The sequence below is a fragment of the Spermophilus citellus genome, assembly GCF_964194105.1.
Source record: "Spermophilus citellus genome assembly, chromosome: 14".
NCBI classification, from domain to species: domain Eukaryota; kingdom Metazoa; phylum Chordata; class Mammalia; order Rodentia; family Sciuridae; genus Spermophilus; species Spermophilus citellus.
The window spans coordinates 89456067-89743474 of record NC_138194.1 but is presented as its reverse complement, the minus strand read 5'-3'; the positions used below and the strand labels follow the sequence as shown (position 1 = coordinate 89743474).

Genomic DNA, 287408 nt, shown 5'->3' with positions numbered 1-287408 from the left:
ATGTAAATGTATTTACATTCCCTACAGCTGGACAGTGTCTTCTAACCCAAAGCTTATTTCCTGTAAAGTTCTGAGTATCTCGTGTAGTTGATGGATTACTATACCCAAAGTGAAAAACAGAGTGATCCTTCAGGTAGGCTTTCATGCCATCTTAAAGTTGAAAAATCATTAAGTCAACATCATAAACTGGGGACCATCTGTGCTGAATTCCCAGGAGAACGAGGTGAGCTGGGCTCTGGCTGAAATCCCGGAGGTGCCTAGTGTCCTTCCTCCTTCCCCATCTTCCCCATCTTCCACTTCCTTATTCATCTCTCCCGAGAGCAATTTCCTAATGAATCGCCTGGGCTCAGGGTCAACTTCTGGGAAAAAATGAGCCTAAGACATTTCTTTTTACTCACATGACCCCAAGGGAAATGTGCTCACCAAGATGTGCTCACCCAGGTGGTCTGGACCACACAGCCAAACCAGGAAGACAAGGCATGTCAGGGGCACCAATAAGACCTCACGGCTTTGAAACATCTCCGCATTTTTCAAGTCCTACTTTGGAGGGCCAGGGCTGGAGGAGGGACTTGCACCAGATCCAAAAGGGCCATCAGAGGATCCAGAGTCAAACTGAAGAACCTAATTATTTGGAGTTCAGTCTAAACTCATGTCACAGGAAGCAAACCAGCTTTGGTTCAGGGGGCTGAAGCATAAAGGGTGGGAGCCCTGGACACCCCCAGATCTGAACCCACACTGAGGAGAATGGCTAGCACAGAGCAGGCCCGAAGCCCCGTGTGCTAACTCCAAGGTCAATGCTCCTTCTTGCAGGCCCATCCCCTGCTGCAAGGTACAGCCTTGTGTTGCTGATGCTCTTTTGCCTGATTTCCCCTATTAAGTGAAATCCAAGAGTCTTCAAGATCAGAGACAGGGAGGCCCCTAGAGTGCCTGGCCCAGGCTCTCAAAACACAAGTTTGGGTAGCTGGATGACAGACCGAGCAATGCTTTTCCTGCCTCCAGGTTTCTGTAGAGCAGATCACAGGGCCACTGTTCACACATCCTGCCAAGCAGAAAGGCTGCGCCAGAGGGGCACTGTGGACGGATATGCCTAATTCTTTGTGGAAGTCCTGGGCTGGGGTGATCTCTCTTGCAAAGAATCTGCAACCTTCTCTCCCTAAACAGATCCACAGGGTCCCCTGGGAGTCCTGGACATAAAATTGCAGCTCAGGATCTAAACTGCCTGGAGGCAAAAGAGATGGACATTTTTCCTCCCACTCAACGCAATGCGAGGTGTGTGTGACTGTTTTAAAGAGCTCAGTTGGTCGGATGAGCACTTCTGCAGGCGGAATGACACCACAAGGAGCCATGGGGGAAAAAAAAAAAAACTGAAGGCTTTGGGTTCTTTACAAGAGCTGCATCGTGGGCTGAGGCTAGGCTGCTTGTAGCTGTTTGGCTGCAGGTTCCTAAACACACGCCTGTGTCCGCCTCACCCTTAATCCCCACCCTGCCCCAAACACACATAAGAATTGCTGATGGGAAGGAAGATACAAACAGATGAGAAGTGCTGCCCAACAGTCCATCTTCTGTAGGACAATAAGAGCAGCGTGGCTTTGTGTTTAAAACACTGGTTTGGGAGTGAGACACATGGCTTTGAATCCAGACTCTGCTTGTACAAAAGTAGGCGAGACCCTCGGCAAACTACCCATGTGGCAATGGAGATGTGAGAGTGAGAGATTGCACATGGGTGTGCTCGGCACAGGATCCACACTAGACAGGTAAGTGAATGAACAAACAGAAAGATGCTCATGTCTAGGCACAGTGGCGCACATCCATCATCCCAGAGGCTCAGGAGGCTGAGGCAGGAGGATCGCGAGTTCAAAGCCAGCCTCAGTAACAGAGAGGTGCTAAACATCTCAAGTGATACCCTGTCTCTAAATAAAATACAAAATAGGGCTGGGGATGTGGCTCAGGAATCAAATGCCCTTAAGTTCAATCCCCATACCCACCCAAAAAAGAAAGATGCTCATGCTTTTGAACCTGACCGTTGATTCAGTAAGCACAGGCAGGACAGGCCTGCACATCACAGAATGTCCAGGTTCGACAAATGGTGGGCAGCTGACTCCCGTTGTCCTGCCCAGCGGGGACAGGAGAGTGCTGTTTGCTGTCCAAGCCATTTTTTCTCTACATGTGTTGTGTGGTTAAGAAGGAAGTGGCCCTGATGTGTAATCCCACCATGACAAATAATGACACACGGGGAAATTTGCTTCCTGTGTCCGTGTTAAGCCAACTCGTGGAAACACCAGCTCTCTCAAGCCTGAAAACCCCATCAGCTTGCGTCAGAGCCAGCTGCCATGTCAGGAAAGCCATCGGGTGGCTGGATTGTTGGGGAACCTAGAAGAGCAGAGGCTTGTGCCTTGGGATTCGGGGTGGGGACAACTCAGGATTTGACCCAGAAAGCCAACAAGAGCATCTAAATAAGACCATCCCAAAGAGTGAGTGCCAAATGGTTCAATAATCTCATGTGCAAGAGGGATTCGATCAGCTTTTGAGGAACTCTGCTGAAGTGGACAGTTGGCAAGGCTTACCAACCAAAAAAATTTTGATCTTTCTTTTAGAGCCTGCTGGGCACAGTCACTGAGCTGGTCGCTAGGCAAACAGGACCTAAGGGTACTCAATCCCAAGAGTCCTTGGGCACACATGTTGCTATCCCCAGTTTTCCAATGAGGCAACAGGAACTCTGAGGAGCTAGGTCACATGCTCACGACAGGAAGTGGAGGTGACACTGGAGCTCGGGTATGACTCTGGCTGGGGCTTTGCCAGAGGAAGCAGGATTTATTCATCATATAAAGATGTTTCCTTTCAACAAACCATGCGGTGAGTTACATCTACTCTGATGGGGCACATTTTCCCCCTTTTTAAAATTTATACCATAGATGAATGTGCATAACTAGAGCTTTGGCTGCACCTTTTTATGATTATTATAATTTATTTCATACATGACAATAGTGGAATGCATTACATTCATAATTATCCATTCATGGTGGCTGCACCATTTCTGAAGGAAAGAATTCTAGCAATGGAGAAGACAGGGCATGAGGACTCTTCGACACCAGAAGGGTGTAGGTAGCAGAAATGGGAAGATGACCACCCTTGATCCTTCTCGTAACAGTTACTCATGTCCTTGTCCAGATTAACACTCTGCAGTGGCTCCTGTCTTCCCCAGGTTCTGCACGATGTGACCTTTACTTACCTCCCTATATTTTTCTAGAGCCCTTTGACCACGTGGGCCGCCTCTGATTCTACTTCAGAGACTTTGTATTTAGCTCCCTCTGTGTTTTCTTTCTTCCAAACACCCTCCCAGATACACTCATACTGATCCTCAGATCTGAGATCTCAATGCATTTCCTCAGAGACGCCTTTGCTGACCCCCTGGTCCAGGCTGAACTCTCCGTGTATGGGAGAGCTCATACACCCCAGAGCGGGCTGTAGGAACACACTAGGCATTTCAATGGGAGGGAGTTTAACACAGGGGCTTGATTATACAGTTCCTGTCATATTGAGCAAAAAGAGACAACGAGGTAACTCAGGGACCATAGTAACTAGTTCAGTGATAGAGTAACCAAACCCAGGATTAGGAAACACAGGAAAGAAGGGAAGCTTCCAGAACCTAGGAGTTTAGGTTACTGCTGGCTTATCTGAAGAGGCCAGGTAGGGCTAGTGCTGGGGACTGCAGCCATCTGCTGCTCCTGGGAACGGGTCATGGTGGAGCTGGTGCTCAGTCATCGGAGAAGGGGGCACCACCCAGCTGTGGTGACGTTGGCAAGAACAAGAGGAAACAGGAAGTGAGCTCCTCCTTCTGCCCGCTGGTCTCCTCCTAGTGTCCCCTGAGTTGAACTTAACAAAAAGACAGTTAGCAAGGGCACCTACAGGAGGAATTTGCAGAGTCCCAGCCCCAGCATCAGAAAGCAGGGTAAAGAAGGGCAGAGGTGGAGTTCAGAGACCTACTGGAAACTTCCAGTTACCCTTCCAGTTCACACTTTCATATCCATGATACATAGTATTAATCACAATTGGATTTTTATGATAGTTACGTATTTGTCTTCTCTAACTAGACTCTAAGCTCACTGAGGGAAAAGTCATGCTGACTGGCTCCCTGCACCCCAAACACTTCTGGAACATGGGAAGCACTCAATAATTGTGGACAGAAATGAAGGGTATCCAAGGTCAGGCTTTGGAGAAGTAGAACCTAATAGGATTCTTGTACAAGGGATTTATTGAGGAAGAACTTTTGGAAGGAGGGGAGAGAGAAAAGCAGAACCCACAAGGGAGGCAGTAAGGACAGAGGTGGTGTCAGTCAGAGACTGGCCTCAGCCTGGGCCAGGGCCCTGGAGTGTGGACACTGCCCAGGAGGTAGCTCCTTGGGGCCTCTCTGTCAGCCATAGTCTGCAATGGAGACCCTTCCAGGTTGCAGGGCTGGAGAGTCGGCTCCTGAATCTGAGGGAAATTTGCCAGAGAAGGGGGCAGCTGTCAGCTGAGCAGGCAACCGCCACTCACAGCACGGGGCAGGGGGGGTGCCTACCTGCCAAGGGGCCAGGGTGGGCACTGACAGTACCCAGCACAGGTGATGGGCACACTGTGTGGGAGCCGCAGCAGAGACCTCCAAGTCTCTCGCGTTGGAGAGTCTGTGATCTTAGGATTCTAGGAATCCAGTCCAAGGAGAGATTTCTTTCATCTTCTGGGGATTTTTATCAGACACGACAGAAGCTGAAACGCTAATTGTCCGCAACTCTGGGCAGCCTGGGCCTTGGCGTCCCTTCTCAAGCCTGAAGCGCCTGCCGGCATGGCCCCAACCCCCAGGGGCCCCCAAACAGCAGATTCCACCGCCAGGCTCTCTCTTCTCTGGAAGAGAGACTGCCCCTCGCTCCTTCCCTGCCTGTCCCGCAGGTGCCTGCTCAGTGGGGGCCTGGCAGCCTCCACCAAAGAATGTCACTCTGGCCTGAGGCCCGGCCTCAGACAAAAGCCCTTTTGGAGCTAAGCCTGCATCTCTGACTGACAGGACCCTGCCGCCTCCCCCGCAGCCAACCAGGGAGGGCAGCTAAATCCATCCCCTGGCACTGAGGGCTTCCACAGAGCAAGGCCCCTCCTTACCGCGCAGCAAAACCACTCTGAGTCCTTGCTCACTGTCCTTGGCTCCCAGACAAATAGCTGACCGTCCTCACACTGCAGAGAAAAGGAAGATGAGACACCCTTGCCCCAGACCAGGGCAGGGACAGGGAGGCCCGCGGATGCCCACAGATGCTCCTGTGCGCAGGGGGCTGGGAGGAGCCAGCCCATGGCTAGAACAAAGGACAAAGCTCTGGCCCCCAACGCATCGTCACACCCAACCCTGCCTCCAGTCGGGGCTTGGAGTCAGCCTGGCTCTGCCGTTGAGTAGAGTGCACCCCTAAGCAGGCCATTCTCTGAATCTTGGTTTTCATCACTTTTAGCTGAGGAGAGTAGAACCTTGTAATTGCCTGTTTTGATGATTAACAGGGATGGTTAGGAAGTCCTACCACTTTCTCAGCAAACCAGCCTTCTAATGCCACCCATCGTATGCCTCAAGTTCATCTGTAAGTTTCGGGTTTTAATGGACTTGGTAAACCCCTTCACTTTGTAGCCCCCCTATTAATAAAATTCTTCCTGCTAGAACTTCCCAGGTGGTATATAAAGACCTCTTTTGAGAAGGTTGATCCCCAAACCAGCCTCTCGGGTGAACATGGCCTTGTCGTTTGAGATGCCAACAAAGACTGCAGCTCTTTGTTCGGCGTCTTTTGGCTGACTTTCAGTTCATGAGGAAGTGTCTGTATTGAAGCCAATTTGAATTGATTTTGCAAGTGAAATTTCAGGGGACAATGTGCCAGGTGTCTCAGAGAGCTGGAGACTGGTGGCTTCTCTGTCATCTGCTCACAAGGGCTCTAACTCATGTTTGTATGGTGAGCCACTGATTCTCACATTGGGTATTTAATTTCCTCTTCACAATAACACTGTGAGGTTGAAATTGTTCTCTCCACTTTGCAATTTTCCTGTTTAAAAGATAAGAGACAATGAAAGCTTAAGTGGTGTCCCCCAAGGCTATGTATGCAGCACCTGCTGGTCTGTCAGAGGATTTCATTTAAGAAGCATTATTTTAACAATTTAGTGAGCATCTATTATGTACCAGGCATGCTGTACCAAGCACTAAGGATTCAAATGCGAATGAGGGGGAGCAGCAGCGTGGTTGCTGGGGAGGCTGGTGTGGGTGTCACAGGTGATGTGCTGTATGACATATCACCTCCCAGAGCTCACAGCTACTTCCTTGCTCCAGGTCTGTCTTCAAAACACTCTCAACAGGCTTCCATTCCCCCAGGCATCCTTCCCATGCCTCCCCAGCTCCCCCAAATCACACCATCCTTACCAATGTTCCACCAGCCTCAGGCTGCCAGATCCAAGGGTCAATTCTTCATCCTCATTGAACTCCAATTCTCAAGAGCAATCGTCAAGGCTTGGTTACTCGCCTCCTCCACTGTCTTCTTGGGTTTTCATAACATCCGACGCCCTGAGTTCTTCCTTCACAGAGGGCCAACTTCTTCCTCAGTCACCTTTGCTGGGACTCGGCTTTTGTTTTGATCCGTTTGTGAATGCCGGAGAGCCCTGGGTCCAGGCTGGGGCTCCTTCTATTGTCCTGACACACACTCTGCCTGGCATCTCTTCAGCCCATGGCCACGGATGCTCTCGGGATGCTGAGAACCAACTCACTTCGAGGTGCTCATCTTGGAACCAGTCCCTCCCCTGAGCACAGACATCCCCTGCATCCATGGAGCCTGCTCATGTCCCCACCAGGGCTCCCAACAGTCATCTTCAAGTTCATCAAAGCCATTTTAAGCATACTTAAAATTCTCATGTTCTCCCCGGGCTGCTCCGGAGTTGGCCCCCATCTCAGTTAGCGGCACCCAGTGACTGAGTTCATAAAAGCCCTCCTCATGGAGCACAGCACACCCCGCAGCACGCCCCGATCGCCGTCTCCAGTCCCTGTTGGGATCCACTCAGTCGTGCCATCTCCACCACTTCACCCTGGCTTTTTCCTCTCTGACACTCGTGAAATGGCTCCCGCTCAGGCCTCGATTCTTACCCCTCGTGCCTCCTGGAGCAGCCAGCGGGATATTTTTAAAGATTAGATAATATCATCCCTCTGTTTAAAAGCTGCCACTGGCTTTCTGTTGCTTTCACAGTGAAACGCAGACTCCTTAGCAAAACCTACTAAGGGGACTTTCAGGATCCCACTCACCTTTCCCTCTCTGACCTTGGATGTCCAACACTCATCCTGGCTCCCTCACCACCCTCCAGTCAAGCTGCCCCAGGCTCTTTGCACTGGCTCCTCTCTTGGCTTGTAGAAAATTATTACTAGCAGCACTGTGTGCAGTAGCGAAAAACAGCACCGAGGTGTCGCCCAAATCATCACCAGCAGTAAAGTTGTAAAATAGTCATGAAGTAATCTCTACAGCAACCAGAATTAAACAAACTGTGGTTACGTCGGACATGGAGGAAACTCACAAATATGATGTGGAGTAAAAGAAACCAATCACAAAAAGGTAGTCTTGGCATTTTTCTGAATGCTCAAAAGTAGACACACCACGCTGTGGTGTTAGGTCAGGATCAAGGAAGGGAAACAGGGAGACCTCTCCAGGACAGCTCATGTTCTGTGATTGGGCAGGTGCTGCCGTGTGGCTGTGGATTCTATGACGGTTCCCGGAGCTGAACGCTTGCAATTTTTGCATTTCCCCATGTTGTGTTATACTTCAACAAGAAGTGTTAAGATATTTATGATTATATCATCAGGGAAATTCCCAAGTATGGATTTTCTTTATTAAAGAAAAGAAAAATATTACTGTTGTGAGTTTAATATTCAAAAACAGAGTTGAAGTCCTAACCCTCCATACCTGTAAATATATGACCATATTTGGAAATATGATCTTTGCAGATGTAACCAAGTTTTAAAAGGCCATACTGGATTAGGGGAGGCCCCAATGACTGGACTTGGATGAGAAGGAGAGGCCTGAAGACACTGGCTCACAGGGAGGAAGCCCCATGATGCAGAGCTGAGAGGTGGAATGGTGTACCTGGGCCAAGGGTGCCAAGGAGGCTGGGGATTGCCCACAGCCACCAGGAGCTGGGAGAAAGGCATGGAGGGTTCTCCTCGCACCCCTGGAGGAACTAACCTGCGACTCTCTCATTTCCGACTTCTGGCCTCCTGAACTACAAGACAATACATTTTTGTCTTAAGCCACCCCATCCGTGTTCCTCTGTATGGCAGCCCTAGGAACCAAATTCCAAGAAGAATTGCTTTCCAGTTCCCATTCAGCCTCCCGGTGAAGGCAGACAGTAGTCCCAAGGGCGGGTTCCAATTTAATGGTTTCCGTGATGTTTTCAGCCTGGCCTGGGTCATCTCATCTCCCTGACTGCCCACTGCGCATGACTCAACATTCCAGCTCCCCCAAACAGAGAAGTCATGAACAGGACCTGGACGCAGAGGGACAGAAGAGTAAAAGAGAGAAGGAGGGGAAGGTGGACAGAGGTAAAAACAGCACAATTTTCAGATGTCACCTGTTCCCATTCCCCTCCACTATTCATGTTTTTCAAGGATATTACTACCTTTTTTTTTAATTGGACCCATTCTTATTACATAAATAACTTAGGTTTACTTATAAAAATTAGAAAACACAAGAAAGCAAATATTTTTTAAAAAACCAATTTCACACCAATACAACCACCATTTGCATTTGGTTGTATTGTCTGCCAGACAATTTTCTTTAAATGAATATGTGTTAGTCAGATTTTTGTTGCTGTGACAACATAGAAAAACAACTTGAAAGAGGAATGATTGGTTTTGGCTCATGGTTTCAGAGGTTTCACAGCACGGTCATTGTTCCTGCCTCTGTGGTGAGACGGAAGGACATCATGGTGGAAGGGTGTGGTGCAACAAGTGCTCACCTCAGAGCAGCTGGGGAGCAAAGAGAGAATGCCTAGGGATAGGAGATAGCCTCCAAGGCCATGTCCCCAAAGGTCCACTCCCTTCAACTAGGACCTTCCTACTATAGTTCCCACCACCTTGGAATTCATCAACGGATTACTTCATGGATAAGATCAGAGCCCTCACGATCCATCACTTCTCAAAAACCCATCTCTGAACACTGCCGGGCTGGGACCAAGCCTTCAACACATGAGCCTTTGGAGGACATCCCGGATCTAAACTATAACAATATATATATTTCTTTGTCACAAGAAAAAATATTGTCCTTTCCTAATTGCCTATGTCTTCTCCTCTTCCTTGACGAACACAGATTTTAAAAACACCCCTGAGACCCTCTCCACGCCCCCCTCCCCACATTTCTGCTTGTTCTTCATGAAACAGTCCCCACCTGGCCCCTCCCTGTGCCCAGCCCATTCTTTCACCCAAGGAGTGAATCCTCTCTGCAGCTCCACAGGCCGAAGGGAGGACCAGATCCCAACATGAAGAGTACAGGGGAAGGGGTGCTTTGTTCCTTTGGTGTGGTGACTGCTTTGTCGGCAAATATCAGATTTGCTATCTCTTTTTGGCTTCCGGTGCCAAGAGTCAAGTTAATCACACCCTCCACCCAAGATGTGCTTATCCTTGACGTTAGTGCAAATAACTTATTTTAGGATGTTCCTTTAAACTTCCAGTCCCCTCTCCCCTTTTGCTCCCCCTATTCACACCCACCCTGATGGGCTTCCCTTGGCTTCTCTAGACCACTCTCCGTTTCTCAGTCCAGTCCTGGGTCTCTGGGGGCTCATTTGCAGGGTATATGTCAATGGGCTGGCTGACCCTCTGCCTCCTGATTAGGTTTGGCTGGTGTGGTACCCTCAGGAAATCCAGAGGTGGCGGGAGAGGGAGGTCAGGATGTCTATCCCCGTACTCCCTCACCACCAGGGAGTAAGTCCTTTGAAGGACAGGAGACGAGACATCTCCACAGCCTTCGCAGGAAGACCTTCTCAGGTGGATCTCTCAACCTGGTTGGCCCCTCCCGGTGGAGGGTCCATGACTGTCCCTAGCTCTGGGGCATCTTGCCATCCCTGGGTGCTTTTCCTACTCCTGCCCTACTTTTGTAAGTAGTCTTTTTATTAAGGTGCTAATTACATACACTGTGTATGGTCGCCTCTTCCTGTCTGGACAGGACAGACACAGATGATATGTATGTGTCTTTGTAATATTTGGAAAGTTCTTTTGTGCATATGAATGTGTGCAATGCATGTCCTTAGAGGACAGAACATTACTATCCTCCAGATTTCACTCTATTTTTTATTTAATTCCTGGAGTGAAGCATCTACAGGCTGCACCACTGTGTACTTGGGGTGGTCACCGCCAACCGCAGCCACCACTCTCACCACAACCCCCTTCCCCAGCCCTAGTGAGGAGCTGCTTCCAACTTTCTGCTATCACACACGTCGTCGCAGTAAATCAGAATTTTTATGGACTTTTTAACCCAGAGTTTTTACATTCTTTTCTAGGTCTCAGTTCAGAGTTGACGCCAAGCACAGTAATTTCATGAACAAACTGTGTCACATACTCAGACCTCAAGTCTGTGTTCCTCAACTAAACAAAGTGACCTTAAATTCATAAGGTGCTTTTAAAATGTTTCCCCTGGACTTCCTATGACAACCACAGATTGGGTAATAAAACAAATGACAAGCGTCACATGGCTGTCATCTATCGAGCTCTGCATTTGTGCTGAGCTCTCTTTCTCTCAGGTCCCATATGAGCCTTAGCACATTCAATTGTATATGGAGCCAGCTTGGAACAGTTTGCAGGAGCTGATTATTAAATTTTCAAAAATTTTGCAAGCTAGTTAGTACACACTGCAGTTGTTTAAAATTATATTATGTAAACTCACAATTACACAAGTTACATAAAACACAAACATAATAAAAGCCCATCGGTTCCTTACTAGCCTTAAACATTATCCAGGCTCAGGTAGTTTCTGCTGTATCTGTGCAGTGGAATTACTAGCTAATGCCACTCGTCTCTCTCCAAGCCCTCGTTCAATGACATTTCATTGGTACCTTGAAATCAGCCACAGTGGGAGTGCTTGTACCATGGAAATCAGCAAATAGCACAGATCTGAGCCTCTGTTCCCAAAGCTGATTGTTACTGAGTACTTAATCCTCACAACAGCCCTAGGAGACGGGTCCTCTTCCATTTTTCAGATGAAGAAGTGAGGTTCCAGGAGATAAATACTATCCCAAATCTCAGAGTTAGTCAAGAGTGCAGCTAGAATCCACCAACTCCCCAGATGACACAGGCCATGCTACGGCTATGGTTTGAATGTGATTTGTGTCCACCAAGGGTTGGTGGGGTTCATTGCTTATTCCTCAGGGTGGTGCTGATGGGAGGTGGAGTCCCATGGGCAGTTCTTAGGTCACTGGGGATGAGAGGCAATTCTCATGAGACCCCTTTGGTAGCTGTCATGTCACCCCTTTCATAGTTCTCAGGAAAGGATTATAAAAGGAAGAAGCCAGGTATTGTCCATGTTTTTTTCTCTCTTCTTTGGTTCATGATGTGACCACTTGCTCCTTCACCAGTTCCCATCATGATATGTTGCCATTCAATATCCTCACCAGAGGCCAAACCCATGGACTACCTGAACTTGGGCTTCAAACTTTTAAAATGGTAAGCTAAGTAAACCTTTTCTCTTTATAAAATGGATTTCCTTGAGTATTCCCCTATAGTGATGAAAAGCTGACTGATACACTCACCTGAAGGACATTATAGAACAACTGGGGCACATTGTAACCAAATGGTCAGGATTTGTTGTTTGGCACCCTTGTGTAGACAAGGAAACTAGGCACAGAGTGATTAAAATTATTTATCCAAGGGGCTGGGGTTGTAGCTCAGTGGTAGAGCACCCTGGGTTCAAGCCTCAGCACCACATAAAAGTAAATTTAAAAAATTATCTGTCCAAGATGATGTAGTTAATAAGGAGTAAAAAGTGGGTTCAAGCCAAGACTTCTGGCCGTAGAGCCCACCCACTTACCCACCATCTTCAGATCCTCTTAGGAACTGGAACCAGAAACGGGCAGGACCAAGGCAGCCACCGGCCCAGTGTGAGTCTTCCTCCCCACCTCTCCCTCTCTCTTACTCCATGATGTCTTAGTTGTCTTCCCCCCACGTTTGTTGTGTCTCCCCCTCTGCCTAGTGTGTCCATTTCCACCTCCCAGGGCCCAAGTTTGCATGTCCTCAGTGTAAGAACCACCCAGGGTGGAATGACTGTGTTCCAGAAAATCCAAGCTTCCCGAAGGCAGGGTCTGACAGGAACAGCCTGGGTTACACAGCTGTCCTTGGTTCAGTCGGCCAGGGCAGAAGGGGTCCTGGACAGGCACCCAGTCCCTGGAGAAGGGGGAAAAGCTGGGAGGGGTGTAGACTGGAGACCCTGAGTGCACCCACTGTCAGGCACCTGGGCAGCAGGACGGGGATGCTCATCCAGGCAAGCAGAACAACAGTGAAAATGTCCATCACTCTGTTTCTAGAATGTGCATAAACACTGAGCCATGTAGCAGAATAACCCTGTGAAGTGCTTGCTGTCAATCTTATCACCCTTGCTTACATGATCCTTGTACATAACCCATCACATTCTCCCATGGGCTTCAAATCATCTCTACCTAGATGGCTGACTCCTACTATGAAATCAATGCTATGCGAATAATTACTATGCAGTATTATTAGGGGAAAATTACATGAAAAAAACTCAATAAAGATACCCCACTTTTTTGCACTTTTAATCCATAATTAGTTGAATCTGAGCATGCAGAAGCCATGGACATGGAGGGCCGGCTGCAGTTGTTTAGGGGCATGGTCATGGCTAGGAGTCCAGCCCAGGCGGCCCATCTCCAGTGCAGGCTCTATGGTCTACCCTGCACTCTGCCTGAGCCTAACTGCTCAGATGGGCCAGGCCTGCTGCTGAGCTGTTGCAAAGACCAAATTAAGTAATGCCTTGGAGAGCTTTATAAACTCCATTAAAAAAATGAACATTTCTCCTCTGTTCCCATATCGTTCTTTATACTGCAATCAAGGCAGTGGCTCAACACAAGAGCAGATGAGGGATGCCTTCCGGGTCAGGCTGCCCACCCCCACCTCTTCTCCCACATTCCACCACCAGGAGAGTCACCTGTGGCCTCGAGCCACGTCTGCAGGAGGACCCAGTAAACCCTAAACATGCAACTTGGAAGAGCAATACGCTTTTATTAGGCCGACAGTCGTGGCTCATTTTCTCCATTGAGGGCTTTGAGGGGGTGGGAAAGAGGGTGGGTAAATCTCACATCCTGGATTAAGGACAGGAGGGGAGGCAGGATTCCATGCTAGGAGGCAGTGAGGACTGTAGTAAGCTTTGACTCTAGTAAGAAGCTTTGACTGAGCTGCCCTGGAGCAGAAGTGGCACCTGGTGTCACCTGTGCCTGTTCACGAATCTGAGCCACCAGAATCACAGTGTGCTGGAAGGAGCTCCCCACTGTACAGATGAGGAAACTGAGGCCCAGCCCTGCCCAGGGCCAGGCTGCTTCAGCCTCTTTTCTGGATCACAGTTTACCACTGTGGGCCCTTCAATAATCCTTGAAGGGTCAGGCTGCTCACCCCCAGCTCTTCTTCCACATTCTGGTGACTTCCAGGAAAATCACCCGTATTCTTCCAGGAAGATTTCCCCTTCCTGAGACGGGCAGCAGAGAGTCACCACCAGAGACTCAGGGATGTGGGAAAGGTCCCAGGAAAAGAGAGGCACAGAGGATCCTCAGTCGGGTGTCCCTGAGCACCTTGGCTTCCATCGCTTTTCTTCTTGGGTTGGAAGCTTTGACTGTAGTAAGAACCTTAGCTCCTCCCGGTCAGCACTCCTTGTATTCCATGCTGCCTGCACCGAGAGCTGTGAGCCTGAAAGGTCTCTCAGGTAAGTCTTTTGGGTGCCACTGAGGAGGTTTTTCATTTATCCACTGCCCAACTCTTCTACATCCCCCACCATCTCTCTTCCAAACCTGGGCCCTTCCTCTCACCCAAGGAAAACTACAGTGAGAGCCGCCTTACGTGGAGTCTCAGCTCATGTCTGTCACTGGATACTTCCTTGTGACATCCTCAGCAGAAGGTGGTGTGATCTCCATACAGAGGTAAAGAACTGGAGGCTCAGGCCACCCCGCAGCAGCTCACCACTTAGGAGACCCAAGGTCAAGTGCACGTCTGTCTTCCTCCAATTTTCACACCATCTCAAATCTCCACTACTCCTATCTGGTGGACTTTCCCTCTTATTTTCAAAAGAAAATTGAGGCCTCCAGGTGGAAGCTGTCCCCACTTCTTGCTGCCCACCTCTAAAAGCACCTATATCCACATGCATTGTTACTTGCTGCCTTTCCTTCTCAGTTCCTCACTGAGCTCAGCCTGTCCACATCTAGAGGGTAGGGGCCCAGAGGATACCGATTTCCAGATGAGAAACAGACCTGGAGACATCACAAAATAAGTGGCAGAACTAGACTCAAATCCAGAGCCTGGGGCCTTAACCACTGCACCAGGCAGCTATGGATAAGAGAGTGAGTTATCCTTGACTCCCAAGGCTTTTAGTCCGGAGATTTTCAAGGTGTGGTTTCCAGACTACTAGCAGCTGTGCCTGGGAACTTGTGAGAAATGCAAACTGTCAGCTCTGGGTGGGGCCCAGCCATGGGCTTTAACAAGCCCTGCAGGTGATTCAGGTGCAGGCAGAAGTCTGAGAATCTCTGCCCTAGTCCAGGGCACAGTTTTATAAATAACACTTCCTGGGAACACAGCCTGCCTGTTTGTTTAGGTATTGTCTACAGCTGCAACACCAGAGTTGAGTGGGTGACACAGAGACACTTGGGTACACAAAACCAAAGTGCTTACTGTTTGGCCATTTAAAGCACAGGGTTGAGGCCCTGACCCAGACTCTCACCGAATCCTTCAGATTTTGTCTTCTTAGTCACCTCCAATCTGGATCTCTCTCCATGCTCCTGTTGCCCTTGTTCTGGCCTTCACCCCTTCTCTAGCTCAGACTAGTGGGAGAGACTTCTCCTAAGTGGCTGCCCCCCCCCATCCATCCCCACACAGCTGCAGGAATGCAAATGTGACTGTGTCTTCCTTTGCCTTCAAAACCAAACCCGAGCATTTTTGGCAATACATAGTGAATTCTCCATGACTCGGTGCTTATCTCCCGATCATGTTCAACCACAGGATGGGATCCTAATTGGAATAAGTTATATTTCATGTATGTATAATATGTCAAAATACACTCCAGTGTCATGTATAACTAAAAAGAACAAATTAAAAAAATGCCCTCTGACTCTTCTCACCCTCTCACGTGGCAAACTGCTCATCCTGCAAGACTCGGTCCAGCTGTCAACCAAGGAGCCTTCTCCAAACTCCCCACCTTCCTCCTGCCGTCAATTACTGCACCCATCCTATCTGGCTTGGCCTCTCCAGCATCCAGGACAGGCCCTGGCACATAGATCTCAGTAACAGTTCATTTAACTGATCAGAGACAATCTACTGGTCCCTCTCTTACCTTGCGATCACCTTAGCTCCCCAACCTGTTCAACTCTCAAGTGTAGCAGATGGTGTTCATGTTGCCACATCCTGTTCAGGACAAGAGTCCTGTTTACGTACATCGCATCCTCCATAGCAAGTGGCACAGTGCCTGGTAACTAGTAGGTACCCAACAAGTATTACTAAAGGATAGAGGAATAATTTCTCTCTCTCAAAATCATATATATATTTTCTTTTCAGGTGAGTTTTATTTTTAATCAATGTTTCTTTTGATTAAAATTACAACACACACATAAAAATTTTACTTTCAAAATCACTGAAAATTCTTAAGAAGAAGGTAAAAATCACTTAGAATTCCTCAACCCATGTAAATGTTGCAATGGATTTCCTCCCTGTGATTTATTATGCTCAAGATCTCAGGGATGGAAAGGGGTGGTGCTGGGTGAATACGTGTATGTGTGTATGTGTGTGTGTATGTGTGTGTGTGTGTTTAAATCCCACTGTTCCTCAGTTCTCCTTTTGGCTAATTGATCATAGGATGACTGCTTTAGGTGGCTCTCACTTTTTAAACCTTGATTTCTGAAAATACACATTGCTATCACCTTCATTCACATGTTCACATTAATAGGGAAAGCAAGCAAAGAGCCTCCTACGTGCATCAGAGATCTTGCCTTTAAGAACAAAGAACTGAAAACGTACTGTAAGAAGCTTCCAGTGAGGTGGAATGTCCAGTGTGTTTGCTTCTTGGCAGTTCACTTTTCTGAGGCAGGGTTGAAGGAAGTGTCCCAGCTCAGGTCAGCTTGCTGGGAAAAGCCCTGGGGAGCAGGTGGGAAGGAACCTGAGCCCTGGTACAGATCGTGGCAAGGGAGTCACCCAAGAGAGGACAAAGGAGGAGCAGAATTGGCACTAGAAGCACAAGAAGGTTGGCTTTGGTGCAAATTAATGGCTCCTATGTCGATGTTAAGCATGCTGAGATTAGTGCAGGTTTCTAAATGATACTATCTTCATGTATTCTCCACCCAGTTCTGAACCATTTAAAATAAGAGAGGAGTGTGGCTGTGGAGATCAAAATGACAGAGCCATCTTAGAGGGCCCAGCCTAGGCTCATGGCAACATTGGACTTCTTCTTCCTGCTGACCAGAATCAGCTGACTTGACACCCCTTCCTCGACAGTGGTGGCCTCCAGAGGAAGTGAGCCTCCCCAGAAAAATTTAACAGCCAAGTGGAATGTGTGCTGGTGTCAGCAGCTGGGCCCAAAGGAAAAGTAAGTACTTCCAAATCTGCCAACCAGGTCATTCACTCCTCCTCCCCAGGAAAGCCTGAGCACAGGACCAGAAAGAAGCCAGGAGTGTTACATGCATTGATGTCCCTTTGGGTGGAAACAAAGCCAGAGCAAACAGAGGTTCCATATGAGAGGCATTAGGAGTTCCAAGTATTTCATCTCTAATTCTGAACAAACCTGCAAGAGGATATTAGCATCTTCATTTTTAAGATGAGGAAATTGAGAGGAGTAAAATAAGAGCACAATGACATACCACTGGCAAGTGATGGGACAAGGATTGGGATGCAGATTTTGCTCCTTCTACTGTGGTCGCCGGCCTTCTCCTGGCCTTTATGAGCCATTCAATGCTGAGCTGCGCTTCTGCTAGCTGAGAAGCCCTGCTAGCAACGCATGCAATGGGTTCAGGGTGTAAGGGCCATGAGCATAGTAAAAAAAAAAAAAAATTGCATAAAAAAATTAAAAACTTGGGCTGGGGTTGTAGCTGAACGGTAGAGCGCTCGTCTAGTACAAGTAAGGCACTGGGTTTGATCCTCAGCACCACATAAAAATAAAATACAGGTATTGTGTTCACCTACAACTAAAAAATATATATATTTAAAAAAAACTCACTTAAAGGAATAAGGAACAGACCACTTTGTTTGGAATGATCAAGCAGGTAGAAGATTCAATATAAGTTGGGCTTTGAAGGAAAAAGAGGATTCCAGTGAACAGTTTGCTTCTTGTTTCTGATTATTTTTATGTTAGTTCATAAAAATCAGCCCAAATTCTCATAATTTCTAGGTAGTGGTTTAAGTTTGGGTTCTACCATCAATGATCTGGGGCAGGTTTCTTGCCCTTCCTGAGAGTTCAAGTCCTCCTTTGTGCAAAGTGATTGTGGTAAAGACTAAATTAGATGAAAGTGCTGGGTCCATGCTCTTTGCTTTGGAGCAATTTTTCATTGCTGCTTTCAGAAACCCTGTCACCAGTTCACTTCTGGAGGCTCCCCTGACTTCAATGCCACCTGCCATTGATACTGACAGCCACTGGATGACATTCTTGGCCTTTGCTCAAATTCTTATCTCCAGTCCCCGCACAAACATCCTCCCCTCACAGGAGCAGAAACAAGATGTTCTGATCCGACTCTTCCCTGGATACCTGCTGTTCTGCACAATGAAGCACCTTTCTGTTTGGGAAATGAGAGCTGGTGACTGTGGATCCAGGTCTCTGGAAGGGGAGAGTCCTCCAGCCATTTGTTACTTAATTAATCCTTTCAACAGCCCTTAAAATAACTGGTGCTTAGAGAAGTTGGTTCACTGGTCCAAGCTTTTTTTCCAGAAGATAATTGGTGAAGGTGAGATGGGACCCTAGTACCCAAGCTTCTGCTGGTACCCAAGCCTCTTATCAGGGTACTACTTCTCCTGCATCTCCGTCCTGTTGAGTGGCTTTGGCTGGGACACTTCCCCTCTGTGGGCCTCACTGGTCACATTTGTGAAATGGAGGCAGAGGACAGGTGACATGCTTACTAAGATCCATCCCTATTAGAACCCTTTCCATGAGATTAGGAGCAACACCAAATGGCAATCCGTCCTGCTAGGGCAGCATTTTACAGTTCATAGAGCCCGTACTCATCCTTCTCGTTAAGCAGATTACCCTGGAAACAAGATATGCCCAAATGGCCAGACCACGCCCCTGATTCACTGTTCCAGGAAAATCTGTGCTGCCTCACCCTGAGGTCCCAGGAGGCACTGCCTGTTCAACGCAGGCTGCCTTCTCAGACCTGGCAGGGGTCCCATGTAGGATGATCAGAACATAAAGCCACGTCCTGGTACAATCTGGGCAATGCGGGACCAGGGACTGGACAGTATAGGCCTCAAGGAACACCTAGGCAGAGTCGCTGTGAACACTTCTGGAACCCAGACTTGCCCAGCCTGTGGGCTGCCGGAAGAGACCTGTCATCCATCACTTCTGGTAGTCCATTGTCGCATTCACTCACTCATTCATTCATTCAACACACATATAAAGGACACATCCATGATGAGACATTGTGCTAGGCACTTAGGATAAAAGATGGTGTCTCCTTCTCCTAAGGGAGGGGGTGGAGAACCAAGTACACAAGCAGATTAACCCAACCAGTACAACATTTCTTAGCCGTGGGACCCCACAACACTGCATACCCTCTCTGAGCTTCCATTTCCCCATCAGCCAAACAGGGTTAATAATATTGCATTCTTTGCTTCATCCTCCAGAGCTTCCCCCCACCCTTTGGGTTACTTCCCATTTCCCAAACACATCATTTAAGGTCCCATTCTTTCACCTTACTATTCCTTCTTCCTTTCCTGAGAGCATTTATTTTTCCCCCTTTGTCTCCAATCACATCAATTCTCATCTTCTGATCTTTGCCAAATGCAATGGGGAAATGGTCTCTTCTTGATGGTTCTAATTCATGGTTCTGATCCTTAGAGAAGGGCTGTCCCTTCCCCATGTCTCCAAAATACCCCACAACCCAGCACCAAGGCTAGTCTCAGCACATACTAGAGGAGGAATAACTATTTGCTGAATGAATAAATCCCACAAGATTAAGTTAGCACTATCTGACTTCCCAGGCAGAACAATTATTGGTCTCCTCCATTAAGTTGCAAACTCCTCCTGTGCAGACCCTGGCTGAGAGAGAACGTTAGTGTTTACTAAACAGTAGCAAAAGTGAAAAACAAGTTGGTCAAGGAAGGGATTACTATCTTTGTTTTAGGAATGACTCAGGTTCTGAAAAATCCTAAAGGACTCGGTGAATCATTCTGGAAGGTGAGCAACAGGCCCAATTACAGGGGTCCCAGGGCAGCCTCACTTCCTGCCTTGATTCTGAGCTGTCAGACCAGTGCTCTCCTAAGGTAGTTTTTAAAAAGAACTTATTTCACAAATTCTAAATGTACATGTTTAACATCCCAGAACTTGGGATGCATTTTTCTTTGTTTAATGGTACGTAAAATAGTGATAATGTGTCTTACGACCAATGCGTCATAAGATTTTATCAAATACATTATTAGTTGTAATTAGAAAAAGAAAAATACAAGTAGTCAAGTTCACCCTCACTAGTTATCACAGCAATAAAAATCAGAGCTATAAAGGAGAGACCCTTTCCCCCTACTGCATTTAGCAAAAATCAGAAGAGGAAAAAATTATGTGGTTGGAGGGAAAGGGAAGGATTCTCTCCTATAGAATCAGTGAAACGATGCATTGGTATAAACTTTTGGCTGGCTGTGGTGGCACATGTTTATAATCCCAGCACCTCAGGATGCTGAGGCAGGAGGATGGCGAGTTCAAAGCCAGCTTCAGCAAATTAGTGAGGCCCTAAGCAACTCAGGGAGACCCTGTCTTGTAAAATAAAATATAAAAAAGGACTGGGATGTGTCCCAGTGGTTAAGGTCCCTGGGTTCAATCCTAGGTACAAAAAAACAGAAGTTGTACTCCATGTAAGTATGATATGTCAAAATACATTCTACCGCCAGGTGTAATTAAGAAGAACAAATAAATAAATAAATAAACTTTTGGGGGAAGGAATTTGAAATTTTTTTGACACATGAAAAATGCTTGCCCCTTAACCCAGGCACTCCATTTCTAAGAGTTTATCCTAGGATGAATTCGTGTTTGCACTCTGATTTATCTACAAGCATATTCTAAAAAGCCTTGTTAATAGTAAGAAAAACTGGGAGCAATGTACTTTTGGCAGCTGAGATTGAATAAAGGTAATTGGATGAAGTTAAATAATATAAAATAATGAAAAATACTGTTAATAATTACAATCAGTTCTAAATCATATGTATTTAATGTGCATGTACAGAAAAAAACAATTTGTGATACTTGGCTTTACTAACAAAACTTAGATTTATTCCGATTCCACTTTTATTTGAAAAATTATTCCAGATTGATAACCACCCTGGTAACTGGAAGGATGACCTGGGCTTAATAAAATTGCAGGTGTTTCATTTTTACAGCTAAGTCTTAATAACTTTTAAAAATTGTAAGTCCATTGTTGTTTTTTAATTTGTTTATCTTTGGGGAGTCCTGGGGATTGAACCCAGGGGCACTCTCCCACGGAGTGGTATTTTGAGACAGCGTCTCACCAAGTTGCCAAGGTGGGCCTTCAACTGGTAATCTTTCTGCCTTGTCTCCCTGGGATCACAGCATGCCCCACCACACCCACTCTGTGCTTCTTTAAATGTATTATTTTAAAACAATTTCAAACTTACAGAAATGCTTTAAGAGTGGTAAAAACAACTCTGTATACCCATCACCCAGAATTGCCAATTTTTGACCCAGGGCCTCCTCTCTATTATTTCTGTCATGCACATGCATTCTGGCTTCCCTCTTTATCTATAATTGTGCTTGCAGAATTATTTTTTATGAAACATTTGAGAGTAAGCATGCCCTTTTACCATTTAATATCTCAGTATGCATTTCTTAAGAAAGAAGATATTCTCTTACTTAACAATAGAACCATCAGCAAATTCCAGAAATACACTATTGATACAATATTTTTATGTGAGCTACAGTCCATATTCCAACTGAATCGATTGCCCCAAAGTACATAGCATAGCAAGTGTGTTTGTTTGTTTGTTTGTTTGTTTTGTTTGCAATACTGGGGATGGAATCAGGGGCCTCACCCATGCTATGTAAGAGCTCTACCACTGAACTACGCCCCCTAACTATTTTTTTCTACTTAATCTGAAGCAGCACATCAGCCTTTCTTTGACTCTCATGGACCAAGGGGTTGTCCTCCATATAATTCAGATGGTCTGATGCTTTCTCATAATTTGGCTCCATTTATGCATTTCTGGCTGGAGCATCCTATGTAATGTTGTGTCTTTCTCAAGGTATCATGTCTAGGGACACATGATGTCTGTTTGTCCCTCAGTAGTATTACTAGTGCCATTCAACTTGTATCACTTAGTCATCATTTGTGCCTTCTCCACAGTGTGGTTTCTATCTCTCCTTCTCAGATCATTCATATGAAGACACTTGGAGACTGGAAATTTCCTATTTCTTATCAGATTTCTTCCCCACCTATTGAGGATTCAATGCTAAATCTTGCTTGAATCAATTTTTACTACATAGTTGCAGAATGGTGATTTTTAAAAATGTAATCCTTCCTTCTATGCTTCTTAATCATAAGAAAGAGCTTCACATTTATTTATTATCAAAAGTTATTTTATGCAAGGGGTTAAGATTCATCACTGTCCATTTTTATCTTGTTGCTCAGAATTTATCCTAGGTCTAGCCAGTTTGCCCAGCGGGGGCTGTTCACACATGCTTCTTTTCTGTGCCTTTTTGACATGCTCCATAATCTTTTTGTTTGTTTGCCTGCTTAGCCCTTCTTGTCTTCCTTTTGGCACAGCTTAGACGTTCCAGACTTCTCTCAGCCTCTCTATACTGTAACCTTGGAATCAGCCATTTCTCCATGGAGACTGGTGGCTTGTAGTGGATATTGGCATTTAGAAACCAAGATCTGGCTGCATAGAGATGTTTCATTTTCTTCTTTTCAGTTGTTTGTATCTTCTACTTTTTAAAAACGAATGAAGCACATATGCCTTTATAATAAGAAAAGGTTGAAGTCATTTTTCACATTGTTCTTTAAAGGGAAGAAAAACAAACAAAACAGAGTGGGCCCTGGGAGCCAAAATTCCTGAGACCCATGAGAAAAAATTTCCTCTGCAGACTTTTCAAATGCCAGAGGAAGTAGTTCCAAAACAGAGATGGGCCCCAGGAAGTCCTGGCAGGGAGCTGTCCTTCATCCTTAGAGGGCAGGAAGGTATACATGGAGTTCTTTTGCTGGATAGATCTGCAGAACTGGCCTGGAGACCCAGCGTGGCATCCCCATGGTGATGGAACAAGACCCCCACAGAGAGACTGTTCACCCAAACCTATTGCCCACACAAGATGGTGCCATGTGCCCCAACCCCCAACTCTCTATTGACACTAGGCGGGCAGGCTGGCACATCTGCCTCCAGCCCCGGGCATATTCATCCATGCCTGCCCCGGGACCCAGAGTGGATTGGAAGAAGGTAGGACGTGTGGCTAGGGGCTGTGAATGCTCATGCCTGTTTAACTATTCTAATTAAGTTTTGATATGCTGCCCACATGACCAACCCCTGACTTTTCACAAGAGCAACTGGCTGGGACTGTCCCAAATAGCTCTGTTTGACTAGCAGTCACCCCTTGACGTGAGGCCTTTCTGAGGTCCTGAGTAACCACTTAACCATGGACTGGTCCTGGTTGGATTTCTAGAAGAATTTAGGTCAGGGGCACAGCTATGGCAGCTCCTGAGAACAGCCATCCCTAGGAGGAGTAGGGGCAGGGAGGGGTGGCCATTCCCTTGCACCCCTTTCTTGTTCCCTCCAGAAGTGGCATGAATATTGCCCCCCTCGTTTTGTTCTTGTATAAAACTGCACACTCTTTCACGCCAAGGCCCTCATCTCCCCACGAGAACGCCCCCTGCAGGCCGGCCCCCTGACCTCCACCCCCAGGGATTCTCCGTCTGGGTTTCTTACAACGCTGGTCTCATCGCTGGGTCACCAAATGTCACCGCTCCTCTCTGTGAGCTAGGAGGCCAGAGGCTGTGGCGGTTCATTCTTGTGTCTTGGTGCCAACCACAGCGTCTTCCAGTAGAATTCAGTATGAACTGGAAGGAAAGAAGGAAGCAGGGCGGGAGGGAAGGAGAGGAGCTGCGGTGGGGAAGGCCAAGCAGAGGGGTGTGGGCTACAGCGGTGTTCCCCAAACTGAGCTTCAGGGCTGGCCCCATGCAAACTACCCTCCCGGCCGGCTGCCTGCCCCAGGACTCACACCCCTGCTGCATGTGCTGTGCAGGACTCAACACCCTCTGAGGGCCCTTCACCTATGCACCTGCTGACTTTTGTCTCCCAACCTTGCCCTGCCTTCAGGGGCTCCCTGTAGCACTCCTGCGCCCTCAGCTATTTGCTGAGGGATGAGAGTGGGGCATGGACGGACTCCGGCTCCTTTGAAGGCCTACATTCTGCCCTCAGTGCCTTGGTTTGGTACCTTTTTTTTTTAATATTTATCTTTTAGTTGTAGTTGGACATAATTCCTTTATTTTATTTATTTATTTTTATGTGGTGCTGAGGATCGAACCCAGGTCCTTGCATGAGGTTAGCAAGTGCTTTACCGCTGAGCCCCAGCCCTGGTTTTGTTCTTTTTATAACAGGCATGTTCAATTTAAGATGCACACCCCCCCCCCAAGCCTCTTGGGGAAGGTAACAACCTACAGAATGTTCTCTCTTTTCTCCCAGCTTCTTTGTTACTTCCTGTTTTTTATCTGATGTGCATTCATTGAGTGCCTACTAGGAGCTGCACACTGTACTAAACAGTAGAAGTACAAGCACATGGGATTCCTAGGGATGAATATCAGGAAGAAGGTGAGGGGTGGGTGGGTGCAGGGGCGTGTGGATCCTCCTAGCACATCCTGTCCACCTCCACCTGGCACCAGGCAACTGTGCTTATGGAACGACTTTGGAGCCTGGTTAAATGACAAGCACCATACAGTACATGCAGTAGCATTAAGTGTGATGATTGTACCTCAGAATGTTCTATTTGGTATGAAAGAACATGGTTATTTGAAATTACTGTGACAAAGATGCTAAAGCTATTCTGGCTAAGAGGTGACAATTTTCTGTCACTGCCTATGACATACATAAAGGGAGGTGGCAGGAGGGTCCCTCGTCTTCTTGAGAATGAGATGGAATGTACTTTTCTGGAAGTGGAGGGAAGAGGAAGCCTGGTATTCCCCAGGTAAAGGACATTCTGATCCATTCTACATATTCTCATAACTTTATTTTGATTATAAAATTAATATGTACTCAATCTGTGGATAAAACCAGAAAAACATAAATAGGAAAAGGACAGTCTTTTTATTTTTTCTCTTTCCACTTTTTTTGGGTGCATTTTAGTTTTACACAATGGTGGAATTTGTTGTTATATATTCCTACATGCACACAATATAGCAATATAATTTGGCCAATATCATTCCCCGCTCCTTCCCCACCTCTCATCCTGGGTCCCTTTCCTCTACTGAGCTCCCTTTAGTTTCATGAGGACCATCCCCACCACACACACACACACACACACACACACAAAACTTTGTTTTCTTTTTTCCTCTCTAGATTCCACATATGTCAGAAAACACATGGCCCTCACCTTCTGAGTCTGGCTTATTGTGCTTAACATAATTGTCTCTAATTCTATCCATTTTCTTTATGGTCGAATAAAACTCCATTGTGTTTTAAGCCACACTTCCTTTTTAAAATTAATTATTTTATTTATTTTAATTAGGTATATATCACAGCAGAATGCATTTTGATTCATTGTGTACAATTGCAGCACAACTTTTCATTTCTCTGGCTGTACACAATGTAGCATCACACCATATGTGCAGTCATACATGTACCTAGGGTAATGATGTCCATCTCATTCCACCATCTTTCCTGCCCCCATGTCCCCTCCCCTCCTTTGCCCAATCAAAGTTTCTCCATTTTCCCCATGTTTCTCCCAATCATGGATCAGCACCCACTTATTACAGAGAACATTTGGCCTTTGGTTTTTGGATTTGGCTTACTTTACTTAGCATGATATTCTCCAACTCCATCCATTTACCTACAAGTGCCTAATTTTATTCTATTTTAATGCTGAGTAATATTCCATTGTGTATATATACCACAGTTTCTTTATCCATTCATCTATTGAAGGGCATCTAGGTTGATTCCACAGTTTAGCTATTGTGAATTGAGCTGCTATAAATACAGATGTGGCTGTATTACTATAGTATGCTGATTTTGAGTTCTTTGGGTATAGACCAAGGAGTTGGATAGCTGGGTCAAAGGGTGGTTCCATTTCAAGTTTTCTAAGAAATCTCCATACTGCCTTCCAGATTGGCTGCACCAATTTGCAGTCCCACCAGCAATGTATGAGTGTGCCTTTTCCCCCACATCCTCGCCAACATTTATTGTTGCTTGAATTCTTGATAATTGCCATTCTGACTGGTATGAGATGAAATCTTAGAGTAGTTTTGATTTGTATTTCTCTGATTACTGAAGATGTAACACAAGGCCCTGGGTTTAATCCCTAGCACTGCCAAAAAAAAAAAAAAAAGAGCAAGAAATACCACACTTTCTTTATCTATTCACCCATTGATGAACACCTAGGCTGGTTCCCTAGTTTGTGAATTGTGCTGTTATCAATATGGGTATGCATTTATCACTAGAGTATGATGATTTAAATTCTTTAAATAAAAAGGAGTGGTATAGCTGAGTTATATGGTGGTTCCATGCCTAGTCTTTTGAGGAACCTCCATATTTATTTCCATAGTGGTTGTACTAATTTATACTCCCACCAGTAGTGTAATAGTGTTCATTTTTCTCCACATCCTCACCAGCATTTATTATTGCTTATATTCTTTTTTTTTCACAGAATACTTTTATTTTATTTACTTGTATGTGGTGCCTCACAGGTGCTGGGCGAGCGTTCTGCCACCAAGCTGCAGCCCCAGCCCCTGTTGTGTGTATCCTTGATGACTGCCACTCTGATTGGTGTGAGGTGAAATCTCAGCACAGTTTTGATTTGCGTTTCTTTAATTACTAATGATGTCGAACATTTTTTTTTCATATATTTGTTGGGCATTTATATTTCTTCTTTTAGGACGTGTCTGTTTAATTCATTAAATGCATTAAGTGTCATTAAATTTATTCATTAATTTAATTCATTGCCCATTTATTAATTGGGTTATTTATTTTGGGGGTGTAAAGTTTTTGAGTTCTTTCTATATTCTGCATACTAATCCTGTCAGAAGAGTAGCTGGCAAAAATTTTCTCCATTCTGTGTGTTCTCTCTTCATATTCCGTTTTGCTGTGCAGAAGATTTATAATTTGAAGCTATCCCATTTATTAACTCTTGGCATAAAGACATTCTCTTTAAATCTCTCCCCAAAGCATACATCTATAAAGTAGTAGACTACTAACACCTTTGAGGTATTCTTAGTCTCACTTCTAAGCAAGAGCTTACTGTGCACATTTGAGAACATCTTACTGTGCACATTTGAGAACATGCTGCCCATACAATACCTTCTCTTGCTTTTCTCACTTGGTTTGCCACAAATATTTTCCCACATAATTAAAAAATGCATCATAAGTGAGGAATTCAAGTTGCAGAAAAATACATATAGTCTGGTACAAAGGGAAAGAAAAAACACACGCAACCCAAATAATATGTATTTTCTATGCCTATGTGGAATGTTAACTCTGTGAACTACAAGCCCAACATAGTAGGATATCTCTGCAAAGGTGAAGATGGAGAATGAGGCTGATGCAGAAAAGCAACAAAAATATTAGCTTTGCCTGTGATGCCCAGAGGTTCAAGTTTTCAAGTGTTGTGTATATATATAAGTGAATTTGCTTTTAAGGTTAAAACTTTATTAAGTCATAATTACACTGCTTAATGTTAGACAAAATGACTGAATCTTATTTTATTTTATTTAAGATTGGACATCACAATTTTTTTCAAAATTTTAACTATTCTACATAATTTCTATTTATTGGATACAAATCTCAGTCTTAAGTCATTTCCTCTGAGTTCATTCCTGCGAGTGTCTGAGTCACCACGTCTCCATAAGCGCCAAGTGCTATCAATTTTTAAAATTATTACTAATTTGGTACTGACTCATTTAATTTTAATTAGTACTTCTCCATTGCTAGTAGAGCTAAAATTTTTTGAAATATATTCATTAGCCATTTTCGCTGAGGAGGGACTTTTCCTCATAAACTTTAAGGGAAGAAACTCTTACAGGAGGGGAGTACCGGGAATTCAGATTGAGCAGAACTTTTCTTTTTTTTTTTTTAATCCTTGAAACTTTCTTCCTTTCATTGCATAGGAGAAAGAGAAGCAAAGAAAAGGCAGTTTGGGGACCAGACAGCAGGAGTGACATCAGCCATGAGTCAGCTTGAAGCTCCTGAAGAGTAGCCCTGGTCACATTGTTGCTGACCTGCCCACATCTTCAGTGTCTCCCCACACCTGACGACAGAAAGTCCTCCTCCGTGGAAACCAACCTTCTCAGGCGTGTTTCCCTCGCCTCTCGCACACACCCCATCCCCCGTTCGCCAGGTTCGTGGCCATCCTTCAGCTGCACACAGCCTGACCTCTTCTTTCCTTTGCTCACACTGTAATTCCCTCCCCTGCGATGCCCTCTCCACTGTCCCAACACCAACCTTTCCTTCTTCCAATGAAGAAAGTGTCACTGCAATCAGGCTTTTGCTCATCCCTAAGATTCAAGTGATCTTTTAAAAATTCTTTTAAATGACTATTTGTTCTCGAGGCAAGCATTAAAGGCCAAGATTTAAGCCCAGGATTGTTAGTCTGCTGGTTAATTTCAAGTTTTATCTTGGTTGGACCAAGGGATATGCAGATGGCTAACACAATTTCTTGATATTCTGGGAGAGTGTTCCTGGAAGAGGTCAGAATTCAAAGGATTCACCTTCAACAAAGTGGGTGGGCATCATCCTTTCTGTTGAGGGCCTAACTAGAGCAAAAGGATGGAGGAAGGGCAATTTTTTTTTTCTTGCTTGAAATGGGTCATCCATTTTGTCTTGTCGTCCGACATTAGTGCTCCTCTTTCTCTGGCCCTTGGACTCAGACGAGAACTTATGCTATTGACTCTCCTGCTTCTCACCTTTAGGCTTGGACCAGAACTATACTCCCAACTTTTGTATCTTTAGCTTGAAGATGGCAGACCATGAAGCTTCTCAGACTCCATAACCATGTGATGGATCCCTCATAATAAATCTCTATCTAGCCTATTGATGTCTCCGGAGAACCCTAATATAGTTAGTTCTTGCACTTCCTATGAATAAAATGCCATTCCTTTATTATTATTAAGGAAACTGAACCAATGATTCATCTCCCTAAAAATCAGAAAATGAGACCACATCAATAAAATAAACACATTTCCTGACACACAGTAGAAAGTCAATAACTTTTAGTCTCTATTTCAGTTTATTTTGTCTTGCATTAGAGTGATATGTGTAATGTTTATACCATTTCTAGAATAAAAAGTCCTGACAGGAAAGACCCCAGTTCCTTCACATTTAAGTGTCTTCTACACTACAGCATCTATCACAATAAATATTTGACGTCTGTGTTGAATTGGATAAAGTTAAGGCAAATCACTGAGAATTTACTTTTGACTAATTTCTATAATAAGCTAACAGAGGGCAAAGAGAAATGTCTGAATGTGAACATGAGTTCCAAGTCTGGATTTTTTTATTCTCTGGTTGTGAGACTCTGGGAAAGCCATTTACTACATGTAAAGGCCTTAGTTCCTGTGCCTTTGAAGGGAGCTATTAAAAGAACTTAGCCCACAGAGTTCCTGGGGAAGAGTAAATGAGATCATACATACAGTGGACAGCACCAGACATACAGTAAGCCCCCAAGCAAAACCAGTTATTTCTACAAAAGAAGGCAAAGATGAAATATTGTGGAAATTAATGTTATTGAGGAAAGACTAAAATAGGCAACTCGCTAATTCACATTTTTAAAGGTTCATAATAATGTTCTTTTATGATAGCATTTGTTTAAATTTTGATTGTTTAATGTTTTTTAAAACAAATATTTTTATTAAAAAGGAGTAAAATGTTTCATTCAGTAGGAACGTCTGAGAGTGTCATAATGCCATCGTCTTATTTTTCCAGGAAATCTGTACCTTGCAATCAGGATGGCAAGACCACAACACAATTCCACAACACAATGACATGGTTGCCATTCATTTATGGAGTATCTAGTAGGTGCCAGGCACTTCACAAAGCATATTTCAAGTACCAAGTACATTCCTGGTGGTCTAGTGGTTAAAATTTGGTACTTTCAAAGTACAAGGACAATATAAAACTTTCTAAGCTATTTCTTTTTGTGCTAAAACTGCAAAACCAGGGAAATGGATGAGAATTGGCACATAACACAAGTCCTTTTATAAGTCCAGTGGTAGGAAACACAAAGCATTCGCTTCTGTCAGTTTCTGTATTTTTCATGTGCACTTTAAAAAGATAGTCTGGGTAGAAATATTCAAAAAGTTGTTAGAGAAATATGGAGCAATATTTTTACTTCATCAACCCCTTATTGTCTAGCAGAAAGTGGAGCGTGGTATAAATGAGGTCACAAGACAGTTGGGTTTTGATGATCCTGGACTCAGGAAATCAGTGGCCGGTAGAGAAGTCCTGCAGCATTGATCTTGACATGCCCACAACTTGGACTGCAAGCCAAGACTGAGTAAGCAGTGCGGGGAGCAGGAGGCTACCATGAATTTGTGCCTCAGTCTCTCTTTCAACTGGGCCTCCTGGCCTCAACCATTGGTTCTGAGAAAAGAAGGTTCTGGATTTACTTAATCATTGCATAACATCCTGTTTTGAGCTGTTGGGCCTAAACATGTCCACATCCAGATTCTGCTGATCATCTCTGGTAGGGTGGCCCAGGGCAATGAACTCTTGGGACAGACTGAGCTAGGCAGCAAGTCTCAACCAGGCTGTGTCCTCTCCTCATCCTGTCTGAATGGTGACTGTGCATCCCTCATCAGCCTGAGGGCTTTCCCACTCACTCACAGCCCAGCCCTCACTCTGATTCACCCTGGTCGCCCAGTGGGGAGACAGGAATCTCTCTGCTGCAGCTGAGGGGGCAGGGAATGCTCTGACTGAAGGGTCTTCATGACCAGTAGCCTTTTTCCTTTTGTCTTCTTTAAAAACCTTATTCTTTTTGGCAAAACATATGCTTATTATAAAGCAAAATACAAACATTAAAAAATTATGTCACTGTCAGTTCTACCACACAGAAGTGATAACCTTGACATTTTGGTTTACATTCCCTCTGGGGAACACACACACACACACACACACACACACACACACACTCACACATACAAAATAGTGTGTTATGAACACAAAAAGTCAGGAAAGAGAAATGGCGTTCAAGTACTCCAGGGCCCTTATATTTTCTGGGAAGTGGTAAAAGTGTTCTATATGAAAGTACACTTTATATTAAGAGTACTAAATCAAGGAGGCACATTTAAATCTTCAGGGTAAATACTAAGAGAATGGTAGAAGCACGTGCTAACTACATACATTACCAGAAGACACTGCAGAATGAACAAAAACATGTAGTTTCTAGAAAGGATATAACACTCAGAAGGAAACAGTACAGTTTTTCATATTGTTATAACTTTTTGCCTGAAGGCAAGTCTTATAACAGGCAGCTGAATCTCTAATAGAAAACCTGCATTGTTAATGACTTAATTAATCAGAGACTAGAATTCAGAATAAGTATAGCTGACGTAAAGTGAGGATACCAAATAGCTCGGCTAAGACTAAAAGAAATTTGAGCTTCTGCCAACCACCTGGAAGATAGAATCTGCAGTTCAAGTTCAGCCAAGTTAATAGCTTTCTTTAAAATATTATAAGAGTCTAGAGCTTCTATAACATATCATTCAAATGTCCCATGTACTGACCTAAATTAATTTATATACAAAGCAACAAAAAATTTTACTCTATATAAAATTTGTTCAAGGAGAAAAGCTAATAAATAGAAATAGGTCATGTATTGGAGTTTGCAGGCAAGGATTTTTAAAAATATTTTTTAGTTGCACATGGACATAATATCTTTATTTTGTTTTATTTATTTTTAATGTGGTGCTGAGGATTTAACCCAGTGCCTCACATGTGTGAGGCATGCGCTCTGCTACTGAGCCACAACCCCAGCCCAGCAGGCAAGGATTTTAAGGAAATTATTAAAACTATGTTTGAGTGCATAAAGGAAATAACTTGTAATGAATGAAAAGACAGGAAATTTCAGAAGAGAACTAAAATAGCAGCAGCAACAACAAAAAGACCAAAGTAGAAATTCTATAACTGATATAAATATTTAAAATTCAAAACTCTGGGCTTAACAGAAGAATGCAAGTGACAGAGAAAGACAGACTTGAAGATAGATGAACAAGGCTATCCAACCTGAAGCAAAAAGAAAAGATGGAGAAAAAACAAATTGAACAAAGTCTTCAGAGACCTGTGGGAAAATAGCAGTCTAATATGTGTGTGTAACTGAAGTCCCTAAGGAAGAGGAAGTGGGACAGAAAAAAATACTTGAACAAACAATAGCCAGATACTCTCCAATTCATTGGAAGACATAAATTTACAGATTCAAGAACCTCAGGAAATAACATTGAAGAAGACTGCAGATAGGGAAGTCACAGTCAAACTGCTGAAAATCAAAAACACATAGAAAACTCTTGAAAGCAGCCAGAGAAAACTGATAATGGAGCGACACAACTTTAAGGGTTCCTAACTTCTTACTAGAAATGATAGAGCACAGAAGACCTTGGAGGTGCTAAAAGAAAAGAAGAACTGTCAACTCAGAAGTGTCATATCCAGTGGAAACGCCACTTAAGACAACTAAGTGAAGCTGCAGCCAGCAGACCCCATTATGAAAATAAATGAATAGTAGAGGAAGTTATTCAAGTCTAAAGGAAATTATGCAAAGTAGACACACCTTTAGGAAGGAAAAGATAGCATCATAAATTATAAATTTATGGGTAAATATGAATGATTTTTGTCTTCATTTCTTTAAAATACATATGCCTGTTGAAAAAGGAATCATAGCATTTTTGCTTAGGCCTAGAACAGTCAATGCAATACCTATGATGACCATAGCACAGAGAATACCACGGGTGGGAGGGGCCCACACAGGTACGAAGTTCTTACACCTGACACGAGAGGGTACGACGTTGACTTTAAGCACAGGGGGAAATGTTAAGGATGTGCATTCTAAACCCTGAGAGCAGCCACTAAAAACCAAGAGAAGTATAGCTAAAAAGCCAGTCTATTAGTTAAAATGGAGTATCAGAAACTATTCAATTAAACCAACTAGGACAAGGGTGAACCAAAAGGGTTGAAAATCAGTCCTGGTCATAAAATAATCTTTTTAATGTATAGACCATATATAAAGACCGTATATAAGTAAATGTACAGTATATTTACAGTATTTCAACTTCTGGGAGATTTGATTGGGGGAAAATGTCTTAATAGTTCATAAGGAGGGTGATAATGAGAAAAAAGGAGGGAGTGGAGAAATTTTGAATTAAGCTAAAAGAAAGCAGGAAGGCAGAGTATAGAAACAAACAAAAGATAAGCAGAAGGAAAACTGAAAATAAGTCATACATTGCTTAAGGGAGATACGTACTGAGAAATGTGTGGTTAAGATAGAAATTTCTGAGAAATGTGTCATTAGGCCACCCCATCACTCTTGGAACCTCAGAGCATATTTACACAGATTATCACAGCTACGACAGCCCCCAGGCCACATGATCTTATGGGATCAACGTCCATTGTTGATCCACCATCCTTAGGTGGTGCGTGACTGTGTTACAATAGTGGGCCTAACTCCACACCTATTGATAATTACACGAAGGATTAATGGACTAAACAATATGCTAAAATACGAAGAGGACAGAGTTGGAGCTTTGAAGTCAGTCAGGCTCGTAGTTGGACCCAGCTTAATCAGGTACATTTCCTCAAATGTAGTAGATATTTGAGATATTACTAGGATTCAATGATATTATGTGTGAAATATGCTTAGTATAGTACCTGGTGTCAAGATATATATATATTTAATATGTATCAATCCCTCCCTTATAATCTAATCTAATAGAGGAGATAGTGGGCAACTTCTCCAGTGCTTAACCAGCATGAGAAAGCTGTGTTCATCTAAAATGGGTTGACACAGCCAAATATAAAATGTCACTTATTTTAACAAAAAAGTTCTATCGGAACATGACCACATGCACTCGTTTATGGATTATGCATCTTATGACTGTAGAGGCTGGTCCTTAGAGCCTAGAATAGTCAGCATCTGGCCCTTTATAGAAAAAGCTTGCCTGCCTGGTGCAGTGTAATCCCAGCCTCTCAAGAGGCTGAGGCAGAAGGATCACCTGTTCAAAGCCAGCCTCAGCAACTCATCGAGGCCCTAAGCAACTTAATGAGACCCTGTTTCAAAACAAAATATTAAAAGGCCTGGGGCTATGGCTCAGTGGTTAAATCACCCTGGATTCACTCTCCCCCCACTCCCCCCCCAAAAAAAATTGCTTGTCTGTCTCTGATCTAGGACATGACTATGGACTATGGCATCTTACCTTCCTTCCTAGTTTTCATTTTTGAGATCTCTTACACCAACTTTTGCTATTAATACTTATAATTCCATTTATTTAGTATTAGATAGATCAACTTATAACAAAAAGATACTGGGGATTATTTAGATATTTGTCTGATGAAATTTCCAATCTACTCTTGGTATATATTCAATATCCTGTGCAAGGCCTCTGCCTTTCTTTATAGGTTTTTATTGTAATATCTCTAAAAAAAAATCACACTAGAAGAACTGTCTAGGGGTCACTAAAATCCACCATCTCACTCCGTTGTTAAAAATCACAATCACTTTTATGTGTATTAGCTTTAGAACTCACACACACATGTTTGTCTTTGTTATTCCCATTTTGCAAATGAGAAAACTGAGTGGAAGAGGTTTGGCGCCTGCCAGTTATGGGCAGGGGGAGAGTGCACTGACCATCACACCACTTATTCAGCCCTTCCACCCTATCTCACTTCCTGTGAATTCCCGACTGTCTGTGGTTTATGGGAGCAGAATCCAGATCTGTGCCCAGTTTTGAGACAGTCCGAACTCTGACTTCAATAAGTAAACAAAGTGGGTGGAAGCTCTTGGGTATAAAGGCCCCAGAGCATCTTAAAGGAGCAATTGAGGCCTTTAGTTAAGTAATTAAAACTATTAGCTCTGGCTTGCATGCTGTAAAAATTTACAGAAGCATCGAGCATGCAATGCAAACCTATTAAGTTAGCACAATAAGCAACGCTTGAACAAACCTCCCTTGTCCAGAGAAAGTCCCCTGTGTGATGCTAGCACTCAGCAAACTCAGCCAAGAACTCCGCAGACTCCCAAGCGTCAAGCTCTGGGCTAATTCTGGGCTAACTCGGGTGTGGGGAGTAGAGGGCCATAGCTGAACTGTGATGCCAACCTGAGTCTAAGGCAGTCTAGCAGGAACACACACACACACACACACACACACACACACACACACACACACACACATACACCTGAGAGAAAACAGGAGGAAATTTGTAAGGTACATCTGTCTGGAAGTTCAAACTCTTTCATTCTGGCTTGGGTAAGACTCAAAAAGAACTCCCCAAAGAAATGAAATTTGAGCCCAGAACTTTGTGCTGCCCACTTGTCCGTGGAGGTGTGCTCTCTGGCCTTCCCCACCCACTGGGGGGCCCAGGAGGTGAGTTGCATCAGTGGGCTCTGGTCCACATCCTGTGAAGGGTGGTTCTGGATCAGAGGCAGCTCCAGCAGGAAAGGGGAGGATGAGAGAGAGCTGGGCTTTCATCCCCTACTATGAGCCCTGGGTTGGCAGCGTCTGGTTTCCTCTTTGGAGGGACACAGTTCCTCCCAGATGGCTGCTTCTTTGCAGTTAGAGAAAGTGCTCCTTGCCCTGACCCCCTGGACCTAAGTAGGGGAGCAGCTCCCTGCTCTTGCCAGTCCCAGGTCACCCAGCTTCCCTTGGCTTCCTTAACCTGCCCCTGTATTTCCAAGGTTCCTTTATTAAACTCACCTTCATCACCCCTTAGAGCATGCCCTCAGCCTCCTGCTGGGGTCCTAGGAGATATCCCTGAACAAATCTTAATAGTTGTGTAATGTTCTGCTAAAGAATATGGACTTTGGAGGCAAACAAACTACATTTGAATCCCAGTTTCCCTACCCAGAGAGCCCTGCAGGAGCTCAAGGTACTTCCTCAATCTCTTTGAGCCACAGTGTCCACACGTATATACTGCGGACAGGAATGCCTGCTGTGCACATGTCAGGGAGATTCGATGAGCTAATACTAAGCACTCAGTAGCAGCAGCTCTTACTACTGTTGTGACTGCTGGATGGGGAGCAGGGACAAGTTAAGCTGCAAACACAGGAGGTACCAAAATGCAGAGAGCCCTGGAGCCTCTGCTGGTGAGGACCAGACCGTCCTGAAGAAAAGCCTCCCAGAGACACAAGAGGATGACCCCAAACCTCTTTCTGCCAGGAGCTGCAGGGAGACCTACGCAGGTAGCAGCTACGAGCACCTGGTTTTAACTGGTCTCCTGTCTTCTGCTTGTTTTTCTCTCTGGCCATTAAATCTGGCTTTATTCCAACTCATACAACTATTTATTTGTTCATCACATTCCCTTTTCCAGCGTCCATTCACTCTTTGATTTGCCCTTCCAATCGTCCATGTACTGATCCATTCATTCATTCCCTGATCGGCTCACTAACCGACTCTAGGACTCGTCCATCCTTCACTTACGCACCCTTCCTCCACCACACAGCACTCAGAGAGTGCCATATACCAGGCTGTGTGTACAGGGGTGACGTCGCTCACGCATGCACAGCTGAATGGACGGCACCGTAAAGATGTGCAGGGCTCTGCCAAGATGGGCACAAACAACCCAGCCAGAGGGAGCAGCACTTGAAAATGTGTGACTGTGAAAAGGTGGCCGGGCCCGCACAGGGGCAGGAAGTTCTCAGTGGCTGGATCCTGGACTCTGTGGGGACCAGGAGGATGAGGGAAGAGGATAGGAGACCAGCTGAGGCTTGACTTGCTCCGCAGGCACCAGGCTGTCCATGGTGCTTCATTGGTGCAGTGGCATATTCAAGGTTTTTAGGAAGACAACTCTGCCCAGAAGGAAGGACTAAGGCCAGGAGAGCAGAGAGCCGCTGAGGCTGAGCCACAGCGATGGAGCAGAGGGTAATTGAGGAATGTCTCTGAGGAAGGTTTGAGAAGCCATGTCTCCAAATTCCATCTACATAAAACCAAATTTGGGGGTGGGGGTAGAACCTTTCCTTGTGCACTTCTTTCTCAGAGTGCGAGAAAGCCATTATCCAACCTGGAACATTCACTCCTGCATGTTCCCTTCAACAGCAGAGGCCGGGATGACTCTGTGGGCAAGAGTCCGGCCTTATCTGCAGCCCTCCAAGGAACGAAGCTTCAGACTTAGGGAGATCTTTCTCTGCTCATTCCTGATAGAATCTTCAAGATGCTCTCATTTTGCAAATGGGAAATACTAAGTGAGGCCCACAAGGTTAAACAACTTCTCAAGGTCACACAGCTTGAAAGTGACAGAGCTGAAACCCAAACCTCTAGATGACAGACCCCAGCCTTTCTACAGAATTGCTAAATGCAGATCCACACAGTGAGGAAAGGGCTGAGGCAAAATGTAGAGTACACGAAAGAAAATAATTACTGTGTAAGAGCAGTTACATTGCTTTAAAACAATTTATATTATATTGCTTTACAGCTTACTTAATGGTTATAAACTTGAATATATATATATACTTGATACAATATATATATATATATATATACACACACACACACACTGTGAGTACATATAAACTTGAATATGCAAATATATATAGTTACAGGAATAAAAAGGGAGATCTGAAAATCCTCCCTGGTGTGATCTCCTCCTACTTCTGGGTCTTCTGAGAATTTGGAATGTCATTCAGAGTAACTGAAAAATTCTGTGTAAAAGTTCCATGTTAAGTCACAGATCCTGGAAACTCCCTCTTTCCCACTGACTTGGTGTCCTCTAGAATTGCACCCCTCAGTTTCTGTCACTGTATCAAATTCCTGAAGTGATCCGCTTATACAGAGAAGTTCTAGTGGCTCGCAGTTCTGGAGGCCCCGGGGCACGGTTGGGTGGCCGTTGCTTTGGGGCCTGTGGCCAGGCCGTGCACCAGGGCAGGGAGTGCGTGGAAGGCAAAACCGAGCTCCTCATGGCCAGAAAGTGAGAGAGGAAGGGGAAAGGGGCCGGGGCCCACCCAAAGCCCAGTGTTTGGCCTACATTGTATTTTTAAATTTTTTGAATTGATTCTCAACATTTAAAAATTGGAAAACAGGCCGATCTGGCCCAGTGAGGTCTGCATCCCACATGGTTCACCAAGTGCTCTCCCTGCCTGCTCCACTGGCCCTGAGGCATCTGGGTTCGTTGTCCCTGGGTCTTCTTGACCTGAAGCACCTGTAGCACCTGTAGCCTGCAGCATTTCTGAGGGACCAGTCCACTCACAACGTGTCTTTTTTTGTGATTCAACTGACCCACAAAGGCATTTGACTCCGATATGGACATATGACTCAAAGAATATGAGAACTTCCAAACAGTACATTTTTCTGCCTCACTGAGGCATAACTGACCCCTAAACATTGTCTGTATTCAGGGGCACAAACCTGATGTTTCAAAATATATTTGTATTTTAAAATGATTTTCACTGTCAGGTGAATGAACACACAGCATCACCTCACAGTTACCTTTGCTGTTTCATAATGAGGATACTAAGGATCTCCTCTTCTAGAAATTTCAGGTATTAACTATCGTCACCAACTGTACATTTAATCTCTGAAACTGTTCATCTTCTCCCTGCAAGTTTATGCCCTTTGACCAAAGGTCCCCTCTGACTGTTCAGGTAGTATCATTATTTTTAAACTATATTTTCATTTCAATTTTGGGCTGATTATCCTGTGAGATGTCAAGTCTCTGTTTCTTCTTTACTTTTAAAAATAACCTGCTATAAAAATAATGTTTATGATAGGAACGTAATATCTGAAAATATAGGTAGGACAAAAATAATCTGTTATCACTTTTGTTTATATCCTTCCTGTGCTCATTCTGTGCATTTAGATACATAAAAAGTGGGGTTGGTTTACCCCCAGGTGTTTTAAAATCTTGTTTGAAACTAGGCAATAGAATATCAATGGTTTCTCCTATTATGAATTATTCTTGCGTAGTATGTTTAATAACCACATGTTGCCAGGCACAGTGGCACATGCCTGTAATCCCAGCAGCTTAGGAAGCTGAGGCAAGAGGATCGAAAGTTCAAAGCCAGCCTCAGCAACTTAGGGGGGCTCTAAGCAACTTAGAAAGACCCTATTTCAAATTAAAAAAAAAAATTTAAAAAGGGCTGGAGATGTGACTCCGTGGTTAAGTACCCCTGAGTTCAATCCCTGGTAATAAAAAAAAAAAAAAAACCATGTTATTGTATCATATGTCTGTACTTCAACTTACTTACCCAAGTCCCGACTTAGGGTATTTAACTCCTTGCCATTTGAGTTACATTGAATTAGGTTTCAAAGGGCATCCTAGAAACAGAACTGATGGGCTTCAGAATGTGCAAAACCAAGGCTGCTGGTTCCGGTGGTGGTGGCGGCGGTGCTGTATCTCGGTGAGCAGAGGTCCGCTTTACACCAGGTGAGCCTGCCTTCTCAGGAGACGCTCTGGGGCCAGGAGGCTCATGGGTAATTCTTAATTGAGTGCAAGCCTAAAACATTGCCATGCGTCCACACATAAGAGAATTTAATTATGTCTGTGTTCTGACTCAAAAAACAAATTGTAGAAACTGAGAGTCAAGGAATGTGATTTAGGTAGAGCCTGGCCATGTGCATATTAGTAGCAGGAAGGTCCGTGGTGTCACTGGGCAGCAGACAAGTCACTCAGAGAAGCTCAGTCTGTGTTGAGCAGGAATGCAAGGAGGTGCCCTGCTCCTCTGGGCCAGATCAGCATAGAGTGCTATTCTCCATTCTCGGGGCCCCAGTCTTGACAGAGGCAGCTAACTGGAGTGCTTTCAGAGGGCAGGGCAGGTGAGAGCCTCCTGAGCATGCTCCTGCCGCAGCTGGGAGTGTCTAGGCCTAGGAGAGGAGACTGGGGTCAAGTGGTGACCACCGTCAGCTCTGGGAAAGGCTGCCAGAGACGTCTGGACGGCGACTCCCCAAACCCAGAACTTGTACCATGAATGGAAACCACAGGCTGACAGACTTCAGCCAAGGTGAGGGAGAAATGCCTACCAGCAGAGCTGTTCATAGATGAAACAGAAAGTTCTGTGGGAACAACTGACAGTCGGTCACCAGGGAGTGGAGTCAGGGAGATGTACCATGTGACATGCCCTGGTGCATCATTTGAAGATGTTTCTAAGCCACATGTGTGAAGTTCCATCTATGATGGAGAAACACAAGGTATTTGGTGGCAGCTCTGGCAAATGAGCAGACCAAATGCAAAGGGATCAAATACAAGGACGTAGTTGCTCACAGAACTGAAGGTCAGCCAAGCAGGGACAGGGTCCCAGGCCCGCCTGGGGTCCTCGAGAGCAGACTCTTTGCTGAGACTTGGCTTACTCAGTTTTCATCTGCCTCTGGGTTTTTGTGCCCATGAGAGACAGGCTAACAGGCCTAACCCCAGGTCGTACGCCCACTCCCTCTCTACCACCCCTAGAATCCCCTGAATTGGGGGCAAGTCGTGCTCCAAAAAAAACGTGTAGTACCGTTGTCACGAGAGGGAGGAAGGGACACTGGGCAGCAAAACCCAGCTGTGTCTATTGCATAGTTCATAATAAGCCCAAGGAGCCAGCTCACAGGAGTGAGGTTCCCCTCCCTGCAGGATGCCAGATGGACTAGCTGAGCTCTTGGCAATAGATTACAGAGATTTGCCCTCTAATGGAATTTGGATTATACTTCGTCGAGATTTTTCGGGACTCAGAGCTTACGTTTCCATGAACATGGGCAAATGCTGAGTGGCAGACGAGGCAGCTCCAGGACAGCTGGGGCCACACTCTCTAGCCAGTGTGATTTCGGATTCCCTATGGCCAGGACCAACTAGAGTCAACTCGTGTTCTCCCCAGGCCCCTGTCTCTCCTCTTTCTTCTCTCTCGAAGACTCTTTCCATGTACTTCCCACCTTCTCCTTAGATGGTTTTGAGAACTCGAGGAGAATAGAGTAAACAAAGAGCCCTGTCTCTGCGGTCAGACTTCAGATCGGCACCAAGATTCAGCCCGCATGAGCTGGATGATCCTAAGAAAATGACTCAACTTCTCTGGGCCTGGATTCCCTCATTTATAAAATGGAGATAATGGGACTACGTACCTCATGTGGATGTCTAGGGAATGACGTAATAAATCTAAGGTGATCCTTAGAAGGACTGCAATGGAGACAGGGATCCAGAAAAAAAGGCACCTCCACCTCCTTCTCTCAGCATCTATGACAGCAATTAATACAGGTGGCTTCAGAAGTGTCTGTCAAAAGTGACCTGGAAATACGCTTTGTGATCCACAAGAGACGGGACCACATTCCTAGTCGCTTTCTAATTCCGGTCCTTAGCAGAATTCCCGGTTCCCGTGGTGCTTCCTAAATGTCCGTAAGCAAGCGATCGAGGGAAAGAATCAGTGATGGGTGAACGGAGGCAGATGAGGAAGGGAGGCTCCAGAACAGCAAGGCAGAGGGGAGAGGAAGTGTCCTCAAGGAGCGCGGTGGGGAGGCCAGTGACATTCAGTCAGAGGTGACTCACAGGAGGAAGGTGCCCAGCAGGAGCAGCCGGGACCACCTTGCCCCTTGGTGCTCGAAACCTGGTGATAGGCCAGGAGGGTCCCCAGGGACGGCTTCGTACTGATCTGGGTTTTGGGGTTGAAAGAACAGGATGGAAGTTTTCAGAGTGAGGCACTTGGTTCATCTATTTTTAAGGAATTATCTGGAGAAAAGAAAATGAGAACTGCTGGTAACCTTTGCAGGATCGCGTTATTCCGGAAAGAGGTGACTTGGGGACATACATCCTCATGGCCTCATTCTTCAGGCCCAGGGCACTGTGGGGTCCGTGCAAAGTAATGTCAGAAATTGAGCAGCCTGCGTCACGTGAGAGAGTCCAGCAAGGGGCAAAGTGCTCGTGGGCAGAGACCATGCCCCGCACGGGAGGGGACTAAGTCAACTTTTTAAATATAGGACATAGATAAAATGATGAGTTTCTAATTCTGCTTTGCATTCCTCAAGTATTAGCTGGTATTCTTGTGTAAAAGATCCCCTGCCCGCTTTCCAGATTATTGCTACAGAGTCGCGCGAGACACTCGTGTTTTAAAAACAATGCAATTAAGTTGACCTTGCCTCTGGGTGAAAGGTGTAACTCACAGATATATGAACACATTTGTAAAATGCATCCACATATATGAAACAGCAGATGTGCAACATAGACCCACAGCACACATTTCTGTAAGCACAGAATATATCGAGAAGGATACACAAAAAACTTAATAGGGGTTGTCTCAAGGGAGGAAGACATTTCTCATTTTTTTGTCATTCTTAACTACTATATCATTAAATGACTTAATATCTGTACACTATCTAGTAATTGATAAATATAAAAAAAAATTGTTGCCAGCTAGGTGTGGTGGCACACGCCTGTAATCCTAGCAGCTTTGGAGGCTGACGCAGGAAGACGGCAAGTTCCAAGCCAGCCTCAGCAACTCAGTAAGGCCCTAAGCAACTAAGCAAGACCCTGTCTGTAAATAAAATATAAAAACTGGTTGGGGATATGGAGGTGGGTTTTAAGCACCCCTGTGTTCAATCCCTGGCATAAAAAAAAATGATCTCAGCAAATATTTGTGTAATGGAAACAGATTTCAAAACTCCAATGATGGCACAACTATTCCAATAAAACTCAGATTCAACTACAAAAAGATATAACAGGCAGAGAAAAGGAAATAAATGAGAAACACAACTCCCTTGAATTTTTAGAAGGTGAACATGCCCACCTTTCAGTACCTAGATGCGGATGAGAGTTTTAAAGGCAAGTGTGCTTAAGTACCCCTGGGGTACCTGGCAGAAAAGCAGATTTCCTGGTCCCATGGGCAGAGCTTCTGGGCCATTGGGGCTGGAACGTGGCCCAGGAATCCACATTTCCACCCGCACTGCCCGATTCCCACCAGGGTGGTCCTTGAACCAGTCTCTGGGAAATATTGGCCTTTGGGCTGAGAACAAGTCCTGGATACCTGGGCTTAGAATCCCATCTTGTGTGAGGGACTGGCTCTCTCAGCAGGACAGCCGGGCCATGGTTTGGCTTCCCCACAGGTTAGCTTTGAGGGTTAAATATGAAAATGGATGCAAATCCAGGGAAGCTGCTCAGCAAGGTGCTGGGCACAGAGTACACACTCAATAAAAGTAGCAAAGCAAACCTGCCCAGGAGTAAAGACAGGGCTCTGGCCCCAGCGTTGGGGCCCAGGGCTGTGTCCTGGGCTGTGTCCAAGAGGTGACGGGGAGAGGCCAGGAGAGTGAGCTCAGGTCAGAGACGCTGGTGTGAGATTGAGTCCCGGCCTTGTTGGACGGGTAACCTTGAGCAGGCTACTTTACAACTCTGTCGCTTCCTCGTCTGTGAATGGGCACAGCGCCTGCTTCCCAGAGCAGCTGTGGGAGGAGACGAGCAAGGGAAGCCCTGAGCTCTTGGCCCGGCCTGGGAAAGGGCTCCATGCAGCTTGTGAGGGCTGATTTGGAGCTGAGGCTGAGGAAGTTCCACCCCTGGGCATGGGAAGCTTCTCCCCAGAGCCATCCTGGGGACACAGGCCCATCTATGGTGATTCTAGCTGAGTGCTTCTTTATCACCATCTACACAGGCGGAGATGAAGGAGGTAAAAAAGACTGAGGACGGCCCAGGACCTCTCCTTGCCTGCTTAGACCTTCCAAGGGGGTGGAGGCGAGACGGCCTTACGCAGATTTCACGCTACACCTGAAAACTCACCTAACTCCTGCCGCCAGCCTGGACTTCAACATGGGTTTTCAGGATTTGCCCCCAAGTGATCTATTTCTGGAGGTGACAGTGGCCAGATCCATAGGAGTCCAGCACTGCCCGCATTTCAGATCAGCATACACCATCTCCTGCATGAGGTAGCCTGGGGCCATGCCTAAAATCAAAAGTTCCAGTCCTATAACCCATAAATCAGGCAGCCTTGAGCAATTCATTTCAACTACATTTCTCGAACCCTTGCAAACCCAGCTGTAGACTGGGCTCTAAGGAATACAAACCAAAGTACAAGTCCCTCATCTTTGAGAGCAGGGCTGTCATGTACATTTGTGCAGGCTGTAAACTGTCCACCATTTCACCATGAGTAGGGGTTGCACACTGGTCACATAGGACTGGATCCCAAGCCCCAGAAGAGAGAGTGCCTTCTACTAAGTTGCACAAAGATGCTTTATAGGCTAGTAGTAACTTTTTTGAGGAGGCCATGTCTGATGGCTGACACAGAAATGTAAATAAAAACAGCATTTACTCATAACACAGAATCAAAGAATTCTATTTCCTTGTGTAGAGACTGAGAAAATCAAATGGGAACGTAAAGAGGGAAACGCTTAGTGATGGTGTTATAACATAGGATGCAGCTCTAAAGGCACCGCGATGTAATCGCACATTGTAAACCAGTATTGTGGACTTTGAAGGTCACTCTGCTTCTCTGGGCTTCCTTTGGGTACAAAAAGAGTGAGATGGACAGGAGCAGAGGATCCAATTTTAAGCTTTTTAACAATCACTTGGGGCTGGGGTATAGCTCACTGGCAGAGTGAAGTCTCCAGTAATGGGGGGAAAAATCACTCACAGATGGCTTTGGCCTTGCTGCAGACAGCCTAACAGAGCGCAGGTCAAGGTGGGGTTCAGGAATCTGTATTTTTGATCCAACATCCCAGATACTCCTGATGCCCATGGTCAGTGACCCAGTGGGTAGACCTGGCCCTTTCCAAATCCAACCTTCCCTGTTCTCCTTGCTAGAGCCGACGGAGTCTGAGACAACAGAAAAATCAGAGAACAACCTCACGACCCCTGACCTGAATGCAGCGACCTTACAGAGGGGCTGGCAGTCACACTTTGTGCTCCTGTCCCCAGATGGGCTTGGCTGGCTCTGGACACTTACCAAATACTCGAGGTCCTGGGATGGTCACTCTGTTTGGGCTGACCCCACCCATTCTCCCACCCCCCAGAGGCCCACCAATGCCCAAACCACCGTCTATGGACCAAGGGGTTTCTCAGGCTAGGAAGCCTCCTCAGTCTAGAAGCGACCAGCTGTGCCAACGGACATCGTCAACGATGTGACCCAGGAATCACAAGCCCACCAGGGAAACTGGAAACAACCAAAGGGGAAGAAAAGGCCATAGCTATAGAAATGCGTCAGTCCCTGCCTCAGCCACAGTGGCCTTGCCCAGACAGGGATGTGAGCAGCAGCCCGCCCTCCCTCCTGCTCCCCGCAGTTCCCCCTTGCTGTCCCCAGAGCTGTCTGAAAGCCCATGTGGCCAACCCTGAAGGAAGCGGAACCACAGGGTGGCCTCGTGTGGCCAATACCTCAGATGTCAGTCGCTGGAAGCCTGGGCAGGTTCCTTGGCCAGGATGTCCAGCCATCTAGCAAACAGACCTGCAGGTTCCCAAGCTGCTCTTCGGCCAGTGGGAGGCCCGGGAATGAAGGGCACGCTCCCTCTCTCTCCATGTTGGAAGGACCCACACTGTGTGGACCCCACCCGGTGCCCAGGGCTTCCTTTGCTCTTCCCAACATCCTGGTAAAGCAGGAATTGTGCCCCTTCACCATGAAAGAGCTGCATCCTCGGCAGACTTATCCTCTTTGTCCAAATGCACACTCTCCCCGGTTAAAAAGGTTGTAGCAGCTGACTGCTGGGCACTTGCCATGAGTTAGGCCTGCAGGAAGCACTTTTATAGGCATTTCTGTGCTTTTTTTATTTTTCTGAACAACATAAATGGTGGATAATACTGTCATCTCCATTCCGCTGATGAGAAAACTGAGGCTCAGAGAGGGCCACACCAGCACTAAGGTGCAGGTGGGAGGGGGTTTGGAGGCGTAGGTCTACCATCACAGACCTGCATCAGTTCTTTGGCAAACTGGCTTGAACCCCTTTGTCCTATTTGTGAGCAAATTTAATTGGGTTAAAAAATACATAGAGAGAGCCCCACTAAGTACAAGGCTATGCGGGGGGAAATAAAAGATGTTGGATTTGGTCTTGGCCTTCATGGGTCTAGCATGAAAAATGGACCTCAGCAACTCTAACAGCGACATGGATGCTACTGTATAAACAAGCAGATTCTGAAGCAGCACTGATATCCAGTGGAAGAGTCTGAAAGGTGTCACTCAAGGTGACGTTTAACATTATTTTCTTGTTTTAATGTGGGCAGTGAGCCTGCTGCCCAGCACGACCCTATGGGCCTGCACCACTCTGCGGTGGCTCCAAGGCCTGGCTGGCGCTGACTTAACCCCTGGTCCAGCCTCAGGCCCTGGCTACAGCCCCAGGGCAGCCCCTCCACCTCCCTTGGTTTTAGGGCCGAGCCATGATGTAAGCTGCTCTAGCGGCAGTGAAGGCCAGGGCTGCTGCCTGGTGGCTTTGAGCTCAGATATTCTTCCTTTTCTCTCCGGGCAGCATATGCCCCCTGTCCTGGACCCACTGCCACAGCTTGGTCACCTGGAAAGCCACCCTAAAGGCAGAACCAGCACAGCCAGGACAGCAGGACCAAAAAAGCTATGAGGAAAGGGAGCCAGAGCCCGGCAGGAGGTCCAGACGGCCTTGCTCGGCCACGGGACAGGGGTCATGTGTTATTTATCACCTGCAGCATCCCAACTGCCCAAGGTCTATTTTTTAAAATATGTGAGGACGCTCATAAAGCATTCTACTCTTGATATGGTCAAGATCAAGCATCAGTTGAGGGTCTTCTGGTTCCACACTGACATAAGCAAAGATGGAATTCATCAGCTCAGCGCACGGATTGGCTTCGAGGCTTAGCTGAGTACAGGGACCCAGGACTCGGCTCCCTCCCAGGCCTCTGCTGAGTTCTGTCCTCACCCCAGGTCCGCCTTACTCTCAGCCCTGACTTCCCTTCTCAGTTGCAATGCAGATCTCATGACCTCTCAAGGCCAAGTCCAGCGGGAAGGGCAACGACATCATCATGTTAACCAAGACGATCCCCGGAGTTCCCTGAGTGGGCGGTGGCTGCAGCCCTGTCACTGTGTCCAGGAGCACAGATTCCCCAGGGGACACGGGCCACTCTCCTGTGATTCCCCACGGGAGCCCTTGTAGAGGTCAGCTTCCCACAAAGGCGCAGGGCTGACCACAGGCCGGGTGTTCCCCAAGAACTAAACCCAGCAGCACAGGAGCCAGCACAACCAACAGATGTCCCCCCCACCCAATGCACTTGGAACCCCGCAGCCTGCATTCCTGGCGTAAAGGGGATGTGCAGCAGGTGGTGGAGCAGAGAATTGTGTTTATGGTGACTGAGAGCTCCCTTCCTGGGTTTTCTGGCCTCAAATCAGAAATCATTCCTGGGAGGGGTTTGTTCTTCCTTGGGTCTAGGAGTTCTTTCGACATATTTTCTGAGCAGGACTGAAGATGGTAGACATAGTTACCACACTGACTGAACTAAAAAGCGTGGGATACATTATCTCATTTAACCCTTACTGCTGGCTCATCTGTTCTGAAGCAGGGGTGATTTTGCTCCCTGAGGGTCATGGGACAATGTCTGGAGACAGTTTGGGTTGTCACAACTCAGTGGTGCTGCTGGAATCCAGTGGGTAGAGGCCCTGAATCCTGCTGGACACCCTTTAGGGCACAGGCCGCCTCCAAAAGCAAACAATAATCCATGGCACCCTGGTTAGGAAACAAGTCACAATGCCCTCCCCATTTTTATGGATGAAGAAGAATGAAGCTTCAAAAAATTAAGCCACTTGGCCAGGTTTCTGCACCGTAAAATGTAGTAGGGTTGGACTTTTAATCCAAAGCCCTTGCTTTTATCTGCTGATTATTAAACTTGGAATTGGAACTCAGTGTCCCTTCCTCCCCCACCCCCATATTCTGATTCTGTGGCCTGGGGTCCCAGGAATTGGTGTAACAAGACTGCAGATATCAGCAACGGAAGCAGCTAATTCCCAAGTGTTTGGAAAGCCCTGCGAGGACACAGGCTGGGCATGCCCTGGTGCAAGGTTGTGCGGGCACAGGAGCACGTCTCTGGAGATACCCTGGGGGTGGAAGGCACAGCTCACTCCTCCTGTCTTTCCATCGCTTTCCCCTCTGCTCAGAAGCCCTTTGGCTCCCTCTTTTCTGGCTTCCCGTCCATCCTCCAAGTCCTTAGGAAGCCCTCTCTGCTCAGTCTACCCAAGATCTTCCAACACCCTGAACAGAGCTCCACTCATCACACAGTGTATAATTAGCAGTTGACATGGCTGTCTGGTCTCCTGGGCTGTAGGCCACCTGAAGATGGGACCCACGTCCATGCTGCTCTGTGCAAAGCAGCAGGCTATTTGTCCCCAAATTGCCACTTGCTACTTGCTTATTCCAGGAGTTAACAAACCATTTCTGTGAAGTGTCACATAATGAGTTATTTTAGGCTTTGAATAGGTCAAAGCCATGACCATAGGTCATCACAGATACTTACTCTGCTGTTGTAACACAAAAATCGGCATAGAAAATATGTGAGCGAATGATCTTGGCAGTAGACCAATAAAACTTTATTGACAAAGCATCTGTGGCCAGATTTGACCTGTATGCGTCTGCCTATTAGAACAACCAACCTTCCATTAGTAAGTCCTTGTGTTTAGATGTTTAAATCGCTGTGAGCAATCCTCAAAATATAGCTGTATTTCTTAGCCACCCCTGAAATGTGGGCAGGTGAACAAATATTGGCCAAGGAGAAGCATGATTTGGGTTCCTCAGGAGGTGGTTCTTAAAAAGCTGCTTCATTTGGAAAAGGCTCTTTCCCCACCTTCTTTAAGAAGTCCCAGGTAGAAGGAAGAGCAGGGAGACAAGGAGCCCAGGCCCTGGTGACACAAAGGGACTCCATATCAGCCCTGCAAGGCCAACCTGAAGACTTGACTGTGAGAGAAAAATAACCAGGTCTTGGGCCGCTGGGGGTGTCCGTGTCCTATGAGCAGCAGAACCTGACCTTAATTGCACATGGGCACGTGGAAACACTGAGCAAATATTTGACTAGCGAAAGGGCTGCCTGGGGCACACAGGATCACAGAGGAAATGAAGGCTGCCCTGCAGGCGGGTAGCCATGGAAACAAACAAACACCAGGGCTTCCCCCACTGGTGGTTAGGATGACTCACGTCTCCGCCAGCTCTCCTGGGGCCCTCTCCCCCTCCCGCCAGGGGCCTTCCTTTTTTGGTGCCCGCCATCACCTTCAGGGGCATCCCTCCTCCCCAAGGTCATCCATCACGGAGAATTCCATTTCCTGCAGTGAGTGCCCCATTCCGTGACATTTGAAAGGGGTTTTACTCACTGAACCCCAAGAGGGAGCAGACTGGAGAATCGCCCACATAACAAAACAGACCAGAGGACATGAAAGAGGTCCTCATGGTCACCGTCACGGATTTGGGTGTCTTTCATTGCCAGCATGCAGGTGGCCAAGGCTGAAGGGCGGCTCCGGCCACAGACAAACCTTGATTTGATTGATGACTGGGCCACTTGGCAGTGGCAGTGGTCAGCATCAGTTTCCCACACTGCAAAATAAATCAGTAACAACCTTCTCGTAGCCATGCTGTGGGGACAAGCGGAGCTGGGGAAGGGACCTAGTACAGACCGGGGGTGAACTGTATTCTGGAAACTTCCCTCCACCTGCCGTCCTGCTGAGGGGGACTGGGGTAGGGTAGGATGATGGGTGGGGCTGCGGAAGGGCAGAGTCCTCAAGCCCCCAGCCTTCCCCCTCCTTCCTGTCCTGCCTATCCCCACACAGGGTGCCTCCTTTTTCTTCCCCCACCCTACTGTAAACTCTTGCAGGACCATCCTTGGCATCAGCAACCCCCTGCCCCCGGCACGCTTCACACACCCAGCCTCACTGGAGTCCTGCGTGAACATCCAGTGCCACAAGGACATTCTCTATGTCACACTGCTGGTCACGTGCTTTCATTTTCGGGTGAAGGTGGCCTTGACACTGTCTGCAGGGGAACAGGTGGTCACAGCACACCCCAATCCCGCAGGCCCTTTCCATAAAGGTGGTAACTTACAAACGCAAAATAGTCCACGTCCCAGGAGGGGTCTGGGGCAGCCATCAGTGCCACGCAGGGGAAATGAGCGACCCAAAAAAAGCTGCCAGGATCCCGTGGCAGCCGGCATGGGAACAGACCCCATGGAGCCGCTGCTCACGAGGCTGTAAACTTAGCACTGCTTCCCATAAGTGGTGTCAAGGAACAGAAGTAGGCGAGCTCCAGAGAGAGGGCGAGGGAAGGGGACCTGCAGGTGACAGCTCTTCCAGAGTGTCCTTGGCAGGGCCATGACAGTCAGTCTGTCATTTTGTGTACCTGCTGAGCTGCGCTGTGTACCAGGCATCCACGAGGACACCTGGAACCCAGTGGAGACAGCCCTGGGCTCTGCTCATCCACAGCTGACATTGCAGGGCTGGAGGGACAGCACCCTAGGAGTTCTGGAGTGGGATCGCCTCTGTAGGATCCTGGCTCCAGCCCCCCAGGATGATCTAGACGAATGTCTTCACCTGCCATACTCCAGTGTCCCCACCTGCACAACGTGGGTACTAATAGCATCCACTGTGGGGGTCAGGAGGAGACCCATGTGAGAGGACACGCATTCCTTCCAGGTGGCTACTTCTATCATTCGATGCTATGCAAGCCAGAGGGTGAGGGGCCTGGCCTCGAGGACTGACCACAAAGGCTCCCAGTTGCAGAAACAGACCTGAGGATGCCCGCAAGCCACACGTGCAATAGGTGGAAGGGTCTCCCTTTGGACCCAGGCCCAGGGTTCTGATCTGACCTCTGGCCTCTGGCCTCAGGCGATGGGACCTGTGGGAACACAGCTCCACAGGCTGAAACATAAAGCAGAGCCCCCCTCACATGAACACCAGTGTCTCCTGGCTGTGGCCCAGAGGAACTCGAGGTCACAGAGGCGGTGGTTGGGGGGCATCCAGGCCTGAAGGGAAGCTCCAGCTCCGCAGCCCAGCTGCACCCCACTAGCTCTGTGACCTGAGCAGATGGCATGGCTTCTCCTAGCCTCGTCCCTTTCCCTGTGGAATGAGCTCATGGGAGACGCTCTCCAGGTTCACGTGAGGACTGAACGCTCACAGAACAGCGGCTTCCTCCTGTTCAGGACTGTCCAACCTCACGGCCAGCTGACGGGCCTCACTCCACCTCAGCTCCTGCACGTGGACTTTCTCTGCCGGCTGCTCAAGACTGCCTGGAGCATGAAGGGCCACTGTTGTCCTGGATCCTGGCCTGGGAGACACAGCTGGGCCCCTTTCTCTTGCTGTGTCTCGGCTCTGCACCTGGCACCTGCCTGGACAGTCTTCTGAGGATTTGGCTGAAATGGAGGGCATGTCACCATTATCAAGATGTGAACTTGACAAGCAGGCAAGCTGTTTTTTAAAGAAAACATGAATCACATATTTTATTTATAAAAGCAACCTAACAACACCATTAGGCAATTTTTTTTTTAGAGAGAGAGTGAGAGAGAGAGAGAGAGAGAGAGAGAGAGAATTTTTAATATTTATTTTTTAGTTCTCGGCGGACACAACATCCTTGTCGGTATGTGGTGCTGAGGAGCGAACCCGGGCCGCACGCATGCCAGGCGAGTGCGCTACCGCTTGAGCCACATCCCCAGCCCAGGCAATTTTTAATAACAGCTTTATTGTTGTACATTTACTACTCTAAAATGAATCCTTGAGAGCTCACAATTCAGTGGTTTTTAGTCACTGAGTCGTAGCATCCTGACCGTCAATTCCAGAATATTTTCATCACCCCCAGAAGAAGCCCCACACCCGTCAGCAGTCACGCCCAGTGCTCCTCCCCACCCCACCCTCACCCCCAGCGTGGGCAACTACTAATCTACTTTCTGCCCCTGGATCTGCCCATTCTGGACATTTCGTGGAAATGGAATAATGGCATACGGGTCTTTTGTGTTTGGCTTCTCTCAGCACGATGCTTTCCAGGTCCATCCATGCTTCAGCATGGAATAGCACTTGGCTTCTTTCATGGTTGTATAATATTCCATCAGGGGGACCTAACACGAGGTTTAGCCACCCGTGGTTGATGGGCATGGCTGACAATCATGAACAATGCTGCTATCAACGTTCACGTCCAGATTTCTGGGTGGACACGTTTCCTGTCGTTTGGGGTCCACACTTGGCATTGGAGGTGCCACATCAAACAGGAACTCTAGGCTTAACTCTTTGAGGAACTGCCAAGCTGTTTCCCAAAGAGACTGCAAAATTCTTATTCCTACCAGTTATATATGAGCCTTCCAATTTCTCTGCATCCTTGTCAAAATCTGTCATTGTCCATCCTTTTGATTATTGCCTTCCTAGAGGGTATTCGGTAAGTTTTCAAAGAGATTAAAAAAAAACCAAAAAAAAACCGACTCACAATTGTTTCTTCGCAGGGCTGAGAACTATGCCTGACACAGAGTATCAATAAGCACTCGTTAGGAAATTAAGTGCTGTGTCATCCCAGATGATCATTTTCACTTTATTTAATTTCTGTCTAATCCGTCTTCATAACACAGATCCCATAGTCATTCCTATGTTTGCTTATAATTTCTTGCATTTTCACCTATCATTCAGTTTTAAATATCCTTATGTGTCCACACATTTTGCATTTCTGCACAATTATTGCATTTGTTTGACCAATAGTTCCCGCAGAGGATGCAGTATAATGTACTAAACCACTGCAGAGTTACCTTCTTCCACTCTTTCAACTCTAAGATGATATTTTGCAAATTGGGGGAGGGGAGCACTTCTTTGGCAATGTTTTTCAGAATCCCAGATGAGTAGAGAAGGCAGACAGAAACTAAAACCCAAACCAAAACCACCTGTATTGGGTTCTCCAGAGAAACAAAACCAGTAGGGGGTGTGTGTTTGTGGGTATATAAGGAGATTTATTACAAGAAATCGGCTCATGGGATTTGGAGGCTAGAAAATTAGTGAGTCCAAATCTGCAGGGTGGGCTAGTAGGCAGTGGGCCAGGAGAGTCTGATGTAGATGAAGTCCAAAGGCAGTCTTCGGGAGAATTCCCTCTTCTTCTGGGAGACTGGGTTTGGGGTGAGTCAAGCCTTCATTTGATTAGATAAGACCCACCCAACATAATGGAGGGCTATCTGCTTTACCCAAAGTTCACCAACTTAAATGGTAATCTCAGCCCCAAATATCCTCCAAGTTAACATGTAAAATTAACCATCCCAGTGCCTGAATGGATTCCATTGTTTGCTTTTTTTTTTTTTTTTTTTGGTACTGGGGATTTAACCCAGGGGCACTTAACCACTGAGCTACATCCCCAGCCTCACCCCTTTAAAAAAATATTTTATTTAGAGACAGGGTCTCACTGAGTTGCTTAGGGCCTCACTAAGTTGCTGAGGCTATATTTGAACTTGTGATCCTCTTGCCTCAGCCTCCTGAGCTGCTGGGATTATAGGTTTGCACCACCACACCTGGCTCTGTGATTGTTTCTTTATTGTCATCAATAAATCACCTGAAAGTCTGATGTGCTTATAAACCACACCATTTAAGCTTCTTTGCTGATGCAAAGGCAAACTTGAATAAAATGAACAGAGTACAAGGGACCATGAAATGAAGACTACTAATTTCTATTAGGATGACCAGACTTTGAGTCAGCTTTTTTGACACTGGGACCAAAAGATCTGACAAGAACAATTTTAAGGAGGAAAAATTTATTTGGGGCTCACGATTTCAGAGGTCTCAGTCTGTAGAAGGTTGGCTCTGTTGCTCTGGACCCAAGGTGAGGCAGAATATGGCGCCAGATGAATGTGATGGGGGAAAGCAGCTCGGGATGTGGCACCAGGAAGCAGAGAGAGAGGTCCCTTACCAAGAAGAAAACATAAACCCAAAGGCATACCTCAAAGACTCACCTCCTCCAGCCACACCCTACCTGCCTTCAGTCACCACCCAGATAATCTCCAGGGGATCAGTACACTGATTAGGTTAAGGCTCTCATGACCCAACCATTTCTCCTCTGACCCTTTGTGCAGCGTCTCACAAATCCAAACCATAACAACCACATTCCAAGCAAGCAGAATCTTATGAGCATTTGTGTGGCCCTCACCAAATGTCAATACCTTTTCCTGGGACTCCTGCCTCAAAATCTCACGCCCCCTGATGGCAAGGACTGTTCCCAGAACCCCCGGCACAGCTCATGGGCTCACCAGTTACATGCTCAGCAAGTTTAGGTCCCTACGTTATTTCTAGATGTCTGTAGTGTCCCACCGGTGCCTGCACAGCCCAGAGCCTCGGTGCGGTCTGGCTTGCACCGGGGTACAGCAGCCCCAGCCTGAGCTGTTCTCCTGCACAACGCAGCCTCCTGGCAAAGTGGGATTTATGGAAGCTGTTTTAGCACACTGTGCAGGAATTCTGGGCTGCTTTACTGCATCAGCAGGAGAGAACAAACCCTCTAGAAACTTCTTTCTCTGGAAAGATCACTTGGGTAGCACCTAGATCCGGGAGGTGGGGAAGGAAGAGGACGGTCAGGACAGGCAGCCTGGGCCAATCTCCCTTCCTAAGACCATCATTTTTCCCACCCTTCCTGAGTTCTCATATCTCCTGAGGAGAGAGTTACTGGGGGGCAGGGAGGAGGCCAGCAGAGATAAGACAAGGAAAGTTCTAGATAAATAAGCCTTGCTTCTAGTTCCCTTGCACTGTCACTCCTGGACAGCCTTTTCCTGACCTCTCCAGCTAGGCCTCCCAGCTCAGCACAACCCAGTCCCTCACTTCTCTTCTTTTGTAGAGGGTCTGCCTTCGGCTTCTCGGGATCCCGCCACACAGCCTCCTGGCTCTGCGTCTGCACTGCAGATGTTGCACTCTCCTGCAGCAGCGCGCAGTGTGCTCTTTATAACACCCAGACCACTTTTACCCTTTGAATTTTTCGAATATAAAATTGACGTATACTTATGAAAACAATTCAAGTCACACAGAAATGCTTCCCACAGAAGGTGAACCTCCCTCCGCTTGCTCTCTTGTGATAGCGGCCGCTGATGATTGCTTCTGTGAATTCTTCCAGTTTCTATACACATGACAATGAAGTAGTGTCACTAGCTGGCTGAGCAGGTCACGTTTCATCTGCAAGATCTAATTTAATCCTCACAACAATCCTTCCTGACGTAGGGCTATTAGGCTCTTTTTTTTTTTTTTTTTTTTTTTTTGCTACTGGGGATTGAACTCAGGGACACTCGACCACAGAGCCACATCCCCTGCCCTATTTTGTATTTTATTTAGGGACAGGGTCACTGAGTTGCTTAGCACCTCACTTTTGCTGAGGCTGGCTTTAAACTTGAGATCCTCCTGCCTCAGCCTCCTGAGTCGCTGGGATTATAGGTGTGTGCCACTGTGCCTGGTTATTAGGCTCCTTTTGACAGGAGAGGAAACTCAGGCTCACTGAGCAGTGGGGAAAATGAAACAAAACAAAACAAAAACTTGCCCAAGGTCCAATTCAGAAAGTGGTTGAGTGTGGTTCAAATCCCAAAGTTAGGACTAGAACTTGCTTTCTTGGCTATTCTGCTATTTATTATTTCTCAGCTTTGGGGGAATAATATACATCTGATTTGTAGCTTATTTCTATACTCTGTATTATTTCAAACTAGTGCTTATTGATGCAATTCTTTTTTCTCTTTCTTTTCTTTTTCTTTTTGGTGATACTGGAGATTGAAGCAGGGCCTCACACATGCTAGGCAAGTGCTCTACCCCTGAGCTACACTCCCAGCCTGCTATTATTATTGTTATTTTTCTAAATTTTGAGACAGGGTCTCTCCAAGTTGCCAAGGCTGGCCTTGAACTTGGTATCCTCCTGACTCAGCCTCCTGAGTTGCTGCAAGGTGTTAACCCATAGCACTGCCCAGTAACAAAATTTCAGAGATTTCATATAATTGGCACTATGCGTTTGAAATGAGTGTGTGTTTTGCACAACACAAAGTATCTACGAATATTTGGGGGAATAGTATGTATATAAATGAGCATTTCTCTGATTTATAATAAAAATAAATAAAGACCAACCAAATGAGAAAAGCAAAGGCTATTTCTTCCTTTGTCATAGTGAGAGAATCGGCCACCAATCTCGTGTTCTGGCAGAACCTTGAAGGCACCCAGGGGGATGGGTAGCTTAGGAAGTGCCCCTGTGGAGATAGTTGGCATGGGGCAGCTATCACTAGAGGCTGGGCATCCTATGTGATCAGTGAAGGTGGCATATCTGACTTCCTCTGGTTGGTCCTAACTTGTGAGTGGTGACAAAAATTAGGGAAGCTGCAGTTATTAATCATATCCTGGCCACTTGAGGCCAGTTGTTGCAGAAGTTATTGCCTGGAGTCCTAGATTGTGACTAGAGATGGCCAAATGGCTCCTTTAAGCCCTGAAATAATGCAGCCTGGCCTCCTGGTGGGGGCTTCCTAGGCAAGTGGCTATAAATGGTGGATAAAAATCAATTTTTCTATAAGGTCTGTCCATTACCATTTGTCTGTTCAATCTCTTACTATACAAGGCATCTTAGTTCATTTTTCTTTTTTATTTTTTCTAGTTGTAGTTGGATACCTTGCTTTTATTTTATGTATTTATTTTTATGTGATGCTGAGGGTCGAACCCAGGGCCTCGAACATGCTAGGCAAGCGCTCTACTGAGTCCCAGCCCCTTAGTCTACTTTTCTTTGCTACAATTGAACTCCACCCATGGAGTAATTTTAAAGAATGCAGCTTTGTACAGTTCATGGTTCTGGAGATCCAAATGCCCAACTAATACATGAAAAAATTGTTCAACATTAGCAATTAGGGAAATGCAAATCAAAACTACACTAAGATTTCATCTCACACCAGGACAATGGCAGTCATCAAGAATGTAAACAATAGTAAATGCTGGAGAAGATGTGGAGAAAAAGGAACACTTTTACACTGTTGGTGGGATTGTAAATTACTACAGCCACTACTATGGAAATCAGTATGAATCTTCCTCAAAAGACTAGGCATTGAACCACCATATGACCCAGCTATACCACTCCTTAGTATTTATCCTGAAGAATTAAAAGTATCTTACCACTATGATACATGCACACCCATGTTTACAGCAGCACAATTCACAATAGCCAAACTATAGAACCAGCCTAGGTGTCTGTCCACAGATGCATGGATAAAGAAAATACATATACACAATGGAGTTTTATTCAGCCATAAAGAAAATTGGATTATGGCATTTGCAGGAAAATGGATGAAACTAGAGATCATCATGTTAAGCAAAATAACTCAAACTCAGTTGGTAAGGTTGTATGTTTTCTCTCATATGTGGAGACTAGAGAGGAAAAAAGAAAAGAAAGGAGGGAGTAGATCTCATGAAAGTCAAAGAGAGATGAGTAGAGGAAAGGGGTCAGGAGATGAGAGGAATGGAGGGAGGGAAGAAGGGCCTGAGAGTGATCTCCAGCAAATTATATTGTTATTATTCTGTGTGCATGCAACAACAAATCCCATCAATATGTACAACTATAATGCACCAATAAAATAAGTAAATAAGTAAATAAAACATGTCAGAGTATCTGCTCAATAAAAATTTCACATACAATATTTTATACTCATCTAAAATTTTTTTCAACATGAGTTTTGGTAGGAATGTCCAAACCATAGCCCAAGGCTTACTGGTTCATAAGGATGTAAGGACCTCTTACAGTGGATTCCATGGAGGACCCTCTCTTCACAGTCCACAGAAGGGAATCCATTGCTTTAAAAAAAAAATCAGAATGTAATGCTGGCATGTATCCCAGGACTTGGCTGCTCTCGATGGGGAGCAATCTTGCTCAGAATCCTGTGCCATCAGGGCCAGGTATTTTGCCAGGTGGAAAACGGAGTCCTTCATTGGTGTGTGCTCCTCTCCTGGATGAACGGAGTCCCACCTGGTAATTTTAGTTATGATGCACTGGGAAGATGTTGAGAGGTGTTCTTAGCAGAAATTTGAAAGGCCAGGGACGTAGCTCAGTGATACAGCATTAGCGTGAAGGAGTCCCCAGGTTCCATCCCCTCACCAAAAAAGGAAGGGGGAGGATTTGAAATCAAAAGTCCTAGGGTCTGGCTCCATGCCTTTGGGAAGCGAAGTTCCAAACAGGGTGTCCTTCTAGAACATGAGTCCAGGGGTGACCCTTTCCAGCCAACCCCCTGAGATTTCCTCAGGATCTGTGAAAACATTTCAGAAATTGGGCTATTATGCAAATAAGAATATTACCAGGATTATAGAAATGTTATTGCCTGGAATTCAGCATTTTAAGGAATCCATTAAAGGGATGGTCCTTTTAACAACCCGGCCCCACCTCCAGCCCATGGCATTGTTCTCAAACAGGAGGGAAGCCTCCTTGATCAGGTCTTTAAAACAGCACACAATTTTCAAGTGTGATTCAATTAATCATTTCTGTTGAAATCACAATGTCCCTTTGGATTGTCAGCTTGTTGAAAGCCTTTGCATCTGGAGGGGCTGCCCTGAACCCCTGCTCCTCCTGCAAGCAGATCAAACGTCCTCTGGGGAAAAGCACCGGTTAATGGCAAAATGAATTAGTGGCAAGTTGGGAGACAGAGCCGAATGGTTACCCAACACACGGTTACGTTCCGCGCACGGAGGTGGTCCAGTAATGCACCTAAATGGGCCTTTCGCAAATTGAATCAAAACCGGGGAGATTGCTATTTAAAAGACCCTGGGGGGAATTACTTGATAAAAGATCTTTCCATTTTCATGAATGAGTCCCCTGATACAACTGCTTTTTCTAAATTTGAATTTTTATAATCCAGTGTTCAAATTATTATCAGAATAGTTCTTAAAATGATAGTAGTTAAAAAGATCCCATCTGTTACATAAAATGGCATTCAATATACATTTAACCTGCACACATCCTCTTGGATGCTTTGTACTACCTCTAGATTACTTAGGATCCCAAGTAAACGTGCATGCTATATAAACAGTTATTATACTGTGTTGGTTAGGAAACAGTGACAAGAAAAAGTCTCTACATGCTCAGGACAGATGCAATTGCTTTTCAAGTATCGTCAATCCATGGTTGAAATCTCCAAATGCAGAACCTGAGGATATTGGGGTTCTGTACTCCAGTTGTGTGGCTCCTGACATGGTCTCTCTGAGAGTTGATGTCTAAAGAGAGTTGGTGCCGTTAAGTATAGGTCCCATATCAAATTCAACAAGGGAGGATTTCAACTCAGGATCAAGAAAATATTTCAAATAAGTAGTTTTGACTAATAGGAGATTGGTTTTTGCTGTTTTGAGTGTTGATCTCCCTTTCAGAAAAGTTTAGATTATGGGGAACATTTATGTTCATTTTAAAATTGGGCTTGAATTTGTTCTAGAAAAACGAAGTGTGTGTAGAGCAGGTGTGAGATGGGAGGCTTCTCCTCCTTCAACAGGGTTAGGTTAACATAGCATTCAGGTAAAATAAATATAAACAAGTTGGTGGGGTGGGGGGGAGCCTCAGTGGGAAGCACAGTTGGGAAGACCAATGGGGACCAAGGGGTCAGGCTGCCTGCTTTGTCTAGTGCAGGTGGATCGAGATCTGGCCATTTGTCTGTGTTTGCATATTTACACATCAAGGTCAGCCAGAAGCTGCATTGAGCACCACTGCACAGGGGACCTTTTTCCTTCACTGTGGGTGACCCTTGGAGTCACTGCCCAGAGCAGGGCATGCTAACCTTGGTTTCCAGCTGTCTCTGAAACACCAAGACAGACACCCAGACAGACTTACACATCTAAATACTGGAAGCAAAGAATGCAGAGAAGCTACAGCCAAGGCCTCCAGTTCAGTCATAGTCACAAGGGAGACGCATCTGAACTCACCTGGAAGGGGACAACCCTGTCATTTTACATAGGAGGAAAAGGAGGCCCTAGAGACTCTGACTCACCTGCCCAGGGGGCAGCTCCAATCTCCTCTGGCTCCTGATGTGCTTCAGCTGGGACATGATTAGGAAGGGTCATTCCTGCCTTGAGGACAGGGAGCCAGCTGGATGCTCTTTAGTTGGGTGATGATGGCCACCACCTTTGAAGGGCTGGATAGGATCGCAGGTGGGATCATCACCCCTGCAGATGGAGGCGTTCCCTGCATACCACCTGCTTGTACTTGTTCGTGGCCGCTGGCCACTTGTGACTGCAAAGATCGCTACTGAGCTCAAGCTCTCAAGTGTCCATTTGCTGGGACAGGTTCTTAATATTCAAAGCAAACAAACCCATTATTAAAAGTAAACAAGAACTGCTTCGAAACAATTATCTCTTGGCTCAGAGGTCTAAATTCACCCCTACTGCCCTGAGCAACACCCCACTTATTGTCAGGGGGAACGCCCCCTTTCCTGAGTGCCTACTGCAGACTGGGCTCCATAACTGTGTTCTCCCTAAACACCCAGAGTTAGAAATGAGCAGGATAAGCCAGGCGTAGTGGCACATGCCTGTAATCCCAGCGGCTCCCGAGGCTGAAAGAGGATTGCATGTTCAAAGCCAGCCTCAGCAAAAGCAAGGCACTAAGCTTGATTTTAAGACCCTGTCTCTAAATCAAATACAAAATAGGGCTGGGGATGCAGGTCAGTGGTTGACTGCCCCTGAGTTCGGTCCCTGGTACCCGCCCCCCCCCCAAAAGAGAAATGAGCAGTATATTTTTCATTTTTCCAGTGATATTGTGGGTAAGCCATGTCATTTGTTCAAATTTGAAACATGGAAACACCAGAATTTGAATTCAAGCCCGTAAAACTCCTAAGCTTACCTTAGCACACTGCTCCCACCAAAGATAGGTCCCCCATGCCTCTGTTTCTATTTTTTATTTCAAAGAAAAACTTAAGACCCAGAGAAGGAGGCCTGCTGTCTACCCAGGTAAAGCCTATTGAAATTGCCGTCCCTCTGGTAGGGCTGCTGGGGGCAAAATCATGGAACCTCTGATGACTTAAATGTGTGAAGTAGACAGAGAAAAGACTATATAAATGCCAAACTGCTGGGGCTCAGTTTTGCTCTAATTCCTAATTCTAGTACTAGTAATGGACTCTGTTGTCCGAAAAAAGCCAGAATGCAGTGCAAAGTTTGTAGCACAAGATCCAGAGTCATGGCCTTCCCAGTGAATTTAGAATTAAGCTGACCCTCAGTGACAGACTTCTGCGATAAACTTATAAGAGACTGATATATAGTCAGAATTTTAATCAAGTACAACAGAATCCTGTTTATCTGGGAGTCTTATGCTAGAGGCATCTAAATAGTGGCATATTCTAAAAAGAAATTTTAAAATCTATTAAATCATGCTATTGGGAAAAAATCAATAAATAATTTACTATGGGTACAAAGGTTGGCAATGGAGAGATTCACTATACCACCAATGACTAGCTGGAGACAACAGATCAGACAAATCTTTTGATGTTGGTGGATGGTGTCAACTCTTACGAATAGATTGACCATGACTCCGTTATAGTTATTTCATGTTCTAAAAATCCTGTGCAGAATTAAAAAAAAAAAAACAAAACATTCACTGGAAAATAGTCTGGCAGTTCCTTAAAAGGTTACCCAGAGATTTTCCATTTGACCCAGCAATTCCACTATAGGTACATACATCCAAAAGGATTGAAAACATACCTCCACTCAAAAATTCATAGGTGAATGATCACAGCACCTGTTTTTAAAAAAGTGGGAGCCAAAAAGTAGAACCAATTCAAATAGCCATCAACTGGTGACTGGATGAACAAAATGTGGCATATCCATTCAGTGGACTATTATTCAGCCATAAAAAGTAACGAAGTGCTGGCCCTTGCTAGAAATAGATGGACTTTGAGAACATCACGGGAAGTGGAAGAAGTAAGACATGGATCACAGTGTAAAAACCCACCCACCGATATGAAATGTCCAGCAGAGGCAAACCTACAAAGACAGAAAGTACATCAGGAGCTGCCTAGGTCTAAGGGACAGGGACATAGGGGGAGGTGGGGATGACTGCTACTAGGAAGGGGGTTGGCAGGAGTGGGAATGAGAATGTCCTAAAGATGATTGTGGTGATGTTCATACAACTCTGTGAACATAGTGAAAATCACTGAATTGTGTATTTCAAAAAGTGCATTTTATAGCATGTGAATTATATCTCAATATAACTTAAAAAAATAAAAGGAGGGGCTGCGGTTGTGGCTCAGAGGTGGAGTGCTGGCCTAGCACGTGTGAGACCCTGGGTTCCATCTTCAGCACCACATAAAAATGAATTAATAAAATAAAGGTATTGTGTCCAACTACAACTAAAAAAATAAATATTAAAAAATAAATAAATAAAAGGAAAGGAAAACCACTTACCAATGAGCAGGAAATACTCAGACTGAAGGTCTTCCATGCTCCCTTGTGCCCCCCACCCCCCACCCCCGTGCTCTCCATCCTTCTGCTTTGCTTTCTTTCTCCTGAGACTGTTCCAAGTGGACTGGGCTAACGGGTGCCCTTGCCTGGATGATCTAACTATTTACTGTCCAAACTGGGACACATTTGAGGAAGAATTGGGGGGTAAATCACATCCTCCTGGGCACACCTCCAGTGGGGCAGGCTGGCTGCATGGCCCCGTGCAGGGCTGGGAGGGCTACAGTGCCTGCCACGTGGCCCTCTTCCTGCAGCTGCCTCTGGGGTCCAGCCTCCCCGCCTCCTTGCTCTCCAGGCCCAGAGGTGGTGACAGCCCCTCACCCACCACCATGCCTGCAGTCTCCTGGTTTCCCTGAACCCAGCCCATGTCTCTGCAAACGGTCCCTTTCTTAAACTTCCTCCATCACCCAGTTTGAGTGGGCCATCTGTTTCCTGCTAGTCCCCTACTGACACAAAACTTCAAATAAACAGCCCCCAAGATAACTTTGAAAGGAAAGGTGTGGTCAGCACAGTGACACTGCTATGCTCTCCCCCAAGAGCCGTTGTCCTCACCCTCCTTCAGTTTCTGCAGATGTTGGTTGCATCAAATTCTGATAATAAAAGATTTTACCGCCTCTCCCTGGGGGCCTTTTGCCCTCCCCTTGAGCCCAGACCAGGACTATCAAGCCCCAGCTACAGGAAGTGACAGTAAGTACAATTTCATTTTCTTTCATTGCCGTCCACAGTTCTTTCCCCCGACTTTAAGGGAGACGAGTGGACAGCACAATTCGTCATGTTCAGCATGAGAAGTCAGGATGAGAAAGCACATTCAACTGGATCAAAAATTGCTGTGCTTCCTAAGACAGATGGATTTATGTATTTCATCAATTCTAGAAAATTCTCAGGCAGTATCTTTTGGAATATCTGCTCTCTTCCCTGCATTCTCTCTAGAAACAGCTCTATTCTCGTCATGTCCTCCTTATCCCCCAACCTCTTTCCCCCTATTTTCTATTCCTTTATTTCTTTGTGTTTTCTTCTGATCTTTCTGATCGAAAATTCTCTTTTCAGCTGTCTCTTCAGTTCTCTAGCTTGTCTGTGCAAGTTCAAGTACACATTGTAATTTCCGTGCCCCTGTGTTGTTCATTTCTAGACTTTCAGTTTGATTTTTTTTTTTTTTACAATGCATGTCCTCTTTTCATAGTGTCTTGCATTTTTGTCTTCTTTGATGTCTGAATCATTTTGAATCTACTTAGTATCTCTTTCAGACCTCTCGATTATCTCCAGGTCCTGTGGGTTGACTCCTGCTCCGAGTTCTGTCTGCCAACTTCTGAGCACAACGGGTGGACGGTTTCCTTGTGTGATTTATAATTTTGAATTCTGAACTCATAGCTGGGGTCTTTGTCTGTGGGAACCTAGAAGGTGGGTGAATCTCTTAGAGCCATTGCTTAGTTGTGCTTTCTGGGTTTTCTGCTTTATTTTAGGCCAGTAACACTTTTTGACATTAATTATCATCTTGGGTACTTTGGCTCCAATCAAGGGAAGGGAAGCATCAACTTTCAGGTACTGGAGGTTTTCAGATTCACCTGGCTGTCAAGGAGCACCCCGATTCTTTCTCATTGGCTCTCTCATGTATTTGGAAGGATTCTGATTACACTTACCTACTGTCTCTGCATGGCTGTCGCCCAAGTGACAATTTATAGAATTGGTGACAACTAGAAGTTCCCATTTCATTGCATTTACATTACATAATGTTGGGTTTTTGAGTAATGTGTAGTATTTTCTATTTTTACATAAACTCAGATGCCTCTGATGGATTTGAAATAATTAGATATGTTTCTCAATTGCTTCACATAATATGTAAATGTAAGGTTTTCTAAAATAATATGCATTTCATGCCCTTTGATAATTATTCTACTCAGAAGTCACATCTTACACACAAATGATTCCTTCTCCTTGTGCTCATGTGGAACAGAGAGAGCTAAGCTCCGGGGATATCTTCAAGGAGGGAGGTCAGGTCCCAGGCAGTCTTGTTCTATGATGTGTGCAGGGATCTCTGCTCCAGGAGAGTCCTATTCCCAATGTCAAGGTAGTGTAGAAGGTACTTCATAGTTAACCGGCAACCTGGGAGCCTATGAACACAGCTGCTGGATGCTGAGCTCAGAAAACTGGATGATTCTGGGAAAAGGACAGCTAGGCAAAGTAGGTGCTCAAGAAACGGTCAAAGAACTGAAGCAACCGTCCTCACCCCACTACAGAGCAGACACACATCCCAGTGACCTAGAATCATCTGACAGGGTCCCTCTTCCTTGAATAGTCCCAGAGAAACAAAAATTCTTACAGCTGCTTTTCACCTTTTATATTCACCTGGTCCTTGGCAGCCAGGTGAATCTGAAAACCAGCCCCTTACTAAATTTTCATGACCAGGAGCCATAAACCGGCTTGCAGAGCAAGAGGTTTTTTTTTTTAAGTTTTGTTTTGTTTTCATCTTTTTCAGTACTGGAGATTGAACTCAGGGGTGCTCTACCACTAGCATCTTTTTATTTTATTTCTCATTGAGTTGCTGAGGCTGGCCTTGAACTTGTATCCTCTTGCCTCAGCCTCCAAAGTAACTAGTCTTGTCATCACCCTCTCTCCAAGATCCTTCCATTCAAGTACGGAAGGTTTACAAGTATGTACCACCATGCCTGGTAAGGAAGAGTTCTTTTTTTGTGTGTGTGTGGTTCTGGGGATTGAACCCATGGCCTTGTGAATGTGAGGCAAGCACTCTACCAACTGAGCTATATCCCCAGCCCCCCAGGAAGAGTTTTTTAAATTTTGAAATCTAAAAATATCCAAAAATTGGGAAATACTACATTAAGGTGCAAAGTTTCAGCTTCTACAGAAAGACTGGAACATGCAACGATTAAGGGTCCATATTGCCATCTGGCTTTGGCCCAAGGAGCAGCTGGCCCTTGGGGGAGAACTTGCTCTCTGGGTCTCCAGGGTCCCCTAACCCCTGTGAACTCTCCCCTGGCCTGCTCCACACAGGTCTGCCGCCTGATGCTCATGGGCATGGGTCTTGAGCCAGTTCTGAGCATTGCTCAGTTCACTGCTTTCCTCTGTCCGGTTCCTACCCCAGTGACACATTCTGGACACTGAGGTTACACTTGGGCGTTTCCCAGCCTGCCACCCACAAAACATATACAAAACATCACTTAGGGTGAGTCACTGTGGCAGATATTTTTAACTAATTCTTGCTAATTTCATTTTTAAAAGGTACCTGTTTCCAAGTGGAAGCCCTTCTATAATATTGACACCTCCCCAATTGGTCTGAGGGATTTAAGGACTCTGGGATCATGAAGAATTCTGCTTACAGCTCACCAGGGCAAGCTTAAACCAACTTTAGTTCATAGATGAACCACGGAATGCTCCATGTAGGAAGAGCTGGCCTTTGGTGAGCGCTCACTGGGAGCTGGGGCAGTGTAAGTAATCCCACCCGTGCTCACACAGCAAGTCTCTTATCCCTGTTTTATATTGGGGAACCGGAGGCACAGAAGGCTGGGAAGTGATGGAGCCAGAATTAAGCCCAGCGGCCTAACTCAGAGGCCACCATCTCAGCCACCTCACACAGCGGCCTCTGAGGCGAAGGCCCCTCACAAAAGCTCAGAAATTTCACAGACCTGCCTGAGTCTAACCTCGCCCTGGGAGGCCTCGAATAGCACCATGCTGCAGATTAGAATCATCTGGGGCTTTAAAAACCTATCCAGGCATGAAGGAAGAACCACAACCGGTTAACATTTGAGGACTCTAAATGGGTAAATGGGATCTCCTGGGACTATTTTTGCAACATTCCTGTAAGTCTGAAATTATGTCAAAATAAAAGATTAAAAGTAAAGTGACTAAATTAGAATACTACTAGTTGACCTGGAGGAATTTTCACAGCAATTGACTGTTGATAGCAAGGTCTGGGAAAGTGTGCACAATAAGATCCTGTTCTTATAAACAGTGACAAAATCCACTCCCCCTAACCCCCAGGCATATATCTTTTTATGAGGATGGAATAAAATATGTATGATATGTTCAAAGAATTCTGGAGCCCAGTTCTCAGAGGTTCTATTTGAATTTCTTCAGGGGTAGGACCTGGGGATGGGTACCCTCTTTTAAATTTCTATAGATCAGTGTTCTTAATTAGCATGTGCAAGATCCTGGTTTCCATTACCAGCACTAGCAAAAAAAAAAAAAAGAAAGAAAGAAAAGAACAAAAAGTTCTGATGCCCAGGTCATAGCCCAGACCAACTGAATCAGATTTGCTGGCTGCAGAGGATAGGAATGGGTATTTTAAAATCCCCCCACCCAGATTCTAATATGCGGCCAAGTTTGAGGACCAGGCAGGGCCCTCCAGGCAGCCAGGGTTGAGAGTTACTGCTAGGAAGAGGGGAACTCATAAGTGTAGCCTTACTAAGTGGTAAGCAGGGACTACTGTGCCAATCCTCCCAATGGCTAGTGAGGTGGGAACTGGGGAAACAGGCTGGCTCCAGGGAGCCCATAACCTGCCAGAGGTCACAGAGCCAGGAAATAGTGGCACACACTCTGGACACACCTCCAGGGATTCAAATTCCTCTAATGGGGATTCATTCCTTTGGATTCCTCCTCCTATGGGGTTTTAAGAACCGCAGTGAATGAGGTCCTGGATTCAATCCCCAGCACTTCAAAAAAAAAATAATAATAATAAAAATAAATAAACAAACAACAACAAGAAGCAGCAAATGCTCCCCTGAAGAGCTGCATGTTCGTGGGCTCTTACTTTCCCAGCGAGTGCCTGATGTTTTGAAGGGGGATGTTGAAATGATGTTCTGCACGGGAGAAGAATATACTGTACGGGATACAAATCTGATCTTGTCATCACCCTCTCTCCAAGATCCTTCCATTCATCAGCCTCACTTGAGTCTTTAAAAAAGTGTGTCCTTCCCACATCTGGGCCTGTCCTGCCTCAAGAACTTTCCCAGACAGAAATTTTGAATGTTTTACTTTCTTATGAGAGACAAGATCCTCATTCTCAGGCCTGAGACCATGAGAGGCACAAGGAAAAAAGAGGCCACAAGAGAGGGGTAGTTGGCACACACTGCTGAAGCTGAGGTGTGTGGAGCGTGTGGCAGGAGAGCTGAGCTTAGTGTCTTTTGGACTGGAGCAGGGGCCCCTAATCCCAGGATCTGGATGTTGAACAGAAGGGAGACCTTGGACATGGAGTCAGAAAGCCAGGGTTGGAGTCCTCCCAACAGTGAAATGAGGATGGAAGGACGCAGCCTCCCATTAGACACCGTATATGTGAAATGCTGGATGGCTCATGGTAGGTCTCAGCAAGTCAGTGGGACATCATGCCAACATTATAGGCTGGCAGTGGGGTAGTCTGGGACCAGCTAGACATAGGCTTTGGCTTGGTCTCTACTTCTGTTGATATTTTTTGAATGTTTTTCTTCCCATATGTCAGATGCCACTTTAAGTTCTTTCATATATTAGCTCATGTAATGTGTATAATAGCCCAGTCAGGCAGATGCCATCATCATCCTCAATTATGGATGAGGAAACTGTGGCCTAGAGGGGTAGGTAACTTATCCAAAGCCATACAGTTAGTAGTGTAAACTGATTTTGAACCATGCAATCTGGCTTTACAAACAGTCATCTTGATCATTATAATACTGATAGCATTAAAATCATAATAATGATAATGGTAAGAGCAAACCACGTGTCAAACACTGTTACTAGCAGGGTGAGAATGAGGCCTGTGTATTAGAATATCCTAGGGGATGGGGTCCAACAGCAGGTTGGCCTGAAATCAGTTACTTCCAGAAGGTAACACCTGTCCTAGTGATTTTGGGGAGACAGGTGAATGGAGGGACAGTTGAGTTGGGCAGAGTGATCCAGGAGATCTGTGGCTGAAGCAGCTCCAGGCATCCCTCTGATCCAGGTTTTGTTCAAAGCCAGGGCTTTTCCTGCTACTGAGTGAATCTGACACAAGTCTGCCACATTTTGCACTTGGTTTCTTACTGCATCTGCTCCACTCCTTTTTCCACCTGCTCCACCCCTTTTTTCACTTGTTATGTTTTGTGCTTCAAGTGGTTAGCTACAGGGTCAAAGTCCAGTTAGGTGCTTTGTTTAATGTCCTTTAAAAGTTGTTCATTTGATTCCTCTCTGTCATACTGTTGGGCGCCCAGTTGACGCTGATGAGAATGAGTTGTCCTGGCTGTGGAGTTATTATTCACTTGACCTGCGAACACAAACCACCAGATCCCACATTAACCTGGGCACTTCGTGCTCTTTCCAGGTTAACCAAGGGTCCTCTGCGGTTATAGCAACACCCCATGCGCCCAGAGCGCCTGCAAACATCAACTTTCCACTTCACAGGCAGTCAGCAATCTCTAGAGACTGACGGACAGGCCTTAAGAGCTCTACTGCTTCCATGATTCCATTCATTTTGCACTGGCTCATCAACCCACTTCCCCCAGCATCCTGCAACTTTATCGAACTCAGCATTCCACTGCAGGATACGTCCCCAACTCTCCTTAATTACATATTTGGCTATATGCGATCATGACTCCGTGTTACAGTCCTGACATGACGGAAAGGGCTTCTTCTCAGAAGGTTGCAGCAGCAGCTTTCCCGTCCCAACGAGCGCTTACTGGGGCCTGGCGCTGGGTTAGGCCTGCCAGCGAACAAGTCCCCGGGGAGTGGCGGTGCAATCTCCATTCCGGCGCTCGGACTGTTCCCCTGGAGGGATGCTGACCATCCCTCTCTGCGCTGCGACAGGCGGCCAGGGGCGGAGAAGGTACTCCATGTGTCCGGGAGGCGGAGGGCCCGCCCGGGGCCGCCTGCAGCCCGCCCTCCCTGCGGCGGACGCTCCACGCGCCTCCCAGGCGCGCGCTCCCAGCCCCGCCCGCGTGCGGGGGACGCACGGCCGCGAGCGCGCGCCCTCCCCGCGCATCCGCGTCGGACGCACGGCCGCGAGCGCGCGTGCGCCCCTCCGAACGTCCCCGGGAGCCCAGCCAGAGCGAGCGCCGGAGCCAGGCGCGCAGGAGTGAAAAGGAGGCGGCGGCCGCGGCTGCGAGCAACAGATCCGGGCGCCTAGAGCAGACCTTTTCTGCTGCTGGGCCATTTCTTTTTAATTTCAAAAAATAAATAAATAAGTAAAATTTGAAAATCTTGGATTTTTTAAATGGCGCTGGCCCCGGGTCAGCAGGAGGTTTTCTCTGCATCAAGATGGGCTTTGCCGTTTCCGTCGTGGGCACTTGTGATGGCCTGATTGTCAGTCTTCTGTGGGCATTTTTGAGGCCAGAAGCCGAGCACTGCATGTAGGCGAATCACCCTACAGAACGGTTTGGCTTTTTACATTTTTGTTATTATTTTGGGCAGAGAACAGTCGATCTCGTGCATTCCGTCCGCTCTGCAGAAGAGGCGGAGAGTCGTTGGTTGGGTCGCTTAGAGCGTGAAATTCCTCCCGGGGTGAGCGAGCCCCGGCCCCGCGCGCAGTCCAGCGGCCACGCGAGTGTGTCCTCCCTGCCGGCGCCGGGAAAATGGAGGCTGTGATTGAGAAGGAATGCAGCGCGCTCGGAGGCCTCTTCCAGACCATCATCAGCGACATGAAGGTAGGACGCCGGGGGCGCGGCTGCTGCAGCCGCGGCGCACTGACCTCGCCGCGCGGCTTCGCCTCCACCTCCCGCTAGCGACCTTGCTTGCGCGGTGGCAGTCGGCCACCTGCGGGAGCGCCGGCCGGGGTGTCACCTGCTTACTCGGGGCGCTGTTCCCCGCTCTACTGGGTCACTGGGCGGGCGACTTCCCTGGGGAGGTTTGATGCCCCCTGCCATCTCCCTGCTCATTGTCCCAGGGGGCGGCACCATCTGGTTCCTCTGGGGGTTCATGGCCCTGGCTCCAAGTTTTCTATTGTCTGTTCCTGGACTGAGTGTCTGAGACCCGTGGAGGTTGGATACCCCGCGGACACCAGATTCCCGGGTTCGGGCGGAGGCGCCTGGCACGGTGGTAGGGAGGGATTCGGGGCTCTGCCTGGTGGTAGGAAGGAGTCTCCCCGGCCTGGGAGACCAAAAGGAGGCCTCCTCCTTCCTTGGCTTTCAAGTATACCTGCTGTGGTGGGATCAGAGCAAATTAGTTATTAATTAGGCTGTTCCAAACTGGTGAGGGACGCGGGGCAGAAGTTCCCAGGGAAGCCTGGCAGGAGCCCTTAAGCTGAGGTTTCCAGCCTGAAGGCAAGATTGGGGTCCCCTAAGCAACTATGTCTCTCTCCCCCTGCCAAAAAAAAATACACATAAAAGAAAGAAAAAGAAAACCCCACACCCCACTCCTGGTTTTCTTTTGGAAGGATTGTGGAGATTGTGTGCGTGCGTGTGCACGCGCGCGCGTGTATGTTGGGGGTGGGGAGCAACACCCTGGCTTTTTCCTGCAAAGGGTGGGACTGGAGATAACCTGATCCTCGGATGTGGATTTTCTGGTGCATAGAGATAGACCAGGGCCCTCCCTGTGTTACTCATCCAGAGGAAATATAACCAAGCGTGCTAGCTGGCTGGAGGTGGGAATTGGGGGCGGTGGGGGGAATGTATTTTTCATGTGTATTTAGGGAGCTTCTCTTTGGCTCCAGCCCAGCCCCAGTTTGCCTCGACAGATCCGGGGAGGTGGTGTTTAATTAAAAGCTCGGCTTCCAAAAGAGTGGGCAGGTTTGGAAAGCCGTGCTGGCGGGTGGGTGTGGACAGCCCCTCTTCAGCCACTGCCTGGCGCCTGGAGGAGCTTTTGTCTGATGAAGTGTAAGGTTTGGAGAGGCTTCTGCCTCGGAGATGGACTTTGGGAAGGAATGCTCAGTTGTCACAGCCTGCCTCCCACTTCTAGAACCAACTGCTACCTAGCAGAGGGTGAACTTTGCCAAGGTGCCTCCTCCTGGTCTTGTCCATTTTGAAATCCTTCCACAGATCTTGTGCCTTTTGTCAGAAATTGACATTCGTGTAGCCTAATCTGCAGCCAGACCCTGCTTGCCCAGGAATGCCTCTAATCCAGTCACATGGAATTAGATGGATTAGTCCCACTTCAAAGACAGCCCCTTTCATTCCTTTGCTCCCAATCCACATTGAATCATTGAAATGCTCTTTTGAACAAAGATTGGTCCCCTTTCCTTGGACTCTGGTATTTATTGTTAACTTAAATTCCTCAGGCCCTATAGTCAAACAAATTTGGTTGGAAGCATACATGGTATATTCTTATCTCCAGAGGATGAATTTGAGATGGGTTGGTAAAACAGCTTGTGTTTTTTGGAGGAGCTAAATGGAGGTTTCCAGTCTGGGATCTAAATGACCTGCTCACTGCAGTCCCAGAGTGGTCACACCTGGAGTTTTCCTCTTTGTTCTTTAATCCAGAATCTAGGTTCAGTTCTTTCCATTCACTGGTTTGAATCCAAAGCCCTTCAGAAGCTAATCCTGCCCTAAGGGTGGGTTCTCCTGCCTTCTACCTGCTATCCTCTGGCTGCCCAGCAGTGTGCTCTGCCCAGAGATTCATGGTGCTAATGGTGATACGGTGGTGTTTTTTTTCTCTCTCTCTCTCTCTATATATATATTTTTTTCAAGGTTTCAGAAATAGCTCTTATTTAATGCTCCTTTAATGCCAAATCTGGAGTTTCTGGGTCTTTCCCTTTGAGTTTTTGTAGGTTTGTTCCACATTCTGTGGGAAGGCATTTATTTTAAAGGTTTTTGTTTGTTTGTTTGCTTGTTTTGTCTTGGCAGTAAAAGATTTTGAAAGCAAGGTGGAATGGAATACTAAACCACGCAGAATTTTAGACTTTTCAGGGAGAAGAGGGATAAGAAAAAAAGAGACAAGGTGTCTGATTTGCAAGGTTATTTCTACATAAGACAAATTATTAAGTATTCTCATAGACTTTTCTTCCTAAAATACTTCTTCATGGATTACAAGGCAGTGATATTTTAAAAGGGAAGTTCAAAAAAATGAAAATGTGGCCACCTAGAAGAAGCAGTGTCAAGTGCAGATGGATGGGGTGGCCAGTGGTAAGTCAGTTTTTTATGTCTGGAGTCAGGTGACTTTCTAATGACCTGTGTGTCCTCTTTTTCTCTTCTTAAGACTCCCATGATGAGTTTATCACGTCTCCTTTCTTTTTGTTTTGGGGAAGAATCATAAATGTTGAGAACCCATTTGGATTGCCATCTTGATAGTGTTCAGTTTTGTTTTGTTTTCCTTAGAAATAATGTTGTGCGGGAGTGAGGAAAGGGTAGGAAAATGGGTTTATAAGTAGCATTTGTTTCTTCAAAATGTATGGCAGCACAGGAAGGGAGTCAATTTCCTCTTTGGAGAAAAAAAAAAAAGAAAACAGAAAAATGGAATAATTTCCAGGCCTGATACCATTTGTCTTCTAAAACCAAAAAACCTCAAGACAAGGAAAAGCTAGAGAGGATTCTTTGTGCTTTTTTCCTAAAGGTTCTTCATCAGTCTGGGTCCTTGGCTGTCAGGGTGTGTGTTTTGTCCTTTTTGGGGCTCGGTGTGAAAGGAATCCTTACTTTTCTTGGGGTGAGATCTAGAACCATGGAAAACAGGCTGCAGCTGTTAAATAACTTATTGATTCCTTGACTGGAGGGGACCTGGGTCCTTCCCCTTCTCCCACTCTGCTGCGGTGATGGTCGCTGATGACCCGTGGTGTGCGTTCCTCCCATCACATAAATCACCCCTCCAGCTGTCAAGCGTGATTTGTCCTGAGGGTAAGGGAGACCGGGTATTCACGTGGCTGGAGGCAAGGCCCAAGGTTGGCTTGTCTGGGGGAACAGTGGTCTGGAAGTGACTGGAGTTCCCTGGAATCTTTTGGGTGTCTGCCCAGGTTCTGGGGAGGATGGCTAAATACTGCTAACAGATGTGTGCTGTTGCTTTTAAGTAACCTAACCAGAATCTGGTGTTGGTTAGGGAATTTTCAAGACCTGGAGACTTGGCTGTCCAAACTTGGGGGGAAGCTCCTTCTGGGGATGTTTGTCTATCTTTTAATAATTAACTGGGTAAAAAACAGAAAACACTGCATGCTCAAATCAATTATTGTCCTTGCCCTGGTTGCTCAAGTGTCAGCCTGTCCGGAGAGGAGTAGGCTGCTGCAGGCAGAACTTTGTCTGAGCTGGGGAGTGTGTTTTGGGCCTTATATAATATGATGGGGCGAGAGGCACCCAGCCACACCTGAGTGCTCCCCACCGCATGCCTCTTTAGACAGGGTGTCCTGTTACAAGCACCTGTGCTGAGCAGAATAGGGGCCTTGTTCAGTTCCTCCCTCTGTTGGCTACCAGTATCTTCTGTGCTGAGTTCTGCCTAAAATTAGAACTGCGAAAGGACTTCTTGAATTCCATGGAAATCTTTTTGTGGTTTGAAGGCATGTCATGATATTTTCCCTCCCTTATCATGAGATCAAGAATGTGGGTAGTGAGTGGGTCCAGCGCTGGGAAACGATTCCAGGACTGTATTCCCCCCCCCCTTGAGTTGATCTGAGGTTCCTGTCAGAAGAGGGGTTCACTTCCTTGATATTTATTGAGGACCTACTATGTGGAATCTGTTTGCTACCCTGCCCTCCAAGAGCCTTGTGCGGAGGGCTGTGACCAGAATGTCATTACAGTATGGCAGTGTGGCCCGAGGGAAAGGACTTTCCTTGGATGCTTCAGAAAAAAACTTCTCTCTAGGAAGACACTGAAAGCCCAGCCGAGGCCTCAGCGGCCAGGTACTCTTGAGGGAGGTGGGCCACTCTGTGTGAACGGTGACAGCCACACAAAGGCAGGACAAGCAGAGCCATTGTAAAGGACAGATGGGCCCTGTGTTGGCTTTTCTCTTAGCAAATGGTCGTGTTTGGCCAGGGTTTTACAGCTTCCTCATTTTGGGCCCATGGGAGAAAAAGCTAAAATAAAGATGTCATCAAATCAGCAGCAGGAACCACCCGGACTGGGTGCTTATTCAGAGATTTAGGGCCTCTTCTATGTAGATCAACTTTTTTTTTTTTTTTTTAAGGTGTGAAACTTGTTGTCCTGGTTTGGAAAACTGTCATTTTTGGGTCTTGGTTTAAATGTTTCTGTGGGAAAATCCCTTATCCCTCCTATTTAATCAAATTGTTTAGAACTTGTGGCTTCATGCCATGAACCTTTATGCTCTCAAATTTTGCAGTTCATAACTGCCCCAAATGGAGAGGAGGCTGCTCCTAGGTCACTGTTTGCATGGAAGGTCTGCTGAGCTTGGCTTCAGCCTGGTTCAGCCATCTACCCATCTACCCATCGTTCAGCTTCTACCCATTCTGCGGTATTTCTTGAGCATCAGTTATGTTGCAGGCACCAAACTGTGCTCTGATTCTTGCAAGAAAAATACAGCATAATTTGTGTTTCTAAAGCATGAACAGTATGCCCGCATCTTCCCGGCTGTTGACTGCCTGCCCTTTGACCTCTTCTTTTGCGTCTTGGCTGTAGGGAAAAAAAGGAAAAAGATAAAATGATCTCTCAATTTGGTGAGCTCATTTGAGGTTGCTAAAATGTGTGGAGGGTGAAAAGGTTGAAACTATTGATCCCTTAGAGGCTTCATCTATCATTTGTACCGAGGCTGTTTCCATCTTTGCAGACAGGTGAGAGCTGGCAAGGTTCCTCCTATAGTGAGATCATTTGATGTTCCTGAATTGGGGATGGCACAATGAGGTCATTTTGAGTTCCCTGTTGCTTCTCAGAGGGGCCTTTGGGACACTACCCCAAACCCACCCTGCTGCAAAAACAAAAGAAACACCTTACCCCAAACAGAACAGAAGCCAAAGGCCGGATTTAGCCTCTTAGGACATCAGACAAGCTGTATTTGGGGCTCCTTAAGCGGAACTGACTGATGCTTAAGCACTTGAACTCAGATTTGCAGATTGCATTGCTGGCAGGGCCTTATTAAGTAGCAAACAGGAGAGACCAACAGAGTAAATTAATTGGCTGAGCCTCAAGGAAGCCTGTTGTATTTGATTGCAGAATTTCTCCCTTGAATTAGATGCAGCCTGCGGAATGTTTCATCTGAGCTTGTGCCACCACAACAAAGTAAAACAACAAAAACAACCAAATAACCAAAGAGCCATTCTTAGTGCAGATTCCTTCCAGAGCAGCTCTTACTCCCCATGTGCTCCACCTCCAACCCTCTGGGAGGCCTTAGTGGGGTTCCCATTCATCTCTGCTTCCCTGTTTGGATGACTGTGTTTTTACCTACTGTGCCAGTGTGGGGGTCATGGTCGTATAAGATGCTCTGGTGTGCCACTGGCACTTAGTAGGTGCTCATTGTTTTTTGTAATATTGAACACTGGGCCAGAAGTGATTTGTTGAGGACCTACATTGTGCTGAGTGCTTGGTGTGCATAATTTCATGTGTTCTGTCATCCACCCACTTTCCAGATGAGAAAACCAAGGCCTGGAGCCATTTGGTAACCTGTTTAAGGACACAGTGAGGTGCAGCTGGTATTCAAACCTTGGCCTCTTTGACCCCAAAGCAGGAGCTCATTAGTGGAAGGTGGGGAGGGGGATTCATTTCTAGAGGGTGAGGGTGTGGATTCATTTCTAGATCGTGGCATTTCACTTGCCTGAGAACTGCAGGAGGCTCTCGGAGGCATTGTGGTCTTCTCTCTGCTTCTAGCCAGAGCCAGCCTGGAGACATGGACTTGACCTCAAGGCTCTGAGGACCGTTGTGGGGTGGGCAGCTCTCATCCGGCCAGCACCTTTATGGAAAATGACCGGTTTATGATGTCACACATTGTGGCCTCCTTTCTCCTCCCACTCAGCTGTCTTGTCCAACAGATGACTTGGCATACCCCTTGCCTCCTGTTTCCCTGGGTGTACAGAGGGTGGAGAAGCCTTGGGACCAGGCTCCAGCCTGTCACCCTCGGCTCCTGTCCTTGTCCACACAGAGCCCTTGGGGACTCCTCCGTGACTGGCTGTAGGTCCCTAGGTCCAGGAGACCACCTGTCCTGAGGCTAGGCTTCCTTGCAGGTTTGGCATCCGACCCCCACCACTGCCATATCATGTGAATTCACCAAGTTCACCCAAAGTTCACGTGACTCATCAAAGGCAACTGCTTACCTTGAACTCATTTCGTGTCCGGAACTCTCTTGTAAAAGAGCTTTCTGTGTTTAATTACGTCCCGGTAGCCCTCCAGTTTGGGCTGAGTCTGTTTGGAGAGGTTGACGGGCTTGGCCAGAAGTCCTCCTCCTGTGCCGATTCTTGGCATGGGAGGCCTTGGTCCCGGTTTCTAAGTGGTTTTTCTTTTCCTGTCTAGTTTAAGTGGGTGAAAAAAAAATCAATTGAGTGCCTTTTGAATTGTGTGTCTTTTTTATTTGCTTTCTTTCTCTTAGAATTGGACAGCAGTAAAAGTATTGCCCCGTTTAGCGCCAGCAGCTCTGGAGAGTTGGAGGTGGGAGGCAGGTATCGTCTGGGCCTCTTCCTGGCCACAAGACAGGGCTCTCCTGGGCCAGAGGAGTGGGTCTGGCCAAGGGAGGTTCTGGGCAGGTGCCCCCTTTTGGATAAAGGTGTGTGGTATAGGGAAAGCCCCACTGAGTTCCCTGGGAGCTTGAAGACAGGGGTCCCAGTCCCCAGAGGCTATGATTCTGGGCTCTGAGGTGGTCCTGGGCACTAGGATTTTGAAAGCACCCCAGGGGATTCCTGCATGTAGCCAGGCTGAGAATCCCGGAGCTGTCAGGCTCCCTCTTAGACCATTTCAGCCCCCACAAAATGTTTTCTTAAATCTTACCCAAGTCTGAATAAAAGCTTCTTTAGATGTTTGCACAACCACATGAATAGACTTCACACTTGAGCTTCAAGATGATCAAAATGATGTATTTTCTTATGTGTGTTTTACCACAACTGAAAATGAAAATAAAAAATGATAGCGAAATGTGAGTGTGAATAAATTGCGTTAAACATCAACAACAACGAAATACATCTTTAGAACACTTTTCGGTGTTTTTATTGATCTATAAGAGTCCTGTCTGGTCCGCTTTTCTGTAATATGTCAGATCTATTAACCACTAGCCACATGTGACGATGGAGTACATGCAGTGTGGTTAGTGAGATGAGGAACTGAATTTTTAATTTTATTTACTTTTAATTTATTTAAATTTAAATAGCCATGTGAGGCTAGTGGCTTCTGGGCTGCACAACAGAGGTCTGGAACAGCCTAGGGGAAGGGCCGCCTGCTTGGCCCTGCAGCTTCCTGCTCACTTTCCACCTGCTGCTGGCCACTAAAGCTCTCCTGGACACATTCTGGAGCTTCTGCTGACCTTGGAATCAAAGGGATCTGATTTCGAGTCCCGTGACAAGTTACGCCATCCCTCGAGCAGCCTCATTTTGCTCATCTGTAAAGTGGGTCTGACGAAGCACCTGCCTCATGGATTGCCCTGAGGATTCTGAAATGAGAGATGACTCATGAAGGTTCACCTGGTCCTGGTGCCCAGACACTCAGATGTCCCCAGCGGCTCTTACTGCGGATTTGGGGATGGAGGACTTTGAAGTCTCAAAAATCAGTGTAGTTATCATCGATACCCCTTCTTAGGGCAAGACTGCCCCACCCTATTCAGAGCTATATTTAGAGCCTGCAGTGAGGCTTCTGGAAATGGAGAAGTTGAGTTGTTTTTTTTCTTGCTAAATAAATCACCGCTGAGTTCATTATAACCCTCCTCCGGCCCAGCAGGGCCTGTTTACCTTCAATTTCTTTATTTGCATACCTTACTGTCTGTTTATAAGGGGAGGGGAGAACCTGGGGAGGGTCTGGCGAGGATCTTCAGGGCATTTATTTTAGCTTCAAGGGATAAGAAAAGTCTTAGAGATGTTGAGGCCAAGGCGATGGGGGGTAGGGGAGCTGTGTTCTGTGTTTCTGCTGTTTTTCTGGGGTGCCCAGGCAAAGTGGCCCTCACTTGCCTCTAGCCTGCCCTGTAGCAGCAGCTGGTACTGAGCTCAGGGTCTGGCCATGTGGGGTCTTCCTACCTGCCTGCTGCCCTTTGCCTTCACCTGGCTGCCAGGGCCCCTGTGATGTGGGCCGCTCTGTGCTCCCCAGCTTGGACTTGGCTTCCTTAAACATGTCCTTGCTCCTCCCCCTCCTGCCCTGGCCCTGCTCATCCTTCCAGGTCCATCAGAAAGTCCCCTCATTTGCTGTCCCCTCCTTCTCTTCCAAGCTGGACTCTGCCTAGTGCTCACTGCATTTTACTTTGAAAAGTGGCTGTGAAATCTGGCCCTGCCACTTTTAGCTCTGTTACTCTGGGCAAGTGACCCCACCTTCCTGAGTCTTGGTTTTCTGTAGACATGGTGAGAGAATGATACTTCCCTCTTAAAGTCCCTCAGGTTAAATTAGTGCTCAGGATGGGTTTGGGACTAAACAAGTGCTGATTAAAAGCTCTCCTGCGCCTTCCCAAGGCACCCCACTGTGGATTGAGTATCTCTAGTCCGAAGATCCAAAATCTGAAATCCAAAACCCTTTGAGCCCCAGTAGGACGGTCATAAAGTTCTAGATTTGGGAGCATTTTGGATTTTAAGATTAAGGATGTGCAGTCAATGCAAATACCCCCCCCCCATCCCCAAGTCTCTGAAATCTGAAACACTTTTGGTTCCAAGCATTTTGGATAAAGGATACATAATCTGTGATTCCAAAGAGAGTGGCCCGCTGATTAGCAGCAATCCAATGTTTCAGAAAATACAAAAAACAGTCTTCAGTTTGGAAATGCCATAGAGCCCGGAAGGCAGAGCTTTCTGGTTGCCAACCTGGAAATAATCTGACAGAATCCAGTGTCTGTATTCAACAAATAGCATGGCACAGCTGCTGTGGGCTGGGGCTGCAGGGTAGCGGAGGCACACCTGTGACCAGGACAGTCACAGTTCTCGCCCTGAAGTTGTTCATTCTAGGAGAGATGCAGGCGAGGAAAGGGGATTCAGTGTGATCTGCATCATTGCAGAAGTCAGCACAAGCTTTTATGGGGCTCTGGGGACAGCTTCTGATTCCTATTTGGGGTGAGAGGACAGAGCTACAGAAGCCTTTTGGTCTAGGTGATACCCAAGCTGAGAACTGAGTTTTATTTTTCTTACTCAGTGAGCATTTCTGCGCCTGGCACTACCAGCCACTGTTCTAAATGCCGGACAAAGACAGACTCATTTAATCTCCCAACGACCCAGGAGGTGGTTACGGTTGTTATTCCCATTTTATTGTAGCTGTGGTAGTCCCCACTTGGCGGGTGGGGAAACTGAGGCGCAGCTCATGACTTTGTCGCCTCTGTCATTTGCCAGCTGGGGTAGAGCTGGGAGTGGACAGGTGGGGTGACATCACAGGGTCTGTGCTGGGCTGCCGCTGGAGTTCCTTCTCAGATTCCGATTTCTTTGGGCTGGGGATGTGGCTCAAGCGGTAGCGCGCTCGCCTGGCATGCGTGCGGCCCGGGTTCGACCCTCAGCACCACATAGCAACAAAGATGTTGTGTCCGCCGAGAACTAAAAAATAAATAAATATTAAAAATTCTCTCTCTCTCTCTCTCTCTCTCTCTCTCTCTCTCTCTCTCTCTCTCCTCTCTCACTCTCTCTTTAAAAAAAAAAAAAAAAAAAGATTCCGATTTCTTTGATGATCTTGCTGTCCCTCTCCCTTCAGGAATCGGGATGAGCCAGACACGACATGGCAAAATCTAGGCTCCCCTCTGAGCTGCTCCTCGAATCTTCAAGGGGTGTCCCTCTTTAAATAGAATCTGACCCAGCTGTTGACCTGAAATGGCTGGGCAGTTGACACACCCGTGGTGCCACCAACTCACCAGCAGAGAGAAGTACGCAGGGGCGCTGGGTGCACGTGGCCACACAGACACGATTGTCTTGCTGGAGGAAACCCCTTCTATCGGGTCACCCTGGCAGCCCCTCTGCACCCCCTGACGGAGTGAGAAACAGGAGGGGGGCATTGCAGGAGGAGGCTGGAAATCCCATGGAATTAGTTCCCAGGGAGGCCTTCATGTCACTTCTGAGGCCCTCACCACAGCCACGCATGCGGCCATTAAGGAAGTCTTTGAGTTGGGTTTAATGATTGCTCTTTGTTTTTGAAGTGAGTGTTTACCAATCTTCAAAGCCAGCTCCACAGCAGGATGTGATCTGGGGCCTGAATAATTGCATCAGACACCCCAATAGGAAGCAGGTAGTGGGGAGCAGAGCCAGGAGTTAGCCCAGGGCCAAGCCCCGGGTCGGAGCAGCTGCTGGCAGGATTGAGGGCGTCTTGCAGCCAGGCCCCTGGAGGCTCCTGGAACCTGGGTCCCTGGGAACCTGGCCTCTTTGATGTTGTGCTGGCCTTAATTAGGGACACCCTAATTAAGTCACTGAGGAGGCAGCCTTTTCTTGAAAAAAAAAATTAGCGAAATGTTTTGAGAACATTTCATGAGGGATTACTTCTCAAAGATTATGTAAGTAATACAAAGTTAATGGAAGAAAACTAGAGCCTTCAATTAAGTCAAAAACCAGTCACCCAGAAGCACTCCATCACGAAGTGGGCTCTTCCACATGCTCACAGGAGCGCACGCATTTTAAACAAAGGGTCCATGAGGCCGGCTGAAATGTCCTTTCTGCCTAGCAACCCAGTGACCTTGGGATTCCACGCGTGGAGGTATAAGCCATGCTCCTTCCAATGGCTGTTTCATGTTGCATTTCTGTGTCTGTAATTAACTCATTTGACACATTTGAGGACCTACTGTGTGTTGGCCTCTTTTTGAAGTGCTGCAGATATAGCAGTGAACAAAATGCGTGTTCTAGTGAGTAGGGGTGATGAAATAAATCAGTTCTCTTGTGCACTGAGAGGATTCTGTATAATGGGGAGAAGCAGGGCAGTGTGGCTGCTTTCCAGTAGAGTGTCAAGGGAGGCTTCACAGAAGGTGACATTTGAGGGACAACTTAAGTACTGTGGATATTGGGGAAGAATGTTCCAAGCAAGAAATGAGCATGTGCAAAAGCCCTGAGGTGGGGAGCTTATTCCTTACTTGTTTGTATTTTGATTGTGTTTAGTTTTTTGCAGATTATAAGCAACACTGCTGTGAGTCTATCCTTGTAGCTAGATGCTGGAGGAGTTATCCTGGGTCCAAAGTTGTGCCCTTTTCAAGGCTTTTGAAGCCCATTCCTGAATGTCTTTCAAAGAGCCTGTCTCAGCCCAGCATTACTTTGGAAGGAGCTAGAAGTGGACATTGGGGTGAGAAATTGCTGAGGCCCCAGCTTCTAAAGGCCCAGAGGATCAAGTGACATTTTATGTCTTGCAGAGATTCTCAAATCTTCCCGTACGTGTAGTTTTTGGTGAGCAGAGAACCTCTGGCAACTGTGCTAAAAATGCAGATCCCCCGGGTCCCATTCCCAGAGATGGTGCAGATCTGGGGTGGGGCTCAGGAATCTGCAGCTTTCACAAACACCCGGCTGATTCTCTTTAGGCCTTCCTGGGATTGCACTGTAAGTAGGTGATTCAGGCCACCCAGAGCCGCTGAGCACTTCCTTTGCAGAAGGACCCCCTCCTCTTTGGACCCCCACCTGATATACCTAGAATGAGTTTCAGGTGGACACAGTGAATCCTGTGCTCAGACATAGCCGCTCCTCTCTGCTTCCTTCCTGTGCTAATTCCATCTTTTGAGGGAACTGCTTCCTTTCTCCCTCCTTTCTGTTCTTTCTTTGCCAGGAACATTCCCACTATCCTTTGAGATCCAGTGAGGTGTCACGCCACTCTGGGGAGCTTGTACCAACACCACTTCTAGTACTTGCTACTAGAGGATGCTGCCCTTCAGGGCCTTGGGATAGATGGCGTCCATGGCTTTTCTACCAGACTGAGTTTCTCAGCCCATCTGCTGTTCTCTCTCTGCACGGCCTCCCCTGTCTGTGCGTGGTCTGTGCATAGTAGGTGCTCATGAACCGTCCCCATCAGGAAGACTGGCCTTGTGTGCCGACATACAGTGTCGAGTTCCTGTGTTCATCACTGCTGGTATTTCTTATAGTCTCACAGCTACCCTTGGAGGGGAGAACTGACCATCAGCCTCCCTTACAGATGAAGACAGGGCGGTGGCAGGTGATTAAGCAACTTGCCCGAGGTCACCCAGTGGGGATCTGAAGTTGGGTGGACTGACCCTAGAGTTGTGCTTTTAACCACCGGACCGCACTGACCCTTCCAGATTCTCAAAGGTGCTCGTCTGGGCCCTTTTATCCAGGCAAGGAGAATGACAGCCAGTGGAGAGACACCTTTTTTGGTGATGTTCGTGGCCTGTGACTCTTCACTGGCCACCAGGGAGTCACTCCTGGCAGCCCAGGGTGAGAGTTGGGTCCTGGAGGAGACGCCATTTCTACTCCAAAGGGGAAGTTGGTTTCGTTGAAGATGGCGGAGCACAGAGTATGTGTTGTGCAAAGGCCGAGACCTGGCGAGGCTGTGCCTGCCTGGGAGAGTCTCAGTTTAGAAGGGGCGTCAGGGTGAGCACAGAGATGCTCAGTTAGGGGAGCAAGCCGAAGCCCAGGCCTGATTCTCTCTAGGGCAAGTGTCTTGGCCCGACTGTCCAGGGTGCAGGAGAGATTGGTCCCAAGAGGAACGCATCCCTAAAGGCAGAAGCAGTTTGGGAGTTAGTGGAGGCAGATCCTCCCTTAGAGGGCAGGTCTCAGGGAGGGGTGACCGCTTGGAGTAGGGGGCAGGTCCCCGTGTCTTCTGCTTAGGTTCCTTATCTCATGTGGACGTTGGCAGACAGGAACAAACAAGCGGAGCAATGGCTTTGGGCCTTGGAGTGGGGCAAAGGGGAGAGGGGTAGATCTTTGTTATTCTGGGGAGGCTTCAGTGCACACAGGCGCTCATCATGAGCCCTCGGGTAAAGCAGCAGCCCTACACTAGAGGGTTACACAGCGAGTTCTAGATTTCCAGATGTGGAGAATCAGCCAGTCTCAGGTGAACCTGTGGAACAATTTCATTTTAAAAATAACTGGGCAAATTTAGCAGCAGATGAGGCTGTGGATGGGGGCGAGGGCAGACCCTCCTCTGGCTTTGGGCCAATTATTTACCCTTTCTGTGCCTATTTCTCGGTGGCAAGAAGGACAGTGTTACACGTGGTCACCTCCAGCTGCCCTCCCAGGGTTGCCGTGAAAGTCCTTTATGCTCTAGGTCTGTCCACAGTGAGGGGGTGCTCATCAGGTCATGGACCCCTAAATGGCTCGCAGGTTTTCCCCTCGAAAGCTTGGTTGTGCAAATGTAAGGCAGCAGCGTCTCACTGCCTCTGCCCCTCTCTTTTTTGGTGGGAAGGACTCTCTCAAATGATAAGGGAGGTCACATGCTGTGAAAATCCAGCGGGGGAAGGGACCCTTGAATTTGGGGAATGGAAGGGAGAGGTAAGGGGTCCATTTTCAAAAAAAAAAAAATGTGGAGCATGAAGCAGATACACATTTTGCAAAAATTGGAAGGTAGATCCAGAAACCTGGGTGTCGTTATGGAACACCCCACTGATGCCTGGGTACTTGGACCTGGTGTGGCCAGCAGTGTCCAGTAGAGCTTTCAGTGCAGAAAGCCATTCTAGGTCTCCTGCCCAGTACTCTGGATGCTAGCTGCACATGGCTCTGAGTCCTTGAAGTATGACTGTTGGGACTGAGAAACTGAATATCACTTTTTTGTGTGTGTGTGCCTGGGATTGACCACTGAACCATATCCCCAGACCATTTTTTTATTTTTCATTTTGAGACAAGGTTTTACTAAGTTGCTTAAGGTCTTGCTAAGTTGCTGAGGCTGGCTTTGAACTTGGGATCCTCCTGCCTCAGCCTCCTGAGCCACTGGGATTATAGGGGATATTACATTTTATTTAATTCCAGGGAATATCACATTTTTAAAATTGAAATTTAAATAACCCTGTGTGGCTAGTGGATGGTTTGGGATAGACTGAAGAATGCTTACTTTTAAGTAGAGAACTTAAAAAAAAAATGAATAGACTTGAAGATCGGTTGTCATATTTGTTTAGTTGTTAAAATTTTAAGGGAGACACGCCCATATGTCAGAACACAGCCTGGGCGTCAGCCTAGTGGGTGGGTGAAGGAAGCACTGGATGCCTTTGTCGTTACAAATGGAACCTTCTGCAAGGGCTGGTTGGAGCACCTTTGTGGTTAGGTCTTCCTTTTCATTGGCATGTTTATTGCTGGTGTGCTTGGGTAAATGGGTGAGGGCGGGTGGGCAGGGAGGCAACCATTGATTATCCCCCAGGCTGTCATCCCCGAGATGGACAGGGATAATTAGTGGATTAGGCAAGCCCCAATCACAGAATAAAAGCCCAGGGATGATGTTGATGGTGGCTGGGCTCACCCGGGCCTTTCATCTGGGGATCTTAGAAGCCCTTCATCTTGCAGGCTGGGGTGGGGAAGTGTGGTTTTGAGGACAGAGCTGTGACAGGCATTCCCAGACCCTGCCCCTCATTCTGCACACCCACTTCTGGAAGCTGAGCAGCCTCCTGCCTTCTGTGTGAAGCAGGGAGGTGTCCCGGATGCTGGGCGTGGGCGAGAAGGGTCCTGGCTCCTCTGGAGTGTCTTTGCTTTCCATATCCCTGGAGTCTGAACTCTTGGAGGGTTTGGTGGGCTGCCCTCCTCATGCTCACCCTTCTGAGGTTCCTGCAGACCTGGGGAGGGGCGTGGTGGCAGGGGCAGTGCTCCGTCCAGAGCGGTTATGGAGAAGCTGATTTCCAGTATCCACAGAAAACCTGAAGAAGAGACAAAAAATGTCCATAATTATACCATAGCGATGGAAACTCTGTGTCCTGGTGTGTTTCTATCAATCAGCCTTTTCTACACAGGGAAATTTTCTTTGTTCTGTGTTTTCTTTTTCTGTGGTTGAGGATCCTGTGCCTTTCTGGGGTGACAAGCAGCTCTCCCGGGGCCTCTGTGTCAGAGTCAGGTGTGGCATGATCCAGCAATCTTGCTGCCTGTTCTACTGTGGGCTCCTGCAGGACCCAGGGATCTAAAGCAGGGCCCAGTGACTGTGTGAGCCACTTTCTGCAGCCCCAGGGCTGGGCTGGGCTGGGCTGGGCCCTGAGTCAGGCCGGGTCTTGTGGTTGCTTAGACTCCCCAGAATCAGGGAATGCTTAGGTTTACAAAGTCAGACAGATCTGGCGTCACGTGGCAGCCTGGATCCCTTCACTGCAATCTCTCTGGGTCCTAGTCTCCTCAGCTGTAAAATAATAGCACCTTCCTTGCAGGGTTGTGAGCGTGGACTGAGGCTGTGCCCCTCAGAGTGTGGCTGGGCCCAGCAGCAGAGGTGCTCAGGTCACATGCCTGCAACACCCCCAGCGGTGGCCGTGTCAGTTAAAGTTGGAGAAGTGCAGGTGGATGTCCTTGGTGCCCAGCAACTGTTCAGAAAACGCTCTTGCTTAATGGTGATGCTTGTCAAACTGAACAGGGAGCCGTCGGGTCCTGTGTGCCTTGGATTGTCCTCAGCTGTGACCGTTGGCCATCCAGCCTCTGTCTGGCATCTTCTGACCAGGACAAAGGCCTTTGAGCTGGAACCCAGGAGCCTGTGCCCTGCTAGCCCCTGTTTTATTCTCCATTAAATCGAATCCCTCCTTGTGGGAGTCCTGCTGGGTGCCCAGACCGCAGTCCCCAGCCCCGGTTCCCTGTGTGACCGTGTGGTGTTGAATTCCCTCAGCTGTCCCTCGAGGTTCTGCTGTCGCAGCAGGGCCAGGCTGGGCCAGGCGGCTACTGCATTATTGATGGAACCCAGTAACCAGCCGTGCTGATGAGTTACACACAGTCCCTCCTCCCTCGCCGTGTGTGGGATGCCATCGGGGCCTCTGTTTAATACAAAGCAAAGCCAAACAGAACCCCGAGCCAGAATGGCTGCTGGCTGGCTCCCGCGCCCTGCGTCAGGCACACGCCTGGGCCTCCTGGCTCTGGGGCCCCTGGAGGACAAGGAGGGATAGGAGGAGGGGGCCCTGGGATTTCCCAGTGTCCACCTTGAGGGCGGGGAGGGAAGGCCCCCCGGGGGTGGGCGAAGGTGGCAGCCCAGCCCTTGAGGAGTAGAGGGAGATTAGGCAGCCTCGTCCTCAAGAGTAAAACCTGAATTCATTATTTTCCTTGTTCCCAAAGGGATGAGGCCACTGCCAGGTATGTGACCACAGGCTAGCTTCTCCTGTCACCTGACAGGCTTGGAGTTGATGTCACCAGCTGAAGGAAGGCCACCCTGATCTTTCTCTGCTGTCCCATTTGTGGCTGAGCTTTGGACCTTGCCCTTGAGGGCTGCCCTTGTGTCCTTGTCCTCTTCTCTCCAGTGGACATGCACACCCAGTCCCCGGGGAGAGCCGGCCGTGTCTCCTGCTCACCTGTCACGGTGCCAGCCGAGCCTCTTCCTGGAAGCACTTTCTCCTCCCTCCACCTCTCTGACCTTGTTCTGTGGTTTGGAAGGGAAGACCTTGGGCTCAGGGGAGGGGAATCAGTGGTGTAATAAGTGGAGGGAGGAAGAGTGGGCGGAAAGAAGTGTGCCAGGGAATGTTCTGGAAGAGGTGACCTTTGAATGAGGCAGTGACCGCTGAGGAGACTTCTCAAGATTGTTTGGATATCCTGGAGGTTTGAAGAGAAGAGGGCCACGGGGTGCTGTTGGGGGAGCCTGGTGGGCACCTGCTGGGTGGCTGCAGCAGTGTGAATCAGGCCATGTGGCCGGGGAAGCCCCTCTCACCTGGACTGTGCGGCTTGACCAAGATAGGCCCGTTCGTGTGCTCTGAGCAGCCTGCTGTCCCTCCTGTTCCTTTGAGAAGGCCCCTTCCCTTTCCCTGGGAACCTGGGGACAGTGAGTTCTGTGTCTAAAACCCACCTAGGGCTCCTGGGTCTCTCGCCCAGACCTTGCCTGGCTCTTGGGAAGAGAGACTTCCTCCCTTTGCCCCTGACTTTGGGCAGAAGCAGAACCTGGGTGCTCAGCTGGACCTTTCAAGTCTCTGATTTTGATGTGTCTGGAAAGTAATGAACGCTTTATGTCCTCTTTGGTGAGCACCCCTGGGTGGGTCAGTGTTGAGACGTAGTCTCCACGACTGACTCTGGGGATGCGTTCCTAGGGATTTCTTCCACTCTGGACAGCACTCCCCAGAAATGCTGTGGGGGTCTCTTGCGATGGCTTCCGGTGACTTCTTGGTCAGCAGGTGCAGATTGGAAAATTATGGACTGTATTGGAGTCACTTTCTGAAAGGATTCTGGGTGCATCCAGGGTCCTGGTTTGCAGGTTCCTTTTGAAACTTGAGTGTGGCCTTCTTTACCAGTCTCCTAGTAAAAGACCCAGAGTTTTCTCTCTGTTGCCTTTTATCTTTCAAAAATTACCCTTTTCCTCCTTTCCCACATCCTGTAAGCTTTTGAGTTTTTATAGTAAAACTACTTTCAGGTGGGTAGAAACTTTTTTATATCCTTGAAAGAAACTTATAAAAAAATCTGGAACAACCCAAGCTCACCTTCCTTTTAAGTTTTAATAACATTTACGCACTTTTTTTCCTCTCTTGTCTCTCAACAAGGAGGTTTTTGTCTTCTGTTCTTAGAAGTTGATTTTTTTTTTTAAGAATCCATTAAATTATATAGTGCCTAAAACAGGTGGGCCTGACACTCTGATCGATTGTCAAGCATCGCAAGTCAAGAGAGCTGCCTTGGCAGCCTTCTGGGGGTTGAGTGGGTGTTCGTGGGTGGGGAGCCGTGTACCGTACCCCTTGAGGAGAAAGGGGACCCTCCTTTTGTTGCTAATTTGGTAAAGACTGAAGTGAGGCTCCAAGTGAGGGTAGATAAGTAGAGATTTAAGTGGTTCGAGCTGTTGTGAATTCCAGGCACGTTCGTGGCGGGGTTGAGGACGCCACCGTGCCATTTGCTGACGAGTGGCAGACGGATCGTCTGACACTGTGCTCCCGGCTGCCTCGGTCGGTTCCTGCCTTCACTGTGGTTCCTGGTGAGATGCAGATGGCATCCACCTGGGCAGGATCTGCACCCAGGACTATGAACTGGGACCCCAGCCTGGAGCCAGGGCCTGACTTGCAGGGCTGTCTCCCTTCAGACACCGTCCGCATGCCTGCACCCCCGGGTGCCTTTCTGTGGAGCCCTTTATATGTGTGACCTCATTTGTTTATTTATTGATTCAGCTTTGTTGTATAAAATTCACATGTCACACAAGCCACCCATTTAAAGTGTACAATCCACTGGTTCTTAGGACGTTCACAGAGTCATACAACCATCCCCACAGTCCACTCTAGGGCAGAATGGAAACTCTGTGGCCATGGCCATGGTCCCCAATTCCTGCCCCCACCACTCCAGCACGTCCCGGCCCCTGGCTCCCGGCAGTCACTCACCTACTGTGTCTCTATATTTACCTATTCTGGACATTTTGTCTCCCACCTAATTATATATCAATTGGTCACCGTCTCCCCATCCCTGCCCCCCCCCCAACCACCTGCACCTCTGAAAACCTCTTTTTGCAAGGTCAGCTTTTGAGGCTCCACATGTGACTGAGATCGTGAGATGCTGGTCTTCCTGTGCCTGGATTATTTTTTTTTTAACATAACGTTCTCCAGGTTCACCATGTTGAACTGCTGTAGCCGAGCAGTAGTGCTCTGTGTAGACGCACCCCATTTTCTGTATCTGTTCATCTACTCAGGGACACAGTTGATCCCATGTCCCAGCTATTGTGAATGGTGCTGCAGTAAACGTGGGAGTGTGGACGTCTCTTTGACACCTGTGTGGCCTCGTCTGTTCCTCACGCCAGCCCCGTGAAGGGATGATATTCCCACACGCAGACTGAAAGGCCTGCCCAGTGATGCTCCCCGGGATTCAGAGCGGGAGATCAGACGCCCACGTTTCTCTTCCTTGTTCCTTTCCCATGTTTTCAGTGCTTACTAATTGTCACTGTTGGTGAGGGGATGAAATTGTCCTAATTATTATCATTACAAGGAAAGGGATCTGAGATGCCAAATGATTTCCCAGTCAATTATAGTCAGGGCAGTGGGTAGAAATCGGGATGCGGGGCTCCCTGTCCAGGCCTTGGGCCAGCCTGGTGTGTTCTCGGTGAGTGTGCCCTTAATCGGTACTGGTCATCTCGGCAGCCTCCTCTGGGGGTCCCTGGAGGGGTGGTTGGGCCAGGAGGGCCTGTTCCTCATGTCCTTCTGCCTTGTAAAGATGACGGTGCCTTTGGCTGGAAGTAGGGTGGGGTTTCTGAACCTGCTCAGGTTTTTCAAAGAGCTTCCTGACAGGTCTGTGGATCAGAAACAGAGGGAACGGCTAGCTGAGGCCGTGGGGGACCTTGATGCTCTTGGGGATGTCGCCTCTGACCCTCCAGCTAGAGCTCTAGCTCTCGAGGACTCCGATCTCAGCTTAACTCTTCAGTTACTTGGATGTAGATGAGGAAGGCGCGTTCATCTGTGGGCTTGATAAGAAGATGATCAGTGCATTAGCACCAGGATTGGGACCCTCCTGCCTCTTGGTGGGCCTGGGACAGTGGCCTGAGCGCTCTCAAGGTTTTATTGAGCATAAGTTTATGCACAGTGCTGCTCTCAGGTTTCAGAAGCCTGCAGGGCACAGACAGGGGATGGAGGCCACGTGGTAACAGCACCTGTGGCAGGTGACCTGTGGCAGGTGCTGGTTGACAGTCGCTCAGGTGCAGCTGCCAGAGGGCCTCCTCCAGGAGCTGGTCGGACAGGATTCAGCCCCAACGTGCACACCCTCGCTCATTGTCTCATGGGAATAACCTGAGACCTGCGCTCGGGCCAGGCAGGGCTCAGGTGCACAAATGCAGACCCGGTGGATGCAGCCTAGCCCCGTGTATGAAGCAGCTTCAGGGTTTGGGTGCATTGTGAATTCACCCAGGTTCACTGCTCTGGTTGGCAGCACCTTTAACTTGATCTTACATTCTTTTAGAACAACTTTATTGTTTTCATTAAAATAAAAACAAAAAGAAAACAGATGACCTGAACATAGAAGAAAGTACAAGAAGAAAGCCATACAGTGGTCCAGATTTTAGCTCCTGGAAATGACCCATTTTAATGTTTGATGAGACAATTTATTAGATATCTCTGTGACCGTTTCAGACAGAATTAATAGCTAGAGAAATACATAAATAGATAGGTCATTTTACAATAAGGTGTTACTTCAGTGCATATTAATTTCCAAATAAAATCATATCTAATTCTACTTTCATTTGACAAAAGAAAATGAAGCTAAGTTTGTATTAGTCGGTGTTCTCTGGAGGAACAGAGCCAATAGGATGGGAGTATAATTATACGAGTGGCATTATTAGATTGACGCACAGGATCAGAAGCTGGATAGTCCCACAATGTCCATCTAGGGCTGGGGAGCTGGAGGAAGCAGTAGTTGCTCATCTAGCTGGAGCCTCAGAATAAGAAGGACCAGCCCGAGGCTGAAGGCCTAGAAGCCCCCTGGAGAGTCAGGGTGAGAGTCCAGGTTCCAAAGCTGAAGCAACTAGAGTCTGATGTCTACGAGCCATGGCACCAGCAAAAAAACCGCACCTGCACAAGAATAATTGACCTTGCACACCCTGGTGGGCTTCTGGCCTCTTCGGCTCCATGTTCAGTCCTAGTCTCCAGGCTGTTGGATGGTGTGGTCCACATTTAGGACAGGTCTCCACCCTCAGTTTGCTGACTTCCTGCCAGTCTTCTCTGGAAGCTCACTTGTAGACACATTCAGGGTGTTCTTTACTAATTTCTTAGGTGTCTCTCAATCCCATCAAGTGGACAGTCAAGATTAATCATCACAGAAGAAGTACTAAAAAAGAAAAAGAAAGAAAAATTTAAAAAGTCGGAACTCCCGATGACTTCTTTCACCACAAGGAATTAGGTTTTCTGATGTCCCTGTGAGACAGTCGTTCTTGATGGTGGTGACTTTGGTTGGTCGCAGTTGTAGACAGCTTTGATCGGGCTTCTGTGCTGGGAGAGGTGGTGAGGAGCTTCATCGTAGCTTCTTCCTTCTCCCCTTAAAACCCAAACCAAGGGGAGGCATGTTATTTGAACCTTATTGAGCTTCTTAAAATGGATCTTCTATTCTGCAACCATAACCCCCTGAGCATTTGGTCTTAGTCTTAAATGACTTGGTGCCACACACCACACCTTTAACCACAGTTTCCCCTTTTCTGGTTGTTTTTTGAGTCGCCTCTTGGGGAATTGCTTTTATCTCAATAGACATTTAATGTGTATGGGCAGGAGGTATCGGACTGGGCTGTAGTTTGCCCTGGTCAGAGCTACACCTGCAGATTTGAGTTTGTGTCTGTGTACTGTACTCAGAAGACCAAGGGAGACCCGATGGATTGTCTGTGGGACAGTGGAGGCGGGGTGTTCAGCAGGGTCCCCTTGTGCAGTGGGATTGGATTTGTGTTTTGACTTTGAAAAGATGTCAGTGTGGAAGCAGGATTATCGATCTTCACTCCAAGGACTCCCAGAGGGTTAAAACTAGGGCTGCATGAGCATCAGTGCAGGGTGTCTAACAGGCTTTCCAGGGAGGGTGATGGGCTCCTTGTCGGCTGAGGGGCGCTGGGGAACCACCTGTTGCCATTTGGGTGCCAGCCGAGTGGCTATGTTTCAGTGACTTTCCAACCTTAAGATTCTGATAGTCAAAAAAAAAAAAAAGATTCTGATGGTCTAATAATGCTTCTTGATGGCCACCTGTCCCAGGGGCGAGTCCCAGTCGCTCTGGTTCCCTCCTCCTTGCTGTTTTGGGACAGAGGTGAGAGCAGCCAGGGCCATGTTGCATGAACAGGTAGCTCAGGATAGTGCCTTAAGTGTTTTGTGCATCTTAAACTGCATGCACCATCTCCTGGCTCACGTGCGTACGTGTTAGCTTTTGCCAGCTAGTTCTGGTCAGTGTCTGTAGCATTTGCAAGATGACAGGGACAAGTACATTTTAACCCCCTCCTGGGGCAAGGCATGTATAGACAGCTGGGTAGCATGTCCTAGATCCTGCAAAGGAAGATCGCGTCCCTAGACCCTGCCCTGCATACTTGGAATTGGGTGTTCTGTGCCTGTTGGAATGGGTGTCTGTCACAGTGTCACTTACTGATGGCTTTCTTTTGTTGCAGGGGAGCTATCCAGTTTGGGAAGACTTCATAAACAAGGCAGGAAAGCTGCAGTCCCAGCTGCGGTAAGTAGGAGCCAGGGCTCCGTGGAAGAGAACACTGTGCTTAGAGGAGGCTGGAGTCGGGGACCAACAGGCAGACCGGGGTTAATTTTGGAAGCATGACATCTAGAGAAGCGTGGTGGGCTCTGACTGGAGCAATACCATCCATTAGCCATGTGACTGGCCCCGGCTTCCCATGTGTAGAATTGGACTCACCTGCCCTGCCTCAGGAAGTTGAGGGTCCGGCGTGTAAGGCAGCAATGGGCAACATTTATGTAGTGCTCACTGTATGCCAGGCACATGTCAACCTATCTAAGTATCACAGCCCCACGCGGTAAGCACCATCATCAGTCACATTTTACTGATGAGGAGATGGAGATGCAGACATGCTACTAGTAATGTCATGCCACTAGTAATGACAGAGCAGAGATTTGAGCTTGGGCAGTCAGGCTGTGTCCAAGTTCTCACCCCTCTTATGGCCTTTGCCCACGCAGTGTCTAGTTCTGTTTAGGTGAATGTCTGGATATAGCGTATCTACAGAGGCAGATGTGGACTAGTGATTGCCTGGGGTGAGGGGTGGAAAAGGAAACTGACTACAAATAACGTATTAAGAGGTGTCTTTTGTGGGTGCAGATGTTCTAAAATTGGGTTGTGGTGATAGTCGAGCAACTCTAAATTTACTGAAAGTCTTTGAATCGTACACTTAAAAAGGGAGAATTTCATAGTATGCAAATTATGCCTTAGTAAAGCTGCCTGGAAAAGCAAACAAGATCTGCTGATCTGCTCTGGGAAGCTATTCTTATTGCCTGGTGTGCTGGTTCCCATAGCATGTGATACGATAGAAAATAGCATCTTGTTGAAACTCCACTGTTAGTTCAGTGCAGACAGGACTCTGTGCCTTGCGGGTACTCCATGAAGCAGGGAACATTTAAAAAAGGAGTTACTTGATGACCTTTTCATAAAAGTTTTGGGTGGACAAGGATAGTTTGAGAACAGAGCAGGTCAGGAGGGGTTTTCTAGATTAAAGAGCCACCTGGATGACAGACAGATAAGGGAGGAATGGTGTGACATTCCTGGGCCTCTGTCTGAGCGGAGATTATTGTTCTGAGCTTTAGCAGAAAGACTGGAGGTTCCATGGCTCCCCTGTAGGGAGAACTGGGGAGGGGTGCATGTTTTCCCTTCCATCCCTTCAGCTTTGAGTCAGGGCCCGTGGCTGGGATTTGCAGTGACTCAAGTGGGCCTCCAGGTCCTCGCTGGCCTCCAGAATATGGCGCCTCCTCCAGTTGTCCAGTCCTTTCCGATTTCTCTGCATAAGAACTTGTAATTACATTCTGCTGATGCAACCTCCTCGGCTCGGAATTTAAGGTCTTCAGCTGAGGCCCTCGTCAGCCTCACCTCACTGAGCTCTGTCTACTCCCCCACCCATCTCCACCAAGGCCACCATTTATTCCATCCTGTGGGAGTTCTCCTCCTGCATATAACATTGAAATACATTTTCCCCAACTTTTTCCTGTCTGGCCTCCTTTAATTCTCTGTCAGGCTTTTAGAGTTGACCAGGAAGATGGTTCTGGTTCTCTTTTGTCAAGGAGGATGCTAGGGCTTAAAGCCTTGAACTCGTTAGCCATCTTGAATATGGCAAGCAAAACTTAATCTTTTACCCCATGGATACAAGGTATATCTTATAATGTTTAATGACATGCAAGCCTCTTTGTTATTTTGTCAAGCTGCTAGTCTATGGCTGAGTTTAACTTTCTGTGTTAGAGGAGAAAGACTGCAGAAGCAGCCTAGAGGCCTTGACGTGTTCAAGCCGGATCACTCCTTGCCGTTGGTGATTCCCTATTTACTCTGTGCCCTTAGAGAGGACCAAGAAGTTGTATGACAGTGTCAGAAAGTACAATATGACTGCCATTTAAAAGCTCTTAATTCCTCAAAATTGGCCATCATCCTAACTTTTCTGGGAGCCCCAGTGACTATAATATACAGGTCTCCCCCACAGCTGACTCTTGAGATTTGTATGATTGGCAATGAGTTGAATGAGAATAAATCAAACCGTGTGTCAAGTATTAGTTGCAAAACAGAATGAGGTATTTATAAATTCTAGGAGGCTTGATAAAGCTAACTTTTGGAGAGTTTGCATTTGATATCATTTGATATCAACATTATATAGTGCTTATTGTATGCCAGGCACATGTCAACCTGTCTAAGTATTACAGCCCCACAAGGTAAGTACCGTCATCAGTCGCATTTTACTGATGAGGAGATGGAGACGCAGACATGCTACTAGTAATGTAATGCCACTAGAAATGACAGAGCAGAGATTTGAGCTTGGGCGGTCAGGCTGAGTCCAAGTTCTCACCCCTCTTATGGCCTTTGCCCATGCAGTGTCTAGTTCTGTTTAGGTGAATGTTTCAGAGTAGGTGTTTTTGTTGTTGTTGTTATTGTTGTTTTGGTTTTGTGTGTGTGCATGTGCATATAATTATTATTGAGAATTAAAGTGGAGAGTTTTCTTGCTCTACTAGAAATTATCAGGCCTCATTTTGAAGTTTGGCTCTGAGGGACAACTCCCAGCACCTTCCACAAATCTTCTGTTTCATAACCACGGTTGCTATGTTTTAAGGCCATTTCTCTCCTTTATCTTCCTTACTTTCTAGTCTTAATTTAGCAACTTTGCTTCCTTAGGAATGCTCAGTAGAGATTAGATTCATGCAAGAAATTCTTGAAGGTTAATAATACTGATCTCTAAGTTCAGTTGTGAGGTCCTCGCTTGCGAGCTCTGGGCTTACTTGGAGCCTGTGGTACTGGCCCGGCCTGCTCACTACTCTTCCTCATGTGACATCTTAGGCCACAGCACTGGGATCCAGTAGACCACACAGTACCCAAGAGGATGTTCAGAATCCAAAAAAGTTTCTAGAAAAAAAATGAGAACAGTAAATTCTCCTCATTCTCAGCTTTTAGGAATTCGGAAGGCACAGTTGAAATGGCATCCTAAGGTCGAGGAAGCAAGACCTTGTTTTCATTTGTCATGATGCTGGAACATGAGTCCCAGCTCCGGTATAAACTAGTGATCTTCAAATTCCCTTTAGATCTGTGGCCTCGATTTCCTTTCTCTATGGTGAATTGTTGAACTCCATGGTTTCTTTCCAAGATTGAGTTCTTTGCCCAAATCACACGTGTGTGGATCATTTTCCTAAAGTTGATTTCCCCTGCATCAGTTATATTTCTGATGATGTTTTTTTTATTTCAGGTAGAAACACCTATCTTTTCCTCCTTTGTACAGCTTTGCCTGGTAGTAATTCATAGGGGAAATGGAACGAGAAGAACCACTTGGATTGATTGATGAGCGCTGAAGGAGCTGGACACTGTAGTGTGTAGGGAACGGTCAGGCTGAGTGGCCACGGGCGTCCATGCCCAGGGACTTGTTCTCCTGGGAGGTTCCATTCTCTCTGTAGCAGCGATTGCAGCCTTTGAGCTGCAGTGAATTAGCCATGCTGAGCCCTCGCTCATGTTTTTGTTATCTGTTTGCATTTCAGGACAACCGTAGTAGCAGCAGCTGCCTTCTTGGACGCCTTTCAGAAAGTGGCTGACATGGCCACCAGCACACGAGGTAAGCAGATGGGAGGTTGCTGCTGAGCTCCCCGGATTCTGCACGTGGGCCCTTCCCTGGTGGCTCCACGAGAAGACACAGCTTAAGTGTTCACAGCTTAGCTGACTCATAGTTTTCTTTAAAAAAAATAAAAAAACTCTATGGGGTTACACATATTAGGAGTTGTACTACTTCCCCAGATAATCAAGCACTTGCGGAGAAGAATAAAAAATAAAGGAAAGGAAGCCCTGTTCCTACGTGTGGGCGGGGGGGGGGCTGACGTGTGTTTTGGTCACTGTGTGCTGAGCTGGCTGTGGAGTCTGCAGCTACACCCATCGATGACTTTGCTTTTCCCTGCTGGTGGGGTTGCGCTCGGGTTCTCCATGATCCCTGTGGAGTGGGGAGCGTGGAGGTGATCAGGAGCCCCTTTTCTGGGTTCCCACCAAACAAGGAACCCTTGTACAATAGGTGCAGTATGCCGTGTGTGATCACCAGTGTGTGCGTCTCCCACATTTGACTGTGGAACTAGCAACAGTGACTTCTTTACATCGGAGACCCTCCCCACCCCCCAAAATAAAGCCCAGAACACAGTTGATGTTTAAAGTATGTCAGTTAAATCAGTGGACACAGGGAAGTATTTTGAAACAGACGTAATGGTTCCAGTGAAAACAAAGAGTATTGATTATGCGCGGGAGGTATAGGAAGATGCCCCCTGCCCCACACCTCCATCTTCAGGGCTCAGCACTGCCAGCAACGTGTGACTCCCTGCTCACAGCTCAGCTCCTGCCTTCTCCTTCTAGCACAGTGACTCTTCTTTCTGCCTCTTGCTTGCCTCGTCTTTCCTTTGTACTTACAGTACGTGCCTGTTCTCATCACTGGCACGATGATATTGGGGAGTTTGGGAATTGCTCCCAGTCACTTGAGAGTTTAATTTCTCTGAAGCTCCCCCTGTGAGTTGCTCCAGTGGTTCTCAGTAGATGCCCATCTACCACGGGTCCTTAATTAAATATTCCAATAGGTTTGCAGCACAGACACTGCTCATGCATTAAGAAACTCCCCCTCGTTTTATCTCAGGACCACAAAAATCAATACCTTACTCTCCGTGTCCTGGAAGAGCTTGCAATTGAGTGGGGAAAGTGAGACGTGTAAATAAAGAACGTCAGTGTGGAAGGAATCTGTGTGGTGTGGCATGGTAGTGGTGGGAGAGGGGAGCACAAGGGGAGTATACAGAAGGGACAATTAACCTGGCTCTGGGAATTGGGGAGGTTTGCCAGGGGAGGTGACAGTTCTCCTCATTTCCAGGATGCCAAGGGAGTTTCTGAAGGTTCCCTCAGACAATGTGACGGAGACATCAGGGCTGTGGTGTCTTCATCTGGTCTGTTAGCTTGGTGTGGATCTTAAGTAGTCTCATTTTAAAAGCCCATTTGAAAAATGATTACCTAGCTTATGTGTGTCTGTTGTAGAACTTCAATAAACGTAACTGGGAGAGATTTCACATGCAGGCTACTGTTGACCGCCGTGGGCGTGGCTGAGTCTGCCCTGTTGTTCTTCTAGCTCAGCGGGATTTGCAGCTGGGTTTGTCAGCTACATCCATATCTTTCTAGAAGAGCCCCCAGAATGTCTTTTTTTTTAAAATGCTGCGCTACTATTTTGAAGAGCGTATATACCTAGCATTGCATTTTTGAGGCTGAGATGCATGATGCTTTCATAGATTGCTGTTGAATTATTATAGATCCTGCAGAAGGACTAGAGAGACATCCCCTGATTGTCCATAATTTCCTGTGGTAAGAACCTGAGTTTTTGAAGAAGCTGCTCCCAGGGTGGTTCTTGGTGGGAAGCTGGAGGGCCTGGAGATTCTCATGCCTCCCAGGGAGGAAAAACAGAGCAATTATTTGTGGGAAAAGAAACCAGAATAGACTCTGGTGGTGATAGGGGTAGAGGAGGAGTTTAGAGGTGATATATTTGATCAAAGACAAATCATGTCACAGTGAACAGACCCCAGCGTTGACATAATTTTAAACTTTCGTTTGATTTCAGGTTGTTTTTCGCAGTGCCAGAACGCTGTGTTTAAAATCCATATACACTAATGCTTTCCGTCAGCCTGGGAGTGTGGGAACTCTTGTAGAAACTGAAGAATGCATGGTTCAAGAAAGAAGGGCTGTTTTATGGAGACGATAAGAGAAATTCAAATGCACTTCTTGTATGTCAACAAGTGTCAGATGTGATTTGAAGTCAATTTTTAGTTAAAAGTGAAAAAATATAGAACACATTCTTTACTGTAAAGGCTTCAAATAACAAAATATAGTCAGTAAAATCTATCCTCATCCCTCCCAGGGTTGGATTTGGTGTCCTTCACAGACTTTTTTTGCATATCTAAACAAACACATCTGGGAGAAAAATAACAAAGTGCAGAATAATGTGTGGAATGATATATGCAGTAAGAGACATCTGCATGATTTCTTTTATAAGTTAGCCCTTGGGAAACATCGTTCCTGGGCTTTTATTTCATACTACGTTGTAATTATCTGTCCCTGTCAGTACCTGTAGGTCTACCTTGTGCTTTGTGGTGGACAGGTGGAATTTCAGTGTCTGGATGCAGCACACTTCAATTACTGTTCTGCTGGTGGACATTTAGTTTACCTCCAGGTATTTGCCATCACAGCTGTGCTGGGGTGAATGTCAGTGTGTACTGCTCAGTGTGATTATTTTTAATAGTGCGTGTATCACCAAGGAAATGATGAATCTGTAGAAAATGCTGCAAACTATTTTGGTCAGATGCAAGTTTGGGCTTAAGGACAGAACAGGTGGTAACTCTGAGTTGGCAGTATGATGTGTCCTCTGCTCAAAGAGTATCCTTAGTTCAGACTTTTTTTTTCAACTTTTTTTTTTTTTCGTAGTTGTAGATGGACAGAATGCTCTTATTTTGTTTATTTTTATGGGGGGCTAAGGATCAAACCCAGTGCCTCACACATGCTAGGCAAGCCCTCTGCCACTGAGCCACAGCCCCAGCCCCAGTCCATGGTTTTGCGTACAGTCTATCAGTATATTTGTTTGAGTCCCTCTTGTCAGAAATAAGTCAATAATTGACTCAGTGGCATAGCAGAACTTCTTTCTGACTGTCACTTAGGGCCTGCTGATCAGCCTCTGCCTCTGGTGACCACCATTCTACTCTCAATCCTGTGACCTCAGTGTTTTTATATTACATGTATGAATGAGATCTCATGGTGATCATCTTTCTGTGCTTGGTTTATTGCAGTTAACATAATGACCTCCAGTTCCATCCATGCAAATGATGGGATTTTGTTTTTTTAATGGCCGAATAGTATTCTACTGTGAATATGTACCACAGTTTCTTTATCCATTTATCCACTGATGGGCATTTAGGTTTAATTGTGGTTCTGGGATGATGCATATTTAGTTTGTTTCTGTTTTTGACTATTGTGAATTGTGCTGCAGCAAACATGGGTGTGCAGATCTTCGGTACTGGCTTCAGTAATTTAATTCCCACCAACAGGGTATAAGGAAGGGCCCCCTTTTCTCTATCCTTGCCAACACTTGTTGTCTTTTGTCTTTCTAATAATAGTACTTTATTTAAAATTTTTTTTTAGTTGTAGATGGTCACAATACCTTTATTTTATTTTTATTTGGTGCTGAGGATCGAACCCGGTGCCTCCCACATGCAAGGTGAGCACTCTACCACTGAGCTACAACCCCAGCCCCATACTAGTCCTTCTTACTGGAGCAAGGTGACATTGTGGTTTTGATTTGCATTTCCTGGATGAGGAGTGATGTTGAGCATTTTTTTTTCATATACCTGTTGGCCATTTGCATGTTTTTGCAGTTATTCTTAAGGTGTGTCTTTTTGGACAGGTGTCCAGAATTTCAAACTTTTAGGTTTCTGGTTTCCAAAATAATAGTGTTTTGTATTGTTTCCCAAAGGAAAATTATTTGAACGGTTTTTGTCAAAGGTTTATCGAATCTTTTACACTAGTTATTAATAAAATTTACTTAGGAAAAACTTTTAAAATGAGTCAAAGGGCAGAATCAGATCTAGGCATTATATACCTATTGTTAAACAGAATGTAGAAATAGGTAAGAACTGTATTTTGTCCATTTTTTTTTAAATTTATTTTTTGCTTTTTTCATACTGGGCATTGAACACAGGGGTGCTTACCCACTGAGCCACATCCCCAGCCCTTTAAAAGGAAGGTCCCCCTTTTCTCTGTCAATTCTCAATTATTGTTCTGCTGATGGACATTTAGTTTACCTCCAGGCATTTGCCATCACAGCTGTGCCGGGGTGAATGTCGGTGTGTACTGCTCAGTGTGTTTATTTTTAAGAGTGCGTGCATCACCAAGGAAATGATGAATTTGTAGAAAATGCTGCAAACTATTTTGGTCAGATGCAAGTTTGAGCACTTTTTTTCTTTTGTTGTTGAGTCAGGGTCTCACAAAGTTGCTTAGGGCCTCACTAAGCTGCTGAGGCTGACTTTGAACTGACGATCCTCCTACCTTAGCCAGTGGGCTTTTATTTCATACTACAAGCTGGTGCTGGCATTATAGATGTGCCCATCTGTTCATTGTTTTTAAATGAAAAATATAAGCTGGCTATTATCATATATATATTGTGATTAATTAAACTATAATGCAATTAGAGTTGGTTAGCACTGGACATAGATCCCTATTTTGTTGGTAGAACACTTTAGAATGAATATATAATTTGTGTTAAATATGAAAGTACATCTTTTTTTCTGGATTATTGGTTACAAAAAAATTAGTTTTTAGTTATACATAATGTATAGAATCCCAGACTTTGTGGATTAGGGTCTCTGTTACATGGCCTGTCTTAGGAGTGGAGAAGAATTTGGACTGACTGGTGTCCATTTACCTGGATTATTTTTAAAAATAAGGAAAAAATAAAAGAGAAATTGAGGAAATTAGAAAGGCCTCTTAGGCATCCGGTCCTTGGCAGAGATGACCTGTGTGGGGAATTCAGTGGTTGTACCTGTGGCCTGGCCCTCCAGGGACCTGTTTCATGGGAGCCAGGCACGTGGCAGATTGCCTGTTAGTCAGCACTGGCCCTTTATGGCCACTGTGTCACTTGGCTTGTGTCAGCAAGGGACTTTCACAAGCCCAGTGCGGTGTGACTTTCATTTCTGATGCCCCAGTGAGCCTCTGGAATTGCTTCATGGCTTTGAAAAACCACCTTGGGAATGTGCAGATGGTGACACACCAGACCCCCGGAGGGAATTGAAGGTGCTGGGAGGAGGGACGTGGACCCCGGGCAGTCCAGAGCATCATTGTTTTAAAACGTAGGCATGGAGTTAATTCTGAAAATCATGAACGTTGACCCTTCTTGAGCATTGCCTTGGACTAGGCTTTATTCTGAGTGGTTTATAAATCCAGCTGCCCCCTTATCAGCTGGGGTATGTTCCCAGACCCACAGTGCATGTCTGCTTGAAACCTCAGGTACAACCAAACCCTACTATCTACTGTGTTTCCACCATACATACATAGCTCTGACAAAGTTTAATTTGTATTAGGTACAGAGATTAACAACAACAACTTAATAAGAAAATAGCACAATGACAGCATACTACTGATTTGAAAGTTATTTAAAACTTATGCATTGTTTCTGGAATTTTCTATTGAATATTTTTGACCACAGTCAACTATGGATAACTGAAATTCAAGACTGTATGTGGCAGGAGGACTACTGTATTGAGTCTTTTGTTCTCACAACAGCCTCTGGAGGAGGTGCCTGTGAAGTCCCATTGAAGTGACGATATTGCGACATGGAGAATGTACCTAAGCTGACTGAGGCCACAGAGCTGGCAAGTGGGGAGCCTGGATCTGGCCCAGAGCATGGACTTTGATCATTAAATTAAGATTCCTTATGTAAGGAGCGCCTGCATTTGGTATAATCTGACATTTGCTTTTAAAGTTAATCCTGAGTACACTAAAAAAAACAGTCCCTGCTGCTCTTGGAGTAATGACTAGCTTGGGAGCGGAGATGCCTGGGTGGATTTCCGGCTGAGCCAGCTTTGTGACCAAGTGAACTGCATCTCACTCCTCTGGGCTTTAATTTCCCCACCTATAAAATGACCTGGGGTCCTAGATTGTCGCAGTGACCATTTTTGGTTCTTACAGTCCATAATTTGACAGTGTGTGTGTGTGTGTGTGTGTGTGTGTTGCTGGGGATTGAACCCAGGGCTTCGGGCATGTGAGCCAAGCACTCTCCCACTGAGCCACGTCCCCAGCCCGGGTTCCTGATTTTAAATGTAGCTTTGGGCCCGAGAGACACGTTAAATATGGATGAAGCCAGACAGTGTGATTTTCCTGTTCCACATTGTCCTGGGACCTTCCTTCCTTGCGCTGGGAAGAAGCACTGTTCACCAGAGGAAGGTGGAAGGAGGGGTTGGGAAAGGAGTGCAAAGTAGGGATGGGTGTTTGGGTGGTTTGGTCTCTCACACCTGGGTGGGCGCGTGAAGAGGGAGGTGAGTGGAGCTGGAGCTTTGAGACCGTGTTGAGGGCCCGACTGTTAGATGTGCGCCTACTTGGTGAGCGTTGTGCCTTATGTTGGGTAAAGCAGGCGTGGTCCTAAAGCGTCCTGTGTCTTCATTGTATGTTGGGTATTTTTAGCATGGATTTTGTGAAATGCCACGTTCTGCAGATCTGACAGTGTACATCATCACTCACGAAGTTGTCTTTCAAGTACACATTTTCAGGGCCCTGCTTCACACCTGGGGAGTCAGAATAATTGGATGGGACCAGAACCTCTGCTGTTTAAAAGCTTCCCAGGAGGTCTTCTCCTATGGGGTTTGTTTTGCCGTCAGGTAAGGTCTCTTGCCATCTTGCCATAGCTCACGTGTCCAATGACATCTCTGCCGGTTGCCGGCAGTTCCACCCACAAACAGCTGGCTCTGCTCCTGACCCTTAAAACCTTTGATCCCTTCTGCTTGCATGAGTGCATTCCAGACCCTGGATGCCCTCTCCGGCCACTCTGTACCCCTGGATATGTTTCAGGATCTGCTGCTTGTCCTCCGAGAGCAGTTTGAGAGCCACAGCACATGGAAAGCTGTCTTCCACACAGGGAGTATCTGGGGTCCTTCCTCGGAGCCTTTGTGGCCCATGTTGCTATTGGGGCCTTTGCCTTCCTCTGCATCTTCCCTCCAGTCAGTGAATGCTGCAGAGCAGACGCCTGTGTCCCCCTCATTTCTAAGGAACCCACATTCTCAAATGCTTAGTGTCTGGCATGTAGCAGGGTGCAAATGTTGCCTGTTAAATGAATGGCCACACGCATGCAGTAGCTTCCACACTCGGGACCCTGGGTGGGTCCTGGTGAGGAAGCCCAGCTCCTGTGGGAACAGGAGGCTGCTGGGATGGTCTTGGCCAGATTCTACTTGGGAGTTCAGAATTGGAACCCTGGTCAACTCTCCTGAGATCTCCAGTGGGACGTGTGTCCCCATATGTCCCCATGGCTGAAGGAGGGCCCTGCTCCTCTGGGAGAAGGTCATGGGAAGGAGCAGGTGGGTGAAAGGCAGCCATCTGCATGTGGCCGGGTGGGGAGTGGGAGGGAATGTTCCCTTCCAGGGGACAAGGTGCCCGGAAGAGGTTTTGAAGCTCCAGCCAAACTGGTCTTGTTTATCCCCAGGTTTTATTTTAACCAGATTGTTTTAACTGGACTTCACTGGTCTGTAACTCCTGGGTTGATTGACTCCCATGTTTGAGTTCAGGTGATCAGAGCCTTGGGATTTCTGCCTACGAAGCTTTTCACACTCAAACTGAAAAGAAATTTTTTTTTTATTAAAAAAATTGATTAAGGTGCCTATGTGTAGGATTAGGAATGAATATTCTTTGACCATTACCTTAAAGCAATGTGATCAGATTCTTTCATTTGATTAAAAGGTATAAACCTACACTCTGCCAACCTTGACTGTAGATCATGTGTTCCTTTAGCCTGTCCTGCTTCCTCGTTATTTTTAGTTATTGCCCTTAGGATCCTCACAGGAAGGAATTTAAGAGTGTTTGAGAAACAAGTTCAATTGTCATTTTTCTTGAAGAGCCAAGCTTACTGGTTCAAAAGATTTAAGGGTAGTATATTAATTTTTCTGATACTCTTGACTCTGCTTAGGGCTTTATAACATAACACGAGAAATATGAGCAAGAGGGATCTAGCAGAAATCATCTCTTGAAGCCCAGAGAAGGAGCAGTTTTATGAGAAAGTGGCTGGGGGGGTCGTTTGACCTAGCGTCTGCATGTCACTGTCATGAGGACTCTTGAGCTCCAATTTCCTAGAACCTGGCGCATCGCAGGTGCCCAAGAAACTATTGCTGATCTGTTAAATTTGTTAAAATGAAGCACATTATGGTTTGCTTGTAGAGGAATGGACCAGCACCTGAATTTTCTTTTTAAATTTTTTTTTTGGTTGTTGATAAACGTTTATTTCATTTACTTATATGTGGTGCTGAGAATCGAACCCAGTGCCTCACACATGCCACGCAAGTGTGCTACCACTGAGCCCCAGCCCTAGCCCCACCCAGCACCTGAATTTTCTGATATTTTAAAATCTGGATCTAGGCATGCTGGATTGAAAATGACCCTGGAAACTCTTTTAAGTTTCAGGTTTGGGGTTTTGAACTTGAACTCTTCATATGCATTATGCTGAGGAAGCCTTCAACACACTTTGCCCTGCTTATAGTTATGCTTTGAGAAGTCTCGTTGGTATATTGTAGGTAGGTGTGGGAAGTCAGAACAAAGTTGAAAAACCTAAGAAATAGGAAAATTGGCTGAGCAAAGACAAAACACTTCCCTTTTCTCCTGTCCTCCTTGTTTAGCTTTGAACTCTAGGTCCTATGCCAGGACTTCACAGACCTGTGTGCGCCTATGTGTTAGTTGACACAAGGCCGCCTCTTAGTCTGGGCCAGGCCTGTTCTATCAAATAGAATTTTATTTGATGATAGACGTATTCTACACATGTGCTGCCCAGGATGTAGCCACAGGCTACACGTGGCTGTTGAGCACTTGAAATGTGGCTAATGTGTCTGAAGAACTGAATTAAAAACAAATTTTTTTTAGTTGTATATGGACTCAATGCTTTTATTTTTATGTGGTGCTAGGATCGAACCCAGTACCTCACACTTGCAAGGCAAGTGCTCTACCATTGAGCTACAACTCCAGCCCAGAACTGAATTTTTTAAAATGATTTTTTAGTTGCAGATAGACACAATATCTTTATTTTATTTATTTATTTTTATGTGTGCAGAGGATTGAACCCAGTGCCTCACATGTGCTAGACAAGCACTCTACCACTGAGCCACAACCTCAGCCCTGAAAAACTGAATTTTTAATTTTAAAAAATTTCCTCTAACTTTACCTAGTCACATGGAGTAGTGGTTCTTGTCTTACGGGGTCTAAGGAATATAACTGTTCTTATGGGAAGGCTTGTTCTGCCTTCATGTAAACATAATGTTTTATGAGTCATCTGACTTATGCTGTTCTATATTAGAAAGCTTTGTTGAGGGCTTTCTGTGCACCTGTGGCTCTGGGAATGTGAAGATCAGTTAAGTCGAGGCCTGGAGTGAGTGGGTGATGGAGGCTCTGGCCTCCATTACCGGGAGGAGAGGTACCTGTGGACGTAATCACAGTTCCAAACAATGAATGCTCCTCCCCTTCTTTTAATGTTAGGTCCATTTAATGCATTCTTTGTGGACAAGATATTGTTTCTAAGGGGTTGAAAATTGGTTCCTGTGGAGGGTTGAACATCTGTGATCAGGAAATTTGAAAACCGGAAACACTACAAACTAAAACTTTTGAGTGTCAGCATGATGGCACAGTGCTAGATTCCATATCACGAAACTTTGTCTCCTGCACAAAGTAACTAAAAGATTGTGTAAAATCACATTCAGGTTATGTGCCTTAAGGCCTTTGTGAACCATAAGTGAGTTTTGTGCTTGGGCTCCAATCCCATCCCCAAGATATCTCATTATGAATATACAGATATTCTACAACCCCCCCCCCCGCCCCCAATGGAAATCCAGAACAGTTTTGGTCCCAAGTATTTCAGATGAAGGACCCTCAACCTGCTGCTGTGTGTATGGTGCTGGTGTGCATACGGTACTTTTGTGTACACACACGCGTCTCTGGCATTGAAATGTTATGCATGGGTAGAATCAGGGAGAGAAAGTATTCAAAAGGCTGATTAGGGGAGCGATAATTGGGGAGAAGCTTGAGAACACTGTTCTCTGGCGAAGGCTGGCTTCTAAGCCAGGTCAGCCTTTGACCTGCTGCTCCCTTCTCAGAACATTTCAGGAATTTTCCTGAAGCTGAGGAGGTTGATTGCTATTAGCTACTTTTTCTGAAATAAGGATGTTGGTGAGGTAGATTTGTGTTATTGGGCTCTGGGGATTTGCCCCCACAGCCACCCCTTTGAATAGTAGCTGGGATGGGCTGCAGTCAAGACTGGCCTGCCTCCTCCTTGATAGGTGTTCACTATCTATAAATACAGTCTAACTCATATGAATACGAGGAACGACCTTAGTGCTGGATCAAGTACAAATAGCTCTTTATTGATTGGACTTTATAGCTGTAATCCTTTTAATTTGATTTTTAAAAATTGTTAGATGAAAGCAGTACTGCTTCAGACTTGGTTGTAGCAGATTCTTGCCTAAAATGACAAAGAAAACCAAATCCCCTCCTCCAGGATGACTAGTTTCCATGCACAACTGGTCTTTGTTACACTTATAGCTTTGCTGAAGGCTATTGTGGTACCAAACCTTGGGGCTGATTTACTGGAACCTCATTGACTACTGTAGGCACCTCAAACCATCCTAACTTTTTGTGTGATATGTGTAGGTATGTTTAGGTTTTGAAATTGAATACCTGTTCTAGCCTTTATCTTTTTTTTGGGGGGGGGGTGGTTACTAAGGATTGAGCTCAGGGGCACTTGACCACTGAGCTACATTACCAGCCCTTGTATTTTATATCAAGACAGGGTCTCACTGATTTGCTTAGCACCTCGCCATTGCTGAGGCTGTTTTTGAACTCACAATCCTCCTGCCTCAGCCTCCTGAGCTCTTGGGATTACAGGAGTGTGCCACTGCGTCCGGCCTAGCCTCCATCTTATATGAAGTATGAATGAAAAATCCTGCATAAACTATTGATATGTAATGTATTATGATACAATATACAGCTGAATAAACATGGCCATTATTATGTTAATACAGCTTCAAGAAAATTCCCGGGCCCCTAAGCCCTTCTGTATGGAAATTTTAGCGCTGTCTTTGGCTTAGGAGTGACATGCCATTTGAAATGGGCTTATGAATGTGCATTCTGCTTTTCAGTTCTGTTATTTTGATTGCTCTTCTGCTCTGATGTGTGTTGCACCATTTTAACTCAGTGGCACAATAGATCAAGTCATCCACGTTCTGCTTAGGATAAAACGTTTTAAGAACAGCCCACATATGTAAAGTTTGTCTTATGGTTGGCCATGTTTGGAACTTCTCATTTTTGTCATGTGCTTCTAGGAAATTCAGACTTGGTATGGAATGTGGGACAGGAGAGTGGCACATGTATTTAAACATTCTTACAAATCACACTATAGATAAGGACTAGAAGTAACAAAGGAATTCCATGAGTTTATGGATATTTTACTTAATAGATTAAAAAAAAGTAAATCTTGAGCTGGCCTGGTGTTCAATAACCAGCACTGCAAAAAAAAAAAAAAAAAAAAAATCTACATTTCTTTGCCCCCCTGCCTTTTTTTCCCCTTGTTTGGTACTGGGGATTGAACTTAGGGCCACTTGACCCCTGAGCCACATCCCCTGCCATTTTGTATTTTATTTAGAGACAGGGTCTCACTGAGTTGCTTAGAACCTCGCTTTTACTGAGGCTGGCTTTGAACTTGATCCTCCTGTCTCAACCTCCCGAGCCATTGGGATTACAGGTGTGTACCGCTCCCCCTCACCTCGCCGCCTTTTTTTGACCGAGGGAGTTAGGAGGCAGTGGATCGTGCATTTGATTATTTTGATGGGTAAGCCCATGTCTTCTGGAAGATTGGGAATCATAATGGAGCATTTGTGGTGATAAGGTGAGACCCCTCTTCCTCATCCCAGTGATCTTTCCTGGATACAAAATTGATGCCTGACAAAGCCCCCGGTGTGGCTGCACAGGTGGTGCAGATCACTGATCCTTGGTTGGGCACCAGCAGTTGCCAGAGATGGCTGTTACTTGTGGTTAACCAGAGCCCCTGCCTGTGTGGCCTGTCCTGAAACGACACTTGAAAGGGGGGTCACCTGCCTTAACCAGAAAGGAGCTAACCCAGATCTCCCTATTAGAAAAGCACAGCCAGAATCCTGAAATCCTGCATCAGGGTGGCATGGGGTGTCAGAACGCCACACCCCTGGCACGTGGCCGCCCTTGGGGGGCTGCCCTGCTGCCAACCCAGAGAAGCATTTGCTGTGGGTCCGTTCCTGGTGTCTCCCTCTGTTGCTTGAGTATGTGTTCCCAGGCGATGTGTGAGCTATGATGTGTGCCTCTCGGTCTGACCTTGGCAGCCATAATCAACACTGGATCGTGACAGGGAGGTGGGGTAGCAGTGCCAGTGGTGGGGGAAGGTCCTAGCTGAGAGAGGAAGCGTGTCCTAATGGGTGACTGAGTACAGCTGGTTGTTTGTGTCACTAGGCAGTTTACATAATGAAGCAGTTAACTCAGCAGTTCCCCTTCCAGCACACAGGGCTGGCTGACACTCCTTGGTTGTCCCCATTCTGCCTCCCAATTTCCACCTGAGTCCTTTACTTTGTTTTCTCCATAGGTTACCAATGCCTCACCCCATCCCACTGCCTCACACACCCACTAAAGCCATTTTTTGGTAAAATGTCAATTAACATTCATGAAAGAATGCTATGATTTTAGTTCATGCAGGTGAAGCAAGTAATTTTTTTTTTTGGGTAATATTTTCTTGTGAAAAATCATTTACCATAAGTCATGAACTTGGTTTCGGTTGCCCTGCCCGTCTCCAATAAAAATAACTTTCTGGAATGTAAATGTGAGCCTGAAGACACTTGAAGTTGTCAGACCAGCATTTTTCCAGATGGTGCTCTTCTGCCTTCTCTGCTTCTCTGAAGTCCCAGCCCCGAGCACATGCACAAATGTGAACGCTCCTTAGCACTGAAATTTTCACTTTACCTGCACACATGTCCTGTGCTGTCAGAAAATTGTTACGGGGAAATTCCTCAGGGAACAGATCAACAATATTCAGAAAGTCTTCCATCATCAAGAATCTGGCATTGAATTCTCATGCTTTTTTTAGAAATTTAGTTTTGGTATACTACTTTTAGATAGCTTACAGTGAGAATTACCTGTTTTTTTTCTCTCTCTCTCTTTTAAATAATGCTTTGGTCTTTCATTTTTTAAGAAAGTACAGGTGTTTTGCTTTCCTGCTACCTTGTACAATCTTTTCATTTTTATAGGGGAAACTGAGTCTCAGGGAAGTCACTTGCCTTGGGCCACTAGCTTGTGAGGGGAGAAGGGGACTCCAGTGGGCTTCTGTCTCAGGGTTTCCCTTACCTGCCCCACTAGTCACCTTGCCTTCTTGGCTTCATGGTGAGGGTGTTCAGGTAGGGAATGATAACGGCTATGAAAAAAATCATATCTGCTTTGTGCTCTCAGTCGATCATTATCTGCAAACATTCTCATTTGCTTGCTTGTTTGTATGGGCTCTTTGGTCATCTGGTTTTTCCAAAGCAGTTTTTTACTTTCTGTCTGGTCTTTCCTTTGTCAATGGAAGATATTTTCATTTTCTTTTAGCACTTTGGGGTGGGGATTGCTATTTTTGCTCGTGTTTTAATCATTTGTTATATTTGACATAAGCTTATGAACTGTAAGAATAACATAGGCTTCTGTTCATCTACATTGCCTGAGTAGATGACAACACACACACACACACACACCCCACACAGTTTCATTCCCAAATGTTTACAATTGCCATGAAACTCCTTTCTAGTAAAAGATAATGCTGTGGAAATCTGCAGCGTTTCCTGCTGTGTGCCAGGGCCCAGGGACCCCGGTTACCATGGAAACTCGTATCCAGCCCCATTTGAGCACATTTTACAGTTCAATACAGTGCTGCTTCTTCCTGCCTTTAAAATAGGGGAAGGAGCAGAAGCTGATTGATTACAAAGAAGATGAAAAAATACTGATTCTGTGAAGGCAGAAAGAGACCTTAACATGCACCCTTTTAATGTGATTGGCAGAAGTGGGGCAGTGCGCAGTTTCCCAAAGATGGCCAGAGGTGTCTGATAAAATACAAAAGAATTGTTGAGTCGGTTGTGAACATCCCCTCCCTGTGCTGCTGACTTAGAGCTTCTCTTTGAGAATGGTGGGTACGTGAGGCTGGCCCAGGCACAGACTCGACTTGGGTCCCACTGGTTTGTCAGAAGGGCTTGGTGCCAGACAAAAGACCTTCAGCTCTCTGCATGTGCCAGCCAGCCTCACCTTCCTGAGCTCCCTCTTCCAGAACTGCCCGGAGAACCAAATCCCAGAGCCTGGGACCATTTGCCCTGCTTCTCCCCCAGAGTTGCCATTTCTGCTCGTGATTGCTGGAGTCAAGGTGGATGCTGATGGTGAGAGTGGTACTCCATTTGGATAATACATCTCACACCCAAGTGCAGGGTGCCCTGTTCCTGCCAGAGCTGGAGGAAATGATGAGCTGAACACCCCCTGACCTCCCAGTGGTGGTGGTCCTGCTGGCCACTGGCTACAGGTGGACTTACAGTGACAGGAAGCCCCAGGTTCTCACTGCAGATGTCAGGTTCCTGTTTAATGAGACCAGGCTAGGAAAATGTTTAGATGCGGGCCTGTTGTTTTGGCCTTTGTTTTCCAAATGAATTTGTTTAGGGCTGTGCCTCAGAGCCTTTGCAGCCACAGGTGGTCGGGGCTCAGCTTGAACACATATTTACTGTGGGCCCTTTGCCTGGGAGTCTCTGGGCCAGCCTGTCAGCTGCTTTATCTCAGTCCAGAAAGACCAAGGAACCTGTTTGCAAAGGAGAAAACTGGCTTGGTGACTTGAGGTGACCTGGCAGAGCCTGGAGCGCGTACAGGTCCTCGTGAGTCTTGCACCTCTGCTGTCAGCTGGATCCATCTGGGAACTCAACCAGGGTTTCTCAACCTCACCACTGTTGGCCTCTGGGCCAGATCACCTCTTGTGGGAGGCTGTCCTGTGCCTTGTTAGGTGTTGAACAGAGTCCTGGATTCAGCCTTCTCACAGTCATCGAGGTCATTGCCCAATGTCCCCCTGGGGGCACGCCCGCCTCTGGTTGAGAACTGCCAAACTAGACCTCTCAGGTGTTTTTATTAGGTAATGGACTGGAAGTGAGGCTGTGTTTTTTTGAGGTGATTGTGGACAGCTTGCTTCACTTAAGCGAGGTCTTAAATTATTCATAGCTAAGTTATGATTTTAGAAATCCGAAAGTTGAGGCATTGTCTTGAGAAACCACCGCCCTGCCATGTTTTGTATCAAACTCCACAAGGAATCCACATTTCACTAAAAACGACCTTTTTTTAAAAAAATTTAATCAGACTGTCACTTTTTAGTGTGTAAATATGAACCACTCTCGTGCCCAGAACATTAAGATAAAGGAGATCTGAGGGGGTGTGATGGGATGTGACAGAGCCACTTGGGGCTCAGAGCCACTGGGCTAGGCCTGGCCTGGAGGCTGCTCCGGCCCACTCTGGCCTCACTGGGTGGCCTTGGGTGGGTCAGTACAGTCAACACAGCCCAGCTTCATTGTTTAGGAGATGACAGTCCAGTTGGCCATGATAGGGTGGTTGAAGTGAGAGCTTCATGAGCTGTACAGCCCCCACAGCTGCGCCTTGACTGGTGGGTTCTGTACAGGTCGGACCACAGCGCCTCAGGTCACCTACAGACCCCTGCACGCAGTCCCCATCCTCCATGTCCCTGCTTGGCCGGCTCCTCCACCTGACAGTCTCCTACTTCTGCCATTGATCTGGGTCCAGTTCTCTTGTACCAAAGATGTATTTTGACATTTTTTAAGTTCCCTTGACTTACTTTGTGGCCTTTATTATTATTTTGTTTATGATCGTTATAGTTTATTATTTCACTCATAATTGTTAATATTTACATATCCTAACAGTGTGTGATCGTATTTATGATTAGCTTGTAGATTAGATTTGGGGCATTATAAAGGTGACTTGAAAGCATCTTGGATTTGGTCATCTCCCGGGAGTGTTGAATGTCTCCTCTTCCCCACTCACAGAGCTCCCCTCTCTCCCCGCTGCAAACTCTGCCCCTCTGAGTCGGCCTGGGGCCCTCCATCCTCCAGGAACCTGCCTCTCCAAGGGGCTTCTCCAGCCTCTCTGCTCTGCCCATCTGCTCTCTCACCAGCCCAGGAGCTGCTTCAAGACTCTGTATGGAGCACGTCTTCATGCCTGGCACTGTTTCGCTTTCTTCCTTTTTTTTTTTTTTTTTTTTAAATATAAGGTAAAATTCAGCATGACATAAAATGAGCCCCTTTACAGTGAATAGTTTGGTGGCATTTGTACATTTGTGGTGTTGTGTGACACCATCCTAGGAGCATTTTTTTTATCATCCCTGATGTAAACCCCGTGCACAAGGTGATGAGAAGGTTCTGGAGATGGGTGGTGGTGACAATAACACAACAGTGCGAAGGTGTTTGGCACCACTGAATTGTACACTGAAGAGTGGTGAAAATGGGAGGTTTTACAGTAGGTCTTTTTTACTACAAAGAACAAACCTCCCCCAAAACCCACACCCCTGAAGCAATTATTCTGGGTCTCGCCCTTTCTCAGTTCCTGGTCTGTGTTTTGTTCAGTGTTATACCCTCATCCCCTAACATAGTAGTTGTTAGATCAAACTTTGTTGAGTGAATGTAATGAGTTTTTGCTTTAAATGCTGATTGGGTTTTGATGTAATGGCAAAAGTTACCTTTAAGGAAATTTCTTTGAAATGTTTCTTTTTAAAAATATGTACATACATTATTCAAAGTTAGAAAAAGTACCTATATATTTTTAATTGTAGATGGACATAATACCCTTATTTTTTTTATTTGCTTGTTTTTGTGTGGTGCTGAGGGTTGAGCCCAGTGCCTCACACATGCTAGGCAAGCGCTGTGCCTCTGAGCTACAGCCCCAGCCCTTTGAAATGTTTCTTTAGTGTTTGTTTAAGGGTTTTGATAGCTCCATAGAAATACCTGCAAAACTGAAGCTAAGTCTGTAGTTTATCTGTTCACCTCTTTGTTATATTTAGTTGATATTTTGGGACGATAATGGTGGACCTGGTCTGTACCTGGTGCCATCTTTCTGGTCATTTGGGAACAAAGAGTTATCAAATCTTTCAGATACATGCAGTGACAGTCCAATACATACACTTTCTTAGCATATTGAAGTTTTGATGACTCTTTCTTTGGTGGGAAAGAAAGATCTCTCCATCCTTTTACAGATTAATGTTTCTAATGCAGTTTCTTCTTGCAACATGGCCACTTTCATTCTAATCCTTTTCTTTGTCCTTCCAACTCTCAAGATCTTGTTCTTCTCTGTTGCTCTATAATTTATAAAATTGTATTGCAGTTGGCTTGGGTAGAATTTACTTAAGCATAGTTGAGCCTTTTGCTTTTCCTTCTGGCAGAGACAAAAGCGTCATTAATTATGAATATGAATTCCTTTTGAAAAATGACAAGATTGAACATTTCCTCATGCCAGTAACCCAGCTGTCTCATTCTGAAGCTCAACAAAGGCATTTTGGGGATGGTTTTTAATGGCCGTGGTATCAGATACTAAAAAATAAGATGCTAAAGAAAATGTAAAATCATTTGCATTTTGTTTGCAGAAAACAATAATGTAAGATTTTTGCTCCTCTCTAACTGTTTCTACCCTTGAGATGCATTTGAGGGCCCTGAGTTTTGCCTCCATGCAGATCAGATGATCATGCTTTGCTCTTGTCACATGCATGGTTCTGTTTGTTCAGAAGATCGGCTTTGGAGAACCCCGAGGCCTGGGTCACCTTTCACTCTGAGTCAGTGAAGCTCACTCTTGGGTTGGTGATGGGGTTGGGAGTGATGTCAGTAGCCATGGTGCGCTAAGCCCTACCTGAGGGTGGTCACTGGCTCTTCAGTGTGTCACAGGAGTGCATGCACCAGCTCCGGTAACTGCCACCAGAGGTGGGAGCGCTGGGCTTGGATTCCAGAGATGTGAGGCTCTTCCCCACCACAGGGTATGGCCTGAGTCCTGAGTGTGCTGTCTCAGTGAGATAGCTTCTGGCTTCCCCATCCCTGTGTCCTGTAGGATTTGCTGCCAGTGAATACAGCAGTCGGTTCCATCTTGTTGGGAAGGCCACGTTGTCATCTCTATCTGCCTGAACTACCTGTACCGCCTCTGGCTGGGTTTGCTAGGCTGGAGATGGACCTGCGTTGTAGCATTCCTTTCCAGCGTGCCTAGAGCCAGCCCTCTTGGAAATTCCTGCTAAGTCTAGAGCCCAAGGCCTGATTTTTTTTTGTGTGTGTGTGTGTTTATGTTCGTATATATACAGGTTGAGTAATCTGTTTTTGAAATGCTTGGAACCAGAAATGTTTCAGATTTAGAATTCTTCAAGGTTTTAGAATATTTGAATACAAGTAATAAGATATCTCAGGGCAGAGACCCAAGTGGAAACATTATATATGTCTACCTTATACACAGCCTGAAGGTAATTTCATATAATATTTTAAATAATTTTGTTCATGGTCATGTATATCCAAAAAGAAAGAATTTTAAAAAATAAAAGAAAAACATAACTTTGTTCATGAAAGAGTTTTACAGTGTGGAATTTTCTATTAGCAGCATCATGTCAGCACTTAAAAAGTTTCAGATTTTGTAGCATTTTGGATTTTAGATTTTTTGGATTAGGGATGCTCAACCTTTGTATGTGTGTGAGGGGTGGGAAGGTATTTGATGGCACTGGAGGCTTTGGAAGGCCTTTATTCTGCATAATTCCATGAACAAAGGTTTCAGGTTCACCATTTCCTTTTCTTCTTCTTTTAATTTAATTTTTATATGAATTGTGGACCTTCCTTTTTAACCAAATGCATTTATGTGTAAGAAACTTTTTTTTTTGCTTACTTTAAATAAAGATGCTGTAATGTTAAACATCAGGCTTAAAATCACATGGAAATCACAGGGGCCAAACTGTTCTGTGTGTCAGTTCACCACCATAGAAAACATTAAGACTTCCAAGTTGGTCTGAAGGGCCGTAGGCTGGGAAAGGGAGTGCCAGGATGACCATTTGTCAGTGTCCAGAAAACAGATATCCCTGTTTCAAAGCCCTTTTATTTTTGTTTTCTTGAGGAATGTGGTTAGGGGTGTGATCTGGCTTGAAATGCTATTTCACATTACACTGTCTGGTTAACGCCTCTCTGTGCACCTGTGTGTCTGCCTTAAGGGAAATGTCCCTCCTGGGTCACCCCCCACCCCTATTGCCTTGTTCTCCCCCTTTAAAGTAGCAGCTGCTCTTTCAGTGGACTGTCCTGAGCTGGACTTCAATTGGCCAGGCAGCCAGCCTTTGGCCTCTGCACTCTCCCAGGGGCATGGCCTCCCCTGCCTGGCTCCAGCCTCCTCTAGTGGCATGGCCTCCCCTTCCTGACTCCAGCTTCCTTCTGCCTCAGGGAGTCCAGCTGGCCTCTCCAGGCTCTGCTCTCTTCTCACTCTGTAGGAATGAGTCTGTAGCCTCAGAACCTTTCTGCTCTGTGAGGCTGGACTCCACAGGGCACTCTCCTGGGATAGGCCTCTCCTCCTGCCTCCTGCCCTCCTGACTGTGGTCTCACCTGCAGAGGGGTCACCTGCTTGTTGGGTGACGGGGTCATTCTGGACTCTAACAGCCTTGCCTGGGGAGCTGCTGTTCAGCAAGTAGGGCCGGGCACAGCCCAGGAGGCTGCTGGAAATGGTGACAGGCACACATGTCGATAAACAGCCTCTCCAGCCTGCTCTGTTTAAAAACAATCACAAAAATGGTTTTAGTGTAAGACGGAAGAGGGTAAGTTGCTCTGCTGTGACTGCCGCCTGTTATTAGAGTGAAGCAATGGCATCGCCGGTGCTCGGGACCGTGCTGATTCCGTACTGCGTGCCTGCAGTGGACTGTGTTGGCCGATCTTTACACAGAGCTATTCAGAGGTGCAGCGTTGGTTCAGACTAAACAGGTCAGATGGTCTCTATCGTTGACATAGTTGGAAGTGGGTCCAGGATGTGCACACTTTCCTGGGACAGTTAAAAAGCCTTACCTAAAACAGGACAGCGAGCACCAGGAGTGTGAGCGAGGGCCAACCGGGAGCTCCTCCTCCAGCCCCCGTGGGTCGTGGCCCCAGGGCTCCCTTTCTCTCCCTGCTCGGAGGCTCAGCGGAAGATTCCTTACCCAAGCTCAGCATTTGCTTCTTTTAAAGACTGTCACAGTATCTCCATGTCATTTGGGACCCCACAGGGTGAAGTTTCAAATGCCTGCCGCCCCCCTTTTGCCTAGAAGGACACTGACCTCCATACCTCTCCTTCTTGTTCTAACACCAGGACACCGGGTCTCCCCTGTGCAGGGACGCTTTCCCACTCTGGGCTGTGTCACTCGAGCCGTGGGTGGCCTTGAACACATTATTAGTTTGTCCAAATGTGATCAAGGTCCTCCCTTCCTGTGCTCTAAGGAAACTAGCCAGTCCCTCTGGCCAGGAGGATCTTGGTGGCCTTGCTCCACCTTCCTTGACTGTGCGTGGGGACCAGGGCGGTAAGTGTGCAGCAGCTGTGGCTGCAAGACCACAGGGCGGGAGTCAGGTCTCCCCAGGCCTTGCTGTGTTGCCACCCAGACCTGTAGGAGCACTCCTGGCGCCGGCAAAGGCTCTCTGCCACACACAGTGGGTCGTTGAGTTTCTCTGCTGAGAGTCCATGGTGGACGGGGCCTGGGTATTCTTTCCAGGACCTGAATTAGTAGCGGTATTATCATAATATACTGCTACCAAATGGGTTTATTACTTACCGTTAGTACAACAGAAATGACAAGGTGGATTGTAGAAGAAGAGTGGCCTTGTTGTGATATAAAAATGGCCTTTTCCCGTGATCCTCTCCACCTTACTTGGAGTGACACCCCCTCCCAGCACACCCTCCGTTGCCTGTCAGCTGCAAGAACTTCCTTCTAAGCCACAAGCAGAGGCAGCAGCCACTTGCAGTAGCCCCTGGAGGTTTTGGCCTCTGGAGGGAGTGAGAAACCTGCACAGGTGAATGATGCCCAAACTTCCCGACTCTTCACGCCCAGTTGCTGAGCCTGCCATGGAGGTGCCCCATCCTGTGTTAAGACGCACTGGTCCTATCTGTGGAGAAATCTCATCCTTTGGGACTGTTCTGCCTCTCGCTTCTTATATTGAAAACTGAAACTCCAGTGTGAGCCTTAGTCTTCTCAGCATGTTTCCAACAGCTTAATATATAAATAATGATCAAGGGAACCTGATTTACTCTTTTGGTCACCTTACTATTTTAAAATAAAGAAACATTCTGGAGAAGGCAACAAAGACTACGTTTGAACAATGTCTTGGCAATTGTTAAGGGAGATTTTTAACTAAATTCCAAACTACCGGGTATGTGAGAGCCATCCCATCCACCCAGTGACTGATTTAGTCCCAGTTAAGTCCCGCACAGTGTGTTGTGTGAGTTTTCTTCTGGTGGGATTAGGCAGCTTTCCAAGCTTCCCCTGGATCTTCTACAAATGTGTGGGAAACTGAGATTCCCGTAAACTGGAACTCTCACATTGACGTTCTCTGAAGTTCCTTTTGAGCCCAGATAGGGAGGTGATATTGCAGGTTTCTCTGCCAAGTGCAGGTTTTCCACTGTGACCAAAAATGGCAGGTGGTTCCCTGGTTCAGCCATCACGCTTCCAGCAAGTTCTTGAGTAGACTCCTGAAGCAGGTCCGGTGAGGATCTGGGCCCGGCAGGGGTGACTGTCCGGAATGAAGAGTAATGTGTGTACCTTTGTCCCTGTAACTTCTAGGAGAAAATGACCATTTCTGTGGAAATTGGACCCTTGGTCAAATTGGACAATTGGTCAAAGTGGAGTTAGGAGTAGAGAATGTAAAGGAGGCTAGGGGCTCCAGTTTAAGGAGTTGTTAGTGTGTATATTTTTAATGGAATAAACAAAACAAAACCAATGAATTGGTCTGTGAGTTCCACCTTGTTCATGTCACCGTTTCTGGAGCCCAGTGTAGTGTAGGGGCTCATGGAACCTTTGTTGAAGGAGAGGCTGAATTAGTGCCCACAGGCCCTGAACCAAAGGGTTGAGTTACTTGAGAAAGATGTTCTTAGGTCTGTTCTTGTAGGATAGAGGACTTGGAGAGGTTAGTGAGTTTTCCCCCGGGGTTGCAGAGCTAAATAGCAGAACCAGGATTTTGAAGTCTGGGGTTGTTCCTTCAAGGCCATGCTGAATTCCTGCCAGAGCATGTACACAAACCGCTAGGTTAAGTCCTCTCCAGAAGGCACTCATGGGTCACAGGGTGGTCAGCTGCGATCCTGGTTTGAGAGGATCAGCCTCAATCTCTCACCTCCACATGAAGCTGTCATGGCTCTGAAAGCTTTTCGAAATCAGAACCCTTAGGGGGAAGATATTTATTCGATGTCCTTTATATCTGGCATCTTGGCCAATGCAAACGAGTACCTGCTGATTGGATTCAAAAGGTAAAGAAAATTATTCTTTTATTTCTTTCTCAAAGGGAAGGGGATGAAACACTGAACTTTCAGCAGTAAGCTGGCACTTTTAAAACTCGGGCCTCTGCCAAGAAGTGACTAAAGGAGTCTTTAAAAGTCTTGGGATTCTTGTGACAGAGTTAGGTGTTTTCCTTCTGAAATACACTGTTGTAACATTGCCCTTGCCTGGTTCTGTTCTTGTTTATGCAAACTGCTAACCCTCCCTGCACCATAAATAAAGAAAAAACCCACATACACTGTATCCTAAGAAGTTAGCATCAGGAATTTAAAGCAGGGATAGGCAAACACTGCCTATGGGCCATCTCCAGCCTGCTGCCAGCCCATAAGCTAGGCTTCCAAATAGTTGGGGAAAAATGACAACAGGAATGTTTTGTGATATGTAAGAATGATGTGAAATTCAAAGTTAAGAGTGCATCCATAAAACTATGAGGGCCAGTGAGCCCATTTGTTAGGGTTTTATCTGTGGCTACTTAGTGCTGTGGAGAGTGACCTTTTCTGGAAAACTTTTCCTGATTTCATCTGAAATGACATACTTTGGAAGGAGGGGTGAGGGTGGAAGTAGAGGTGGAGAATCTGTGTTTCTCTTGCCTTTTCCCTGCCTTTGGTAAAACTTGAATGTTCAGAATAAATTTACCTTTTAAGAAAGTTTTTCTTCCTTCCTGATTTGTGTGCTCCTGAATCGCGTCTTGATTGGAGAAGGTGGAAGGGCAGAGTCAGTGGTCTATGATGAGGAAGGAAGGCTGACTTATGCTGGGCAGAACCGTTTGGCCCATGGCCCCTTCCTTTTCTGATCCACCTGAGCACCTTTACATTTAATATTTTTTTTTTTAGTTGTAGGTGGACACAAAACCTTTATTTTATTTATTCATTTTCATGTGGTGTGGAGGATCGAACCCAGTGCCTCACATGTGCTAGGCGAGCACTCTACCACTGAGCCGCAAACCCAGCCCGACTTTACTTCTTTTTGATACTGGGGATTGAACCCAGGGGTGTTCAGCCACTGAGCCACATCCCCTTTTTATTTTTTAATTTTGAGACAGGGTCTTGCAAAGTTGCTTAGGGCCTTGCTAAGTTGCTGAGGCTGGCTTTGAACTTGAGATCCTCCTGCCTCAGCCTCCCCAGCCTCTGGGATTACAGCCTCTGTGCCTGGCTATCACCTTTATAGTTTTGAATAGTCTATTTTTTGTCTTGCCTCCCCTTGGGAGCACAGTGTGAGAGTGCTCCCCTCACTGATTTTCTTATGCATGCCATGGAGAGTACTGGACAGAGTACCGGATGGGACCCAGAGCGCTGCTGGTGTCTTTTAACCAGTGTTGTGTTTTGTTCCTGGACTGCCTGACGCACAGTGCTGGGGTCCCAGGCCTGTTCCCTAGGGTCAGATCGTGTCTTGCCCTTTGACGAGCCTTCTGTGATTGGACTCGCCTTATACTGAATCTGAAGCCCAAACCTTAGATGAAAACAGAATTTGAAGGAACTGTGGCCTTTTTCTTGACGACTTGATCCTCTCAATGCCCAGGGGGAGATGGATGTCTCCGTCTTGGCGAGGAGTGCTCTTGGAAGCCAGACGACGGTGATCTCAGCGATGACAGTATCAGCCTTTCCATTGAGACGCCTGAGTTTGGGTATATTGTCCTTCCATTCACCAGACGTTTAGAACTACAGCGGAAGGGCTGCCAGGTGGCCACGTGCCCATGTTTGCCCACATGAGGTTTTGAACTGAATGTCCCTGGACGATAGTGAAATATTGACTTGATAAAAATGGTTCTGTGCAAAGTGCTGTCTGCGTTATGAGGTCACTGACTTGGACAGCAGCAGAGGACTGAGCCAGAGATGAGCTTTGCTCTCATCCTCTCCTGAGTCATTTTCCCCTCCACGTTCCTGCAGTGTATTTACTTTTTAAAGACACCTGGATCTTTAATACAACCTTTATGTTTCCTATGCGAGTTAGGAATAATGTCCAGTGTTGGGAATGTCCCATCGTGCATTCTTAGTCATGAGTAATTTTCTTAAAATATTTTTTTTAGCTGTAGTTGGGCATAATATCTCTATTTATTTATTTATTTATATGTGGCGCTGAGGATTGAACCCAGCACCATGCACATGCTAGGTGAGCTAGGCGAGTGCTCTACTGCTGAGCCACAATCCCAACCCCTGAGTAATTTTTTTTTTAAAAAAAATCAAATCTTAGATAATCACCTTTTCATTCCTTTCTTCACAAATTCTTTGTGTAGACACACTCTGCCTTAGAAATTCTTTGCCATTTTTCCTTATTCAAAGAAGGGGGTTTAGAGTGTGATAATTAACAAGGAAGACAGCATACCCCAAATATCATCCAGAGGGCCTAGGTGAAAAAATACTTTGAAAGATTTCACCTGCTGCGTGAACCTTTGTAGCCGTACAGTTTGTAACACCAAGAGGTGGAAATGACCCTATCGCCCATCACTGGATGAGTGAATAAACAAATTGTGGATGCAGGTGATGGAATATTTTCAACCATAAACAGGAATGGAATTCTGATAGGTGCTGCGGCTTAAGTGAACCTCAAAACCATATGCATCTTAAACTCAGACACAGATGGTCTTGTTGTCTGATCCCATTTATGTGAAGCATCAGAGGCAAATCCATAGAGGTAGAGAGCAGATCCATGGTTGCTGGGGAGCTGGAGGGAGGAAGGAGGGGGAAATCTTGCTAAATGGGTTTGGGGGTTTATTTAGGGGCAATGAAAATTCTTTGAATCATTCAGAAAGCGGTCATTGAATAGCATTATGAGTGTCCTTAATGAACTGTTCACTTTAAAATGACTCATATTATGTTGAGTTGATTTCACTTCCCTTAAAAAAATCACACATGGACATACCCTGCATCAGAGCCCTGCTGCTGCACCTCAGGACTGGTCAGCCCTCAATGCCCTTTGTCTCCATCCCTGGAGGGAGGCAGAGCCAGACACACCTTTACACAGGTGTGCAGGAGGGTTGGCCTTGCTCAAGGCCAGGTCCTCAGAAAGCAGCTGTAGGACTGGCTCCTGGGCCTTCGGTGCTTTCTCCCACACTGTGCTGGCTGGCAGGGGCCCTGGAGGCAGATGTGCTGGGTGGCTTGAGGGCAGAGCTCCTTGACAGCACCGCCCTGCAGCTCAGGGCTGGTTCCTTTACATCTTGCCCTCGGTGCAGTTTCAGCCTGGTTACTGCCTCATGTCTCTGAGCTGGTTTTCTCTTTCTTTCTTTCTTTTTTTTTTTTTTTAATAACTCTATTTTTATTTATTTATTTTTTTATGTGGTGCTGAGGATTGAACCCAGTGCCTCAAATGTGCTATGCAAGCACTCTACCACTGAGTCACAACTCCAGCCCCTGGTTTTCTTTCTTTTGAAATAGAAAAAGAAAGAATGATAAGAAGACTTACCTCACAGGAAGGTTGGGAATTTTTAATAAGATTGTTCAGTGTCTGGGAGACGTTTCATGACATAATATTGATATTATTAATATTCAGCAATTGGCTGCCTCTCCAGCCATCGGTTTGCATGGTTTCTTGGAAAGGCCCATGGAAAGTCCTGTGCCCTCCAAGGCTCTCGCTCAGTGGGTGTAGCAGGGAACCTCGTGCTGCTACCCAATGTGGATGCTTGCTTGGCCTCCTCCCCTCTGCTGAGGAGCCCCTGGTGTCCCCAGATGAAGGGACCTCACTGGGCAACAGTGATAAAGCTGGAAGCACTTGGTGGCTTCATCAGTAGCTCCCCTTGTGACATTTTCCAGGTAGGTCTGGCAGTCGGTTCCATGGAATGTGACCAAGTTTGTGAAATACTCGCTTTAAGAAAAAGAAGGAAAGAAAAGAGAATGAGTGCTTTCCTCTGCTCATCCCCCACAGATCCAGCTTCAGGATCCCACCTGGAGGCAGGAGGAACGTGGGGGTAGAATCGGGCTCCTTTCCCTTCTGTAGTAACATGAACTGATGTGGCCCATCTGCTGCTCCCAGCAAACGAGAATGAAGTCACAGTGCTCGAAATAGCGTGGGGGAATGGCTGAGCGCAGCCCTCTCGTACAGCCCTGGGGATGCTGACGTGGGACTCTGCAATCATGGCCCCGTGTCCACATCTGGGTCACGTGTGCTTGTGACCAGCTCTGCTGCATGTGTGGCTCTCCTTTCAGTGATTTTCTTCGAGATGAATGTCCACCGTGAGAGTGTGTGGTCTCCAGCCCTTTAATTTCAGGTGGCTTTCCTTCTGTTGTCCTCCTGTGCTGTCATTATGTATTTTAGTACCACTTGAAAGCAGCTCCCCTTCCTGACGCCAGACCAGCATAGAACGCATGGGACCTTCAGCCAAGCTGGGGGTGGCCTGGAGGGAAATTCCCACTTGCTTGGCCCAGAGCCAAGTGCACAGATTAACTAAAGAGGAAAGAAAGGAAGCGGAAGTCAGCAGAAGTCAGCTTGTGCTCTGTCCTGACCGAAAATTAAAGGCCTCCTACCTCCATATGCCCTTTTTTTTTTTTTTATAGTACCGGGGGTTGAACCCAGGGGCACTTAACCACTGAGCCACGTCCCCAGGCCTTTAAAAAAATATTTTATTTAGAGACAGGGTCTTTCTAAGTTGCTAAGTGCCTCAAAGATTGCTAAGACTGGCTTTGAACTCTTGATCCTCCTGTCTTGGCCTCCTGAGCAGCTGGAATTACAGGTGTGTGTCGCTGCGCCCGCCCCTTTCTTTGTATTTTTAAGTGGGCCAAAATCATATTGATGTGTTCATGCCATCTTTGTGCTCCTTGTTGACTGGATCTGTCTTGGTATCTCACATGTGCTGCAAAAAGGGCATCCTTAGTTAATTCGTGCTCGTGGAGATGATCACAAAGCCCATATTCCAGTTGACCTCTCCAAAGAGAAAGCATGATGGTGGCTGCCTCAATTCCCTGAAAACCGCAGCGCAGCCTCCACCCATCTCAGCAACTTGGGAGGCTGAGGCAGGAAGATCATAAATTTAAGCCAGCCTGGGCAACTTAATGAGACTCTGTCTCAAAAAGGGTTGAGGGAGTTGGGGGGGATGTAAGAGCGCCCTTGGTTAATCCCAGCACCCTCCCCCACAGCTTCTTGTTGACTTCTGAGATTCCCTTGAAGGCAGAGGAAAGTCAGAAGTCCCTAGCCATAGCCTGCAAGCCTGCGTGGGCTGTCCCCTGCCTTGCTCTACTATCTCTGCCACCCACTGTCCCCTTGTTTGTTGTATTTGTCTCCACTGGCCAGATGGCTTTTCACCCCAGAATCACCAACTTGCTGTCCTCTGCCAGGAATGCTCTTCCCAGACACCTTTGTGTGGTTCCAGCTCACCTGCCACCTTGGAGGGGCCTTCCCTACCACCGGCTGAAGCCCTAGCCTCCTCTCTCTGAACCCCGCATTCCCTTCCTCCTCGTCTGCTCTGTGCTTTTGTTTTTGTAGTTGTTGCTGAGGGTTGAACCCAGGGGCCCTTTACCCCTGAGCTCCATCCCCAGCCCTTTTTATTTTGAGACAGTGTCTTGCTTAGTTGCCTAGGGCCTCACTATGTGGCTGAACCTGCAGTCCTCCTGCCTCAGCCTCCTGAGTTGCTGGGATCACAGGTGTGCCCACTGTGTCCAGCCTCTGCCCTGTTTAGTGGCACTTTGTTTCCTTGACTTCTTGTGTGGTTTCCTAACCCCTGGTGTGCAGGCTCTGTGAGAGTAGGCCCTTGCTTTTATGTATTTGTCTCCAGAGGAACTGGCGCTCAGTAAGTATTGAATGAATGAATGAATGAATGAATGAACATGAATTTCAATCAATGAATTAAAAATAGCCTGTGCCTGCAGACACATCCTTCTGCAGAGATTTGGATAGTATTAGATCAGGAGCAAGACGCTGGGACCATCTGCCTTTATATTGTGCTGGGAGACTCGAGTGTTACGGTGATCTGTTTCCTCTTACCAGTTCCAAACCCAAAGGGGTGAACCCGAGCTTTGTTTAGTCCAAGGAACCAGGAGATTTTAGCATATGCACTAGGAAGCTCGTGGCTTTGCTTCGTGCCTCTGAGCATGTGTGGACAAAGATCCTAAACATTAGTGAAAAACAACCCGAACCACATAGCTCATTGTCTTAGACTCATTTCTGGCACTGCTGTTGCATTCTGTAAACAAAACTACCTTGATCATATTCCCTAGTCAGCTCGTTTTTATTTTATATTTTTTTTGTCTCAGTCTAATAAATCTCGTCTTTTATCTAAACAAATTGCTTTTCCATTTGGGATGTCTGTTGTTAAGAACATACATTTCAGGTTCTAGTGAGCTCTCTTGTACACGCTGGGCTGTGTGGTCATCTCAGTTCCTGCAAACATTAGGAGCCAAACCCATTTTATTTGCCCTTGGTTAGCGTCATTTGTCACAATATCTCGGTGTAGTGAGAGGGTGACACCTACGCAGTTTCTCAGGCTGTGCTTTCTACTAATTGTTTGTTTAATTAGAAAATGAGTAAGTATTTATAGAGAAAATAGAACCCAAAGCTGTGGGGATGAAAACTTCTCTAATTGTACCATGCAATCATGATCTCCCAAGGATTGCACTTTGGGTGTGTGGGGGTGGCAGGGGGTCTTAGTTTGCTGCTGCTGTTTACAGAGGTCTGTTTTTTGCCCAGCATTTCAAGTAGAACAAAAGGAGATCCAGTGGCAGTGGACTCATTTGGCACCAAGGATGCCACAGCCACATGCAGTCAAAATGTCTGTCTGAACCAAAAGTTTCCAGCATCACCGAGGGCACACTGGTATGTGGGAAAGGGACCACACGCACCAAAGGGTGTTTCTGTCACTTTGCAGGAGCAAAACGAGTCAACTGTGATGGACGAGGTTTGTGGATTTGGCTGGTGTCAGGTGAGATCCTGTAGGAACAGCTAAGAACAGAGGCTCTGAGGCTCTGGATTCTAGGCAGAAGGTTATTTTCAGAATGGCAGCCGGTTTTGACGGGTTGCCAGACACACAGATCTTCCCTTCAGCATTCCTGCTTCAGTCTCTCCGTTTTGTTTTCTGGTCACATTGGGAGGTATTGATTTCTCCCCTCTCATCACCAAGGGTGGCGTGCTGTTGAGAAGCGTCAGGATGCCCGTGAGGTTGACCTTGTAGGTCTCTTTGCCATCCTGAAACAGAGTGGCTGCTGGGAAGGCTTTAGCTGGCCCCAGCCTTGGGGACAGGGGACATCGACCCATGGGGGGGCATGAAAGGGATAGCAGAGAAATGTCACTGAGCCGGGGTGAAGTCCTGCTCTAGCTTTGAGCTGAAATGTGGAAGCCCCGCTCTGTGTTTGGTATTGAGTGGGTCTGGCAGCATCTCCTGTCCACAGCAGTATTCTCCAGGAAGACATTTGTGAATTCAGGGCTGGAATAAAATAATCCTTACAAGCTGGGGCACGTGGAACCTCTTGTGCCTGTGGGAAAATAGAAATGGAGAGAAACACTGCCTTCCTCCAGCCCCCTCAGCGGCTTGGTGGGAACACACGTGGCAGGTTGCCCTGCGGCACCTCTGATGCTGCCCAGTCCTGCCGCCATCTTGGTTTTAGAGCCCAGCAGGGGGTGAAAGCCTTGGAGACTTTGAATCTCAGCCTGGAGTTTAGCAGCTGTGTGACCTTGCTAAGTATGGAAATTTTTAAGGCTCTCACTTAACAATAATAGAGCCTACCTCACAGGGTCACTGTTACTTTTTTATTGGGATAAAATGCACATAACATGAAATTTGCCATTTTAACCATTTGTGAGTGGACAGGTACGTGGAATTAAACACATTCTCACTGTTGTGCAGCCATCACCACCATCCATCTCCAGAAGTTTTTCATCACCTCAGACTATTCTCTGTACCCATTAAATAGCACCCCAAGGCCCCCAAAGAGCTGAGGTTTGAACCCAGGATTTTTGCATTCTTCCTACCCCATCACAACTCAGGAGGCCTGGTTGGGTCGATTGTGTTTGTGGGTATTACCTACAAAAATGCAATTTCTAAATAAACTAAGGCCTTACCTGAGATCAGTCAGAGGTTAAATTAAGGGTCCCAACTAATGGGGCTCACGACTTTGTTGTGCTAGAAGTCTCACCGATGCTGCTGCCTCTGGTGGTCCCCGGCAGCATCTGACTCTGCTGACCTCCCCGCCTGATGGTCTCCCTTTAGTTTCGGGCCTCATGGGTCCTGGTTTGCCTCCTGCCTCTGACTGTTCCTTCTGGGTCTTCTTTATAGGAGTTTTCATTTTCTTTTTCTTTTTTTTTTTTAAAGAGAGAGTGAAAGAGGAGAGAGAGAGAGAGAATTTTTAATATTTATTTTTTAGTTCTCGGCGGACACAACATCTTTGTTGGTATGTGGTGCTGAGGATCGAACCCGGGCCGCACGCATGCCAGGCGAGCGCGCCACCGCTTGAGCCACATCCCCAGCCCATTTTCTTTTTCTTATTGACATTTTTCAACGGTTGTCCTGAGAGGGTGCCAGAAGCCACACATCCCTAGCTCTGGTACCTCTTGTCCCCAGGGAGCCCAGGCCCTCACTCCCAACTCACCAGGTCAGGTGGGATTCTAGGAGAGGAGGAAATGAAGGTGTTACCTTCACCGTCTCCACCCTCTGCCCAAGTTCCTGCCTGCTCCTTAAATTTTTTTCTTTCTTTTTATAGAACTGGCTGAATTAGACTTCTGTCTTGAGTTCTTTGAGCTTTTCCTTGATTCTGGAACAGGAGCCGTGGTTTGTGGTCTTTCCACTGCCATCTTCATCTCCCCTCCTGGACTCCATGCCCTTCTCCTGGTCAGCCTCCGTAATGATGATGGATTTCTTTCCTGCAGTTCAAATCTATCACCTCATTTCTTATTGGGAGAGCCTCCGCGACACCCCTGTTGTCATATATGAGAAAGTTCATCCCCTGCCTAGTGACGTTCTAGCTCTCTGTCCCCTGGGCTGGCTCTGCTTTGATGACCCCTTCCTTCTCCATCTGCTTTCCTCATCCCCTGGCCAACACTGTCACCGAGGCCCTTCAGCATTTTAGAACTCGGGCCTCTTGAGGACAGAAGGAAAGCTGTGAACTTGCTCCGTGGTAGGTGTGCACTTGCCCAACTCCGCATTCACATTCGAGGGGGTTATGGATCCCATTTAGGAGCTCTACCTGACACCCGTGCTACACCACCCTGTCCCTGCTACATCATCCTGTCCCTGCTACACCATCCTGTCCATGCTAGACCACCCTGTCCATGCTAGACCATCCTGTCCATGCTAGACCATCCTGTCCATGCTAGACCACCCTGTCCATGCTAGACCACCCTGTCCATGCTAGACCATCCTGTCCATGCTAGACCACCCTGTCCATGCTGGACCATTTCTGTCCATGCTACACCATCCTGTCCATGTTAGATCATCCTGTCAGTGCTAGACCATCCTGTCCCTGCTACACCATCCTGTCCATGCTAGACCATCCTGTCTATGCTACACCAGCCTGTCCCTCTATACCATCCTGTCCCTGCTAGACCATCCTGTCCATGCTAGACCGTCCTGTCATGCTAGACCATCCTGTCCATGCTAGACCAGCCTGTCCATGCTAGACCAGCCTGTCCATGCTACACCATCCTGTTCATGCTGGACCATCCTGTCCTTGCTAGACCAACCTGTTCATGCTACACCAGCCTGTCCATGCTATATCATCCTGTCCCTGCTACACCATCCTGTCCATGTTACACCAGCCTGCCCATGCTAGACCAGCCTGTCCATGCTACACCATCCTGTCCATGCCAGATTAGCCTGTCCCTGCTACACCATCCTGTTCATGCTAGACCATCCTGTCCTTGCTAGACCAGCCTGTCCATGCTACACCATCCGTGTCCATGCTAGACCATTCCCAGGAAGGCCTTGCACTTGAGCCTCTTTTCCATTTCCTTGTGTCTTTATTCCTTTGTTTTTGTTCCGTTTTCATTAATATTTTTTTTCAGTATACTTTCCTGACAATTAAACAAATGTTCCTTGTTTGGCACTGGTTCAGCACCTTATCAGCTCCTCTATTTAGCATTTGCCTTAGGGTTGATGATTGGCGTGACTGCCTTATTCTGTATTCCAAAGCCCGATGCATGTGTGATTCATTCAGTCGTGCATTCATTTATTCATTCATTCCATGGCTTTTTAAAAAAGTTCTTGTGAGCAAGCCACAGTGTCTAGCCCTGAGTATATGCTAGAGAATATGGTCCAGTGCCCAAGTTTAATGGGAAATGTGTACAGATAAACAGGTTGTTTTAGTGTAATGATAGCTGACATTTATTGAGCATTTATCATACACTAGTGCTAATGAGCACATTATATGTGTCATCTCTGAATTCTCAAGCAGCTCTGTGAAATAGGTTCTAATATTTTACAGGTGAAGGACCTGAGGCACACAGAGATAAATAACCATGCTCTAAATCAAAAGGCTCATCAGTGGTGGAGTGGGACTTCATCTCCAGGCTGTCTCTAGGTCTAGGATTTTCATTGCTAGGCTTTCTAAGATCACCCTGGCCAAGCCAGGACCCTACTGGCGGGGCTGGGGTGAGGGAGATTGAGGAAGGAAATCCCCGAAGGCTTCCTGGAGGTGGCTGGAGGAAGGGGATGGAGACAAAGCAGGCAGGAACCCAAAGGTGAGATTGAGTGGGCCCGCATGGTATTAAGTTTATGAACCAAAGATTAGAGATGGAAAAAGGGAAGAAGGCCATGTTCATGGAATAAATTGAGAGGAAAAATAGAATTAGCCACTGCAGATGATTGAATTAAGCAAAGAAATCTAAAGAATCTCAGAGACAGAAATGTCTTAGCACAGGTCTAATTATTGTTGATGATGTTGGAGGCAGCGCATCCAAATAATTTCAGGGCTAATCACCCAAACAGATGACCAGGTTCAACCACGTGTGTTGGGGTGAGCTATTTACCTTCCGAATCAGTGTCCACAGCGGCTGAATGGGAATAAAAGTACTTCCTCAAATCTGGTTGCTTGTAATTCCATGGTAGGGGTTGTGAATGTGTGTGTTTTTAGCTACAAGACACCCCCAAGGTCACACGCCTTTTCGTAACCTCAAGGAAAACGAAGGGCTCAATTTTAGAGTGTGGCCTCTAATCTTGTGAGCCCCTGAACTCTGATCTACACACTCCCAACGATTAGAGAGAAGTTTTGTAACTTTAAATGGTTGGGTTCGGACTAGAATGCCTGGGTGCTACCAAATTAAAGGCCAGCGGGAAGTCCCTTGGAGAACCCAGCCTCTGGCACTTGTGGTGACAGAGGAGGCTTTATCTAGACAGGGATGGCTGGAAGCAGATGGCCACGCCTGTGTCTCGGGAGACTTTAATTAGGGCCATTGACTTGGTTGCCCCATGATGACAGGTTGGACTCAGATCTGTGGTTCTAAGTCATGGAACCACTCCTGGGAAAAGCCCAGCAGAGCCTTGAGAGGCACCCCCAGGGACTCAGGGGGGGTGGCATTGCGGGGACTGGTCTCTGCAAGGAAGTCTGGAAAGGAAGAGCATCCATAGGATCTGCTGCACTCAGGAGTGTGGGAGAAAGGGAGGTCATCACCTTGGCCTTGGTGGGGCCTGGGTGGCTCAGGTGGGTGGTTCTGGGCTGGTGTACAGGTGAGGCTGGGCCTCCTAACTGGCCCACTCCTGAGTGCCCCCACCTCAGCTGGCTTCGGAAGCTTTGGCCCCAGGAAGAGGGGACTGGGGGGAGTTAGTAAGCCTGGGATGTGGGGACTTTCCTCCCCTCTAGGCGATGGGTGTCCTTGGCTTCTTGGAGATGGTTGCCAGCCTCCATGGGCAGCCTCCTGGAGCACAAGGCACCTGAGGCTGTGGACTTTCCTACCAAATAAGGTTCAGGAGGCCTATTCCTCAGCAGCTAAGTCCCAGGAGGGCGTTTCTGCCATGCTGTGGTGTTCCTTCTTCTCCCTGCAGGCCCTGGAGTGCAGGGTAAGGCGGGCTGCTTATGTTTGTAGAGTCCGGGCTCAGCTGCCCTGAGGGAAATGCGGGTGGCGTGGGGTCCTGGCTACCGGAGAGCAGTGCTCCTTGGCTACCTATAGGAAACAGTGGGTCAGAAATGACTCGTGGCCCATCCCTCAGTCCCTGGGCTCTGGGGTTGTTGCCCTCAACCTCTACCTGCTTTATCTCACTGCAGAGTGCCATCAGGTTTAGTAGGGCCGAGGGTGGGGAGGGGAGTACTGACGCTCGCAAATAAGAAGCCTTTTAATTTGCTGTCTGGAGCAGAGGTTCTCAAGCGTGGGTGCCGTACCTCTGAATCACCTGGGGAGCTGCTTGAAGGTGTGCAGAGCCCGGTCCCTAGAGAGTGACTCAGGAAGTCTGGGGAGAGCCTGGCTGCTGAGTATTTGGAAGGCTCGGGATTGAGAACCATGCTATTAGGTGAAATGCCGCCTGGTGACAGACACTGAGGTTGTCTGCTCAGAGTCTCCTGCTGCATCTGGCATACAGTACCATTCATTCCGAAGTGTTTATTGAACACCTACTATGTGCCAGGTCCTGGAATACAGTCATATAAGCATCACTGTTCTTGGTATTTGTGGAGCAGTGGAAGAAGGGCCCTGTTGGTTGCCAAGAAACTGTGGGGACCAGCTTCTATGTATTCTCAGTTATCATTGGGTTCTGTTCTTCCCATTGGGTTAAGTCCTCATTGGTACAGCGTTGACCCTATCCCTTTCCCAAATTAAATATCGAGCTTGGGCCCCTGGACTCCCGTAACAGTCGGAGCAAATGGGTGCACAGATCTAAAACACCACCTCTGCCTTTCCCGTCAACTATCGGATGCGAGAGCAGAGCCTGCGGTCAAGACTGGGGGTATCCTTTCCCTTTCTATTTAATCTAAAAAATATTCACTTCATTTGTATTGAGTGTATATATGCTGCTTTTTTTATTTTAACTGTAGGGGCATCAGCCCATGAGCCCAGGAAATGCTTCTTGAGCACCTGCTGTATGGAGGGCGCAGAGGACATGTGGATGGGTGAAGCTCCTCTCCAAGCCTCTCCGACTGCGTGGTCCCCGGGTGGGTGCGAAATGCCAGCAGCAGCCCGCGGTGGAGCGTGACAGGCTCAAAGAGTGTGTTGAGCAAGCTGTGGAGCCTGGTGCTGCCGCGGCTTCTGTGGGCTTCAGGGGAGGGGAAATCCTCTGTGGCCCACTGCTGGCTGCTCAGGTTACTCCCTGCCCCGCCTTTCAAGGGTGTTTGTAGGGCACAGCTGGTGTGGAAGGAAGCTGGCACCCTCACATGGGCAGGGGAGGCTCTGTTCTGCATCTCTCCTACGGTGCCTGCACCTGTGGCCTTGCCGGGAGGCCCTGTTACCTGACCCTTTGGCCCATCCGGCTTCCGAGCATGGTGGTCACCCCTACATTCCAGCTGCCGTTCCTTTGGAGTTAGCCCGAGACAATCGTGGCTTCTGTCCCTGGAGGCAGTGCTTTGGTGGATGACGGCTGGTGAAGCTTGCTCTTTGTCTAGCTACTAGAATAATCGGGCTGTGCTGGCTTGAATTGTTTGTAAAAATCCATCTGTTTACAAGAAAAAAAATCCTGGAAGGAAATAAACTGACATGCAGAATTTTGGTGGTGTTACTGGGAAGTGGGTTTGATGGGAGACGGTCTCCTCGGCTGCTGCTTTGTTCAATATCTCTCCTGCATTTTGGAGAAAAAATAAATTCACATTTTAAAATTTGAATTTTTTCCCAAAACCCTTTCTTCAGAGGATGAAGGTTCTAGTGGTAAACTCTCTGTTGAGCAGACTCATCCCCACCTCTGGCCTCCTGCTGGAGTCCTCTGTTTAATGAATGCTGTCCGTCTCTGTGGATCCAAGGTGGCCATATGTGTGTCAACTGTGCCTTTGGGGCATCAGGCCCTCCTTTTGGCTGTGGTGGGGAGACAGGGTGACAAGACCCTTCATGTATCAGAGGACCTGCCTTTTATGGGGCGCCCAGGGGAAGAGAGGGATGATCTGGCCGGTGTGGGGGGGGGCTCCCTGCTGCACTTATACAGCTGGACCACAGCCAGGGTTTTAGACCGTGGGCAGCATGTGCATTGGCATGTGCCCCAGGCCGGTGGGAGGCGGCTTAAGCTCTAACCCAGGAACTTCCTTTTCCGCTGGAGGCAGGGTTTAGTGGTCTGTGCTGTCGGGGGCGGGGCAGCTTGCTGATTTATTGCCTTGATCTCGCCTTTATCCCAGCTTGAGGGCATATGTGTGTGTGCGCATGTGTGCACATGTGTGCGTGCATTTGCACACGCACATCTAAATACCAAAATGTGCCCTTTAATTATACACTTGTGCCAGTGCTCCTTGTTGGCTCCTCTTGGCTCCTGTTTCTGGGGTACAGCCTCTGCCAGGTTGATTGTGCTTTCCCGAATCCTAACCTGGGGCCACAGGGTGATTTTTTCCGTCTCTCACTGTAGAGCCCAGAGCCCCCAGAAGGACTTCCAGAAGGTTCCAGTGACATGAGCAGGTGGGCACTGTCCTGGAGTACCGGTGTCATTGGGACAGCTGCGTGATCTTGAGGTCCACGGCGCTGGACACATTTTGGGGAGTAGTACTTTGGAGTCAGTGAAAACTAGAGACTGTTTCTAATACTCTGTGGCTTTTGTTGTTGAAATTCCAGAGGCAGTGAAGGACAAGGTCTGGTTTTAATAGAGAGAGAAAGAGACAGAGTTGGGGGAGGGATTCTCTTACTGCTGGACGTTGATTTAGTCGTTCTTTATAGAAATATCCTCTCCTTTCATGAACATCTTCGCGTTGCCCCGGTGGGGGTGGACACCAGCCCAGGTGGTGTCCCAACAGCGTAGTGAGGAGGAGAATCAAGATGATGGACAGGTACTTCACATGGCCCCGTTTGATGCCATGACAATCTTACCTAGACCCTTTCCTTCCAAGAATTTCGATGGACTTTTACTAGTGGGACCAATGGTTGAAACATGTTAGCTGTTTATCAGTGACATACTCTCAGCCTTTAATCTCCTGAGAAGTGAGCAGAGCGGCTCTGTGTGACTTCTAACTGGCTTTTCTAGAATAAGCTTGGAGTGGCACTCTTCCTGTTGCAATCCAAGTATTTCATTTTATTTAGAGGGCAATTTTCCTAGTATTGTGTGGTATAAACACACACACACACACACACACTCCACACACACACACACATTCCACACACACACACACACACACACACTCCACACACACACACACACACACATTCCACACACACACACACACACACACACACTCCACACACACACACACTCCACACACACACACACACATTCCACACACACACACACACACACACACACTCCACACACACACACACACACACACACACACACACCTGGCATGAAAGTCACTGAAATAGGTAAAAAGTCCTGGGAGGAACTTAAACTATCGCTCTCATACCCAGAATCTGAGCTCTTACTTTACTGCAGTAATTGATATCATTTTATGATTATTTATTTTAAAGTACTCTTAATGTCAGAGAGAACCATTCTGAACAGGATTTTCATTGCCAGCCATCCGTCATCTCTGATCACCCATGATTCCCACTGTGCCTGGCTCTTCACTGGTGTTGAACTCTTGTAAGGGAATTGCTCACCAGAGTGCGGCCCGTAGTGATTAGTGTCGTGTGTAACAGTCCAGGATTGCTGGGGCGTGTTCATGGTCATTGAAACAGTGCAGAGGAGAGCTCCTAGTTCAGATGCTGTAATTCCGCCACTGCCACCACCAAGAACAAGGTGACCTGAACCTCAGAAACTCACAGCCCTGGAAGCTGGATGTTAAGATCAAGGTACCAGCCTGCCTAGGTCCCTGAGGGCCACCTCCCTGGCTTGCAAACGTTGGCTTTCTCCTTGTGTCTCACTGGTGGATACACACAGGTCATCTTTCTTGTCTCATTCACAGGGACTCAATCTTAGGACTTGGTTGTCCCTCAGAGGCCCCAGCGCTGAATCCATCACATTGGGGATTAGGATTGCAACATGAATTGGGGGCAGGGTGGGAGCAGGGACACAAACATTCAGAGCACAACAGACAGAGAGGGACCCTATTTCATCATGCCTGCTGTAACTTGATAACTTGAAGTTATCAATAAGAAGGAAGCCTGGTGGTCTGCACCCACCTGCCGGGCGAATGATTTGAGCAGGGCCATTGCTACCCGGGTCCTGTGAGTCTCTTAAATCTGCCTTTGGGGGGATCTGGGGCTGACTCCAGCACAGCCAGCCACCTGCCTCCAAGTCTTGCCCTCTCTGTTGATAAGTGCAGAGGAAAGTCACTTCTGTCCCACCCAGTCCCCCAGTCCATCTGTGACTAGGAAATGAGTCAGTCTCTCTCTCTCTCTCTCTCTCTCTCTCTCTCTCTCTCTCTCGGTTTTTTGCTGACTCTGCCTTTAACAGCACATGTGCTGAGAAAAAGGAAAAATCTTTCTGTTCATTTTAAACTCCATTATGGAAAGTGTTAAATATACACAGAGGGAGACACAACAATGAACCCCCATTATTCATTTCCAGCCTCATCCCCCACTGACTTTGTTGTTCCTATTTTCAGACACGCCCACTCCCTTTTTGCAGGCTGCAGTGTTTTAAAGCAAGTGCAGGCGTTTCCTTGTTCCACCATATGCATTTACATGTGTGCGGCTCAGACTAGAACTGAGAAAAAGGGCGGGGCTGAGGGTTTAGCTCAGTGGAAGAGCTTTTGCCTGGCATGTGCAAGGCCCTGGGTTAGATCCCTAGCAAGCAAAACAACAAAACCCCTGTAACTGTAACATCATTGCCACTTCTAACAAAATTACCTGGAATTTGCTGGCTTCTTCAGTCCCTAGTTTTCCCAATTCACTCGAGTCTTCTCTGTTGGTTTATTTGAATCCAAATACAAAGTCCTATCATTACATTTGTATGCTGGTCAGCTTTCTGTCTCTGTGACAAAATACCTGAGATAAACCAACATAGAAGAAGGAGAGGTACATTTTGACTGATAATTTAAAAGGTTTCCATCCATGGCTTTGGCACAGTGCATAATGGTGGGAGTACCTAGTGGATTAGGCCCAGTTACCTCATAGCTAGGGCACAGAAGGAGCAGGGTCCCACAGTCCCCTCTGAAGGCAGGACCTCACTGACCTAACTTCCTTCTGCCAAGCCCCCCTCTTCAAGGTTCTGCCACCTCCCAGTAACACCTCGGGCTGGAGACCAAGCCTTTAACACATGTGTCTCGAGGGGTACTCACCCAAACCAGAGTAATTTGGTTTCTATGTCCCTTAAATTTCTTCTAAGCTATAACATTTCCTCGTCCCTCTTAAAAAATGCCACTTATAGTCATGTGTCATGTAACATTTTGGTCAATGACAATAGTATACTCATAAGATCATACCACCTAGTGACCCTGTAGCCAACCTAGTTGATGTAAATAAGCTCTGTGATGTTTGCACCATGATGAAATCACCTGAGCAAGCATTTCTCAGCATGAATTCCCATCGTTAAGCCATGCAGGACTGCTCATTGAAGAACTGGGGTGTTTGTCCCACAGAACTTCTGTGTCCTGGATTTGGCTGGCTGCGTCTCATGGTATCACCGAGCACCTTCTGTCTGCATCGTGTCTACAGTTGGAATACTTCAGGGTGGTTCTGAGCAAACAGTTCCATTTTGATTGTAAAAGACCCAATCTCAGGGTTCTTTGGTGGTCATTTGGAGAGATTCACGTCTGCTTCTTCGTGATTGGCAGTTTTCACTCCAATTCCTTGTATTTGTTTTCCTTCTATGAGGAATTCAAACTCACTTAGCTCACTTAAGAACTTTATTTTGCAAACTGGGTTCCCTTGCTTGAAGCCTATCTTCCTTGGGCTTCAAATATTCTTGCCCCACCACTAATGTTGGGTACCTTTGAGCAAGTTAGTAAGTAAGTTACAAGTTAGTAAGCCTGACTTAGTTCAAGTTTTCTCTCCTGGAACAAGGGGGATCTCTTTCTCATAAGGTAAGAGAGATGAGGAGGTTCAATGATGTGTGAAGATTAACATGGACACAGCCAGTGCTCTTATGTTTACAACATTCCAAGTTCACTATTCGCTTCTGCCTACGAATGAAGTGCAACCCCCTCAGCGGGAGTTTTTCAAGCATCAACATTTTTCATGAATGTACTTTTCTAGCCTCTGTCCATGTACCCCAACCCTGGATGCCCTGTCCCAGGAACACACCACCTACTTCACCGGTTACCTCGTACCCTCTCCTCTCTGTCTTATGCTTCAAGAGCCTGCCAAGCTACCGCCTTTTCTTCCAAGTCCTCCTGTTTCTCTCTCCTTCCTCCATCAGCTTATCACTTGGGCTTTGGTGGTTCCACCATGTATATGTGCCAGTATCAGCACACATTACTCTCCAAATTGTATCAGGGTGGGGGAAGGAGCATTCATCTCCCCTGCAGCCAGTGGTCAATTCCTGGAAGACAAAGAGAGCTTTCATCTCATCTTTAGCTTTTGCAAATAAAGTCCATTCTCTAGCACATGGTTGTATTGAGGCTACTGTGGAGACTCCTCCCTGTTCTGCTGAGGTTAGGCAGGGTAGATCTGACTCTATACTCTTAGGAATCCCTTGGATCTCCACGCCAAGTCTAAAGCCCAAGTTGCCCAGAAGTGCCATTCTCCTGTCCAGTTGGTTGTTGTAGACGAGTTGGTATATGAGTCTGTTTTGTGTTGCTATAACTAAATACTGGAAACTGGGTAACTTTAAAGAAAAGAGGTTTATTTAGCTCACAGCTCTGCAGGTTCAGGGCATCAGTTCAGCTTGGCTCTGGTAGAGACCTTGTAGCAGATGGCAGGAGCATGTGTAAGAATAAGAGCCAGACAGGAAATCAGAGAACGATTCTGGGGTCAGATTCAACCTTTTATAACAATATACTCTGAGGAGAACTAAGCTCCATGAGAGCTACCTTAATCCCTTCTGAAGGCAACATCCCTCAGTATCTCTCACTAGGCCTCTTCGAGATCCCATCACCCCATAAAGAGCCAAATGGGGACAAAGCCTCTAACACGTGAGTCCTTGAGGGGCAAACCATACCCAGACCATAGCAGTCAGCATGTAACGTGTTGCCTTTAAACCCATTTGCAGTGATTTTGAGAGCAGACTTCCCCTGGAGGGCCGGCAGACTGGGTTTGTGCAGGTGGCAGGACCCCCACAGGCCAGCCCCGCAGGTACCAAGCCTGGGGCAGCCAGGGCGGCTGTGGCTCTCACGCCCACCTCATTTTCCAGTCCAGGGTCCCTCCGCTGTTCAGCTGGAGGTTAGCAAAGGGAGGAAGGAGCCGTGCTTCACCTGATGAGGGGTTCCTGATTAAGGACAGGGTGCCTTGTCGAGCCTTAAGCCTTATCATGAAATTGTTAGACTTTCATAAATCAAAAAACTAGAGCCCAGGGTCCTTTCTAACTTGGTGACCTCATGTAAATGTGTTAGGTTTTGGTGACTGTGAGCAAAACACCTGCCAAGAACAACGTAGAGGAGGAACAGTCTGTTTTGGCTCACAGCTTCAGAGGTTCAGTCCCTGGTGGAATGGCTGCATGGCTCTCGGCCTGACGAGGCATATCAAGGGGAAGGGCACGGTGGAGGAAGGAGGTCAGCTCGTGGCAGCCAGGAAGCAGAGACAGAGGCAGAGAGAGAAGCCAGGGACAAAATATGATCCCCAAGGGCACACTCCCAGACACCTTCTTCCTCCAGCCATGCCCCACCTGCCTTCAGTTACCACCCAGTAATCCATTCAGAGTATTAATCCACCAAGTGGATTAATCCACTGACAGGATTACAGCTGTCATGATATAATCATTTCACCTCTGAACATTCCTTCATTGTCTCATACATGAGCTTTTGGGGGCAGCTCATATCTAAACCATAATAGCAAATTATTGAAATTATCAGAGCCTCAGGTTGTTTTATCTAAGAGGCAGAAAATGTTTCATGGGGTGGAGGGCTGTTCACCTGGGTCATCATGTTAATAGGTATGATGTATTGTGCATTTCAAAGGATTGTCCTGTGCAAATGCCTGCCCTTTCTAAAAAAAGAGCTGAGACCTAGAAAGTGACCTAGCTAGTTATCTCACCCTCCACTAGTGACTAGTATGGGTTGGGGTCAGTGTTCTTGACATAAGAATAGACTTCATGTGGTTTAGTATGAACCTTTGAATGTTGCATTATACTTAATGAAATTCTCATTTTTCTTAACGTTTTCTAGACTTTGTTTTATTTATTCATTTATTTTTGGTACCCGAGATTGAATCGAGTGGCTTAACCACTGAGCCACATCCCCAGCCCTTTTTAATATTTTATTTGGAGACAGGGTCTCGCTAAGTTACTTAGGCTTCACTAAATTGCTGAGGCTGGCTTTGAATTTGTGATCCTCCTGCCTCAGCCTCCTGAGCCACTGGGATTACAGGCGTGCACCACCATGCCTGGCAGTTCTCAAGATTTTTGATTTCTGCAGATCTTTGAGGTGGGAAGAGCTTTTCTGCTGTTGAATTCATTAGCGTGTCTTACATTTATAGAAGGTCTTATTGCCTTGCAAAGTGGCAGGGACCGTGAGAGAGGAGACGGGAACATTGGCTTCCGTGACGCTTCTCATTTCTCATAACAGTGAATTCTTTCTCTGCTAATGATGTGTTTCTTTAAAATGAAAACCAGGTGGGAGAAGAGGGCAAAACATTAAAAAATAGGTTAATTGTTCATTTGGCAATGATTCTCATCCTCGGGATTCTATCAGCAGCCGTGCTCAGGACACTTGGGGCTCATCTCCCTCTCCCGAGTGGATGCCTGAGGAACCTGTTTCTCTAGGGCCTGGCAGGTTGGTGTCAACGATGCAGCCCCTTGCCCCTGTGTGAGGTTGTGTTGAGATATTTCCAGAAACATCCACCCACAGGGAGCTCTGGAATGTAAATAGCCGAGAAGTTGCTGCTCTGTGGTAGGAGAGAGGCCCTTCCTGCAGCCGGGATAGCTGGCTGCTTCCTGGGGGCACTGAGGGCAGCGAGTGGCGGTGTTCTGAGATGGCACCATCCTTTGAGTAGAAGATGTGGTTGGTGCTTCTGTTGACCCTAGGTGTCCTCCGTCATCCTCAGAGAAAGTCACACTGTTTCCTAGGAGGAAAGGGGGGTTTATACCAAGTAAATGTTAGGAAAGCCTGTTTAAAAAAAATATTAAATGAGATAGCACATGTGACCTTTTCCCTGATTGTGTATAGACGGAATTCCTGTATCGGCTAAGTTGAGGTCGCCGTTCACAGAGTTTTTGATTGTGAACGACAGCAGGGCGGGGGCTGGAGGGGAGCCCCTGAGTGAATGTAGCCAGAAAAAGGGCTCCAGGAGGAGGTGGCCTAAGAACTAAGTTTTGAAGTTGGGGAGTGAAAATCCTTCACATGGACGGACTTGGGGTCACTGAAGGGTGAGGAGTGGCCACCCTACCTCCGGGAAAGTTTGGGAGAGGGCCACAGAGATCTCCTTCTGGAGTGTGGCAGCTCCGAGATAGGAAGGGTGGGCCCCGCCAGCACAAGTCCTGGGTCCCCGCATCTGGGGACCAAGGGGACCCAGACTGTATGCATGTTCCTGTCCCTGAGCCCCTCGGGTGAATTACAGGTTCTTTTTGAGAGAGAGATTTTTTCCTGCTGGCTGTTGTCCGGGATGATGTGACAGGGCAGAAACTCACGTCCCCGAAGGGCCAAGATAACTGCCTTTCCTGCGAAGCCTTCACATGGTTCTTTATCAGGTCTGTGGTTTCGGGGATGGACCCTTCTGCAGTCGGGAATTGCCCACAGCCTTTATTCAGAGGGTCAAGCTCCAGGGAAGTGCTTTGAGTGCAACGCATTCCCAACTCTAGTAATGTATGATGGCCTCGTGGACTCGGATTGCTGGCCCTAGACGGGTGTAGCACAGCACAGTTGACGTGGTCGCAGTGCGCGTGCAAGGAAGAGCTGCCCGGCCGACCTGTTGTGCTCAGGTTCTTGTTTCATGTCTGCACGTGACCCCCTCCCGCTTTGGCCTGCTTTGTGGCATGTTATCGGCGGAAGCCAGATGTCCTCGAGAGAGAAGCTGTTTGTGGCTGGTGGAGGCCTTGACAGTGACATCCAGGAGTGGCCTCTCCTGGGTCATAATTTTTACAAATGGCTGTAACCATGCTTGTGAAATGACTGTGTGACAGAGAAGGCCAAGAGAGTTGGGTTGGAGTTGGGAGGATGATCTCAGCAGGTCGCGGAAGCCAGCCTGTGGACCGTTACTCTGTGCCTAGCCCTGTCGTGAGCATTTGAAGTGCATTAACTTCAGAGCCTTCATGACAACCTGGGATACAGGTTATTATTTCCATCCCATCAATGGGTGGATTGGGGCACAGAGGGGAACTGACGGAACTGACATCCTGCAACAACAACTGCTAGGTGGAAGAGTTGGAATTAGAGTTTAGGCGTAAGCAGTAGTTATTCAAATGCCCGAGTTAACTACTAAGTTCTTCCTGGGCGTCAAGATGGAATGGATCCTTGCTTCCGGGCCAAGGACCCTGAGCCTCAGTTTTTCCAACTGTGCAACCAACATTCCAACCCTGTCCTTCCCATCTTTGAGATTCGTTTTTTCGTATCAGTTGCCTTATGCAGGGGAAGGTCATGTGTGTTGGGGGAAAGGCTGGGGCCATGGAAGGCTGCCTGTGGCTTTGGTTTGCAAATGATGGAGATGATGGGATGTCACGGGAAGACTGGAGAGTGGGGTGAGGAGCCGCGGCTGCCCCTGGCCTAGCATGTTCTCAGGATTCGGCCATGTTGGGGCCCCACTCCATACCACATGCTGATGATCTGACTCTTGTCATTTGTTGCTGTGTGTTAGTACTGGACTCACACCTAGCATGTGTGGGTGTCCATAACAGCAAGAAGAACTGGAGTGTGATTTCACAACCTTTTAAAGCACAAGCTCTGTGAAGGCTTAGCTGGCCTGTGTGTGGTTTGGCCACTTTTGGACGATGCCCTGTTCCAGTTGCTGTCTCCATTCTACGTTTGGAGACAGGTTCTGAGTGGCCAAGCTTTAGGTCTTTTCTGTGTCTGAGAAGCTGCCTGACCTTTCCTAGGGAAAGAGTCCAGCCTGAAAGAGTTTAGTGTTTCCCCTGAGCACAAGAGAATGTGAAATCCTCACCTGTTACCTTTCCATGACTCAAGAAGGGCAAAGTGCCACAGGCTCGTAGCGCTGAGTGGCTACAAGCAGGTCATGGTGCACAGATCATGGCTGAGCTCGAGGCCACCTTAACTCATATCTAATTCATTTTTATTCCAGTAACCTTGGGGCAGGGGCTGAGCTGTCAGGAACGCTAGTGCCTTGGGAACACAGGCCTGGTGCAAGGGCCTGGCTGTAGACATGTGAGGGCACCCCCTCCTCCATCAAAAATCTTAGCTAAGTTTCTCTAGAAATCTTCACCATAATTGATTTTAAAGACTATCAGCAAAAGAGTCTCTACAAAAGAGTTCAATGTAGTTAAACTTCCTATTTTCCTGTTGCTTATTTTACTTGCCACTGGCTGGGAAGAGATCAGCACTCCAAGTGCTGGACACCCTTTTCCTAGTTTCCCACAAACATGTATCCAGTATAGCAGTTTGTAGAATTGTGTTTGCAAGTGCAAAATGTGATAAAAAAAAAAAAAGACAAATCCTTTAACAAGGCCTCTGGCCTTGAGCTGGGGCTTCACAGAGATGTCTACATGTCTAAGATAAGAGAAGTTACCAGTTGGGCTCCCTGGTAACAGCTGGCCCGGGAGGAAAGAAAGGGGAGAAGCAGCTCCCCCCTTCTCAGGTGTTGTCCTTGAAGGGTTAACTTGCCCAAACAGTGAAAGAAAAAGCTGCTTTTGGGTGAACTTCTGCAGACTGTGAACTTCTGAGCCCCTCTCCTTACATGCTGGGTATAAAGTTCTGAAACTCCCTGAACTTGGGGTTCAGGGGATTGATTGATTACAGCAGAAGCTGTGCCCTCTGAACCTGGCTGCAGCCAAATAAAACGGTTTCCTGCTGTCTTGGGTGCCTTGCCGTGTCTGTCCCTACAACAGACGCTGTCTTGTCTGCTCCCATGACCACTTGTGAAGAGGTATCAGCACCCTGATTATCTGGGCAGAGGTGCTACGGCTCGCCAGGGTCTGTGGTAGGCATGAAGGCCAGCAGGAAGCCCAGCTCCCACCTGAGAGCCCTGTCTTGTCCACTGTTCCACAGGTGGGTTGTTTAGGGAGGGCCTCCTTCCTGCTGGTGACAACATGGACCTCCTCTGAGAGGCTTAAATGCTTTGGGCAGAAACTTTTTCTGCCCAAGGCCACATAGTAAATATTTAGTTTTGGTAGGGCTAGGGATTGAACCACTGAGCTATATGTCTGGACCCTTTAAAAAAATTTTTTTTTTTTGAGACAGAGTCTCACTGAGTTGCTGAGACTGGCCTTGAACTTGTGATCCTCCTGCCTTAGCCTTCCAAGTCACTGGAATTACAGACGTGCTCCCATTTCCCATGGGAAACACTTCAGACTTCAAGAGCCATAATGTACATCTCTGCCATTGTCATCGAGACATTGGAATGCCTACTAAATGACAAGGGGGTTGTGGTCTGTTTTGCTTTCTGGGAACTCATGATGAAGAGTTTAGGTCAAAGGTTGGGGCTTAACATTGAAAAGCAGGCCGAGCTTCAAGTGAGAGGATGAGTTGGAGGGGAGAGTGGGTGCACATGAGCAAGTCCTTGATAAGCTGGCAGCCGTGGGCTCTGTCATAGCTGTGGGCTAGGTCAGCGTCACTCTGGGTCCTGTGAGGAAGAACAGTGTCAGTTCACCTTAACACTCTTGTAGTTGGTGGCACTCAGGAAGACAGGACTAGCCATGCTCATATGGGAGAGCCTCCCTGTTTTGTCATACACAGTGAAAAATGTGCTTTTGACCCACTAGCCTGAGAGAGCTCTGGGTCAGGTGTGCCTTTTCCTCCTCGGACCCTGAGGCCATCAATGTCAAGTTTGTAATCTGAAAAACATTTATGGTTGAACATTATGGCATATGACATGCCTGACTTCATCTACGTTATCAAGCCTGACGCTTTCTTAGAGAAGCGTCTTAAGGGGTAGACACCGTTCCATAAAATGTTTTAAGTTCTCGCATCATTAACAAAATAGGTGACTTCAGTTTCTTCATCTCTTTTGAAATTATCTGCCGGCTTCTTTATATTGTTGGGTCTGCAGGATTTAGATGTCAGAGCGTTGCTCTCAGCCCCTCATTAGAATGAGGTCTAGGAAACCCTCACCCCCCAGTCGCTGCCCAAGGAACCCAATTTGGAAAGAGCAGATCAATATTTAGACATGGGTACTGGATAGCAAAATCGGGATCTTAAAATGTAATTTCCTTTTTCTTTTCACTTAGTGAGAAAGGTTAATTATTTTTATATGATGCTAAAATTAAATTCTGCTAATATGAAAATGAGGCAGTTCTGAACTTCAGTGGCAAATACACAAAGACTCTATTCTCTCAACTCCATTGAGGTTGGTGTGAAGAAATTAATTAGAACTTCTTTCTTAGCAAATGAGCATTCTACTAGGGTCTGCTACTCCCTCGCTGCCAATTGATCGCTGAGACTGAAGCACCTAGACTTTTTCATCTGTAGCTGAGATTGGAGAAGAGGGAGATAAGGTTGCCATGGAAACCAAAATGCTACAGGCTCTTGTGCTGCTCATGCATTTAAATGTGGTTTGATGTTTGGGCAGTGTGTGTGTGTGTGTACACAGGTGTGCTAATGTTGTACATGAAAATTAGCAATGCGTAGGTGGCCAGGTCTTAGAGGAAACGACTGCAGGCTTAATGTAGCTCAAACTGTGGGCCTAAGGGGAGCTGCTGCTCTCCTCTCTGTCTCAGCACCAGCAGTGAATGGTGCACACCCTGCTGATTTTCATGCAAATGGACCATAGGGAAATCTCTTCAGTGTGCTGTTCCTCACTACAAACTTTTTCATAATGAATTTTTTTTTTCTGATTTTAAAGTAAATAAATTCTTCAAACAGAATTTCAGAAACCCTGAACAATTAGCTTCTTTATATTCTTTTTTTAAATATGTAAAATATTCCTAGAACTCACCATCTGCAATTTTGTTGTACTATTTTGTTGTACTTCTAGTGTTTCCAGATGCACAGACACGTGTGTCATTGAACTGTGTGAATGTGCACTATTCTAAATATATTTATAACCCCATTGTCGTGCATTCAGGTTTTAGTTTCTTTTTTTTTATTGTTCATACTATAGTCATTTTTCCATGACTGCAGAAACATTCACTCTTATGGACTTGCAGATGGTTTTGATCTGTTCTCTCCCTACCTATTGTGGGTCACTACCTTTTTTCTGGGGCTGCACCCTGAGGCCTAGCGGGCATTTCTGTGTCTTTTTGCATTTCTTATTTCCCTGATTTTCACATTGTCTTTAAGAACACAGAAGGAAAAACCCTTCAAGAGATTCCCATTTCCCAGTTGGGTGGGGGCAGGGAGCCTGTCACCAGTGAGGAGGAGGCTGGTGACCTAATAGTTTTAAAGCTTAGTTGGGCTGCAGGTGGGTTGTTAGAAGAAAGGTAGGAATTAGCTGAGGTGAGAAGAACCGTTGGCTTTGGGCTCCTCCGGCTTAAAATGGGTGTGTTTTCTCTTCCCAAAGTGCAGGGTCCCCTCTCTAGGTCTCGTATGTCTCCTTAGTACTTTGGAGATTTTATATCAGGTAACTTACAGAGTAAAAGCCGTATTTTTTTTTTAATTTTTTATTGATTATTTGAAGCATTACATAGCTCATGATATATCCTCTTTCATACATTAGACTCAAATTGTGTTTTGAACTCCCATTTTCACCCCAAATATAGATTGCAGAATCACATCTGTTACATATTCACATTTTTACATAATGCCATATTAGTGTCTGAAAAGCCGTATTTGCTGATTGATTCATTTGGGGGTTGGGCGGGGACTTCGGATGGGCTGAGCTCAGGCCTGTCCCTTCCACCACCGAAAGCCGTATCTGGCCCGCACCTCAATTCAGAGTTTAAATACCCTTTTGGTTAGCTGCATTTTATGAAATTTAAATGCTGGAAACCAGACCCACATGATTGTCATTCTGGAACAGCTTCCCCTTTACCTCAGTGAGACTTGCTGTTTATTGAAAACTGAAGGTAATAATTTATCTTCATGCTGGATTTTGCTCTCAGTCAGTTTCTCTGTGCCTTGACGTGAACATGCTCATTCTACTGTATTCCGGGCTCAGTGGCTGCAGTTGGAGGGAAGAGGGAGCCAGATCTGTGTCTGACGCCCCGGGACTGATGCTTTCCTAATTCTCTTCTGCTTGTCTCCCTTTCTTTTGTGCCTGCCCTGGTCTCTCCGTACGCCTTGGTAAAATTAGAATTTGTTCATCTCTGAAAACTCTGACTTGGATCCAGATCCAGGCTTCATTGCCAGGAGCCATTGAGCCAAACAAGTTACCAAATGAAGGATTTTTACAGTTCTACCACCATGCTTGCCTGCCTGCCTTTCTTTCTTTCTTCCTTCCTTCTTTCCTTTCATCCATCCTTTCTTCCTTCCATCCTTCCATTCATCCATCCTTCCTTCCTTTCATTATTTTATCCATCATCCATCCTTTCATCCTTCTATCCTCCCATTTTCTTCCTCCCTCCCTCCCTCCCTTCCTTCCTTCCTTCCTTCCTTCCATCCATCCACCCACCCTTCCATCCATCCTTGTGAATCTGTTACCGTGAAGCGGGTTGCTAGGTGCTCATTGAGAGGCACCAGCAGTGAAGGAGGCGGCGCTGTCCTGTGCGTCGAGCATGGTCTGTACCGCGAGGCTGGAGTGCTGTTTAAGCAGATGCTACTGATGGAGCTCCAGGCCTGAAACAGTCACCGTGGCTTGAACCCATGTTTATTGGGTCTTATTCCTTCTTCCTGAACATTGCTTTGTGTTCTGATGGAGATGCCTCAGGTTCTCACAGGGGTGTGAGTGGGGTGGGGTGGGGAGAAGCTTTCCTAACTAGCCTCTGCTGGCCACAATGACAACCCCCTTCTGTCCCCTATCCTGTCTGCCACTGCCAGCACTACCCCACACATGTGTTCTGTGCCTGTAGGTCTGTTGTGTTGTTTAAATTTTTTGATAGTTCTGTATGGACAGCATCAATACTTTATCTATTTATTTTGTTTTTTATGTGGTGTGAGGATGGCACCCAGTGTCTCACACATGCTAGGCCAGCGCTGTGCCACTGAGCTACAGCCCCAGGCCTGTTCATTGTGTTTTTCCCCCAAAACTTGTTTTTGCCACTTGTACTTCCTTGGTAATTATGTGATCAAATAAAACATTACATATGATGAAATTTGAGTGTGAAAAAGAGAAATAATTTTTCTGAAAACTCAGTTGTGTGTTTTGGAAAGACTTAGAAACAACTTACTAAAGACACTGCTGTTGCTCTAGGTGTGACGGGGGCACATCGTGTGAGTGGTGGTTAAAATCTAGATGCATCCTTCCCTTTGTAAGTGGTGAAGTTGTCTTGGAAAGAAACTCAGGTTGGACCTGGTAAGGTGTGCAGCTGGGGTGTAGTTTTTGATAGAAAGCCGTGGAGCACCATTTAGAAGGTCCATACTCAGGAGAAAGATCTTGTCCTTCACACATGACCGAGGACTGCAGGTTTGAAGTTAAATTGTTTTAGGTGTGCATATAGCATTTTTAATCCTCTCTGGCTCTGAACTTCATAAAACAATCCTATGATCATCACTTCAGATAGGGCAATTTTTCTGTTGAGCTGGAGGGACTGAGTTTCTGAGCCTTGCCTTGGCTGGTGGGTGGGAAATAGGCGAGAAAGTGAAGAAATCTGGGGTCCTGTCCTGGCTTGACCCCTGCCCCCAGCTGTGCACCCCTCAGCCAACCCCTCAGTCTCCCCCACTTCCCCCGGTGAACTGGGAAGAGCTCCTGTCCAGCACCCCAGCTGAGGTTGGGTGGGGCAGCTCCCATGAGAAAATATTCTGTGAAAGCACCTTTTATTAGTAGGTACTTGTTAAATGGCAGCTGAATGCCTTGGTTTCACCATTTTAGTTTGTCTTTATGCTGTTTATCTTATTCACTATTAGAATTAGCAGTTATTGGGATCATATATGCAGCAACAATCTCACTAGGTTGGGCTTCCAGATCCCAAGTTTACAAACACTAAATACAAGCCACAGCACCACATAGAAATCTAAGAAATCTAAGTGAATACATGCTGTCGGAGCGTGTTTAACGGAATGCGCCTACAGCGGTTGACACTTCTGTTGTGAGAATTTCGCATCTTCATTAAAGCAGGTGTTCCCAGGCCTCTGCTTGCCGACACCTTTTTAACCTTGCTCATTACTATTTATGCATTTAAAAAATAGAAGTGCTTTCATTTTTTTTTGGCCATTAAAACAAAACGTATAGTAAATACTTGTGAGTTCAGCCTTTTGATGAATTCAGATTGGCCTTCCCAATTAATTAACATTCTTGACCTCATGGGGACTGTTTCTGTCTTTCCCAGTGACATTTCCCATTTGTTTATTTCGTAACCTTATAGTGGTAATTACTAGTGAAGAAGAAAAGCTGCCTCCTCCGCTCTCCATTCTTTTGTGGCCTCAGGGTCTTTGTCACCCTTCCTTTGTCCTGGCTGAAGTGGTGGCTGCTAAGCTGTGACGGGTGCTCCTCCAAAGACTCCTCAGTTATTAAGTGGGGAGCTTCACGCTTGGCTGCGGTGATTAGCTCCGTGGCCCTCCCTGTCCCCCTGGAGCTGGGAGAACTGCAGGAGCAGGTGTCTGCTTCTCTGTCGCAGCCATTTCCTGGACCACGGAGCGGATCTCCGCTGGGGAGGGAGGTTTGGACGTGGCCTGCCTGGGTGGGATCCCCTTCCTGTTTCAGATGTGACTCTTCTTATTCCAAGCTTATTTTTGGATGACTTGGGCTTCCTTTGAAGCTCTGCTGGGCAGCATTGCTCAATCCTGAGGCGGGGTGGTTTGGGTGGTGATCCCAAGCACTTGTGTTTGTCCTCTTAACTCTGTGACTCCTCTGGTTGCAGAGAGCAGCACTGTTCCAACTTTGAACCTTTCATAGTGACAAAATTTGAAATTTCCTTGGATCTTTCTTATGAGGTGAAAGAATTATAATGAATTCACATCTTTAGTGTCAAAGGCTACTTTCTCTGACTTAAAGGACACCACCATCAGCCAAGCCAACACCTTCTGCCCTGTTTACAAACACTAAGTTTGTAAATCTTTTCTGCCCTGAAAAGATACAGGCATGACAGGATCTTAGGAGAAGTGAGAGACCCCATCAGGAACATTTCTTAGGTGCTTCTCACCTGCACTGAAGTGCAACCTGCTCCCGCCTAGAATTAATCTACCTCCCTAAACTGCCAGACCTGCCAGCCTCCTTTGTGTATCTAAGGGGTACGTCTTCTTGAAGAGGGTACATTCTTGGAGGACAAGTTGAGTGTGATTTATTATCACGCCCCCATAGTAACTTTTACATGTGGTTCATAGTTTGCACCAAATGAAAGGAAGAGCAAACATCTGCATCTCAAATGCAATATGAAAAGCAGTCCCTTAGCTTTGTGGGGCGATCACCCCTCACTTAGAGACCCATTGGAAGCATGCTGCACTGTAGAAAGATGAGACCCCATGTGACACATACATTCCATCCTTCCAGGGTGTGAACGGAGGTGACCACCTGTTCCCTGCAGCCCCAGCGTGAGACAGCAGCTGGTCTAACCCCGGGGGTTTGCAAGTGATCCTGCCATTTCTTCAAGGGCTTAGTGTTTATCTGCCTGATGTCAGATGCCAAGCCCACCACCATCCGCCCACGCTGTGGCCCATGCTGTGTCTCCCAGAAGGGCTTTCTGGGGCTCATCCTCATCCCCAGCCTCTCAGGTTTCCTGCCCCCGGTATATTCCTCATTCCAGATCAGATGCGAGTGCAGGTATTCTGTATCAGCAGCCTCCGAAACCTCTGATTCTGTCTCCCTCTCCAGTTACCACCCATATCCCTGCTCCCTTTCACAGAGTGGAGTTGAACTAACAAAGAAGTTCATTTTCACACTGAGCCGCCCTACTCTCTGCTCTTTGTTTCGAGGGAGCAGGCTGGTTCTGCAGAAAAGCCTGAACCAAAGCGGTTGTGAGTCCTGGGTCTGATGCTGACTTGTGTGGCCTGAGGCAGGGCCCTGTTCCTGAGGTTTAGAGGTGGATGTCTGACGACCTGGTTGTGATAGTAAACAAGGGGACAGGGAAGGTGCACACAGGACATAGAGCAGAAGACTTGAAATTAATTTTTCCCTTAGGAATTGTCATAGATGCCGGGGAGGGCGGGGAAGTCCCCTCTTAGTTCAGAGTGTTATGCTTTTATATTTGAAATCATACAAAAAAGGAGGGAGAGATGATTCTTCCATGAAGTCAATTGCTGTTGGCTCCTGCTCATGGTAGGTGCTGACCATTTGGTTCCTGATAGGGGGATCTAAGGTCACCGTGCAAGGTCACAACAGGGAAAGAGAAATCCTTGTGCCAAAATGTGAAGTTCACCCTTTTTACTGGCAGCGGGCCCTCAGGAGGGCTCTGATCCCCGTGAAGGAGCTTTGAGATGTGATCTGCTGAGGCGTGGAGGGGACAGCTGGGTACTTTTTCTTGGTGGGGTTCCGAGGTCTCGGTGATCACAGCTGAGAAGACGCCAGGCTCTCAGGCATGTGACGCTTCCTCTGTCCCAGCTGTGCAGATGGGCCTGTCTTGTCCTGCGCCCTTTGGAGAGCTTTGGGGAGGTAAGCTCCCTTGGCTGATCACCTCTGTTGTGTCCTCCTAGGATTTAGACGTATTTAGGGAAGAACTGCGGCAACAGCTGGGGTTCCGCCCAGGTGCCTGTGTGGGCGGAGCCAAGGGCTGTGTCCGGTGGGCTCTTGCTCCCTCACTGGCCTGGCCCTGTGTCCAGCCTTCCTGTTAGACAGCTGACCTTCCTAGGGACTCCCGGAACTTGGTGTATGTCACAGGGCATTTTACTTGGCTTGGGTTTGAATCCGGAGAGCTAACCTTTCTCATTATTTAACAACCAGATTGAAAACAGGATAGCAATCCAGTAAAATTAGCCATCAGCCACAGAATTAGTTGATTGCCTCTAGAGCTGGGGCAGGTGCATAGGAGACAAAACAGCTCAGAACATCCGTGCAAAAGCAGTGATTGAGCACCACTGTCCACTAGATCTCACAGTACTGTGGAGAGACTAAAGATGATTAGGCCCTCACCTGAGCTTCCAGCAACTTGGTGTGACAGATGGGAGACAACCTGGAAGCCACTGGAATAGACCCACTGTGATAAGGGCCTGCTCTGGATGAGGGAGCAGGGGAGGTTTTATGGAAACAAGCCTTGGGCTGATTCGGCTGGGACATCTCAAGCATTACAGATTTCTCTGTTTACAGATAGATCAAAAGCAGGGTAGCAAAGAAGCCCCAAGTCTTCTAAAACTTGAATGGCCGAGTCCCACTAGCAGGCTGTGTGACAGACACACGGCCCACCTGAAGGGTTTATTTTCAAGGTGAACCTGAGTCACCTTGTCATGTGACTCTTGGCCTCTCACATGCTGTTCTTTAGTTTGATCTCTTTAACCACAAAGTGAGGTTTACTCTTAGGAAGAAAGGGAGAGGAAGGAAGTGATGTTTGGAGGGTAAATAAATCGAAGTTTGAGTACCTTTGACGTTCCAGGCTTTGAGCTAGGCGGTCAGCATTGAAACTCATAAAAACCCAGAGAGAATATACAGTTAGCCCTTTTAATAGATGAGGAAGGAGAGTCAAAGGACAGTTCATTGTTTTGTACAAAACAAAAAGTTCATTAGGGCTTTTTTTTTTTTAACTCTTTTCCCTCTTTTTAAGTTGTAGCATTGAACAGTGCTTCTTCAACTCTAATGTGCATAGGAGTCACTTGGAACTAAGTTAGCAGGTCTGAGTAGGTCCCCAGATGGTGCGTTTCCATCTGTCTTCCAGGTAATACTGATGCTCTGGAGGAAGGGAACACACTTTGAGGACCAAGGACAGGACTGTGTATTTGTTGGGTTGTTTCTTTTTTTCTTTTCTTTCTTTCTTTCTTTAAGCAACAGGAGACAATATGATTTATATCGAGGAAATTTGAAGGTTTGCTGCTCTATTCAGCTGATCACAAAAATCAGACTAGTGACTTTTTTATCAGTTGTTACAACCTCTTAGATAATCTTGATGACAGGTCAAGATCTCATCTTTTTCTCTTCAACGAAAACTACAGAACACTGAAGAAAGAAATTCAAGAGTATCTCAGAAGATGGAAAGACCTCTCATGTTCTTGGATAGGCGGAATTAATATTGTCAAGATTTGCCATACTATCAAAGCAGTGTACATATTCAGTGCAACCCCATCAAAATGCCAAGGATATTCTTCTTAGAACTAGAGTCAGAGACCTCGAACGGCCAAAGCAATTCTGAATAAGAAAAGTGATACAGGGGGCATCTCAAATTCGACTACAGAGATACAATGGCAAAAACAGCATGGTTTTGACCTTAAAATAGACAGGAAGACCAATGGAATAGAATAGAAGACAAACCACAATTTACACAGCCATCTGATACTTGACAAAGGTCCAACAGGAGAAGATATCCTTTTTAATAAGTGGTGCTGGGAAAACTGGATGTCTATATGTAGAAGAATTCATTTAGATTCCTATTTTTCACCCTGCATGAAAATAAAATCAAAATGGATCAAAGACTTAGGAATTAGATCAGAAATCTCGCAACTACTAGAAGAAAACATAGGGTCAACACTCTATCATCTAGGTGTAGATGTAGGAACTGACTTCCTCAGTAAGACCTTTGAAGCTCAAGACGCAAAACCAGCAGTCAGTAAGTGGGATACCATCAAATTGAAAACCTTCTGCACAACAAAGGGTTCCATTAAGAGAGTGAAGAGAGAGCCTGCAAAATGGGAGAAAAATCTTTGCCAGCTACTGTTCTGATAGAGGTTCATATCCAGAATATAGAGAATTCAAAAAACTTACTGCTCCCCCTGTAGCTGCTCCTGCTTTTGGAGGACTGGTTTTCATTCTGTAAGCAGGAGGGAGCCACCTGAGGGCATAGTGGCATCAGATCCCTGGTGGGGGTGTCTGAGGAGTGGTGCCAAAGATGGCTTGAGCTGTGGAGAGACAGATGCTGGTGGCTGAGGGCTTTCATGACAAGAACCTGAATGGTGGCTTTGGGAGAGAGGTAGGAAGCAGGGGGTCATGGCATCTTAGTGACCAAGTTGCTCAGACTCGGGATGAGGTGATGGACAGGGGGAGTTGACCCCAAAGCCTCAGAGCACTGGGGCACAGCAGGGTGGAGAGAAGGGTACCGACGCGGGAGCAAGGCAGTGACCCGTGCATAGTGCCCGGGCCTCCACGTGCGTGTCTATGCTCTCCAGGGTCTGCAAGGGCCTGTGTGCTGGGAACTCAGTTTGCTGTGTTTGCTGGATCTGGAAGTAAAGGACATTTTGTGCCACAGAGGAAACTTTTGGGTTAAGGTAGTGACCTTTGATCTGGACTGTCTCAGGGACACTTAGTTGTAGTACCTGCCTGGAATCCAAGTCCAAGAGACCTACCTAGGCTGGTCCTGCCCCTTGGCTTCCCACAGCCTTGTTCTTGCCTTTGACCTGGGAGCTGTGTGCCCGTGTGCCATGTTTGTGTCGGTGTGTGCTGAGGAGGGTGGCTTAGGTGTACAGGAGACTTTGGACTGGCTGGTGAAATGTTTGCGTACCACCCGTGGCCATTATTTCCCTTTCTTACACAAGTGTACTTTTGGCTCCCAGCGAGGTTGGTAGATTTATTTCACTGGTGCTTGTTGCTCTGTTGAAATGTGTATTTAGGAGCACGCTGACAGGTGGCAGAGCATTACGACACACCAAGCAGGCCCTGGAATGCCGTGGCCAAGGGTTTCCAGAATGATGAAAGTATGGAGAAGCTGGAGTTGGCAAGCTTCTTCCAGTCTTTTTGTTATTTATTTATTTTTTTTTTTGCTTTTATCAGAATTTGTTGTTGGTTTTTTTTTTTTTTAATGTGCATTCTCTGGTTTGGTGGCTCAGGCAGGTTGGGCTACCAGGCTTACCCCAGCTCATGGAACAAGTGAGTCCTGCGGCTGGGGCCGGAACCCAGAGCTTTCTGACTCTGAAGCCTGAACTTGAGGCCAGCGCCTGTCCAACTTGAGCATGTCCGTGAGCAGCCTGGGTCTGGGTCCCATGCAGGCCTCCATGGGGAGGTTTGCAGGGACTCCCATGTCTCGCTGCTGGTCTGTGGGGCCCACTGAGTGGCAGGTGTCCACACCATCTGGCACATGGCTTACTTTCTCCAACTCTCACTTCCCATAGTCCCAAACCATCAATTATCGATTGGCCTCTTCTTCCTTAGAATTGCTATGATCTAAGATGATGAAACTGAGATCTTTGTCATTCCAAATAATGAAAAAAATACCAGTGGCCTTTCTTAGCCTCGTTTTCTTCCCAGCCCAGCCTGCCTTCCATTTCTTTCTTTTTGTTCCCGCTCCAACCCCACGATCACCTTCATCTCCATGTGATTCACCTTTGTAACTTGGGCCCTCAGGGACTTTGCTGGTGACTGTTGACAGATGGCTTGTCAAGAGGTATGGCAGCCCCCCTTTAACCCGACCTCCTCAGGTGGGTTTAGAGTGGGGGCTGTGGGGTCCATGGCCTCTCTGGGCCCAAGGAATAAATAGGTCATTCTGAAGGTGACCTCTTCCAGGGGAGGTGGAGGGAGACTTCCCTTCCCTGCTCACCATTCTTGGGATATTTAGTAAATGACTTTGATCAAGAAGTTTGAAGCGAGTTAAGAAGGTTCTATTCCATGGGGAAGTGTCTCAGGAAAGCCTCAGACAGGGCTGAGCACGCAGGGATTGGCCCAGTAAGCTGGGCCTTCCCATGTCTGCCAGCAGCCACAGTCAGCAGAGTGTGTAAGAAGGTGTAATGTGCGTAACGTGTTTTTAAAAGGTTGCAATTAAAGTGATGAGGATGAGTCATTTTTATGGTTTGCTTTGGGGTCTCATCTTTCAGGGGGTGGTGAGGCCCTGTTATATAGTGTCTGGGAGGAAGAACACTCTCCCCAGGCAGACCCAGGTCAGGGCCATGGCCCTGGGTATGTTGGCATAGAGACAGTGCCTTCCCAGCCTCCTGCAGGTCTGGAGGCCACTCAGGCTGGGAGGTGCTTGGCTGTCTGCCACCTGGAGATGCGGGAAGGTGTGCTCTGGTCTATTGAAGAGAAGTGCTGACACAAAATTCGGCGGTGACGTGTTGTTTGTAGGTAGGCCTTGTCACTGTGAGAGCGTCATAGGGTATATTTACACAAACTCAGATGACTGTGGTGCCACTGGGCAGCATGATCTTACGAGACCACTGCGGTACGCGTGGCCTGGCATCGACTGAAATATCTGTGTGGGGCACGACTGTCCACGTGAGTTCACCTTACTCACTCATGTCCCTTGTGGCCCCATGAGCCTCTGGGTGAGGCAGCTACGGCAGCCCCCTCCCCGCCCTTATCCAGAGGGCTGAACTTTATATACACTAGGTTTTTCCATAAATACACACCTGTGAAAAAGTTAATTTGTAAATTAGACACAGAAGAAAATAGGACAATTATGACAGTACACTGTGATAAAAGGTATATGACTGGGGTCTCTCAAAATTGCTTGATTCCTCTTTGCACAGTAATATTTGGGGGCTGCAGTTGACTTCAGGTAACTGAAACCATGGAAAGCAAAACCAGGGCCAAGGTGTGGGGTAGGGGGCTCCACACCTTCCGTCCCTCAGGATGGTATCATGAGTGTCTGTCACAGCCAGAGTATACCCTGGAGTAACAGGGGAAGTAGAGGTTCCTCCTGGGGTTGAATCCTGGGTTTCCCCATCTCTGGAAAATTCATCCTGGCCTCTGTTTCCCCATATTTAAAATGGGGAGTTGGGTGCAGTGGTACACGCCTGTAATCCCAGCAGCCCAGGAGGCCAAGGCAGGAGGACCTCGAGTTCAAAGCCAGCCTCAGCAATTTAGCGATGACTTAAGCAATTCAGCAAGACCCTGTATCCATAAAATATAAAAAGGGGCTGGGGATGTGGCTCATTGCTTAAAGACCTCTGGGTTCAATCCCCAGGATCCAAAAGATAAATAAATAAAATGAGGGTTAAGTAACAACAACAAACATGGCCTCAGGGGGTTGTTAGGAGGGGTGAATGAAATTGCCCACTTAGGTAAATTGCTGCTGAGATGGGTGAGTCCCCTGCAGGGTCTGTACTGCTGACCTAGCTCTGGTGTCATACAGGACAGTGGACTTGAAGGTGAGCAAGCCCTGGCTTCTCCAGGCCCTCCTGTCACCTTCCTGCCCAGAGTACCCACCCGGGGGCCTGGGTTGGGGGGACGGAGGCAGGAGCTCAGGTCTCACCGGTGAGCGGGGGTGGGGAGAATATGAGAGGAACCTTCCTGCTAGCAGGGATCATGAGTACCAGTCCCCACTGAGTGGGCCCCTGCTGCTGGTTTCTATCACTGGATCTAGCATCCTGCGGTGGTGGCTTAATTGGAAGGGGTAATTAGCGCTGTGTCCTGGGGGAAAGGTCCAGGAGTGGAGAGGCCCTACAGCTGAGGTCTAGGAGCTCAGCTTCCAGGCTGGCCAGGGAAGCCCCACCCCCTCCCCACTCCCACCTTCCCTCTGCTCCTCTTTATCTCTAGGAAATAACTTCACAGTTTTCTTTAGAAAGTGTGGCTCCTGTTGCCTCCCTGGGTTTCCTTCCTGGGCTCCCTCTGGTCCAGGGAAGGTCAGATGCCTCACCAGGAGCTTCCTGTCCTTGAACGCCCCCACCCAAAGGTCCCCCTTCGGACCCCATCCTGCCCTCCCCGTGATTTCCTCCTGCTGCCTGCACTTCCCTGGGCCCCTGTCACCTCTTCCTTCTTGGTCCTGGCTCTGTGGTATGGAGGAAGAGCTGAGAACAAAGGATTTAGAATCTGACAGTCTGGTGTGAATCCTGGCCTCAGCACATTCTCCTTTTGTGACCTTGGTTTGGTGACTTAACCTCTTCAAACCTAGGTCTCCTACTTTATGCAGTGGAGACAAGGACCCCTGAGGGTCTGTTGGGGAGGGGAACACTACCTGCCTGAGGCATGCAGTGGTGCTCTGGATGTGTTTGCTAATGTAATAATTATGCTCATGTTTCTCTCTGGTAGCAGACCCTCATCCTTCAAGTGCCACTGAATAAATAATGTAATTGAGTCAGTTTAAATCGTGTAAGATGGTTCCAGGTCTTCAGATAGTTCCAAGGGCCATGGAGGCACGGGGCAGAGGCCAGATGTACTGTGTCACAGAGGGGGATAAGCACAGCCTCTCTCTTCTGAGAACCTGGTGGCAGCCCCCTTAGGCCCTGGAAGGTTTCTCTGTGGACCACACAGCTGCCTCCTCTCAGTAGATGGGCATGGGAAGGACTTCAGGCTTCCAGGCTGGGGAGGGAAGCCCCACCCCCTCCCCACTCTCACCTTCAGGAATGAGACTTACGGTGACGGGGCTCACCTCCGTCCTCTGGGCTCACCTCCTGCACTTGCAGGCCAGGTGGCAACCCCCCCACCAACTGCTGACTCATCAGCCGCAGTGACCCCACGGAGCTGCCTTGGGAGAGCTGCCTTTGCGCTGGGTCAGCCTGCATCTGACTCTGACCGTCTCCACAGAGACGTAATCCCTCTGCCTCGCCCTCCAGTCTGCTGCAGCAGAGGCTGGGGTGAGGCCCAGAGGAAGCATCAGTGGCCCCAAGGCTTCCCCGTCCTCCCGGAGCCTGCAGCACTCTTAACACCCCATCTTTCTGGCCAGGTGATCACCTCACTCCTTCCCAGGGCAGGTTGAACACCTCCCCACAGACGGCCTGGCTGAGTAGAGCCTTGCCAGGCACCCCCAGCCCCTCCCTCCAGCTCTGTGGCCCAGACAGTTAATCTCTGGACTTAATGCTTCTCAAGATCCTTTTGAATGGGCTGCTTTGACCACGGGATTGTTTTTTTAGCTCAAACATCCTGGCAGAAAATCTGTCTGTGGGCTGGCCCCTGCCCAGTGCTGTACCTGTACAAGTTCCCAACAGAACTGTTGAAACGTTAGAAAGCGCAGCGCAGTGAGAAAGGATTCCGCTCCTGGAAGACCCGCAGCTCCCTATCCCACAGCCCTTGCATTTGCTGGGGTCTGTTTGTCCCTTGTTCACTCTCATTGTGACACCATTAAGAGACAGGTCAGTCCCTTGCTCAGTCGAAGCTCCTCCCTTGCTGTCTCTACCAGATTCTGCAGTTTCCTGCTGCCTGTGCTAGATGCTCATTATCTAGCTTCAATAATAAAGTCACAAACTATGTGGAATCGATAGACTCTCGCGCCAGCTGGGAAGTGAGGCAGGAGGCAGAGGGGGCATTGCACAGATGCCATCCTGATGTCTAGATTTCTTGAGGGGAAACATTGCTGGGTATGAGGGTTTGCTCATGAAAACAGTCATGTGGCCTTCCTGTTTTGCAGCCGGGCCTGGAAGTCTGCTCATCAAAAAATAAAAAAGGAACTGGATGCATTTAAAGAAGGCAGTGTGGCCACACTTGCAGCTGGAACGCTCAGCTTCTTTCACAACAATTCTGCAAGCTGCAGTTTGTGTGTGGGGGGAGTGCTTTATCTGGCCTTCTCTCCCAGAGCCCAGACTGGGCTGCTCTTGGGGGTTGAGCTGCCTTGCCAGAGGACGGTCTGTACCAGCTGGACTTGGCTATGAAAGCCGCCTGTGTTGGAGAACTGAAAGTCTTGTGTCCAAAAGTGCTGCTCTGTCTAAAATTTTGTGATCCTTAGGTTGTCAACCATGCGCTCATTTCTCTGGACAGTAATTCTGCAAGCCAGCATTGTTTTGATAGGTATGGTGCCTAGATTAGGAGGATTTGGCTACTTGGCAAGAAACCCTGGCTCTGCAGAGGGCTTCACGTTTTATAGTATATTCTCCTGTGAGCCATTTCAGATTTCCTTACTTGAATCCTATTAAAAGGGTTTCAAGTTCCTCTTTATACATAGGCCACCGAGGCTCAGAGAGATCTGGTGTCCTTTTCCGCAGCCATGGAACTCCCGAAGAGGCAGATCCAGGCCGTGGGTCTGGAACTGACGGGGTGGCAGCCATGCCTCCTCATTCATTCTTCTTTCTGGCTCCCAAGGCCAGAGCCCTGCCCAGAAAACCATTTCCTTGAAAAGGGAGGATTTGCATTTTTGGATCAGAGATGCACACACCTGGGCCCCGACAGATTTGAGGCCACGTGTTCTTACAGTGGCCAAGGTCCGTCTGTAGCTGGGGAGACGTGGGCATGTCGTCTAGAGCGTTTATTTATGAAAAGAGTACAGTGAATGTCAGGAAATTTCCAGGCCCTTGCCAGACATCTGCCATTTGAATGTGGCAGGAGCAGGCGGCTCCGCGTGGAGGGCTCATTCATCCCTGGGCTGTACCTCCCAGCTCTGGGCAAGTCCACCTCTCTGAGTCAGATGCAGTCTCCTGTTTCCAACCCTCTGCCCCTTGATCTCCATTCATCTGAATAGACAGTGTCACCAATGTGGCTGGCATGGCTCGGGATATTTGGCCGTCCCTGTGGCACCTGAGACTCGGCCAAACTAAACTGCCTCCTCCTGATTTCCATGTCTGTTAGTGGGACTCCCAGGTGGCCGCCACCCGGGGTTCAGGCGTCAGGCTCACTTTGGATCGCTGGCCCTGCCCCTGGTAGTACTCTCTGCTATGAGGATGGATGGATCCTGCTCCCCTCTGGCCCTCCTGTGCCTACCCCTTTCTTTTTCTTAATTACTTTGTCACCTGGGCTGAGACCCCTTCTGGTCACCTGCTCTCTGGACACCTGGTCCTTGCCTTCTGCCATTTCTCCCTTTATACTCTGGCTGAGAATCTTCTGAAAACACCCCTGCCCTGCTCAAGATGGTGGCCCTCTCCTGCCCTCTGGACACTGCCATTTGGTTTAGAGCTGTTTTGTACAGCACAGTAAGGAAGGTGTGTGCTCCCCCACCCACTCTGTGGTCCAGAGGTTGAGAGCAGGGGCTACTGTCTTCTTTTATGGTGCAGGACATCGTATGCTGACAGCCTTCTTGAGTGTGTGCATGGTCAATTGGGTGTGCAAGTTAAACCTTGGTTTTAGGCTAATGTAACCCCCAGGCATCCGTCCTACTCACAGGAAGCAATGGTTGATACCGTTGATGAGCTGACCAGAGCAGACACGCTTCCCATGTCTTCCCAGGGAAGGGCAATATTGCCATGTGTTTTAGGGGGCACTTTGAGGTTGGGTGCTATTTGTCATGTGTCCTTCTCCTCCTCTTGTACAGGTAGAGTGCCTATGGGCGCTCTACCCTGAGCTTGATTCCTAGCCCTTTTAAGATTTTTATTTTGAGACAGGTTCTTTCTAAGCAGGCTGGCCTCTAATTTACGATCCTCTGACAGAGCCTCCCCAGTCACTGGGATAACAGGTTTGGGTTTCTGTGCCCACCTTGTTTGTTCGTTTCTGGTACTGGGGATTGAACCCAGGGGTGCTTAACCACTGAGCCACATCCCCAGTCCTTTTTGATCTTTTATTCAGAGACAGGGTCTCTCTGAATTTCTTTGGCCCTCGCTCAGTTCCTGAGGCTAGCTTTGATTGTGCAATCCTCCTGCTTCAGCCTCCCAGGCCACTGAGATTACAGGCATGCACCACCACGCTCAGCTGTTTGTTTTTTCAGCTAAGTGCTTAAACTGAGTGGTTAATTTTATAAGTTTCACTTTCTGGGGCCAATTTGTGAATCCAGCAAATGTTCAATGTGCAAATGAGGTGACTTGAGGGATGGTCAGGGCACCAAACTCTTCTCGGTGTCAGATTTACATTTGGTAAAAGAAAATGCGGCATTCACAAAACTGAGCCTACCCCATCCCTGAGGTGCCCCATTGCTGGAGCCTCCGCATGTCGCTGCTCCCACAGGCTATTGGTCCTACGTAGGTCGGTGGGAAGCATCTGGGGAGATGGACAGGTTTAACACACAGCTGTGCACATGCACACAAGCCGTGGGTCTCCCTGAGAAGGGTGAGCAGAGCAGGGTTCCCATGGCAACAGGTCAGGTGCAGCCTGAGCATTTCAAGAGGGTGACCATGCAAGGAGTGGGAGCCCTTGATTGTCACCAGCCTTCAGAGGAAGCTGTCCTTTGGATGGGATGTCACTTGAATGCCTCAAAGGACTGATGGAGGTAAACAGTGTGGACTGCTCTTCTGCAGAGCAGGGGTCCTCTGACCCCACTGTAGGTCCCCTCCTTTGTTTTTGTACCTTAAGTGAGGGAGTCATCTTTATTATATATGTGTGTGTGTGTGTGTGTGTGTGTGTGTGTGTGTGTGTGTGTGTGTGTATCACCTCTGAGCCACATCCCCTGCCCTTTTTTATATTTTATTTAGAGACAGTGTCTCTCTGAGTTTTAAGCGCCTCGCTCAGTTCCTGAGGCTGGCTTTGAATTCAGTCAAACCAGGGATTGAATTCAGGGTCACTCGAGTTCAATTTTTTATATTTTTTTAACCACTGAGTCACATCCCCAGCTCTATTTTGTATTTTATTTAGAGACAGGGTCTCACTGAGTTGCTTACTGCCTTGCTTTTGCTGAGGCTGGCTTTGAATTCGCTATCCTCCTGCCTCAGCCTCCCGAGCTACTGGGATTAGAGGTGTGCACACCCAGTGAGGGAGTCATTTTTTAAAAAAATGTTTGAGGTATACAACATGAAGCTTTGAACACAGTGAAATGATTTTAATACTCAAGCAAATTAACATATCCATCTCCTCACCTGTTCTGGTGGCAAGAGAAGTAAGATCCCCTTTCAGCAAACATCCTGCACACGGTGTGGTGTTATTAACTAAACTCCTTATCACACGTTAGATTCTAGATCTGTGTACCCCACATCTGCAACTCTGCATCTTTTGACCGACATGTCTCCACTTCTTGCTCGCCCCAGTCCCTGGTGACTGCTGTTTCTATTCTCTAGTTGACTTTTTTCTCCTTTTGGGGTCTACATATCAGTGAGATCACATATTGGTTCTCTTCTGTGTCTGGCCTATTTCACTTAGCGTGATATTCTTCACGCTCCTCAGGTCGTGGCCAGTGGCAGGATCTTTCTTTTACAAGGCTGAGTGATGTTCAGTGAGCATACACATACATGTGCACACTTACACACGTGCACACTGGTTTTTGATCCACCATCAAGGGTCATCTTATCGGTAACACATCACAGAGAAACAAAATCAAGGCAAAACCTGAGCCACTCAGTCTGGCAGCCCAGGACCACTGGAGGAGCTTTTGGACCAGCAGGCTGGGTGAGGGTTCCTCCCAGCACAGTGACCAGTCCACAAGGTCCAGGCTTCGGCTGGTGGGTGATTGGCGAGACAGTGCTGTTCCTGTCCTGCAGCTTCTGGGTATGGGGGGCCGACCCCTTCCACCTTCCTGAGGCCATGGCCTCTCAGGCTGGGCTAACAAGGCCATCATCTGTGTGCCCCAAGCAAAACCAAAGGCATGAAATATTTAATTGAATTATATTACCATGGGGATATTGTGACTCATGTTGAAACTGATCACCTGTCTCTTTATCTGGCCCCTGAATAGATCCCTGGTTAAACATTTAAAGGTCAGAGGCATGGCGATGGCCTCATTGTCTCCTTTCCTTTGTGGGTTGGGGGGCTGTGGGGAGGAAAAGGAGTAGGTACAGGGAGCTGTTGGAAGGAGCTTGATGGTTGGAGGGGTCCAGGAGGTCCCAGAGTTGGACTCCTGTCCTCCCTGGTCTGATTCTGCAGAGGGCTGGGGAGCGGCTGGAAGGTGGGCAGGGTGGCCTCTGAGCCCCTCCCTAGTGGTGGGAGAAGCTGTATCCCCGGCTGCAAGTTCAGGATACTGTTTCCTTTGCCATCAGAACTCAGGGAGGCATTGAAATTCAGTGTTCTACTTTTAGTTTAATTTTTCATGTAGAAGAACAAAAGATGTTTTTAAATCCCGAGTTTCCCTCTCCCCGACAGGTTCCTCCTGTGTGGACAGGCTACCTGGCCATACCACTGTCACATCTGTCCCCAGATGTGGTGGGGGCCCCACTTTGTCACTCTAGGAGGAAACTGGTGACCTCATGAGCTGCTCAGGTGACTGGGCTGATGTTCCTCCCTTGCCACGTATGGGGAGTGTCAGGAGGGAGGGCCTTGGGAGTGAAGGCGAGTGGCTGACTCGGGGTTTGTTAGTCAGAGGACAGCTGTGGAACTTGTCAGTGTCCACTGCATGCCGTGACCTCGCTCTACACTCTGGGAGTTGGAGCTAGTGTCACGCGCTCCACAAATGCCTTAGGCGTTCTGGAGAGGAGCAGAAGCTGTTCCTCTTAGAAGACGGTTGCTTTGGCTTGCCAAAGACAGAAAAGCCCATGTTTGGGTACGAAGCCCCAATTCCCAAGTGTCTTTGCAATTGCTGGAGATGATGAGCAGGGAAAGCTGGAGCAGTGGAAAGAAAAACAGTGCTGTGATCGATCGGTGCACTGCTGCTCTCGCCTGGAAGTCAGGCCTGCAGCTTACTGCCCTTCAGGGAGCAGCGCCTGCCAGGATGACAGAGCATCAGCTCCGTGTGTAACTCGGCAGGGAGCCCACACATGTTTCCTGCATGCTGTGGATGCCAGGCCATGTGACCTGGGAGCCCTCCAGCTCCAGGTGTCTGAAGTCCCTCATCCTTACCCCAGCCAGCCAGTGATCCCCCGCTCCGCACCCCACTTTCTTAACAAGTCTGAAAAGATAAGCCAAATCTATTTGTGCAGATCCCTTGTATTTCCATTGGCTTTCATGATACTCCCCCCTTGCCCGCCATATTTCCTGATTCGTTCCTTTTTTGCATCATTCAGCATTTGTTTCCTGAGTCCTACTCTACTCCAGGCATTGTGCAAGGCAGGGGAGCCCAGCCTGCAAAAAGATAGGTCTTGGTGGAGGAGACAGAGTCAAGAGACAGTGTGACAGTGATGGGCACAGGGATCTGACTCAGAGAAGAGGGCCTGGCTTGGGTGTGAGGCTCAATCTGGGTGACACTTAGACAGGGTCTTGTAGGTGCCTGTAAGCCAGCAAGGACAGTAGCCTCTGGGCAGTGCGGGGAGCCAGCTGAGTGGGAGGGACAGCGATTGCCTGGGAGCTGCCAGATGCCAGTCACCAGAGCACATGTTGGCAGTTTGTGATGATTTCGCTTCCTGCGAAGGCTCTCAGGTGCCAATTCAGAAGAACACTCAGGGCACTGCCTTACTGTCTGTTAACTCTCAGAGACGTGAGCTCCGTGAAGTGTGGGTGAAACCCTCCCTGCATGAATAGTAATTACCTCTCCTTAACTGCGTACAAGACAGTTTGAGAAGGCAAACTTGGTAAACATCTGTCCAAATCATTTGGAGCAAAGTACAGAATCCTTAGATCTCGCAGCCACCGTACCCTAAGATGTTGTCATTCTGTTCTTGTAAAACAGTGTCAAGGAAGCGTGGAGTCATTAAGCCCGAGATCATGTCACATCTGTCCCGCTTTGTTCTGGGGACTGTATTTGAGCATGCTTGCTAATGGATGCTTTTTGTATTTGTCCCCCCACCCAATGTCTGGGAAAGGCTCCCCTGCCCATGTTCCTTGGGCTTGCACAAGCAGGCAGCTGTGTTACTGAGAGCAGCCATTGTGGGTGAGGCACATGTAGGAAACACCATGCTTGGTGTCACTTTGCATTGAAAGAACTGTCGCTGATCTCCCGGTCCTCTTTGCCATCCCTTAAGCTGGTCAGAGTGCATGAGAGGCAGGTGTGGCTTCCACAGCAGGATCCCCCAGCCCGCTCTGCCAGCTGCCCAAGCTTTGGATTTTTTGTCAACTACAGATTATTAAAAAACTGGAACAGAGACCCTGCCCTGTTGACGTCACCCCTGCAAATCTGTCTGTAGTAATGTGGAATGATGTGATGGGGATGACTGAGGCCAGAAGTGCGTGAAACAGGAGGATATGTTTTGGGTACTTATCTATTTGCTTTTGAAAAATTGGTACACAGAGGGTGGTGGCTGGTTCTCAGTTTTCACAGAGGCCTAAGTGGCAGCCTTGGAGATTTAGGATGGAGAAGCTCACACATGCGCTTTGGAGGCACATGACCCTATGTAAAGCCTAATTCCTTTGCATGTTAGCTGTGTGACCCAGGGCTGGTTGCTTACCTTCTCTGTACAAAGGCAGTTTAAGAATATTGGGAATGCTGTTTTAGAAAGTGTTTAGGTAGCAGTCAATCTACAAGGAGTATTTTAATGTAATACTTTACACAAGACTGAAAAAAACCTGCATAACCCACAAAAAAAATTCTCCCCTCCAGCCGAGTGTGGTGGTGCACTCCTATAATCCCAACAACTTGGGCAGCTAAGGCAGAAGGATCTCAAGTCTGAGGTCAGCCTGAGCAACTTAGGGAGAAACTGTCTCAAAATAATATCTGAAAAGGGTCTGGGGATACAGCTCAGTGGTAGGGTACCCTTGGACTCAATCCCATGTGTGTGTCTCCTCTTCCACAAAGTAGAGTTGGGGCAAGGTGAGCTCTGGAGAGCTAGGCTACCTCTTAGAAGCACTGCTGCCTCAATGGGCCTCCTCCTCATCCCAGATGGGAAAGCTCATACCCACCATGCAGTGTTGCCTGGCACTGGGTTACCGTGTAAAACAGGCTAATGAATTTTGTGCATGGCTTTCTTGTGTCTCTGGGATTTCTGAACCTCCAATCAGCTCTGATGATGAGAGGCATGGTCTGTGGGTGAGCTCTTGGAGTACCCAGGGGCTTGGGGTGGGAGCCAGGGAGCCACAGTCTGCAGGAGCCCCGCATGCCTCTTTGTGAAACATCTCAAATCAAGATAGAGTTTTGCTGCTTTAAGACATCTGAGACTCTGGCTTAGGGGCGTTCCCTTCTAAAGGACCAGATGACTTGTCAAGAACTTTCCCAGCTGCATGGCTGTCCCATAAGAAATGGAAAAGCTGACTCTTAGGGCTTTTAAATTAATCAATTGCCAGGAAAGGTGAGGTAGCTAGTTCAAGGAGGCAGTGGCCATTGGGTCTGGATGTGTGCTTGCAGCCCAAGGGAGACCCCTGGGACCTGGCTGGCTCTTTGGTGGAACTTGATCTGTTGGAAATGTGAGCACGAGGTGTGGAGCCTGTTGCTGGGCAGCAGCCCCTGGCTTCCTTGACTGGATGGCAAAGAAAGAAACGCCAACCTGCCTGAAAATCCCTTTCTTGCCCAGTGTTCTGGAAATGGACATTTGGTACACACTGACATCCAGCTGCTCGTGTGGCAGAAGCAGACGCCCGCCCTCGCCGTCTGACTAGACAGCAGCTCCAGCTGTTGGTTTACTGCTTATATAATCCTGATTGGGAAAACGTTAGGCTTCGTGGCAGCCGAGGTCGGCTGAAACGCTGGTCCGTAGGTGTGGGTTTCTGCTGGTTAATCTGACTTGTGGCTCATCAATCCCTGTTCTTCTAAGGGATTTCAGAATTTGAAATGACAACACAATCAAGATTTCTTTTCAGTAGCTGAGTGCGTCATTGCTCAGGGAGTGACTTGAGAAGGGCTTAATGCTGTCCCTGATGCTATCAGTCGAGGTTCTAAGTCAGTAGCAGCAGAAATCACTTTAGACTTAGAAAGGGAAATTGAAAAGGCGGTCAGGGAGCCAGAGGACCCCGTGTTCCCTTCTCCATCATGGCCCTGGGGCAGCCACTGCTTATGTATCTGGCCCTGCCAAGAGGCCGTGGACTCGGATGGCAGGATGGCCGCCTTTGCTTTTTACCTCCCTTGCTGGACGCTGCCGTGTGGGGATCGAGCCACGTCTCCAGCCAGGGCAGGACATCGAAACACACGGCAGCATATTGGTGGGCTGAGCTCGGGTCCTAAGGCAGAGCTGATGGGCGTTTCTGCTGCCCACCAGCCACGGCGACAGCAGCTGTGAGAGCAGCGTGGTGAGGAGATGCCGCGCACGCTCTGTTGGAATCACTGCCACCCATTCTCATGGCTTGGGTCGTGCGGCTCTCCTGGCGCTTCTGACATAAGGGCAGGTCGTTGCATGTTGGAGGCAGATGTGACCTGGTGCCGGGAGGACCCGTGGTGCTGTCACTTCTGCTGGTAGCAAAGGGGAGGGAGATGCTGAGGAGGGCGGGAGATCCCTGAAGTCAGAGACCAGGACAAGGACAACGTCAGCAGACCCCAGAGGACCCTGAGTGACAGGTCCTGGGCCTCCACGCTGACCCAGTTGGGGAAGGAGGCACGTGCTCCTTCTTGCTTCAGTTTCTCCTTCACAGCCAGCCCCAGGGTAGAGACCAAAGCTCATTGAGATTCTTGGAAGTCTTTGAATTTTAAATTTTACTTGTAGTAAAGTGCACACGGGACAAAATTTGCTGCACCAACCATTTTTCAGAGTACACACTCAGTAGTGTCACCCCCCCCACACACACACACACTGAGCAAAACCTCCAAGAATGATTGTTTTATAAAGGTGGCAGGTCATCGGTGTCAGTGTCTGTCCCCCAGGTTTCCTCAGCAAGTCATCACCGTGTTCTGCCTCAGGTGGGACCCCTACCTTTGCTATAAGTAAATCCGTCTATTTTAAAGTTTGCCAACAGATGAAAGGAAAGGGATGGGGGCACCAGAGCCTTAGCTCCGTGACTCAATTCCACTCAGATTTCTTTCTGGATGTGACTAGAGTAGACATCAGACTTCAGGATGTCCATGGCTCATTCTCTAGGAATTGCATTCCTTTGGAATTGTGCAGTTTACAGTCTAAGGAGCTGTATGCAGCCATCCAGAGAGGATTAAAGGACCTTCCTGTGGCTGTCTTTGGAAGTAGTGACTCCCCCTTCAATTGTTACTGAATTTCAGTTTCCTTGTCTTAGGAAAGATATTAGTTCAGATATTAAACAGAAATTACAATGTTTTTTGTAATGAAGTGGCACATACACTCGGAATCCAATTTGGTTGTCTTGTTGTGGGAAGGGGTACACATGAAGACAGAGATCTGGAGCCAGGCAGCTGTGGTTTGCATGTTAATAGCCTGATACTCTGTATACAGGGCCTAGTGCACAGTATCCTACCTGGACCATCCCAGTCAGTCCTCGATGGCTGTATGGAGGACGTACTGTCAGACAAGGAAACTGAAAATCAGAATGGATGTCACTCAAGATTATGCCGTCGGTCAAAGGCAAAGTTGGGACAGTGACTAGGGATTGCCAATTCCAGCACCCAGAATCTTAACCCTTGAGGTGTGCTGCTGCTCGCCTGACCCAGCTGTGCTCTCACAGTCCAGTTCCTCATTTTAAGGTTGTCCTCACGGGTCCTTGTGGGGCTGTTGAGTGAACGGAGAGATGGCATAGCTGAGGCCCTGGGTATAGATGTGCACCAGTGACCTCTGGGGCAGTCAGGAAGCAGGTCATCTGTCTGGGGCCAGGGAAATACCCTTGAGGGCTCTTATGCTAGCACCAAGCCCTGTTGAGAACCACAGTGTTGAGAATAGCATGCTTCTGCATTTGTCTCCCTGGTCCAGTGGGACATTTGTGGCTCTTGGTGGTTGTCCTATTTGTGTAATGCACTTGTTAGGGCTCAGCTTTTGAACTTGGAACAATAAGAAACCTGGGTTTGCTTAATCTCACTTTCCAACACTGTAGTTATTGATCTGCTTTCAAACACTTGTGAGCTGAACACAATTCAGTGTCAATCAAGGGACCTCATATTGGCTGGTGATTAAATCCGCCCCTGCCCTTCCATCTGCTCATGTCTGCCTCTGCCTCCGTGTCTCCCGTGTGAGGTCATTGGAGTGCCGTTGCTTTTCCTGTCTTCTTGTTGGGGTGAGATTTCTGCCTGGAAGGGCAGTTTCAGATGGAGATAACTGGGCAATGGTTTCCTAAAGTGATCTAGCATCTCAAGGCTGTGCACCCTTCTTAGTTACGTGAGCACACAGCTCTTCTAGGCCAGGGCCATTTCCTGTAGTCTGTGCAGTCACCAGTCATGGTGGCCACCGTCCAGTCCTGGGATGGCCTTGACTTCTTTTCCTAGAATAGGAATGTCTACTCCCACCTCTGGCTCCTCTAGGAGCTGTTCTTCCTGCTTCTTTCCTCCCCCTGTTGTTACTTGCAGGTTTGGAGTGGTAGAAAGTCACCTCTCTGGGATGCTCAGCCCATCACTGAGTTCTTGAAGGAGCCAATCCCTGCCTCAACCTTCAGTGATGAAGTACTGTTAAGGTGATTTGCTGGGTTCCTCCCCTGCTGAGTGCTGGTCCCCACTGAGAGCGTGGTGGGAAGCACAGGGCTGCTCTGTGGCATTCTGTGAGTCCCAGGGCCAAGCAGCCTCTGAGAGCACCTTGTTCCTGGGAGGCACCTGCTCACGGGTGCTGTCTTCAGGGGAAATCCCTTTCTGTGCAAATATGCCCACTGGGTGTCTGATGGAGAGATGCTGGTGGACCACGCGTATTTGTTTCCTTTCTTCAAAGTCTTCTTTTTGGATGGTAAAAACTAGTTATGAGGTACTAAAAGGATAGTGGAGTTTTTAAAAACTAGGTTATTTCCTTTAAATATTTCTAACTCTCTCCCATGAAATCAGCCATCCTCCAGCTTGTTTGAGGATGGTGGTCCTTCTGGTGGACTGTGAGTCCAGAGCAACTACTAAAAGATGCCCGTGGTACCCAGAGGCTGCCTGGGAAGTGGGGAGGTGGGTGGTGAGCTGGGAGTTGAAGGGAGCAAGGGTTCTGGGCTGTTCTGTGTGTGTGGGGGGATGGGAGCAGGCACACAGGGGAGCATCCTGGGCACCTGTCATTGTGGAATCCCAGGTCACATGCTCAGGTTGGCTAGATCTGGGGCTCCTCTGCAGACCGTGGTGCTGCTCATCGTAGCTGCATACGTGGCCTGGTACAGAGCTGTTCTTCAGCAGGGCTTGTGCCCATCTGCATGATGCTCACCCCTTATCCCATTCCCACAGCTCTCGCCTGCCCCTTCCTCCTAGTCTTGGTTTATACGAGTGTTTGCTGTGAGTTACCTAAGAATCCCTTGGCATTTGTTTCAAAAGATGGTCAACGGGCAGGTCCCTGGGAGAAGCCGTCATCTGTGATGGTCTGCAGAGACGATTGCTGAGAGTCGTGTGCGCCTGGCCATCTGTGGGTCCGTGAACTCCTGCACATGGGTGCTGGGTGTACTGTGACGCTGTTTCCCGGCACCCTTCCCCTGAGTCTCCTGGACACCACCAAGGTGCTCAGTGCTGTTACTATTTAGAGTTGCCATGTCAATCAGACGGGGGATGGCTGGAATTGGAACCAGTGCTGTACCTGAGACCTGGGAGAAGCTGCCTTCCACCCCATTGCAGTTTGGTCTGGCCAACCTGAGCTCATGGCAGGCTTTGCGGGAGCCTGGAGCTTCTGCCAGGACAGCGGGAGGGTCAGGACTCACTCCTCTCCTGCCTCTGCTTGGAGTCTGGAGGTGAGCAAGCTCTTGGACTGGAGATGTGTTCCCTGGGTCAGGGGACCATCGGGGCAGGGAAGACAAAGAAGAAATCCCCATGTCATGGTAAACTAGGTTACCCATCGAGACTCACTCAGCTCTTAGTTCTCCAACTCCTAGATGCCCAAGGTTCTTTAGAAAGTGTCTTTAAGGAGTCTTGGGGCTTACTGTGGAGAGTACCATTTGGTAGGTCGCTCATCCTTCTTTATCCGCAGTCGAGTGATTGTTGTCATGGCAACAGATCTGCTCCTGTGAAGGCTTCTCTAATAGCGTAGAAGGGGACCCGTCGCTTCCTGAGATTGTTAGTAATTATCTTCTCAAAAAAATATGCTCTGAATATTGGGAACATTTTAATGGGCCCTGTTCCTTCCTTTAGGGGACTTTTGAAGTCAGTGTCAGCCCCATGTCTTAAAATAAAAACGACTTGATTCTTTGTTTTCGTTTCATTTTTTTTCTTTTTTTGCATGTTCTAACAGAAGAGCCATTATCCCATTGTCAATCATGCCTCCCGCGTAGTAGGTACTCAGGTATCGAATTTTGTTTGAAAGGTGGCAGAATAGCCTGGCAACTGTTGATCCAGATATTTTTAAGCAGGTTGGCAGCTAGATACGTTCTTTCTCTAGATGATCTTGGATCTGAAACCAGGCAGGCCTCTCGGAGCCCATAGACTCAGGGTCTTGTACCTGGTCCTTTTTGTTTTCTCAGCACCAGGCAGAAGGGATCCTGGTGCATCTAACAGGGATAAATCCACAGTGCATCTAACAGGGATAAAGAGCCTCTCATTGCCCTCTCCACGGAGCTCAGATTTAACCCAGCTGCCAGACGTCAAGAGTAGCTGCTTTCCAATATAGGATACGGTGCGATGTTTGTTTGTTTGTTTAAGCTTTGTTTCCTCTTTATTTGCAAATGCCTATTGAGGTTTATTCTGGGTTGTGCATCTTGCTAGACATTGGGAATCCCGGGGCTGCTTGGCTGTAGTTGCTATCCACAAGGAGGAGACAACAGTAAGCCCAGGTGACATGAATGTGACACTGCATGCTTCTGCAGAAGGAAAGGAGGGGACTGCATTCCGTGGTCCCTCCCTTCCTCCATCCCTGTGCAGAGACCGAGTTGCCTCTGATCCTGCGAGGGAGAAAAGACAAGCTTGCTCTCCTGCTCAGCTGAGTCAGTGTGGCCGGTGGTCTAGCTGCAAGTCGCCATCACCTGGGAACTTATTTTGAATCGGGATCTGCATTTTAGCATGACCCCCTGGCGACCCTAATATAGGTTTTAAGGGTTTTTTTTTTTAAGAAAAATACTTAATTTTTAGTTATAGGTGGCCACAATGTCTTTATTTTATATTTATGTGATGCTGAGGATCGAACCCAGTGTCTCATGCATGCTAGGCGAGTGCTCTACCTCTGAGACACAACCCCAGCCCCTATGTTAAGGTTTGAGAAGTGGCATCTTTAGTATTCTTTGGGGTCTTAAAGGTGAGGGTAGCAAATACAGGGAACATGTTCCCGGAGGACTCCTGAATTCAAGGTAGGCCTGGCCCAGCTTCCGGCAGCTCTCTCTCCCATCAGCCTAGACACAGCCTCAGAGCCTCAGCAAGAGACGCTGGGCATTTGTTAGCACTCGATCATAATTAGCCCAAGAGATAATCCATGTGATCTCCCTGCTTTTGACTGTGAATAACTCATCCCAAAACAAACAAACAAACAAACAAACAATAATGACAACAAAACAAGCCAATAGCTCCTGGCCTAGACCTTAAGAGTTGAGATTCATGATTCTAATCCCTCCCCAGGGCTAAGGGAAGGGACATGGGCCCACAGAAGGACCAGCTGCTGGCAGCCACTACATACACCACACAGGGGCAATAAATCAGACTTAACTGGGCCTCTGGGGTTGGGCAATGACCTTGGTGGAGTAGGGGAAGCCATTGTGTTACTCTGGCTTTGGTCCTCACCCTCAGGACACAAGGTCAGCTCCGCCCTACCCCCAGCCATTGCCCTGGCAGCTTCCTGTAGGTCTGATTGATGAGCCTCTGTCAGGCTTAAATCATTCACTGAGAGTATTTTCCTTATTTGCATTCTGTTTGTAGAACAGCTGCCAAGGTCAGAAGTCAGAGCTCACCATTGCTGCCAGGTCTTCCTTAGATGTGTTTATTGAGCATCTGCTACGACCAGAGCTGCTTATAAGACATAAACAATGTTTTCAGAACTTAAAGGGATCTAGCAGGGTGTGGTGGTGTGCATCTATAATCCCAGCAGCTCTGGAGGCTGCAGCAGGAGGTTGTAAGTTCAAAGCCAGCCTCTGCAACTCAGTGAGGCCCTAAGCAACTTAGCAAGATCCTGTATCTAAATTTAAAAAATGAAGCTGCGGTGGGGATATGGCTCAGTGGTAAAGCCCCTCTGGGTCCCATGCCCAGTACCAAAAAAAAACCAAACAAACAAACAAACAAAAAAAAAAACGGCAGAAGAAGAAGAAAATGAAGGGATCCTGGGTTCAGCTCGGAAGGAGCAGCATCCCCAGGAGGCAGTGCCGCAGGTGTCCCCTCCTGGGATGGGCTGCAGGGGCGGGGGGGGGTCAGTTGCTGAGGGGGTGATTTAGGAAATCCATTCTCCTAGCAAATAGGAAAGGGTCCTCTGCCTGAGTCAACCTGCTTCCTCTGCTACAGGAAGCAGCAGGGGTGACTCATGCTGAGGCCTGACAGCACATGCCCACTCTGGGCCCAAGCCTTGAACAGGACCAGCCACCTGGACATGGTCCAGCAAGGTCACTACCATGCTATGGTTTGAATCTAGCTGGTTAAAACAGATGTTCAGGCGGAAGGATTCTTATTCTCCCTCAGTTATACGACTTTCCTGCCCGCCAGCCATCTCTGTCAGTGGTACATGTTGGCAAGATGTCCTCAAGAATGGAGTGGTTAAAAGTTCTAACTATGGACTCAGCCCTAGATGCCAATCCTGAATTCTCTGTGACCTCGGGCAAGTCACCTAACCTCTCTGAGGCTCCTCATACCTATCTTATGATGGTATCTATTGGAGGAGTATAATGAAGTTTTTAAACAAACAAATACAACATTCCTGCCTATTGCATTACCAGTACTCAGCAAAGGTAGCTGTCCCTATAATTTGGAAAGCAGTAAGATTGTTTCCTGAGATGGGGTGAAGTCCACATAGTTCAGGGATGTACAGATGCCACTTAAAGGAACAAGTAGTCCTCAGGCCAGTGACATGAGCATGAGAAGTTTCAGCCTAGCATGGTGGTGCACACCTGGAAATCCAGCTACTCGGGAAGCTGAGGCAGAAGGATCACAAGTTCAAGGCCAGCCTGGGCAACTTGGTGAGAACCTGGCTTAAAATAAAATAAGAAAATGAGGGCTGGATGCAGCGTGAGGGTAGAGCACTCCTGGGTTCAATTCCCAGTACCACCACCACCACCCCACAAAAGTAAAAAAAAAAAAAAAGAATATTGGAGGGCTAGGGAATAGCTCAGTTGTTTGCATACACAAGGCCCTAGGTTCAATCCCCAGCATCACACACACACAAATACACACACACACACAAAGATTGATGACTTTGAGGTCACAGAAAACACAAGACCCAAGCTCAGTTAGAGAGACAGCATGAGGGGTTCCCTCTATGGAGTGTCAGCCTAGGGTCACCCCTGTAGTGAGATGCATGTGGCAGGCTCTCACTCCACCACACCATTTCTAAATTATCTGACGTGGCATGCAGGCTGCGGGGAGATGATCCTGCGAGCGTCCCTACCCGGCAGTTCTGTCCCGTGGTCCAGGAAGACACATGTGGTTTGTGCATCACGCCACATCTGCTTTGCTGGCATGAGCTGGCATCCTCTAGTCACTCAAGCTTGGCTCCGCTGGGAGCCCCTTCCTATGCCCTGGCGGCAGAGGCAGACTGTGGTGGTGGGGGTTCACCATGGCAGATGGCAGATGTCGGGAGCCAGGGGCATTTCCCGGGTGACACCCCCCCCCCCAGGGTTTGCAGCCCAGCACATTCCATCCGGAGGAGGGCGGAATGTGTCTGCTCCTGTTGTGGTGCCTGTTGTGTGAGCGTGTCCGTGTTTTTGTGTTTCTGTGTTCTCATTCTCGCTTTGCTTTTAAACAGCAACAAAGGAAGAGGAATATTGGTCTTTGCGGGCTGCCAGTCCCGTGCACGCCAGCATCTCATGCTTGCTGGGCTGGAGCCGCCAGATGGTGGTAGGATTGTGTGTGGTTTTGTTTCCTCTGCTTTATGAAAAGTCGTGAAGTGAGAGAGACTGAGAAGTGGGAGATTGCTAAAAGATTGTCATCTGATAACAGCTTGCAGGATCTTCCAGCCTGGGTGTGACGTCCACCCCACCCAGCATTTGCTGAGTGCTCAGCGCACCACCTGTGGTCACCACCCAGCTGTACACGGAGCTGGAAAGAACAGGTTTCTGAACAGGAAACTCCACGTTTTCCCCTTCCTTGAAGACTGCCACTGTGGTCTCAGCTAAATCGTGCTTCCTTTGTGGGGGTTCATTTTTGAAAATCTGTCCTAAGGAACCTCTTGGCTTGGTTTGATGTACTTCTCCTTCTCCTCCTCCTCTTGGTTTCCTTGACATCAGAGTGTGTGTTCCATACAGGTGAACTCTGTGCACAGGGAGTGTGGCTTGTTTGGAGCCATTGCCAGGGCTAACGTAAGCATCAGGTGCTGCTGGGTGGCCTAGGTGTGACCACTGTCTGGTTAGGGAGGAGAGGGGCACGGTCGAAGGTGATGGCCTGCCTGACTGGAGCTGGCTCTTCGCTGCTCTCCTTCCCCTCCCTGGAGCTAAGCAAACCCACGGCATCAGATGGCACCGCGCCCTCCCACTGTCCGTCTCTCTGAGCCCAGAAGGAAAAATAAAATGCTGATGAAGTAGAAGAAACATACTTTGTTAATTTGATGCTCTTAATATCCCGAATGCCTGCTTTGACCTTTAATAAAAATGACAGCCCCCGAGTGCGAACCAGCTGCCTCACAAACACTGGCGGAGGAGCAGAGAGGAGGTTCTGGGAACCGAGAAGCAAGAGCGAGCAGGAGGATGGGAGCTGCCTGCCCAGGCGAGCGTAAGGAGCAGCTGCTGGTCTGTCGCTCCATGGATTTTCTGAGGCACTTCCCATTCAAGGTCTTAAAGAAAATTTTACATGAGACTTTAAAATTTTTTTTTAAATTTTCTTTTTTTAAACTAGGGGCGCTTGGTTAACTAAGCCACATCCCCAGCCCTGTTTTTGTATTTTGTATTTAGAGACAGGGTGCTGCTGAATTGTTGAGGCTGGCCTTGAGTTCACAGTCCTCCTGTCTCAGCCTCCCAAGTCACTGTACATGAGGACTTTTTAGTTTGCTCTGAGGTCAGGGTCTGTCTCCTTGCTTCATAGGATAGTTATTAGATTAAGGTATTTCCTAAATATTGCTCAAGTGTAGGTATGGAAACCACCTCTTGCACTACTCCAGTATCTTGGTTGCCAGGAAGAGGAACCATCTGTCTCAGCTTAGAAGTTGCCTGGGGAACCCACTTATAGAACCCCCCCAAGAAGGTGTGTCCACCCCTTGCTGAGGTCTGGCTGGCTGCTGGCCCAGAGCAGCCAAGTGTTCTTTACTGATATGATGCTTTGTTGGTCTGACTGCACTTGTCCACCTAATGATGCTTTGGATTTTGCCACTTTGACTATATCTTTTAATTTTTTCCTTCAGCACTAGGGATTGAACCCAGGGGTGCTCTCCCACCGAGCACCCTCCCCAGCCTTCCTTTTCTTATTTTATTTTGCCCTAAATTGCCCAGGCTGGCCTTGAATTTGGGATTCTTCTGCCTCAGCCTCCAGAGTCTCTGGGATTACAGGTGTGCACCACCACGCCCAGTTCCAACTAGATCTTTGAAGTGTGGTTTTGGTTGGCTCGAGGGCCGCAGTTGAACTTTTCCAGGCATGAGACCCTCGCCCCCTCTTTCTACAGAAGTTAGGCTCAGGCTCAGGTGACATTTTGCAGCCCTTTTCCACTCCTTTCCAGAGACTGTGTACTGTCACTTAACTGTAAAATAAAAGGATCCTGAGACAGATGGGGAGGGACTGTGGAAGGAGGCCCCAGCTCCAGGTCATACCCGAGCTCACTGTCCACACGTGTGTGCACGCAGAGCTGTCGCACGTGACAATTGCCGGCCTCCAGGTGTCCCCCAGGGCAGCAGATGGTGTGCCCTGCCATGCCCTGCTCGGCCTAGCCAGAGCGGCAGCTGATACACGCCGAGCACCTTTTGTGACACAGCACCCGGGCAGCCTTCCAGCCCACTGTCAAGGTGAAAAGACACCTGGCATCTCAAGACTTCAGGGCTCTCTGAGTATGGGCTCGAGAGGAAGGAGAGAAAGAGACCGTTTCCTGGTATCCTGAAACCAAAATATTACAGCCTGCCAGGTGGTGGCAGAAATGGCCCTGGGGCCCGTCCCATGATGGTCTGGAGCTGGTCTGGAGCGCTGGATTCAGTGGGACTTTCCTGTTTGTGCTTGGCTGGAAGGATGCTGGCCGGGGGCAGCTGCCTCCAGCTCCACAGCGTAAGCATGAGCAGCCGAGGCAGGTCTGGGGCCAGGGCAGCTGCCTGCCTGCTGTGGGGTAGGTGCAGGGCATAGAACCTCTCTAGAGTGGTGGCCATGACCCTTTCCATACCCCAGGCCGAGCCCTCGGAAGCATCTGCTTGGCTGATGAGTGACTGTCAGTGAGTACGAAGGGAACCTTCCCAGGCAGGCGCTGGACTGATCCTGCCCAGCCGCAGTGGTCTGCTGAGATGTTGGGAAGAAGGGACAATTCTGGCTTTCATGGAAATGGCCTTTGACTTTTAAGTCACCTTCTGAGTCCTGATTTTCCAGCTCCTCAGAGAAGTGGAATTAGATTCGGGAGGAGAGAGGGTGATTGTGGGGTGGCTGGTGCCTCATCAGGGACACAGGCTGCCTCCTAGCCAGCTCTCGAGGCCACTGCCTCACCTTCCTGGAAAGCTTGGCTGACAATTGGTGCATCGGAGGTCTGCTTAATGGACCCACTGAGATGGCCAGTGCCCCTTATTTTCTCTGTAAAATATTCCCCTCCTGTCTTCAGCTCTCTGATGGCGTCTCCTCTGGCATGTCACATACTTGTCCCACTTGGGCTGAGACTTAATCACGTGGTAGCTGCCTGTGCTCCCAAATCTGTATGTGCCAGTTGTATGACTATCATTAAGAGATTTAGTTGTCAGGTACTAAGTGTCTCTGAGTGAAAAATCAAGATGTGTTGTTTCTATAAAAGAAGTGGAATGTTTAGAAAGTTACTTTTAACAAAAAGTTGCCTGGATGAGGCCCTGGTAAAAGCCTGGGGACAGAGGGGCTGGGTGTAGCGCAGTGGTAGAGCATTCGCCGAGCCTGAGACACTGGGTTTGATTCTGACACTACAGGGGGGAAAAAAAAGAAAAGAAAAGAAAAAAGATTGTGGATTAAAGAGGTAAAAATCTAGGATGCTCAGATGGCTTTACAAGAAGCCCAAACTGGAGATCATCGTTGATGCATTTTGGGTGTGATTTATGCAACACAGATGACAAGGGACAGCAGGGCAAACCCTTTTGGTTGAGCTGCTTATTCTCCTGCTAGTGCAGGAGACGTCGAGGAGTGTGCCAAGACTCAGGATTAGCCATAGTGGGAACACCATTGCTAACAGAACTCTGTGGCTTGTAGGCCACTTAGGCTCTGCATGTCACTCAAGCATGTGGCAAGGAGGGAAGAGAGATGGGGATATAGCTTCCAAGAGACCCCTCAGACTCCTGGAGGTCGATGGGAGATAAGGGGTGACTGACCCCAACAAGTAAGTGGTGTGGATGAAACAGATGAGTTTTGGAAGAGATTCCTGGTGTGCTTGGGGCACCTACCCCCATACTTGGTACATTTGGAGTGTGTGGTAGTCATGTATCCAGGAGCCCTACATTTACCCTCTTGGATCCTTTGAACAAAGCCAGCAGTGTCACCTGTGCCATGAGGTACGCCCCTGTGTTTAGCACAGGTACCCATCTGTACCCAGTGAGGGGCAGAGGAGGCGAGAGCTCTCAGGGTAGGTGTGCCGGGCTCCTGATTTGTGTCAGAGGTCACGGATCTTCAGAGAAGTCTTGGGCTGGCTGCTCATTGTTGGCTGATGGTGGTTGGAGGGGCCTTCTTACCCTGTCCCCCTCTCCTCCCTTCTCCTCCCACCCAGGAAGGAGCTCTTCCCAGCTCCACAGGGTCTCTGCCCTTCAGATGCCACCTGGTGTGGGTTCTTGGGCTCCCTTCTGTGGTTACTTGGTTATTTTCTTTATTTTGGACTTGAACATAAGCTGCCTCTAGTTCAATTAATGTGTCCCCAAGGCTGTGGAGGGAGGGAGGGCCTGTTGACTGTGGGGAACGTCAATCTTGTGTCTTTAAATTAATGTTCCTTTAATGGCAAGTGGGATATTTTCTTCATTACGGCAGCACACCATGTCTGTTACCTCTGTGCTCATGAGGCTGGGGGAGGCAGGGAGTCTAATGGCTTGGTGGCTTCTGTGATGAGCATTTGCGGGGAGGCTGCTGTGACAGCTGGGGACAGCGCTCCTGGCTTCCCAGGTCCAGCTCTAGAATCAGCGACTTCTCCCTTTGGAAAGAGGACATGTTCCAGTGCTTCCTAGCAGAAGCACCCAGGGGGACATTAGGAAATGTCTAGAGATGCTTCTGGTTGTCATGATGGATAAGGACGGGGTTTTCCAAGATGCTATGGAACAGCCTGTGGCTCCCAGGACACAGAAGTGATCCTTCTCAACAACAGAGAAAGATCTGGTCCAAATGTCAGCAGAGCTGAGGTCGAGAGGCCCTGCCCTCTCTGTAAATGAGCGTCTACCCAAGGTTCTCCCTGATCCTAATTAGCCTTCCAACAATATCAGCCCTCCGAGGGACAGCTGCGACTCACAGTGACTTATTGTGCCCATGAACTTCCACCAAAGGGGTTCCACGTCTCGCTCCTCCGTCCACTCTCCTCTGCGGCGGCAGCAGCCCGCCCCACAGACCACGTTCCATTGCCCTGCCCACCCTGGAGGCCAGACTGCCACCCACTGGTGTCCTGCCGTGCAGAGGGATGGCAGCCACTGCACAAGATGCCCCGTGGAGGGGCAGGACAGTGCCACTTGACGGACACATGGCAAGTGGAACAGAAGGTTCAGCCACATGGAAACTGGGAGGAAGGAACAGTGACTGTGGCTTTTGCTCTCCTTATTTCCTTCCCGCCCTCCAAAAATACGCATAGAAACAATTTGGATTCTGTTTGCGACCTTAACGTGCTTCTTTGTCCTCAGTCGGGAATGTCCCCAGCTTGTCATAGTGGGAAAGGATATTTTGGTGTCAAGCAGGTCTGGACCTGGCTTTGCTGCGAACCAGTTCTGGGGCCCTTTGCTGGGCGGCAGCCTTTTTCCTTGTTAAATGGGTTGATGTGAAGACGGGGCTCCTCCCTGCACTGGGTTTTTGTTTGTTTGTTTGTTTGTTTGTTTTTCCAGGGATTGTATATAGGGGCACCCCAGCTCTGAGCTCTAGCCCTTATTTATTTTTTATTTGGAGACAGGGTCTTGCTAAGTTGCCCGGGCTGGCTTCCATGTAGCGATTCTTCTGTCTCAGCTTCCTGAGTTGCAGAGGTCCCAGGTGTGTGCCACGTACCCAGCTCTCTGTGTCATTTTATACATATCCCCCCATCCAGTCTGTGAGCCCCTCCAGGACGAAGTCCTTGTCTTCATTACCTTTGAAGTCACTTAGTCCTGGCCACTTGGTAGATAATCATCATGAGCTGCCTTGTGTATTCTGCAAAAGATATATGGAAGTCCTAATTCCTGGAACCCGCGAAGGTGACTGTTGGGACCAGAGGTCTTTGCAGATGTACTCAGGTAGGATGGGGCCATGCAGTTGGGTCTTCAGGCAGGGACACTGGAGTCTTTATAAGAGGAAGGAAATTTAAGACACATACACAGAGCATGCCTGCGTGTACGTCCTGTGGGGACTCAGCACACAGAGGAGGTGGTGTGATCACAAGGCAGATATTAGAGTGGTTGAGCCTCAAGCCAAGGGTTGTCAAAGCCATGGGAAGCAGGAAGGAGTCTCCCCTCCAGGCTTGAGGTGGAGTGAGGCCCAGCTGACACCTCGATTTCAGACTTTGAGCCTCCAGAACTGTGAGGAATGCATTGTGATGATTGTTCCCAGTGTCTGGGGCTCTTTGTTACACAGCTCTAGGAAGCTAATGTAACATTCAGTGGGCACCTGGGGGACTTGTAAGAATCTTTCGTGTGCATGGTGCATAGGGTTGGGCCTCAGCATTCATACTTCCATAGTCCTGTCCTAGGACATTTTTACTTTCTGATTTCTACCAATCTACCAATCTTCCCATTTAGATCATTGTCTGGTCTTATGCTACTTCATTACAAAAGACTTTGTTCATTATGGAAGAAAGTTCTGACAGGTACCACATTAAAAAAAATATTCAGGTGTTGTCCGTAAAGTATGCTGCGTCCCTAAGCAGCTGCATTGGATGGCTGATGGGCACTTCTTTAGCAACAGATGTTTGTTTCAGGGAGGAAGCAGGGAGGATGTTGCTCCCTCCCCTCTTCTCCTTTCTGCTGACAAGAAACAGAACCAAATCAAAATGACCTTAAAAATAAGGAAATGTTGTTCTTGCAAAATAGGGTGCCCAGGCTCAGAGGGAAGGCAGGCTCCGCATGGCCCCTTGGAGAGCTTTCCCGGGACGTGGGTTCTCTTTGTCCAGCCTCATGCTAAGGTCGTAAAGCTGGTGTGCTGCAGGGACAGGCAGCCTGCTTCCTGGCTCACATCCTGTGGGTCTCTTTGATGTGTTTCTCACCATATCTGGGGACTTTCCCCAGCAGCCCCTCCAGCTGCCCTCTCTCCCAACAGGCTGGAATTGGCATCCTCTGGATGGACGGCTGCTGGAGACCCAGGCCTCCCAACAGGCTCCAGATTCACAGCTCTTATTCCTGCTGAGCAGGCAGAACAGTGCACCCCAACAACACTCGGGTCCTAGTCCCCAGGACCTGGGAACACACTCTCTTATAAGTCGCATCTGCAAAGGGACTCTGCAGAGGTGATTCAGCTAAGGATGTTGAGACAGGGAGATGATCCCGTATCATCCCGGTGGGTCCAGTATAATGACAAGACTTCTCATGCTGAGGTGGCCCAAGAATAAGTTAGAGGACAGGTAAGGACCAAAGGAGGGTCAGAAAAGAGGTAAAAAAGAGAGAAGATACCACACCTGTGGACTGAAGATGGAGGAAGGGGCCGTGAGCCAAGGAATGGAGGAAGCCTCTGGAAGCTCATAAGGGCAAGGATCTCCCTGCAGACCCAGAAAGAATACAGTTCTGTCCGTTCCTTGATCTAAGTCGGTTAAGACCCGTCTTGGACTTTTCTGACTTTTAGAACTGTAGGATAATAAATCTGGGTTGCTTTCAGCCACTAAGTTTGTGCTACTTTATTGCACCAACTAAAATACCATCTTTTCTGGAGTTTGATCTTGAATCTATATAGACCATTTCTAAGATTAAGCATTTCCTATTTATTTAGAACCTTTTATGGTGTATATAGTGTAGAAGGTAGACACATATGTAGGGAATAAATAAAAGACAAACCAGTCTCTGGTCCGGCCTCCAGGTAGGCCCAGCCTGGTGATTTGCTCTAAAATGGCGAATATCAGTTCATTCATATCCCAGCGCTGGGTACTGGGAATTCAGAACCATAAAGATCTTGTCCTCCCTCACAAGTGGCCGAGCGCCTCAGCCAGTGATCTGGTTCCATAAATATTCTCACCATCAAGTCGAGCCTCTTCCAGATGCTTTCCCTGTCTTTGTAGCTGTAGCTGGTTTCCTCCCATTCAAACCTGCTGATTGGTGTTTTTTAAGTTCTAGCCAGGGCCGGGAGAGCAGGGCTATTGTTAAGTACTGCACACTGAGACCTATTTTTAGAGTATCCTGTGTTGCTGAGATCATCAGAGTCCAGCTCTGGTCCTGGGTGCACAGGGGTCGTCCTCTGCCCCAGCCCTCATGCCAGTTGGACGGAGACACTGCTGTTGGGATGTTTTCCCTGCGGTTCTTCATTTCCTGTCCTTTGTAGGGTTTCCTGTTCTGCAGAGGCCCAGGGGCAGGGCACATGCACATTGTGTTCAGAATCCACTTGTTACACGCCGCAGCCCAGTTGCTTCTGGGAAGCTGTGGGCTGTCTGAGGGTGAAATAAATCTATGAAAATATCTGGGAAGGTAACTGAAATAATGGGGCAGAGAAATGGGGTGGGGACCTGGGCTTTGAGGTGATCTTTTCCAACCTTCTAATTAAAAATTCTAATTCTAATTCTAATTCTAATTCTCTCTTGAGGGTAAAAAAGGGCAAAGATTATTAACTTCCAGCATTCTCCAAAGCAGCTTAACCAAGATGGAGCTCAGTCCTTGGGGTCCCACAAGATAGTTCTGGGTTCAAGAACCGAAGGACTGGCTGAGAGCTGGCTATAGCAAGCCCTAATGTCCACAATAGTGTGTAGAGGGGTAGGTGTGGTGTTTGTTCTCCACACTGTGCCTTTCCTGTATTCTTTGTCTGTATTAAGCTGAATGGATAAATGCACCAGTTATGGAGATTCAGTCTGGTGGAGTCGCATTTACTGCCATATGACCTAGGACAAGCTGTTTGAAGTGCTTTTCCTGTCTGTAAAATGGGTATAACAACAATACCAGCACAACTAGGCATATAGCAAGGATTATATGAGTTTCCAGGTTCTAAGATCAGTTGCCAGGAAGTCCTAAATACTGGCATACCTTTTTATACCTAACATTTTAAGTGATTATTCTCTAACATTTTAAGTGATTGCGTGCTATTCCATTGTTTGCCTCTGTTCTGCAGTTTATTTAACCAGATCCCTATAATGGGATTGGGTTTCTAGTCTTTTGATGTTGTAAACAACGTTTCGATGACTACTTTCATAGGTAAAGATTTTCTCTCACCCTTAATTATTTCCTCAGGTTAAATTCTACGATTAGAATTGCTGGGTCAAAGAGGGTACATATTTTTTAAGGCATTTTCTTGATAGATGCTACCAAATTTTCCTCCAGGATAGTATTAGTCTACACTCTCACCAGCAATGAATGAGTGTGCCAATTTCCTTCTGTGGCCAGGTTATTAACTTTTAATCAAATGAAGGCCTTGGGAAAAAAAGGAGCTATTTCCTTGGGGATAAAGCAATCCTTATTCTTGCTTATAAACGAGCAATAAAAGCTCTCGAGATCCTGAAGCTACCCAGAAGGTGGGTAGAGCATGTGAGAACAGCGCCCTCTACTGGCTATCTCTGGTGGAGAGGTGTGAACCGTGGTTGATGGTGATACAGAGATGATCACGGTCTCCCCAGCCCGTTGGGTGGCGATGCCAGGAAGTGAAGGGCAACATTTGAAAGACTTCTAGACACTTAAAAAGTCAGCCTCGAGTGACATTTACTTCTTGCTTAGGTTCTTTTATAGCAGTGATTCTCATCAAGGGATGATCTCCCCCCAGGAACACTTGGCACTATCTAGGGACATTTCTAAGAGCCACCAATCTGAGGGAGAACAGGATGGGAAGGCTGCTGCCATCTAACAGTGCCAAGGACAGCTCCGTGGGTAAATTCAGTAGTTGAGGTGTGGAGACCCTGTTGTAGAGGAGGGGAAGAATTGCCCTAGGAAAGCTTCTCTTTTCAGGCTAAAAGGAGATATGGAAATATTTGCATTTAATATGTGTCACTATTATTATTAGTAGTACTGTTTGATTGTAGAAACCTGTTAGTTTTCCAGAATAAAAGGGAAAGCAGGTGGAACTGAAGCACCAAGTTGCCATTTGTAGAAGACAGGGCAGAGCAAAATAGAACCCCTAACGTCACGTGCACTTATAAGAGAGGGACTTTTTTCTATCGTCTCGACTTGGTAGAAACTGACTTAAATTTCTGTGGCTTTCCCTGGAAGGCCTTATCTTGAAAAGGGAGTGCTTTATTTGACTCTTTCCCCCAGTTTCACAAGCACCCGTGTTTTCCTGTCATTTATAATTGCTCCTTCCAGCGAGTGACTGCCATCTGAGATTACAGAGGCTCCCCCCATACCCCAGGAAGTGCTGATTTGAGCATTGTTCCTAAGAAGGGGAAAGGAAAGGAAGAACTTAAAAAATGTTCTTAGGGAAGGGTGTGCCCCAAGGGAAAGTAGGACAGGAGTTTTGGGAAAATCAAACTATGCTGCCCCTACCTTCCATATTTGGCTGGGCTTGAAGACCTTTGCCACTGGAGTGGCCCAAAACACTCAAAAATGTTCTGTGGCTTCATTTTGTGTTAACTTGCTGTTATCTGAATGGCTTGCATTTCTGAACATGTATCTTGAAATAATTAACTGGAGAGGCTCTTAACTGCTCTTAATAATGTTAAGAGGATTATTTGGCCAGAAATGGGGGCACAAAAATCGACTTTTAGCTTTCCCCTAAATGTCAGATGCTGTTTTGATCATCTTATATGGGAAGTATTTGTTTCAACTACAGGTCCCATTCATGAATTGTAAAGTTGATTTCTGAAGCACAATCAGCTTTATAAAAATATATGTGCATCAGATAGAATAGGAAATACCAGAGTATCATACAGACTAACCACAGCCTTAGTTTGGCCTTACACAAGCATGTCACCATGCATACATATGTGTACATATTTGGTTTATATGCACAAACATATGTCTGTGATGAGACATTTGGGGGGCAGTGGCTTAGGTTTTATGATGTAAAATCTGGCTTTCTTAAAGTTCCTACAAAGATCTCAGGGATTCCTGCTTGTAAGCAGTCTCTCAGTTTTATCTGTTAATTTTTCAGGTGGTACCAGGGAGATCGGCTCAGCTCTCACCAGGATGTGCATGAGGCACAGAAGCATCGAGGCCAAGCTGAGGCAGTTTTCCAGGTGAGCAGCATGTTTTACCTCAATCCATAATGTCCTTGCTGATCTCAGGGGAAGGAGGCAGTGATGTGTACAGTATCACCCCTTTCGCAGCATGGTCTCCCTACAGCATTTAAGGCCCCACAACCTTGCCTTCCCCCAGTCCTGCTCATTCGTTGAATAAGCATTGTTGGGTGCTGGTCTAGGTACTCCAGATGCAGCTGAGAGCCATGGGCCAGGTCCCTGCCCTAGGGACCTGCAGTTCCCTTCAGATCATCTCTGGACTCCTCTGTCAGTTGAGGGTCCTAGAGAAATGGCAGGGGCTGACACAGGGATCTGGAGTCACCAATATTCAAATGAAAATGGACATGATCCCCCAAGGAGATCAGCCAATTCAGCAGCATCTCACAGTTCTGTTTGGGAGAATAAAAGAAGGACATCTGGAGATATCTTCCCTTCTTGATGATCTAGAAGCCAGCAGTACAGACCTACAGTTTTCTGGGTCTCTTTCTCCAGGCTGTGCACAATTAGTGTACATCATGATTTATAATCCTGAATGCACATCAGAACCGTTAGGTCTTTTAAAACAAAGTAATGCTTGGTCCCCACCCTCAAGGTTTTTACAAAGGGCCACTGGAGACCCAGGTGTCTTTGCTTTTGGGTGGTTCTTGATGTGCAGTCAGAGGGGAGATGCCCGTGTTCTGCAACCTGGCTTGTTAACCTGATTGCTGGAACACAGCTGGGGAAGTGAGAAGAGGGGTCAGTCCAGCCACTGACATGTATGTAGCCTCTCAATAGTCATTAGAAAGCAAGCATCCGGGCTGTTCCCAAGCTGTGGAGTTCTGAGTGAATGTCAGCTCACTAGGCAGCCTTTGCTTGCTTCAAGGAATTGTGATTTAGATTTGTTTTGACAACCAAATGTAAGTCTTGACAACAGAATGTATCTATTTAATTTCTCCTTTTTTTCTCTCTGGATAAAAGTGCTTTAATTGATTGTCTGATAAACCCACTGCAAGAACAGATGGAAGAATGGAAGAAAGTGGCCAATCAGCTGGACAAAGACCATGCAAAAGGTACAGGGGGAGAGGTCTGACGCCTCGTAGCGCAGTGCAAAGAGCTGTGGATGTTGCCAGCAGCTGACTGGTGACAGGGCTGGGCCCCTCTGTCCCTGCTTCTCCTGTGTCAGGAGACGAGCAGTCCAAAGTGATCCCATTGTGAGATATTTCCTGGCGTGCAGTATCACTCCACTGATAGCCTGAACTCTTGGTGGCAGTGCCATCCGCTGAATTAAAATGAATTATAATGGCAGGCTTCAGTGCCAAACATTCATACTTAAGGCATTTCAGAACATTTTGAAAGCCAAGACTCCAATGATCAAAGCTTACCTTGGGTCACCTGCTCAGAGCTGGGCCTTCCCTGTACTGTCTTCGCTAACTGGTTTAGTTAATCACTGGGGACCTTGAAAGCAGGAGAAGGAGCAAGGTGTAATCTGCAGAGGAAGTAGCGCTGCTACTCTTCCAAGCGAGTGAGTGTTTTGTGTTCCTTTTGCACAAAGACTGTTTGATAATAAGGCCTCATCCCGTGTTGGGGTCATTCTGATGTTCTGTGAGTGCTGAGTGTTGTGGGGTCTGCAGAAAGACGGGCATGGAATCTACTAGGACAGGAACAGATCAGCCCTGTACAAGGCAAAGTGGGCCCTAGTGAAGACCCAGCCAGTGCTCTGGGAACACAGATGGACCACTCTTGGTGGCTCTTTGCAGCCATGGGGATGGTTTATTTCACTTGTTTTGGGCTATGAAATGGACCTTCTTCCACATCCTCAGAGCTGTCAGTAACCACCAGGAAGTTGTACATTCACTCCAATCCATCAGTCACGCGCCTAGAGCTGCCGTGTCCATACCGTGTCCCATGTCTCTTTGCACTCACCGGGACCACAAAAACAATAAATAGATCTGTATGTCCTATAAAATATGTTAATCACAGCTGATGGGCTCTTGTGGTTCCTGTTTTCACTGTTATTGAAAACCAGTCTTTTAAAGAACTTTAGCCAGTCATTTTGATAAAAGAAGGGACTGGAGAAGGCTTGTGTTGTTGAGATTTCCTAAGTGTGGGTACAGTAGCCAGATATTTAACAATCATATAAAAAGTTAATATAAAATCCTTGACCCTTCCACCCCAACATTTTTAAAAGTTTTGATTCACCTTTAATAGAGAAAATAGCATCTCATATTTCTCTTAAAAGTTATCATTAAAAAAAAAATTCCTTCTTTAAGATCTACCCCCAGTGGCACTTCCTATCTGGGACTAGCTCTTGTGTTTGATACAATCACTTGAAGTTAGGGAGACCAACAACTTGGAAGGATTTACTGTCCTTCAAATACGTGTATTAACTAAGGCATGGTTGCTTTCTCTTAGGTTCCCTGGATGTGTCTCTTTACCTCCATTAGATTAAAAAAAGAAAAAGAACGAAAGAAACAAACAAACAAACATCGGAAAGGTTTTGTTTTTTTTTTTTAAGACAAGGAAAAAGTTGATGGTTTCCATTTGACCTTCCCACCTTTGTCCAGGCTACCTCTTTATTCAGTGTGCACATTTGGTAGTCCTGCAAAGCTGATTTGATAGCAAAAACTTCAAAATTGGATGTGGAAAGCTTCTGTGAGGGCGGTTTTGCTGAGCCCGCGGGGAGAAGGCAGCAGGACTCATGGAGCTCTGCTTCATCTCTCATCCAGGACAACCAAGGTCCCTTGATTTTAACTGAATATTCCCCCGCCCCCATCCCAGCTAGAGACAGAGAAATGCTTCCCCGTTTTTCCTGAGGGATTCACATCCCGAGGCTGATACAGAGCCTGGGCCTGACTGAATTTAGACCATTGCCAGGCTCTGCACCCCTGCTAGCTGGCCTCTGTCTGGACCAGTGTTGGGGGGCCAGGTCCCAACCCCCAGGCTGGTGGCAGAGCAGTTGTTCACCTTTTCAGCTCAGCTTTCACTGAGAGGACGAACCTGGTAGCAGCACCTGTCACTCCCTCTGCACTTGATGCCTCAGGGTGGGCAGAGGAGACCAAGTCACTGCTGCTTCCCTCGGGGAAGAGAAGAACCGAGGGCAGGGTCCAGGATGGGACGGGGAGAGAGCAGGGTGCTGCAGAAGCTGAAGGTGGCCAGCCACGAGTTTGGTGGAGGAATTAGACATCGAGGTGCTGTTTTGAGAGGAATCCTAATGGACAGACATGGTGACCTCTCCAGCCCAGTGAGCAAGCTCTGCAGAGAGGTGGGGAAGACGGCGCAGCGTCAGAGCAGAGCAGGAACCTGCCCAGGCTGCCGGGCCAAGGCGGGGGGGGGGGGGGGCAGCTGCAGTGCTGAGAGCAGGACCAAGGAGAGGGACAGGGACCCAGCTGGGCTTTAGGAGAGCTGTTCTGGCCATGGTTTGTTTATTCCTTCCACAAATGTGTCTCCGTACGCTTTGTGCCTTGGGAAAGTAAATAAGATTAAAAATCTTTCCTGACCCTCGAGCAGAGAAATTGTGAATTTTTTAATTAAAATGGACCTAAATGATGTCTGTCCTCAAAGCTGGCACCATAGGGCAAGACCGCATGCGTTTTGTGGTGGTCACTTTTGCTTTTGCAGTCCTGGGGACTGAACCCAGGCAGACGCTCTTCACTGAGGTGCATCCCAGCCCCATTTCTTGGTTTCTCATGTTAATAACCTCTCTGTGGTAAAATGTCAGCGTGGAATTTTCCTCATAATGTATTTCCACAAAGCTGTTTACTGCATGTCAGAGTTTATGTGCTCTGTGAGGAAGGCAATGGCTGTTCCTAAAATACTTTCTGTGGAACAAAGTAGTAAAATTATTGAATATTCTTTTTTCTCTTAGAATACAAAAAGGCTCGCCAAGAGATAAAAAAGAAGTCCTCAGATACACTGAAACTGCAGAAGAAAGCAAAAAAAGGTAACTCCGAAAATTGTGTCATTGATGTTGTCATTTTGAGAAAACATGAACAGGTGCTGGATTGGTCTTCAAAGCAGGTGTTCTGTTCGTAGACTTAATGTCTGATGGTCCTGGAGAACCCAGAGTGGCAAGTAGGACCTATCCAAGTTAGAGCTCTCTAAGTGCAGACTGCGTATGAGTTGGAAGCCCCTGCCAAACCGGACTTGCCTTGTTCCTTCCCCTATGTTTGTCTTCAAAATCTGATGGTTTCCATGCCTACTGTGCTTTGTAATGAAAGCTACAAATTTCTTGGAAGCCTTGGGAGAATGCAAAGAAAGATTTATACAAATGTTCTATAGTAATTATTACAGAAATTATGTCATTTTCTCCTCCGTCTTTCACAGCCTATAATCTCCGAAACCCTCTATTAATTCTTGGGAGAGTGTTGGGGATGGCGGTAGCAGGGGCCAGAGTCACTGCTGCTTTGGGGATTTTCCCAGGTGTTCATGAGGGAGGAGCTTGGTCACTCACCAGTAAGGGGAACTAGGTGGTGCAGGGTCCCCTCCCTCTGCTTCCTTGTTTAACATCACTCTCAAACCAGTGGAGGGTCACATCCATGACCTTTGCTCCCCAGAGCAGAAAAATCGAGTTAAATCCACTTTGCAAGCATTCATGTTAAAAAGGCCTAGAATGTAGGAACTTTCTCAGGAGGTGGAGAAGGGGATATTCCTTCCAGACTGTTCTTCTTGGTACCAAGTTTTTGAATCTGCTGCATCCTGACTGATAAAATGGTATTCTTCCTTCACGCTGCTCTGTGGGTGGTATATAGTATTAATTTGTGATACCAACCTTTATAGGTAGTGATCCCCCAAACCCAATTTTCTCTTTCCTAAACTACCAGGTCTCATTTAGATTTAAAAGAAAATGCATTTGGGATACAGAATGGTGGAAGGTGTTGGGTCAGGGGAGGTGATGTCTAGAAGAAGGATTTAAGCTTTGACATTAAGAAAAAAAATCCCTTTCTTCTCTCAAGTCTTACAAAAGCCATAAGCCTGTTTCAGAATTAAATCAGATGGATTTTCACCCACAGTCAGATTTCCAGTCCCCTTCAGATCCAGCGGTTTCTTTGGGATGTGTTTTTCTGGTTTGGAGTGTCTCAGATTTACATTCCATCTAATGAGGGCCCCTGGGAGCTCGTGTTGGACGAGTAATAGGGTTTGTGGCCAGTAACACCTTAGTGGGTCTAAAGGTGAATGTTGGTAAACAAAATTGCTACCAAATCTCATCAGCTCTGAGTCCCTGTGCAGAGCGGGCTGGTTCATCTCGTTGACATCTTGGCACTTTAGAGATAGAAGGGATTAATGGGCTCAGAGAGAAGGGCCAGGAGAGATGCGTAGGCTTAGAAAGGTCTCGGCATTTGGTGAAAAGTTTGAGGTAAGAAAGAGAGGCTGTTTTCCCTTAGCTTCCCGGAGTTCTCTTTTCAGAGGCCTTAAGTTCTGGCTGCAGAAATAATCCTTTTATCTAAGTTCTGCATGAAAGCAAAAGGGTCCCTTCCTGCCACTCAGAGTTACTGGAATTGTCCAATTAGCAGAATGTGGACCTCTGGGTGAAGTCTGATAGGTCGCTTACTGTGCAACATAAAAGGAAGTTTCTGGCAATTAGGCGTGCCTAGCCCTGGCTCAGGCTGCCTGGAGGATAACAAGATGCCCATTGGAGCTAGACGGGGCGCTGGACTGTGCATAACATGAAATGTGTCTGGCTCTGGGACTTGGGAATGATTGGCCTTGAGTTGAGAGGTTTCCTGGGGGCACTTGGGTCTGAGGCTGAGGGAATGCAGCCTGTGATCAGGGGCTTCTGGAGCAACTGTCTTTTTGGCCATCTCAGGCACCACTCCTGTCTACAAAATCAGTCACATCTGTAGCTTTCAAGGTTCTGGATGATTTTCTGGTTACTTCAAGGGACAATCAGAAGACGATCTTTTATTTATTTATTTATTTTTAATTTAGAATTTTATTTTGAGACAGAGTCTTGCTCTGTGTTGTTGCCCAGGTTGGTCTTGAACTTAGCGATTCTTCTGTCTCAGCCTCCCAAGTAGCTTGGGATTACAGGCCCAGATCCTATTTCTTTTCTTTATAAATTTATTTTTTCCTAAAATATGTAAGTACATTTTGGGGCCAGGTGCTCATCTTTGCATATGTCTGGAAGTGAACGTAGCCTTCCAGAATGCACCAGAGGTATTATTCTGACCACACTCTTGTGGTGTGTTCTCCTAGCAGGCATGTGACCCATGATTGGAATGAAACACCACAACTTAAAGGACCAGAAGAAATCTGAAGGCTTTTGATTATTTTGGGGTTGGTTAGCTGAAGTTTTCCTTTGTGCTAGAAAACCTCTTGAATTTATCTGGTTCATTTCCATCAAGGGCCAGTTTCCTGCAATCTGTGTGTGTGTGTGTGTGTGTGTGTGTGTGTGTGTGTGTGTGTGCTAGATATTGAACCCAGGTGTGCTCTACTACTGAGCCACATCCCCAGCCCTTTTTATTTTTTATTTTGAGACAGGGTCTCACTAAGTGGCTTGGGACCTTGCTAAATTGCTAAGGCTGGCCTTGAACTTTAAATCCTCCTGCCTCAGCCTCTTGAGCTGCTGGGATTACAAGCAGCCCTGATTCCTGAACTCTTAGATTATAAAATGTTAGCATGTTAGGATGGAATGAAGACTTTGGATACATTTTTTTTTTGTTTGCTTGTCCTAACAGAACTGAATCTAACTTATAGACAAATAATCACTTTCTTTTTAATATGTTTTCAGGAATCTATAAAGCAGGGTTTTTGTTTTGTTTTGATTTTTTAAAAAAATATTTATTTTTTAGTTTGTCAGTGGACCTTTACTTTTATTTATTGATAGGCGGTACTGAGAATTGAACCCAGTGTCTCACACATGCTAGGTAAACGCTCTACTACTGAGCCAGAACCCCAGCCCGTTGTTTAGATTTTTTACTATACCTTTTTCAAAAACTATGATCTTTGATCTAGAAATTCTTCTGACTCTCCTTTGGAAAATTTCTCATGCCTTTGTGCACGTCAGCCTGGTTTCAGCACCACCCTTGACTCTAGTAAACACATCATACAGGGTGGGATTTTTATGAACAGCTCCTTTACTCTTCTTACTCTACAAAAATCACCTTTTATCACATTCTTTGACTCTTTTTGTTAACTGTAGAGGGTGGTAGTTTGTAATACAAAGGCATTTAAATATTTCCATTAAAAAAACTTTTAAGTGGTTTGTCTTTCGTTAGGTTTATTCTGAAATCATTTTATTTTATTTATTTTTTGGTACTGGGGATTGAACTCAGGGGCTCTCAACCACTGAACCGCATCCCCAGCCTTATTTTGTATTTTATTTAGAGACAGGATCTCACTGAGTTGCTTAGCACCTCCCCATTGCTGAGACTTGCTTTGAACTCTATCCTCCTGCCTCAGCCTCCCGAGCCTCTGGGATTATAGGTGTGGGCCACCACTTGGCCCCAAATCACTTGAAAGTGACTTGAGGCATGCTCCAGCTGCAGCAACGTGCCTGACTTTCTTGAAGGCCAGCCAGTGTGACCTCTAATAGTGGTATAGGGACAGTGGCATGCCACCTCCGGAGATTCTGCTATGGTGCACAGACAGGGTTGGGGGCACAGGGCAGAGCCAGCCTTGTCAACAGGTAAGGGGACAAAGCAACAGGAAGTTGCAGAAACTGTATGGAGCTTCCCAGTCAGCCCTAGGCCCTAAGTGGTGCCACTCCATCCCTCTTGTATCAGCTCATTGCCTTTGGGGTCCTGGAGTAAGAGAGGATCAGAACTGGGAGGTACTTGAAGTTGCTTACCTACTTTTGCCACCTCCATTTATGAAGTCAGTAGCCTTATTTCTCATTTAACTCACTCCCAAATTATTAATTTAAATTTAGGATTGGGCTGGGGATGTAGCTCAGTGGTAGAGCACTGGCCTAGCATCCACAGGCCCTGGTTTGATCCCCAGCAACAACAGCAAACAAGAACAAAAGTGAAATTAATTACAGTCAATCCTTCTGTCTTGATTGATAAACACTGAAAGTCTATCAGGGACTTTCTTTGAGAGGGAGAACTGGAATGAATATATGTTCACTTTAAATAGCTGAATCCATCATTTTCCACCAGAGCCTGCAAAGCCAATGCTATAATGTAATAAGTAGACTCCGAGTTCCACACCAGCATAGTATGTGCCATTATATTGTATCCCATTAAGTTCTAAGTTTTCAATTCTGCAAATATTTCAATGAAATCGACACAGGTGCATTAAAGTAGGCTGAAAATCATAATCTAGAGCTTATATATATATATATTATTATACTAATATTATGATATTATATTAATAATGTAATATATTTATATTCTTTTTAATACTGTATTTAAGTTTTTATAGGTATTCCAGTTCTGGGACAGTGGGACACAGTAGATTAAAGTTTTAGTTTTTTAACTTTTTAAAATTTTTATCCCATTTTAAACTTTATTTCTTGGTAGTCCCTAGATATTTTTTGAAGTTATGATAAATTACACTTGGAAGGTTTTCTTGCTAAGGCTTCTGAATTAGCCTCTTCTGGGTATATATTCTTCATTTCTCTTTACAAAATCCTTAGTCCCAGTGGTGACAGTTACTGACTGGGAAGACTGGCGTTCAGGTGAGAAGGGAAGGGAGCTGACCAGGCAGGAAAGGGGAAGTAGGATGTGCCCCTCTTGGTGGGTGAGGTTTGACCACACGACATGAAGCGGGGCGGCCCACACGTGAGCAGAAGGTAAGACAGCTGCTGTCCGAATACCAGTTTGACTCTATTGTTTTCCTTTTTGTGTCAATTGTGTATCCTGCCCTTTCTCACCGTGTGCCCCCTGCCAGTGGACGCTCTGGGTAAGTCTCATCCTCAATCTCTGGTGGCTGGTCACGGCGTGGTCCTTGCTGTGGGCTTTCCGTGGTTGATCAGACCTATGCTAGTTGCCTCAATTTTCCTGCCAGCTCAGAACAATCACTTGTGCCTCTTTAATTTCCCATAACTTGAAGAAAATTGTGTGTGCGTGTGTCTTAATCATTTTCTTTCTTGGATGTTTGGCCATTAAAGGTGTTAGGCTGTTGCATCTGCATAGTTCAGTAATAGACTCATGGAAAAAAGAAATACCGAGTGATTTACACCCTCCTTCCCACAGGACACCAATGTATTTATACATGCATACGTGTCTGCACTTGGCTGTTTATGTATGTATGTATGTGGCCCACAATAAAATATGAAGAGCTGCACCAAATAACTCCTCAAAATTATTACTGAATCACATTTGATTAGATGAAGCTTCAAGATACCTGTCTTTGTCCACCCAGGACCATAGCATTCTTTTGAAAATCAAGAATTCATTTTAAAAAACCAGAAGTATTTCTTATTTCAGCAGAGTTTGTGAAAAGTTTCAGAGGTATCAGATCTTCAAATTCAGTACTGACAATGATTCTCTTGACTGAATGTGACCCTCACTCCGTGGGTGATCATGCTACTGAAATGCAAGCTGCTTTGGAGTCTCGTTGCTGTCCCTGTCTCAGGAAGGTCTGTCTGTGAGGTGTCCGTGTGGCTGTCTTGCCTAAGCGTGCCCAGCTATTTCCTGAGCATTTTACTGGCAGCTCCTAAGAGGTGTTTGAATTGGATTGTGTCGTCCACGGTGAACCCAGTCCACGCAGTCTCCTTTGACAGCGGAGTCAGGATGTTCCACTGTCCGAGGAGACGCAGTTTTGCCTCTGTGTCCCTTTGTGATGTTGGGCTAGTCGTCCCCCAACTTTAAAAAGGACGGTACCTTTCAGTTCTCAATATTGTGATTATGAAGCTGCTTGAATGGTTATAGTAAACCTCTGGAAGGAAGGTAAGACAAGCCACGTTTTTGCTTATTGCTATAAAATTCATATAACATCAAATTTATAATTTAACCATTTTAAGTTGTGTTTCAGTGGCCTTTAAATATTCACAGTGTTGTGCAAACATCAACACTATCTAATTTCCCTAGAAGGACACCTCACGCCTATTCAGCAGTGACACCTCACGCCTGTTCAGCAGTAGCCCCTGTCACCCAGCTCCCCACCCCTCAGAACCACTCACCCACTTTCTTCTGTCTCTGGATTCACCTCTTCTGGACATTTCATGTACATGGAATCATACAATATGGGGCCTTTTGTTTTTTGTTTTTGTATCAGGGATTAAACCCAGGGGTGCTTAACCACTGAGCTACACCCACAGCCCTTTTTATTTTTTATTTTGAGACAGAGTTGCTGAGGCTGGCCTGGAACTTGTAGTCCTCCTGCCTCAGCCTCCTGAGTTGCTGGGATTACAGGCGTGTGCCACCAGGCCCTGCTCAATGTGGGGACTTTTGAGGACAGTCTCTTGACTCTTAAGTTTTATGAGACGTTTTACTGAGAGCCTGGCATGAGTCAGTTCAGGGGGTAAACAACATTTTTGTTTGAAAGGATGAAAGATAGATTTGGAATGAATGAAGAAACCACATAGCCACCTGGCTTTTCAACTTCTAAAGATTCTGCTCATTTTAGTCACAGACATTTCTGCAGCCCCATTAGTCCCCTTTCTTGCTGGGGCAGGTTCAGAGGGCAGAGCCACAGTGCTGGGTATGTCAGCAGTGGTGATTGGGAATGAAAAACCAAGAATAGGGCTGGGCTGTGGCTCAGGGGCAGAGCACTTGCCTATCAGGTGTGAGGCATGGGGTTCGATCCTAAGCACCACATTAAAATAAATAAATATATATATATATATTTATTTATTTATAAAAAAAATAACCTAAGGTAGCTGAATAGTCCAAAGATGTTGTAAGTTTTTAAAACAAATTTTAAATCAATTTTGAGCCTGGAAATCTAGATTTTAACAAGTTTCATCATAGTTGAAATGTTCTTGGGCCAGGGGCTGGAGCTCCTTGGTAGAGCACTTGGCCCGTGTGTATCAGGTCCCAGGTTCTGTCCACAGCTCCACCAAAACCAAACAAACGAAAAATTGAAAACAGCAAAAAAAATTAATTTTGATCAATATATGTAGATAGGTAGATACTTGGAACTCTCCTTTGAGCTAATTAGAACTATTTACCTCAAACTCCAGAAGCCCGGGTCCCTGCATAGGCAGGAGCAGGGACCTCTGCAATGGAAGGAATTTGCAACTCCTTCCTCTGCCTGGGAGAGAGATTCCCTGGAGGAACTTGATCTTCCTCAAACCAGTTCTTTAATCTGGTGCTCACATCCTGTGACAGATACCAGCAAAAGGTGTGGGTGGGCAGAGAGGAGGGGCCTGGTGGGCTTGGAGGTGGCATCATGGCCCTGGGGAGGATGACAAGGGTTCAGTTGGAGGAGAACCAGGAGAGGTGCTCAGGCAGAGGGATAGGATGACCCTGGATGTGGCCATGTAATCAGGAGCCCCAGAAACAGTGGGAGGGTAGACCTAGTGCAGGGGGTACTGGGAGAGGCAGTGTGTGACACCCAGGGACAGCCTCAAGCCAGGGTGGACTGCAAGCGGAGAACTCAGTGACCTCAGGCTGCGAGCGCAGCCTCAGCCCCAAGATGGTGCTATCCCTGGACCTCGTTTCTGATCAGATGCCAGACTAGCCTGCATTTCTCCTCTCAGCATCCATCTTTCCTGGAAATCCCCAGCACTGTTGAATCTTCTACGGTGGCAGTGGTTTATGTCCTCAACCCCACGCAGCCTGTGCATGTATCCACGTGAGCATTTCTCCTGTGACTGCCAAGCCAGTGACACCACCCTGAGTGGCCCTGAAACCTGCAGCCAGTGGGTCAGTCACCCTGCCTCAGTGGTGAAAACTGAATATGCCCAAGGCCCCCCCAGCCACCCCTCCTGTTTCTTGCAGACGAATGCTGCAAGGATTCCTCTCCTGCAGGAGGAGCCAGTGGAGAGAGCCAGGGAGCAGCTGGGGGATGTTTCCTCTTGGTCCTTGGAGGAGGCCACACCCAGTGCTGGAAGCAGAGGGGGGTTCAGGAGGAAAGCCAGGTTCTCCCTACCTGAGTGGAAGCTGCGGTGGTAGGATTTCCCCCTTTCAGACCTGCTGTGACAGTTGGGAAGCTGTCCCTGACCACAGTAGGTCAGTAGAGGCTTTGAATCCAACCCTGCAAGCGCCTGCTCAGGACCTCACATTTCATATGGGAGCTCCTGGTCCTCAGGCCTGTGTTCACCAGCCTGTCTCGCGGTGGGGCTTCCGGGTAAAACCCGCGAGGCAGCTGAGGGCTCCACCTTTGCACAGCTGGTCTCTGGTGGAGCCTCATGCTGGTAAGGATGGCCACCAGTGCCTTGCTGGTGATTTGCTGTTGACTCTGGGCTCAAAATGTTCCCACGCACAATGAGTGTTGTGGAGCTTCTCACCCCACCCTGGTGTCCCTGTGGCCACATTCAGAGGCCAGGGGGAGAGGTGTCTACAGGGTGGGGCCTCAATAGGAGTCCAATGCTTTTATCAGCTTTAATTTTACTCATATGCAAAATAACAGTTAAAAGAACAAGTTGCTTGAAATGCTGATTCCTTACACATGTGGTTTGTCTGTCCTTGGGGACACTGAACAGACATGAGGAGCATGACTAGATGACATGGAGGGAGGGGCTGGCTGCTGCCTCCCTTCAGGTGCAACCATAAGCCTTTCTCCCGGGGCTAATTGAGTCCCACCGGGCTCCATTCTTCACTTCATGAGCGTTCTTCTTGACTACTGCAGTTGGGTCTCACAGCAAGGAAGCCTTCGCTCATCCCCAAGACACGGAGGAGGAGCCTGCTCTGTGTTGGATCTGCCAGCTGCTCCAGAGGCCCAAGATGGCAAAGGCATTTATGTCTAGTGGCACTCCTAATGACACTCCTGTCATTCAGGAAGCTGGGGGTGGGGTGGGCGTGGGAGGAACTGGAGCAAAGACCAAATCTGTTTTTTAATTAGCCAGCAGCATTCTCACATCCTACAGAGGATACAACATCAGGGGTCCCATTCATTATGAAGAAAGTGCCATAGGTGAACACAGAGACAGGGACCGGGTTCCGGGAGGAGCTAGCCTAGGCAGGCTCTTGAAAGTTGAATTGGGAGGAGGAAGGGGTGGGTGGGGGAAGAAGGGCGATCCTGCACCCTAGGAGGAGGGAGTGGGTGTGAGGCACAAAAATCCAGGTAGCAGGAAGCTGGAGATGTCTGCTGTTGCTGCTTCCATTCGTTTCCTCAGGTGCAGGATGCTGGGGTGCGGGATGGATTATGGGCAGCCACACCCTCCTGGCCTCCCGGACCAGGGTGGAGTGGTGTGGAGAGGGTGATGCCTTTCCTCCCATCACGAGGGTCACAGCAATACCCCTCAAAAATATACCAAGTTTATTTAACCATTGTATCAGGTGACACAGGAACCTTCAGAGGAAGACCCAAAGACACTGCTGTGTGCTTAGCTTTGATGAAGTAGGGGTGGCCTGCTGTAGCCCTGTGGTTGGACAGAGGGTCTGCACTAGTGGTCATAGACTGAGGGGGACACCCAGCAAGACATCTGATCATATTCTTCTTAGTCTCTCTACGACATTCCTTCTGTCACCGGAGGGGGTCCCAGGAAGTCCTGGAGAGGAGACTTCTCAACTCAGGGTTCAACAGTAGGGTTCTTGATCAATGTTATGGGAAAGAATTTCAAAACCTGTTGGAGAGGAACAAGCTCAGATCGAATCAGGAAAGCAAAGAATACATACTTGGGTGGGCGGGGGGAACATGGGCAGTCTCTAAGATTGGGATGCACTTTTGGGATCTTTTAAAGGAAGCTCTGTGAGGAGTGAGCATGGGAAGAAATGTGGGGATGCCATCAATCTGGTAATCACAAGATGGGTTAAGTTTCTCAGGATCTTAAGGTTGACATCTCCATTATCTGATCAATAAATAACATTGGGAATGTACCCTATGAGTTTCTTAAAATAGCATATCTCCCTTTGCTTAATCTGTTCTAAAAATACATGTGTTTGTACATTGCAGAGGGCAATTTTGGCTAAGTGAGTGAATTTACTGTAACTTCAAGTTTGATAGATTTCTCAGAAATTTGGGAGTGACCCGCCAGGGAACTAACTGACTAATGGAGAAAAGGAATGAGGATCCTCAGCAGCAGGCTTTCCAATTGAATTCACAGTCTCCTTCTCTCTTCTCCTTTTTGCCTTTTATTTCTTCTATCTCACCTTCCTCCTAGGTACCAGGGTAGGCATGCACCAGAATGAAGTTCTGTTTATTGATTATTTTTTGGTGATGCTGGGGATTGAACCCAGGGCCTTGTGCATGCGAGGCAAGCACTCTACCAACTGAGCTACATCCCCAACCCCCCCAGGGTGAAGTTCTAATGAGAGTTCTTTGTGGCCGACTCTGGGACAGAAGGCCGGGGAAGGTTGGAATATTTTTAGGCTTTCAGACTGCTTTGAGGGAAAAGGGCACTAGTTTCTATGACCTTGGAGAAAGGCATTTCTAGGGTGTGTGACTTGCATCTGGGAGACAGGCGGGCAGAGGCTCTGGGGCTGTTTCTGAGCCACTCAGTGCCTTTGGTTTAAAGTGCTCAGCTTGCCAAAGCACCGTCCCTTCCTGAACCCCAGCAGTGGCTATCAACAGGCAGTTGCCCCTGGAGTTTGATGATTTCCTTAATGGAGGGTGGGGATGGGCGCTAGTGGGAAGGATGCCAACCCACACGAGAGCCTGGGGTGATTAGGAAGAGCATGTTTTTTCCACACTGAGGGAAGGTGCAGGAGCATGTGGTATTTTTGGAACTTACACAGGTGTGAGGTGTGAGGCGCTTCTTCCTTCGGGTAACATGGCTAGGTGGGTTAGGTGGAGGTGAATCAGAGAGAGCAGGACCAGATCCTGGCTGTGGTTACCACACTGAAGACTTGACGTTCAGATCTTGGATGGAGCCCTTGAAGCCACCGTGGCTTCTAGAAAATTGTGACATGATTGTGCGTATTTGGATTAGACTGGTGGTCCCACTGGAGACCCAGGTAGCAAGTGGCCATTGTCCAGACAAGAGGTGATGGTGGCTGAGGCTCAGGGAAGTTGGCCATAGGATGGAGAGAGAGAGAGAGATGGATTCAGGAGTGGTTTAGGAAACAGCAAAGGAGGAGTGAAGGTGACCGCAGGTTTCTGGATCTGGCCACCAGGTGGTGGATGGTAGAGTGGTTTGTTTTGTTTTAAATATTTTTATTAGTTCTCGGTCACCTCTGTTTATTAATTTGTTTATATGTGGTGCTGAGCACCAAACCCAGTGCCTCACAAATGCTAAGCAAATGTTCTACCCCAGCCTGGTAGAGTGCTTTCTTTTTTTTAACCATAAGAGGAAGCATTTAGGTGACGCGAGACTTCTCTGCTTAAGACATCCTGTGGTAAGCTGCAGTTGTCGTGGGGTGTTTTCTGGTTATTCTTTTCTTTTGCTTTAATTAACAGCTGATTGCACTGGATCTTAATCTGTTTTCTGTTGCTATAACTGAAGACCTGACATCAGGTACTTTATATTTATTTGACACTCAGTTCTGGAGGCTGGGAAGTCCAAGAGCATGCTTTTGGCAACATGGTGGGGGATCACCTGGCAAGACAGTTCTTTCTTTCTCTTCTAATGATACCACTGGTGCTATCTTGGGGCTCCACCCTCATGGCCTCAGGTAATCCTAATTACCTCCCAGAGGCCCCACCTACACAGTCCACTAACATATGATTTGGGGATTATGTTTCCAGCACATGAATCCTAGTGACATGTTCAATCCTTAGCACCCAAGGAGCAGCAAAGAATCCTGATGGTGAAACTTGTACCTTTCGTGAAAGAATCATGGGGTCTTTTTGCATTTAATTACATCTCAAACAAAAGAAGACCTCAGCAAAAATTCCTTTTTAAAAATCCCACCCCGTCTGGCCTGCTCTCACTTGTTGAGGTGCCCGTGTTGGGACGTCTGTTGGGACGAGTCCAGGTGCTGGTGGCACTGCCTAGCTGAGAGCAACGCCCTGTGCAGCTGCTCCGAATGCCTGGGGATATCAGCCAGGAGCTACCATATTGCCTTTTCATGAATAAAGGGAAACTGAGGCACAGTAGATTGAAAGAGTATCCGAAATCGAGTTATCTGACAAATACAGAGGCTTTAAACATGTCGTCTTATTTGCTCAACTCTATCTTCTTTTTGGTTTCTGATTGCTTTTGTTGAAGGAATCAATCAAACTCTGATGAAGGGTTTAAAGAGTAGAGATGACTCATCTAGGGATGATAAGGGCAGCTCCTTTTGACAAGAAAAGAGAATTCTTATTCCAGATTCTAATTTACAGTGTCACCTTTTGTGTCTATTCCAATATCTGCATCCTTTATTTCGGCATTTCTATCCCATATGTCACTGGCTTTAGGTTGCTGTCAGTTGTTAGATGCCCCATTAGTCTCTGAACCACTGCAAAAGAGAAAAATAATGACTGCCAGCTAGACGATGACACACCATTGGTTTTCAGACACATTCTGGTTTGCGAGGTGTAAAACTGCGAAAGGGGGAACACCTCAGAGTGAAATGCAGCATTTGTGTGTGTGTTGGGGGCAGATTGAAGTCAGTTAGCAGGATTCTGGTGGCTTTTCCCTTTGTCTTGGGAGAAATGACTTTGGCTGTTATGCTAACTCCTGGTGGCAGCCTTGACCCAGTGTGTTGGTACTGTTCTCCATCCCAAAGTCCTCTACTTGAGAAAGACCTTGGTGCAGGCTGGAGCTTGCTGAATGGGCTGCAGTGTGTGCCTGTGGGTGCTGAGCAGTCCCAGAGAGCGCTAGTCAGTCCCACCAGATCTCGCACTGGGGATGGAGCCTGTGCCTCTGTGCACACAGTGGGTAGAGCAACCCCACCCCAGCCTTAGAATGGCTGGTTGGGCTGTGACCCTGAGCTCCTGGTGTCCTTTCCAGCACTTGTATTTGCTGTGATCAGCAGGTACAAAGAACAAGGGCTTCTGATGAGAAGGGTCTGGGGCTGGATTCTAGCTAGGCCATTATTAGCTGGGTCCTGGTAATTGTGGCTGTTTAAGTCACTTTTTCTCCCTCAGTCTGTTTCCCCATCAAAAGAGGACATTCATTCCTGCCTTGAATGTTTGTGCAAAGATTAAGGAAAATAAAGGGTAAATGTTGGGAATTGATAATGGATCTTCCCCTCATTCCAGAAAGCTCTGTAGATTATCCCAACTTAATTTTAAAAGGCTTCCTTCCACCCTAAGAGTGCTGCCCCTTCGCAGTGCTTTGCTGCAGGAACATTATTTTGCAAAGAGAATAACTAAAAGATTTCCCCCTGGGGGGTGGGTAGACAGGGGCTCCTGGCTGCTGCTCAGTGGATTCTCCAATGTGAATTCAATCAAGACCTGGAAACTAGCAGCGGGGGGAAAAAAAGTCATAGGACTGAGGCAGACTTAGATTTTGTAGAAAAGGCCAAACACAATTCTTCGTCAGGAATTTTGTCTGGAAAGCCCATCTAAGGCATCTAAGCCCTCCCTTCTTTTTTGGCTGCTGGTAGGTCCTGGAATTTGCTGGTTCTGAAGCCTTAAGCCATTTAAGGGCATGCTGGTTGGAACCAGAGAGCAAACTCTCTCAAGTTGCTGTCAGTGCCTCATTCATCTGCAGCTCCTGTGCCTGCTGTCTTCCAGGCAAGGGCACCAGGGAGAAGACACAGTACTGCAAAAACACGCCTGGTTTCTGCCCTCGTGGGGCTTTCCTGTCACTAGGGAGATTGACACTGCACAAATATCTAGAAAAATACAGAGGACAGTGGAACTGGGGAGGGCTGCAAAGGACGGGTATTAGGAGCTTCTGAGAGCAAGTAAGAGAATCCTGATCAGGGGAGACAGGTGGGTGTCCCTGAAAGAGGGAGAGTTAGGGATGAGCAGGTGGGGAGGAAGGAGCGGGCCTGTGTGGATGGGCAGCACTGGACCCCGGAGAATGGTCCAAGACAGCTGTGGCTGCAGGGTGATCAGCAGTGACCCAGATGTGCCTGGCAGGCTGTGCTGACATGGGACTTTTCCTGATAGTAGTGGAAGCTAATGAAAGGAGTGGGGTTTGGGGGTTGTTTGGGGAGAACTTGTCCGAATGCGATTGGGGTGATGCTCTAGGAGCTGTTACTGCTGTCTGGACCCTGAGGGTGGAGGAAGCAGAGGGGAGACAGTGAGCTGGTCTGTTTGGGATCAAGAATGGCCAGGGACCCATAGATAAAACCCAAGTTTCTCGCAGTGCTGTGGTGCCCAGCCTTCCCCCGTGAGCCCGTAGCCACAGCAGGTAGATGTCTGTGAGAGGGAGCCCGTAACCACAGGGACCCATGCTTGAGGAAGCAGAATGACTGCTGGCAGTGCCAGTGGGAGGGAAGTGGATGTGAAGCAGCCATGTGTCCCCGGGTTCCCCATCCACAGACTCAACAAGCATGGGTCACAAACATTGAAAAAAAAATCGCATCTGTACTGAACATGTACAGACTTCATTCTTATCATTATTGCCTAACAGTATAGCATAGCAACTATTTACTTAGCATTTATATTGTAATAAGTATTACAGGTAATCTAGGGATGTTTAAAGTATATGGTGGAGGCTGGGCGAGGGACAGTTGTCCCAGCTGGCCCAACATTTTGGGCACGCGCTGGTTAAGGCAGCAGGATCACTTTAGCCCAGAGGCCAAGGCCAGCTTGGGAAATATAACAAGAATTTGTTTCCCAAAATAAATATAAAGTATATGGGAGGTTGTGTGTAGATTTCATGCAGATTGCCATTTTATGCAAGGGAATTGGACAACCAAAGATTTGGTGTCCTTAGGAGTCTTGGAACCACTTCCCCAGGAACATCAAGGGATGACCATATTATATCAGTACCAGTACAGCTTGGAATTTAAGGACCTCAACAATTACTATATTTTAAAGTTACTACTTCCAACTGGGACATGAAATAAATTCTTCCACAGTTTTTTTTAATAAATATAATTATATGTTATATTACCAAATTTAAGAAATAATCATTGTGTTTTTAGGTTATGATATATCCTAAATGGAATTGCTCTCACTATAACCATAATTAGAGCAATCTTTACAAGATTATACTTATCTTAGAATGTTACAAGTTGAAAGTCCTTTAATTATAACATAACACATATTTAAAATAACTGCTACAATCATAGAATAATTTAAACTTTGAATACATGCGCTTTGTTTTTCTAAAAATGTGGATACATTTTTAGAAGTCTAATATTAATTACAAGTAGATGGGTAGCTTATAATTTGTGAAAGGAAGTAAAGGTACAAATTTTGCAATTTCTCATAACTGTAGTCTGTTATTTTTAAAAAATTGCTTCTGTAATCAAAGCATTTCCGAGCAGATTTGGCCAGACATTATGGACTTTAAAATCTGTTTCTCCAGGTCCTTCCATGCCTCTCCACCAAAGTCAAGCAAGCACATTCTGACCTGGGTCTGTAGCCCTTCATGTTTGGATATTAGAAGAGCATAAACGAGGTTAAGAGAGGCCTGGGGGTGTAGCTGGTGGTAGAGCATTTACCTAGCATGGACGAAGCCAGGGTTCCATCAGTGGCACCACACGTAGCACACAAGGAGACCAACACTTTAGGGGCTGTGACTGTGGCTCAGTGGTAGAGCGCTTGCCTAGCATGAGTGAGGCACTAGGTTCAATCCTCAGCATCACATAAAAATGAATAAATAATATAAAGGTATTGTGTCCATCTACAACTAAAAATAAATTAATTAATTAGAAGAGGGCCTCTAGACCAGCACTATCTAAGCCATGGATTGGCCAGGCAGTTTTCACAGGTGCTCAGAGAGTTCCTGAGCTTTGCCACTAGCAGGCTTGTATGTGGACTCAGTTGCACAAGCCAGCTCTTGAAAACAGAAGAGAAAACCCAAGTTTCTCGCAGTGCTGTGGTGCCCAGCCTTCCTCTGTGAGCCCGTTGCCACAGCAGGTAGATGTCTGTGGGAGGGAGCCCTTGACCCCTGGCAAACCCCCAGAGAGGATGGAAGATGAGAGGATGGGCTTTCTCTCCCTGAAAACATGAAACCAGTGGCTCAGGTGGCCAGGTTAATGCCGAGGAATGGCGCCCCTGCATCCTGGAAGTGAGATTAAAGAAACACTAGAGGATTAGCCTGAGAGTAGAGGGTGAGTGGATGCTTACCAGCTTCGATTTCAGGGGCAGAAACTTCTGCCCAACAAAAGCTCTTTGATTGACATTGACCCAGCAAAGCCAGCGTGTGCCCATTTTGGGGAGATAGCTGCAGGCCCTCACCTTGTTCATCCATCTCTAGCCTCTTCAGGATGCTCCCAAAGGAAGGAAGCCTGAGTCCCACGCTTTTGTTGGCAGAAGGCTCTGTGGGGTCCTCCAGGCAGGAAGGCAGGTCATGAAGAGGCGCACCAGGAGATTCTCCTTGTTGTGAATAAAGCAGATACGTGTACTCTTCAGGAGTTAGGAATTGGAAATGAACGGTCCTAGAAAAACAGCCACCTTAAATCTTTCTAGGGTACAAATAATTTTTTTTTTAAGTTCTGGAAAACAGTGGTTTGGACTCCAGCAAGGACCCCAGGGAGGAGGGGTAATTGCTGCAGGAGCGGTGTCTCAGCAAGCCACGCCTGGGGATTTGTTTTGTTTGCAGGGAGAGGTGACATCCAGCCTCAGTTGGACAGCGCCCTCCAAGATGTCAACGATAAATATCTCTTGTTGGAGGAAACAGAAAAGCAGGCAGTTCGCAAGGCTTTGATTGAAGAACGCGGCCGATTCTGCACTTTCATCTCTATGCTACGGCCAGTAATTGTAAGTTGATGGAAAGCTCTGGAAGGCTTGAGCTGCCAGGGTGCAGAGGGCTTCCATCTTATTTGTGTATCCACCATGGGGATGTTGAGAACCTGTTGCATGTCAGGAAGTCACATGGTGGAGTCACATGGTGGTAGAGTCATATCTGTGGTCCAGTGATTCTCTGCAGGTGCTGAGGGCTACGTGGCCACTCCTTGACCATAGTTCTTACCTCCAGATTTTCCACTGCACTTTTTCACCGCTACGTCAAGTAGGCCTAGCAGAGTGGTTCTCAAAGTGGAGTCCCTAGGCCAGCAGCATCATATGGGAACTGGTTAGAAGTGGAAATTCTTGGGCCAACCTAGATCCACTGAATTTAAAACTCGGGAGATGGGGACCCAGCCATCTGTGTTAAACAGGCCTGCCAGGTGACTTTTGAGACCCGATGGCCAAGCCAGATATCTAGGAGTAGCCATGAGATTGATACAGGAAGAACCTCCTGACTGTCATCAGGCTTCCTGTCTAAGGAGTCATTCACAAACCATAAATGAGAACCTTGGGAGCTGGCATCCTCGAAGCCAGGAGGGAGGGCACGGCTGGCCTCCCTCAGCCCTTGCCAGGCGCCTGGTTTGAGTCATTCCCCTGAGAGTAGATGCTTTCCTTGGCTCTTTTTCACTGGGGTCCCTGGGCCCAGCTGGGCACTTTGGGAAAGTTAAGGGAGGGTTCCCATCTCTCGGTTCCTGCCTTACTTGCTATATACTAAGATGGTGGGAAAAAAAAACAAGAAAGGGGGATGTTAACCTCAGTTGAAGTTGTGTTGTCACAAAGGTCTAGGCCCAGATAGCCCCAAATCACGTCAGTCATTGAAGCCAAGCAGCGTCAGCTAGTGGACGGGGCTGTGCCGAGGATCCTGTGGGGACACGCAGGCCGTGTCCCGAGCACCACCAGGAGGCCTTGTATTCACACCACACTGTCCTCAGCACATAGGTTGCTCCGAGTGAGGGCAGATTCCTTTTTCCTTTCTCTTTCCCAAAAGAAAGGGTTTATAATGCCTTGCTCAGTGGTCTCCCAGTCCCATGGCGCCATTCCTAAAAGACCTGAGGGTTTTAATGTGACCTTAATAAAAGCAGTTGGAACAAGACAATGAAGTGACCCACTCATGGTGATAATGGGGTGTGACTTCTTTTCCTTCAGGAAGAAGAAATCTCCATGCTGGGGGAAATTACCCACCTCCAGACCATATCGGAAGATCTAAAGAGCCTGACCATGGACCCTCACAAACTGCCCTCCTCCAGTGAACAGGTAGGAGCCATGGTCAGGCACTCAGGGGGACAAGGCCTGAGGGGAAAGTTCTAGGCTCTGAGTGTCCTTGGTGGCATTTATCACATCTTAAATTGTATTCGTATTCACCACACCCCTGGCATTATCATCATGGTAACAATCATAGCCAGGTCCTATGCTGCACCTGAGCTGTGTGTAGGACACTGGTCCGGGCTCTCTGCATGGACTCCTCAGCTCACCGTCACTGTTGTGTGCATTTGAGGAAGAAGGACACCGAGACAGTGACAGTTAGTCAGTGGTGGAGCTGGGATTTGAACTGAGAGGTCCAGTACCAGAGCCTGTGTGGAGTCAGCTCTCATCAGAACGTGACAGTGGTGGGATGTGGCTGTCAGGGCTCACTGTCCTCCAGTTCTACCACTCCAGCTAATGCTTGGGATCTCTCTGGTCTTAGGAAAAGAGGACGTTATTTCTGCTTCATTCATTTGGTGCATGCAACATTAACCCTGTATCGAGTGGGAAGAGATGTATCTGGGGGAGCAATGGATGACTCGCTTACCAACTTTAGCCCTGTGTATACAATTCTTATCGCCTCCTCAGAGGGTCAACTCAGAGATAAATTTGGAGGTTTGTGTTTTCTGTCCTCCGAGGTGGCTCACCAGGCCACAGCCTGCTCTCCCTCATGAGTAGACATTTATGGAGCAGCCCTCATGGGAATGAGAGCTGGACCTCACACTTGAATGGCACTTCGTCAGGCGGGGGAGACAGACACAGATATAACTGTGGAGGAATTGTGGCTTACTCTAGATGCTGTCAGGTTTTAAAGTTTCAAATCCTGGTAAAATAGGGCACGAGTGACCACTGAGTATCGAGTGGTTAGAGGGCAAGGTCAACCAGCCTGGAAACCATTGTTGTCTTCAGGGGGCTACAAAGGGAAAATCCTGCCCGTCCTAGCCTGAGGCATAAATAGTGCTTGTACATTGTTCATGTGTCACTGTAATTATCTCTAACTCTCTTTCCACTGATATTTCAGGGTTTTCTTTTTTTCTCCCCATCCCCCATTAATTATAGTTTAGCTTATCTCAGAAAAGGATTGTGACATTGATGGATAGGTAGTGTGGCTCTTCCATTAAAACAGCTGAACGTTTCCTTTAATTCCCACCCACCGGGCGGGCAGCATTCAGATGCTCTGGTGGGTGTTGAGACGTGATGGATGGTATTTCCCTTCCTGGCACCTTGCTTACCCAGTTGGCTCTGTCCCTTCAGGTGATTTTGGACTTGAAAGGTTCTGACTACAGCTGGTCCTATCAGACGCCACCCTCTTCCCCCAGCACCACCATGTCCAGAAAGTCAAGCGTCTGCAGGTAAGTGAAGCCACCTTCTGCCGTTGCTTTCGGGGACAAGTCATCTTTCTGTATGCTGATAGGAGCCATTTATAGGAAAATCACTGATTTTTAAACAGGAAATGTTACGATGATCAGCTGAAAGAATGGCTGCTATTGGTCTCACTCTCTGGGCTCTAGATTAATTTTGAATCCAAAAGAAAACCCCATTGACCCTCACACTGGCCGCTGTGGCCTGCCCTCCCTCAGCTAGATGTTGTAGGGATTTTCCTATTTATGACACCACTTTTGATTTTGCTGTTTAGCAGAGTGAAAACCAAAAGGGCCAAAGAAGGATGAACTGAGGTGGATTCTTACCCAGGCTTATCTCACTGTTGCAGAGATAATTAAGGATCTAACAGTGGTGTATGCCCTCATGGGACCCCCCCAATTTTTATCTCAAGGTTTCATAAAATAAATGGAGTTCTTGCTCTGCCAGCCACCACCAGCATCACTGCTCTGCTAACTGGCACCATTACATACTGAGGCAGAATCACTTGGACACGTTCTGCCAGCTATAGGACTCTTCTCTAGCGGTTTTGTCAGGTGGCCATTCTTGGCATGCTGACTGGGAAAGTTGATTCTCTACTTGAAGGATGGAACCGTCATCAGACATCACTTGCCTTTCTTGGTAGGCTACACCTGCTGCTAATCATTTGATTTGTCAAAGCCAAATGATGGTCCACTTCCTGTAAATTAACCTTGAGAGGAAGGAGCATGTGTATGGAAATGTCTCTGTACGTCCTGGCGTGTTTCATTTCACACTGAAGCTCGTACGGTGTACACTTCACAGGTGGTCAGGTCAAGAGGCTACATCCTGACGTTCTGCCCTGAAGATGTTGGCTGGTCTCCTGTCATCTTCCATGGGCTGTGTGTGTGTGTGTGTGTGTGTGTGTGTGTGAGAGAGAGAGAGAGAGAGAAAGAGAGAGAGAGAAACATTTGTTTTTTTAGTAGCCAAGGGAATTGTTTCTCATTAGTGTAAAATAAAGTCACATGGTGTCTTTTCTTCCTTATCTTCTTAGTTTGTGTAGAAAGTCAGCTTGCTCACATGCTTGCCGGAGTGGTGTTGCCGTGAGCTTTACTGTCAGCCCCCAAGTGCCCTCTTCTGGTTGGTTGTGGGGAAAGGTGGCTTCATGGTCTTACCCCAGCAGCAGCAGCAGTTCCCCCCAGCAGTCTCCGATGTCTGTCTCAGCCTTCACGCCAACAAATCCTAGGGTAGGACCAGTGTGTGGTCCTCATTAGCGGGCAGCGGGTGTAATACAGAATCTCTTGTGGGTTTGGGAGCAGAAACCACAAACTTCCTAATCCTGGGCTGGCTTGTGTACTCATCCTTCAGCTTGGTTAGGGTTCAGCTCTGCTTCTTTGGATCATGGACTGCTCGGCTTTCTGATGTTCATAACTAGAGTTATCCTACACAGAGTCCGTGGCCTATTTCTCATGACTGGAAATGGAATGCAGGCAGAACTCCCAGAGGGTGTGTGTCCTTGTTCCACTCTGTGTCCTCTTACCATATCAGAAGCAAACAGCTCAGCATCGATTGCCTTTCATCCCTGAAAGCCGTCTGCCTCTTGCCAGTTGTGCTCTTAACAGAGAAACACCTGGGATCAGGGGAAAGCTCTTAATTGAAGCACCAGCATTGTTAATAAAATATAAACACATGCACACAGACATGCAGCGTTGGCCTGCTGATCAGCACGTTCTGGGTCACCTAGGGTGAGATGACCTTAGGGCTGTGTTGACCTTGGTCATCTCCACCTAGACAGTCCATCCAAGGACATTCAGCCTGGTCATGCTAAAGCTTGAGTGGGTGTTGCTCCAGGGTTGTGGATTTTTCAAGGAGGTGAACAGATGAGATTAGCCCCACGTCTTTTCATGTCATGGACATCAGGTCCCCTGGCCTTGGTAGAAGGTGACAGCAGAGTTGGGCACTGTCGCAGGCTTTGATGTATGAATGGAGCATTGCGCTGTCAGAGAACTGAGTCCCGACTCCCCCTTGCTCACCTGAAAACACTTCTTGTTACCAGCTTACTGATTTGGTGCTAAATGGAACGGAAACGTGTGGCAGGTTTGTGCTGCTTCTCCAGGGCAGGGAGCTGACTGTGTTATGGTGGCTGCGGCCTGCCTGCCCTCACTGTCTCTTCCTGTCCTTCCTTTCCCCACTCCCCCACCCCCGCCTTTGCCCTCCATGCTGCCACCCTCTGCTTGCCCCTATAGCAGCCTGAACAGTGTCAACAGCAGCGACTCCCGGTCCAGTGGCTCCCACTCCCACTCCCCCAGCTCGCACTACCGCTACCGCAGCTCCAACCTGGCCCAGCAGGCGCCCGTGAGGCTGTCGAGCGTGTCCTCCCATGACTCAGGATTCATATCCCAGGACGCCTTCCAGTCCAAGTCGCCCTCCCCCATGCCACCAGAGGCCACCAACCAGGTAAGGTGCCCTTGGCCCTAAGTTGCAACCAGCACGCCCTGCACCCAGGCCACTGTCGGTGGCTAGAACCAAAGGAAGCCCTTGGCTTGGAGGGAATCCTGTCTGTGGCCTTGGGATACCTTTGGCTTTGTCCCCATCTTCCGAGGTGTCGGGTGGGAAGCCTGCCTCCTGGGTGGCGGTGGCTGAGTTTCCACACTGATCTGGAGAGCTGTCACTTGTAAGTAGATTGCCTGAAAGACACTTGGCTGTGCTCTGTCATCCCTGAAAGCATCCCCCGACTAGTGTGATGCTGTTGTTAATAGGCTCTGTAGTGGGGACACCACCTACACCCCTTCTCAGGTTCTCCCTGAACGCCTGAGGTCCTGTCAGTGAGTGGAATTCAGACGCCCTTCCGTGGCACTCTCAGGCTCCCTCCATGGGTTTGTGTCATGAATGAGGGTGAGTGGACAGAGCCCAGCAGAGAGGGTGTCAGCACTTTGATCCCTGGAGAAGGGGAGGCAGGGGGTCTCTTCCTTCATAGTTGGGTCTGGTGGGTCCTGCTACACAAGCTGGGCAAGGCATTGGGTGCCCTTTGTGAGTATCAAGAGCGTGTGTGTGTGTGTGTGTGTGTGTGTGTGTGTGTGTGTGTCTCCCTCACTGCCTCTCCTTCAGTGTCAGTGTGCCATCTCTGGTTGAACCCTTGGTAAGCAGCACAGTTTACAGAATGCTAGGAAGCTTGCTGTGCTGCCACCCAGCGTGCCCTGTGGCACCAGGCCCGTGTGTGTGTGTTGCTCACCTGATGTTGGTGAGGAGCCACACGGCTCAGACGCCTTAGCATGTTTCAGTATCCTGGGGGACTGTGGCAGCTCTTTCTTCTTGTGTAAATACTCCGTTTCCTATGGAAGTGCCCAGAGCCAAGGCTGAGACTCTTGTTTTAATGTGCTTGTCCCAGCCAGTGCTACGGTTGGCCTCAAAGCATCCCCCAGTCCCACTGCCTGCTTTACTAAACCCCGCCTGGTCTGCTCACAAGCAGTTCCTCAAAGCCTCTTCCAATGTGCAGCATAATCGTGTGTTGTTTGTTTTTAATGGACTAAACATTAACATAGCGCTGAGCACTGACCCCTTTTCTGAAACAGAAAAGACACTTGCTTTAGCCTCCTGTCCAGGACCTCCAGAGGATGGCTGGAGCAGTGTTTCTACCTCCAGCAGTGTTGGGGGAAGCCCCAGGTGGCAAGTTGGGACTTTCTGGTGGTTTTCATAAGCTCAGGGATGCTGTCAGATTTAATAGAGAATGCTATTTTTCCAAATAAGCATTGCAGCTGCTTCTAATTATCAGGTATGATATTTAGGATATTGAACCAATCACACTGGCCAGAGGGTACAGCCCGTAGGAAAGGCTGTCACATCCCCTTTAGTTAGGGTGGGAGGTGGGGGACAAGCATGTATAGGGAGCAGGACCCCCACCTCTCCGCTCAGCACAAGGTCCACAGGAAGGCCACATAATAAAACTTGCTCAGAATTCTCCTGCTTCCTCCTCCTGCTCTTTTCACCTTGTGCCCTACCCAATGGGCCCAGGACGGGGCCACCCTAAAGCTGTTTGCTCCAGGGAGAGAGGTTCTTCAGAAAAAAAATGAGCAGAAGTCCAAAGAGATCTGAATCCTAGGTGGGTTACTGTTCCTCTTGGATGAGAGGAACCATAATAAATAGTCCTGGTAAATTATCATGATACCCAATGTCTATTTAGTTGATTAAGCTGAATCCATAGTCTTATTTATCTTTATCTGTTAGATACTGTTGATCTTCATCTGAAGGTGAAAAAAAAATAGGGTTTAGAGATCTTTGAAGTCCATAATTCCTCAAATGGAAAGTGGTGGAAAACACTTAAATCTGAACCCTCCTACTCAGAATCCTGGGCTGCTAACCTCGGGGCGCAGCTAGGGTGTCTATCCATGGTGCGGCCTCTGCTGGCTCCAGAGTTTCTTCCATTGTTGAATGTCTTCCTGGTTCCTTGTCCTTGCAGGAGGGGAAAGCCAAACCTTAGTTCCTTCACAGGAACCTTTCTTTCTTTTGTGGTTGACAAGGACAGAAGCAGAAGTCTGGCCTCCTTGACAGTTGGGACAGGAAAGTCTCTGGGAAAATCAGTATAGAAGGGTGGTGGGGAGGCCAGCTGGTGCAGGTACAAATGGAAAACTTAAGCAAGACCCCAGAGGGTCAAGACAAGTCCCCAGGGACCAGTTCACACAGAGCAGGTGGTCGCTGTTGCTCGACCACTCAGTATCCAGGACTCGAGACTCAGGGGTGTAGTTGTGAACTAACACACACATCACCAATGCAGCACAACACCAGGAAGCCACGCTGGCAGTGTGGGAGGCTTTAGTGCAGATTGGCATCCACCTCTCCAGCGGCTTCATCTTGTCCTATAGTGGCCACTGGAAACATTGCACTGACCACCAATGGACTGCACTGTCCCAAATCCCAGAATCTCCTTCTAGACAGAGACAACTCAATATGGATTCATAGCCTGAGGCCAGAGCTGCATTTGGTGAAGGAAGAGTCAAGGAATTCAAGCCAGTCTAGGTAGACATGTAGCAAATGCCCAAACCAGCGTCAGCCTCATACAATAAATAATGGCTGTGCACAGGTCAGGTGGGGCCCCAGGAAGTGGGGCATGTGGCACGTGAACAGATGCTCCACACAGCAAAGCGTTGTGGGAGACCTTGACCAGCCCTAACCGAATGCTCTGAGCCAGGCACGCACACAAATCTGTCTTCAGACCCCCATGGTTAGCACATCCAGAGCTTGCTGGGTCTAGTGCTTCTTTTCAAGGCTTAAAACCTTTGGGGAAAAAGTAACCCTAACCCTCTGCTTCTCTCATCCTTCCTTCCTCTGTGTATGTGTCCGTCTCTCTCTGTGCGTGCCCTTCCCCGCCCCCTTTTCTTTCTTATTATTTTTGGTGGCATGTGGTTCGGTTTGTTGTCCCCTTGTGTGGTCCCTCTCCTGCTGCAGAACTCGTCCAGCTCGGCCTCTTCTGAAGCTTCCGAAACCTGCCAGTCAGTGAGCGAGTGCAGCTCCCCCACCTCAGTCAGCTCAGGCTCCACCATGGGCGCCTGGGCGTCCACAGAGAAGGTGACCAGCGGGTCGCAGCCACTCTCCCTGCCCCTTCCCTGACTGCCTCTCGGCCATCATAGCCACTTGGAAATGCAGACTCTGCATCAGCAGCGGGCCCCTCTTGGGAACAGAGGGTGGGACCAGGCTGAGGACTTTTTCTTGAAGGAGTGCCTGGCTGCTGAGCAGTGACCAGGTCATATGGTCTACCTGAGGGAGAGGAAGGGCCATGGGGAATTTGGAGGTGTGAAGGCTCCTTCCCAAAACAGGTGTTGTGTGCTCATCTACTCTCCCCTGTCCCTTCCCAAGCACCCACAAAACTGTTGGTTGTGACATTTCACTGTCGAGGCTGTGTGCTTTGCTGCCTTTTAGTTTGCAACCCCCCACTCTCACCCTTGATTTGGAATCTGCTCCTGAACAGTGTGATGATTTTGGAAACCTAAAATGAACACATTCATTTGAAGATGCTTCACAATTTTTTAATTTGCATAATGAGATGAGAAAAAAATCTCTGTCACCATGAAATTATATTTTGTTAAATAATCAAAAAAAAAAAAAAAAAAGAAAGCTGCAAATTAAGGACACTGATCAATTTTCAATCTACTCTGAAATGCAGGTCAAATGTTACCTTGACTGAATACCAATTTTGTGTCAAGACAGTACGTTTTTTGCACCCTGGCTCTTTTCTCTCACATCACGGATCATCCACGAGAAGCAGAGGCCCAATGTTTGTTTTATTCGTAAATATTCAGGTTCCCCCTCTCCCCCAAATGTCGATGCCATCTGTGTCTCCACACTCATCCTGTTATATTAATTTTTTTCCTTTTCTTTCCCCCTTTTTGTTTGTTTCCAGTTGTCTAACGGGTTTTCTCACTATAGTTTATCAAGTGAGTCCCATGTGGGGCCCGTGGGTGCAGGCCCTTTCCCTCACTGCCTGCCTGCCTCCCGCCTGCTCCCTCGGGTCACCTCTGTCCACCTTCCAGACTACGCTCATTATTACACCATTGGGCCCGGCATGTTCCCGTCATCTCAGATCCCTAGCTGGAAGGTTTGTGTCTCTCCTCTGCCCTCCTCCCCGCACCCCCCTCCTCCCATTGCCTCTGTGCTCACCCTCTTCTGTTCACCATCCACCCACTCTCCCCTCCCCCTCCTTTCACACTCTGCCTTCTTCCCCAGTAGGCCTCTCCCTCGGTAGCTTCCCACTGGGGGAGAGCCGAAAAGCAGCTGGCAGCTCCAAGCAGCAGTTTCCAGGTAGAGCAGAGCCTGGGAATTCTGCCTTTAGGGTGCCTTAGTCAACCCTGGCAGGCAGGAGTCCACTGTGCACAGCTGGGGGCACCAGTGCCAAAATAAAAGGCACAGCTGTGCCTCAGGATGAGGTTTGCTGGTTGGTTCCCTCCTGGGGGCTGCCTGTGGGCATCACTTTTATCAGAGAGCCTACACTGCCCTCCTTGGCCTTGTACACCAGCCTTTTCCCCTAATGAGCATCTGCTGGGCCATGGTAACAGAACCATAGCCCAAAATGTTTTGGATCATCGTGTTTTATATTAAAGTACACAAAGACTTTATCTTTAGTTTACAGAGTATTAAAACATGTTTGATTTAATGTGCAGACCAGGTTTCCAGTTAGCTCCTACCAAGTGCAGCTGATGCTCCAGGAGGATATTCTGGCTTTATTTGAAAAGTTGGCCCCTGGCTGCCAGCATCTTGAGCAACTAAGACTTACTCTCTCATCGGCTGTGTGGATTCCTCAGACTCCTCAAACCTTTTTCCTGACCCTGGGAGCCCTCCCTTCCTGTCTGAGGCCTTTAGACTTGCCATTTTCCCAGAGAAAGGTTCTGGCCATTGAGAGTGGCTGACATCGCTCTAGTGCCCCCTGGTCGCCACTCCACTAATGTGGCGTCTTTCTGGTTGCTCAAGGACAGATGGTTCCTTTGGATAAAAGATCCCTGAGACCAGGGATGGCTCTCCCCTGGCTGGAGAGGCACTTAGCTGGTGCCTTAGCATACGCTGGCCACTTGTTAGGTGGCTGTTAACTAAGAGTCTCGCTGCCTGCCTGGTTATTGAGGGGTTTTAATCTTTTGGAAGAGTTGAGGAAAAGGGAGGTACCAGGGGTCCCCCAAAAGGCATTTCACTCCCTGCTTTTCAGAGCTGGGTGGGGGTATGCAGAGGGGCTGCAGGTTTGACCAAGCCAGAGCTTCCCACTGAGAAGCCTTCTGTGGGCAACTGTGATGGGGGGCTGAGCCCTGCACCCGGGATGGGACCTGGCTCCTGACCACACTTGTTCTGCTTAGGACTGGGCTAAGCCAGGGCCCTACGACCAGCCTCTGGTGAACACCTTACAGCGCCGCAGAGAGAAGCGTGAGCCAGACCCCAGCGGGGGTGGACCCCCTCCCTCGGGAGGCCCTCCAGCGGCTGCAGAGGAGGCGCAGAGACCGAGGAGCATGACTGTGTCGGCTGCCACCAGGGTGATGCGCTTGTTCTCTGTAGCTGGTTGGGTCCACTTAGGCCTGTCTGGGGGCCATGTGCTAGCCAGCAATGGGGGTCCAGGCAGTCTTGAAGTTGGAGGAGCTGGGCTTCATTCCCCAAGACCCTACAGTGTAGCAATCCCATGAGGAAAAGCCTTGTGTGGGAAACAGACATGTGGAATTTTCTAGAGTATGGATAGGACCCAAGTAAGTCAGGACCCTGGCTACAGATGCGTGGTACTCAGAGGAGCAGAACAAGAGTGACAGGGAGGCCTGGGCACACCACGCCCTGATAGCTTGTCTCTCTTCCACCCTGCAGCCTGGTGAAGAGATGGAGGCTTGTGAGGAGCTGGCCCTTGCACTGTCGCGGGGCTTGCAGCTGGACACGCAGAGGAGCAGTCGAGACTCGCTGCAGTGCTCCAGTGGCTACAGTACCCAGACGACCACCCCATGCTGCTCTGAGGACACCATCCCCTCCCAAGGTATAATGTAGCCAGGTTTGCAGTTGGGTTTTCTGAGACAGTGGGCAGAAACCAGGCCCTCCATTCTGGTCTTGGCATGCCCTGGCTAACAGATGGGCCTCAGATTGTTTTCATCATCCAGGAGTGCTCCGGAGAGTTCTTCTGTACTTGTCAGGTAGCTGCACACAAGAAGTGACCTGTTAACAACTCTTCTCAGTTTTCATCATCAGGGTACATGGAGACTCCCAAGCTGAACTAAGACACATTCTATTAATAGCAGCTTCATTTTTGTTTTGGCACTTGACACTAAGGGCTTGATACTTATTTTCCCATTTAATATTCACAACCACTCATGGGATATTTTTATCCCCTTTTACAGATGTGGAAGCTGAGGCTCAGCAGCTTGTCCAAATTCACATGATTCAATAGCAGAACTTGAGTTTAACCTGAAGTGTGTTACAGCCTAACACCAAAACTCAACCTATTCCAGCCAAATCCTCTGTCCACCCTGTCTTCCTCATCCCCATCCTGCCATGCACACAAAGCAGGCAACAATTGACCAAAAGTTATCCACAAACCATCAAAGCCTCTTAAGACTGTCTCAGTGGAGGGAGATTTTGTTCCACAAGAGACATGTGGCCTGGACACGTTTGGAGACATTTTTGGTTTTAAGAGTTGGAGGGTGGGCTGGGGATATGTCTCAAGTAGTAGCATGCTCACCTGACTTGTGTGAGGCACTGGGTTTGATCCTCAGCACCATATAAAAATAAAATAAAGATATTGTGTGTATCCACCTAAAGGAGTTGGAGGGGGGTTACTGGCATCTGCTGAATACAGGCCAGGGATACAGCTAAACATTCTATCATAGACAGCACAAGCCTTCCTGAAGAATGACCTGTCCCTAAATGTCAATAGTACTGCTGTTCAGAAACACTACTGTTAGATGTTTAATCTGTAAGCTTTCCCTTCCTGCCTCACCCTGAGACGGGCATTATTCCATTTCTTGAGAGGAAATGAGCTCAAGGATGGAACCCATTTCTGTGCCTTGTTTTCAGGAACTCATTGCCAGTAGCTCTGTTCTTTTCCTAGCATTCACCTAACTAAACCTCAGGGTGGTGTTAAGACTACTTTGAGTCTTATTTCTTATATTGAATTCCAGACCAGAGGATCTGTAGAATTTATCTTCCTTTGTCCACCTTATTCTTCCCAGAGATGCTTGGGAAGTTGTTTTGCTGCAACCAGGTCCCTTTACCTTCTTCCCCCATTAAACAGAATCTATGTGGCTGCCTAGTCCTGCTCTGGGTGTCCAGGGTACATTAGTGCAAGAACAGAGGGCCCTGCCACAGAACCCTCAGCAAGGCTGAGGATCCTTCAGACCCTTGGGGAGGGCGGGGTGAAGGGTGTCACCCTGCCTGGTGTGCCTTTTTTCCTCCAGCACAGAAGAATGGAAAGCAAAGCTGCTGCCTTGAATGTGTCTAATTAAATCCTATAATCAGTTTCAGATTATGATTATTTCTCCGTAAGTGGTGACCAGGAGGCAGATCAGCAGGAGTTTGATAAATCCTCCACCATCCCTAGAAACAGTGACATCAGCCAGTCCTACCGGCGGATGTTCCAAGCCAAGCGCCCAGCCTCAACTGCCGGCCTCCCTACCACCCTTGGACCTGCTATGGTCACTCCAGGGGTTGCAACTATCCGACGGACCCCTTCCACCAAGCCTTCTGTCCGCCGGGGAACCATTGGAGCTGGTCCCATCCCCATCAAGACACCAGTGATCCCCGTCAAGACCCCAACTGTCCCAGACCTCCCTGGGGTGTTGCCAGCCCCTCCAGATGGTCCTGAGGAACGGGGTGAGCACAGTCCTGAGTCTCCATCTGTGGGTGAGGGCCCCCAGGGTGTCACCAGCATGCCCTCTTCCATGTGGAGCGGCCAAGCGTCTGTCAACCCTCCACTTCCAGGCCCAAAGCCCAGTATCCCTGAGGAGCACAGACAGGCAATTCCAGAAAGCGAGGCTGAAGATCAGGAAAGGGATCCCCCAAGTGCCACTGTCTCCCCAGGCCAGATTGCAGAGAGTGACCCTGCAGACCTCAGCCCAAGAGATACTCCGCAAGGAGAAGACATGCTGAACGCCATCCGCAGGGGTGTAAAGCTGAAGAAGACTACGACTAACGATCGTTCAGCCCCTCGCTTCTCTTAGGCTCTAGGCTCCCAGGAAATGCTGCCAGTGGGGAATGACTCTTTAATTAATAAGACCTAATTTGTCTCGATCCATTCCAATCTATAATCAAACAAAAAATTTTGTAGGCAACTCAGAATTCAGCTCTTTTGAAAGTACTCAACATCTTTAGATAAGAATTAAAAGCAACATGTAACTGACATAATCTTGATCTTTTAATTTGTAAATACTGACGATTTTCTTTCTGCACATTTTAATCTTAGTTTCCCTTTTGATTTTTCTGAAGGTGCCAAATTCCATTTAACTTTTTTACAAGTCTTTGTAAACTTTTAAATGCATAGGGGGTAGGGTGGGGTGGGGCGGGATGGGGGCAAGGGAACCACAAAGTAGTTAATTTCAGAAAAAGATTACTAAGTTCTTTCTTCTTTTTCTTTCCCTTCCACAAGCTTTTGTAGATGCATTGTAGTAGTCTAGCTTAGAAGCAAATTTGTTATTTTAATGTACAAACAAAATGGATAAGGGGTAAAATCCTCATTTAAATATACTATGTCTGGTTGAGAAAAGCAGGAATAACAATTGATGAGCAATATTCAAAGTGAAGTAAATCTGGAAGAGGTAGACTGTGTTGAGACTGGGGGGAGGGCCGTGGGAGGGGCACACTGTCAACATAGCCAATCCTGTTACATTTTAAGAGTAGCCTTGTAGGTTGAATTTCTAGTAGCTTCATGGTCAATGCATCTGAATAAGCCATACTGGATTGCAGTGTTTGTTTCTGTAGGGTGTTTAAGGACTTCCTTTCTTCCACTGCACACAGCACCCGCCTCCAATCCCGCGCATGCTGCTGCCACTGGGTAGACATAGAACTCCTCCCACCCCCACTTTAGTTTCTTGTCTATTGTACTCACTTCATGGAATCCAAATACATCCAAAAGGGTAAGGCAGTTTAAAAATGTGAAAACATTTAAAAATGATAGCAGGGAATTCTTAGATATAGCAAATGCCTTTTACTTAACTGTGCCCAGCAGGCTGGGTACATTGAAAAGCCCAAATATTTTGAAAAAACTCAAGCAGATTTAACAAGCGTAACCAGCTCGGAGTCTAGCAATTTGCCAATGTGTTTACCAATCTGGGGGCTTGTTTTTCTTATTTTCCTTAAATAACTCGCAATTAATTGGCTTCATACTAAAACACTGAAGAAAGGAAGATTTATTTATTGTCACTGGGAGTGTGACCACTATACTGTCCCTTTTTTGTGTTCCGGACAATGTTTATGTCTTTTTTTTTTTTCAAGTGGAAGTTAAATTTGTTATAATGCCCATCCCTCAAAGTCAACAGAGACTAGTAGATTTAAAGGGATCACATTTGGAAAAGGCACTGTTTTAAAGAAAGCAAGTCCCTTAGTGGTGGGGTAGTTAAAACAGTGCATACTTGTGACTGTACCTCTCAAGGAAGAGGAGTTGGTAGGTCCCCAGATGCCCTGCAGATTTCTGTTGGCTCTAATCTTCAATTACACAATCTTATGCTTTAATACATAAACCACGTTGGATGTGAGGGTGATATACCTGTACAGTCATTGTTCTATATATTAATATTTAACACTGCTGTGATTGCTCAAGGACATTTTATGTTATGGCTTTAAAGCAAAGGCATGATTATTAGAAACTATTTAAGCTTTTTTCTTTGAAAAACAAGCTCCTTTTACAGACTATAAGCAACAGTAGTGCCTGTGGTTTAGCCCACCAATCTTGATGACTAAAAGTAGCTGATGCATTGTGCATATGATGCTTGAGATGGTTTTTGCAAAAGCAGAAATCGCTGCAAGGTAATTACAATAGTTAAAAGTGGTATTTTAAACATTCGAAATAAATGGATGTAACTGTACTTTGGTACAGCTTTTCACTTGTTTAGTTTTTAAACGTTAGTATAATCTGAATAAATTTAATATAAAATGTTGCCAAATTCAATGTAGAAAGAATGTGACAAAACACCTTGGATAGTTCTGTTTGTGTTTTTGCATATTGTAAAAGCAGTGTCACAGCTAAAAATAAAAAGATCCTTTCTAAAGGTAAATTATTGTGGTTTAGTTGCTAGTTTGTACTGAGAGTTGACCTCTCCCTGTGCAGTTTTTTGTTCTGAACTTGTATAAATAACAGTTGTGTAACGTGTCTCCCTTCTACATTGTAACAGTTGCTTCAGCCTACATTATAAATAAAGAACCATTAGAGAAAAAAAAAAAAAGCCCTGTATTTCAAGTCTTATTAAAATTCAGTTTGAGGTCTTAGTCAAATGTTAGAATATGGACTGAGACTCAAATTGAGCTTACTTAGCAAACTGAAAAAATATTATTTCTGTTATGGTTATGAGCCCTAAGAACAGAGTTGCTTAAACTAATTATTTCAAAACAGTTCTACTAGTTCTAAGTTACCCCAAACTAAACCAGTTTGGGTTGGCCTTTTTAAAGCTCTTTTTAAAAAACCCCTCTTGAAACAAGTTCTACTATACTCTTACCTTTGGATGTGTAAACAGTCCAAGCCACAGTGGAGGGAACACAGCTAGACAACAGCCTCCAAAGTGTCACCAAGTTTCATCCCAGACTGGGCTCGATACCCCAATCATCAAACCTCCAATTCTGCAGAGACACTATAAACTCCATTTCTGTTTGTTGACTGTCCTTTATAGGGAGAGTTGTCCTTTTCATAAAAACTAAATCCCATTAGTGGAATCCTTAAAAAATAGAATATTTTTAAGTCCTTTTAAGTCCTTTCAGCTTTGTATATTCCTTCTAATTACTACAGCTAATTAAGCCTTCAACTCAGCCCTCAAAGTAAAATTGTCATCTGGTTATGCTGCAAAGTTTCCCCTGAACAATAATGTGCTAGCAATATGACTTATTACAGCTGGGTGCGGTGGCACACACCCATATTCCCAGCCACTTGGTAGGTTGAGGCAAGAAGACTGCAACTTTGTTGCCAGCCTCAGCAACCTGGTGAGACCTTGTCTTAAAATTAAAAGGGCTGGGGAATATAGCTCTGGTTCAGCATCCATGGGTTCAATCCCCAGTACTGAAAACACAATAAAAGATTAGACATCTGACTAATTTTCTTCACATGGAATAAATAATAAGAAAGACATGGCACAGTCACTTGGCATCATAGTACTCTTCAGACAGAACACCTCAGTCATACCAAACCATATTTAGTTATTTTTATTAGGGCAAGTGTATTTATGTTTTGTAACTTATTTCACTTGCAAGCTGAATAATGAGGTGCCTGTGTCTCTCTTCTCTGTCTACATGGGCTGCTCCCGGGGTCTGGTCACAATGTGCCACCATAATGGGGGCAGATCACCTGCCTTCCTGGCAGGAGGCAAAGCTTCAGTTTTAGGACCATCAGGTGGGGTTTCCTCCTGCAGCTGCTTAACCTAAAAGGCAAGGAAGGAACAATTACTAAGGAATATGACTAATGTTAAGACTCACCTGCTGCTGTGAAGTGACAGCTTTCTTTCTGTAGTGTGCCCCATTACACAGTCTGAGCCTCACTACTGAGGAGTTTTTTGTACCTGCACGGATCCCATAACCACACTTTTACTTGGAGAGAAAAGCTTTTCTCCTTAGTCTTCCTAATCTTAAAGCAGTGAGTTGTGAACAAACTCTCCTACCTCTCTTAACTCCTTAAGCCAAATATGACAATACCTTCCAATTCCTCTTGTTAAGGTTCCCCATCGGTACACGCAGAACACATTGATTCCTGTGTCTCAGCTAAGTGCTTTCCAAAAGCACCATTAAGAAACTTCAGGTTGGGCTGGGGATATAGCTTAATTGGTAGAGTGCTTACCTCGCATGCACAAGGCCCTGGGTTCAATCCCCAGCACCACACACAAAAAAGAAAGAAACCCCAATTGGTGTATATTAGAGATGTTAATTGTAAAGACCCCTGGGTAGCATCCAGAACAAGAAGTAACATGAAATCACACATAAAAATGGGCTCAGTTCTGCCTGATGTTGCCCAAATACCCCCCAGTTCAAGTAATCTCCAATATCACTAATAGAAGAGGAAACCCAGGAGCCAAAGCTCCTTCCAAATGTCTGCAGGAGAAGTTGGTGATCAACTGCAGAATGAGCCTGTTGCTCAACATGAAGAAATGTACTTCAAGCTTCTAAATGTTGGAACATTTCATTCCTTTTCTTTTTTTGGTAGTGGGGACTGAATTCAGGGGCACTTGTTTACTGAGCTACATCCCCAGTTCTTTTTATTTTCTATTTCTAAGTTGTTGAGGCTTACCTCAAACCTGTGGTCCTCTTGCTCAGCCTCCTGAGTCCAGGTCTGTCACTGTGCCTGACATATTGCAACTTTTCTTACAAAACATGGTACCCCTTGGCCACAGTGACCTTTCTTCCACTCCACCTTGGCCAAGGACTCTTAAGGGTTAATATCCTGGGGACCTTACCCCAGAAGCCACACAACTTCCAAAAAAGATTCAGAATTATCCAATGACTACCTGTCCTTCTAGCTGACTTGCTTAAATGTCTCATTGGACATGAAACTCAAAGGGATTAACAATTCACAGATTCTCCCTTCCAATTTGACCTCTCTCTGCATCAACCACCTCTTTCTGCAACCAGCTTAGATTCCATCATGATATGCCTTCTCTTTTTTTTACAACTCCTTATTAACTCTGTATAATGGAGAAACACATTATCCACACTTAAGACAGTTTAGTATTGCTAAAGAGGAAAAAAGAAGTCCTGAAATGAACATCAATTATCCCCAGCATCAAAAGGGCCTTTACAATCATCTGGCAATCCTGTTTTTCTCCAGCAAGCTTGTCCTGTCTCCATGACTAGCACACCTTTCCCACATTCTCCATACATACCACACACATTTCCTTTGGCTTTTCTTCTTAACTCACTAAAAAACATAAGCTATTACACATAAGAGTTACTTTCAAAACTTGCAACACTAATGTATTTACATATAGCTTACGTCCAACTATAATGAAGGGAGAATCCCTTTTCCTTTTTTTCTTTCTCTACACTCTATGCTAAGGATCTCCTTCCTTTCTCTGGCTTTGAAAACACAAACTTCTATTTCTATACCAAATCTCTCTTTGAAGTTCTGAATTCCTACCTCCATTTGTTGTCTGACAGAATTATCAAACTCCATACTTCTAAAATTGAATGCCTGCTTATTTCTCTAACAGTTACATACCCCCCTCCTCTGTAGTTTTCCCCATCTCCATCGCTGTCACCACCAAACTCTAGATGTTAAAGCTTAGATGTTAAAACTTAGAAACCACTCTTGATTCCTCCCTGTTCCTCCTCATCCTCCAATTCCAATCTTCATATCCCTCTAACAAAAACATCTTAAATATCTGTTTCCTTCCAGAGCCACTGTATCCACCTAATATGAGTCACCATAACCTTCTGACTGAATTTCTGCAACAACTCCAAAATGGATTCTCTACTTCTCCAATATATTATTCACATTTTACTAAGATTAAGATTTTAACAATGTAACTCTAGGCTGGGGATGTAGCTCAGTGGTACAGCACTTGCCTAATATTTGTAAGGCCCTGGGCTAAAGCTTCAGTTCCATCAAAAAATGAAATAAAATAGAAATAAAAATGTAACCCTCAGTCAGGTGCAGGGGCACACATCTGTAATCCTAGCAACTTGGGAGGATGAGGAAGGAAGAAAGTTCCAGGCCAGCTAGGCAACTTAGGAAGACTCTGTCTCAAAAAAATGTAAAATAAGAAAAAGGGCTGGGGATGTAGCTCAGGGTAAAGTACTCCTGGGTTCAATCCCCAGTACCAAAATAAATAAATAATACAAAAAATGTAAATATGATAATAAGATGACAAAAAATACCTAAGGCTCTAGGGTAGAGGAAGGTTAAGGAATAGCAGGATATAAGATCAGCCAAAGGACTGAGGAGGAGGGGAGAAACAAAATTAAAGAATAGAAAAGCCGAAAAGACTTAGGGAATACCTTTTAACATATTTATCAGATGGTAATGTTAAATAGAACTCAGGTACATCCGAGAAGCAAGGGGTCAGAGTAACTGTCAGGGCTGGAATCTACATCTCAACATATAAGAGCAGAACCTGACTGTCCACATGTTGACCGAGCTGCACACTGAACTGCAAGTAGACGCACCTCTCGCTCCCAGCTTTCCCTTCGCAGTTTCTTCCACTGCTCTCTCTTGGCAAAGTAATCAGGATACATTGCCTTTTCAGAAGGATGCCAGTGATCTAAGCACCATTCTGGAATCTGCCAGGAGAGGAAATCATGGTTGTCATTCCACAGGATTCATTGACAAGGTACTGACAGAGCTTGCTCAGGAGACAAGACAAAAATCAAGGTGCATTTTTATAACCACTGCCACTATCAGGCCAGGTCTAACTCTGCACAATGAATAATGGAGGAAAAACTGTGGAGGACAAACTGGGACCTAAGATAGAGGAGAATGCCTTACAGTGAAAGAAAGCAGCTGAAAACTGGTGACAAAGAGAACTGGTATCACTCCTCCATCACTTGCAATTTCTAAATAACCACAGTGGTTTTGTTATTTGGAAGTATTACTTAAGAGTATCTCAGAATATTAAGTACCAGTCGCAATACATTAAGTAAGATCCGCAAATGAACTATTTATCAAATAATTTAGCTTTACTTTGCCAAAAACTATATTGAAAGACCTTAGAGCAGAGTTTAGAAAGAAAAGTCTTTGTGACATCTAGGAGAAAACTGACACCTAAAAAAAGTATCTAACAACTGTATGGAAAGAAATCTCCTAGTGGTATAGAAGACTGAGGTTTGGGACTGAGAAATAAAGACTGCCTCTGCCTCTCAGAAAGCACTCACCACTAACATCCTCACCTACCTTGTAGCACTCATATCTCTCATAGGAGGTGCCCCCAGGAGAGTCAGGGAAGATATATGGCTGTGGGTGCTGACTGTGCCAGAACTCTTCTTCTGCCTCCCTCAACAGCTGGGTGGCCTTCATCATATCCTTTTCATTCCTATGTTCTTCAAACCGGGCTCTCAACAAACAAGCAAAGTACCGGTATTTATCCCTTAAGCAAAATGATTTTGGAGAGTAGAAATGTTATTTACTCAAGTGAGCAGTATAGCACAGTCTGACAGGAGTTATACTCCCACTAACCCCTCCTGGATGAACAGTGTAACTTCCTGGCACCCCACCCCCATTTCTACCAATGGAGCTGCCATATCATGATTGCTTCCTCTGCACCACACCATGATTAGATACTTCTAATATTTTCAGCTATAGTTCAGCATTACCTGAATTTCTTCACAAGATTGACAAGTCTCTTATGTATTTATTTACATGTCCACTTCCCCCATTAATCCATGAACTGCTGCAGCTCAAAGAAGGGATTAACTAATATTTATTTGGCATCCAGCATAGAACCTAAGCTGCCAATCATGTTAAAAGAAAATCGAATAAGAAAAACTGTGTGTATGTGTGGTGGGGAGAGGAGTGCTGGGTTGTGGCTCTAGCATGTGCCAGGCACTGTGTTCAAGCCTCAGCACATATAAAAATAAATAAATAAAAGTATTATGTCTAACTACAACTAAATAATAAAAAAACAACTGTCAGTGGGGTGGACAATTGTATGACATTGTACCTGGCCATCATCCTGCCCACCAAAGGAAGTATAAAAAGCAATATGCAATCTGAGCTTCGAGAATACCCACTACAACTCTTCCAGGCCTATGCAGTTTTCATTATCCAGAGGTTTTTCCCGGAAGTTCTTCACTTGGAACTAGGTTTGGGGATTCTGTTAAAAGACTGGAAGCCAAGCATTCACACAAGGCGGGTTGTCACTCCACCTTGCATTGCATTTAGGTCACAAAAATCTATATATTGTAACAGCATTGTTCTCAGATAAAAAGAAGAGGAAAGAGAATTACGTGGGAGGTGAAAAATATGGGAATGTAACCAGGACTGAAGCTATACAGAAAAAAGATGGTGGGAAGGGTAAGAGAATGATGATGCTTTGGAGTCACGGCTCGACATTGGTCGCTGTTCCGCTTTCAGCGAATTACTCCCAGTGCTTCTCTCTGCGCATCTGTACAACAAAGCTAAAATAATCCCCAACTCCTGCGTTGTTTTACGGACTAAAGGAAATGCCATATATACTATTGTTGACATATTAAGAACCACAAGATCACGAAGAAAGCTTTCCTTGGACTTCATCTTAGTGCAACCCCGTGCGCCGGGTCCTGCGCTGGTTTCACTGAACCGGGCTGAAGCCCCCATCAGAACAGCTCCTCTTCAAAGTCCAGGAGCTCTGGGCGGCGAAGTCGGTAGCAGACCCAGGTCCAAGGGCCGGCTCTGAGGGGCGAGACGTCACCCTCCCGCTCCGTCCCCAAAGTCCTTGAGCGCCTGGTTCCCCGGCGTCCCCCCGCCCCCAGGGTCACGTCCCAAGCCACGAACGCCCCTTTCCCACCTGTGGACACACCACGACTCGAGGTGGCGCAGCGCCCGCTTATAAAGCCGCAACACCTTCTGCTGGTGGGTCAGATAGGCGGTAGGCGCAGAGAACGCCATGACGCCCCGCTCTCCTTCAGCAGCCGCGAGGGCTGCCGGGAACCGGGGCGTCCGCGGCTGAGGGGCGGGACCAGTGGCCGGAAGAGCGGACCGGTCTGTGGGCACTTCCGCTTCCACCGAGGAGGAGCCTGTGGCGCTGTCATGAGTCGCTTCAAGTTCATCGGTAAGGCGAGGCTTCTCCGGTCCTTGTGCTGTTCTGACCCGTTCAGGGCGACTGTCACCGCGACCAGAGGGCCCAGGACCTGCGCACTCCGGCTCTTTGAGAGTCGAAAAGGCCACGCAATGGGAGAGGGTGCGGGGAGGCCTCTGGGTCTTGAAAATGAGTGTTAGGGTCCGTGACCCGAGTGCTGGTTTCACGAGTGTATTTATTTGTGAAAGCTCACAGGCCATACATCTAGGATTCGTGTCTTTTGAACGCATATGTCGTATTCAACTTAAAAAGGAGGCAGAGCCGGGTGCCGTGGCGCGCACCTATAATCCCAGCTACTGGGAGGACTGCGGCAGGAGGATCTCGAGCCAGCCTCAGCAACTAAACTAGACCTTGTACCAAAATAAAAAGGGCAGGGGATGTAGCTCAGTAGTTGAGCGCCCCTGGGTTGAATCCCCTGTAGTGTGGATGTGGGGGACGTGGGTCTGGGATTTAGTTCAGAGGAAGCGCCCGGGTACACTGATTCCCTCGCGTGCGCGAGAACCTGGCTTCAATACCCAGCATCACAAAAAGGAAGGGCGAGGGTAAAAGGAAGAAAACACACTCCCAAAGGCTAATCGCTATATTCCCTTCTGTCCCCCAACCTCGTCCCTCCCGGTCACTGTGACCAAGAGGGGATTAGGATCTCGAGGAACCCGTCCACGCAGTTATTCATTCATAACACAGTTACCGAGTCTCTCTGGTAGGCTTAACATTGTTCTGGGGATACAGGGCACAAAAACCTGGTCCTGGTGCTGCTAGCACCACCATCTGATGGACAGACTGGGGGCCACAAGTAGTAAGGAGAACCAAATTCTGTTACTTGGGAAGTAAAACCATCCATTAATCACCAGTAGAACGGAAAGGGAGAATGCCACAGGGATCCAAAAGGGTACGAATCTTTATTTCCAATCACTTAGAAACATCCGAAGGACATTGTAAGAGCTAGAATTGGAAAGGTAACTTGGGATCCAAGAGTCTCAATTAGTTTCACTCTGTTTAGAGTGGAGTTACACTGAGGGGTTTTCATAAAGAACATTCATTGTGTGCTGGTTTTGTTTCAACAATCTTGTGCTCTAGTATATAGCAGTGTGTAAAGCTGGGCATGATCATTGTGGAGTTTCCAGCTATTTAAAAGGTGAATCATATCTGCCTTAGTAGGGTAATCCTGATAGCCATTATGCAGATTTAGTAGGGGATAGGAAGATACAGGGAAGCATTTCAGATCTTGAACTAAGGCAAAGGAAAAGAGAAATGGAAGAGATGTGCACAGCATTTAGTAGCTGAGTGTTCAAGGCAGATAATGGACAGTGAACTGTCAAAAATGACTCAGGGTTTGAATAGACACCTAAATATTGAATGGAAGCATGGCTGGTTTGGCAGTAGGTGGAGAAACACCCAAGTCCATTGGGATTAGACCCATTTAAGATTAAGGAGATGCAGGTGGAGATGTCATTCAGGCACTCAAGAGAGTGGTTAATGTTATAAACTTAGATCTTAGTTAATTAAGCAGAATGTTTTCCCAAAGACGTTTTGTTAAATACTGTGTCATTATAGAAAAAAATCTAGTAGTGCAGTTTTCTGATAGGAGATGTAAGACTTATGTACAGTCAAAGGAAATCCAAGAAAGAATGTTAGTACCATAAAAGATGTTTTTAAAATGTTAAAAGAGAGTCTAGGGTGGGGGCTGAGGGGGTCCTGAAAGGTTGTAAGACATTTTCAAAGATGTGATATCTCTGCCTCTCTATCACCATCTGTGATATAATTGATGGGGGAGATGGAATAGAGAACCATGGGACACTCCACAGAGATAGGGACATTTAAAAAAAAAAAAAGTATGTTTGTGGTATAGAGCTAATTCCCTGTCTCAAGTCACATTTCTTTGAATCCATTCTCCATATACGCTCCAGAGTGGTCTATCTAAAAACATCAACTAAATTTTTCTCTTGCTTCAGAGGTTTCCATTACTTTTCAGAGGATATCTGAATTGCCCTAAAAGCAGACGAAGGCTTTCTGCAGTCTGGGCCTGCCCACTTTTCCAGCTTCATCCCTTTTGTGTCCTGTGGACATTGTCTCTTTCTCACCTCTGACAAGGTTTTTAAATGTTGCCTCACTTTTTAACATATTCTTTAAGATTTTATACTCTGCCCTTTACCAAATTATTTATAATTAAATATTTATGAACCTGCCTTTCCCAGTAGACCAAACTCTTTTTAAGGCAAATACTGGCATTTATCATTGTTTCCTGGGGACTTAGTACAGTGGTCAATGGAAATATGAATCAGTAGGTAAAAGAAGGTATGTGACTTTAGTGCTAACATGATGAGAAAATTGATAAAGGAATAAAAACCAGATAAGAGAGAAAAGGTGACTTCAATTGTAAGTAGTTACAATTAGACTTTTTGTGTGTGTGTGTGGTTCTCAATTCTACTCTCCATGTAACTGTTAAAATATATCCTTCTATAATTTTAAAATAATTTTATATAGATGCATAAAAACATACACAAACATTTCTAAAAATTACAAAATTGGGGTCATACTACATTCCACTTTGTTATATAACTTTGATATTTAATCTTTTGTCATTTAAAAACCACTTTCTGAGGGCTAGGGATGTAGCATGTTCTGTATCTGATTCCTAGCATCACAACACACATATACATAAAAAACAAAACAAAACAAACAAACAAACAAAAAAAGAACAACAAAAAACAGAAAAACACTCCCTGTGAAATACTACACTCACTTCTTAGCTTAGTCATGAGTAGTACTTTGAAAAACACCATATTAGACTCATGGAAGATCATGAACAAGCTTACGTGGAACAATTGCATGAAAACTTAAACCAGTGTTATGAAAGCGGCCTTAGATTTGGCTTAGTCCAATTGACTCCCCATTTCCCTCTTCTCTGGTTGCATAACAAGCAGTTTCCCCCTTCAAATTATTCCCACACATTGTTTCTGAAGTGGGCAAGAGCGTGGAAAATAGAATTTGTCTAAGTTTCCACCACTTCCCAGTAGTGCAATTCTGCAGAGCAAACTTAACACATGAGCCTTTGGGGGACACTTAAGATCCAAACTATAGCTCTAAGCCTGGGGCTCTGAATGTGATTAGGTGTGTCTGTGTAGCCTAACCTCCTATTAGGCTACACAGGAGTAGCACCACTTAAGTTCTCTTCCTGACTACAAGTCTGTAGTAGGATTCTAATTACAGACTACATGTTTCCTTATGTTCTGAACACCAAGGTGCCAAAGCCTTGCTCTTAGGTCTTGCTCTTGGTAGCATTGTACCAGGCCCTGGTTTAATCCCCAGGACCACAAGAGGGGTAGGGGTAGGGGCAGAGGTTTTTGTCATCATTTTGAAATAATTACTGTTAAAAGAGAAAATTACAACAAATTTAGTCAATAGATCTAATTAGCTTTTATTCACAATTCATGAATCAAGCAAGGCAGCTTCCATTCCACAAAAAAGAGAGCTCTCTCTAGGGGATAGCAGAACAGTTTTATAAGGTGGGAGCAAGGAAACAACAATAGGAAAAAACAGATTGATTAACATCAAGTTGCTTTTTTGTAAGTGTGGAAGCAGAGGAGACTTTTATTACCCTGACTCGGGAAGACTGGAATCTCCTGTGTTTAGGAAAAGCTGGTCTGTTTGGGGTCTTCTGCTTTTATTTTAACGATGTAGCATTTATCTGAGTAACCCCATATTGGTTTGAAATTATTTCTTGGGGCTTAGGGCAATATCTTCATCCAGTTAACAGGTTCCCATAATTTTTGTTTAATGGTACTTTTTAAAAAAAGATGACTTTTATTATTTATATGAATGACCTACTAAAAATTTTAACATTCTAGAAAAATAAAAGAAAGCAACACTTCAGGGGCTGGGGATGTGGCTCAAGCAGTAGCGCACTCGCCTGGCATGTGTGTGGCCTGGGTTCGATCCTCAGCACCACATACAAACAAAGATGTTGTATCCGCCGAAAACTAAAAGAATAAACATTAAAATTCTCTCTCTCTCTCTAAAAAAAAAAAAAAAAAAAGGAACATCTGACCTTTGTTCACACCTGTTCCTTAAAAAAAAAAAAAAAAAAGAAAGCAACACTTCACCTAAAATCCCACCTCTGAAATAAACTGATAAAAAATAATATTTCAGAACTTCTGTCTATATGTAGAGCAAGACAGCAAATATTTTCTAAATGGCATCTTACCATATTTGTCATCTCAAGTGGAAAGAAAAGGAATTATATTTGAACAGAGAAAAACTAAGGAATTGCTGAATTTGTGATTTCTTCACCAGAAGAGATTCCTCTAAGGCTAAGAAAAATATATCATTGAGAAATTTGGGATTCTATTTATTTTATTTAACTTGTTATATGTAACATAAGTTAATTTCCTGAAATAAAATACGAGGAGTCAGGTGCAGTGGCATATACTTTTAATCTCAGCTCTTTCAGAGACTGAGCAAGACCTTGTTTCAAAATAAATTTTTTGAGAAAGGGCTGGTGAGATAGCTCAATAGTAGAGCACTTGCTAGCATGAGTGAAACCCTAGGTTTCCTCAGTACCAAAAAAAAAGGATCAATACTCAAGGCTTAAACATTCCTCTGCCTTTATCAGTTAAAGTTTTTAGCAACTTTCTCAAAGTTTATAATATTTTCATCTCATCCTAGAAACGTAATTGGCCCTGTTGTTTCCCTTGGTTCTACCATGTTTGAACACCACCAGTCCTTTCAATCCAGCTTCTCCATTCTTAGAGTGGTGCACTGACCAGGGATTCCAAGGGGCAAGGTCAATACTTGAACCTGCAGGGGAGAAAGAGATCTGCTCTACCCGCTGTCCCCCACACCTCCGAAGGACTCACAGGACAAATGTGTAGTAAGTGAACTGTGTAGTAAGTTCTCAAGGTATCAAGAGGAGCTATGAGGAGGGCCAGTGTAAAAGCTAGCAGAAGATAAGAGTTACTCTGAGTGAATTTATTCAGTATATCCTCAATTACCAGCATCTGGAAATTGAGACTATTTTTCCACCTTGGTACAGGAAGGATGTCCCTCCCAAAAGAATCTTTACAGCTTGTTGTATGTAGGAAAAGACAGGTCATGTGGCCCCTTCTGCAGCTACAACTCCAAGTCATTTCAGCTGGAAATGAGCAATATAGCATTTGTTGTATTTTGAGAAGACACATTCTTAACTCCTTCAAACCCATCAAGAGTTTCCCCTTCTGGGAGGTACCTCCACCCTCCACCACCTATTACCATGAAGGACAGCTGTGAATTCAGAAGGGCTTTGGCATACTGCTCATTTGCCCTAGACTTCTCTGTCTCTGGGCCTCCTCTCTATTTTCTTCCCAGAGCCAACCTTAACTGTGCTGAAGCTGGTATCAGAATGTGGATTTCTTTAGACCAACTTCTGCTCTTTGTCATTTCTTTCCTGAAAATTGGGATTTTAAAATATTCTATTCCTCAACTAAATATCATTTACAAACTCTTCCACTCTCCCGTGAGTGTGTGTGTGTGTGTGTGTAGTTTTGGGAACAAACTCAGGACCTTGTTTATGCTAATTACACGTTCCACTACTTAGCTGCACTTCCACCCCCTGCTATTTTTTTGTTTTTGACACAGGGTCTCACTGTTGCCCAGGCTGGCCTTATGTTTGCAATCCTCTTTCCTCCCCTTCTTGAATAACTGGAATTATAGGCATGTGCCACTGTACTCACCTTTTCTACTCTCAAAAATACTTTCAGCTATGACAGTTATGTGCTAAAACCTCTACTGCATAGATTCTAAGTTATTCTATACAACACACCAAAAACATGAGAAATAATATATTTGCAAGAAGAAAATGCAAAATACAACAAGAAATAAAAACATCATAATCCATTTCCTAGATCAAACATAGTATCTCAGTGGCTATCTTTCCAGATCTTCTCTGAACATATAAAACAAAATAAAGTCATATAAAACCTTTTGTAATTTGCTTTTTTTTTTAAAAAAAAATCATAGTCTCCCTTTTCCCATTTCCTGAAGTTTTCATCTTAATACCAAAACCATACTCCAGTTTTCTAAATTCTCCCCCAAATGTCCTTCACAGGTGGTCATGTCCAGAATCGTATCCAATTAAGAGCCACACATTTGGTTGTCTGTTATGAGTGAACTGTGCCAGTAACATAGACCAAATGATGTGTGTCTTTCCACAATATCAGAACTTATTGGAATAACAAATAACTTATGGAAATAGCAATTCACTAAAACTCATATCACTTGATAATCGTAAGCAGGGGAATCACAGGTTCTTTTATTCCAATCTTATTTACTAATATCTATAATACTCAACACATCAAACTTTACATAATTCTGTACATATGTACACACACACATACACCAGAAAGGCTACGGGGAGGATTAATGTGACCACAGGGTTCTGGAGGCTGAACTGAGAGCAGATAGAATGCAAAGAGTTGCCATAGGGGGTCACTAAGGGTTTTAACAAGCCAGTTCCACAGAGTCCTTAAAGCAGAGCATCTGGCAGTTTCAGAATGTCAGTTTGGAGTGTCAACCTGAGATGTCAGCTAGGAATGGGCCATTTGTCATCTTTATGGGCAAGAGGAGAAACCTGGCTGAGCTGAACCTCAGAGACAGAATTAGATTCATGGGCAGGGCTCCTAATGAGTGACCAAGTAAGTGGGATCAGATGTCACTGTGTCATCTTGGGGTACTTCTCCTTTTATGGTTCTCAGGTGAAGTTTTTGCTTCATTTAGTGCTCTGATGTTTTTTAAAACTTATTTTATGTTTTAGGGTACTAGGGATTGAACGCAGGGGCAACTCGGCCACTGAGCCACATCCCCAGCTCTATTTTGTATTTTATTTAGCGAGACAGTCTCATTGAGTCTTAGTGCCTTGCTTTTGCTGAAGCTGGCTTTGAACTCATGATCCTCCTGTCTCAGCTTCCCGATTACAGGCGTGCATGATCATGCCTGGCTCTGGTGTTTTTGATAAGCTCATGGGTCTGGCTTTTCTGATATGGGGTTGATATGTCCATACACCCATTGGCTTCTGATTTCATTTGATAAGTTCACACGTGGTCACTTTTATTAGCACTGTTAATTTATCACTTTGTGACTTATGATTGGCTAGACAGATGGTGGTTGTTTACTTGTACAAAGTATAGTACAGTATATAGTACAGTATAAAGTATAGGTAGTAATTCTTTTTTTTTTTTTTTAAAGAGAGAGAGAGAGAGGAGAGAGAGAGAGAGAGAATTTTTAATATTTATTTTTTAGTTCTCGGCGGACACAACATCTTTGTTGGTATGTGGTGCTGAGGATCGAACCCGGGCCGCACGCATGCCAGGCGAGCGCACTACCGCTTGAGCCACATCCCCAGCCCTATAGGTAGTAATTCTACCTCAGAACTTATACTCATGCCAAACTACTGCTTTATAAAATAGAGTAATTTAGGTTAGGCACAGCCTGAGAACTACTATTCTGTTCATCATGGATTAACTCAGAGCAAGACAAAGCCTGCTGTTTGCATTTGTTCCTTAAGTTTTTTAAGTTGGCAAAAAAGTTTGCAAACTTTTTCTTTAAAAGGCTCTATATGTAGTAGATATTTTATACTTAATGGGCCATATAATTTCTGTTGTAACTATACATGGCCCTTACTCATAATGATTCAACTTAATGATTTTTGACTTTACAGAGAGATGAAACCATATCCATACAACTATTGTTTTTTATTTCAGAATTCAACAAATTACATATCAACACTTTATTATAAAATAGGCTTTGTGTTAGGTGATTTTGCCCAATTATAGGATAATGTCATGCTCTGAGCTTGTATAAGGTTGGTAGACAAAGTTGTGATGTTCAGTAGATTAGGTATATTAAATGCATTTTGACTTAATGATGTTTTCAACTTAGATGTGTTTATATTCAACTCTGCCCTTATATGATAATGTGACATAATAAATAAATTTAGAAAAAAAATTTTAGTTGTAGATGGACACAATACCTTTATTTTATTTATTTTTATGTGGCGCTGAGGATTGAACCTAGTGCCTCACAAGTATCAGGCGAGCATTCTACTACTAAGCCACAACCCTAGCCCAATAAATAAAGTTTTGATCTCTGCCCCGCTTGTACCTCCTAAAATCTTGGAATCTCCTAAGTGATGTATTATTTTGTATGCTGATGAGATGACTGGTGATTGGGGGTACCTGGATAATTTAGGGTGGGGGCAGTTTGCTGTGGAAACTGACCCTATGATTAGAGTGTTGAAACTTTCTAAACTTTCAGTCCTATCCACCCTCACCTCTGGGAAGGGAAGAGGAGCTGATGGTGGAGTTGTTCACCGGTGGCCAGTGATTTGCTCAGTCATACCTATATAATGAAATCTCTGTAAAATCTCAAAAGGATAGGGTTTGGAAAACTTCAAGGTTACTGAATACCTGTGGAAGGAGCTAGGAGTATGTTGTACGCCACAGAGGACATGGAAATGTCACTCTCGTTCTCCCCAAACCTAGCTCTGTGCATCTCTTCCATCTGGCTGTTCTGAGTTGTTTTCTTTTATAATGAACAGGTAATTGAAAGTAGAGTATTTTCCTGAGTTCTGTGAACTGCTCTAGCAAATGATCAAGCCCTCTAAGGGGATTGCAGGGACTTCTGATTTATAGCCAAGTCACACAGAAGTTATGGATACCTGGAAATTTATTACTTTCCATTGGTGTCTGAAGTTGGGGGTCAGGGGGTAAAGGGGGGAAGTCTCATGGGACTGAGCCCCTAGCTTGTGAGATCTGATACTTTTTCTAGGCAGAGAGTGTCAGAATAAATTGTAGACACACAGGAGAATTGGTTGTTGTGGGGAAGATAACACTCCCACATCTGGTATCATAAAAGATGTATTAAGGGTGGCACATGCTTGTAATTCCAGCGGCTCCAGAGGCTAAGACAGGAGGATCTCAAGTTCAAAGCCAGCCTCAGTAATTTAGCAAGGCCCCTGAGCAACTTAATGAGACCCTGTCTCTAAATAAAGTATAGAAAGGAATGGGGATGTGACTCAGTGGTTAAGCATCCCTGGGTTCAGTGGGGGTGGGGTGGGGTGATATATTCACAGTGTTGTGGATGTGAGAGTATACTAGGAGACAACAATTGTGTTTGTCCTATGTCACTCCTGTCATTCAAAAGCAGCCACAGACAACATATAAACAAACAGATGTGGCTATGTTCCAATAAAACTATGGACTTGAAATGTGAATTTTTTTGTCATTTTCATGTCACAAAATATTCTTTTGATTTTTTTTTCAATTATTTAAAATGCAAAATCATTCTCAGCTGGGGGTCAAATAAAAATAGGAAGTGGGCTGCAGGCAGGAGTTTGCAAATCCTTTAATGGTTCTTTTTTGTGGTGCTGAAGGAACTTAGCCGGTTGTCCCACAGAATGTCCTATCTTTTAGATTGTTTAGCTTGTTCTTTAATTCCCTGTGTTTCCTGTAAACTTGAAGTTTTATCTACAGGTTAACGAAATCTGAAACAATTTTAAATGCCCTACTTGCTGAGTGATTTGACATGATTTACTGAGCCCAAATAATGAGGCTTTAGTTTGGAGGTATAGTTTCCTCTTAATTACCATCAGGGAATTGTCCAGTCTGTTTCCTTTTGAAAAATAAAACTTATTAATTCTTGATGTCACTTTTAGCAAAGCCAGCTATTTTTGTTTGTTTTTAAAGACAAGTGTCTGTTACATAACTGGTGTAGCCTTTCCTGGCTAACCCCTTTTACTTGCTTCTTTCTACCAGCTGGAAAAGCCTGTAGCTCTCTCAAGTACTGTATTGTTTTACACCCTGAAGGCTTTGCTGTCTGTCATAGTCTCCTCTCTTCTAATGTGGTAGAACTCATCCTTTTAGATTCAGTTCAGTGATTACTTCTTTCTGGAAACCTCTTCTGAGCCAGCCACCAGACTAGGTTGGATGTTCCTCTTCTGTGCCCCATAGCACCAGTGTTATTTCTTTAAAAAAATTTTTTTTGTGTGTGTACTGGGAATTGAATCAAGGGCCTCACACAGGCTGTGCAAGTGCTCTCCCACAGAGCTATATCCTCAATCCTTTTTCTTTTGAGACTGGGTCTCACTAAATTGTTGAGGCTGGCCTTGAATTTGTAATCCTCTTGCTTCATCCTCCTAAGTAGCTGGGATTATAGGCATGTGCCACCATGGATGGCTTCAGTGTTCACTTCTAATATTTCAAAATTGCCTATTAATGGATCTGCCTTACCAATTCTGCAGTGAGTTTTTTAAGAACAGGGATACATTTTATTCATCTTTGTATCCCATGAATCTAGCAGAGTACTAACAAGTGGCTAGCAGCTGGATACTGTTTGAATGAATGAGTTTGTGAGTACAAATTCAATAATAGGAGTTTTATTTTTTAAAGATTCAAATAAAGACTTTTATTGATTAATGGATTACCTTTTTTGGCTCTCTGCAGATATTGGTGTCAACTTGACAGATCCTATGTTCCGAGGAATTTATAGGGGGGTTCAGAAGCATCAAGGTAAGTTTTTTTTTTATTAAGATAAATAGTTCTTCTGTAAAGACAAATTTTCTGCCTTAAGCTGATCTTGAAAAGCATAACCAAGTTAAATTAAAATAAAAATATTAAAGAGGTTATTGTGATTGAATAGTAATATCAGAATGGATTTTATTGTCATGTATAGCTAAAAAGAACCAATTTTAAAAAAAGTAACATATAGAATTTGATGGTTAAAAAAAACCCCAAAGAAGTCATATGCAACTTGGGTAAAACTATCAATGAATCACACACAAGCTATATTGGTAAAACATGATCCTGAACACTTATTTATAAGGTACCCATTAAAACTGTGTTAATCCAGCCCTTCTTATCTATAGAAGTTTAGTTTTGAGTATAATACTTCAAGTAATCTCATGCACAAAAAACAAATAATAGTTGGTATTTAGTCTTTTTGTGGGAGAGAGTGGTTCTGGGGATTGAACTCAGAGGCACTTTACCACCTAGCCTTTTTTTTTTTTTTAAATTTTGAGATTGTGCCTCACTAAGTTCCTGAGGCTGACCTTAAATTCACAATCCTCCTGCCTCAGCCTCCTGAGTCTCTGGAATTCCAGGTGTGCAAGCCCAGCAGATAGTAAGCCATTAAGCAAATGAACATTAGGACACAGAATCCAAAAATCAGTTACTATAGAACATCAGTGTATCTAGTTTTTCAAAAACATTTTCAGTGAGTGACAAGTAGGAGCATGATTGAGAAGGAGATATAATGCTATCTGGTTTCCTATTTTGCTTTTCCCCCTTTCATCCACATTTCTACTTAAATACCTACTGTATTAGAAGACCAGGTAGTAGTACTTTAAAGATTGAGGGAGGGCCTAGCCAAAGGCAGAATGGCTTATATTTATCTTTTCAGTTCATTTGTAAGACTAGGCAAGGAATGATGGCAGCAACAGGTTTTTAAAGGCAGAATTTCTGCAATAAGCTAAGTCTTGAATATTGCCTTAGAAAAATAACTCTATTTATTACGTAAATGCAAACAGGAAATGTTGGTTTTGTGGTTGTGGATGAAGTAGAATTACACATTTCAGTAAGCCAAGTCAGAAACTAATCTTCCTGTGCTACCAGGTAGTAGTTAGGTGTTAGATGTCACTTGAAAGAAGAAAAGTAACTTAGCTTTCTTAAGCCTAATCTCAAAAATTACCTTTTCTACTTTACTTAGAATTTTGGATGACATCTTTATGTGTTACTTACATAGTACTGTTATACTTAAAGCTTCGTACCAGGGTTTCATAAACTGACTTCCAGACCACTCACATATAATCGAATCAAGCCTTTATTGAAGCACACCGGTGGTGACTGAACAGAACATAAAGCTGTTCCCCTGATCAGCCCCAAACAATTGCAAGGGCACTCCTTATAAGCCTGAAAACTGCAAAAGGGATGTTCAGGGGGTCTAGCCAATGCAAGCAAGCCAGGTTACAGAAGCGGGACAGTGCAGTCAAGCGGAGGGAAGCCTAACCAATCACAGTTAGCCCAGTCACCCTAGTTACAGAAACGATACCCCATTAAGTAGTTCCATGTTCTTAAAGGTTTTATAGCAAAAAGAAAAGAACATCTTGCCCCAGTCATGACTTTTCTACTTGGCATAGTTGTTTTACAGGATGAAGTCATAAAACAAAATGGAGTCACATTTGCTTCTACTATCACAGTACAGTTGGACTATAGACTAACATATATTCTACTCTTCTTGCCTTTTTAGCACTTAATGAATTTCATGCTTTGTGATTATATGTGTATGTATGTTTATATGTGTGTTTATGAAATACATTTTTTTGTGGTCAATATTAGCATTACTGCAGCTTATCATAGCCAGCAAAACCAGTTGATGTATTTAGCAGAAGCTGCATAAGTTGGTATTTTTGTCTAAAAGAAATTTTGTAGGTACTTCAGAAGTAATATCAACTGAATTCCAATCACATTTACTCTGATGAGTAATGTGAATAAAAAATGGATTTTATATATGATTATTTTATTTTGCTCTTCAATTATTTCGGCCTCTCAGAGCTTACTCTCCCCAGAAAAATGTATTGTTTACAATATTTAACAATGAATGATAGGAAAAGGCAAAAAAACAACTGTCCAGGAAAACAGAAAACAGATTGTCTTTCCTTAATGGTAATGGTAATTATAGAAATATAGAATTAACTGAGATTTATAAAAAAAATGTTATGTCATATTTTGGGAGGCACTGCAAGCAGGAAAACCCTAGTAAAAATAAACAATCTTAATAATTGTTTCCTTTTTTTTTTTTTTTGTGGTACTTGGAATCAAAACAAGGGCCTCACCCATGCTAGGTAGGCAAGTGCTCTACCACTGAGCCACACTCCTACCCCAAATAAATTACTTTTTTAAAAAATATATTGCCAAGTTTCAAATTCAAGACAAGTGACTTTTAAGTTGTAGTTACCAAATTCATCTTTTGAGTCTCCTAATTTTTCTCTCTGAATAAAAATGCAATTCGATTAATAGTTTATTATTCATCTAGTTTGCTTTATATTTGTTTCTTTTTCTTTTTTTGTTAAGCTTTTTGCTATTTCTAGTATTATGTGACAACTATTCTTCAAACAGTATTGATTTGATTTTGATGTAGTACATATGATTACTTCTATATATTTTTATTTCAAGAAGAGATGACCAAATTATAGATAAGTGAATTTTTATTTATTAGGTTTTCTTTATGAATGGTTTGTTTTGTACAGATGACTTACAGGATGTAATAGAGAGAGCTATCCAGACTGGTGTTAAAAAGGTAACATCTGTTTTTTTGTTATTCTTGGGTTTTTTTTTTATGTTTAAAATAAATTGTAGTTAAAATTTCACAGATAAAAGGGAAGAAGCCAATACTACACACTTAGAATATATATTGTCTACATGCAATATTCTCAAGTTAGTAGAAATTAAATATAGTATTCTGTCACAGCATTTTAAGTTACATAAACCTCATGTATAGTTCTTCCATGTGATCAGTAATGCAATAAGTGGTAAAATCTCCTTGAAAAAAAATTAAATCTATATGAAGTACTAGGCTTCTTAAAAGGCAACTTTTAGTAAGTTTTCTAATATACTAGTATTTGTTAGAATTAAGTGATCATCAAAAAGACATGGGTGTGGTGGCACATGACCAGCTGGGTGTGGTGGCACACACCCACATCCGTAGGTCCATTGACTAGAGAGACTGTGGCCAGAGGATAGAATATTCAAGCTTTAGCAATTTCACGAGACCCTGTTTCAAAACAAAGAGGACTGGGGATAATACCAAGTACCTAAACTTTCATGTGTCAGCCATGAATAATTTATTCTTCACACTTCTGTCTGTGCATGATAAAGCACCTGGGCTCAATCTCCAGTATTGCTGCATAAATGAATAAAAAATTTTAAGGTGGATGGGAGTGTAGCTCATCAGTAAAGCTTTGCCTAACACACATAAAGCCTTGGGTTCAAATTAGTTTTTAAAATAGTAAATTAGCCCACACATGCATACAATATGGTATCAATTCTAAGTTGAATACCCTCAATGCTAAAGAATGACATTATTGACTAAATGAGTTCTGCAATCTTCAACCCTAATATTGTATTAGCAATTATTTACAAGTAATATGAAAAAAATAGAAGTTACTTGAATTTCTCATTATATGTGTTCACGCCCTCTTGGTAAATCACTTTATATGATGCTTTTCTGCAAACTGAAATACCAAGTACCTAACTTTCATGTGTCAGCAATGAATAGTTTATTCTTTACACTTTGTGTGTATGTGTGTTGCAGGGGTGCAGTACCGAGGATTTAACACAAGGGTGCTTTATAACTGAGCTACAACTCCAGCCCTTTTTTTGTTTTATTTTGAGACAGGGTCTCACTAATTACCGAGACTGACCTTCAATTTATGATCCTTCTGCCTCACCTTCCTGAGTTGCTGGGATTATAGGTGTATACCATTGTGCCCAGCTTATTCTTCTCACTTCTAATTACTCACATACAAACCTATATAAACTACTGAACAGGAATAATAGAACTGAAGTGAATTTGTTCCAAGTTGGAATTTCATCAGTATCTTACAGAAATAATATAGTGGCTAAAAACACAGTTACAACATCACAAACCTGCTTCATTCATACTTTGTAATTTGGAATATTTTCTCTCTCTAGATTTCAGTTTTCTCATCCATAAAAAGGAATTGATAAGCCACACACAGTGGTGCACACTTGTAATCCCAGTGGCTGGGGAGGCTGAGGCAGGAGGATTGCAAGTTGAAAGCCAGCCTCAGCAAAAATCGAGGTGCTAAGCAATTCAGTGAGACCCTGTTTCTAAATAAAATACAAAACAGGGCTGGGGATGTAGCTCAGTGTTTGAGTGCCCCTGAGTTCAATCCCTGGTACCCTGAAAAGGGGTGGGGGATGATGATAGTACTTAATTAATAGAATTGGGAAGGTTAAATAAAATATTCAATGGAGAAATGCTTGGTGTTATACCTGGCATAAAGTAAACAAACTTCTTTACTCATGCAGTGGATGCCACCATTGTCAGATAAGCATTGTCCTTGTACTCTGGGAGAGGGAGTTATGTCCTCTACTCTTGCCCTTATTTTATTTCCACTACATGGAAAAGTTACAGGTAATGTAAAAAGTAGACTTGATTAAAAACTTTTACGAAATTAAAATACTATATGGGGCAACTGGTCTGGTTTTAAAGAATTAGGTAATGTTAATAAACAAGAAAGTTTTCCCAATATTTCTAAAAATATTTTATATCCTATGTTCTATAGGCAGTTGGGGATTTAATTGTGACTACACATTCCCTGAATAGATAGATGTTCAATGTCATCATATTAGAGGTTTGAGTTGCTATATGAAAATACCTATTTATCATTCACCACTGTCTTTGTATTTGTATGTATTCTCTTTAGAATTCATTTGTACCTAAATGAATTCTGCGTTTTATTTATTTTTTACTTTTTAAAATTTTTGGTACTGGGGATTGAAATGAGAGGTGCTACATCCCAGTCTTTAAATTTTTGTCTTGAGGTGGATCTTACAGTTACTGAGGGTCTTTTAAGTTACTGCAGCTGGCTTCAAACTTGTGATCCTGCTATCCCAGCCTCCCGAGTCTGTGGGAATACAGTCATGTGCCACCATAATTAGCTTGAATTCTGCACTTTAGTTTAGTGATACCCTTGAAGTATGCTTTACAAAATATCCAGGAGTGAGCTCAAATCTCTTCTTCAGACAAGTGTGGACCTTAAACAGCACTGCTCAGTAGTCATCATCAACACATGGCTCTTCAGTGACATTTTCATTTTAACAGATTAGCAAAGATGGCATTAACCATCGGATGAGTTTTGATAGCTGTCTTTCTAGAAATATGTTTAACTTCCAAGAGCCATAAATTCCATACAGAGATTTTGTTATGGTACATTACATTAATTCAACAATTCTCAAACTTCTCCGTCTCAGAACCATTTCACATTCTTAAATTTTACTAAGCCCCCCCCCCCAAAAGCTTTTGTTTATGTGGGTTGTTTACATTCTTTCAAATCTCTTAATGGCTGAGTGAATAGAAGTGTGCTGAATTATCACATCTGTTTCTGTAGTCAGTCTGTTGCACATCATGCAGCCTCTGGGAAACCTCACTGTACACTGTCACATAATGAGAGTGAAAAAAGACAAATAAAATTTTAGTATTATTGTGAAAATAGTTTCAACCTCACATACCTCCTAGGAGTTCCTGGACTACACTTGGAGAACTGTTTTGAATTAATCGACATTACTGAGTTACTGATATAGCTGATCACTGATTTATGTTAACAGGATTCTAAATTCACAGGTCTTTAGTTATTCAGTCTTTTATAATATATGATCTGTGACCTCAAGGAACTCAAGGTCTATCAGAGACTGACATCTGAGTGCACTGTATTAGGGAGGAGTGACAAATTTTCCTGTGGACTGTGTGTGTAGAATAGTCAGGTGTCATTCTACACAGGGATGATCTTCCCAGCTGAATTTTAAAGGAATGTGGGTACACGATGGTAAAAGGAAAAGGCATTTTGCTGTGAAGAAGTAGTAGGAAGGAGTGTTTGGGAAAACTGTTGATGCCCTGATAAAGTCAGCTTATTTCTCTTCTTTCTATTTCAGTTTATGATTACGGGTGGAGATCTGCAAGACAGTAAAGCTGCACTGAATCTGGCACAAACAAATGGTATCCTAATGTTCTTTTACCAGTAAAAATATACAAATTAAGTAATTTTGAAGAAGTCTTTCTGAGAAGTTCTTCAGGAATAGCACAATGATCATGACCTTAGAAATAGTCGGAAAAGGGGTTGATTTCAATGGGACATGATAAACATGACAAATTCAGAGTATTCATTGGTAAATCAGATGTTTGATAAACCCTCTCATAATAATTAATAAAGGTAGTTGTAATATTTAAAATTTCAGTTGCTTTTTTAAAAAATCTGGATCTCTGAAGGATTTGTTTAATAAGTATTTATTTTGTGAACTAGACACTGTGTAAGACCCCAGGAGTGCAAATAACAAAATAATATATATAATTATTCATATTATCACTTTATGTCCAAACATTTTATACTTTTAAAAAATCTTAAAAGTTTTGGAATTAATTTTTTAAGGGACTCCTAGTTACATAAAACATCTCATTTATCTGGGATTCATTTATTTACTTTGATTTTGCATGTCTAATTTGCTAGATACCCAGAAATTAGATAGTCTACATAATTTCTTAAAATACAAGTGTTTCCTTTATGCATAAATGTTATTAAAAGCTTTTTTTAAAAAAACAATCTTTCCGGGCTGGGGTTTTAGCTCAGTGGCAGAGCGCTTGCCTTGCATGCGTGAGGCACTGGATTCAGGCCTCAGAACCACATAAAAATAAATAAATAAAACCAAAGATATTGTGTCCATATATAAATAAAAAATATTTGAAAAAAAAACAATCTTTCTAAAATGCACACTTTTTTTTCAGGATACACTGACATTTATTTAGTAATTAAGGACCTAAAAATAATCATCTTCCCAGGAATTCTGTGGGTACATAAGAATATTTTCTTTCATTCTTTTGTTCTCAAACAGATATGCTTTCAGAAGTTCTCCCCAGTTATTCCCTATTAACCCCTCCCAGTCCTTTCAAAGTACTTTGTGTCCTCACACATTTGGAATCTGATGCTTCCTTTTATCTGTAGACATCTGCATGAGAACCTGAAGGAGGCTCCACCCTCTCTGCAGGTTCAGATGAGGTACCTGTTAAAACCCTCAAACCCATCTTTGACTTCTCATTTGTGTTCCATAGGATTAAAGCTGTCAAAGCCAATAGTTTTGTTGTTTTCTTTTTTTTTTAATTTTTAATTTTTGGTATCATGGATTGAACTCAGGGTGCTTAACCACTGAGCCACATCCCCAGCTCTTTTGGGTTTTATTTTGAGACAGGGTCTCACTAAATTGCTTAGGCCCTCACTAAATTTTTGAGGCTGGCCTTGAACTTTCGATCCTCCTGTCTTAGCCTCCCCAGTTACTGGGATTACAGGTATACACCACCAGAACCAGGTGTTTTTTATTAGAATAACAAATTCTCCATTTTACCTTTTTGAGTCACCTCTGCAATTAACCTTTTTAAGGAGAATATATTTTAACTGTTATATTAAATAAAGGAATTATGATAGTCATGTGAACACTGAATATAAAAGATAAATAAAATTAGATGACAGCATTTCTTTTTGTTTTAGATGATAACATTTCAAGAAATTATTTCACTTTTCATTATGTAATGCTCAATAAATACCAAGCTTTGGAAAGAGTTGAATTAATTATTTTATTAACACAGAAAAGCAGTTTTCATATTCATGTCCCACTTTGTTAAGATTTTCCGAAAATTCTTACATGATTAACAATGCAATTCTGGTAGTTAAAACAGTATATGACTAAAAAAAAAAGTTGAAACTTTTTGTTCTCTTATATTTACATATTAAATATGAATGTGAAATGATTTTGAAAATAATCCTAAGACATTACTTTGTGTTAGATATGTTTTTCAGCACAGTTGGATGTCATCCTACAAGATGTGGAGAATTTGAAAAGAATAATCCTGACATTTACTTAATGGAATTGCTAAATCTTGCTGAAAACAATAAGGGGAAGGTTGTAGCAGTAGGGGAATGTGGACTTGGTAAGTGCAAGCCAGCCACTTAGATGACTTTGAAAATAGCAGATTTGTTCTGTAAAGTCCTAAGTAATTATTCTTTTTTATCTTTTAAAGACTTTGATCGACTACAATTTTGTCCCAGAGATACCCAGCTCAAGTAAGGAAATTTAATGATATTAGTAATAATTGTAAAATCCTAGTAGTGATGTTTTTAAAATAACTTATGAATTGAGCACATAGTTAGATTAGGCCTCAGGATGTTTTTGTTTTTCCCTGTGTATATCAAAAGTTAAATAAAACAAATTCCATGCATATAATTCATAAGGAATATAATTGATTAACCAATTTTATTTGTTAGAAATAAGGGATGAATTTACAAGACTTTTTTTGTTGTTTTTCATTTGTTTAACAGATGTAACATGCATGAACCATTCCAATGGAGAGAATGAAATTCAGTTGTGGGGGACATGATTTAAGGGCAAAGGATATTAAAAAGGGATTAAAAGATCAATCACCAAAGCAAGAAGAGCATATATTACTCTTGCTGGGCTTTGGATATTGTTAGCTGGGAACAGTGAGAACTCTTTCATAGGAGCCATGTTGAGAACTATAGCTCCTAAGAAAACTCCACAGCTCACAGGCCTCAAGGACTTCCTGTAATGCGCAATTTGCAGCTTTTAATTGGAGCTCCTATCATATGTTGGGTCAGTTATATAGGCTGAAAATAAGAATTAGGTCAAGTCTTAATTTAAAATATGAGCACTTCAAAAGCATCTTAATTATCGAGATACTAAAACATTAGAATGAACTTCTAAAGGAGGTTAACTTAATTATTCATTCATATAACAAATATTTATGGAGTTATGGAATACATGCCAGCAACTGCTGGGAACTCAAAGAATACAAAAATATGAATAAAAGTATACTAGCTGTTACTAACAACCTTTAAGAATAAACAACGTCTGTCCACCTTAATTTCTTTTTTCTTTTTGCAGTGTTGGGGAATCAAACTCAAGGCCTCACACATGCTAGGCAAGTGCTCTACCACTGAGCTTTGCCCCCAGCTCCATACCTTAGTTTCTGATATATAAAGGAGAATTTGGCTCAGATTCTTTCTTAAGCTAACATCCACTTTTTTTTGTTGTTGTTGTTGTTTGGTTTTGGTACCAGGGATTAAACCCAGGGGCATTTAACCACTGAGCCACATCCCTAGCCCTTTTTATTTATTTATAAATAAATAAGTTGCTGAGGGTCTTGCTAAATTGCTGAAGCTGACTTTGAACTTTCAGTCCTCCTGCCTATCATAATATTTAATAATGAATACTTGTTGTCATGTGATTTTAATTAAGCCAATAACTTTATGGCCTGAAGCAGTTTTTCATTTTATACATGCCAAAAATATGTTACTGAGTCCCCTGCCTGTTGCTTTGCTTTAAAGTGGAATCTTGATCTGTTCATTGTAGTTGAAAACCACTGCAGTAAGGAGCAGGTTTATTAGTGGGAGTCAGTCATAACTTAAGATTCGAATCTCCCGAATTTCTGAAGTCTGACATCTATAGCCAAGTGGAGTAGGCTGAGTTAGAGTGAAGTCCTATGGCCACATACTTCTTTCAGGCCTCTTTTTTATATATAACCCTTTCAGAGTTGTGCAATTTGCGGTATACCATTTGCTGTGTTTCCAGGGACACACACAAGGCCACCAGCAGTGTTACTAGAGCTTTGAGCCTCTTCTGAATATCATGTAGTCAACTCACTTCACCTTAAAAGTTCACAGTTTGATAGTTTCTTAGGTTATTCCTCCACATTAGTTTTGGGCCAGGTTGAGATTTATGAATCATAGACTGTATCACAACAAGCAAGGACAGTTGCATAGTTCCCCCAAGATTTCTTGCTGGTACATATTTTACTTATAGATGAGTTAAAGCTATTTCTAAAATGCAACTTAAATACCTGAAACTCAACTTGGGGGTTAAATGAAAACACTGATAATATCGATTCTATTTTAGTGTTCTGAAGAGACTTAAATCATCAGAGCAAGATTAGAACTAAAACAATGTGTATAGCACGATATAGTTTATGCTTTAACTCCTGTGCCAGTTTTTCAGGTGTTAATCTAGTGTAGAAAGTTAGACCTCTGATAATTCAGTAAATGATTACTGAGAGCCTCCCCAGTATGATAGAAATAAGATTTGGTCCTCATGTTTTCATAGACAAAAGAGGACATAAGTAATTATAAATGGCTGGCTAGTGCTATCAGAAAGCGATGTACACAGCAGAGAGGACTAACTTTTCTAGGAGAGTCAGGAAAGTCTTCAGTAAAGTAGATAGCATGTAGTCTAGGCCTTTTTTGGAGAGAATAAACTAAGGACAAACTAAAATAGGTGGAAATTTGGTAAGATTGGCAGTTTAACTTGAGATTTTTGAAAAAAAAATTAATTATAAAACACTAAATGACTTAGTGGATGAAAGATATAGCAGTAATAATCATGTTTGGATTGTTAAGGAAACAAAACCCCATGCCCCGCTCTGTCTGCAGCCTGTGCTCACACAGCACTCTGCTTGTTCCAGCACTTAGCACAGTGCATTGGTAATGTTTGTTCTGTGCTAGACAGACTTGTGTCCTGAGTGGCTTCAGTGGCACTTAAATCTTGCTCCTGTTGTAGTTCCCTTGCACTTAGCATAGCACTCTTGGCATAGCAGGTGCTTGGTAACTGGTAGGTGAAAGTTTGAGGAGGAAGGCTCTTTCTGATTCCTATAGGGGAACATGGGACAAAGTCTTGTAATTCAGCTTTTGCCATTGAGTTTATTCTTAGAAGAATTTAGGTTTTGCTTTGTGTTTTTATACCATCTGAAACAACATCTGATTTGTTTTTGCTTTCTTTTTGTTTTTAAATAAAAATGTCAGGAAAAAAAGAAGAGAAAAATAGAAAGTAAATTAACGTATTGAAATAGAAGACAAGACAAATTAAGGTACAATAGTTAAAGCATCTGAAAAATAACAGCATCAATAACATAGTGCTAAAAGTATGATTATTTGAATCAGCAAGTCTTGGGTATGTTTTAAAGTTGCTGTTGGTGGTTATATATCCCTTTGTACATCTTAATTTTCCTCATCCTCAAAATGAGAATAATGCTGCTTATCTTTTTAAACATATGACATGTAAAAGCTAATAGTGGCATGCCTGGCACAGAGTAAGGACTTAATAAATTGTGGCTTTTGTTATATTATTAGAAATATTGCCATTCTAAATGAAAACATTAGTTATATTTTTTGCTTAGGGTATCTTTGAGTCATCCCCTGTACTTAACCATTTCTGTAACCTGTGCTACACTCTTTCCTTGTTCCTTGTTAGAGCTCGTTTCTCTTGAGTAGGAGCAATTTGCTCTGGACAGTTTTCTTGAGGCTTTAAAATGTTAACACTGTGAAGATCTTTAAAAAAAAATAAATAATGAGATGAGATGGACATGACTGTAACCCCAGTGACTCCAGAGACAAAAGTCAGGCTGATGGCAAGTTAAAGGCCAGCCTCAATAATTCATTGAGACCCTGGCTCAAAATAGAAAGGGCTTAGTGGTAGAGAGCCCCTGGATTCAATCCCTAGTACCCACTGTCCCAAAATCAGATATCAGACAAGATTTCAAAATGATCCTTTGGGTATTTAGGGGACCCTAGAGATGAGAGATTGAGGCTATTGGCCAGCTTAGAGAGGGATTTCCAGCTTGTGTTAAGATGTACCCGTGTCACTTGCTGGGCTTTTCAATGGCTTCGGTTCTGGTAAATAACAGCCTCCACTGCTAAGCTGACCTTTCAAGCCCTTGTCTTTAGATAGTATTGTCCCTGAACTGTAAGAAACAGTGATCCAATCTGAAATCTAATCACAGCTTCACTCAAAGGACCAAACTTAAATAAAGAATGGTTTTCATTTATGAACTGAAATCATAAGTAAATCAGGCAGAGATGCCAATTCCTGCCCCATAACTTATGTCATTGTTTCAAGTTAGCATGGTAATTTTCTTCCTTTACAGACAATTGATATTGCATACAAATTGATATTGCATACAAATTATCCTTGATTTTATCATTAGTATTTATTTTTTTACCACATGCCCTCTAATGATACCAGATGGCTTAAACTCAGGGACCTTTCTTTTCTCCAACTACGTAAAATTGTAGTCATGAGCTTTTTTGTTTTCATAAATCATCCTTTTGCCTACCTCATGATAGAAAGCTAATTTCTAAACCAACCATTAGATTCTGTAAATTTGTGCCTTAGTCATGTGACTTAGTTCATGGATCTGTAGGGTTGGGTAGCCTAGAGTGGTTAGCACAAAGTAGTCTGGTGGTCAGCCGGCCCCGCTGGTAGGGGGCCTGCAGCCTCCTGTTCTTCTCTACCACTAATACCTGCTCTGGGTCTGGATCTCATGGATTATGGGATGTTTGTTTCATTTGCTGGGATTTGGTTGAGACACTAGTTTAAAAGTAGTTCTTCAGGGGAACATCTGCCATCACGCTAATTATAAACCATACATCTCTTCTAACAATCATTAGTAAAATGCTACCTGCTTACTAAGCAGTTATGATGGAAAACCTAACAAACAGTTCTGAAAATAAAATTTTAATCCCAGAAACTGTAGTTTCCCTTTCCAGAAAATGTGTTATAAAAAGCCCTCTGCTAAGCCTGATATGTTTTAATGTCTGAATTCACTATTTTAGAGCTATCATTTCTAGAGAATAAAATTCCTTATTTAAAAAAAATCATTTGATAATAGTCCTTCTCTTGCTAAAATAAAATTAATAGGAAAATATTTTGTGTTATGCAGATACTTTGAAAAACAATTTGAACTATCAGAAAAAACAAAATTACCAATGTTTCTTCATTGTCGAAACTCACATACTGAGTTTTTAGGTGAGTTAAAAATAAACTCATTTAGAATTTAAGAATTGTTCAAAAATCAAGCTAATTCCTATAAGTTGTTTCTATTTTTAATTCACAGACATAATGAAAAGAAATAGAGATCGGTGTGTAGGTGGGGTGGTAAGTATAGAGTGGTTGTCTTTAATTTATGATACACAAAAACATCTTGGTTAATAAGTGTGGCTTGTAAAGTAATTCAGATGTCAGTTCTACACCCATTATTTGAAAGATATGTAAGTTTACTAGTGGATTTATGGGTCAGATGTAGGAAACACAGAAACCACACTGTTTCAATTATACTTTCTTTGTTCAATGTACAAGAATGAGTATAAAATTCTATTCACAGGAAAACCCCACGAATTTACTTCTACACATTCTGATGCTACGCATGATATTCTTTTTCTGTATCTTCCATTAGCTATTCATGAATGTTCTTCAGTTTAAATTTTGAGAAACTTATATATTTGTATAATATCTTAAAATATTTACTATTAGTTTCAGATTTGTTTTCTTAATTCTGATTAATTGTATTTATTTACTATTATGACTCTGATCTAGAGACTCATTTTCCTTTCTATAATTTATATTTCACTTGAAATAGTGCTCCCATATGGACATTTCAGTCACTGATTTTCAGACATTTCCCATAAATAACATCTGACTATCACCTAGTTCAGGAATCAATGACAGTGATTTTTAGTCTTTTCAAATCATGGACTCTTTTTGAGAATTCACTTTAGAAAAATGTTCAGATATATAGATTTTCAAATACAATTTCAGGAGAGTCTCAGTGACTCTCTAGCAAAAAACCCCCCAAAAACCAAAAAACTATTATTCCAGGTATAATAAAATCAGTTTACTGTGCCAACCAAAGGGAGAGGAAATAGCCCTGAGCACCCATTATATATGGGTGCCTGTCTTTGAGTTTCATGTGCATTTTCTCAGTGTTTAGCCTTTGCCTCATTTTTTGTACCATTTGTTATATGTATGTATTCTATATCGCTTTGGAGTTAATGTTACTGTGTACATTTTCTCTGTAATTTATTGACTCTCTAACTTATCCTTTTGGAACTGTACCTGGGAATTGAGAGGTTTTAATGCCCTTTGCATAGCCAGTGGTATTTATTATGGCCTGCAGACTCCACCTCTCTCCCATTTGCTTTATTTCTAAGTAAGCTTTTACTTGGATGATTCTATAATAGTTTTAAAAAATTAACACCACCAACAACAAATCCAATGTAAATGTTTGATTTTTAGTAAAAAAGAAATTACCAAAGAATTAACTAAATTTCTAAAATGGTTTATGAAGAGTCACATTTAAAATTATTTTGCCATTAATTGAGGTTGTGTTTTCTAGTCGACTAAAAATGTGAGGGAAAGAATAATCTCTTTATGGAGAGCTGTGTAACAAATTTCTTAATTATTGGGAGATGTTAGCCATAGTATGTTTCAGATTCTCTGGACTCAGCAGTTACGTGACATCATCTTGTTTGTAAAGGAAGTGCTGTTGTTATTTGTTATTATTGATTACATAAATATACCTGAAGAATGAAAAACTACATGTGAACCCCTATGTCTTTAAAGGTGAAAAATACCATCTCATTCCTTTTTGCCTGCTAAGTCAATATTACTGACTGTGTAACAATTTACATTTTTAAAGCTTACCTCTTTATAGAGCTTCTTAAAACTTGCCTCTTAAATTTTTTCTATTCTAGAAAAAATATACTCAAAACAGAAAAATTCAGTGTTTTCAATAGTGGTATGACATTTCCAAGCTTGAAAACATGACTGCCCTTCTATGGTGATACTGGTGCAGACACCAACACAGCACTCAAATCCTAGCCAGCTAATCCCTTGCCGTATCACTGGAGATGACAATAGGTTGTAATTGTGAAACCTTAGTGAAAATTAAAATTGTAGGGGCTACCACATCTGAAACCCTATGATCCTTAAACTCTTACATGCATCTATTATTTTTGCTTAGGAAGTCTTAGTGTTATGTAGAATTTTAAAGAATAATTATAATAAAATTATGCCTGTATGTCCCTAGGTGCATTCATTTGATGGTACCAAGGAAGCAGCAGCTGCTCTGATTGACTTGGATCTTTATATAGGGTTTAATGGTTGGTACGTTCTTAGGGTTTTTTGTTTGTTTGTTTTAACTTTTATGTTAAGCATGTTTCTTAAATTGTTTTACAATGAATTGCTGATATTTATTTTTTATTAAAGTATGTGTGTTTTTCATTGATCCTGGCCCAAGAATTTTAGTATTTATGTAAGAAATGGAACAGTACTATTTACCACTACAAGTGAAAGCCTGAAAGTCTTAGACTTCTACTCTGTTCTAATAATAGAAACAGTCTGCCGAAATCAGCAGCTAGCTTTTTCTAACAATCCAATTTATTCCCAAGTCATTTTATCTATTTAAAATGTATGGTTTATAGCATTGTATATACATATATATGTCATGTCTGATCATGGGAGAAAGGTTATTCTTTGACAATCATTTATATATCTCTGTAGGCTAAGAAACCAGGCTTAAATTTAAGTTAAGAAATAGGTATAAAGTTACTCCCAAGTGTAAGAACCTGTGCCCTCTGGCTTCTGGCTCTGTGATCTTTCTGCTGTAACCCCACACTAAACCTCAAACACCAGTGCAGTCACTGGCATAGCTTGGGCCTGGGCTGGTTTTGTGTCAGATGTATAAGAGCTTCCGCCAGGATCTTTTCACAGGATGTCAGTGTAGCTTATTAAAATAAATCACAGTATAGTACAAGACTCGCTTTCCCTCTTCAGTGTTTCTTTCCAATGTCACTTTTCTGATTAAATAATTTAAAATCTTTGGGAATAGAATAATGGAATTACTTATTTGCTATAGAGTTCAGTATATAAATGTTCTAGATGCCTCTTTCACATTTTGGGGTGTGTGGGGGGGTCAGGTAACGGGGATTGAACTCAGGGGCACTCGGCCACTGAATCACATCCCCAGCTCTATTTTGTATTTTATTCAGAGACAGGATCTCACTGAGTTGGCTTAGCACCTTGCTTTAGCTGAGGCTAGCTTTGAACTCTGTCCTCCTGCTTCAGCCTCCTGAGCCACTGGGATTACAGGCATGTGCCACTGTGCCCAATCTTATATTTAAATTCATGGTTTGGTTTAATTTATAAATTAATATTTAAAGGAATACATGCATAGTGATTAAAAAGTCAAGTAGGACTAAAGACTTATAAGCAACTATCACAAACCCCACCCAGCATGCCCCAGCCTCTAAGTCAGCTCTTCCAGAGCAACCACTTCGCTATATGTCACAGTATTTCCAGATTATGTGCATCTACTCTTATCTTCTGATTCATCCCCTTTGCCTATTCTCATTATAAGCACTGGAATTCTTATATCCCACACTAACTCCACCTCCATTATTCCTTCCATTGTAGTTATTTCAGAATTTTTGAGTTTATGCATATTCAATGTTTTCATTATGTCTTTATATACATTTTGACTGCTGATCCATGTGGTATACCACTTTTATTTTTCTGAAGTAACTTTTCTTGGTTTTCTTCAAAATTTGAAGCCCTCTAATACCTGCCACAGTTCTACAAAATGTTTTCATCTGTTGTTTCTCCATGAGGAAATCTATCTAGATAATCTGATAGCTCCATTAGTTCCATACCCTGCTCTCTTTGTTTCAATTTAGACTAGTGTCTTATCTGATAGCACTCCTATTTTGAGGCCCCAAATATTACTTGTTTTGGTGGTCTAAATCCTCTGTTCCTAAGAAAGTTTTCATGAGAAGTAAAGTTTTTGAGATTTTTGCATGTTTTAAAATGAACTTACTGTATTCTTAAAAGTTTTCCTCCATAGCAAATGAAACTACCAACTTTTGGTTGGTAGTTTTCCTGGGCATGAAATTCTACATGAGAAATCATTTTCACTGAGAACTTACATTGTTTGATCAGTAGGTTCTAGTTGATAGTGAACAGTTAGTTGATATATTGATTCCCAGTGTCTTCTTGGGACCTTGTTTTTCCTTTGGAAGATTTTAGTTATGCCTGGTATTATAGAATTTCACAAAGATGTGTTTTGATGTTCTTATTTTGTTTTCTGGTCCCTCTTTATGCTGCTCTCTTACTGGCCCCTTCCAGCTGGAGGCTTATATCAGTCCTGGAGAATTTTCTTCATATTTTTTTTAGTATCCCAGATTGATAAGTCTGATATTCTTTTTATTCTACAATTTCCACCTGTATTTCTTTTTTTTTAATAAAAAGTGCTTTATTTTCAACCTTTTAAAAATTAAATATTTCTTGTTTTCAGTCTTTGAAAGCTTTTTAAAATACCAGTCTTAACAGATGCAGTGAGTTCTCATCTCTAAAGATATGAATTATAGTTGAAAATTTTTTGATTGCTTTTATTTCTTCCTTTGTTCTCTCATCATTAGGGCTTTCTTCAATGGCATTTCTTCGTTGTCTATTAAAAAAAAAAATAGCTGCTTGGAAGTGCTGTAGGAGACAGTCCATCAGTTGGGAGGCTCAGATGGCAAACTGGGGATTCCCAAATACCATTTTATAGAGATCTTTTTCTGGTTGGTTCATTTCTCCAAAAAGGGATCCTCTGGTCTTTGCTGGAAACGTGGGGTAGGGACTGACAACCGTACCTGACACTGTCCTGGAGCAAGATGGGATTAGGTCTCCCCACAGCAGTCAGTCTTCATTTCAGCCCACCTCACCCCTGCACTCTACTCATTTGTGCTTACTGTTCTCTGATGCGCTCTCTGATTTAGGTTTCCTCCTTCCTCAACCATAGATAAGTAATCTGGGAGCCCCATCATTTCTTTACCCAGACTTTTAGTTGTTTCTATCCCCTGCTTTATCCTAGCTTTCTATATCTCATTCTCAGGTTCTTAGAAATGTGGTTTGCTTCTTTTTAATGTGTGTCTCTGCAGACATACATAACTTTTAAAAGCATTTAAACATGTCATTTATCATTTCTCCATGTGCTTTCTATGTTGTGGTTCAAGGTTAACAAATATTTACTAGTTTTGATTTCTTGTCCCCTCCTCCCCTACCTCCTCCTTTCTGTTCACTAAAAGAATAGAAAAAGAACAAATGTTTACTGATTTCACCAAAGATTACTGTTTTATTTTCCTTGTTCTTTTGGATGAGATGACTTTCAAGAGGTAGTAAAAAAGATCAGTGGTTTCCAGGGTTAAGAAGGGTGTGTGGGAGGGATGAATAGGCAGAGCACAGAGAGTTTTTAGACAGTGAAACTACTCCAGATGAAATTATGATGTATCTATGTTGTTTGTCCAAACCCACAGAATGTATATCACCAAGAGCGAACCATAATGTCAATTGTGGGCTTATGGGCCATGATGTTGTTTTGATGTGGGCTCATTAATTCTAACAGGTGTACCACTGTATTGTGGATTTTTAGAGTGTGGTTGGCTGTGTTTACACGGGGGCATGAGATGTTACCTAGAATGTCTACCTTCTGCTCAGTTTGGCTATGAATATACAACTGTTCTAAAAATGATTTAATACTTATAATTATTTTAAAATACAAGGACAGTATTATTCGTCATCAAATTATATCGTAAACGATCCCAAACCTCACTGGCAAATTGCACTCAGATCCACAATCATTGGTCTTGGATCATTTGGAATTTGGCTGCCACAGGTTGCATTTTCCTTCTGGGCACCCAGGCTGAAGAGGTAGCAACTCCTCAGTGCATGTTTACTTATCATGCCATCCAGATGACAAAAAGGTACACTGCCTATGGTCATCTCCTCACATTGGCCTAAAGCATGTCTTGAAGCCATGGACAGATTCAGAGTGGAGTTCGTCCTTTTTATAAGAAACCATGGCAAGAGTACAGATACCTAATTCTGTTAAAGGATGCTGAAGAATTAGGAGCAGTAATCCAGTGTCTCAGGGGCTGAAAATGAAAGTTAACTGCCTTCTGAACGCCTCTCAGTTATGCAAATAAATTTTTTAAAAAGTTAAGCTTTTACTTAGACTGATACAGAAAAACTATTGAAAAATCAATTGATAAACCTGAAAAAATATCCTTTCTAAAGGCAGATCTAGTTGAAATGATTTAAATTTGGATTCTGTGAAGAATCTGAGTGTACATATACAAAAATTTCAAAAGTACATTGAAAATAAATTTGTTACAGGGTTTTGGTTTTTAAAAATTTAAATGTTTATAATATGAAAAAGTCACTAAATGCTACCTTTAAAGTAAATATACACTATTTTTTTTAAGCTCACTGAAAACTGAGGCTAATTTGGAAGTCTTGAATTCAATACCTAGTGAAAAATTAATGATTGAAACTGGTAAGTTGATATTTTCATATTAAACCATACTTACTACCCTCCAGAAAATAGCTAGAGAAGGAAATGTGACTTCAACATCACTACTAAATATCCTAAAATAGCATGCTGAGCTTCAACAGTTATACTTCCCCAAAGATTTTATTTTAGTGGTGAAGAATTATGCAAGTGGTTTTTATTTTCAATTTTAGAAATTTGACTAAGCCTGAAAACTTCAAAAACACAAATAAGTGGGGGGGTATGTGTGTGTCAGGATCCATGATAACCAAAGAGGTTGTAATTATATGAATATTTAATTAAATAAGGAATCTAACTCAGGACTTCATCCAGAGCTTCAAGATAAATCAAAAAATTGGGACTGGGGTTGTAGCTCAATGGTTGAGCATTTGCCTTACATGTGTGAGGCACTGGGTTTGATCCTCAGCACCACATGAAAAAAATATATATATTTTTTAGAGTAAAATAAAGATGTTGTGTCCATCTACAACAAATATATAAGTAATTACCTAAGTAATTCTTTTAAAAACATTAACAAATGTCTTATTTATAATGTCTACTTCTACCACATTTTTAAAGTAAACTGAGAAAACTTGTATAAGATTTTAGAATCTATTTAAAATAAAAGAGATAAAAGCTAAAATTTATCTAAATGTTGTGGCTCAAGGCTTTTATACCTTGCCTTTAAAGTTCAGATTGAGCCACTCTGGAGAAATTACTTTTATTTCCTTGGGAAGTCGTGAAATGAGAAGATTTCATTAAAAGTACAATATTTGTAAAATATGTAACCTGTTATAATGATCAAAGTAGTATTCAAGGCCAGTTTCACATTCAGAAGTGGCACTATAGAAATTTATCTCAAATGTTTTCATGGTAGAATTGTATTTCTTTTAGGTTTAGATCTTTTGTTAAAGCATGTATAATTTTACAATATTTGTTAGGTTAAGGTCTTTTGTTAAATATAACATAAAAGTGAGTCTTAATGTTTAAAATGCAATTTGGGATTTTATCTCGTGCTTTTCTTAGAACTGTTTTCAGATGCATTAATTTCACTGCTTTGAAGCTAAGTCATGGCTTGTTACTTAAAAGGTTTTGTATTTGTTTAATAATGTTCATAAGAAAACAATTTTTTAAAAGTAAACCCTTTAACAGACGCTTCTTTACCTAACTCTAGATGCACCTTGGTGTGGAGTCAAAAATACACATGCTGGATCAAAATATGTAAAAACTTCATTTCCTACAAAAAAGAAATGGGAAAATGGGCATTGTTTAAAAGATAGAAATGAACCCTGTCATATAATGTAAGTGTTTTGCTGTTATGGTCTTTAAAAATTATTGACAATAACCACCAAATGCCACTTACAAAATGAACTCAAGGAACAAAATTCAAAGTTTCATAAAATCCAAGTCAAGTTCAGGTCAGTCTTTAACAAACGTACACCACAATGGTACATGTTAGAAATAATGAATCTGCAGTGACACATCTTCATGACCCAAAGTTAAAGTTCTGGTCAAAGGTCATTTTAATAGTGATTTGGAGGAATCTGAATTTGTACCTATTGCTGTTAGCTCCTATATTCACTTTCTCTCAATTCAGTGACTTTTAATTTAGCAATGAAAAAATCTAATTGGTCACTTATCATTTTGTAGGATCTTAAAAACTATTCATATCATCTTCATTGCTGCTGTTTGTAATCAGTTAGCCTTAGCAGACCTTTTTAAAATGATACTTGCATTTTAAATGATTCGACAACCTTAGGAGATCACACATTTCTTTAAGCCTTAGAACAAAATGATAAATGAAAGAATTTCCTTTTCCCAATCAAAAAAATTTAACAAGGGGGGCAGAACTTCATAGTATATTTCCTAAAATGTAGTAACTTGAGTCATTTTATTATAATTTTAGCACATGATAATTTTAGCACATGAAAATACTCGTGTCAAAAGCTACAGTGAATCTTATAACAAACTAGGAAAGCTAGTTTTATCATGTTAATGGGCACACACCGAATTTAACTGGGACCAGAGACATAGCAACTGTCTGCCTTGAAAGGAACTAGGAGTGCTTTAAGGTGACATTTCAGTTGTTTACTTAGCATAACTGGGAGTTAGGCCAGTCAAAGACAAACACCTTGAGTAAAGGCAGACACAGAAAAGACTTGGCTGACCTACAGCAAGGAGCCTAGTGTGGGAATAAATAGGATGCATGGATTAGGTAGAAGGCAGCAGAATGAGGCTGGATTGTCCAGCTCTTTATGACAACCTTAGATTTGACTTTATCAGGACCCAAAGGATTTCAAACAGGAGAATGGCATGATTTTAAGGTATCATTAGTAATCAGTGTGGGGAAGGACAGGAAAGGAGATGGGTAGTAGGGATTGTACAGATCTTGCATAACTGAAAACCTATGCCTGGTGTGCTATATAAACAAAACCATTGAATTCTCAAGGATAATATACATTTTTAATTATTTTTTTAAGAATATCTTCAGGGCTGGGGCTGTAGCTCAGTGGCAGAGTACTTGCTTAGCATGTGTGAAGCAATGGGTTCAATCCTCAGCACCACATAAAAATAAACAAATAAAATAAAGGCATTCTGTCCATCTACAACTACAAAAAATTAAAAAAAAAATAACTTCAGCTTTAGGCCATTGAAACCACATAAAAATAGACTAGATGGCAAGAGATGTTTGAAGATTGCCATACACTTTGTATTACCAATTCCTTTGGGTGTTCACAGTTAAGATACCCATAAAGGGAACAGAAAACTTATTACAAAGAGTATCTAAATGTTTAATTTACACTAGAACCTTCTAATTCATGTATCTTACCTATATGTAATAGTTAGGAAACACTGACAATTATCATTTTAGGTAAAGAAAGTTGGTAGACTGACCCATGGGCTATTCTCTGTCTTACAGGACGGAAAGTATAGGAACATAAAGCCCTCACCCTCAACCACACTTTATTCTTCCTTTGCTGTCATTCTTAGTGGTTATGTAGCCATTTCTCGGTATCTTTAAAGGACTAGTTCTCTTCAAACAGTGGGTTAGTAAGTCTGTATAAAGAAAATTTGGGGTGCCGTCCTCCCAATTATCATTATATACAAATAAATGTAAATAAAACTGAACCCAAAGTAGAAAAGTACTTACCCTCATTACATGCAATATACATATCCTAATTTTTAAAATGTTCATCATGACTCACTGAAGTGTTATAACCTACAGTTTTAAAGGATGCTTCCTTTCTGCTGGGTTAACGCCATGATTGTGGTACACATGGTATAGAAGGCCAATTTTAAACTTACTTGATGCTGTTCTTGGTTCTATTTCTACCCAAGTCAGCTTCAGCACTTTGTCTCTAATTGCTGCTACAAAGTTTTTTCTATTGATATTGCTAAAAACAACTGTTAAGCTTATTGTTAAAGGTAGTACAAGGTCTTCCTTTATGTGAAAAAAATATTATATACCTTTAGAACAGAATACATGCTTGGAAATTTAACCATCCTTTTTTGTTTTGTTTTAGTCAAATACTGGAGATAATGTCAGCAGTAAGAGATGAAGATCCACTTGAATTAGCCAATACACTCTATAACAACACCATTAAATTATTTTTTTCCTGATACTGGTATATCTTCCATTTTCCATCATGTATGTTACAATTTCATGATAAAACTGACTAAGTTTTAATAAAGAAAATTCTCTGGATGTCATCTAAATAGGTATCATCTTCAATTTTATCTATAAAATCAGATCAAGATTTTTTAATATCATTTAATGCTCTAGTTTAAAATGATTAGATCACATACCTATTTTCATTGTGTAATCTAATCAAGTATGAAAATACAATTTTATAATACTGCAAACAGAATGACTGATTTTACCTAAAAATTAAATAGTACATTCTGGTCTATATCAAAGCTTAATTGATATAAGCCTATTGCTCAACTTTCACAGCCTCTGTCTCATGACTTTTGAACCCAGCTCAACTACATTGCTACTCCAAGTTCAAAAAAGTTCTCACTTGCATCTAGCTAGCTCTTTTTCTCTTAGTTCTAAAACATTCTATAGCCTTTCTCCTCTGATCCAAACTGTCTTTCCTTGACTTTAATGTGATTTCCCGATTTGCAATTTCATTCTCCCACCCATTTTAAAGAAAAACTAGGGTCCAGAGTTAGATACATTATATAATTTCATTGAGAAATTTTTGGCACAGTTGACGCACTGTATGATTATTTTATCTATTAAAAAGCTATTTGTTCAAATTTTGTCATAAAAACGTGAAAACATTTTATTCTATGTACAATAATGTACACAAATTTAAATAGGTCACCAAAGAGACCAGAAGTAATTAAAGAGGTATATTTACAGTAGCACATCACAGTAAACGGAAAACCATTCACAGATTCAACATTGATACTGTTTTTGTGCTTGGTTACACACTGAAGTGAAGTATATTACTCCATTTTGGATGAACTGAATTTTAAACAAATACCTCAATGATTAGTAAATGCTATTTTAATCAGTCAGTGTCATCATTAATAAATTCTTCAGCTGCTGCGCCTGTGTGCTGAATCTCTCCATTTCTTTCTCTTTGAACATCATCATCACAATCTGTACTGTCATCTTCGTTCAATTCCCTGTCAGATTCAGCAGCATCTTCCCTTATAGCTTCCTCTGGATTTTCATTTTCATTGGGTGCAATAAAGCCATTGTTGTTAGAGATATTTGCATTATCCTTGCTATCATCTTCAATGTACACTTTTTGATGGCACATTGGACAAGTATCTTGAATGTACAGCCATTTTCGAAGGCAAAGTGCATGGAAATAATGATTACATGGCGTAATACGAGCAGATGTTGTAAACTCATGATAGCAAATTGCACATACATCATCTATTTCTTGCAAGCGGCTCCCTTTTATTTCAGGAAGTGAATTAATTTTCTTCACAGCAGTTCTACGATTCATAAATGTCTTCCAGCCATTCTTTGCTTGTAAGTAGATGTTAAAATAGGCATGTAGGCACATCATACAAGCCCGAATTTTACTTCCTGACTCAAACATCATAGTATAAGCCCCATTTCCAAACATTACTACTCCAAATATAAATTCAATAATATTGCCTGTTGAACGAACGTAGTAGACGTAATCATCAAGCTTTTCCCAGAGGACATTATAATAGCCATCAATCATGAACAGTGTATAGACAGTGAGAGAAACAATTACTTTTAAGCAGAGTTCCACACAAAAGGCTGTAACTGCAAACAACCATGTATTTAGTGCATAATGATGCCAAAGAACATAACTAAGTAAAACAGGAAGAATAAACAGGCAAGCAGAGACAAACAGAACAGGAAAATGTCTACGAAAAGATGATACATGGGAGGCACTGAGAGACATTAATACAGGGTCTGTCATTCCATGGATGAAATGCAGGACTGCAGTTAATAAAAGGCACATGTTTCTACTTAAGCGAATAAGTCTCTCTTCTGGTCTTAGCCCACTTAAACCAGTCTGAAGAGCCAAAATAAAAAATAAAACAGGTGCTACAAAGCCAAGCCGCCTGTCATCTTCTTCAGTTGATCCAATAAAGGCCAATATTCCAAGTCCCAAATAATGGGCTACTGAGGAAATTACAGCACTCATGCCCAGGACAGTTAGTGTAGAATCACATCCACTAATTATAAGATTGCAAATGAGGTCCCAGAAATCATCCCAAGAAATGAAAAAGGACTCAGTTTCATTTGCCATCCTTAAAATGTACATTAACACTGTAGCCTGAGCTGTAATCCTTGTTAGCCAGAAGACTCGAAGTATATCTGGGAAACGAATCCTCTTCCATGTGTCCTCCATCAATAACTGTAATCCATAAATTCGATACATGTGCCTCACTAAAAGATAAACATATCGTGTGGAATAATAAAACCACTTAAGTTTCACTGCTAAGACAAGCACTGTATTTAATATGAGAATCAATGAAGAGGTAAAAACTAAAGTCTCTCTGATATGTAAGGGTAGGTCTGTGATTAAGCCTATTACAGGAACCAAGAGATCCAAAATAATTAATTGTGAATAGATGGAATGAATCTGGAGTAGTGTGATATATCCAATTCCAAATGTTAGCTGTAAAACAATGAGTGCCATCCATAATGAGGGCCCTTTTCGAGGAAGCAGCTCAATTCCAAAAGCTGATGTGTTGTAGGCACCGTAGAAGTCAATGTGCAAAGAAGCATAGTAATTCACCAACACTGAAGTTGCAGCTAGTAGAAAGGCTGAGCTGTACATGTAAAACTTGAAAAGTGATCGCTGTGACAAAATAAGAACAATACTGGATACAAATATACCTAAAAAAGAAAAAGGAAAGGTCATTTGAATGAAATGTGTTTTATACTAATAATTATTACTTAATTATGAATATTTCCAAAGTTATGAACATTAAGCCTTAAGACAACTTAGGCTTAAGGGCCAATAAGATTTTGTAAAGTCAAGGTTAAAAAGCAAACCTAACAATAATTTTAAAAATCTCACCCCTTTTTTTCTAATTTCCAAAGTAAATTCCATCACACTATATGTCAGGCATGAAATTCCTAAATTATCTTCAGGACACATTTGTAAGGATATGTATCTTTTAATAAGTTTAAAAAAACTCAGAAGAATATGTCCTTTGTAATTTCATAATCATTGAAAATTTAACTCCATCTAAAACTGTTAATTAAAAATATCCAAAATGGAAAACACTTGGTCCATTAAATCTTATAATCCTTTCATTTAAAAAATCTTCAAGAAATCAAGTTTAAGTTTTAATTTCCTCCTTTTCTTCCAGTTGTGAATCCTTACCAGCTCTTATATTTTTCCTGATCCTTAAATTTGAGCATTATCCAAGGGTCCAAATTCACTTTTTTTTTTAAACATATTTTCCTTCAGATTTCAAAAGTGCTAAAGTTCCCTTTTCTCTATGCATTACTGAATTAATTTCTTCAAATAGCCAACCCTTTTTATTATTCAAATTATACAAGTAACTTTCAGAAAACCAAAACATGTTAAAAAATAATAATAGTAACATTCCTCTCCTCTACTCCACATGTGACTATCATATAAACAGCCTGATGACATACAGTGGCCCCATCTTTCTTTGTGCGCTGGCAAAAAATACTTTTTAAAATGAGATTATAGGGCTGGGATTGTGGCTCAGCGGTAGAGCGTTCACCTAGCACGGGCAGGACCCGGGTTCAATCCTCAGCACCACATAAAAATAAATGCATTGTGTTGTATCCATCTACACCTAAAAAATAAATATTTAAAAAAATGAGATTATAATAAGACACATTTTACAAGGTTTTAATTTTGGGAATGACATCCAAATATTCACCTAGTTCAACTCTCTTATGGTTTGGATTTTAAATGTCCCCCAAAAGGTCATATGTCTAAGGCTTGGTCCCCAGTGTATCAGTGTTCAGAGATACGACCTTTGGGTCCTATCAGATCCTATGAGAACAGGAGGGCTCTGACTCCATGAATGGATTAATCCATCTATGGACACTTCATTTAATGGGCTCCTGGGAGGTGTTGGAAACTTTTGGAAGTGGGACCTGGTTGGAGGAAGTAGGTCATTGGGGGCATGCCCTTTCAAGGGGATATTTTGTCCCTGGTCACCCTTTCTCATCTCCGTCTTCTTCCACATGATGAGCAGCTCTGCATTATCACAAACTTGATTTTTCAAGCAGCCTGTATTTTGTGAATGCCTTTAAAAAACATAATCCAGGTGACAGAACCATTTACTTCTCCAGTGAGTAGTAATGAATTTATTTTGTAACACAGATTGAGGGATCCATTGATGCACAAGATGGAATCCTTGCCAGCTATCAGGGACCTATTGTTTAATAAGGTAGATGATACAGATAAGTACAAACTGCAATTTCAGGTAGTGCACGACTATTAAGTGATTCACTTAAATTCTGTAGGTATGCTGAAGGAAAAGTCACTGTCAAAGAAAGTGGATTCCTAGAATGGATAATCTGACTAGTCAGTTTAGGGAAGGTTGGTGGGACAGAGAGAGAATTGTAAACACGGATGTAATTATGGTAGAGTAAGGAATGTGTGTGGGAAACAAGTGTGACACATTTGTGTGTATGTGCATGTGTGCGTATATTGAGACCAATACCCCTCTAAAGCAAATAGCAAGTTGGATCCTTGAATGCCAAGACAAGGAGTGTAGGTTTTGGTTGACTGTAATTTCAGAGCCACTGAAGAATGTATTTTGAGTAAAGAAATTAATAAAGGCAATTTGGCGACAACTTTGGATGGATTTGTACAAGATGAGTTTTTAGATACAGACTGATTGGTATCATTAAGAGAGGAAAAGATTGTTGAGAGCCACAGCCGAAGGGGCCCCAGTAAACTTCCAGATGCCAGCAAACTTCCAGCTGCCAGCTGATGATTGGCTCACAGCTGCCCCAGCAAACTGATTGGTATCATTAAGAGAGGAAAAGATGTTGGTAGAATTTAGGAACTAATTGGTAAAACTTGAGGATGTGGGGCCTGTAGAATAATAACAGTACCTTCAATTGAAATTGGAAATCACAAGGAAAAACTCATTCTGGTTTAAGGTGAGTTAGGCTTTAGGAGTTTGAGTTTTGCACTTGTAATGTACGAATATGTTAGTTAACGTTTTGCCTATGACAAAATACCTGAGAAAATGAATTTAAAGGAGGAAAAGTTTATTTTGGCTCATAATTTCATAATGTTCAAAGTTAAGAAACCATACCTTGAGATACAGAAAAAATGACAAACTCCAATTAAACATCTGCCTGGCCATTGTACTTCATGTTATCAAGAAAGAGGCTGCATGTTACAGTAGAAGCATTTCACAACATGTTACATGTAAAAGCCAGGGCATGTTCCAGTTGCTTTAAGTGATGACTTTGCCCATAGACTTAAAATTTATCCTGTGTCTGTGTTATAGGTCACTTGTGAAAAAAGCAAAAGGACACAAATGACTGGAACATACATAAACCTCTGAATAATAATGACCTGCTTCTCGATCCCAATAGGCCTCTAGTATGGTCCCAAAGAGCAGAGATATGGGCGCTTTCAGTAGAAATGGATTTCTTTTTCTTTTAAGAATTAGAAACTTTTTCCATGCAAGGTAACAAGGAAATGGAATGAACTGCGCCTAGTATATACTATATGTGATCTTACTTTCTCTATGTGGAAAAATAAAATTCAGTACTGTTCCTGAGACAAAGATGAACTAATCTTCTAAGTTGAGTCAAAATAAAAACAAAAGTTCTATTTTATGCCACTTAAAAAGGGAGAAAGTCAACAGGGACTATAAATGATTTTGTCAACGTGCTATTCCAGTTGGTAAATTAATCATCTCCAGTGACTATTCATGAGCTTTGCTGTAATTTTATAACCAATCCTTTTTATTCTCATGTTTTTTCTCTGAAGGTGATTTTTACACTCAAATAAAGGAATGATTTGGGTGTTAGACACTTCTGGATAAATAGTACCATTCTGCTTTATGCAAATATACCAAAGTAAAAAAAAAAAGGATAGGATAGGATTAAATAATGTAGTGAGACTACAGCCTCAACATTTGGATATGACCTAGGAAGTAACAATCTGGAACTATTCTTTCCTGACTAAATCACACTCCCAAGGTATAATAATGAGTAAACATTTCAAGATTAGCATACTTGTTTTAATTCCTACCCAAAGTTGGTTGGTAGATGAGGTTTTTTTATTTGTCTTTTTAATACTCATGCTTCTATATTTGAGATGTGGGAAGAATCAGCTCTCATTTTACAGAAAACAACATCTACTTTCCAAATAATAAGTCTTCAAGGTAACAATCTCTCTGGTGATCTTTAGGGAGTACTGTTAATAATATCAAAGTTTCCTTGCATTTTCACAACTTTAGACGTGAAACTCTTGGTATTTATCCTGTAGGTCTATGAAAATAAAGTCCAGGGATAGCTTTTTAGTAAGACTTATAAATGACCAGCTTTATAAAGAAAAACCACCTTGGGACACAGAGAAACCATAACTCAGGGATTTCAGTCCAATTCTCCAGTGACCATAGTTTCATTGAGGTTGCTATGGATGAACTCAATTCATAAAAGAGTTCAGGACCTTTTCAATCTGGATTCTGGATTACCAAAACCAAACAAAAATAAGAAAATGAGGAAAAAACGAGGAGAGAAAAAAACCCACCATGCATTCACACAACAGTTAACTCTTTTGTGTGTGTTAAATCTGTTCACTCTCAACCTCTTCAAACTTATGGTTAAAAATTAGGAGCCGGATGCGGTGGCACACACCTATAATCCCAGTGGCTCAGGAGGCTGAGACAGAAGAATCACAAATTCAAAGCCAGCCTCAGCAACTGCAAGGCACTAAGCAACTCAGTGAGACCCTGTCTCTAAATAAAATACAAAATAGGGCTGGGGATGTGGCTCAGTGGTTGAGTAACCCCGAGTTCAATCCTGGTACCAAAATAAATAAATAAATAAATAAATAAAAGGAAATAAGATATGATATGTACAGTTCTTCAGATCCCTTAAATAACTTTAAAAAACAATCTAAAGCAAGCTGTGGAAAACACTTCAAGATCTGATAGAGAGATGCACAGCAATAAATGTGAATAGTACTTTCACCCAACACAGCTCTAAACAATGAAATTTAGGACAAAGTAAATAAAGCATCTTGAGAGGTTGTTAATCTGTTAGTATATTTGATAAAGAAAAAACTATATCATAAAGACAAATTTGCTATCAAGCTCCCATTTTAGTTTTTAAACTCTGATATTCTGAGTCTTTTATTCATGACAGTTTGGTTTTTTTTTTTTTTTTTTTTGGGTGTTCAGAATGTTGGTGCACACCTGTAATCCCAGCAACTCAAAACGCAGACGCAGGAGGATCACAAGTTTGAGGCCAGCCTCAACAATTTAAGACTCAAAATAAAAGATAGAAAAAGCTGTAGATATAGCTTAGTGGTAAAGCACCCCTGGTTAAATCTCCATTACCAATAAATAAATAAGTAAATGAAATTTTGCCTTTGAACTAAAACTGTAACAAGTGTGTTTTTATTATAAGTACATAAACATAGATTTAGGAAAAAAAAAAAAAAAGAAAAAGCCAAGCCCTATTGTGGCATTAAATGGAGAGTTAACCAAGTTTTTCTAGTCTCTTACTTATCTATAGTGAAATATATATTTATATTTGATCTTCATCCAGATTCCTAACACATTGCTCCTAAAATCTTTTGAATCCAGAGTGACAAAACTGTTTTGTATACTAAGGAGATGGCTGAGGGGCTCCTGGATAGGCTCAAATGGGGACTGGTTGACAACCAAACGATTAAAAGCTTATAATATTTGGTGCCATTCTCACCCCCCAATCCTGAGGAGGTGAGAAGGGTTGAAGGTCGAGTTGCTAAATCAGTGGTCAATGATTTAATCAATCATTGACCATCATAATCATAATGGAACTACCACAAAACCCCAAAAGGACTGGGTCCTGCGGCCTTCCAGAGAGTTGGTCACATGGAGGTTCCTGGAGAGTGGTGGGCCCAGAGAGGGCATGGAAGCGCCACACTCCTCCCCTTGTCCTCCCTGGCCTATGCATCTTTTTTATCTGATTGTCCAGTTTTTATAATAAATAGTAAATGTATGTAAAGCATTCCCCTGAGTTGTGAACTGCTTTAGCATACTAAGTGAACCAGGAGAGGGTCATGGAAACCCTAATTTATAGATCACAGGTCAGAAACACATGCCACAACCTGTGTTTGTGAATGGTACCTGAAGTTAAGAGGCAAGCTTGTGAAACTGAACCCACAACCAGTGGGTTCTGATGGTACATGTCAGCATTAAATTTAAGGACACCCAGTGATCATCCCTGAAGAATGTGTTGCAGAATTGGTTGATAGTAAGGAGAAATCCACATACACATTTTGGTGACCAGAAGTGAAGCATTCTGGGTTGGTGAGAATAGGATAAACACTGGGGTTTTTTTTTTTTTTTTTTTTTTTTGTATTATGCTATTTTACTAAGTTCCTTGTACACCTTGACAAACTATTAAGCACACATGCATATATACACACCTTCTTTTTTTGCTTTTTTTTGGGATGCTGTCTTTTGATTAACAGGTTTCTAATCTTAACCTCATTTATCAATCTATTTTCTACATTTGCTTTTATGTATTTTTAAAGTATTTCCCCCTTATGCTAAGGTTGAAAAAAATCCACATTTCTTCTAAAAACTTAAAGGTCCGTATTTTACATTTAGGTATTAGGTTGACAAAGAACTGACTTTATAGACATGAAGTAATTTTTTCCATATGAATAAGTAAATGACCACTAATTAGACCATATTTAACTCAATGTGATTCAATTCTACCTTGAAACACATCAAGTTTCTATATATAGACTGATGGTCTATTTCTGGACCGTGTATTCTGTACTACTGGTTTATTTTGTCTATCCCAGCTATTTTCAACAAGGGCTGAAGTTGCCCCTCAGAGAACTTACAGCAAAATCTAGACACAGTTTTGGCTGTGTGTGTGCATGTTGGAGGTGTGCTACTGGCATACAGTGGGAAGAAAAATCCTACAATATACAGAACAGCACCCTCCCAACACAGAATTACCCTGTCCGAAATGTATACAGTGCCACTGTTGAGAAACACCTGCGGCACCAAAATTAACTATCTCATTCAGTACCACAAATAACAATTCTCATTCTTTTCAAGAACTCTATAATATGGCAAGGCCTAATACAAAGAACAGATTTCCATCTAATACACATTAAAGTTTGGGCTTCTTGTTGTTATTATTTCCAGTAGTGCTCAAATGAGTATCCTTGCTCACAGCCTTTGTACAGCTATAATCTCTAGGTCAAATCCACAGAACTAGAACCATGAGTTCAAAGGTATAGAGAAAATGTCAAGTTGACAGTGCCAAATGGTTTTATACAGAAGTTAGGACCTACCAAAACCATATAAATTTTCCTTTTTCAAATAATAACTTTGCCAAAAGTACTTTTTAATCACAACGTGAACTCTTTACCAATCTAATGAGTGAAATTCTATTATGAATGTATTTCTTAAATGCTAGATGAGGCTAAGTCATGCTTTCTTTTGCTTAATGACCACGTGTATTTTGTTTATTGTGAACTGCAAGGCCCATGTGAGTATAAGGTTTTTAAAATTTTTTTAACTGACAGTAAAACTCTTACTATTTTCCCCTCAGTTTGTCATTTTTAAGATTTTTTTTTGGGGGGGGGGGGGGTAAGCCTTTGCTGAGGATCAAAATCACTCATTTTAGGCAAGCCCTCTACCACACTAAGCTACACCCCCAGCCAAGGATTTTTTATTTTGTTTTGCCATAAATAAGTTTTTCATTTTTATGTACTCTTATTTGTGAGATTTCCCCTGTCATTTCTGAGTTTTCTTTTATGTTTAGAAAGCCCTTTGCCAACTCAATGAATTCCCTACCACCATATGAGTAATACTATTAAAACAAACTTCTATGCTTGCATTTTCTGTCTTGGATATAAGTTTGCTCATTCAGCATTATGCTGCTCTGAACTGAGTTTCATTTAGCATTTAACACTTGTTAAGAAAGAGCCTTGGGCTGAGTTGTGGCTCAGTGGTTGAACGAGTACAAGTCTGAGGCACTAGGTTTGATCCTCAGCACCGCATAATAAAATAAAAGTATTGTGTCCACCTAAACAACAACAAAATACACTAAGTTTTTTAAAAAGACCTTTAAATTCTTAAACATTCTATATAATGTCCTATGACTTTATCTGAAGCTCCAAAATGAGATGCTTTACCTTCTGACCTGCTAAAATCTCTAATTAGTTTGATACTCAAAGTACAGTTGCTGTACCCTTTTGCAGGCAGAGAGGAATAAACACTTCAAACACTACAAAAACAACAACAACAAAAAAAAAAACTGGTAATGTGTGAAAAGGTGAGATTGATAAGTTCTGACTAGAACTGAGGAAAAAAAATGAAGAAAAATTAATTTCAACTACCATTAGTATCTTTTTTTAAAAAATATATTTGCTTTATTTATTTTATGTGGTGCTGAGGATTGAACTCAGTGCCTCACATGTGCAAGGCAAGCACTCTATGGCTGAGCTATAACCTCAACCCTATGATTAGTATCTTTTACACACCTGCCTGTCATTTAAAAAAATATATATTCGCTTTTATTTAGAGTTAATTTTTTAGCACCCAAATCAGTAACTTTCATTCTTACAAACATGAAAAATTAGCACAATTACACTGGCACGATATAAGGAACAATTAAGATGATAGATTTGAAAAATATTCCTCACAAAAACTGACCCAGAGAATATTCTGAGGTCAAAATTTTCAAATAAACATTTTGCTGATGTCTTCAAAAGACCAAAATATATGTAACAATGTATGATCTTAACTGAAACATTAAAATATTTTTTAAAGTAAAGAAGGTTACTAACAGCTAACACTTACATAGTGTTGTTTTAAAAGGTTACATCCTAACTCATTTACTTCTAAGCCCTAAGAGATACCACCATTATCCATCTTTATAAAAAGAATACAACCTAGATACAGAGCATTTAAGTAACTCACCAAAAAGTTCTTCTGTAAACTTTCAAATACAAAACTTCCATGATTATTAAAAAAAAAAAATTGAAAGCATAAGTAAAACAGATTACTTTGCTTAATGTTCTTAAATTACAAATGATTTAATTAAGGAAAACACTCCTTTTTTATTAAAGCTGCATAGGCTAAAGCTCAACAGAGTACTGCACTAAAGTACCAGGTCCCTTAGGGTTCTCAGTCAATCTGTAGTTATGCCATAAGGATGTTCAAGGCAGTGGCTCCACTATTTCTTGAGTGAATATGCAGAATTCTATCAAACACAGTCCTATTTTTGCTACTAATAACAGTGATAGTACACTTTTCTGAAGGAAAGTAGGAATGGTTGGAATTAAGTAGCCAGTGGGTTATTAAAAAGCCTTGTGCTAAAAAACACCACATTTACAGGGTTTAGTTTTAAGATAAGCCTGTGGGCATTAGTATACCGTTCTGTATCTGAATTTCAACATACTGAGGAGGAAAGTAAACCATACTTAATGTCAAAGGATATTTAAGCCCAGGTTCTGGCAAACACATTCCAGCTGTGTACCAACAGCAAAACACTTAACCTTTATGACCCTCAGTTTCCTCATTTGTAAAATGAGAATAAAACCACCGACCTCTGAGGGATGTCTGATGGTTAGGTTAAATCATATCAATGAAAATACTATGAAAAAGTAAAGCCCCAGACTATTGTAAAATGTTACTTATTGCTAAGAAAAAAAATTTTAATCTTCATAGTCACTCTTTTTTTTGTAAACATAAAGCAACAGATGGCTTGTGATTCTTTCAGAATCAGTTGGGTTGGTAAGGATCTCAGTATCAGCCTGCCCTCAGCAACTCTTCAAAAGCACTAGCCGGCTAAAGACTGATCACAAGAATTACCTCATCAATAAAATATGCCAAGTTTTGATTACTGAAAAAAATTCTTTTACACACACAAAAATGCTTCTCACTCTGGTGATGTATGTGAAGATGGAGATGGAGAGTGAAACATAAAATGCTTTGACACTCCATCCACATGCAGAAGTCCCTGCTGCAAATGTCAGTGCCTTCTCCGTTTCTTCATGCAAAATGTTAGGACTAGTTAGAAACACACTTCTAACAAGAAATCGTGAGGGTTTTTGGTAATGGTTTCAAGGTCTGACATTCAAAACCGTCTCCTTGGCTAGGAGGTCATTTACCGCAGACACTTCCCTGCGGATGCAGAAGTGACAACACACAAAAACTGCATTTTAAAACGGGGGACACTGAGGCCCACACATTGGCACAAGTCCAAGGTCACACAGAGAGACCAGGACAAGCAGAGTCGCTGTGTTTTTCCAAGGCTGCCGCAGAGGACGCGGTAAACGGGCACTCGTGCCCCTGGAGAGCAGCAGGCGGGGAGCTGCGCTCAGGCAGTCTCGCTGCCCCTCTCAGGTGCCACGCTCCAGCGGGCTGCCTCGCCAAGACCGCTCGGCTGTCAACTCCGAGACTAGTGCCACTTCCTGCCCCCGCCGCCCCGCCAAGGGCCCCTCTGCGGCATCAGACCGTGGTTCCTACAGGCGCGCGCGCCCGCCGGCCGCCAGGGCCACGTCTCGGCCGGCAGGCCGCCCCGTCTCCTTACCAAGGAGCCGGAGAAAGATCTGGAGCACGATGCAGAACCGGCTTTGGCTGGAATCGTAGTAGGAGTTGAAGATGGCGTCGATGATGTAGAGGCAGGGCACCCGGAGCGCCACCTCGAGCGCCGCCCAGACCTGCTGATGGGCCATCCGCACCTGCTGCTGCGGGGGCCCCACCGCCGCCATGAGCCGCTGCCACACCGGGGCTGGGCGGGCCGGGCCGGGCGCGCGGGGCAGGGCCCGGGACCGCGGCCGGGGCGGGGGCTGGGCGGGCGACTCCGCCCCCACCCTCCCTCCTCTCCTGTCTCTCGCGGCCCGCCCCGCCGCCCGCTCGCGTCTCCCGAGCTGGAGCAGGCGGCGGAGGCGGCGGAGGCGGCGGAGGCGGCGGCGGCTGAGGCAGCGGCGGCGGCGGCTCCCCGGGAGGTCTCTGGGTGTCGGTGTTTCCGGCTGGCTATGGTCTGGCTCCTCCTCCCTCCACCGCCTCCCCCGCCCGCGGAGCCACCATCTTGACCCCGCTTGCCTCTGCCGTTGCTGCTGTTGCGAGGCCCGGAGGCTGCGCCCGCGGTCACGCGAGAACGCGGAGCCCTCGCTGCTCCCTGCGTCATAATCGGGCGCTCCCCATGCCGTCAACGCGCACGGCCAGGAGCGACTCAAAGGGTTGCTATGGTTTCCGCCAGTCTGCGTGGTCCGAGCGGTCTGGGCGCCACCATGTGGCACACGCCTTCTCGGAGGCGCCCTGCCTCAGGTTTGTCAGTCACCCCTGCGGCGTCTACCTAGCGAGGGACTCCATGCTTCCGGAGGCCGAAGTTATCAGCCGTTTTATTAGATCTCATTAAGTGTCCCATAAACATGTTTCTTGCTGCTTGGGAGGAGAAGAGCCAAAGGACCTACCCCACCCCATTTGGAGGCCGGGTCTCCGAGACGGGAGTCGCGGGAAGGGAAGTAACTGCAGCTGCGAGGCCACCTGGGTCCTGGTGGGGGCATCGCAGCGTGGCTTCTGGGCGGCTGTCGGGAGGCTGTGGGCTGGGTGTGGGGTGCGCGGCCAGGAAACACCTCCTCTGTGCCGGTCCCACTCCTCTGGTCCTACCCAGATGGGCGGAACGAGGACATTCGTGGCCTCCTTTTACTAACACCTAGGGATGGTCCCGCTGGTCATCGGTGACAGTCCTGCTCCCCCACAAGTTGAAGCTTGAACATTAGAGAAGCACGCAAGCAAGCAGATAAAGCAGGGTTTATTTAATAAGGGGTAACGGTAGACTTCTCCTGGGAGGACGAAGGGGGCCATAGCTGGCATCCTGGTTTCCCCAGGAGCGAGGTGTTCTGCCTGTTTTATGTGTCCTAGGCTTCCTTTGTTCCCCTGCCCTCTACCCCTATGTTTCTCCTTCCTGCCTATGTGACTAGGCCCAGGAATGCTCCCTGGGATGGCCAAGAGGTGGGAAAAGCGGGGAGCTGAAAGGGGCTGGGCAGGATGGAGCCCCTTTAAGTAAAATAGAGCCACATTAAGTAAAAGCCTTATAGCTCCCTCTAGGGTGGGGCAATTCCTGGGACAGGTTACTTTAGCAACAGGCTGGCGCTGGGGTAGGTTCTTGGTTAGGGTGGAGGAAGAGCTCTGAAGGAATTAGCGTTTCAATCCTTCAGGGGGCAGTCTCCAACTTCCCTGACTCACTCAAAATGGGCCTCCTTGATCAGACCTGACTCCGTTTACCTACCTATACTGACGGCCTGTCTTAATTCTGGCTTCAGGGACACTGTGGCATAATGATACCCCAGTTACCGTGAGGAGTCCTGCTTCCCCAAATGCTGAAGTATAATACCAGAGAAGCACGCAGAGGCAAGTGTAGAGTGGAACGTAAAAGGCTTTATTAAAGGATAGCAGAGAAGACTTCCCCCAAGGAAGAAGGGGATGAAAGGCTGTATCTTGGGATGGGGAGGTCTTATCCCTTTTATATCTAAGGTCTTCTTTTGTCCTCCTACATTCCTGTCCTTTATCTTGCTTATTTCCCTCTATCCTGCATGTGATGGGGGATGCAGGTGGGAAGGCCAAAGATGGAAAACTGGTGGGCCTATTAACATTTCAGGCTCCCAGGTGTAGTTCTGATTTCCCCAGGCTCAGATTGGACGCCATTTTCTTTATTAGACTCAATATCAGACCCAATTTGCCTATCTACACTAACTACTTGACTTTAAATCTGGATTCACTAAGAACTCAGACCTCTCAGTCTTTGATTTCTTGCCACCAAAGGTGAACACACCTGGACAATCCTTCCCTTCCTCCTGGGGGAAGATGAATCCTTTCTCCTACTTTCTTGCCTATCCATGTCGTTTGAATCCGTCTGGATGTTATCTTGCTTTTCCTTCACCAGCAAATGAGAGTTAAGCTAGGCCCTCGCCTGCACTATAGACCCAGCTGTCTTAGACTAAGTAAGATAAAATAGGAAGCAAGAAGCCTGGCTGCCTTGGGCTCCTAGCTCAAAGTGCATTGCACAATCTAGTTTGTATCAGGGATAAATGGGGGTGGTTATCCTCTTCTGAGATTATTCATAAAATTGCCAAATTCTTACAAAGCCCTTTTTCTCTGAGTGGAGCTATCTGTGGTAGGAAGACTGGATCCTCATCCAAAGTCTTTACTGCAGTCTCACGTTTTTAATATTCGGTTTTCCTCTGCCAATAATGATTGCCATACTAGGCACTGTGCTAAGGCTATACTTTTACTTTAATCTTTGCATTGACCTTATTTTGGTAGGTAGTATTATACCTGTTTTACAGAGGAGGTAATTGAGGTTTAGATAAATTGCAAGATCACAATGGTAGTAGGTAAGTATTGGGCAGCTAGTATGGCCAAAGCCAGAATCAGGATTTGACCCCAAGGCTATCTGAAGCTCAAAACTTTGGCATCTTTTTTTCTTTTCATCAATAGTCAAATCTTCAACCAGACTGGATCTCTTCTTCTGTCTTCACAGTCTCTTAAAAGCACCAGTCCCTAGGCTGGGGTTCTAGCTCAGTGGTAGAGCACTTGCCTGGCATGCATGAGGCCCTGGGTTCGATCCTCAGCACCACATAAAAATAAATAAATAAAAATAAAAATGTAAATAAAAAGAGTAGCAGTCCCATTTCTAATGTTATTTTCACTATCCTAATTCAAGAGCCTCCTGTAGTTTGCCTGGTTTTTGTAATATCTTCATTACAGTTGCTATCTTTTTGAATCCAGTCTGTTTACTGCTACCAGGTTAATTTTCCTAACTGCACATATGGGGAATAATCTTGTGGTTATGACAAAATTCCCAAAGGAAAGCAAACCTGGTAATGTGGGAGAATTATGAAGCCTTATGAGAACTTCAGAGAGGTAAATTAGCTACTCAACTCATCTCTTATTCCTCCCTGGGTGCAATTTAAAGCAAAAAGAATGAAGTCATTATGGAGAAAAAGGTCCACAAGGAGTATTCTTAAAAATGTAGTAGAGGAGACAGGAGGCGAGTACCACTGTGTTCATGGGCTTTCCTCTTATTTTTATTTTAAAAGTTAAGTGTTATAAATATTAAATAAAAATATTTTAAAATGAACTACTTTATTTCTTTGTTATCAATGTTTTAATTTACTTCTAATCTTAATTTGAAGTAAAATCTTATTAGTGGAATAGTTTCCATTTGCTCCCTTTGGTAACATACTAACAAAACAATTACAATGTTCCAGAGATGATTAGCATGGCCCCTGGCCAAGGATGACATGGAAAAATGCCTTCTATTTCATAAAGCCTTCCATTTAAAAAGGAAGGAGAAGTTGTTTCTAACACAGATTCATTAGTGGTCACATTGTCATTCTTCTCTTACACAGAACTTTGAACAAGTCTGTAAACAATGACTTCACTTTCCCCAACTATAAAAGTTTTTTTTTTTTTTTAAGAGAGAGTGAGAGAGGGGGGAGGGAGAGAGAGAGGGAGGGAGGGAGAGAGAGAGAGAGGGAATTTTTTAATATTTATTATTTTTTAGTTCTCGGCGGACACAACATCTTTGTTGGTATGTGGTGCTGAGGATCGAACCCGGGCCGCATGCATGCCAGGCGAGAGCGCTACCGCTTGAGCCACATCCCCAGCCCCCCAACTATAAAAGTTTGAATAAAATTCTGTCAAGTATTTAAAAATACTACCTTAAAACTAAATTTAAAATACTACCTTAAAATAAAATTTGTATAGATGAGGAAATTTATAGAGAGCTTAGGAATTCTTAAGATAAAAGATAAATTTTCAAATAGCTGCAATTCACTGAATCTAATTTTTGCTTGTTTTCTACATTGTTTGAACTTTGCACAACTCCATTGCACCTTTATCACAATGATATCTGGAAGAGTGTGGTGTGTGGGTATATATTCACACATAGAACACCTGCATTCAAAAATACAATCTGTTCATTTGGCTTTTTTTAAAAAATATTTTTATTGTCAATGGACCTTTATTTTATTTATTTATATGCAGTGCTGAGAATTGAACTCAGTGCCTCACACATGCTAGGGAAGCATCCTACACTGAGCCAAAACCCCAGCCTCTGTTCATTTGGCTTTGATGTTTCAAAAAAACTTTTTGCAGCTTTCAAATCTTTTATATGAAAGATGGGTAAAACCTAGATTGAATTTTCAGAGGATATTCATTAGTCAAGTTTATATTTCAAGCAACAAAGACTGATTCTTGACTCTCTTAAGCAAAAAGCAAATTCATTAGAGGTTTATTTCGATTATTTTTCAAGTCCCAGGAAAAAGCATCCAATTGGTTAATTTTATTGGATCATATACCTGTACCTAGCTTCCTTAGTAAGAGAGAAAATGTAATGTGGTGTCCAGATATCATTGAGATAAAGGAGTAATGGAAAACAAGCACTTAACCAGAATGCCGCCACCATCACCACCCTCCCACACATAGACACTTCCAACAGTGTGTTAAGTATTTCCTTCAAATGGAAGATAAGGATGCTGATATGAAGAGCAGGGACTGAGAGACAAAATACATACTACAACTTTGTCTCCAAACTTGGAAATTAAAGTAAAACTCAAACATGCCAATCAAAATTCAACTATTAGAATCTTCTGGTTTTTTAAATGCCAAATAAATAGGAAGAGTCTGTGTTTAGTTAACAAAAGAGAATTTATGGTATTTGAGTCAATATTGGGTGTATATTGACTAACTTTTGGTTAACAAATATTGATGAACACTTTCTATGTGTTCAGCAGTACCAGCCCAGTTCTCCTCTTTACTAGTTCTCTGTTTTGGATAAAGTATGCAACCTGTCTAATCTTCAGTATGTTCTTCTGGGAGAAAAGAAAAAAAGCTTAATATCACCAGTTGAGATATTATGAAAGGCCTATATAATCTAATTAAGCCTTATTAGATTTGTCCAAGGACCCAGAACTAGTCAATAATAGTGGCAGAACTAGGCTTATAACTAATATTTTTCTGATTCCAGAGCATAAGATCTGATCCTTGGCAAGTAATTTTTCATGCTTGTTAAAATAATTAAAAAGTATATTTCAGGGGCTGGAGATGTAGCTCAGTAGTAGAGCACTGTTTAGCATACTCAAGGCCCTACGTCCAATTCCCAGCACCAAAAATGAAAAATTAAAATGGAGTCAACATAGCTTAAGTTCAGTTATGTCCTAACAAATTTTAGGAGGAATATTTATTGGCACCTCAGTATTATTATACGTGACACTTTGCAGTGACTCCCTATATAAAGTTGAGTTGTTATGTGAGATAATCCTTAAGTAGGATTTATTGTACATTAGAAAATAAATGAATGATAAAATGTTTGTTTAGGGTGGTGGTCAAGCATAATATAAGAACTGAGATACTGTTGAGAGGAAGAGTATAAGTAATATTAAATTAAAAACATCTCTCAAGGCAGGCAGCCCAGAGAACATGAACATATATAGTCATGTGTCACTGAATGAGGGGATCCATTCTGAGAAACGTGTCATTAAGGCAATTTCATCTTTTTGAAAACACCACAGAGCATACTTACACAAATTAATATAGCTATGGTGACACTAGGTGATATAATCCTATGGGACCATGGTTATATATGTGGTCTATTGTTGACCAAAACATTATGCAGCACATGACTTAGTATCCCACTGGCAGTTGGAGATTATGGGACCCTTCACCCAAGGTAGGGTCCCAGTAGTTCACAGTCTTCTGATGATCACTTCTCATTTCACAGCTGTTTTAGTTAGCTTTTTAATCTTTGTGATCAAAAGATTCAACAAGAAATATAAGAGAAAGAAAAGTTTATTTAGGGCTCATGGCTTCAGAGGTCACAGACAAATAGCCAATTCTGTAGCTCTCATGGGGAAGAGTATGGCAGAGGAAAGCAGCTCAGGATATGGCTATTAGGAAGCAGACAGAAGGGTTTGTGTGTGTGTGTGGGGGGTGGAGGTGGAAATCTCTGCTCACTAGGGACAAAATATACCCTAAAGGCAAGTCCCCAGTGATATCCCTCTTCCAGGCATACTTTACCTGCCTACAGGTACCGCTCAGTTAATCCCTATCAGATTAATCCACTGATTATGGTACAACTCTTATAATCAATCTAATCTTCACCTCTGAATTTTCTTTTTTAATCACTTAAAGAATTTTGTTTTAATGTGACTTTTATTTATATTTATCTCCATAAATTCACCACTGAATATTCTTGCATCATCTCATGTGTGAGCTTTTGGAGGAGCACCTCATATCAAAACCATAACAAAAGTTATACCAACTGAGTTGGATAAAAGCTTCAGAGAGAGGTTTTGGTATTGTAAAGACTTCAACTTATGGATTCAATGTAATCCTAACTTTTAAAGATCTCAGTGGATTCATTTTCCTTGAATGTGACAAGCTGATTCTAAAATTCATAGGGGAATGGAAAAGGTCCATAAAGACAAGGCGACATTGAAGAACAAAGTTGAAATATCTTTTACTATCAGATGTCAGGCTATTTTAAAGCTGTAGTAATGACAACACAATGGTATTGGTGCATGGATAAAAAAACCAACCCATGGAACAGATTAGAAAGTCTAGAAAAAGTCCTACATAGATACAGTCACCTGATTTAAGATAAAAGTGCAGTGGGAAAAGGATTTTTAAAAACCCAGCAATATAATGGGACTTTGGGTATTGCCTAACAAACAATAGCATATCCCTTAACTGCAAAACACTGTAGAGGCATTCTCACTAAAGTTGGGAACGTGGCAGGGTGGTTTGCTACATCGCTTCTTTCTAGTATTTTAGAGGTGGGGGATGGAAATAGGGCAAGTTCAAATGCTTCCCTTTTTACCAGGGTTTAGCTATTTTTCTTGAATAAGTGCTCCTTGGATTATTGCAAGTTTTTAATTACTTTTTAGAGTTTTTAAAAAGTTAAATTTGATAGGTTTTTGGACAGTGGTAGGAGATACTTTGCCATTTTGGAAGTCATCCATTTTACTCTCAATATTGGGTAGGAAAATACCAAGAGAACTCTAGCAGATGCCTTGGGCGGAAGACATTTCCTTTCTGCCCTTGGTGTAACAGTGATCCTTCCTCTTGATCAGTTTCAGTGACCACAACCAGGATGTGACCCTTCCTTGCCCACTGGTCTCTTGTAACAAGAAACCTGAAATGACTGGGAAACAGCAGGTTACAGTTTAGAGGGTCAATTATTTTGTCTGTTGATGAATGAGTCGCTCTGTTGGGAATCAGGACCTTTCGACTCACCAGATTGTAGGACTGAGAGACACAAACACCCCACACAGGATACTAGGAGTGAGAATAAGTGGGTGTGTTGATTTCCTATTGCTGCTGTAACAAATTACTATAAACAGTGGTTTCAAATTCACTTTCTTATAGTTCTGGAAGTCAGAAGTCTAAAATCCAAGTGTCAGAAGGGCTGTTTTCTTCCGGAGGTTCCAGGGGAAATTCTACTTCCTTGACTTTTTCAGTTTCTCAAGGCCACCTACCACATTCCCGGGCTCATGGCCCCTTCATCACTCCAACCTCCTGCTTAAGTTGTTGCATCTACTAGATGAACCTGCCTCTCTCTCTTATATAAGAAACTTTGTGATAATCCAGGATAATCTCCCTATGTTCAGAGCATTAATTTAACCAGGCCTTCAAAATCCCTTTTACCTGTAAGGTAACATATTTGTAGATTCCAGGTAGCAGGATACGGACACATTTGGGGGCCTTTGTTCAGCCATCCCATAGTAGGAATTCTATTTTTACTCTTTCATCTCCAAATACATATTCTATCTATATGGAACACAGTACCATATGATGGGTATTGATCCAGTGTGCATACTGAATCCTGGGGTGGCATTTCCTCTTCGGGAATTCTCTTCAAGTTTTTGCATCAGTTTCATCTTCAAAAGTTTTTTTACACCATTCCATCTGATCAGCATTTTCTGGGTCATGTGTATTACATGATAGGAGCCGTGGATCCCATGGTCATTTGCCCAGTGACACACCTCCTTCGCTATAAACCAGGTCCGTAGGTCAAAGGCAGTGTTCTGCGGAATGAGTATTGATGGATCAAACACCTGTAAACCTTGGATAGTATTTTTGGCCGGCATCGTATGGGCAAGAAAGGCAAATGCATGTGGAAATAGGCAGTTTGTTGTCAAGGTGCATCAGTGCACCTTCCAGGATGGAGAATCCAGTATAAACTGATGACAAGTAGCTTGGTTTCCTTGAGGGGTGGCACTAGATCAGAGGCAGTGGTTAACATTAAGGAGTGGCTACTTGGCAAGTGAAGCAGTGCTGTTGGCCTCTCATGAGCTTGCCTCCCTGCAAGAGGACTACTTTGTTCATGAGCCCATTGTGCCTCTACTGGGGGAGTTGATAGATATGGGTGCTGAAATTCACCAATGAAGTGTTCCTGTCTGATGGTTGCTTAGTATCTCTTACACAGTAGATTAACTTTGGTAGGCACTATCACACAACACCAGGATCTTTGTGTTCCATCTCATGATTTTCTCCACAGCTACTTCTCCAGTTTCCTTTCCCCTATATTCCATTCTTTCTCATTCCAGACCCCTGATCAGCCAGCTAACCTATTTGCCACTTGCCATGAAAGTATACTCTTACTTCAGGCCACTTCTTTTCCCAAAGTCAATGAACAGGAATACTGCTTTTGGAAGCATTCCCCTCACTGTTGTCTTTTAAGACCACTACTGAGTGAGCCGTAGGACAGGAGCAATCCATCATTGTTTTGAACTGATAGTCCAAGAAAACTCAGCCAAGTTAACTACCCTTTTTTTTGCCTCTATCCACTAGCTGTAAGAGCCCCTCAAGTGGCCATAACTGTGAGCTGACATATAGACATTGTTAAAGTTAAACCACCTGCCTATGCCACCTGTTTTCTCTGACCCTTACTGTCATCAGTTCCAGAGGGGGTTGACTGGTGAGTCTGACAAAACTCAGCTTATGGTGGGAAACTGACCACATGATCACTTGATATGCTCAGATCCTACTAAAGCCCATTATCATGCACAGAGCTGGTGGGGGGTTTTGTTTTTCATTTTTTTTATTATTATCATTTTTAAATTTTTGATATGTGGTTTGCTCCTGCAGATGATGAACCTTGCTTCAGAACACTTATGTTCTATGTACCTTGTGATTCTCCCTCTGGAGCTTGCCATAAACTTCCTGGCTATTTTTCTTTTCACAAGTACTTTTACCATAGAATCTCCTGGATTGAATGGCCCGTGTGAGTGAGCAACAGTACTAATTACACTGCAGGCTTTACCTGCCATATAGCCTTTACGTGCTCTGGGTCACGATGAAAACTGGTACTCTTCAGCCTCACCCAGTTTATGAGTCAGAACAGTATCCTCAAGTTCTGAGTTGCCACAAAGAGGCCTGAAGAGCTCAGTGTGATTCTTTCATGGTGGAATAATTTGGGTGAATGAGTGGATGACATGCAATGATTTGTTTTTTACTGTGAAGGAGACATCTTGGCCCTTAAGAAAACTATTGCATCCTAAAAATATAATTGTAATAAAAGATATTACAGGCTGCTGGATCTTATTAGGGATTATTCCCATTCTCCAGTGTATACTATGCTTACTGTTTATCTGACAGCACAGTGTCATCAATGTAGTAGGTCAATGTGACCTTTTGTGGCATGTTCAGACTATATTATTATAGAAGATGGAAGAGTTACATAATCCTAGGGCAAGACTATAAATGTGCACCATTGTCTGTCCACCATGAATTCTAACAGCTTCTGCTCCAGTACCCTTAGGATCAGTTCCATGCATATGTTCATGACTCCTCTTGGTTTGTGTTGGCTAGGTCTATCTCCTTTGCCACACAGGCCCATTTGAAATCGCTGAAAGTAGGCACCCAGAATGCTTCATTATAGTGTTGCAGGACTGTTGTTTTTGGTTTTTTTATAACAGGTTTTGTTACCTTTGAGTTTTTTTAATTAATTTTTTTATTTATATGTGACACAGGAATGCATTACAATTCTTATTACATGTATACAGCACAATTTTCCATATCTCTGGTTGTATACACAGTATATTCATACCAATTCATGTCTTCATACATGTACTTTGGATAATAATGATCATCACATTCCACCATCATTTCTAACCCTATGCCTCCTCCCTTCCCCTCCCACCCCTCTGCCCTATCTAGAGTTTGTCTATTCCTCCCATGCTCCCTCTCCCTACCCCACTATGAATCAGCCTCCTTGTATCAGAGAAAACTTTTGGCATTTGTTTTTTTTTGGGATTGACTAACTTTACTTAGCACTATCTTCTCTAATTCCATCCATTTACCTGCAAATGCCATGATTTTATTCTATTTTATTGCTGAGTAATATTGCCTTGTGTATATATGCCACATTTTTAATCTATTCATCTATCAAAGGGCCTCTAGTTAGTTCCACAGTTTAGCTATCGTGAATTGTGCTGATATAAACATTGATGTGGCTGTGTCCCTGTAGTATACTGTTTTTAAGTCTTTGGTATAGGACAAGGAGAGAGGGATAGCTGGGTCAAATGGTGGTTCCATTCCCAATTTTCCCAGAAATCTTCATACTGCTTTCCATATTGGCTGCACCAATTTGCAGTGCCACCAGCAGTGTATGAGTATACCTTTTTCCCCACATCCTCGCCAACACTTATTGTTACTTTTGAGTTTTTAAACATGTTTAAGTAAGGCTTTTAAAAAAAAATAGAAACTATTAAAAAAAAATACGAATTGGGGTAGTCTCTCCACCCATATGTATCTACTGACCTACCTAATGCAATAGTGAGCAGGAGAAGGCAGGGAAGAGTGCATGCAACATTTAGTTGGAGCCTTAATTCATTCAACATTTTTTTTTACTTTTGATTCAACCATGACCTTTAAAAAGTCAAGAGACAAATATCTATTTTGACACTTTTTGGACTGAAATTGTGTGTGATGATCAAGAAATCCTGCAAGTTACTGTCATGTATAACCAGAAAAACATGTCATTGCATTTTTAATACTTTAATATTCCCTTCATAAGTAAGCATTCTAAACAGTTATAGCAAAAAATTCTTATGTGCTTCTGATATTGATATTTTTGTCAACTGAAGTACATGTGCATAGTATTACTAGAGTGAATTTCTAAAATGACTTTGAAAGTACGCAACTATTACAAACTTTTAAAGTTTAAAAAACTGGTAAAACACACGAAAAAAAGATGACTGTCGGGGAATTGTACATAAGCCTTGAAGGGTGATCATTCATCAGAGATGAAAAGTATACCAAATGAGTCATACAATTGCTCCAGCTACTGCCTGGAGAAAATTTCCAGGCTGTGGCACAGGGAAGGAGAATCCAAGTGTAGGCCTAGCCAGGATCCCAAGGCAACTGGAGTTCACAGAGTAGAATACTAGACAGGAGAGAAAAGGGAGAGGAAGAAAGAGAAGTAATAATAGTTCTACACACTTTTGCAAAAAAAAAAAAAATGAAAGAATATATGCCAACTCATTCTGAGGCCAGCCTTTCTTTCATGAACATAAACACATTCTTCATTATGAACCACATGTATGAGGTAATTTCTTGCACAGTACCATGTCACACAGTTGTTGGAAATAAGGATGGATAGATTAAAGACTCTTGGGGGGTTGAGTGTGCCTTAAGTATATTCTAAAGCATTTTAGAACACTGGGATTCTGATAAACTGTGAATTTATAAAACCTCAGTTTAACCATGTCCTATTTTTGCTTAAGACACTTCCATGACGCCCCTTCCTGGTCTGACCACCACTCAACTTGGCTGCTTGGTTAGCACATCTTTACCCCTTGTCTCTTCTTCTCCCTTTGTTTCGGTCCCCAGCCCCTCTACTGGGCACCTGCACACCCTGCCCTCGCTCCTAGAATGCTGTCCCATGGTCCACTCGCTTAATTCCACTTGCTCTTCAGCTCTCAACCATCATGTTTCTGGGGCAGCTCTTTCTGACCTTCCTGACCACGTCAACCCTCCTCCTGACTTCCGTTTGCACCACGAACCTCCCCTCCCAGCATTTACTAGAATGTGAGTTGTTACATGAAGTGGTGTGATTATTTGATGAAGGCCTATCCATGGAGACTGGGATTGTTTGTTTACTATTTTATTGTTGTCTGGTTTGCTTATTATTTTATTCCCAGTGGTTGCCACAGTATATGATATATTGTTCAGGCTCAAAAACATTTGTGGAAAGGTGAAGAGAAGGAAAGGAGAATAAAGACAGACCATGGAGGCACAGTTTTTATTTCCACAGCATGTCCACCAGATGGCAGCATTAACCGTTGCAATATCTGAAAAGGAACTTTGATTTCAAAATGCCCTGTTTTGGGTGTGAGCATTCCCCCACTGCTGGTTTTGTTACCTCTATCATATGTCTTATACATCTTGCCAATCCACTATTCAAAATACCAGGTAGAAGTATTTATTGCCTGTAAGTTAAAAAAATACAAATCATAAATAGGTCTGTTTATATGAATGTGGGAGTAGGGGTGGGTTTGCAGATTTATTTTTATGTGAAAAGAAGTTTAGCAATTAGAACTTTCAGGGCTGGTGTAGTTGATCAAGGATATCCTTAGGAAATCGAGTCCTACAATCCTACTCTAGCATGCCTGGAGAGATGGCTGCTCTTCTTCAAGGTCAGAGACCCCAAGTCCTCCCTGGGGACTTCAGCCTTCATCTCCTTGCTACTAAAGACACAAGGGAGGCAGCCTTTCTTTTTATAGGAGAAAGAGGGACTCGGATGGGTACAGTGAGTCAACTTCAGTGTCTCCTGTGGTGAGTGGATTCACTCTAAGCCCCAATGAAAGGGGAGCCCTTTAAGAATGTGGAGAAGGGGCTAGAGGAAGGACTCAATAGCAACTGCATGGTAAGCCCAAGAGAATGTTTCCCGTAAGACAGAAAAGGCCTAGCCTGAAGAAGAGTCTAAGGAGTTCTCACTTCCTCTGCCTTTACCTGATTTACCTCAACTCAAAGTTAAAATTCAGCTCTAGCTTTCCTTCCTAAAGATTTTCCAAGTTTTCTTATTTTTTTCAATGACATTTACTTTTAACTGGTAAAAACAGAAACATTGTACCATGTAATGTTTCAATATATGTATACACTATGTTATGTAATATTTAAACCTGGTCCAACATCTGTCTCCTTAGTTTTCATTTCTTTATAGTGAAGACATTCAAAGTCTTC

At 45.2% G+C, this 287408-nt stretch overlaps 5 protein-coding genes across 16 annotated transcripts in view; 2 read left to right on the top strand and 3 right to left on the bottom strand.

Annotated features, from left to right (window-relative positions):
* Nucleotides 1-68777: 68777 nt before the first annotated feature.
* MTSS1 (MTSS I-BAR domain containing 1) lies at nucleotides 68778-221227 on the top strand. Of its 7 annotated transcripts, XM_081265884.1 has the most exons (15): nucleotides 68781-69640; nucleotides 92054-92115; nucleotides 95622-95695; nucleotides 184737-184821; nucleotides 185779-185870; nucleotides 188666-188740; nucleotides 205379-205536; nucleotides 206710-206817; nucleotides 208060-208157; nucleotides 210390-210600; nucleotides 213586-213705; nucleotides 214538-214732; nucleotides 215976-216149; nucleotides 216469-216631; nucleotides 218107-221224. In XM_081265884.1, exons 1-15 carry the CDS (start codon nucleotides 69569-69571, stop codon nucleotides 218805-218807), a joined length of 2388 nt encoding a protein of 795 aa, XP_081122010.1. In that variant the 5' UTR covers nucleotides 68781-69568; the 3' UTR covers nucleotides 218808-221224. The 7 variants fall into 7 exon arrangements, with proteins under 7 accessions (XP_081122011.1, XP_081122010.1, XP_081122009.1 ...); XM_081265885.1 differs by lacking the exon at nucleotides 214538-214732 and having other exon boundaries at nucleotides 68778-69640; nucleotides 210393-210600; nucleotides 218107-221227; XM_081265880.1 differs by lacking the exon at nucleotides 213586-213705 and having other exon boundaries at nucleotides 68813-69640; nucleotides 210393-210600; nucleotides 218107-221221.
* A 749-nt stretch (nucleotides 221228-221976) lies between these two features.
* Nucleotides 221977-227418, bottom strand: NDUFB9 (NADH:ubiquinone oxidoreductase subunit B9). Of its 2 annotated transcripts, none has more exons than XM_081265900.1 (4): nucleotides 227268-227418; nucleotides 225665-225857; nucleotides 224941-225054; nucleotides 221977-222206 (listed from the first exon to the last, which is right to left on the bottom strand). In XM_081265900.1, exons 1-4 carry the CDS (start codon nucleotides 227354-227356, stop codon nucleotides 222075-222077), a joined length of 528 nt encoding a protein of 175 aa, XP_081122026.1. In that variant the 5' UTR covers nucleotides 227357-227418; the 3' UTR covers nucleotides 221977-222074. The 2 variants fall into 2 exon arrangements, with proteins under 2 accessions (XP_081122026.1, XP_081122025.1); XM_081265899.1 differs by having other exon boundaries at nucleotides 227256-227415.
* Nucleotides 227419-227442: 24 nt separating this feature from the next.
* On the top strand, nucleotides 227443-261216 carry TATDN1 (TatD DNase domain containing 1). Of its 5 annotated transcripts, XM_081265887.1 has the most exons (13): nucleotides 227443-227519; nucleotides 232296-232416; nucleotides 238019-238084; nucleotides 240820-240869; nucleotides 244247-244310; nucleotides 246147-246290; nucleotides 246381-246423; nucleotides 251088-251173; nucleotides 251262-251302; nucleotides 253233-253309; nucleotides 257446-257516; nucleotides 258685-258811; nucleotides 261035-261216. In XM_081265887.1, the coding sequence occupies exons 2-13, from the start codon at nucleotides 232410-232412 to the stop codon at nucleotides 261129-261131; spliced, it is 873 nt and encodes a 290-aa protein (XP_081122013.1). In that variant the 5' UTR covers nucleotides 227443-227519; nucleotides 232296-232409; the 3' UTR covers nucleotides 261132-261216. The 5 variants fall into 5 exon arrangements, with proteins under 5 accessions (XP_081122013.1, XP_081122015.1, XP_081122014.1 ...); XM_081265889.1 differs by lacking the exon at nucleotides 232296-232416 and having other exon boundaries at nucleotides 227456-227519; XM_081265888.1 differs by lacking the exons at nucleotides 227443-227519; nucleotides 232296-232416; nucleotides 238019-238084 and adding an exon at nucleotides 245311-245364 and having other exon boundaries at nucleotides 240834-240869.
* A 471-nt stretch (nucleotides 261217-261687) lies between these two features.
* Nucleotides 261688-274337, bottom strand: RNF139 (ring finger protein 139). Its single transcript, XM_081265886.1, has 2 exons — nucleotides 273745-274337; nucleotides 261688-263853 (listed from the first exon to the last, which is right to left on the bottom strand). The coding sequence occupies exons 1-2, from the start codon at nucleotides 273923-273925 to the stop codon at nucleotides 262031-262033; spliced, it is 2004 nt and encodes a 667-aa protein (XP_081122012.1). The 5' UTR covers nucleotides 273926-274337; the 3' UTR covers nucleotides 261688-262030.
* A 10127-nt stretch (nucleotides 274338-284464) lies between these two features.
* Nucleotides 284465-287408, bottom strand: part of TRMT12 (tRNA methyltransferase 12 homolog) — a 6151-nt gene continuing 3207 nt past the window's right edge. The window contains exon 1 of the mRNA XM_081266258.1: nucleotides 284465-287408. This exon is cut by the window's right edge and continues 3207 nt beyond it. The gene's annotated coding sequence lies outside the window, so the exon portion shown is untranslated.

Bases quoted from the DNA above. Each gene is read 5' to 3' on its own strand.
- TATDN1 (XM_081265889.1), top strand. From the start codon at position 227,498: ATGAGTCGCTTCAAGTTCATCG. The intron at 244,311-246,146 runs GTATCCTAATGT...ACTTTGTGTTAG, and splicing joins GAATCTGGCACAAACAAATG to ATATGTTTTTCAGCACAGTT. The intron at 257,517-258,684 runs GTAAGTTGATAT...ACCTAACTCTAG, and splicing joins AAAATTAATGATTGAAACTG to ATGCACCTTGGTGTGGAGTC.
- NDUFB9 (XM_081265899.1), bottom strand. From the start codon at position 227,356: ATGGCGTTCTCTGCGCCTACCGCCTATCTGACCCACCAGCAGAAGGTG. The intron at 225,858-227,255 runs GTGGGAAAGGGG...ATTTTGCTTAAG, and splicing joins GAGTCGTGGTGTGTCCACAG to GGATAAATACCGGTACTTTG. The intron at 222,207-224,940 runs GTGCGTCTACTT...CTTGCCTTTTAG, and splicing joins GGGAAAGCTGGGAGCGAGAG to GTTAAGCAGCTGCAGGAGGA.
- RNF139 (XM_081265886.1), bottom strand. From the start codon at position 273,925: ATGGCGGCGGTGGGGCCCCCGCAGCAGCAGGTGCGGATGGCCCATCAG. The intron at 263,854-273,744 runs GTAAGGAGACGG...TTTCTTTTTTAG, and splicing joins GATCTTTCTCCGGCTCCTTG to GTATATTTGTATCCAGTATT.
- MTSS1 (XM_081265884.1), top strand. From the start codon at position 69,569: ATGGAGGCTGTGATTGAGAAGGAATGCAGCGCGCTCGGAGGCCTCTTC. The intron at 69,641-92,053 runs GTAGGACGCCGG...CTTTTGTTGCAG, and splicing joins CCATCATCAGCGACATGAAG to GGGAGCTATCCAGTTTGGGA. The intron at 95,696-184,736 runs GTAAGCAGATGG...TTAATTTTTCAG, and splicing joins CATGGCCACCAGCACACGAG to GTGGTACCAGGGAGATCGGC.